A 288358-nucleotide genomic window follows, 5' to 3' on the forward strand; every position below is an offset into this window, starting at 1 on the left:
TTTACTCAGTCAGTACGTGCATTCTTAGTCTCATCAGAATGTAGAGAAAAGGAAGAGACGGGCGTGTTCAATAAAAAGGTGTTATTTATTGATCAGTCTCTTTTCTCATACAAGAGAAATGGATTGATATTATTGCAATACTTATAGTTAAGTAAAGTGCATACATTAAAAGCAGAAGTATAAAATAATACTGTAAAAACATTGATATGGTTTCTAAGCCATAAGATGTTTTAAAATGAATAAAATATATTATATACACATATACATTTGACTAAACGTACTCAACTGGTGTTTCTAAATACGCCTACCCCGTGTACCTGACCTAAGCCTAATACGTGGGCGGGAATAGAAAGTTACAGTTTAAGTTAAGTTTGTTTTTGCCAAGTGAATAACTAAAGAATTCTCTGCGAGGGGTTATTCAGTTCTGTACCTGGAATTAAGGATGAATGAGGGATGGTATCTCTCTCTCTGGTCTCGATATTCCAGGCTGCCTGCGAGGGCTACCCGGAAGCGCCGGTGCTGGATTTCTCGGCAGGAGAAAGCAGCGCGTCTCGTTCTCAGCGCGTCAGGAAGGCGGGGCTGTGCCAGCGGGGTCTGCTCTGCTCTGGGCTTCGGCAAGTATGGCTGCTCCGTCTCGTCACCACCGCGTGTGTTTGCATAGGGCAATATCGGTAATACTTATACCTTTAAGGTGCCGAGATTGACGTAAGGATGGACATAGATACGTCAATAAGGATGTCATACGACTTGCTCGTTAGCACATTCTTTTGCTGAAGTTCTCGGTGAAATCAAAACAATGGCCGCAGGGTTTTGCCCAGGTTGTCATAGGTTTGATTTGTTATGAGAACTCCGTATGCCTTATCAGGGGCTGGAGGAATATCGCTTGTCTAATTAGATCGCAAGCGTTATGACCTAATCAGATAACACGTTCCTGTGCCGTAGTGTGACTGCGTCAGATAACGGTATCTGCATCATGGGGGTTTTCTGCCTCATGGGCTGACTGCTAGTTAACTTGTTGGTTTGTTTAACCAGAATAGGGTCAGGAATAGGGGGATCAATTCAGAACCTATAGGAATACATCACACTGTTATGGCTGTGGTGTACAGTGCGCGGTAATGGGTGACAAAAGTGGCGAGTAAGTCATCAGAGTCTCTAATAGTATGTCCCTGATCAGTGACCACCTCAATAATCGTGTTGTTGGTGTGTGGTGTCCGTGTCAGCACGGCTAGTGCCTTGCCAGGTCTATCCCCCTCGCAGTATTTTCTCGCTTGCCAATGCTTGCCTTTAAGCCTAGCCTCTCTATTCGCTTCCTCTTCATATTGTGTGAGTTTGGCCCTAAAGTCTGCATGTGCATCAGCGCCATCTCCCTCTACCATCCGTACCTCCAATGCCTTTAACTCACCATCAAGTGTATGGAGTGTACGCTGTATATCTCGTAAGACCCCAAAGCTCTTAGACATGCAAAAACCTCTGACCGTGACCTTAAACGCCTCCCATATGTGTTCAACAGAGTCGACAGTACCTTTGTTTCTGGGGAAAAAGGCGTCTATCTCATCGCCAAGTTCACACGACATCCATCAAGGCTGTCGGCTGTAACCGCCAGTGTGGTCTAGGAGTGTCCCACCCAGGCACCCTCAGAGTAAGAAGGACCGGGCTATGGTCGGAGTACGTACTCGGGAGGTGGACTACATCCGTCACTTCAGCAACTATCTCCCTGGACAAGAAAAAATAGTCGAGGCGTGCCCATGTTCCAGTCAGTGAGGTGAACTGTGTACCCTCCATAAGGGAGGGATGTAGGTATCGCCAGGTGTCTATCAGATTCCCCTCCGAAATCACCCCCTCCAACACTTCCCTGGATCTAGGTTTGTAGTGTGTTTCTCTATCTGCTCTGTCCCATCGGGGCACCAGCGCTATATTGAAGTCTCCCCCCCAGATGATATGCCGGGAACCTACGTCTAAGATTTTACCCCAAAGTGTGGTAAAGAAGAGGGGCATATCCAAATTGGGCGCATAACAGTTCACTAGAGTGATGGTGTCACGGCCTAGCCGTCCCCATAATAACACGAAGCGGCCTTCCGTGTCCCCAAACTGTCCACACACCTGAAAAGGAACTGACCGTTTGATTAGGATAACAACTCCCCTCGCGTATGCGGAGTAAGAGGAGAATGCACGGATAGTAGCCCATTTGCAGCCAAAGGTAGAGCGTGACTGCGCCGAGACATGCGTTTCCTGCAACATGGCGATTTGGACCTTGTGGCGATCCAAGTATGTAACAACATTTCGACATTTTTTAGCATCATTGAGTCCGCGTATGTTCCAAGATAAACATTTCAATTGTGCATCAGATCCTACTCCTGCCATAACAAAGAAGAAGTCATAACCATGTGACATACCATTATGGGTACAAAAAAAACAGCAACGTCGAAGTGATTCAAAGCAATACAAGTATCAGTTAGCCAGTCGGTGTCCTCAGTGAACCAACCTCCCTCCCCAACAAAACCCAACCCCCCTCCCACTACTGCATCCCAATCATGCCAGCAGCCACACATCCCAATGGCCCCCCGCCTCCCTCCTTCCCAGAACTCCCACAACTTGTGTCCATGAGTGGGGTACACCCGTTGGGAAAGCAACATCAAGGGCGCACAGCCACTGCTCCCCCCGGTAGCCTCTCACACTATACCTCCCTCGATAGAGGCCAGGGTGGGGAGAGTGGTCCCTGCAGTATCTTATCACCATAGGAGTCAGTCAGTCTTATAATGCATAAGATGCAGCTTCAACCGCCGAAGAAGCGTCAGTGTGGCAAATTCAACAAGATAGCACCAGGCATGGATTGCCCCAGGAGGGGCGCTGCGTATCAATTGTCATCTTCATTCAATGGCGGTTCAGCCTCGGGGTCCCCATCGTCGTCGCGTCTGCCCCTTTGTACCCTGCGTAGTGTTTTAAGATAGTTTTCAACCTTTTGTGGGTCGGTGAAAAAGCGCTGTTTGCCCCGGTACGTCACCCGCAGCTTTGCCGGGTCTAACAAGGCGTAGTCCACCTGGGCCTCTAGTAATGTCTTTTTGACAGCCAGGAATTTGCGTCGTTCTTCCTGCACGAGGGGAGTGAAATCAGGATATAGGGAGAACGTAACACCGTTGTATTGCAGGGCCTGTTTGGTCCGGGCAGCTCTCAAGGCGACATCTCGGTCGCGATAATTCAGCAAGCGGGCGATGATTGGCCTAGGCGGCAATCCGGGTTTGGGAACTGGGGCCAGAGATCGGTGTGCCCTCTCAACAATAAACTGGGGTGCGAAGGCATCCTCCCCTATCGATGCTCGGAGGATTTTCTCCACATACAGCTCCATCTTGCCAGTGTCTGTGGATTCCGGAACGCCGGTGACGCGGATGTTGTTGCGTCTGCTTCGGGCTTCCAAATCCTCGTTCTTGGCTGCGATAACCCGAAGGATATTGTCCATGCGAGCGAGTTGGGTGGAATGAGTGGCAGTGAGGTCATCGTTGTCCGATATTCGCTGCTCCGTCGCAGTGATCCGTTCTTCGTGCTGATCCACTTTGTGTACCAGGGCGTCCATTCTAGAGGACATCCTGTCCACTTTTTCCACCACCGTGGCAAACCCCTGGCGCATCTCCTGAAACAAGCGGTGCATGTCCAGGTCAGCCGATGGGGAGGGTGCAGAAGCATGATCAGCGCCACTAGCTCCTGGCTCGGCAGGGCCCGGTTTCAACCCCTTCTTGGCGCCCTCGAAGTTGATTTTCGTTTGGCGGTTCTCTGGGCGCACCATCGTGGTTGTGCGCTACCCTGGGGTATCCGTCACGAGTTGCGTCAAAGTAGTGGGGTATCGCCAGACAATCAGGGAGGATATCAAAACGCCCGCTAACTTGTACCAACAGAAGGAGCAGCAACAGCAGTACCCAGAGTGCCGTGGGAGGGGAGGTATAGTCGACAATGCGGCAGATCCGGCCAGCAGAAAGAGGAGTCGGAGCAAGGTAGCGCCGAGTGGGTCCCAGGTGTAGATTTGCACTCTGAGCATATATGAAGAAGTCGTTACCAAGGGCCCAGAGGTAGGAAGCGCCACACTGTACCAGCACCTTCAAGGCAACTGTCGTAGCGGTGCCAGTATTTCACCCCCCTTAAGCCTCTCTGGCGCTGCAAGCCGTTGCACGCCTTGGTAATAGCGCAGTGGCATCAGGCTGATAGATCCGTAGTCTATCCCCGCTTCAGGCGAATTGGGTGAAGTAGTTTCGGCGCTCCACTCGGGGGGGGGGGCAGGGGGGGCAGATCATCTATTTTCCACAGCGAGTCATCAGCGTGCTCGCACTCAGCCCAGCATACCGCTTCCAGCTCTCGTCCCCTCGCTGTTCCCTATGCCAGTCCGTCCAAGTGGCTATGCCTGTGCCGACATCGGGGGGAGTGCATTTACCGCGCACTGCGCTCGGTACCTGAAGTCGGGAACCCAGCGCCCTCCGCAGCGGTGTCGGCAATTCTCGTCCGCTGCTTTCACCTGTCGGTAGGCAGCCTCCGGTGATGTCTCGGCGTGGTTCTCCGTTCCCCGAAGCAGGAATCGGCAGCTCGAGGCCCCGTGTGGGATACAGCAGGGTTCCGCAGCCGGTCCTTCGTTCTGGGCCTTCCGCCTCGTGGCACGCACCGGACTTGCGTGTCTGACCGCGTCCAGGTTCCTCCTCACAGCAGCTCCAGGGGCAGCACCGATGAAACTCTCGGGCCGCTATCTCGCCTCAGGCATCTACCAGTGTCCTGGAAATTGGACCGAGTGCAGGTGAGGCTTCTCGGCAGCGATTCCGCTATTTTGGGCAGAGTTATCTCCTCAGGAGAAAAGGATTTATATAGGATCAAGTCTGCAGGGAACGGGAGCTACGCTATCAGGCAGCCATTCCGCTTGCGCGCCCTCTAGCGCCCCTCATGTAAGACTCAACACATAATAAAAATCCGACAAGAAATTAAACAGAGATATACATTTTTAAAGAATAAACACTATCTAGTGCCTAAAAGCCAAAATTGCCAACTTGGGACATCTGGTTGCACTTTATCTGAACAAAGTCAAAGTTACAGGCTGACCGCGATGGAGCACGGGTCAGATCCAGTGAACATTAGGGCACGGTCAAGTTTATACCTTCTGACTTAGTCACTTTTTTTGAGCGTTTTCTCCCAACGTCAAGCGAGACTCCTCATCAGGCCAACTTGCAGTTCAACGACAGGGGCATGACTCAGTGCGATCTTTGGTCAACTCCTGGAAGTGTTGTTGATGAAAAAAAGCTCTGGAGCTTCAGTGAGACAAGTACTTAGCTACTCACCTGAATCCCAGGCAGATCGGATAGGGCGACCCTAGATCCCTTTATTTCTCCTAGAGTCTTCCTCCAGTGGCTAGAAATGACACTGTACTTATCACAGGCCCTAAGGGGAAAGAAGGTTTGAATTGAGAAAGACAAACAAGATGGTGTGCTCCTCCTCCGTGACAGCTACAGTGGGGTCTCAAAAAGGCCTGCTACCCATCTTGTTCGAAAGCCTGATCAGATGTGTATCTGTGAATTGCAAGACTAGTGTTTTAACCTACAATATAGTTATTAAACAGAATAATCAAAACCTATTTGTATGTCCTTTGTTCATACCTCAACAGACATCTAGTAGTGCTCTGTCTTTCCGGTCAGAAGGCTTGTGTCATCTCAAAGTTGAAGCATGGATTCCTAATTAATCGTTTGCAAATGTCAACACAGTCATTCTGTAATGTCCCAAGTGCAGAAATCTCTGGACACCCACTTATGCGCTGAGTCCGGGTCTCCCAATTATAGTGTGTTTGAAGCCAGAATCCACCCAACTTGTACTCCTAGGAGGCGTCAAAAGTTTTAGTTCCAGGGAGGGTAATTCTTGGCAGAGCCCTGCCAGAACAAGAGTCTATTGCACTATTCAAAAATCAAAGGGTCATTTTGTATCTTAGAATCTACCGCTACTGAGCTCAGAACACAAGAAACACTTTTTTTGTTGCAAAAATACCTGATGTCAGATTGTTTCTTTTGTTGTTTTTGTCTTCTTCTAGGATATTTGATGCTGGAGTGGTCGCCGGGTCAGGTCAGGATCAGTGAGCAGCTGCAGCCTGAAGCGGAGAACTGAGGATGGCTGGAAAACAGTGAAGAAGGGACTTGGCGAAGGGAAGAAGGTGAGTGCAGGACACAGAGTCCAAGCAGGAAACTGGGGTGGGATCAACCTTGAAATAGAAGCCAGACGCGTGTTTCTAGAAAACAACACCTTTTGATTCTCTGCAGTTACTCCACATGAGCTTGATTGGCAAGTGCACCTGCTTCCATGGTCATGTAAAATTCACCTTGAGAAGAGTAATTAGTCTTGGAGTACTCCTCCTGCTACTGCTAGGGTCATGGGAAGGTCCACTGGAGTAGAGTAATTAGTTTTGGAGTGCACCTGCTGCTTCCCCTAGAGTGGTGAAATGTTCAGATTGGGCAGAGCAATTAGGCTTGACATTTCTCCTCATGAATGTGATTAATATTTGTACATCTCACTGTTGCCAAGAGCCTTCTAATGGATTTTTATCAAGCAGACTATTGACTATTCAATTTAGTCAACTTACTGCTAACGCCAATCGTCCCCTCCATGCCACCAGGGAAGACACACACAGCAACCCACATTACAGAGTAAGCATGTAACTTGGGGAAGGGGAAGAGAAATGGAGAAGGGGAAATGACCACCAAATCACAGGGGCATAGATGACCGTGAAATGGTTAGAGTCATGACAGGCAAACCTTGATCTCAGGCTAAGTCGTGGTTCAACATCGCCGGCTTGACTCTCGACTACGGCTCGGTAAACTTATAGAGATTTTTTCACAAATTCGCAAAATGGTCTCCAACCTTTGAGTCTTTTTCAAGAAGGTTCTTTTGGGCTCTTGAAGGGTCCACAGCACCAATCCAAAATTCTAGACTCTTTGAGTTGATCCTTAGGATGTTGGGACTACAAAGCACCTGGCCAAATCCTTTAAAGTCGAAAGAACACTGTCCATGTGGGTTCTTCTTGGAGGAGATGATGCAAGGAGGACTCTTTTAACCTGTTGCTTTCATGGAGTCCACTGTCAAGCTTTCAGAGTCAGGCAAAGTCCAAAGTGTGCAGCAGGTGCAGACCTTCAGAGTGCAGTCCTCTTGGAGCAGGCCAGGGGTTCGGGAGGGCAGTCCTTCTTCTTCTTGTTTCTTCTAGGCAGGGATCTGAGTTGCTGGGCAGCTCTCCCATATGTATCCAGGCTTCTGGGCTAGCAAGCAGGTGGGCAACCCTGACCAATGGGGTGCAGAGTGCCACCTTGAATGATGACCACTTCCCCTGAAGTGTGGCAAATTCTTGTCCCAGAAAGCACTGTTCTTTAAAAAACAAAATGGAGAAATCTCTCATGGAGTTTAAGGTCTGGCTAACCTACATGTGCGACTAACTGTTTCTAATACACCCATTCTTCCCCTCTGCTAATTCAATCACGGGGCTCCCATCTAGTTTGGGTACAGGAAGTGGGGGTGGGCCTGGTCCTGTCCAAAGTGTCTTTCCCTCTTTGAAGAACAGTTTGGCTACACAGCCCACTTCCTGCCTTTTGCTCTGCAGCTTGCAGAGTCTCCTTCCACCAGATGTCTCTTTGTTTCCGTTTAGGCCACTTCATACCTAATCAGAGCAGCTTGGTTCAGCCTGTCAAAGGCTGACCAATAAGGAGAGGCTACTCTAGAGCTGGATTTAAGCACATCAGAAAAGCAAGTTCCATACTTATTTTCATAGCTCTGATAAATCTAACCTTGACAAGTTACTGGACTTATTCTAACTAATATTTAGACACTTTAAAATATCATTTTAGGTCACACTTGTCAACAGTCAGACTTTATTAAAGTTGAAAAAGGCCTTTCCATGTTAGCCTATTGAGATAATGTACTTCAATGAGGTAAAACAAAATTGGCAGTTGTTCCCCCACCAGGGCATATCAAACATCTTTTATAATGTCCCTGCGTATTGTTACAAGGCACCCTACCCCGGGGCATCTAGGGTAGATCGTAGGGGTGACTTATATGTCAAAAATAAGGTAGTTTAAGACTTTGGAAGTACTTTTAATTCCAAAGTCGAATTTGCATATAATTTTAATTTAAAAGCAGCCTCCAAAGTTTAAAATGACAGCAGGACACACAGCAGTTGCAAACTTAAGTGCATTAAATCTGCAAGGCCTCTAAACCGACATGCCCTACCATATACTCAGGGCTTACAGGTAGGTTGTCATACTAATTGTAATTACACCTAGTTGTCTTTTAAACAGAGCACTGGCCTGGGCCTGGTTAGCAGAGTATATCGTAAAAAAGGAAGAAGGGGCAATAGGAGCTGATACAAGTCCCAAAAGACTATATATGTTTTCAAAAGGGGGTTACTGTTCCTAAAAAGGCTCATAAAGAGAGAAGCTCTAGATGCTGGTCAGATTATGAGAGACAGTCAACTAGAGTGTTTCTTGTTGCCCTCCCACATCCCTGGGATGTCATGCTTCATCATCGGGTGAGTGCTCCTCTTCGGGCTGGCGATGCAATCCCATACGGGTCCCCCGAAGGGTCACATTAGTGGAGATCTTTTGGTTTTCTTGCCGTTTGGTGAGTGTGAGTGAGTCCTAGTGGGGTGGTGAAGAGTGAGTGCAAACGTGAGTTAAAACTGGCTGGGGGATATCAGACTGCTTTTAATATGAAGATTCCCCTGCTAGATTAAAAAACCCGTAGGTTGGCACTACTATGGAGGTAACAATGTCCTCTAGTGGCTGACAAGAGAGGTCAATATGTTTCTCACCTTTATTGGTCAAAATGATCCATGGCTCTTCATCAGGACCAAAAACAGTGGGAAGATGGTAAGCCAACTCCACAAATAATCTCAGGGTGAGTGGTCCCCCTCCAATAGCGTGGTACTTACTCGTGACTGATATAACTGGCGGTTCCACCTAATTGGTACATGCAAGGTGGAATGCACAGTTATGGGGGTTTTGCTAAATGTGCTACTTGAACCACCTACACTCGATTGCCTGAATGGTTAGCAGAACCCAGGGCACAATCAGAGTCAGCAACCACCAGTATTAGTAAAAAATGGGGGTCATCAAGTTAAAAAGGATGACTTACTCACACCTTTATGATCCACAGGATGTTGGCGAAAAAGGGTATGAACTTAGCCTGGATACCTTACATAGACAAAAAGTTATGTGGGCCCAAGTTCGAATCCATATAGCCAAGAAAGGCTCAGCAATTGGGGGGGATGGGGGAGGTGCAGCAGTTATGGGGCTAAGACATTTCTTTCCTTTTTGGGAGATGTACTAGGACTTATCCTCATGATCAATGGACTATGTAAATCTTTAGAGAGAGGTGAGATTTGTGTACATATCCTGAAGAAAACAGAAATCAGCTTGGCAAAAATATGTTGTCAAAATATTCATACTACAGAGTTGACTTTGTGATGGACCTTAAAAAAAATATGCATCAAGATAAAGACATTCTTTACCTGAGTATCCACTGCCCCCAGGTGCAAAGTTTGACCCCTAAACAAAAGGCACCTGTTAGATATCCTGGGTGAGGCCCTCACACCAAAAACGACCTCTTTGCGGCCTCCGCCATTGCAAACAGAACTCTTCCTCTGGACCTTGAGAAGGTAGCTCTCAGTGAGAGTCACCTGGTCCCTACATCTGACTGGTGCTCCATCAAACTTCTGACTTTCCCGTTGTCTGGCTCAACAAGATGACCATGAGTGACGCTTGGTGCTTTTTGGTGCTATTTTTACTTAAAATTTGAAAAATCGATATCTCCAGTTCTACTGATTGGATTTTTGTCGTTTTGGTGTCATTTTATTTATTAACATTGTTTCCATTTCTCTAAATTGGTTTGGAATTTTTACTTATCTTGCATTCTAACTTTATAACTCTGTTTGGTACATAAATACTTTACACATTGCCTCTAATTTAAGCCTGTCTACTTTGTGCCAAGCTACTAGAGGGTTAGGAACAGGTTTATTTAGTGATTTTTGTGGTTCACCCTGAGAAGGATTGTGGTTGTCACTTGACTGGGGCCCACACCCCCTCAACTAATTACTTAGGGGCATATTCACAAGGAGCTATCGCCAAATTAACTGCACTTTATTGCAGCCAAAGTCGTGATAAATTTACCTCCCCATTCACAAGCTGGTGTTAAAAGCCCACAGCACCAGTTTACCCGTGATAGCAGCCGCAAAACACATCACCGCAGACGATCCCCGCACCTATCGCTAATGAGATGCAGAGTAGGCGTTCCCATGCAAAAAGCTGCAACAACACAACACCTCAACATTCTCAACGACCAGCCAGATCGACAATAAGAACACAAAACAGGCGATAAGGCGCATTAACAGCAGGAAATTAACACCTGGTGTAAAGTCGGACGGCAGACTGCACCACAAAAAGGAGCTCAGCCCAGGGCGTCATCGGAAGAGCAACAGATGCCATGGAGTCACTCATCATGCAGCCCGGACACCCAAGAGGGCCACAACACCCACCTCCACCACCCCAGTACCCCAACCCCTACCGAGAACACACCCCCCGGACCACCACAGAGGCAGTGCAGACAAGGACAGCGGCCCCCCAGGAAACGCACCTGCCTCACAGACCCAACATCTGACAATGTCACTGTCCACTACAGGCTCAAAGGGACAACTATCCTATTCATCCTGACCATCATCGCCTTACAGGCCTATGGTACCAACACAGCGGACAACCAACATCCCACCCCACGCGAAGCTGCTGGCTATGCTGCACCTGTTGGCCCCTGGCACATCCAAACAACACCCGCCAGAGTCGGAGGAGTCTCACAGCCAGCCACATCCAAGTCCCCCACACATGTCCTGGATATCACCATCACACTGGCACCACAGTCCCGATAAGTCCACACAATGTGCAGGATCTGCTGGAGACCAAGCAAGGACCCGTACGCCTGATGCACGCACGTGTTGGAGGCAATCCACAGCACACATGTCCTACCTGTGCCCCCTGGTGACATAGCACACAATCCCGCAATAGGAAGCACACATCACATATCAATGTGCAGGCAACATCAGAACACAGTGGGACCTTCACCAATGTTGCCTCCAAATACACAGCCAGTGTGCATGATTCCTTCATTCTCCGACAGTCCATCAGCAACCAGCGTTCCCAGGATGGCACCAAGGGAAAAGCATAGCCCCTTGGCTAGTTCCAAATTAACACCCCACTCACCTCAACTCTGCAACCAGGCAATTCACAACTCTGGCAACGCACACATCACAAAATCACAACCAACATGCACAACAACATGCGCACCCACCAGACACGACAGAACAACTTACAATGGTAACATGGGCAAGCCGTGAACATGAGCCATCAACAGCATGTCACCTCAGCCACACAATAGCTGAATGTGGGGTGAGGTGGCAACCAGGCATGTGTGAAGGATGCAGTAGAACCATGATTGGGAAAGTACACAATGCCAAGAGTGGCAGGGATGTGCTGGACAGACCGCAGTATGCAGAACACACCAATATCCATGGCGACATACACCTCTGGTGTATGGAGTGTAGTGGACAGTGGACGCAACCATGTCACCCCAGCCAATGGGGATCCTTGCACAAATGTTGCCTGTTAAGTCGCCCCGCAAGCTTGAGCAGAGTGGGATGGCCCGGCATATGCCAGGTCAGCGTAGAGGTGTGAATAAAAAGCACTTAGCCCTGGGGATGGTCCTCTTCCGGAAAACCCAATGTCTCTGACAGGGCGGCGCCTCTCACCCCGCCACAAGGCCGACGCCGTCCTCATGAGTGGAGTTGCCTGCGATCCTGTGCGCCTGCCGTACCCTGGCCCGCTCGACCACAAACCCATCAGGCCCGCCCCTGTGCAGCCAGGCCACGCTGATCACCTGCTGACACCGGCGTGTGTCAAGGAGAGCCCACCACATGCCTGTGCAAGCTCCAAGCCCGAGGCCCGGGACCCTGCCATGCTCTCAGACCATCCCTAGCCCCCGACGCTGGCACACATTACTCCTTCCTCATTCACATACTACACCGGCGTCCTCTTCGGCCCAGTAGGTCCGATATGTGAAACTGTGTCCTGGGACCTGAATGGCAGTGACCCCAAATCCGGGTCAGCGGCCACAGCACCAGAACCCCCGATCAGTGAGGCATAGTTCCCTTAGTTATAGAACCCTTTTCAAAGCCAGCCGGCTACACGTGATGCCACTAACCCAGTACAACACCAGCCGGCTACACGTGGTGCTACTAACCCTGTTCAATGCCAGCCAGCTACACATGCTGCCACTTACCCTGTTCAACGCCAGCTGGCTACATGTGGTGCCACTAACCCTGTTCAATGCAAGCCGGCTACACGTTGTGCCACTGAACCTGAACTACACAGGCCGGTGGGGCCACCAACCCATGCCGGCGACAATCGGTGAATGGCCCGTGCTGCCGCTGCCTCCGGCCTACACTGCTCTCGGCCTAGGCTGCACTTGAGTAGGTCACAGATTTGGAACCAAACATCGATTATACAAAGGCAGGTTACATATCATTGCACGCAAGGAGAGGCGTAAGAGGCTGACGCGTTGCATATTAGCGGAAAAAAAGGATCATCGTTACGGAGGTGATCGAGCACTGCCAACAACTGCCCTGGTGTCACTAAGTCTGTGCAACCGAAGCCAACGACACGTGGCTGTGGGCCACTGCTGATCGCTGCCTCCGGCCTGCTCTGTGGTCTAGTAGGTCACAGAGCCTTGATTTAGCAATGGGGGAGTTCATATCAGTGTACCGGCATCATCGCAGACTGAATCCCTTCTCGGCCCCGGTGCCACTAAGTCTCTTCCCCGACATTCATGGACACTTACTGGTCGTACATTGGTGGCATCTGAGTCTATGGACTAGGGGCTAGTTTTCATCCTCATGTAGCTGATTCCGAATTGGTGGTGAAAACGAGACTTGCGCTTTCCACCCCACTATTTGCTGCTTCCGGATAAAATCAAACCTTCCGCATCACACCTTCCACTGTCCCCCGCAACTCTCCCCAACATACACCTTGGACATTGATGAGGACCTGCTTACGTCGCATGGCCCATCTGACTGCACCGCAAGTCATCGTCCTGTGGTTGGGTGCCTGTGCCGGCCGCAGTGCATTCGGGGCCATTAACTCTGCGCTGGTCCGGGCAGGGACCCCTTCTTCTGAGATATTGGATGGCCCCTGAAGCATTGGCCATGGGGTCATTAACACCATTTCTCTGTGGGATTGTGCTGTACGCAGCCTTTGGACCCAAATGCATCCCACCAGGGCTCACACACCAAAGTGAGTCCAGACCGGCATGGACGTTGAATCACCGCAGGAAGCACATGCCACCACCGCAAGGACCACCTCCAACTGCCATCTTCCAGAGTCGAAACAGTGGTCCTGACAGGCTTATGGAGTTGCTCAGACCTGTCGTGGATGCCATCATCGGCCTGATACCCTGCTCAGCCCTCCAGGTGCCAGTGATTCAGTGCACCGCAGGCCATTGTCCGTTGCTGATTGTGTTTTATGCTGTGGAGCGGTTGCGCAGCTAAGTCACCTCAAACAGTGTGGGGGCCCGGAGACGTTGATGGTCTAACACACCCTATGGCATCTGCATCAGGAATATATAGAAGGGACACAATCTGAGACTTTTTCTTCACATGAGCACGCTCATCTCGAGCGTCCCAACCCCAGTGCACTGCAACTCACAGACACTTCTGTTTGCATGTTGGCTGTCCTCTGGATTTTTTCCGGCTCACTCTATGTTGCTCAGCAGTTGACTTTGTTATGAATGTGTTTTCTGTTTCCGTTGCACTGGTGTCCAATGTTCAAGTGGTTGCCAGCACCAGACATTCCATGCAGAATGGCTTACTCTCACCCCACACACATCCAGCACAGGAGTTACTGTACATGTGGCCTTGCCAATAAAGGGGCAGGGCGCATGTGCCCGTAGCCAGTTCAACATGATATCTGCCCTGGGCCCTACAACATTACATTGTGCTGTGTACATCGGATGCAGACATATCACCGAAGGCAGCGGGTTGGAGCTTGGACATGCAGCTTTGTTGACACCCACTCAATTTGTAAGGGGAGTGGCCAGGGCCGTCGTATGCAGAGCCAACATGGGTGTGTGACTGCTATTTGAGCACCCCTGGGCATGGTTCTCTACTGTGAGTGTGCATCTGCATGTGTCCCTATGGCAGTGTGGGTCTCCTTGGTGGGGTGTGGGTGGTCCCTGAAGGGTGATAAACACCTACGTATGTGTCCTAGTTCACATTCCATGGGTTCGGCCCCCACCCACACCTGTTGGGCCACCTCCTATTGGCATGCTGACACATGGCATTGGGGTGCAATGTGCGGGTTGGTGAAGTGTTGTGAGCCAGCTGTGCTTGCGGGTGCTTCCTGCTGTGTAGTCTGTTGCAGGATCGGTTTTCTCTTCTGAGTAGCTTGGCTGGCCGGGTCCTGGTAGGGGGTTGCATGGGATATCCATGGGCTGTTGTAGGGCGTTGGTGTCGACGGTGTGGTGGTTCTCTCCGGCATCACAGATGTGTTGTATTCTGTGCTCTGCTGAAGGTGCTGTGTGCCCCTCTGCAATGTGAAGGGGAGATGCTTGTTGACATTGTTTTGACATGTCTGTTGTCGCATTGTGCTGGTTTGCATGCAGACTGTATGGCAATGTACATTGTGACTGTTTGTGAGGTGCTGGATTCTTCTGCGGGACAGTGTACATTTGCACTACATGACGGATGTGAGGTCGTATGCGTACATTTCCATTTCACAGTTCCGGCTCTGTCAGATGTAGTAGGCATGTTTCTGTGCATGTGCAGAGCCAGTTGTGTCCCATGTTCTGCAGTGTCGGCTAGGAGCATTGTACCACATTGTCATCAATGTGGGTGTACTCTTCTTGCTATGTGTGTGTGCTGCAGTGTGCCAATGGGATCTGGGACACAATCCTGGGTAATTGTGGGTGTGCAGTGTGCTACACCTCATTGTGCATGTGTGCCATTGTGCCCATCTCCCCCGTCCCCCAGTTCATGTTCGTTGAACTCCCAGTTGATGTTGTGTCAAGTCCTCTCGAGCTGTGTCCATACTCCCTACTACTTGCACAATCTCCACAATGATGACTGTGGCCTGGGTTTCCTCCAGCTCCTCCTGTGGCGCTGGACTGCCACCTCCTGTCGCTGTTGCTGCCTTCCTGTTGGCAGTGGGTGTGTGCCTGGTTTAGGTTGTCATGTCATGCCAGCGCCTATTGACCTCCTCAGCACTCTGACTGCAGTCCAGGTGGTCTGCTTGTGGGTCAGTTGCTGGTAGTGTTCTGTCACCTCCGTGATGCTGGTCTTGTTTTCCTGCGGTCTGCACCCCTTTTTCCACTCCTTGGCCTTCCCCGATCCCGTTGTTCCTTGATGGTGGGCTGTGGGGGCTGTGGGGTTCGAGTTGGCCTCTGCACTGGGTCAGGGTGCATCCATGTTGCTACGTGCTTTAGCTTGTTTCTGGTGTGTTTTTTCTGTGTTTTTATGGTACATTGATCGCCAGACACGTGGGATTTGCAGGCCTGTGGTTGGTTTTCTCTACTTTTAGACCGCGGCTGGCCTCATTGCATGTTTTTTAGTGTTCGCGTATAGCATTTTTACGGCGTGGAGTTGATTTTCACGCTGATATTTGGCACGTTATCTGGTGTCTATCGCATGCTACCATCGCGTTGTGAATTCCACATTGGCACAGGGTGATTTTCCCACTATAGGCTGCAACGTTGAAAGTTGCGTTACACTGCTCTTGCGGTAGTTATCACACGTTCTTGTGAATATACCCCTAAGTTTCTTACAGCGCCCCACCCTAAAATAAATATTACATAGATTATAAAAAGATAAGGCATTTGACCCGAGTATTGTTATTAGGACTATGATATCTTTAATTGTCCTAAATGAGTATATTTTCATTTCTAATAAATTGTAATTGATTTCATGCGAGAAAGACAAACTGTTTTAAGCTGGAGAAATATGAAAAATGCATTGGAAGAAATTGTTCTTTTCACCAATAATGATAAAATCTTTATTGGATTGAAATATATAGCGAATCGATCCCTAAAAGAAAGGCTATGATAGTTCTATGAAAAATGGCAGAAGCATCTTTAGCCGCTTTACAGGTGCCTCTGATCAGGGCCGGACTGGGAACCACAACCGGCCCAGGCAAAGTGCTCGGACGCCCCCCCCTCCCCACTCGGGGGAGGGGGGTGGGTGTTGGAGGTACCGCCGAGCTCTTTGCCAGGGCTGGTTTTCGGCCGATTTTGGTACAGGGCCGATTTTGCAGCTATGCAAAACCGGCCCCCACCCGTGCAGCGCACCGGGGATTGCCCGGTGCCCGCTATGGCCAGTCCGGCCCTGCCTCTGATGAGCAACAGCTTGTTGTTAATCAGCAAAGTGCGCTTTTAAAGGGGCTATATGATATCATTCCGAAATTTAAAATGTCAAGTATGCTAACATGGGACAATAGACGCCACACTGAACATATATTTTTGTCAATATTTCTTGATGATATTACTTACACCTCCTCTATAAAATACGCTCTTCCACACTGACAGAACAATTTTAATTTGACATATTCGATTTGATGTAAGATAAGCAACAGAGAAAATATATTTTGAACATTTGCTTATTTTCATTGTCTGTTCTCATTTAGAATCTGCATCTTGCCTGCAATGTTTTACACTGCATATATTTATTTTCATACATTGAAAGAGTTCACTTTTACATAAGAATTAAGAATGACAGTGTTACCCATATGTCAAGGAAGAACTACCCTCCATCATCACTATGTTTTACCTTCCTCGCAATATTTAACATTTGATATAATAATTGTGGAAAAAATGTTGGATAATTTTGGTTGGCCTGGGAACCTTAATTCAAATAATCTAACGCGAGTAGGGACTTGGCAACTATGGTGTAATACAAGTTACATTTTACCAATAAGTGAATATTTGTCTATTGTTTGCACCATGCACCTTGCCCGATTTTGCTTAAAATTTCTCAGAATCCTGCCCTCATGTTTTTGTGGGAGATTCTTGACGCAGAATTCACGAGCATCACCGTGACTCACTCTCAGATTCACATAAGGTGAAACCACATTGTTTACTTCACAATGGGAATGCGTATCGAATATGCAGAGATAAATACACACAATAATAGATCACTCGTTTTAGGTGGTGCCCCAAGGAGGGAGGGGGATGGGATGGTGTAGTGAAGGTGGGGAATTAGTGAGGAAGAAAGTGGCGATTCATAAGTGACAGTAAAATCAGCAATTGTCAATCGTTTGACAGAGTTACACACTATGTACAGAAAAAGTAAGACACAAAATGTTCATAAGAATGTTCGAAAAAAGTCATCCTCCAAGCAGTTATAGTGTCCCAACCGAATGTATGGGATTTTAATTCATTTACTTCGTCCTAACCCTGGTGTGGAGATGTGCTACTTTGTTTGAACTATATACAGGGAGTTCTATCCCGTATTTACGACGTATATATATTTCTATATATCTACTAGGTTGTGTGTCCCTCCAGTCCTGATGAAGACCCCCCAGGAGGATACCCACTCATATCTGCATCCCTGAGGGTCGAAACGTCGATATCCACTTCCGTGTGTCATCTCCATTCCCCATTGTTTGCATTTATTGGATAACTTGGAGGATGACTTTTTTCGAACATTCTTATGAACATTTTGTGTCTTACTTTTTCTGTACATAGTGTGTAACTCTGTCAAACGATTGACAATTGCTGATTTTACTGTCACTTATGAATCGCCACTTTCTTCCTCACTAATTCCCCACCTTCACTACACCATCCCATCCCCCTCCCTCCTTGGGGCACCACCTAAAACGAGTGATCTATTATTGTGTGTATTTATCTCTGCATATTCGATACGCATTCCCATTGTGAAGTAAACAATGTGGTTTCAACTTATGTGTTCTTGATTATTTTTCAATTGTGTGGTTTTATGTTCCATTGCTACTGGGACCCCTTCTCCTTACTTACTTAACTACCCAGGTCCCTGTACCTTCCACTGGGTCAAACCCCCCCTACCTATAATTCACTCTCAGATTCAGCGCTGGCTTCTAAAGTGTACACTTCATTTAAAAATGTTACCTACGCCTACCAAAAACTTTTTTTCTTCTCTCCCGTCTATATACAAATATCTATTCAAGCTCTGTGTGAAAAGATTTATGGAGAAACGTATGTGGATACCTTATATTAATCCTGATCTTCGAGGTTTATTGAGATTAAATAGTGTGCATGCATAGTGTAGCCCGCTCAGAGGCCTGCCTTGGCTGCTTCCATCGTCAACTGGAAATGGTCGCACTAAAAATAGAGAATTCAATACCTGCTAAATTGTTGACTCTCAACATGCAGCATTTTCTTTATTCACTGGGTTTTCAAGTGCACACAGCATGCGCCATTTTCCAGTAAAATCTCATTGTCTTTTGCCACCCAACAGGCACCTTTCACACAGATAGGACAATACAGCAATATGACGTAGTGGTTATACAATAAAACATTCTCCATTGTCCTAGTTTCGCATTCACTTCATGAAGAAACAAAGCATTACTGAGAAAGGTATCATTGTTTTCTTGTGGCTTTCTATCTTGCTACCTGTGTGCCTACGGTCTGGGAGGCATACAAACTTTATTTGCATTGTAAAAAGGAATAGATTTGCCATTCTACAGGATTGTTCCTAACACACCAGTCGAAAGATCCTTTGAGAAACAGTGACACTCATTTAAAGAACCAGATCCCAGCACGTGGCATACTCTGTGATGAAAAATGTGGTAATGCCACAATATGGTTGTAGCAATAATTCTCCAGTTAATTCCTGTCAATATTCATTTCTCCGAGTGTACCCTTTTTTGTTCTGTTGTGGTGCTGAAACTCACTGTTTAACTCAGGTGGCGAGGAAGACTTATGAGGAGGTAATGTACCAAACATACAAAAGATGATGGGAGGAATGCTTGCAATAAGTCTAATGATTGACAATCACTCGGGCAGCATTCCAACCCACTGTTCTTTTGCCCATCATGCCACACCTCAGATTAGGCCCAGGCATGTGGACCATTCACACCAACAAAAGGCTGCTGGTAAATTCTCCACTCAAAACTATGTAAAACATACAGCAAAAGAGATTTTTGAATTAGTGGAGGGGGTTGGGACAGGGTAGATATTGCACCTCCACAGTAACATGATTTCTGAATTGCGTTATCTCCCTTGATTTAGCGGAGACCTCTACAAGGAGGTCTGGAGCTACATGTACTCTTCCTGTTTTAAATAAATCCGTACAAATGCCAGCAGTTTATTTTATAGCACAGAATCAAATCTCCTTGATTAAATACAGAAGTAGCATTCCAAACACACGTGTCTCCACAGTGCACCCTAAAACATATACAATACTAGAGAGAACACTAACACAAAGTAAGTTCCTGGCTATATTGTACAAATGTCCTAAATGTCCGCAGGAGGCGGGGAGCCAGCGGGACCATGTGGGCATTGGGGCTCCACCTACGGTCCCCAAAGGTGAGGCCAGTCCCTGGGGGAAGGGGTCCCCGGGACAAGAAGTGGCCCAGGAGGGGGTCCACATGGCCCCACTCCCCTTTAATTATAATTTTTAAAAAAATGAAATGCTGGCCCTGGGGGATGGGGTCCCCGGGGTCATAATTGGCCTCAGGAGGAGGGCCCACACAGCCCTCCTCCCATTAAATAAGAAAATAAAGAAAAAGGAAACTGGCAACTCGTCGGAAGCCTTGCCCCCTCCTGCATGACTCTGCAAACGCTCTCCCTGGTGCGTTCTAAGTTGGGTAATTTAGTCCTTTTGATTACTGAGGGTCCCTGGGGCCAACTAGCCCATCAGGTACCTCCAGTGTGAGCCACACAGCTGGATTGTAGAGAGGTGGTCCGAGGCAACGCCCCTTTTTACACCACTCTGCAAATGCACCTTGTGGCGCACTGCTGGTGGGGTGATGAGGTCCACTTGTGTCCTGAGGACCACAGGACACAAGTGGACTTCAACCCTTCATTCCTTGAGCAGCCGTGTGCCGGGAGCCGCATTTTCAGAGTGGTGTAAAAAGGGGGCATGGCCTCGGACAACTCTCAGCATTCCAGCTGTGTGGTGCTTACTGGAGGTAACTGGTGGGCTAAGTGGCCCCAGGCACCCTCAAAAATGAAGGGAACCTAATACCCCAATTTAGAATGCGCCAGGAGGTGCGTTTGCAGAGTGGTGTGGGAAAGGGGATGAGGCCTTTGTCCAACTCTCAGCAATCCCACTGTGTGGGGCTCACAGGTAAGAGGTAGGCTAGTTGGCCCCTAAAGGACCCCAGCAGGGAAGGGGATTTCAATTCCCATCCAAGAGCGTGCAAGGGAGCGCGTTTGCAGAGTGGTGTGCGAAGGGGGCATGGCCTACTCTGAGAACTTAGCAATTCTGCTGTTTGTGACCTACTGGAGGTAATAGGAGGGGTAGTTGGCCCCCAAGGATGTCCTTGGGGGCAAACTACCCTTCTTGTTACCTCTAATAAATCCCACACAGTGGGACTGCTAAAACGTCTTTGGAGGCCATGCCCCCCTTTCTCCACCACTCTGCAAACGCGCCTCCTGGCAGACTACAGGATGGGGGATGAAGTCCAATTTACTCCTGAGGGACTTTGGGGGCCAAGAAGCCCTCCTGGTACCTCCTGTAAGCACTAGGCAGCAGAATTTCTGAGCGTTGGTAGGAGGCCCTGCAGCCTTTCTCCACCACTCTGCAAACACGACTACTAGTCAAAGAAGTGTTTGCAATGTAATAGATTTCGCATTTGCGAGAATTAGAGCTATCGGCGTTGTAAATGCTAACGTTTTTTACTAATATTTTTTTGAGTGGAGTGGATGTACGTTGTGTGTAGTGGAATTATGTGGTATGTTGTGCAGTGAAATTATGTGCATAGAAAGTATGTGGTATTTAGTGTATAGGAATTACGTAGAGTGGGATTATGTGTTATGGAGAGTAATTATGTGGATGGTAGTCTGTGTTGTGGAGTGGTAACCTCAGGTTTAGTCTTCCTCGTTTCCACAGAAGCTGAACTATGAACTCAGTGAGACAAAAAAATATGCAATAACTGAGGAGTACTTGTGGACCTAGTCAGAGGTATGAGCAGGGCCACTGGAATTATGTGACTGTTTGGCTGCTCAGACTTTCGCACAATTATACATTTTCTGCATTAGCCACATCATTCATCATCTGCACCCTTATCTGCAGATTTGAACAAAAAAAGTCTTGTTTCTAGCTCAAACGGCTCAAATGTTACCAAAAATGCAGTGCAAGTGTTACAGCATGGTGAAAGGCCGTTTGCAAACCTAGAATGGTCACCTGTTACCTGTCTTGCCTCTTTGTGTATCTCTTCTACCCCTTTCTGCACTCCACTTGCCTCTTTTTCCAAATCTGTTGGTACTTTCTGCATCTCTGTTGGTTCTTTCTGCACTGCTCTAGCTTCTTTCTGCACCCCTGTTCCAAATTTCTTCATCCCTCTTGCCTTTTTATGCACCCCTCTTTCCTCTTTCTGTACCTCTCTTGCATCAGTCTGCCTGCCTGTTCCCTCTTTCTGTACCTCTTTAACCCGTTTCTGCAATCTGCAACTCTCTTGCCTCTTTCTCTAGTTCTCTCGCCTCAATCTGTACCTCACTTGCCTCTTTTTGCACCTCTCTAACTCTAAAGGGCAACCTGTGTTTTTTTATATATATATATATATATATATATATATATATATATATATATATATATATATATATATATACATATATATATATATATTACCTACTGGCGGTCGCCAGTAGGTATATATAGTTAGGATTTTTTCTCTATGGGATTTTTGAAAATTCTATGTCTAATAACTTTGGCGTTTGTGGACGGAATTGGCTGAAATTTTCAGGAAAATTGCACATTTTGTTTCTGAGCAGCCCTTGAAAATTTGGGGGGGGGGGGTTCGTCAAGGGGGGGCCGAGAAAAAAGGGGGGTCCCAAAACGTGTTTTTAACATTGAGTTTTCCATAGGGCGGTTGGCCTCACTTTTAGCCCGAACGGCTGAATGGATTTGCACGAAACTTGGCAAAATTGTAGGGACTGGTAGCCCGATGTGCCTTTGCTAGGTCTCAATATATGTGCTCCAGTGGATTTTGAGAAATTAACGTTCAAAAAAAGATATATATCTGTAACAGCGGACCGGGCAGCGCTCCGGTTCGCGGACTTTACGCGTAACGGAACTTCGTGTAGCGAAGCTGATTGGCTCTCCGGCGTCTGTGAACATTCCAAACAGTCCGTAGCGGCCGCCATCTTGTCTCTCGGTAGGATCGAGAGACAAGAGGAGGCCAAAGCGAAGGGGCAAATGACCATAAGGGGGCATAGTAGATCCTCGCTGACCCCCTAGGTTTGATGTGGAGGTTTTAAAAGGGTCCCGCGGGGCAAAAAAAAAAAAAAATAATAATAATCGAACGGCTGAATGGATTTGCACGAAACTTGGTAAAATATTAGGGACTGGTAGCCCGATGTGCCTTTGCTAGGTCTCAATATATGTGCTCCAGTGGATTTTGAGAAATTAACGTTCAAAAAAAGATATATATCTGTAACAGCGCTCCGCTTCGCGTAACGGAGGTGCGCGAAGCTGATTGGTTCTCCGGCGTCTGTAAACATTGCAAACAGTCCGTAGCGGCCACCATCTTGTCTCTCGGTAGGATCGAGAGACAAGAGGAGGCCAAAGCGAAGGGGCAAATGACCATAAGGGGGCATAGTAGATCCTCCTTGACCTCTTAGGTTTGATGTGGAGGTTTTAAAAGGGCCCCGCGGGGAAAAAAATAATAATAATAATAATCGAACGGCTGAATGGATTTGCACGAAACTTGGCAAAATTGTAGGGACTGGTAGCTCGATGTGCCTTTGCTAGGTCTCAATATATGTGCTTCAGTGGATTTTGAGAAATTAACGTTCAAAAACAAGATATATATATGTAACAGCGCTCCGCTTCGCGGAGATAAAATTATATCTGTATTACCTAGCTGTTGCTAACACCAGTTAGCGACGGCTAGTAGGAGATAGCGACCATCTTGGGCCCCACTTTGCATGTGAGTGATATTTATCACTAATGACATGCAAAGTGGGCATGCCAAGATGTTAGCGACTGGAAACAGTCGCTAACATCGCTATCTCCTATTATCAACTTTTGGAAATATTCGAGATAAGCGCGAATATCTCCAAAAGCTAGCACCTGCCCTGAGCAGTTCTTAGCCATGTTATCCAATGGGAGGTGGATAACATGGCTAAGAGCATTAGCTCGGTAATGCATGAATATCGCTGAGTTTTCAGTGATATTAATGCATTGCGGTCGTTTATTATCGTATTTGCGATAAACCTTGATAATAGCAAGGTTTATCTGCAATAATTTCTGACGATGCTTAGCGGTAAAAAAATCGTTGCTAAGCATCGTTAGGGATAAATATCGCTTAACCTTGGTAATATGCCACAACGTCTGTTAACGTTCGATTCGAAGGAAATCAGGAAGTGTTGAAAAACATTGTCTGCGCCATCTTGTCTTTTTTCAAATGCCACACTTTTGTCGTGCACGGCAGCCATTTTAGATGCCTTGACCAGACCCACTCTGTGCACGCTGTCGATCCTTAGCATGGCTTTCCACCCTCGCAAGCATCTCCCCCAGGCAGTGGTCACCCCCGCTCTCTGTCTTATGCATGGGTAATAAACCTCCCCCCATCTGCGCTGCTCTTCCCTGAGAATCACACCCTGTGCCCGCCCGACACCTCCCTTTCGCCCTATTCTCTACCGCACCCTCTGACACTCCTTTTCCTCTGTGTCCGATTGTCCAGGCTGGTCCTAGGGTATCAGCTAGCCCTGCAGATGTAGTTTATGGCCCCAGCTGTAAAGAATCACCCCTCTTCAAAGGAGTTATAGTAGATCAAGGCCCACACTCGATGAGATCCATCACAGCAGACGCGTTCCTATTATCTGAAAACCATCCTGTATTGTGATTGGGGAGGGGACCGAGCCTGAAGCGGAAGATTCCAGGGATGACTCTTTGTACATCAAAGTTTTTACAATTATGTGTCACATTAAAAATATATAGCACTCCGACAAAGTAGTAAGATTATAAAACTTTAATAACTTATAAATATATACAAGAAAACAAAAATAGTAATAACATATAAACATTTTTAGGGAAAAACAACGAAGTAGCGGTCGGCTGTGCGAATAGTCCCAACGCAGCACAACGTCCAGATTTCCGGCGTGGGGCGTCGCGGGGGGTGGGTCATCAGTAGCAAACTGTTGTGCGAATAGTTCCAAGGCAGCAGAACGATGGCACCAAGGTGATGTCCAGTAAGTTGCCGCACTGGTTTTGGTATCCTACAATGCTGCTCCGAATAACGGCGTGGGGCGCCCCGGGGGAGGCGGCGTGAACGGGCCTCTCCAGGTGGAGTGTCATCTGTTGTTGTGGGGCGCCCCTTTACCGTTTCAGTTGCCATTCCGTCCGTTTTTGGTCCACTGTGTCAAAATCCGCCATTCAGCTGAGTTGCGCCCACTCTTGCGGTGCAGCGATAGGCGGCTGTCACAGGACTCTCAAAATGGCGGCAGGCTCTTTCCTTTTTGGGCCTGGTCCACTGAAATGGCCCTGGGACACCTTGGAAATCGGACGCTTGTCTGCTAGGTCTTGGACCCCATTCTCGAAAGCGTCCCCTCCGCCTTGAGGATTCATCAAAAGTTTTGGGGGGCCCCGACTCCTGTAGGCTTCTGGTGGGGAGCAGTTGCCATGATTGCTCGCGGAATGACCACGACGGAGCTACGAGATGGTGGTGCTCTCATGCTGACGCCAGCTTCAGTCTGAAACATCCAGAAACAAGGTGGGGCTTTCATCGTTTGGGAAAAAAAAAAAGTTTTCATCCAATGAAAAGTGTTGTTTTTAGGTCATATGATCAAGCCTTCCATCATTAGGAAACCAAAAGTAAAATGAACCAATGAAAAGTTTTATAAACAAGTCACATGACCTGTTATGCGGCATAGGGTATAAAATGCGGAGAAAATACGTTGGCACGTGAGGCGGCGTCAGTAGCGGACCGATGTGCGAATAGGCCGAAGGCAATACAACGCGCCAAGATCCGGATGGCACCGAGGTGGTGTCCAGCAAGTTGCAGCACTGGTGTGGCCATCCTACAATGCTGAAAGTCGGCGTGGGGCGCCCCGTTGGCCTGTGAGTTTGCGTCAGTAGCGGACCGATGTGCGAATAGGCCGAAGGCAGCACAACGCGCCAAGATCCGGATGGTACCGAGGTGGTGTCTAGTAAGTTGCCGCACTGGTGTGGCCATCCTACAATGTTGAAAGTCGGCGTGGGGCGCCCCGTTGGCCTGTGAGATGGCGGCAGTAGCGGACCGATGTGCGAATGGGGCCAAAGGCAGCGCAACAATATTTTCTGACTGACACCACAAGGCGCTGAGATGCCAAGATCCGGATGGCACCGAGGTGATGTCTAAGTTGCGGACCGATGTGCGAATGGGGCCAAAGGCAGCGCAACAATATTTTCTGTATGGAAGATACCACTAGGCTTTGAGATGCCAAGATCCGGATGGCACCGAGGTGATGTCTAGCAAGTTGCTGTACTGGTGTGGTCATCCTACAATGTTGAAAGTTGGCGTGGGGCGCCCCGTTGGCCTGTGAGATGGCGGCAGTAGCGGACCGATGTGCGAATGGGGCCAAAGGCAGCGCAACAATATTTTCTGACTGACACCACAAGGCGCTGAGATGCCAAGATCCGGATGGCACCGAGGTGATGTCTAAGTTGCGGACCGATGTGCGAATGGGGCCAAAGGCAGCGCAACAATATTTTCTGTATGGAAGATACCACTAGGCGTTGAGATGCCAAGATCCGGATGGCACCGAGGTGATGTCTAGCAAGTTGCTGTACTGGTGTGGTCATCCTACAATGCTGAAACTCGGCGTGGGGCGCCCCATTAGTCTGTGAGATGGCGTCAGTAGCGGACCGATGTGCGAATAGGCCGAAGGCAGCACAACGCGCCAAGATCCGGATGTCACCGTGGTGGTTTCATAGTTGAGAGGCACTTCATCTGCAGTGGGGCGCCGAGATCCGGATGGCACCGAGGTGATGTCTAGCAAGTTGCTGTACTGGTGTGGTCATCCTACAATGCTGAAACTCGGCGTGGGGCGCCCCATTAGCCTGTGAGATGGCGTCAGTAGCGGACCGATGTGCGAATAGGCCGAAGGCAGCACAACGCGCCAAGATCCGGATGTCACCGTGGTGGTTTCATAGTTGAGAGGCACTTCATCTGCAGTGGGGCGCCGAGATCCGGATGGCACCGAGGTGATGTCTAGCAAGTTGCTGTACTGGTGTGGTCATCCTACAATGCTGAAAGTCGGCGTGGGGCGCCCCATTAGCCTGTGAGATGGCGTCAGTAGCGGACCGATGTGCGAATGGGGCCAAAGGCAGCGCAACAATATTTTCTGAAGAGAAGACACCAAAAGGCGCTGAGATTCCAAGATCCGGATGGCATCGAGGTGGTGTCTAGCAAGCTATGCAGTTGAGTTGTGTGCGCACTTGCGGCGAATAGGTCGAAGGCAGCATAACAATGTTTTCTGAATAGAAGACACCACAAGGCGTTGAGATTCGGTTACCACCGAGGTGATGTCTAGCAAGTTGCCGCACTGGTGTGGCCATCCTACAATACTGCTCCGAATAACAGCGTGAGGTGCCCGAAGGGGGGGGGGGAGGCGGCGTGAACGGGCCTTCCTAGGTGGAGGCTCGTCTGCTGTAGTGGGGCGCCCCTTTACCGTTTCAGTTGCCATTCAGCTGAGTTTCGGCTGCTCTTGATGCTACAGCGACAGGCGGCTGCAACAGGACTCTCAAAATGGCGGCCTGTTCTTTGGATTTGGGCCTGGTCCACTAAAATGGCCCTGGGACACCTTAGAACTCGGACGCTCGATTTTTTTTCCTTTCCTGTACATGCAAAAAAAGGTAAATGCCCGGTACGTTACACGCTTCATCTGCCACGATGAACTCTCCAGAGGAACCGAAAAAAAATATAGTTATGGTAACTATACCATGCATCGTCATATGGAGAGGTGGCACCAATTAATTATAGTGCTGCATAAAAGAGAGATTTGGAGGAGAACCCCTGACCTGCTAGTACATTCATCAAAGAAGTGGCACTGACAGCATCAGAGGCAAGGGAAACGGTCCCAAATATTTAGAAGAACTTTGGTAAGATTAAAATGACATGTTTAGATTGTGGCAAATTAATTTCATGTGGACAGATGAGTGTTACTCTAATAAATACAGCATATGAACATCATCATAGTCGATGGTTGGTAGAGACATTTTGACTATATCCTGGACCTGCCCGTCCTCGCCCAAAATGGCGCCGGAATAAATGGGACTCGTAACTCCTTGTTGTGTACTGGTTGCAGAACCTTGAAATCACGAGATACGTATGCAGTTTTGAAGCACATGGCGGGCGGGGACGAGAATTGATTGAATATTTCGACATCCCTATTGATATTAAGTTCTGATGTGTTATTGATTACTGTACTATTGAAAGTTCGAATTAACGTCACCCATGGTACTTGCCCGCAAATGTATATCTAGATAATTTTATTGTAACTGGCCCTGTCGTATTTTAATTATAAAATGTACGTCCACCGATTCCGTAACTGTTAGACACCTTAGTTCTTGCAACCTAATGGCCCGCCCGTTACGTTCCTCTACAGTGTAAATGTCTACTCATCATATACGATTACAGTTTGCTCCGTGGCCGGCCCACGTGGTTATAGGCTCGTATTTGTATAATGAAATTTTCACAATAAAGGTTTTTAAAAGAAAACATGGTAGTAGTATATACATTGGTAAAGTTTTTAATAGTCGTCACTGTTTTAGAATCATTAAAAGGCAAGTGAAATAAAGCAGACCAATTACATGAAGGGTAAAAGGTATAATACGAAGGAACGCAGTAAAGATAAATGGTCAAGGGCTGTTGTGTTTTCTATTCCTGCAACATAAAGTGATCGATAAGAATCTCATATTCAGGCGTATCGGCGACTAAGACAGCAGGTCGACCCTCTTTTGCTCAACGGCTCCGTCATGGGACGAAGAAACGCTCTTTTTTTCGAAAAAAGAATATATTTTACTTGCAGGACAGTTGTAAATTTTCCGGGAAAGTACATTAGCCTGGAACATTATAACATATATTTAAGAAAAAATAATGTTCGGAAGTAATAAAAAGCGTAATTTTTAGGTCATATGACCAAGCCTTTCATCATTAGAATAAGAAAAGTAAAATGAACCAATGAAAAGTTTTATTAACAAGTCACATGACTTGTTATGCTTACGTTACGCACTGCGCGCCCCGGATGACTTCCGGATGCGCTAACGCGGCGCGTCATATGACGCATTACGCGACAACGCAGGTCCAGAATATAGTCAAAATGTCTCCACCAACCAGCGGTCGGAACACAACCCCTTTCAGCAGGCTAAATAGTTCTGTTAAATGACAACAGAAGGGACAGGCAACAAGAACCATCAGTCAAAGAGGGGAGGGCTAGTTCTTCTCTACCGGGTTACATTGGGGCGCTACCGGAACTGATCGAATTGGTAGTCTACAGTGTTTCTGGATGTTTCAGACTGAAGCTGGGGTTAGCATGAGAGCAGTACCATTTCGTAGCTCCGTCGTGGCCATTCCGCAACCAATCATGGCAGCCGCTCTTTATCGTTATTTTGGGCGGGGTGGGTGGCGGAGCCGAGCTGTTTTGCAGCCATCATTGTGTGGAGTTCAGTTCATCTCACTAGTTTTGTATTTGTCATGAGGGGTTGTTCCTAATGTTTCTATTTTAGCGAGGTCAAAAAGAGATCCCGTTAGTGGCCTACTGATTTTGCTCGATTCCTTTTCTTTTTTTTTTTACACGATTTTTCGTTATCTGCAAAGACTAAACAGAGTATTGCGACTCTGTGTTTGTTTGTAAATAGAGAATGAACCAAAGAGAACCAATTCTAAAACAGTAAATACTTGGATAACAATCAATCAAATGGAGAGAGAAGCAGGCACGACGTATTACAACGGGGGCAAAGGCCTGCGTTAACTACCCTTCACTATGTGCAAAGAGATAGTACTCCTAATAGAAATGAGGGGGGGGGCACCATTCAAAGCAGATCAGTGTGCATAAACACGAAAATGTTTTCACTTACCACGTACTTGACATTCGACAGCTTATGATATTTGCTATTAAAAAACCATTGAAATTCACTGAAAAAACCATAGGTTATAGATCATATATAGTTAGGAATTAGCATTTACAAAACCTTGAAAATTCACTGAAAAAACCATAGGTTATAGACCATATATAAATAGGAATTAGCATTTAAAAAACCTTATTTTACTCACACAAAACCATTGAAATTCCATATATAGTTAGTTGCACTAACTATATATCGCGCACCCGCAATCCACTGCTGATGATGTCACATATTACATCATTCATGACATGGTCAGTGACATCACTGATGACATCACTGATGACATCTCAAATGACATCACTGATGACATCACTGATGACATCTGAAATGACATCACTGATAACATCTCAAATGACATCACTGATGACATCTCAAATGACATCACTGATGACATCACTGATGACATCTCATTTGACATCAATGACCACATCATTGATGATATCATTCATGTGACAATACAATGCATCTCCTCACACTTTAATATAACCTCTGTTACACCCAGTGTTAAATACAGAGTATAATTTTTGAAACCATTGACACACCAATACTAGTTACTACATACGCACTCAGTGATTCCTATGTTTACACACACATTCACTCATTTACCCATACAATCATTCATACATACAATCACTCATCTTTACAACACTATCATATGCACTCATACACCTATACAGACTCTCACACTCTGTCACTCATCCATGGAGTTACTCACACACCTAGTCAGTCCTGTAAATAATCAATCACACTTCCATTTTCTAATCTATACAGTTAAACATAGAGCACCTTACATTTTGAAACATATACTAACACATACTTACTCTCTTATACAATCATTGATACAAGTACACATTGATCTGCACAGAGTCACACACCTCCCAGCCAGCCACACACACACTCAGTCTCCCATACAAATACTTGGGCAATCAATCAATAACCCATATAGTTACTCATATAGCTACTGACCAACACATGCAGCAGTTTACAGAACAACAGACATAATGATGCACAAATTAAGACAGTTTAGTCACTAACCCATGCACTCAGTGAGACACATTTAATCACTCACTCATACAGTCAGTCACGCACCTACTAAATCCTTCATCCATACACTTCTACATCTACTCATTCTTCAATATGTAAAACATATTTAAACTTTACAGAAACACACAGTCACTGGATGATGTCATCAGTGATGTCATTTGAGATGTCATCAGTGATGTCATCAGTGATGTCACTGACCATGTCATGAATGATGTAATATGTGACATCATCAGCAGTGGATTGCTGGTGCGCGATATATAGTTAGTGCAACTAACTATATATGGAATTTCAATGGTTTTGTGTGAGTAAAATAAGGTTTTTTAATTCCTAACTATATATGGTCTATAACCTATGGTTTTTTCAGTGAATATATATATATATATTACCTACTTTCGGTCGCCAGTAGGTAGTTATAGTTAGGATTGTTTTCCATAGGAAATCCGCAACATTCTATTGGGAATAACTCTGGCGCCGGTTGAGGAATTTGTGTGAAATTTTCCCAAATTTTGGCTAGCTCCGTTGCGCTCCTTCCCTGAAAGTTTCGGGGGGATTCGTGAAGTGGGGGCTGAGAAAAAAGGGGGTCCCAAAACGTGTTTTCCCATGTTAATTTCCATAAGACGGTCTGACAAGTCTACAGCCTGAACCGCTGAATGGAATTACGCCAAACTTGGCAAAATTGTAGGGACTGGTACGCAGATGTGCCTTTGCTATGTTTGCTGAAAATTGCTCCAGTGTTTTTTTTTAAAATTAACTTCAAAAACACATATATATCTATAGGCATGCTCCGAGCGCTCCCGGGTGCACGTACCGGGGAGCGCACCCGGCGCGCTACGGGAGTGCGCGAGCGGAAAGCTGATTGGCTGTCGGGTGTCTGTCAACATTCTAAACAGTCCGGAGAGTCCGCCATCTTGTGTCTCGGTAGAATCGAGACACAAGAGGTGAAAAAAGAAAGGGGGATATAATTAAAAGGGGGCAGAGTAGACACCCCCTGACTCCCTAGTTTTTCTGATGCGGGCCTAGAAGGACCCTGAAGGGCAAAAAACCATTTTTTTTTTAATTTTCGCGGGGTAAGCGCTGGCTGCGCTCATCAGTGCGCTCTCCGGTACGCGCACCCTGAGCGCACCACGGGGAAAAACAGTGTAAAAAAATAGAGTAACAAAATAATGTAGAGTGTTTAGTGGTAAGTGAGCTCTGAAAAGAGCTGTTGTGTTAAGTGGGTGTTTTTTGTACCTACAAGTAGGTACCAATGCAGAGTCTTATTCAAGAGGAAAACTCTATTCCCCTCATCTGTAAAATGAACACTATCTCTCATATAGATGTCTTGCATGTTGTAACGCAAGTTGTTATGGTAAATGGAACCCATACCATAGTCTCTCATGTAAGCAGAAACAGATTTATTTACATGTTTCCTTGCTTTCTCAATCTGTGGACAAAATAGGTTGGACCAGTTCCATTTTTGCCTTTGGCATATATTAGAGAATACCAAGGCAGTTTTTGAAAAAAGTGACTTCAATTGCCCAAAGATGTCCTTTAAAAGCATTTCCAGACGTACCCCACTCAATGTGCCTAAATCATTTCCACCACAGTGCACAATTATAAGGTCAGGGTGTGGTAAATGCATAAAGGATTTTACCAATGGTATCAATTGGTGACTTCTCAATCCTCTTTGTCCAATCCATACAATGTCTACATTTGGTAAATCAAGGTTGTAAATACCTCTGTTAGTTGCATATTTTTGAGCCCAGTGGACATAGCTATGCCCCACAAACCAGACTTTTGTCATTTTGAAGATAGGTGTGTGAAGGTAGGTGTGCTTCTAGTCAGATGAGTTGTGGAAATGAAATGGCAGTTTGATTATGAAAACAAAGTGTTTGAGAATCAATGCAGATGAATAAGTAGATATGATAGGAGCTTTCTTAAAAATCTCCACTGAAAATTAGGTTGCATGTTTTTGTTTGTAAGAAGTCATTTCAATGGTTGAGAAAAAGTCATTTAAAGAAACATTGCATTTTATCAGCTAGTAGATTGAGAGGTCAAGCAGGCTTGATGGATTTTTTGCAACATAGTAAAATGAACTTGTGAACTCTGTGTTGGTTTTAGAGGGAGTTACCATGGTTACTTGGTGAATGAGCACTGGGGGGATGGGTGAATGGTATGTGAGTTTTAAAGTCTTGAAATTTTCAACCAATTAAAATGTGTAGTTTGGTTTTGAATTTGGGGGGAATAATTTTAATTGGCTATGTGCCAGAATATGGCTCTGAAATCAGAAAGAATCTGTGCCATTAGTGAAAGGCTCTCAGTGAAGGAAGCATTGTTCAGAGATTCTGCTTAAGAATATCTGTTGACTGTGACTGACACTGTTTGACATCTTCCAAACCATTTTTAAAGGTGAGTAATGAATCTTTTAAAAAAGATAGAGTTTAAAGATTTTTTACAAGTATCATAGTGTGTGTTTCTGTGATTTAAGGAATTATATTTTTACCTTTTTCTATAATGTTAGCTGTGTGTTAATAAGGTAGTCTTTTTTATAAATTGTTTTTTATGCTTGGATTCAATGCTGGTTTACAAATTGTGTGATGGTTTCATTGGAGTTGTAAATATGGTCATTTTTTTGAAGCACCTTGTGCAACCTGTAGCATGGGTGGAAGGAGTGAATGTCTGGAGAGGGATAGGAATAGCAGATAGAAACCCATATGAAATGGTGGGGAGATGCATAAACACACAGCTATGTCAAAGATTGTGCACACAGCTTGTAAATATGCAGGCAGACAAAGCAATCTTTGACATAGCTGTGTGTTTATAAGGTAGACTCTCGCAGTTATAAGATCTCTCACGGCATTTCATATTCTTGTCTGGGTGTATGTTTATAAGGTAGACTCTCACAATGTTAACATCTCTCACATTACATAAGGTAAGGTCATGGGATTGCCTCATGTGAAAGGATGCATTGCTGGAAATTATTTTTTTTCTACAATTTTTTACACTGTTTTTCCCTGTGGTGCGCTTGAGGGCCTCATTTATGAGGCCATGCGTCACTTTTATGCCGCCAGTGCGTCACTTTTTGTGACACAGCAGTGGTGTAAAAATTGCACTTTATTGAGTTATATTTACAAAGTGATGCATCTAGGTAGATGCGTCACTTTGTAAAGCCCTGTGCCATATCATATGTGCGTCAGGTGTAATGTATGCAAAGGGGGCGTATTGATGCAAAGAAGGGTTGTACAAATGACGCACTTTTAGGACGCTGTTGTGTGAAATTTTTGCACCTGTCTCACAGCAGGTGTAAGACTGACGCAGGCCCTTTCACATAGAGCTTGCCCCATGTGAAAGGAAGCATTACTGGAAATTATTTTTTTAAATGGTATAAATTGAGATAGAATATACAAAAAAAGAGAAACATATTTACAATATGCGTGCGTAATCTTTGATATAGTTGTGTGTTTATGCATTTTCCCACCAATGCTGTGACAGATGTTAACACTGTGAGAATCTACCTTATATATATTAATATTGTGGACATGTGCGTAAGATCACACTGATTAAGCTTCACTCACAGTGTGATCTTAGGCAGATTAGCAGGATGTTACATGTAATGAGAAATTAATGTTATGTGTTGCTTATATATAGGTGGCCTGTTTTTCATCTGTAGAGAAAGTGAAACAATATGAGCAGAGACACACATACTGCTTGCAGAGACAGACATGTTACATTATATCTAACATTCTGATCATGTGCCTAAGATCACACTGTGAGTGAAGCTTCATTCACCCATCACTGTGATCTTAAGCAGAGTCACACATACTGTTGGCAGAGACAGACATGGTACATTATATCTAACATTCTGAATATGTGCCTAAGATCACACTGTGACTGAAGCTTGATTGACCTAATATTGTGATGTTAGGCAGAGTCACATATACTGTCGGCAGGGATAGACATGGTACATTATAACAAAAATGTTATTAATCTGTCTAAAATCACACAGTGAGTGAAGCTTTCTATAATGAACAAATAGAGTGCTAACATTTAGAATATATGGCATATGTGTGACACATCTGAATGCCTTCTTGATGGAACTAAAGTAAACAAGCATTGAAAATACAATAGATTTGGTGTGATATTAGGCACATGTGCACCATATTACATGAAAACAAAGTGTTTGAGAATCAATGCAGATGAATAAGTAGATATGATAGGAGCTTTCTTAAAAATCTCCACTGAAAATTAGGTTGCATGTTTTTGTTTGTAAGAAGTCATTTCAATGGTTGAGAAAAAGTCATTTAAAGAAACATTGCATTTTATCAGCTAGTAGATTGAGAGGTCAAGCAGGCTTGATGGATTTTTTGCAACATAGTAAAATGAACTTGTGAACTCTGTGTTGGTTTTAGAGGGAGTTACCATGGTTACTTGGTGAATGAGCACTGGGGGGATGGGTGAATGGTATGTGAGTTTTAAAGTCTTGAAATTTTCAACCAATTAAAATGTGTAGTTTGGTTTTGAATTTGGGGGGAATAATTTTAATTGGCTATGTGCCAGAATATGGCTCTGAAATCAGAAAGAATCTGTGCCATTAGTGAAAGGCTCTCAGTGAAGGAAGCATTGTTCAGAGATTCTGCTTAAGAATATCTGTTGACTGTGACTGACACTGTTTGACATCTTCCAAACCATTTTTAAAGGTGAGTAATGAATCTTTTAAAAAAGATAGAGTTTAAAGATTTTTTACAAGTATCATAGTGTGTGTTTCTGTGATTTAAGGAATTATATTTTTACCTTTTTCTATAATGTTAGCTGTGTGTTAATAAGGTAGTCTTTTTTATAAATTGTTTTTTATGCTTGGATTCAATGCTGGTTTACAAATTGTGTGATGGTTTCATTGGAGTTGTAAATATGGTCATTTTTTTGAAGCACCTTGTGCAACCTGTAGCATGGGTGGAAGGAGTGAATGTCTGGAGAGGGATAGGAATAGCAGATAGAAACCCATATGAAATGGTGGGGAGATGCATAAACACACAGCTATGTCAAAGATTGTGCACACAGCTTGTAAATATGCAGGCAGACAAAGCAATCTTTGACATAGCTGTGTGTTTATAAGGTAGACTCTCGCAGTTATAAGATCTCTCACGGCATTTCATATTCTTGTCTGGGTGTATATTTACAAGCTGTGTGCACAATCTTTGACATAGATGTGTGTTTATAAGGTAGACTCTCACAATGTTAACATCTCTCACATTACATAAGGTAAGGTCATGGGATTGTTCCATGTGAAAGGATGCATTGCTGGAAATTATTTTTTTTCTACCATTTTTTACACTGTTTTTCCCTGTGGTGCGCTTGAGGGCCTCATTTATGAGGCCATGCGTCACTTTTATGCCGCCGGTGCGTCACTTTTTGTGACACAGCAGTGATGTAAAAATTGCACCTTGTTGAGTTATATTTACAAAGTGACGCATTAGGTAGATGCGTCACTTTGTAAAGCCCTGTGCCATATTAAATGTGCGTCAGGTGTAATGTATGCAAAGGGGGCATATTGACGCAAAGAAGGGTTGTACAAATGACGCAGTGAAATCTATGAGATTTCACTGCGTCACTTTTAGGACGCTTTTGTGTCAAAATCTTGCGCCTGCCTCACAGCAGGTGTAAGAGTGACTCAGGCCCTTTCACTTAGGGCTTGCCATATGTGAAAGGATGCATTTTTGGAAATTATTTTTTTTAATGGCATAAATTGAGATAGAATATACAAAAAAACAGAGACATATTTACAAGCTGCGTGCGCAATCTTTGACATAGCTGTGCATTTATAAGGTAGACTTCTTTATAAATTGTTTTTTATGCTTGGATTCAATGCTGGTTTAGAAATTGTGTGATGGTTTCATTAGAGTTGTAAATATGGTCATTTTTTTTTAAGCACATTGTGCAACCTGTAGCATGGGTGGAAGGAGTGAATGTCTGGAGAGGGATAGGAATAGCAGATAGAAAACCATATGAAATGGTGGGGAGATGCATAAACACATAGCTATGTCAAAGATTGTGCACACAGCTTGTAAATATGAAGGCAGACAAAGCAATCTATGACATAGCTGTGTGTTTATAAGGTAGAGTCTCGCAGTTATAAGATCTCTCACGGCATTTCATATTCTTGTCTGGGTGTATATTTACAAGTTGTGTACATAATCTTTGACATAGCTGTGTGTTTATAAGGTAGACTCTCACAATGTTAACATCTCTCACATTACATAAGGTAAGGTCATGGGATTGCCTCATGTGAAAGGATGCATTGCTGGAAATTATTTTTTTTCTACAATTTTTTACACTGTTTTTCCCTGTGGTGCGCTTGAGGGCCTCATTTATGAGGCCATGCGTCACTTTTATGCCGCCAGTGCGTCACTTTTTGTGACACAGCAGTGGTGTAAAAATTGCACTTTATTGAGTTATATTTACAAAGTGATGCATCTAGGTAGATGCGTCACTTTGTAAAGCCCTGTGCCATATCATATGTGCGTCAGGTGTAATGTATGCAAAGGGGGCGTATTGATGCAAAGAAGGGTTGTACAAATGACGCACTTTTAGGACGCTGTTGTGTGAAATTTTTGCACCTGTCTCACAGCAGGTGTAAGACTGACGCAGGCCCTTTCACATAGAGCTTGCCCCATGTGAAAGGAAGCATTACTGGAAATTATTTTTTTAAATGGTATAAATTGAGATAGAATATACAAAAAAAGAGAAACATATTTACAATATGCGTGCGTAATCTTTGATATAGTTGTGTGTTTATGCATTTTCCCACCAATGCTGTGACAGATGTTAACACTGTGAGAATCTACCTTATATATATTAATATTGTGGACATGTGCGTAAGATCACACTGATTAAGCTTCACTCACAGTGTGATCTTAGGCAGATTAGCAGGATGTTACATGTAATGAGAAATTAATGTTATGTGTTGCTTATATATAGGTGGCCTGTTTTTCATCTGTAGAGAAAGTGAAACAATATGAGCAGAGACACACATACTGCTTGCAGAGACAGACATGTTACATTATATCTAACATTCTGATCATGTGCCTAAGATCACACTGTGAGTGAAGCTTCATTCACCCATCACTGTGATCTTAAGCAGAGTCACACATACTGTTGGCAGAGACAGACATGGTACATTATATCTAACATTCTGAATATGTGCCTAAGATCACACTGTGACTGAAGCTTGATTGACCTAATATTGTGATGTTAGGCAGAGTCACATATACTGTCGGCAGGGATAGACATGGTACATTATAACAAAAATGTTATTAATCTGTCTAAAATCACACAGTGAGTGAAGCTTTCTATAATGAACAAATAGAGTGCTAACATTTAGAATATATGGCATATGTGTGACACATCTGAATGCCTTCTTGATGGAACTAAAGTAAACAAGCATTGAAAATACAATAGATTTGGTGTGATATTAGGCACATGTGCACCATATTACATGTAATCTACCATCTCTTTGTCTGCAAGCAGTATATATGTTTCTGCTGATATTATTTCAAATTACTTCAGGTGAAAAACAGACAACCTATCTATAAACAAAACATAACATTAACTAATAAATAATATTTAACATTGTGGAAGCGGTTTGTAAGTATTCCAAAGAAACCTTTACACTATTTCTGGACCAGCATTAATATCAAACATTGAAAATGTATGGCAAATGTGTGACACATCTGAATGTCTTGTTGATGGAACCTAAGTAAACAAGCATTGAAAATGCAATAGATTTGGTGTGATCTGAGGCACATGTGCATGATATTACATGTAATCTACCATCTCTGTCTGTGCAAGCACTATGTGTGTCTCTGCACTAATTATTTCTCTGTATCTACAGGCCAAAAACAGACCACCTATATATAAACAAGACATAAAAATTAATTAGTTAATCGTTTTTGACAGAAAGCAAAGCACATGTAATGTAAATGAGCCTTTTGTTCTATACTAGTGTTTATATTGTTTACTTATTGTAATTGCTATGTAATATGTTTGTAGTGGTCTATAATATGTTATTTTTTTGTTTTCCACAGATTACAATCATCTATACAAACAAACAAAAAGATGCCTTCTAAAAGAAGAACAGAAAAAAATTCGAAACGAAAATTAAGGTCTAAGGAAAAAGAAATTCAAGAACCAACCAAAATCAAATCTTCAGAGAAAAAGAAAAATGCTTCTGGTAAGCAAAGTAAAAATTTTCTGAGGAAGTTAATGAAATGTGAAGCAAAAAAAAGTTGTTTACCTAAGAAAAATGAAACACCTGTAATTTAAAAAAAGACAGGATATCCTTCTAAAAATGTTAGACGTGTACAAGGAGATAATATCTTGCAAAGAAATAGAAGAAGCAAACAATTTTCTGACATTCGTAGACGAATGTTTTACAACAGGATTATATCGAATTTATTAAAAAATATCAAAAGTTATAAACAAAAGACAGCTTTTTACAAGAAAAAAAAACATAGTTAAGATCGTGGATGAAGCATTTAAAGTGAAAAATAAATTGTTTTGTTTAGTAATGAATAGAATTCGTACACTAGATAAGGTAATCAATGTGTTCAAATCAAAATGTAAGTGGAGGAGAGAAATTAATCGGACTAATTTTTGTGATGTTTTTTCTGGAGAATAGAAGCATAGTTCAAGTTGTGAGCCATTTTTTAATGAAGAAAGTTACTTTCAGGATAATGATTTGGTGCATGCAGTTGACACCAGTGGTCGAGCATATGAGGTGAAGCACGGTTGTCCGGTTGAAAAAAAGGAGATTGTGCCTAGAAATACAGAAGAGGTGTTAGCTGATGAAGTTTTAGGGAGATGTCCTAAGGCTCCAGTGTATACATGGAATTGTAGTAGTATTTGTAGTGTCTGACAGGATACAATTGATTTGTTTCGCACTTTCTTATGGACATATACTAAGAAAACTGTGAAACAAAAAATGAAAATTTTACAAGAGTTAGATCCTTGTAGAGTGAGAGCAAAAACAGGTTTGCAAGGGCATTCACTGGCTTGTCTTTCAAGAAAAGTATGTCAGAGTGTTTTTCACCACTTTAGGATGTTAGCAGTGCATCATAATAAAGTGAGGAAATTAGTGAGAAGGTTGTACTATGCAAAAAGTCCAGCACTTAAACTAAAACAATTAAACAGTGCTCTTTTGCATGGAACTGAATTAGATGTCAAAAACATTTGTGATGAAATTGAGTTTTGTTACTTTGGTGAAAAAGAGGTTAGTGCAGAAATTGATACAGTAATGGAAGGTAATGTAAAAGAGAATGTAGAGATTTTAAGTACAGAAAAATTTGAAAATGAAATTATAAAGTTTAAGGTCAATTCAAGTGAAAGGCCTAATTTTTCTTGTGTTTGTTGTCGACGGACTCATTATAAGCATCAGACTATATTAGTTGATTTATATGTAAATAGCAAAAAGATAAATAATAATGAGTGGAAGGATTTTGCAACTTATTTATTGGTTGAAAATTGTTTTGATTTGGGCTCTGATCAACGTATTTGTACATATTGCTATAATAAATTAAATGAAAATAAAATGCCTGCTAGAGCTGTTCATAATAATCTGGAGTTTGTAGACATTCCTTCTGAATTGATGGATTTAAATACCTATGAGTCTATTCTGATTCAATGTGTGCATCCTTTTCAGGCTATTGTTCGCATGGAGCCTAAAACAGGGAAATTGCCTCCTTCAGATTTACAGAGAGGATTAAAGGGAAGTGTTGTTTATTTGCCTCTAGATTTTAATAAAAATATTGATACCATTGGTGTTGAAAAAGTAGAAGAGGAACCTCTGGTTATTCTAGTTAATGGGGTTCCGACAAAAAGTAAGAAAATCTGGCAAGAATTAGTGGATGTTTGGAAAGTCAAGAAGGCAACATTGTATCTGGTAAAAAATAATCAGTACTATAAAAATGTGTATGTGGGAGATGAGGAAACAACTGTACAAGACGACACTGATGTCTCTGCTGGACAAATAGAAAAAGTTGATGTCTCTAATTTAATTTAATTTAATTGCGGGTTTATATAGCGCTAGGAAGTGAAGAACTTTACGAACATTATAGTGTTCATCCATTGCATTCCATAGAAGTAATGGGGAATGCTATTGACTTGTTTCAGATGAAAAAAGCCGAAGGAAGTCCCATTAGTGTATGGGAAGAAAGTTTAGAAGCTCGTTGCTTTCCACAGTTATTTCCAACAGGTGAAGGTGGACGATATGACGACCGACCTGTTCAAATTCCTGCATCTGAATACCGGACTTCAAGATTATATGCAGAAGATCCAAGGTTTCGTCAATGCATTCCATATTTGTTCCATCTACTGTTTGAGAGTGACTTGTCTGGACTTTCCTATGCAGTAAACCATATATTGAAAAGTGGAGCACATGTGCAAAAGGTTTCGGCAAGGGACTTTATGGATAAAGTGAAACTGCAAGACAGTGTTTTGGAATCTCAGCTAATTAATCTCATGGCATGTCAGCGTGGTACTAACGAGTATTGGTACCGTCGTCATGGGGAATTGAAATGTATGCTAAGAAACTTAGGAACTCCTACATGATTCCTCACTCTTAGCTGTGCTGAGTATGCTTGGGAAGACTTACTTGAATTTCTACGAGAGGCAAATAAAGACATTGAAAATATTGAATACAAGACACCTGGAGAACTGTGCTCTTTGGATCCAGTTAATGTATGTAGGTATTTCAATCATAAGTTTGAAGCTATGATGTCTTTTGTTACAAACAAAAAAAATCCTCCGCTTGGAGAGGTGTTGGATTTCTTTTGGAGAAAGGAGTATCAAGCAAGAGATGCTCCTCATATACATATGCTGCTATGGATTAAAGATGCATCAAAATTTGGAACAGATTCAGATGAGAAAGTGATGAGTTTCATTGAGCAGTATTCTACATGTGCTGTTCCAAAATTTACAGAAGAAAACAATTTAAGACATCAAGTTTTACGCTTTTCAAACCCATCATTGTGGGAAATACTGTCGTCGAAAATACAAATCCAAAGACAAGTTCTACACGAAATGTCGTTTTGCATTTCCACGTCCAGTAACATCGAAAGGAAGAGTCAACAATTTTATGTCTTCTCTCCAACATACTGTGACAAGAAAATCACCCAAAAAATACATACAACCTAAGAAGAAATGAGGAATCCAAATTCATAAATGACTACAACCCAGTCATTTTATCCATGTGGAATGCTAACATGGATATTCAATATGTGGCTGACAACTCTATTGCTGTGGCTCGATATGTGACGTCTTACATCACTAAATCAGAAAAGACGGAACTGAAGGAAATGTGGGAAGAAATTTCACATGAAAAGAGTCTAAGCAAGAAATTATACAGTTACAGTCTAAAGATGTTGTTGCATCGAGAAATTGGAGCGTATGCATGTTCTGATCAGTTGTCATCAGCAAGTCTATATGCCAAATCTAGAACCATCATTTGGGTGAGTCTAGGTCTTGCTGCAACACGAAACCGAGTTTTAAAATCTGTACAAGAAATTGAGTATTTGGCGGAGAAAGAACCAGAAAGTACAGATATTTTGGAGACAAACATGTTGGATACATACTATCCAAATAGAAGTACTCACCTTGAGAACGCTTGTCTCTATGAAGTTCTGCAAACCTACACTTTTAAAAGGAATCTCACAGAAGACATCAGTAAAGGTGTAAAACAAAGAAAAGGCCATTTGATTAATCATCGAAAATTGAGTTGTGATTCTCCAGACAAAAGAGAATTTTATTACTTAGCACTTTTACAACTCTTTAAACCTTGGCGTAGAGAAGAGGAACTACTTGGAGATTTTCTTACTTATGAAGATTCGTTCAATGCAACCAAAGATACCATAGAATGTCCTGGTTTTTCAAGTTATCTGCAAATGTTGAACGAGAAAATACAGCAAGAAGCTACAATTGCAGCAGAGATTGCTAGAGACAGTTCTCAAGACAGTCAGAGTTCTGCTTCATTGAGTCAGGATCCACTAGGAGGACCAATTATACAAAATGAAGCTGCCACTGCTATGGATGAAGTTGAAAGAGCCATGGAACAAGCTCAGGAGGATGTACTTGATTTAGAAGATTTGGAAAAAGAACTAAACGTTGAGCAGAGACAAATATATGACGAAGTCACACAACAAATTGAGCATGGTTTATCACATGAGCAAAAAGAGTGCTCATGTACATCATTTGTGCCTATCCGACTATATGTCAGTGGAGAAGCAGGAACTGGGAAAAGTTTCCTGATTAAAGTGATTACAACATATTTGCAGAAAACAACGGAATCATCGCTCTCTTGTGTTGTTACTGCTCCAACTGGGTTGGCAGCACACAACATTAAAGGAATTACTTTACACCGAGTATTGATGCTGCCAGTGGAGCATGATAACAAATTACAATACCACAAGCTATCTGGAGAAGCTTGTTGTGAAGTTTCAAGAGTACTAAAGAAAATGAAACTTCTTATCATTGATGAAGTAAGCATGGTATCAAATGTAATGCTTGCTTTTGTGCATTTAAGAATGCAAGAAACTCTTAAAACAGACTATGATGTGTTATTTGGTGGAAAACATATCATTGTTTTTGGAGATTTACTGCAACTAACTCAAGTGAAAGGACAGCCAGTGTTTAAAATGCTTACGCATGAAGATACCAGAAAGTGTTTAGGAAGCATTGGAAATGTTAACATATGGCTAAATATGCAGAACTGCTTCAAAATATGCGACAGGCAAAGGATCAAGATTATAAAAATATTCTACAAGATGTAAGAATTGGAAAACTAACTGAGCATGGCAAAGAAGCTTTACATGTACGATTAATTTCAAATTTGTTTCCAAATGAAAATAAACTCCCAGAGAATATTTTTAAGAAAATTCCTGAAAACAAGTCTGTCATATGCTTGATGCCAACTCTGCAAGAATGTTCAATCTTCAACACCAAAATGTTAAAGTTGGAAAATCAAGAGATTGTGAAACTGGAAGCTATTGATAAAATAGAACATGAAGGAGCCACTATTATTTTGTCAGAAAAGTTTAAAACAAAATTGGATTCTTTAGAGAAGACAATATCCAAAACTGCTGGTATGGAAAAGACTCTGTATGCATCTTTAAATTGTCGTATAATTTTACGACGTAATTTACATGTGGAAGGAGGTTTAGTAAATGGAGCAATGGGTCATGTTGTAGATTTTTTGAATTCCCAAAATAGAGATGGAATTGAAATGATAAAAATTAAATTTGATGGTATTGAAGAAGTACAACAAATCACTCGTTGTTCTGCTCGCTTTTTGCTAGTGAAAGATTTATATGTCCGCAGAAAACAGTTCCCTGTTTCTTTGGCATATGCAGTAACTATTCATAAATCTCAAGGTTTAAGTGTTGATACTGCTTTGGTGAATATTGGAAATTCTGTGTTCAAGGAGGGCATGGCATATGTTGCTTTATCTCGAGTGAGAACTTTATCTGGATTGTACTTGATTGATTTTGATGAGACAAAGATTAGTGCAGATCTAAATTGTGTAAAAGAATATAATAGGTTAAGAAGAGAGTATGCTCCAAATTTACCTCAATATCCTCTCTTTGAAATGCGTGTGGTAGTCTGAAAAAGAAGAAATTAGAAAAATTGTAGCGAGGTTGTAGAGAAAAGAAAAAAAACTAGATGAACCAGTAATTGTAAGCAGGAAGGAAATGGATTCAGTTAAAGATGTTGTTGGGTTTCAGTTTGAAAATAGTTCTGGTGTCAACTGCTATGCTAATGTAGTGGTTAATGTTGTTTTCTTTCTCCAAACTGTAAAAGAACAGATTGCTGAAAATCGTGATCAAACACTTTGTTGTTTATTAAATTCTGTGTTTGGGAAATGTAGTAGAGATAGAACAAAAATACAAAGTGTTTCTGAAATTCGAAAGGTTTTAGGCATATGTTCTGGTCTAAATCAATTTTCACACAATATTCAGCAAGATTGTCAGGAATTTCTAATGTATATGCTTGTTGTTTTACAAGATGAAGGAGTAGATGTAGAAAATCTTTTTGGCCTTTCTTATGAATGGCAACATGATTGTGACAATTGCTCCTTTTCAAGTAGTACTACAGTAGACACTGAAAGATTTATATATTTGACTTTACCAGACTGCAAATCAGTGTCTTTTAATAATCTAGTTAGAGCAGCAAATCAAAACATGGTGTGTACTCAATGTAAATCTGAAATGTTATCAACTTTATTTTTAATAAGATATGGACAGTATGTTATTTTAATGTTCCAATGATGTAGACCTGATGCAACTAAATTGACTACATTAATTAAAAATGTTGTGGCTTCTCAATTATCAATTTCAGGAAGAACATTTACAACTGCAGCAATTATTTACCATGATGGTCCTTCAACATCATCAGGACATTACACATGTTATTTAAAATGTGAAAAAGGTTGGAAGGTCTGTAATGATACTCATTTGACTTTCAAACAATGTTTGCCTTCTGACTTACTAAATTCTTACCTGGTGTTCTTACAACCGAAATTTTAGGGAAGGTAATTGACCTATGAAGATTGCAGCAGTTAATATAACTTAGTTTACTCTTCAAAATTACTTTCTGAATGAGAGTGATGAAGGTAATAAAAAACATGTAGTTCCCATTGAGATAGTATATGTTTATTATATAAAGTGTGCTGTGAGTATTATAGGGATTATTTATTAAATGTAAACTAGAGATGGAAGTAAAACTCTTGTTTCATAACGTTAAAGATGTTTTCTTTTCTTTCAGAAAGTCGGGTAAATGAGACATTACGAAAACAGTGGACTAATTTCCATAAAAAAGGACTTTCCTATATACTATTTGGCCTCGTGGAAAAGTGGATGGATCAAAAGTGAGTTTAGATATGGTTTTAAAAAAATTACATTATTTAAGTAATTATTTAATGTTTTTTTTAAACACAATCATTTTGATTGTGTTTTTTTTGCCCGCTGTTATATGATGAGTACTTTTGAAGTCACTGTTTTAAGTGAAATTCAATATATTCTGAGAACAGCAAAAATAAACCATTTAACATGTTGTTGAAATTATTTTGTATTTTGTATTATTAAATATATAATATTATCCCGTTCTCTTATACTCACTTACCTATTTCCACCCTCTATCACTTCTCTTAACTTACCCTCGCTTGCCTTTTTTGACTCTCCCTCACCTCCCTTCTTTTATTCCATTTTCCACACATATTCTCATTAACCACTCCTTCATGGCTCATTACCTCTCTCCCATCCACCAATTACTAGCTGTCAGTCACTCTACTTCACTCCCCTTCCCTTTGTTTCTTTTCTTTATTCCCCCAATAATGCTCCTTCTCTCATTAACCTTATTACACTTCACTCACTTCTTTTCTCACTTCCTATATCCTCTCACATCCTTTTCCATCACAGCCTGTCTCTTAGCTTCAGTGTCTGGATCCTCTCAATCTATCACTCCTCTTCCGTCATGCTTACTCCCTAAAAATGACCTACACTCCCTTCCTTACCTTGCTTTACTCTCTTACTCAGTTCCTTTGTGTCACTCTTTCCTTTACTATTTGTATATTCTCACTCGTTTATTTCGTTTGTCTCTAGCTCACTTGCTTTTATTCTCTCTTTATTTTTCCTTTTTCATCAACCTTCCTGCATTTCACTCACCCTCACTTACTCTTGTTAATCTCCTAGTTTGTCTCTTGTATTGTAAAATATATATTATACATATTGTAACTTATTTTGTTTTGTCTTTCACAGATATAAATTTAAATGAAAATATCAAACTAAATTGATATTACTTATAAGGTAAGTTTGATGTAGAATATTTATTTTCTCTATACTATTTTCCTTAACCTCACTTCTTTTCTCTGATGCTCCCACACCTCTGTTCCCTTATTGCACTTGCCTCACTCATTCTGAATCCCCACGTGTACTCCCCTTTTCCTCACTCCTCTCTCACACTCACCTTCTTACTTTCTCTCCTTACTCCACTTCACTAACTCCTTCTCTTACTCCCTCTGTCCTCTTACTTCTACACTCCACTTACCTCATTTTCTCCGTCTCTTTAGTCTGTCACTCGTCTTCTGTCGAGATCACTCCCTATAACTTAGTTATGGTCACACACTCTCCTTTTTTGATACCTTCTCTTTTACTTACCTTCCTCTCTCTTCCCATCCTTTGCTTTTTCATTTTTTTCCTTTCTCTTACTCTTCTTACTCCACTTCAATAACTCCTTTTCACAAATCCTCTGTCTTCTTATTTATTCACTCCACTTTTCTCAGTCTTTTTCTATTACCCTCAAATAATTTCCAGCAATGTATCCTTTCACATGGGGCCAGCCCCATGTGAAAATACCTGCATCAGTCTTACTGTGGTAAATAAATAAATAATACCCTATTTTTGAATGAATGAATGAATAACAGATAGCTCAATAAATAAGAGTCAAGATTCGAGGTAGTAGGAGTTTTGCAGGTTTAATACAGCAAATACAGGAATAGGATGGCAAGGCCCAGCAGCGCTGCCGGGGTCAGGATCGGGACAAGGGGAATAACTTTTTAATAACAGTGCATGAGCATATATACATAACGCAAACACATAGCATTACATTGCAATAGGCGTAGCAGTGGGTGGAGCAAAAGGCGTGGCGCGTAGCAGTCGCGAAAGATAAGGGTGAAAAGAGGTGTAACAGGGCGTATACATAGACATGTGATGCAAACGTAACAGAATATGTCATGAATGGGGCGGAAACCATGGAGGGGGCTACCTGAGGAGCCGGGACCTCTAACCTGATGGTGCGCGCAAACTAGCAATGACGTGTTACTAGGAGAAGCTGGGGGCTATGAACTCTGTGCTAGGAGCAGAGACTGAAGTCTGGAGAGTCAGGGCGACATGTACCTAAACAGTATCTAGTATCTGATGTTTAGAGAACATGTTGATATAAACTAGAAGTCAGGAGGGGAACTTGATTCTAAGACTGGACCATGCATTATTCTACATGTAGTGCGTGATGAAGAATATTAAATGACCATTAAATGCAGTATTTCTCTAACGTGGAGACGTGAAGGCTAGACAATGACGGAAACTATCGATGCGATTCAGTAGCTTTAGGAATGCAGAGAAGGAGGACTGAACTGATAACTGGAATCATAACATATTCTTGGCAGACTCAGAGGCTGAGCCAGGGTGAGCCGGGCACTGCGAGGCAGGAAGTAAGTGAAGGGTCGAGGATACAGGTGGGGGCTGTATCGCTCCTCAGCGAGGCTTCAGGAGACAGGAGCTGAATCTGGTGTCCGGGCCCTTTTGAGGCCTAGAAACGGGGACTTTATAATGGAATAACGTGCACACTGAGAAACGTGGCAACGTAACTTTACATAGGCCTGATATTCGTAGTATTCACGAGAACTGGAAACTGGCATACTAGAGGTGGACACAACTGTAATTGCGTCATTAATCGAACATAGGGAATGCATATGCATATTTAATCATGCACACATAACATATGATGGATGACACGTAGTGACACAGAACATGGCAAAATTTACTTTTCCACATTCCCTCCTTGTCACTACGTTTCCATCAGGAAACATCAATATTCATGATACCATCTATCATTTCATACAGTATCATTTGCTCGTCTCGAATTATCCTGGAACGGGATTTAGAACGGGGCTTGGGACTAGGAATACAAGAGGTAGCACAGATGCCGCAAATCGCAGGGCCACATTGTATACAGAGGCAGCAGCTGAATATGATCGCTACTGCAATACCTAGAAAGGACAAGACTTTCCATCCCCAGGCGGAAATTATATTCCAGAACCAACCAGACCATGTCCAGGTGCCTGGATCTTGGTGCAACAGATGGGCAATTTTATGGAGTCTGGTTATAGCTGAATAAACAGACGGCGCGTTATTTGGAATGAAAATGCAGCAACTAGATCCGATGACTCTACAGGCCCCGCCCCTATCGGCCAGTATGACGTCAAGGACGAGACGATTCTGTAAAACGACAAATCTCATAGCAGATTGCTCTTCAGTTAAGTTACCTAGAGCAGAGGCAGTCTCATTTACTACAGCTTCGAGAGTTCTGGTTAACCTACGGATTAGCTTACTATTCTGGATAGGTCCTATAAAGAAAAAGAAACCTCTATTGAAATCTGTATACTGTTCTAGAGCAGTTTCAGTATAATCGACAATGGGGGACTCCCTTCTATGTCTAATGTGTACTAGATGTGTGTTTCTATGATAATCAGGTGGGGCTAGGAAAACTGGTGGCAGTAGGAAGGCAATGTAACAGGTTCCCTCCCAATCGAGGGGCAGACGAACATATGCAGTTTGACCACAAATAAAATAAGAATGACGTGAAGCTTTGAAAATAGATTTCCCACTGTCACTATACTTGACAATAGTAGTACAATCACTATGTCCTACATGTACGGAACCATTATTTCGGACACATAATTCGCCTTTAACTGGTAGTACTGAAATAGCAGGTAAGTCTGGAGTAGTATCAGACTGAACATTCAGGACCATGAAATTCGAAGAATAGTTACCTAAATTATACACTTCATTTTCTAGATCTAACCCGGTTCTGTGGGGAAGACCTTGCTTGTCTGGGAAACATGTACTGTTAAGAAAAGACATATCTGTTGAGGATGACGTTAACGTGGACCATGCTCCACACGAACCATTATGTGAAAAAGGATAAGGAAAAAGTGGCAGAACTCCCTTCGGTATCTGGAAAGGGGGGAGCCGACCACACACCCAACAATTAGTGGCATTGCTGGTCTGATGTGAGTAATGTAACATGCGGATGAAAGAATTATTTTTCATAGCGAGGCGGTAAGAGAGTTCATGAGGAGGCAGATCACTAAACGTGTGCTCTACTGTAGCATTAGCAGACTTATTTACATGAAGAACTGGGAAATACAAGAAAAATGCATAACTGGTGCAGGAAATCATAATGCTGAGAAATAATATGAAACATAGAAAAATGATACATCGAATTGAGTTTTGACTAACTCTCTCACTATGGGGGTCTATTTTATACATGTCAGAAACAGTCTAACCGTTTCACCTAGGGGAGGACTTAGACAATCAAACTGGCTGACTTATTTTACTAGACCGGAGTTTCAACTTATACTCCTGTTGCGGAGTTTTCTCTAACAGGGGAGGGTTTGTAGCAATGTCTTTTGCGGGACAGTCCTTGAGAACAATATTTTGGCAATCCTTCAAATCCTGGGAAATGTTCTTTGAGACGGGTTTCAGTCCATAAAACTTTTTTATATGTGAAAGGTGCACCCACCCTTTGCGACCCTCCAACTTCACGGCTGTACGGGTGGCGAGGAGGACCTGTCGGGGCTCTTTCCAGCGTGGCTCCAGCGGACTTGAGCGGTCAAAATTGCGGACCAAGACCATGGATCCTGGAACGATTTCATGCGGTGCCACCTCGGTATTGTCCGGAAATGCGGCGGCAACCTGTGAACGACAAGAGTTGAGGGCAGACATCAAGGAAGCTAGGTAATCTGTCAGCATATTACTTGAAACATCGGTAATACTTCGGGGTCTAGGAGTACCCCACATATTAGGGGGGCGGCCGAAAACGACCTCATACGGGGACAGACCTGATCTGGAATGTGCGACCATGCGCATATAAAATAAAGCGACTGGCAGAGCTACTAGCCAGTCCACACCTTTCTCTTTACATACTTTTGCAATACGGATTTTCAGAGTCTGGTTATGTCTCTCTACGAGACCGGCTGCTTCAGGATGGCGTACACAATGAAACTTCCACTGGTACCCCAACAAAAGGGAAACATGCTTCATTAACTCAGATGAGAATGGTTGGCCGTTGTCAGAATATACGACTCTAGGGAGTCCATAACGGGGGAAGAACTCACGAACCAACTGCTTGGCAGTGGTCGCGGCTGTGTAATCTGGGACTGGATATGCTTCTGTCCACCTGGACAAAGCGCATACAACTACAAGGACATACTTGAAACCTCGACATCGTTCCATCTGAATATAATCCATCTGGAGGACTTCAAAAGGGTGGTCAGGGGGCTGGAATCCACCTTGTTCCACCGGGACACTTTTACCTGGATTAAACTGACAACATATCATACAGGTACGGACTTTCTGCTTGGCTGCAGCTCGTAAATGCTTGTTGAACCAGATGTTCTGGATACTGTCTAACATAGCTTTTTCTCCTAAATGTGCTGGACTATGTGCGGTATTAATAATGACTTGAACCATAGAGTCGGGGAGAAACCATGTGGCTCTACCCTTCGTTAACCATCCTTGATCTGTCTGGACCCCTCCTTGTTCGGACCATTTCTTGATTTCTTCGGGAGTAGCATGTAACTGTATGTCTATGACATCTTGTGTAGGGTCTTTAACTGTCATACATGTAATCGGATCTGGAGTGTGTGTCATGTTAACTGGAATGTCTAGAGTCTGTGCTGTAAGCTTGGCTGTGCGATCTGCTAAATCGTTACCTTGAGAAATAATGTCAGTAACTTTCGTATGTGCTTTGCACTTCATGATAGCGATAGATGTCGGTAAATGTATGGCATCTAACAGAGCTTGAATAAGGAGACCATGCTGAATCTTGGTTCCATGAGAAGTCATGAAACCTCTCTCCTGCCAGAGCACTCCGAAGTCGTGTACAACTCCAAATGCCTAGCGCGAATCTGTGTAAACATTAACTTTCAAGTTCTTGGCGTGTATGCAGGCTTGTGTCAGAGCAACTAGCTCTGCTGCTTGAGCGGACAGGGTGTCAATACGGTGTGTCTCAATAACTTCGGTGTCGGTAGTCACTGCATACGCGGCGACTAGTTCTCCTGTACTTGTTCTCATACATGAACCATCCACATAAAGTGTCAGGTCGGGGTCTGGTAACGGAATATCTGTCAGATCTTGTCTTGGCTTTGTCGTAATATTAACTACTTCCACGCAGTCATGTGTGGCAGAATTCGGAGTAACTGATGGTAACAGTGTAGCAGGGTTCAGGATGTTGCAGCGTCTGATTTCTATGTGTGGCTGGAACAGTGTCAATTCATAACCTGTTAAACGTGCAATTGTCAAGTGCTGAGTTTGTGTTCGGTTTAAAAGAACTTCCACGGAATGTGGAACTTGTACTGACAAGGAGTGTCCTAAGACTATGGAATCACTTTGTCTGATAGCTAGTGCTGTGGCTGCAACTGACTTGAGGCACGCAGGCAGAACCTGGGCTACAGGATCTAATGTGCTCGAAAAATAAGCACAGGGCTTGTATTGTCCTGCTTGATCTTGTGTGAGAACAGATAATGCTGTACCTTCGCGTTCAGTGACGAAAAGTGTAAAAGGCTTACTGTAGTTCGGTGTCGCTAGAACTGGAGCTTGGCATAGGGCTTTCTTTAACTCATTGAAACTAAGTGTATGTTCAGATGTCCAAGGGAGGACAGTCGATACGGCTGCCTCCTGTGTCGTTAACTGTATCAGTGGCTTGGCTAGAAATGCATACTGAGGAATCCATTGTCTGCAGTAAGAAGTAAGGCCGATAAAAGCACGTACCTCCTTCTGGGTCTTGGGCTGAGGAAGACTCGCTATTAACTGGATACGGTCTGGTGTCAACTGCCTACCCCTCTTGGACAGTAAGTGTCCTAAGTAGACCACTTGCTGGACACAGAATTGAAGCTTAGAAGGGGACACCTTGTGCCCCATCTCGGCTAGGAAATACAAGACTGTAAGAGATGTTCGCTCGCAAGCACGTTCAGAACGGGCTGTGATCAGGAGATCATCGACATACTGGAGCAGGGCAGTGTCAGTTGGCATGTGAATGTTGTCTAGTTGTCTTTTAAGTGCTTGACTGTAAATGCTAGGGCTTTCTGTGAAACCTTGAGGAGCGCGTGTGAACATATAGCTCCTTCCATTTAAACAAAATCCGAAAAGGAACTGGCTGTCTGGATGAATAGGGACACTGAAAAATGCGTTCTTGAGGTCGATTACAGTAAAGAACGTGGCTTCGGAATCAATGGCTGTCAATAGGGAAGAGATATCTGGAACGACTGGGTACTGAGGAATAATACATTTATTAAGTTCTCGTAGGTCAATCACTAATCGATATACTGGGGGTGCATTTGGATCAGTACGTTTCATGACTGGAATGATCGGGGAATTGCATACATTGGAGTCAGTTTCTACAACCACTCCTTGAGCCATGAGCTCGTCAATAATTTTGGATAAGGCTGCTACAGCCTCAGGTGGCAATCTGTACTGTCTGATTCGTGGTAACACTACACCTGGCTTGAGAGTCACACGATAGGGTGTGATTTGCATATAACCAACATCAGTTGGACCTTGCGCCCATAGATGCTGCGGAACATTGGACAATCTGGGATCAAAATCTCGTAATACATAGTGACCCTTAAAGTCACGTAGGAACAATCGTATTCCTTCTGGGGAACAGCATATAACTGCACCTAACTCTTTCAGTGTTTTAATGCCTAATAAATTCTCTGGACATGACTTAGTAAGTAACAGATCAGTAGTGCGGGACAATGGACCTACTTCTAGAGTAACTGGCTTTGATATTTCATTTACAATGGGTTTTCCTGAAAATCCAAGGGAAACATTTCTTGAGCCTGAGAGCGGAGCCCCTGGAACTTCGGCGTGACTAATTGTGGTCCTACTTGCCCCTGTATCAATCAAAAACTTTCTGTCTTTCCCTAATACTTGACTGTGAACATAGGGACCTTCTTGATCTACAGGTATCTCGATGAGAGGCAAGCCTACCTCCCTCTCTAGGCTGTTTCATGAATACTGCTGGTACTCTGGATACTCAGACTGTGCATACTGATACATCTGCTGTGTAACGTGCTGTGTTGCAGCAATAGGCTGCGGTACAGTAACTGTCTGTTGTCCATTCTGTGACTGAGGAATCTGTGAAACTTGTTCTTGTCTAGGCGGACGTGGTCTTTCTTTAGTCTTACCGGTAGCTATGTTGTGTTTCAGAACTGCACACTCGTTTATAAAATGACCTGGCTGTTTACAATAATTGCAGTTCCCTTTAACGGGAGCTGCAGGATGACTGGCTTGATTCGGACCCCTCTTCTGACTGTCTTGAGGAACAGATTGTGCAACTAGTACTTTCATTTTCGTGTCTTTCATACGTTTTCTCTCGTGTTCTTGTTCTTCCCTGATCCTATTCTGGTGGTATTGGAGCATCTGCAACATCTGGGACGGGGTATTAGCTTGCCAGGTACTTTCGACTTTCAAAACTCGATTTTTAATTTGTGGACTTGAATTCTCGACTAATTTAGTAACAAAAAGGTGAGGGTATGACTCACTACTTGTCTTGAGGCCACTGTTGATGCTAAAACATTTCTCAAATCTAGAATAAAAATCACTAATATCTTCGTCTTGTTTCTGTTTACAGGCTGAGATTGCATCCCAGTCTTCTTTTCTAGTTGTCAATAACTTGTATTAATAATTCTGGTAATTCTTTACATTTCGCTCCAAGACCGGTACCTGGTACTCGTGCCTTGTCTTCAGCTTCTAGAACTGCCCAATCGATCTTTTTCTCTCCCACCTCCCATTCTTTTTCCTTGAGCTTTTCATACACCCCTGCGGGCAGCAGAACCTTTAACATTTTAATTATATCTGGATACGTGTATTCTCCCATACGGAGCATGTCTTTTAATTCTCTATGGAACCCTGCTGGATCTTTATCATGACAGGGAATTAATTTCTTCATCTCTAGGAGTTCCATCTTTGTAATCGGAGTGTAAACAAACACTCGTTCTAGTTCGCCACCCGTTCCTCTAACTGGGTGGACTTCTCGTAACGGATTCTGTCTCTCTATGTAAAATGGTTTACTTTCTGGGGGTGAGACATGAACAAAATGCGGGTTCAGAAACGTTCTATATTTGTGACGCTGTTCTAGAATGACACTAATTAAATCGGTACCTAAACCTTTCCATCTATATTGGAGTAACTCGTTCAGGATATCGTGTAACGGACCTGGATCAGAGTGTTGACCCTCATACAATGTAATGAGGTGCTGAATCATATACATACCCGCCAGTCGTTGCTCGGCTGGGGGCATTTTCAGAAACATTTGTGCCACTATTTCGTCTGGAAAAGTGGTAGAATCAGTAATCCATCGGACTGCTGATCGGGCTAGTTCTTGTTCATGCATGGTACTCAACTCACTGTAACCGATTCGTGATTTCAGAATGTGATCGGTAGCTTGAAACACTTGTTCTAGAGAACCTTGTTCTGGTACTGGATGATGAAAAATAGACTTGTGTTCTAGGCGTAAATGGCGATCTGGAAATCTAGATTTTCCTACATACGCTATTCTGTCGGGATTCTCGTCGTCTAACTCTTCAGGATCAGAGTTACTTTCTTTCTCGCTTACTTGTGCTGCTTTACGCTGTTCGTGTAACTTTATTATTTCTTTACGGATTTTCTTGTACATACTCTCCATAGCACCGACGGTCTTGTGCTTACCCTCGGCTATATTATCACTCCACCTTGTCAGGGTTTTCATTTCAGCCGGATCTTTAGACGGGTAATCTTGTTCTCTTATTAGACAATTGATCAGAAACTTTAATATCATGAGCTGGGTCTCAGCTTTCCTTTGAGACATGGCCTCGCCAATGCTTTCTGGATCATCCCCTGTACGGATGAAACGATATATTCTGTCTAGATCTTCTTTCATATTCGGTAAGGTGACTAGATACTCGGTCACCTTTCTTACGCGGAATGAATATAAAACCATATTATCCTCGCCTGGGACTGGATCATAGCCGCATTCGGCAAGGGATTTTCTTATTTCTGCTACAGTCTGATGTCTGGGCGTACGCTGTGATGCTTGCATATGTAATTCGGCTGTCGTTAAACGCTTGTGTGGCGGCGGGGTTTGAGGAGTACCTCCCCCTGCGGCCCCTAAACTAGAGTCGTCTACTGAGGCTCTTCGTCCTGGCAGAGTGGGAAATGGAAATGTAGGCTGGACTTGTATGGCGGGCTGGACCGGGGGTACCGTAACAGGTACTCCGGTGTCTGGAGGAGCGGGAAGTGCCTGATTTACAGGGACTGGCGGAGCGCGAACAGGATTTGCATATTCTGGGACTGTGTCGTCCAAATAGGACGAAATAAAAATATCAGCTGCGGTCTGTTTGTGACGTAGCTTGGTCGGAACTAATGGTGGCGGGAAATTACTGGATGCCTCTGGGGTCGCTTTTGGCAAGCCCTCGGCAAGGAGAGGATACATACCCCTAATAAGGGCATGCCTCTGTCTGTCTGACTGTTCGGCTTTGACTTGTTCACCTATCTCGATTAGTTCTTTTTCTTGTGCTCGTTCTAAGGATTCTCTACTTAATTCTGACTTTCTGATTTCTTTTTCAGTTCTTTTATGAGCTTCTTTGCGCCATAACTCGATGGCATCTTTCTGTGACTGTCTGGCTTTCTTTTTCCATAATGCCTCTTCTACTCGCATGATGCACTCGGCATCCCATGTACCCGATACGGGCCATCTATACTTTTCTTCTAACTGTTTGGTATAATCTACCCATAAGTCTAGATACAAAATGGCGCTTATGCCATGCTTCTGATACATAAAATGACCTGGACTGTCCCTAGGCGGAACTGGAACTGCTGCTTCCAGCAGACCCTTTCTAGTTTTTAACTGACGTAACTTAGAAAACAAGGGCATGACTGGACTGTAATCTAGACACAATACAATACACAATGAACACGATACTTATTCCCCATTCATACCACGACATTAAAATACATGAAGAACATTTAAAAATAACAGTTCGAACAGAATACTACCTGGAATACGGAACACAGAATACATGAATTTCCTCGAGAACAGAACTGACTGGAACAGAAACTAGATGCACTGCTGAAACAGTACGAAACTTACCGGTCTCATAAAGAGACACGTCAGGACCCGCATCCACCGAAGTGGACACTTCGTTTGTGGGTCTGTGTACCACCAACCCACGGACCAGAGTCAATTAAATTGACCCTGTCTAGATACTACCCCAGTAACGGTACTCACCGGGTAGCAAGAACGGAAGGCCTCAGACTGGACGGGACTGCTTGGACGCCGGACGGACGAACTTCGGACTTCTGTTACAGGTGGGCCTCCGGATACCTCGGACCTTGGACTCTCGGCTTGGGCTCTGGTCGGGACTCGCCGCGTTCCTCCACCGTCTCGTCTGGATGCTGGACCGCCTCCTCCGTCTCCTCCGTGGGCCTGAGGGATACTTGAAGCAGAAATATCTGCCGGTGCGCAGAAGAGTTCCGTCACGACTGCAGAGGGTCAGGGGGTCGGCGTGGCTTCACCGACGCGTGGGAAAAGGGCAAGTCCCTATTCGGGCGCCATTATGTGGTAAATAAATAAATAATACCCTATTTTTGAATGAATGAATGAATAACAGATAGCTCAATAAATAAGAGTCAAGATTCGAGGTAGTAGGAGTTTTGCAGGTTTAATACAGCAAATACAGGAATAGGATGGCAAGGCCCAGCAGCGCTGCCGGGGTCAGGATCGGGACAAGGGGAATAACTTTTTAATAACAGTGCATGAGCATATATACATAACGCAAACACATAGCATTACATTGCAATAGGCGTAGCAGTGGGTGGAGCAAAAGGCGTGGCGCGTAGCAGTCGCGAAAGATAAGGGTGAAAAGAGGTGTAACAGGGCGTATACATAGACATGTGATGCAAACGTAACAGAATATGTCATGAATGGGGCGGAAACCATGGAGGGGGCTACCTGAGGAGCCGGGACCTCTAACCTGATGGTGCGCGCAAACTAGCAATGACGTGTTACTAGGAGAAGCTGGGGGCTATGAACTCTGTGCTAGGAGCAGAGACTGAAGTCTGGAGAGTCAGGGCGACATGTACCTAAACAGTATCTAGTATCTGATGTTTAGAGAACATGTTGATATAAACTAGAAGTCAGGAGGGGAAAGGCTAACTTGATTCTAAGACTGGACCATGCATTATTCTACATGTAGTGCGTGATGAAGAATATTAAATGACCATTAAATGCAGTATTTCTCTAACGTGGAGACGTGAAGGCTAGACAATGACGGAAACTATCGATGCGATTCAGTAGCTTTAGGAATGCAGAGAAGGAGGACTGAACTGATAACTGGAATCATAACATATTCTTGGCAGACTCAGAGGCTGAGCCAGGGTGAGCCGGGCACTGCGAGGCAGGAAGTAAGTGAAGGGTCGAGGATACAGGTGGGGGCTGTATCGCTCCTCAGCGAGGCTTCAGGAGACAGGAGCTGAATCTGGTGTCCGGGCCCTTTTGAGGCCTAGAAACGGGGACTTTATAATGGAATAACGTGCACACTGAGAAACGTGGCAACGTAACTTTACATAGGCCTGATATTCGTAGTATTCACGAGAACTGGAAACTGGCATACTAGAGGTGGACACAACTGTAATTGCGTCATTAATCGAACATAGGGAATGCATATGCATATTTAATCATGCACACATAACATATGATGGATGACACGTAGTGACACAGAACATGGCAAAATTTACTTTTCCACATTACGCCTGCTGTGAGGCAGATGCAAGATTTTGACACAACAGCGTCCTAAAAGTGATGCAGTGAAATCTTATAGATTTCACTGTGTTACTTCTGTGAATTTTACTTGCGTCAATACGCCCCCTTTGCATACATTACATCTGACGCAGGTATAATGTGGCACAGGGGTTTACAAAGTGACGTATCTACCTAGATGCGTCACTTTGTAAATATAACTCAACTAAGTGCAATTTTTACACCACTGGTGCGTCACAAAAAGTGACGCACCGGCGGTGTAAAATTGACATATGGCCTCATAAAGGAGGCCCTCAAGCGCACCACAGGGAAAAACAGTATAAAAAATTGTAGTAACATTTTTTTTTTCAAGAAATGCATCTTTTCACATAAGGCCAGCCCCATGTGAAAGGGCCTGCGTCAGTCTTAGGCCTGCTGTGAGGCAGGTGCACGATTTTAACACAACCGCGTCCTGAAAGTGACGCAGTGAAATCTCTTAGATGTTACTGCATCACTTGTATGACCCATCTTTGTGTCAATACACCCCCTCTGCATATATTATACCTGGTGCAGGTATAATGTGGCACAAGGGTTTACAAAGTGACACATCTACCTAAATGCATTAATTTGTAAATATGACTCAACAAGGTGCAATTTTTACACCACTGGTGCGTCACAAAAAGTGAGGCACCGGCGGCGTAAAAGTGACACATGTCCTCATAAATGAGGTACTGAAGCGCACCATAGGGAAAAACAGGTCTTCTCTTTTATTGTATTTCCTTTCTCTTGTTTTAAATCATTGTTTTATATATTTCCCTTATTTTATTCTCCTGACTCCACTTCAATTACTACTTCTTTTTCTTTGTCTGTCTTCTTAGTTCTACGCTTCACTTCCTTTAATGTCTTTCTGTTAGCCTAATTCTCTCCATCCCCTTAGTCTCTCACTTTTCTTCTGTCACGCTCACTGCCTATAACTCGTCCATACTCCTACACTCACCTTGTTTCAGACCTTATACTTTACTTTCTTTCCTCTCTTTTCCCATCCTTCACTCCTTCACTCTTTTCACTTTCCTTACTCCTCTTTCAGCAGTTTAGTAACTGCTTCTGTCAATCCCTCTGTCCTCTAACTTACTCACTCCCCTTTTCTCACTCTCTCTGTGTTACCCCCATTCTCTCCGTCCTCTTAGTCTCTCACTCCTCTTCTATCATGCTCACTCCCTATTACTGAGCCATACTCTCACACTCATCTTCCTTCAGACCTTCTCCTTTACTTTCCTTCCTCTCTCTACACTCCCCCTTACCTCATTCTCTCTCTGTTCATCTCATTCTGTCCGTCTCTTTAGTCTCTCGCTCCTCTTCTGTCAAGCTCACTCCCTATAACTTAGTTATACTTACATACTCACCTTCTTTCAATCCCCCTACTTCACTTCCTTTCCCCTCTTGTCCCGTTTTTTGCTCCCTCACTCATTTTCCTTTCCTCTCTCACTAAAATTAGGACTGGGGATGGCAGCGGTGGTTCTCTAATGCTCAAACAATGATCATAATACTTTGTTCCCCGTAATAAAGTACGGCATCACAATTTTTGCATTTGATGGAGGCCTCATTAAAAACAGGCTGAATATTTGGGATCAGCTGCTCTCGTCGTCCCCTGACCGATGCAGTTATTCCTCTAGTTGAAGTAGAGGCACTATTTCTTGGAGCCTCTCGTGCCAGAGCCCTGACACTCTTTCAGGCATAGTTCTGGGCGTGCCTCCTCTGCACGTGCCGAATCATAGTTTGATTACCAAAATTGTACTTCATTCTGGGGTCTTTTCTGCGAAATATAATATGGCACATATTGAACTCCACGTTTGGAGTATTACAATTCACTGTCTTCTGAAAATACAAAAAATGGCGGAGATAGTGTACATTAGAGAGAAAGAAGGCATGAGATGAAAAAGAGATGTGAAATGCACATTGGAGAAAATATATTGGGAGAAGGGAAGTAACTGTGAGTAAACTTACTATGTAATACAGAAATGTTGCACTCTATACTATAAGTCTCACTTTATACCACAATCATTTCACTACTATCTCATAAATTTCAAGTACAATAACAGAAAAATGTCTCAAACAATTTATAATTTATAAATATAAATTTATTCTTCAGAATTTTCATAATTTAGAAGTACTTCTAGCATTAATTGATCAGGAATCTCCTCATCACAACTCTTCATAAATGACTCTTGGAACTCAACATCGTCCAAACATTCCATTAATTCAGCATCCAATGTTTTATCATTAAAATCCTCCATTCCATCTTCTCTGAAAAGAAGGTCTTCTACATGGACAGTGTTATGAATAGGATCATTTGAGACCTCAATCAAACTTTCCTCAACAAAGGTTGCAGAAATTTCAAAATTAATATTAACGGTGTCCTCATTGAAATTCATATTCTTTTCAAATTTCTTGCTGTAAATAGCAGAAAAAAAATCACTTTAATTTATCGTTTTTAGTAATAGATAATATTAAACTAGCTTTATCAAGTATTAAATTCCCCTTACAAATTAACAACTCACCTTTTAGAAAGGAGTAGAAGAGATAATACAGTGTAAATTTCACACCAGAAATAGAACACCAAATATTCCTCACAAATGTACCTCAAAGAGTACTATCACAAAATGGCTGTGTTTACCTCTCAATAGAGAACCATTTCATTAGTAGAAAACCAATGAAACTTCATCACACACAAATTCAAAACCAACGAAACATTTTAATTGGTTGTAAATTTCAAAAGCTAATTGGCTCTTGGGTGTCTGTAAACATTCTAAATGGTCTGCATAGTCCGCCATCTTGTGACTCTGAAGAACAGAGACAGAAGAGGTGAAAAATAAATGGGGAAATAATTAAAAAGGGGCAGAATAGACCCCCCTGACCCCCTAGGTTTTCTGAGGGGGGCTTAGAAGGACCCTGAAAGGTAAAAAAATCTTTTTTTTTTTTATTTTCGCGTGGTAAGCGCTGGGTGCGCTCCCAGGTGCGCTCTCCGGTACGCGCACCCTGAGCGCACCATAGGGAAAAACAGTGTAAAAATTAGAGTAAAAAAAATAATGTCGAGTGTTTAGAGGAAAGTGATGCATTGCTGGAATGTGTCACAAAAATGATGCAACTCCAGCAATGCATTCTTTCACATGGGGCCAGTCCTATGTGAAAGGGCCTGCGTCAGTCTTACGGCTGCTGTTAAGCAGGCGCAAGATTTGGACGCAACAGCGTCATAAAAGTGACGCAGTGATATCTCTTAGATGTCACTGCGTCACTTCTATGACCCTTCCTTATGTCACTACACCCCCTTTGCATACATTACAGCTGGCGCAGGTATAATGTGGTGCAGGGGTTTACAAAGTGACGCATCTACCTAGATGCGTCACTTTGTAAATATGACTCAACAAGGTGTATTTTTTACAGCACTGGTGCGTCATGCATCGGTGGGGTAAAAGTGACGCATAGCCTCATAAATGAGGCCTTCAGTCTTCTACTCATGCGTGATATTTAATTTATGACGTGTTATGTCGCAAGTAGTTACAGATACGTCAGTATTTCTGACATATCTGTAAATGCAAAAGTGATGCATTGCTGGAGTGTATCACAAAAGTAACACAACTCCAGCAATGCATCCTTTCACATGGGGCCAGCCCCATGTGGAAGGGCTTGCATCAGTCTTACGCCTGCTGTGAGGCAGGCTCCAGATTTTGACACAATGGCGTCCTAAAAGTGACTCAGTGAAATCTCATAGATTTCACTGCGTCACCTCTACGACCCTTTCTTGCGTCAATACGCCCCTTTTGCATACATTACACCTGACGTAGGTATAATGTGGCGCAGGGGTTTACAAAGTGACGCATCTACCTAGATGCGTCACTTTGTAAATATGACTCAACAAGGTGCATTTTTTACAGCACTGGTGCGTCACAAAAAGTGACGCACCGGTGGCGTAAAAGTGACGCATGGTCTCATAAATGAGGCCTTCAGTCTTCTACTCATGCGTCATATTTAATTTATGACTCATTATGTCACAAGTACTTACAGATACATCAGTATTTCTGACGTATCTGTAAGCGCAAAAGTGATGCATTGCTGGAGTGTGTCACAAAAGTGACACAACTCCAGCAATGCATCCTTTCACATGGGGCAAGTCCCATGTGAAAGGGCCTGTATCAGTCTTACGCCTGCTGTGAGACAGGTGCAAGATTTTGACACAACGGTGTCCTAAAAGTGACGTAGTGAAATCTTTTAGATTTCACTGCATCACCTCTACGATCCTTTCTTGCGTCAATACGCCCCTTTTGCATACATTACACCTGATGTGGGTATAATGTGGCGCAGGGGTTTACAAAGTGACGCATCTACCTAGATGCGTCACTTTGTAAATATGACTCAACAAGGTGCATTTTTTACAGCACTGGTGCGTCACAAAACGTGACGCACCAGTGGCGTAAAAGTGACGCATGGCCTCATAAATGAGGCCTTCAGTCTTCTACTCATGCGTCATATTTAATTTATGAAGCATTATGTAGCAAGAAGTTAGAGATACGTCAGTATTTCTGACATATCTGTAAGCGCAAAAGTGATGCATTGCTGGAGTGTGTTACAAAAGTGACACAACTCCAGCAATGCATCCTTTCACATGGGGCCAGGCCCATGTTAAAGGACCTGCGTCAGTGTTACGCCTGCTGTGAGGCAGGTGCAAAAATGAGACCTTCAGTCTTCTACTCTTATTTTCTGTTTCACTTTCTCTGTTTCTTCACTGACTTACTTACCTGGTCTCACACTTATTTGTCTTTATCCAGTCTGTATCTCTAGTCTTTCCAAAACATCACTGCTCTTTTCTTACTCTTCCACACCCCCGTTCCTTTAATACATTTTCTTCGCATATCCACATTCCCCATGTTCACTCTCCTTCTCCTCACTCTCCTTCCCCACACTCACCTTCTTTCAGTCCCCCTACTTCACTTCCCTTCTCCTCTTGTTCCTTTCTGTGCTTTCTCACTCATTTTCTTCTTCTTTATCAATGCACTCCACTTCACTCACTCTTTTTCATTTTTTTAAGAACACAGCTCTTTGATGAGAATTGGAGGTAGTTCTGAAAAGAACTTTTTTTTTCTTCTTTTTTCTTTTTTTTAGAACAAAAATAAAAACAGGGAATGGGAAACTGCTCAACAGGAGCAAAAAAACAAAACAAAATTAGGGCTGGGAACGGCAGCGATGGTTCTCCAATGCTCGAACCATGAACAGAACACTTTGCTCCCCATAGCAAAGTAACTTATCGCAATATCTGCATTTAATAACTCCTTTATTAAAAGCAGGCTGAATGTTGGGAATCTGCTCTTGTGATTGCTCCCTCCCTGATGCAGTTTGTTCTCCGGTTGAAGTAGAGGCCCCATCACTGGGAGCCTCTCGTGCCAGAACCCTGACACTCTCCCGGGCAACGTTCTTTGGGGTGCCTCCTCTCGACATGTCGAATCATCGTTGAGTTTCCAAATGAATATTTCTTTCTGGGGTCACCCCGTGACAGGACAGTTTGACAAATCCTGCACTCCACCTTTGGAGCATTTACTTTTTTCTGGCCATTTGGAATAGAAAAAAACTTCCGTATGAAGTGTTCTTTTATTTTCGCTGAGGAACCTCTTCAACCAGGAATCCTCTGAGTCATCTTCACTGCTGGATGCTCTGGCAGCCATGGTAATCCAAGATATTAATTCAGCAAACAGCCGACAGCAAAAAGAGAGGTCTTGCAGTCACAAAAGTGAAAGAAGAAGTGAAGGAAATGGGTGGGGATTTAATTCTTTGTAAAAAAAATTGGTAGCAACCAATGAAAAGAGTTATTTTAAGGTCACATGACTTGACGCGCTTACGCTACGCGCACCGGAGCGCTTCTGGGGGCGCTCACGTGGCGCGAACGTAGGCGCTTCCGGGGGCACTTACGCGGAGCGCCTCAGTGACGTTTTCATGGCTTTACGGAAATGCAAAATCATTTTCATTTCGTAAATAAAAAATACTGCTTTTATAAGTATGATACTAAATGTCTTCTATTATTATTTACTTTTCATGCATTGTTTTTTAACGAACGCCGAAATAGCGCTCTCGGTAAGCGCTCGGGAGAGCTTCACCGTGCGCGCACCCTGAGCGCACCAGGAAAATTTGTTTTAAAAATATATATACATTGAACAAATATTTTTTTTTCCCAAAAATATAATTAATAGTTATAAAAAACAGCTAATAAAAAAAATAGTAGGTTACAAAGTCAATATACAAAGGAATTGGCTTTGAAAAAAACTATAAAATTCACTCAAAAACCATAGGTTTCACAAACGTTATAGTTAGGAATTAGGTTTTAAAAAACCTTTGAAATTCACTAAAAAAAAACATAGGTTTCACAAACGTTATAGTTAAGAATTAGCATTTAAAAAACCTTTGAAATTCACTGAAAAAACCATAGGTTTCACACTCGTTATAGTTAGGAATTAGCATTTAAAAAACCTTTCAAATTCACTGAAAAAAACATAGGTTTCACACCAGTTATAATTAGCTGAACATTTTACTCATACAAAACCATTGAAATTCCCACGTTATAGTTAGTTGGACTCACTATAACTCGCGCGCCCGCAATCCACTGTTGATGATGTCACATATTACATCATTTATGACATGGTCAGTGACATCACTGATGACATCACTGATGACATCTCAAATAACATCACTGATGACATCACTGATGACACTATCCATGTGAAAATACGATGCACCTCCTCACACTCTAATCTAACCTTTGATACACCCAGTGTTAAATACAAACTACCATTCCTGAAATTATTGACACACCAATACCAATAACTACATACGCATGCACTGATTTCTAGGTCTACACACACATCCACTCATTCACCCATACAAGCACTCATACATACAGTCACTCATCAATAGAACACTATCATATGCATTGATACACCTATACAGACACTCACACGCTGACACTCATCCACAGATTTACTGACACACCTAGTCAGTTATGCAAAGAATCAATCACACTCCCATTTCCTCAACTACACAGTTATACACACTAAACCTTACTTATTCAAACATATACTAACACATACTTACTCTCTTTCACAATCACTGATACAAGTACACATTGATCCATACAGTCACTTACGCATTCACAGGCTCTCATTTATAGTCATTTATATATGCCAATTCTCACATGCACTGTGTTTTACATATGTACTTACTTGGACATGGAGCACTGAGATAGCAATTCACTCACCAGCACACCCATGCACACAGTCAACCACCCATACAGCTCTTTCCACATGCACTCTTGAACCCATATACAAAATTAATCAACTGCTCACACATATATGCACAGAGTCACACACCTCCCAGCCACCCACACACACACTAACCCTCACATACAAATAATTGGGCAACTAATCAATAACCCATATAGCCACTCATATAGCTACTGATCAACACATGCAGCAGCTTACACAACAACAGACATACTGATGCACACATTCATACAGTTTAGTTACTAACCAATTGATTCAGTAAGACACATTTAATCACTCACTCATACAGTCAGTCATGCACCTACTAAATCCTTCAACCAGACACTCATACATACACTCATTATTCAATATGTTAAACACATTTTAACTTTACAGGAACACACATTCACTGGATGATGTCATCAGTGATGTCATCAGTGATGTCATTTGAGATGTCATCAGTGATGTCATCAGTGATGTCACTGACCATGTCATGAATGATGTAATATGTGACATCATCAGCAGTGGATTGCGGGCGCGCGAGTTATAGTGAGTCCAACTAACTCTAACGTGGGAATTTCAATGGTTTTGTATGAGTAAAATGTTCAGCTAACTATAACTGGTGTGAAACCTATGGTTTTTTCAGTGAATTTGAAAGGTTTTTTAAATGCTAATTCCTAACTATAACGAGTGTGAAACCTATGGTTTTTTCAGTGAATATATATATATATATATATATATATATATATATATATATATTATATATATTACCTACTGGCGGTCGCCAGTAGGTATATATAGTTAGGATCGATTTCCATAGGGAAATCGCAACATTCTATTTGGAATAACTTTGGCGCCGGTTGAGCAATCAGGCTGAATTTTTTAGCAACTTTGCCTCACGGCTCTCCGCTCCTTCCCTGAAGGTTTGGGGGGATTCGTCAAGCGGGGGCTGAGATAAAAGGGGGGTCCCAAAACGTGTTTTCCCCATGTTAATTTCCATAGGGCGGTCTGTCGCAATTTTAGCTCGAACGGCTGAATGGATTTTCACCAAACTTGGCAAAATTGTAGGGACTGGTAGCCCGATGTGCCTTTGCTATGTCTCAAGATATGTGCTCCAGTGGATTTTGAGTAATTTAGGTTTAAAAAAATTTATATATCTGTAAGCGTGCCCCGGTACGCGTACCGGGGAGCGCTCCGGGAGCGCCACGCGACTTGCGCACGGCAAGCTGATTGGTTCTCGGGTGTCTGTAAACATTCGAAACAGTCAGCAGCGGCCGCCATCTTGTGTCTCGGTAGGATTGAGATACAAGAGGTGGCTAAAATCAAAGGGGGAAATTAGCAAAAGGGGGCAGGGTACACCCCCCCTGACCCCCTAGGTTTGATGTGGGGGCCATAAAAGGGTCCCGTGGGTCAAACATTTTTTTTTTTTTTCGATTTTCGCGGGGGGAGTGCCCGGTACGTGCACCGGGGAGCGTACCGGGGAGCGTACTTTAGTGAAAAATAGTGAAAAAAGTTAGAAAAAGATAATCATTTGGAGTGATCAGAGATAGGGTAGCCCTGAAAAGGGCTTTTGAGTTCTGTGGCTGATTTAGGTACCTACAAGTAGGTACCAATGCACAGTCTTAAATTCAGGAGGAATATTCTATTCCCTTCATCTGAGAAGTGCACACCATCTTCTCTGTAAATATCTTGCATGTTGTAACGCAAGTTGTTGTTGTATATTGAACCCATTCCATAGTCTCTCATGTAAGCAGAAACAGATTTATTCACATGTTTCCGTGCTTTTTCAAATTGTGGACAAAATTGGTTGGACCACTTCCATTTCTGCCTTTGGCATATATTGGAATATACCAAGGCAGTTTGTGGAAAAAGTGCCATCAATTGATCAAAGGTGTCCTTTAAAAGCATTTCCAGACCTACACCAGTCAAAGTGCCCAAGTCATTTCCTCCACAGTGCAGAATTAACAGGTCAGGGTGTGACAAATGCAAAAAGGTTTTCACCAATGGAATCAATTGGTGACATTTTAATCCTCTGTGGCCAATCCATGTTATGTTCACGTTTGATAAATCAAGGTTGTGTAAATTAATTTCTGGTACTAGCATACCTTTGAGCCCAGTGGATATAGCTATGTCCAATAATCCAGACAGAATACATAGTCAGAGGAGATTCTGGTGCAGTTAGATGAAGTGTGGAAAAGAAATGGCAGTTGGAATAATAGGAGTTTGCAAAAAAAAACCTGTGGAGTTTCAGTGCTCTTGAATCACAAGCAATGATTGGTAGAATGAGATAGGTGAAAACTGAAAGTTAGGGTGCATGGTTGTGTTCTGTGTAAGAATTAATTTGAATGGTTAAAAAAATTTTATTTAAAGAAACCTTACACCAGATAAGCTGGTGTATTTGCAGGTCAAACATCCTTGCAGAGGTGATTTGCAACATTGTAGAATAAACTTTTAACCCTGGCAGCTCAGTAAGGGGGGAGTTGCTATGGTAACAGGTAGAAAGGGCTGAGGGGTGGAAGGGTGTTGGTTTGAATATAGAGAGGGAAGAGTTTTAATTGGTTAACAAAAAGGGATATCTGTGTAGAATTAGAGGTTTTCTGTGCTTTTATGGTTTGCAGTGCTTGGAGAAAATACCTTTTACTCTGCTAAAGAAATATTGGTGTGTGTATCTGACACTGTTGTGAATGTCCTAAAGCATTTGTAAAGGTGAGTTATGATTCATTTTTTATACATAGAGATTTGTATACTCTATGGAGAAGATTTGGAAGAAAATTGTGGTCTTTACATGTTGCTTTGTGTCATGCTTTTTGATAATGCTTGGTAAAAAGTTTTTACTGCATAGAGTAATTGTATTTTGTAAAATTGTGAATTTTTAGTTGTGACATGGAATGCTTCTACGTAGGACTTGTGCTGTGTTTTGTAAATGTGATGTAAAAAACGATTTTTTGGGGAAAAAATATTTTTAACATTTTTTAAAAGGAATAAATAATGTGTGCATGTTTAATAGAAATACATTTGACTCTTTACAATGATGTTAGCTGTGTTAACTCAGTGTAGAAAGCATATTGAGTTTGTTTGCATAGAGGAATTGTAATTTGTAAAATTGTGAAGCTTCATGTGAAAGCTTTTGCCTTAGTCTTATCCCTGCTGTGAGGCAGATGGTTGTACATAGGATAAGTGCTGTGATTCCTAAATGTGATGTCAAAAACGATTTTGGGGAAATGAATTTTTTTTACATATTTGAGTATATTGTGGCGCAGAGGTTTAAGACGTGACGCATCTAATTACATGTCTCACTTTTTAAATATGGTGCAAAAAGGTACATGTTTGGGCTTTCCTGGGAGCGTAGGTAGTGAGGCTTGTGTCTAAAAGTGCAGTGGACTAGGCTTCATGAAGTATAAAAATAGTTTTTACATGTTTTAAAAGGAATAAAGAATGTGTGCATGTTTAATAGAAATAGATTTGACTCTTTAGAATGATGTTAGCTGTGTTAACTCAGTGTAGGGAGCATATTGAGTTTGTTTGCATAGAGGAATTGTATTTTGTAAAATTGTGAAGCTTCATGTGCAAGATTTTGCCTCCGTCTTATCCCTGCTGTGAGGCAGATGGTTGTAAATATGATCTGTGCTGTGTTTCCTAAATGTGTTGTCAAAAACGATTTTGGGGAAAATAAATGGATTTTACATTTTTGAGTATAATGTGGCGCAAAGGTTTAAAAAATGACGCATACATGCGTCACTTTTTAAATATGGGGAAAAAAGGTACATGTTTGGGCTTTCCTGGGGAGCCTAGGTGGTGAGGATTGTATCTAAGTGTGCAGTGGACTAGGCTTCATGAAGCATATCCCTGTCTGCATTCTTAGAGACAGGTGTCAATTTGACTCTTTACAATTTTCAAGGTTTTGTAAATGCTAATTCCTAACTATATATGTTTTATAACCTATGTTTTTTTCAGTGAAAAGATGTATATATATATATATATATATATTCACTGAAAAAACCATAGGTTATAGACCATATATAGTTAGGAATTAGCATTTACAAAACCTTGAAAATTCACTGAAAAAACCATAGGTTATAGACCATATATAGTTAGGAATTAGCATTTAAAAAACCTTATTTTACTCACACAAAACCATTGAAATTCCATATATAGTTAGTTGCACTAACTATATATCGCGCACCCGCAATCCACTGCTGATCATGTCACATATTACATCATTCATGACATGGTCAGTGACATCACTGATGACATCACTGATGACATCTCAAATGACATCACTGATGACATCACTGATGACAACATCCAGTGACTGTATGTTTCTGTAAAGTTAAAATATGTCTTACATATTGAAGAATGAGTGGATGTATAGGTGTCTGGATGAAGGATTTAGTAGGTGCGTGACTGACTGTATGAGTGAGTGATTAAATGTGTCTCACTGAATGCATGGGTTAGTGACTAAACTGTCTTAATTTGTGCATCATTATGTCTGTTGTTCTGTAAACTGCTGCATGTGTTGATCATTAGCTATACGAGAGGCTATATGTGTTATTAATTGGTTGCCCAAGTATTTCTATGGGAGATTGAGTTTGTGTGGGGGTGGCTGGAAGGTGTGTGACTCTATGCATAGATGTGTGAGCAGTTTATTCACTAGGTGTATGAGTTCAAGAGTGCATGTGGAAACAGCTACATGGGCAGTTGACTGTGTGCATGAGTGTATTGATGAGTGAATGGATATCTCAATGCTACATGTCATAGTAAGTATATATGTAAAACACAGTACATGTGAGAGTTGGCATATATAAATAACTGTGCATGAGAGCCACTGAATGAGTGAGTGGTTGTATCGATCATTGTGAACTTGTATCAGGGATTGTATAAGAGAGTAAATATGTGTTAGTATATGTTTCAATAAGTAAGGTGTGTTTAACTGTATAGTTGAAGAAATGGAGGTGAGATTGTTTCTTTGCATGACTGACTGGGTGTGTGAGTAACTCCATGGATGAGTGGCAGTGTGTGAGTGTCTGTATACACTGAGTGTATCTAAGGTTATATTAGAGTCTGAAGAGGTTTATCGTATTAGCACAAGAATGATGTCAAATGAGATGTCATCAGTGATGTCATCAGTGATGTCATTTGAGATGTCATCAGTGATGTCATCAGTGATGTCACTGACCATGTCATGAATGATGTAATATGTGACATGATCAGCAGTGGATTGCGGGTGCGCGATATATAGTTAGTGCAACTAACTATATATGGAATTTCAATGGTTTTGTGTGAGTAAAATAAGGTTTTTTAAATGCTAATTCCTAACTATATATGGTCTATAACCTATGGTTTTTTCAGTGAATTTTCAAGGTTTTGTAAATGCTAATTCCTAACTATATATGGTCTATAACCTATGGTTTTTTCAGTGAATTTCAATGGTTTTTTAATAGCAAATATCATAAGCTGTCGAATGTCAAGTACGTGGTAAGTGAAAACATTTTCGTGTTTATGCACACTGATCTGCTTTGAATGGTGCCCCCCCCCCTCATTTCTATTAGGAGTACTCTCTCTTTGCAGATAGTGAAAGGTAGTTAACGCAGGCCTTTGCCCCCGTTGTAATCCGTCGTGCCTGCTTCTCTCTCCATTTGATTGATTGTTATCCAAGTATTTACTGTTTTAGAATTAGTTCTCTTTGGTTCATTCTCTATTTACAAACAAACACAGAGTCGCAATACTCTGTTTAGTCTTTGCAGATAACGAAAAATCGTGTAAAAAAAAAGAAAAGGAATCGAGCAAAATCAGTAGGCCACTAATGGGATCTCTTTTTGACCTCGCTAAAATAGAAACATTAGGAACAACCCCTCATGACAAATACAAAACTAGTGAGATGAACTGAACTCCACACAATGATGGCTGCAAAACAGCTCGGCTCCGCCACCCACCCCGCCCAAAATAACGATAAAGAACGGCTGCCATGATTGGTTGCGGAATGACCACGACGGAGCTACGAAATGGTGCTGCTCTCATGCTAACCCCAGCTTCAGTCTGACACATCCAGAAACACTGTAGACTACCAATTTGATCAGTTCCGGTAGCGCCCCAATGTAACCCGGTAGAGAAGAACTAGCCCTCCCCTCTTTGACTGATGGTTCTTGTTGCCTGTCCCTTCTGTTGTCATTTAACAGAACTATTTAGCCTGCTGAAAGGGGTTGTGTTCCGACCGCTGGTTGGTGGAGACATTTTGACTATATTCTGTACCTGCGTTGTCGCGTAATGCGTCATATGACGCGCCGCGTTAGCGCATCCGGAAGTCATCCGGGGCGCGCAGCGCGTAACGTAAGCATAACAAGTCATGTGACTTGTTAATAAAACTTTTCATTGGTTCATTTTACTTTTCTTATTGTAATGATGAAAGGCTTGGTCATATGACCTAAAAATTACGCTTTTCATTACTTCCGAACATTATTTTTTCTTAAATATATGTTATAATGTTCCAGGCTAATGTACTTTCCCGGAAATTTTACAACTGTCCTGCAAGTAAAATATATTCTTTTTTCGAGAAAAAGAGCGTTTCTTCGTCCCATGACGGAGCCGTTGAGCAAAAGAGGGTCGACCTGCTGTCTTAGTCGCCGATACGCCTGAATATGAGATTCTTATCGATCACTTTATGTTGCAGGAATAGAAAACACAACAGCCCTTGACCATTTATCTTTACTGCGTTCCTTCGTATTATACCTTTTACCCTTCATGTAATTGGTCTGCTTTATTTCACCTGCCTTTTAATGATTCTAAAACAGTCACTATTATTAAAAACTTTACCAATGTATATACTACTACCATGTTTTCTTTTAAAAATCTTTATTGTGAAAATGTCATTATACAAATACGAGCCTATAACCACGTGGGCCTGCCACAGAGCAAACTGTAATCGTATATGATGAATAGACATTTACACTGTAGAGGAACGTAACGGGCGGGCCATTAGGTTGCAAGAACTAAGGTGTCTAACAGTTACGGAATCGGTGGACGTACATTTTATAATTAAAATACGACAGGGCCAGTTACAATAAAATTATCTAGATATACATTTGCGGGCAAGTACCATGGGTGACGTTAATTCGAACTTTCAACAGTACAGTAATCAATAACACATCAGAACTTAATATCAATAGGGATGTCGAAATAGTCAATCAATTCTCGTCCCCGCCCGCCATGTGCTTCAAAACTGCATACGTATCTCGTGATTTCAAGGTTCTGCAACCAGTACACAACAAGGAGTTACGAGTCCCATTTATTCCGGCGCCATTTTTGGCGAGGACGGGCAGGTCCAGGATATAGTCAAAATGTCTCTACCAACCATCGACTATGATGATGTTCATATGCTGTATTTATTAGAGTAACACTCATCTGTCCACATGAAATTAATTTGCCACAATCTAAACATGTCATTTTAATCTTTCCAAAGTTCTTCTAAATATTTGGGACCGTTTCCCTTGCCTCTGAAGCTCTCAGTGCCACTTCTTTGATGAATGTACTAGCAGGTCAGGGGTTCTCCTCCAAATCTCTCTTTTATGCAGCACTATAATTAATTGGTGCCACCTCTCCATATGACGATGCATGGTATAGTTACCACAACTATATTTTTTTTCGGTTCCTCTGGAGAGTTCATCGTGGCAGATGAAGCGTGTAACGTACCGGGCATTTACCTTTTTTGCATGTACAGGAAAGGAAAAAAAAATCGAGCGTCCGAGTTCTAAGGTGTCCCAGGGCCATTTTAGTGGACCAGGCCCAAATCCAAAGAACAGGCCGCCATTTTGAGAGTCCTGTTGCAGCCGCCTGTCGCTGTAGCATCAAGAGCAGCCGAAACTCAGCTGAATGGCAACTGAAACGGTAAAGGGGCGCCCCACTACAGCAGACGAGCCTCCACCTAGGAAGGCCCATTCACGCCAGCTCCCCCCCCCTTCGGGCACCCCACGCCGTTATTCGGAGCAGTATTGTAGGATGGCCACACCAGTGCGGCAACTTGCTAGACATCACCTTGGTGGTAACCGAATCTCAACGCCTTGTGGTGTCTTCTATTCAAAAAACATTGTTATGCTGCCTTCGACCTATTCGCCGCAAGTGCGCACACAACTCAACTGCATAGCTTGCTAGACACCACCTCGGTGCCATCCGGATCTTGGAATGTCAGCACCTTTTGGTGTCTTCTCTTCAGAAAATATTGTTGCGCTGCCTTTGGCCCCATTCTCACATCAGTCCGCTACTGACGCCATCTCACAGGCTAATGGGGCGCCCCACGCCGACTTTCAGCATTGTAGAATGACCACACCAGTACAGCAACTTGCTAGACATCACCTCGGTGCCATCCGGATCTCGGCGCCCCACTGCAGATGAAGTGCCTCTCAACTATGAAACCACCACGGTGACATCCGGATCTTGGCGCGTTGTGCTGCCTTCGGCCTATTCGCACATCGGTCCGCTACTGACGCCATCTCACAGGCTAATGGGGCGACCCACGCCGAGTTTCAGCATTGTAGGATGACCACACCAGTACAGCAACTTGCTAGACATCACCTCGGTGCCATCCGAATCTTGGCATCTCAACGCCTACTGGTATCTTCCATACAGAAAATATTGTTACGCTGCCTTTGGCCCCATTCGCACATCAGTCCGCAACTTAGACATCACCTCGGTGCCATCCAGATCTTGGCATCTCAGCGCCTTGTGGTGTCAGTCAGAAAATATTGTTGCGCTGCCTTTGGCCCCATTCGCACATCGGTCCGCTACTGACGCCATCTCACAGGCCAACGGGGCGCCCCACGCCGACTTTCAACATTGTAGGATGGCCACAGAAGTGCGACAACTTACTAGACACCACCTCGGTGCCATCCGGATCTTGGCGCGTTGTGCTGCCTTCGGCCTATTCGCACATCGGTCCGCTACTGACGCAAACTCACAGGCCAACGGGGCGCCCCACGCCGACTTTCAGCATTGTAGGATGGCCACACCAGTGCTGCAACTTGCTGGACACCACCTCGGTGCCATCCGGATCTTGGCGCGTTGTATTGCCTTCGGCCTATTCGCACATCGGTCCGCTACTGACGCCGCCTCACGTGCCAACGTATTTTCTCCGCATTTTATACCCTATGCCGCATAACAGGTCATGTGACTTGTTTATAAAACTTTTCATTGGTTCATTTTACTTTTGGTTTCCTAATGATGGAAGGCTTGATCATATGACCTAAAAACAACACTTTTCATTGGATGAAAACTTTTTTTTTTTTCCCAAACGATGAAAGCCCCACCTTGTTTCTGGATGTTTCAGACTAAACTGGCGTCAGCATGAGAGCACCACCATCTCGTAGCTCCGTCGTGGTCATTCCGCGAGCAATCATGGCAGCCGCTCCCCACCAGAAGCCTGCAGGAGTCGGGGCCCCCAAAATTTTTGATGAATTCTCAAGGCGGAGGGGACGCTTTCGAGAATGGGGTCCAAGACCTAGCAGACAAGCGTCCGATTTCCAAGGTGTCCCAGGGCCATTTCAGTGGACCAGGCCCAAAAAGGAAAGAGCCTGCCGCCATTTTGAGAGTCCTGTGACAGCCGCCTATCGCTGCACCGCAAGAGTGGGCGCAACTCAGCTGAATTGCGGCTTTTGACACAGTGGACCAAAAACGGACGGAATGGCAACTGAAACGGTAAAGGGGCGCCCCACTACAACAGATGACACTCCACCTGGAGAGGCCCGTTCACGCCGCCTCCCCCGGGGTGCCCCACGCCGTTATTCGGAGCAGCATTGTAGGATACCAAAACCAGTGCGGCAACTTACTGGACATCACCTTGGTGCCATCGTTCTGCTGCCTTGGAACTATTCGCACAACAGTTTGCTACTGATGACCCACCCCCCGCGACGCCCCACGCCGTTATTTGCTGGGTGGCAACTTACTAGACATCACTTTCGTGTCATCTAGATTTCGGCGCGTTCTGCTGCCTTGGAACTATTCGCATAACAGTTTGCTACTGATGACCCACCCCCCGCGACGCCCCACGCCGGAAATCTGGACGTTGTGCTGCGTTGGGACTATTCGCACAGCCGACCGCTACTTCGTTGTTTTTCCCTAAAAATGTTTATATGTTATTACTATTTTTGTTTTCTTGTATATATTTATAAATTATTAAAGTTTTATAATCTTACTACTTTGTCGGAGTGCTATATATTTTTAATGTGACACATAATTGTAAAAACTTTGATGTACAAAGAGTCATCCCTGGAATCTTCCGCTTCACGCTCGGTCCCCTCCCCAATCACAATACAGGATGGTTTTCAGATAATAGCAACGCTTCTGCTGTGACGGATCTCATCGAGTGTGGGCCTTGATCTACTATAACTCCTTTGAAGAGGGGTGATTCTTTACAGCTGTGGCCATAAACTACATCTGCAGGGCTAGCTGATAGCCTAGGACCGGCCTGGACAATCGGACACAGAGAAAAAGGAGTGTCAGAGGGTGCGGTAGTGAATAGGGCGAAAGGGAGGTGTCGGGCGGGCACAGGGTGTGATTCTCAGGGAAGAGCAGCGCAGATGGGGGGAGGTTTATTAACCATGCATAAGACAGAGAGCGGGGGTGACCACTGCCTGGGTGAGATGCTTGCGAGGGTGGGGAGCCATGCTAAGGATCGACAGCGTGCACAGAGTGGGTCTGGTCAAGGCATCTAAAATGGCTGCCGTGCACGACAAAAGTGTGGCATTTGAAAAAAGACAAGATGGCGCAGACAATGTTTTTCAACACTTCCTGATTTCCTTCGAATCGAACGTTAACAGACGTTGGGGCATATTACCAAAGTTAAGCGATATTTATCCCTAACGATGCATTGCAAAGATTTTTTTACCGTCAGAAATTATCGCAGATAAACCTTGCTATTATCAAGGTTTATCGCAAATACGATAAAAAACGACCGCAATGCATTAATATCGCAGAAAACTCAGCGATATTCATGCATTACCGAGCTAATGCTCTTAGCCATGTTATCCACCTCCCATTGGATAACCTGGATAAGAACTGCTCAGGGCAGGTGCTAGCTTTTGGAGATATTCGCGCTTATCGCGAATATTTCCAAAAGTTGATAATAGGAGATAGCGATGTTAGCGACTGTTTCCAGTCGCTAACATCTTGGCATGCCCACTTTGCATGTCATTAGTGATAAATATCACTCACATGCAAAGTGGGGCCCAAGATGGTCGCTATCTCCTACTAGCCGTCGCTAACTGGTGTTAGCAACAGCTAGGTAATACAGATATAATTTTATCTCCGCGAAGCGGAGCGCTGTTACAGATATATATCTTGTTTTTGAACATTAATTTCTCAAAATGCACTGAAGCACATATATTGAGACCTAGCAAAGGCACATCGGGCTACCAGTCCCTAATATTTTACCAAGTTTCGTGCAAATCCATTCAGCCGTTCGATTATTATTATTATTTTTTTTTTTTGCCCCGCGGGGCCCTTTTAAAACCTCCACATCAAACCTAGGGGGTCAGCGAGGATCTACTATGCCCCCTTATGGTCATTTGCCCCTTCGCTTTGGCCTCCTCTTGTCTCTCGATCCTACCGAGAGACAAGATGGCGGCCGCTACGTACTGTTTGGAATGTTTACAGACACCGGAGAGCCAATCAGCTTCGCTTCGCAAAGCTCCGTAACGCGAAAAGTACGCGAAGCGGTGCGCTGTTACAGATATATATCTTTTTTTGAACGTTAATTTCTCAAAATCCACTGAAGCACATATATTGAGACCTAGCAAAGGCACATCGGGCTACCAGTCCCTACAATTTTGCCAAGTTTCGTGCAAATCCATTCAGCCGTTCGATTATTATTATTATTTTTTTTTTTTGCCCCGCGGGGCCCTTTTAAAACCTCCACATCAAACCTAGGGGGTCAGCGAGGATCTACTATTCCCCCTTATGGTCATTTGCCCCTTCGCTTTGGCCTCCTCTTGTCTCTCGATCCTACCGAGAGACAAGATGGCGGCCGCTACGGACTGTTTGGAATGTTGACAGACGCCGGAGAACCAATCAGCTTCGCTTCACAAAGCTCCGTTGCGCGAAAAGTACGCGTACTGGAGCGCTGCCCGGTCCGCTGTTACAGATATATATCTTTTTTTAAACGTTAATTTCTCAAAATCCACTGGAGCACATATATTGAGACCTACAAAAGGCACATCGGGCTACCAGTCCCTACAATTTTGCCAAGTTTCGTGCAAATCCATTCAGCCGTTCGGGCTAAAAGTGAGGCCAACCGCCCTATGGAAATTAACATGGGAAAAACGCGTTTTGGGACCCCCCTTTTTTCTCGGCCCCCCCTTGACAAACCCCCCCAAAATTTTCAGGGGCTGCTCGGAAACAAAATGTGCCATTTTCCTGAAAATTTCAGCCAATTCCGTCCACAAACGCCAAAGTTATTAGACATAGAATTTTCAAAAATCCCATAGAGAAAAAATCCTAACTATATATACCTACTGGCGACCGCCAGTAGGTAATATATATATATATATATATATATATATATATATATATATATATATATATATATATATATATATATATATATATATATATATATAAAACATATTTAGACTTTACAGAAACACACAGTCACTGGATGATGTAATCAATGATGTACTCAGTGATGTTATCAGTGACGTCACCGACCATGTCATGAATGATGTTATATGTGATGTCATCAGCAGTGCATTGCTGGGGCGCGAGTTGTAGTTAGCTCAACTAACTATAACGGCTGAATTTCTCAGGTTTTGTATGAGTGAAATGTCCAACTAACTATAACATCCCTTAAACCTATGGTTTTTCCAGTGAATTTCAAAGCTTTTTTAAATGCTAATTTCTAACTATAACGTCCCTGAAATCTGTTTTTTTCAGTGAATATATAGCTAGATATAGATGCATATATATGCAAAAAGCAGCAGAGAGCTCTGGGTAGTTCCCAGGGTTATGTGGAGAGCTGAGGTATTTATAATTTAAATGTTTTAACCTACTGTCAGTCACCAGTAGGTAGTTACAGTCAGGATGTAGTTTCATAGGCAAAGCATTTTTGTGTTGCTAATAACTTTGATGAATCTTCACAAAATTTCTAAAGCTATTTTGCCACTCACTTCAGCTTCTGTCTGGAAAGTTTCAGGGTGTTTTGTCAAGCTGAGAGTTCAGAAAAAGGGGGAGGTTCCAAAACATTTTCCTCAAGCAATTTTCCATAGGGATTTTGAACATGACTACAGACCGAACTGCTAAATAGAATTACACCAAATTTGACAAAAACTAGATCTTGGTCCAGAAAGCACTCTTTATGTGATTTGGTGAAAATCCATTCAATGGTTTTAAAGTTATTAAAGAAAAAATATTTATAGATATCTAGGGACAGGAATACTCTTTGGCTAAACCATAAAGAGTCCTTGAATCTGACACAGCCAGCTCCCAGTGAATACTGTATTTGCAGCGCTGGTTTGCCTATTTTTGAGTGCACTGCCCTTCAGTTACTTGTTTCACATTCTAGATGATCTTTACCCACCTGACCTACCATTTTGTTTTTAATTATACTCTCTCTTCTATCTTTTCCCTGCCCGTGGAAGCTTATAAATGAGCAAGGGTAAGATCATCAAAAAGGTAGAGGAAGCCTGTGAAAAGAAAAAAGTAGCTACAAAATGTCAGGTTCTTCCTCCAAAACAGATTACGGTCAAGAACAAGGGGTATATGGACCAGTGCTTAACCAAAGAATATCAAGACCATAGTGGATGGGACAGGTGATTACAGGAAGCTGAATGAACTTTGGCCAAGTGCACTTGTGGACTGCTTGGAAACTATACCATAATAAATACATAATTCTGTGTGGATATGGATCTGCCACTAAAATCCTCTAACATAATAGTGAAAAAGGGTTATTTCCATAGCACAATGATTACCTGGATCATCTCATTTAGTTCAGGTGGTTATGGTGATTTTGTAATCAAATATGATTCACACTTATCTGGGCTTGCTGACTACTTGTTGATGAGGCTTAAAAAAGTATAGCACCCAGTGACAGAGATGTTTGACTCGATTCCACTCAAGAAACAGCAATTGTTAAGTCACACCATATGGTCCTACCGCATCTTAATAAAAATGTTTCAGGTTTTATTTCAGACACACCTAATTGGGCTATAAATTATTATCTAATATGAAAAGCTAGCACTTGTCTTGGTTCCAATCTTTTAAAGAACAAGACATGTTGTTTGTGAATTTATTTTCCAGACTGATTAGTCCTTTAATGGACTGCATTGAGAGTAAAAGACAGACATCTTCAGTGTTATCTAAATAACCCTTCATCTATAAATCATTTTCATTGTCTTGTTCTCTTTGTGAGGTCTATTGTGCTATGAATTCCATTTCTAATATCTCTACATTTTACAGTTGGTTAGGTGTTTTGTATGTGTAATGTTTGACAACTACTAGAGACATGGATATTTCACTTTCTTACTATCCTATGTTTGAGATATTCTCGATTGGATTTCTCATTTGTCCATAAATGGTAGACAAACATGAGGAGCTGCTGCTGGAGTGAAGGTCAAGGGGAGATGTAAAGGCAAGTTGTCTTTTTAATTACTGCCACTCTCTGCATGACAGAAAAAGTTTGAATCAGTGCTAGGAAAGAAATCAATTGTATTTAATGGTGAATCGATAAAAAGATGTGAATAAAGAGACCAACACATCTACTTTTATAGATCAAGAAAGACAAACCATCACATAAAACCTGCCACTACACTGAATAGTATAGATAATAATGAAGAAAGGGTCTCAAAAAGTATAGATATAAAGAGAGCTATATAAACAGGATAAAAGAAAATAAACTGAATTGACTTGATAAGGCCCCCTTTGGAAGACCATTACCATTCTTTTCTCAAATGTTCTACCCTTCGTCAACATGTTTCACAGTCATTTCCTTATTTATTTATTTAATTGGAAAGGTTTATATAGGGTGACCATGACCACCGAGGGTATCAGAGCACTTTATTTGTGCAGTAGGACATGTACATGCAAACACAAATATTCGAAATAGCGAAAAGTACATAGACTTAAAATGTCCAACATTCTCATGAGCCTTGCCTCAAGGACACAAAACAGCGTCAATAGCCCAGGAGTCAAGTGGGGAAGGCAGACTGAGCAGATATTTCTTCATCAAGAGCCCTTTAACTTCTATTTTGAAGAGGACAGTGGAAGGGATCACCCTGTCTTTGGAGGGAAGAGAGTTCGAGATCCTAGGCGCCATACCTGAGAATGCTCGATTATAGGTCTTTTTTTCTTGAATTTTTGTGGTTTGAATAAGAGGGTGCTGGCACTTCTGGAGGCTCTTGAACCCACATGAGAGCTCCAGTTTCTGAGCGAGGTACATCGGGGTCTTGAGGAGAATGGCTTTGGGTGTCATGCATGCAGTTTTCTGCTCTGTCCGAGCTTCATATGAGAGCCATGATGGGGCTAGCAGGTCCGGAGGTATGTGGTTGAATTTGTTTGTGCTCATTATGAGCCTAGCCGCTGCATTGAAGGCCACCCTAAGGGGAGACATTTTAATTCTGGGCAAGCCAAACAGCTTCCACTGCCACAGTCCAGCTTTGCTATCACCAATGTTTGCACTGCAACCTTTAGGTGTTGAGCAGGGAGATAGGGTTTACGCTACCTTAGGATGCTGAGTTGGAAGTTCGCTCCTTTCGCGAGTGAACCGATGTGCTTTTGCATGTTCAGACTATTGTCCAGTATAATACCAAGCAAGGATGTCGAGTCCACGAGGTGAGGTCTGCAGTTAAGAGCAGTAAGCTGGTTCAACCATTGTTCAATGACCAGTGATTGCTTGTGGGGTGAGATTAGGAGGAATTCTGTTTTTAGAGCATTTAGTTTCAGGTGGTTATGTGTCAGCCAGATTTGTGTTTCCAGCAGGACTGAGTTGAGGGACTGAATGTCCTCAGGGGAGGCGATTTTCAGATATAGTTGAGTATTGTCCGCATACATGTGATAGTGAATGCTGGATGATTTCAGCATTTCTGTTAGAGGCGCCATGAACAAGTTAAAGAGCGTGGGAGAGAGTGCTGAACCTTGGAGAACCCCCAGCATAACCGGTGCAGGATGGGACAGGGATTGGTTCACCTTGAAGCATTGGGATCTGTTCAGGAGAAACGAAGAGAACCAATTAAGTACAGGCTCAGACAACCTCATCCTGTGTTCCAGGAGGTCAATTAGGTTATCGTGTTTTACAGTGTCAAGTGCTGACGGAAGGTCAAGAGGGATAAGTAGGCATGACTCATTGTGGTCCAGCATTCTTAACGCATCATCTATAATGTGCATTAGAGCCGACTCTGTGCTGTGGCCCGAGTGGAAACCAGATTGGCATTGGTCCAGGAGTTGGAAATGGTCGATATGGTTGCAGAGTTGGGCAAGCACACATTTCTCCAGGAGCTCTGTGTTGTAAACAAGATATACACACACCAGGTGTATAAGCAGGATATCTTTATTGTAGCTTAGTTCTAGGATAGATGAGTAGAAGGTAAAGGGTAGATGACGCGTAGCCTCACCAGGAGCAGCCTCCCTGCTGCTCAGCCTCCATTCACCAACTGATGCTCGACACACACACACAGGCACCCGAGCATTCTATGAGGTCATCACACATTTCAGCTGAGCAGAAGGGAAGAGACAAGAACTAGTTTATGACGCATCCTCTTTCCTTAGGGAATAAAACAGCAAAGAAGTGCAATAGAGGAAATGACATTATAAACGATACATCAAAAATAACATAGCCAGAAAAAAAACACTTCAACGTGCATATAACAATAGGTGTAAAACATCATGAAAAATAGAAGAATAACTACTTCCAAGAATAACTATTTGGAAGAATAACCAGGCATGCCCCATCCCCCTCCCTTGGGAAAGAACAAAATAGTGAGAGCATGACTTTGGGATGTCCCCATAACCTCCCTGTAAAAGGGTACACTCTTATGGTAGGGAGAATACCTGGGGCACTCAATGCCCCCACAACCTAAAGAAAAAAACACATTAACCTCCCCACTACAGGTTACACCGTAGAGAATGCATCAACTCAAATGAAGCATTAACTGACTCCACAACTTCCCAAATGAAGGGTAACCTGTAGGGTAAGACAACACCCCAGATACCAAAATTGGAGCATTGACTGGCTCCACAACCTCCCTTAAGTAGGTACACCCTACACAAACAAAAAAAACTAGACTTGAGCAGACACCAATCTCACAACCTCCCCATGCATGGATACATTCTAAGCATAAAGAACACTGACCGCCCATATAACCTCCCCATGACAGGGTACACAGCAGGGTAAGCTTCATCCTAAAAACTGAATTAAGTTACTGACTGCACCTACAACCTCACCACGACAAGTTATGGCACATCCATAAACGGTGTAAAAATTGGTACAAAGGGCACCATATACTAAAAGGGAAGCAGCAGCCACCCACCAAACTTCCACAGGACAGGGTACACCACCCCCACGACCTCCATAAAGATGGGTACACAGTGCAGTATAAACTGGAAGGGCTGCCCTAAAACTGATATGGACCATATAGACAAACTACGACCTTAGGGGGACAGATACTAAAATGAGACATGCATTGTAATGGCCAGCAATATAATGAACAGAACGTCTCGAGCTCCAGTTACCGGTCTCGCACGAGAGATCGTCAACCCGACGTGAAGTCCTTATTAAGAAATTTAGTGAAGATGTCGCAAACCAGTCTTCCAGCTATTTAAGCAGCAGACTTCATGTGCACAGCTATTGGCCATTTACACGTGGTAAAAAGAGGAAACTGACAGTTCCTCAAGTCACAATCGAGTGATCCTTTCTTTCCTTGTACAGGGGCAGTGGCGTAAGATAACCACTAGATGGCATTGCTGTGTTAATCCATAGACTACAAGGCAGAAACACTACATTTAAATTACCCATAGAAAGTGAGCATCGGAAAACACGGCTGGTGCTGAGTTCCCCTACTCATCACAAATGCTGACTCAAACGACAAAGAAGAAGGTTTTGTAGTTGCGGAATACTAACTGGCTGAGGTAAATCAAGGGACAAAGGAGATGGCGGCACGTGGATCACGCAGTCCCTGGTGGCTACAGGCACGTCCAGGCAGCAGAGCGTCCCCCAGCAGCATCAGATTCCAGTGTCTCTCCGCGTGGGATCAATTGTCACAGTGACAGCACGCAAACCCAATGACAGGTACGGCTGCATGATCTCTACCCTTGTTTGAAAAACAAAATGGATCAATTGACATTGCTGGTAGAAAGGCTCAAAGAGCCCCAAACCATAATAGACGTACACTGCCTCACCTCAGACATCGTGGTTCACAACGAAGAACCAGTTAGGGTACACAAGCTGCTTCAATGGATGGCAGTCACTTAAGTACACTCTCCAACACTGTCAATGAAGCACTTAATACACTGCCAGACTTTGTTATCTTAATTGAGCTCTTGCAAACTGAATCCTTTTGAACCGGAGGTTGGCACAAGTAGCGCACTCTCAAAGAGAATAGCCATCAGAGAACAGTTAATTCCAAGTAAATTGACTCACAAGCAGTAGAGATTGTCCTTTAGGTATGCGTTAGAGGAGGTTGCAGTCGCTTAAGTGCACAGTCTTTCCATAAAACGCTTACTCACATACCAGACTCTGTTGATGTCTAGTTCACACCGACGTTGACAGATGTCAGCACTGATGTCCCACGCAGGCCAAATGGTGCTGGTTGGTGTCAAAATGAAGCTGGCCATTTTCTCTTGTTGCCAGTGTTATTCACTATGATTAACCGAGATGTACACCAGTTTTCAATTTACTGGTTTGAAGTTAGACAGAGTCCTTTCACAGGGCAGTAAAAGCTCAACAACCCTTAGTTACAAGGCATCTGGATTACAACAGGCCTGACAGTAACTGTACGTAGACTGTTAGAAAGATCAAACGTCCAGGCTGTAAGCTGTCCAGATGGTAAAGGACACTGGTGGGGCTGACAAGGGCATTTCTTCAAGATTTCAATGTCGTGGTTACCATAATGTTTCCTTTGCCTTAGAGTTTCAGTCCCTTGGTTCCTTAGTTCCTTTGTACAGGGCCTTCCTTACTCCTCGCGTAGGTTCTTCAAGATCATCGCCAAATTGTTGTAAACAAGTAGATGAAGCGTAGCCCCACCAGGAACAGCCTCTCTGCTGCTCAGCCTCCCTTCACCAACTGAGAACTAATTTATGACACTTTGCTAAGGTGGGGATGTTGGAGATTGGGCGGAAGTAATGAAGGTCCGTGGGATCAGCAGTAGGTTTCTTTAAAATCAGGGTCACTTGTCCCAATTTTAGGCAATCTGGAATAGCACCTTGCCGAAGTGATGCATTGACGATCGTAGTCCACAATGTTAGTAAAGAGGGTCTAACTTCTGTGAAAAAGTTTGATGGCAGCGGGTCGTTGTAGTGGCTGGAAGGTTTCAGAGACTACAGCATTTTGCGTATAGTGCATTCATCCAAGGTTTGGAAGAGGCTCCAGGATGCATTGTTTCTGGGGAGGTGTGGTTGCGCCAAGACCGTGAAATCCCTACCAGGTGGACATAAGGAGGTCAGTGGACTGATTGACAGGTGGTCACGGGCAGATCGTGATTCAGTTTCAATCTTACTAGTCTTATCTGTGAAGAAATCTGTGAATTCTTTGCAATTAGGCAATGTCCCTTGACCCAGTTGTGGAAAATGACTAAAATTAGGTATATATAAGCGGCGTTCATTTATGTTCACCACAGCCACTGTTGAAAGTAAAGTGAAAATCATGAAACAGTGGCCACGCCATCTTGTCCCTTTTACGCCCCTTTATGTACGAAGGTAGCAGCCATTTTGTGTGCCTTGGCCTCTCTGCCCACTGCCAATAGCCTGCACGTCTCTCCCCCCACTCCCCGGCCTCGCAAGCTTCCCCCGCGCCCTGCCAGCCCCCGATCTCTCCTGCCTGGGCCATAAATGCACCTCCAGCGCGACCCTGCCTCAGAGCCACATCCCGTGCTGAACCCCCACACTCCTTTCATCTCACTCCTTTTGATAACCTCTTCCTCCCTGCCCGATTGTCCGGCCTGATCCCAGGCCATCACCTAGCCCAACAGATGCAGTTTATTGCCCCCTACAGTAGGAACTCACCCCATCAAAGGAGCGGGGATTAATCAACGCTTTCGCACCCCGAAGATCCGACTGTTCACACACACCCCTGTTCCCAGCGGAATGTCCAGCTGCGCGATAACCACCACATGCTGAGATCGGGGTGGGAACTCTACTGTAGATATGTGTGGGAACGGGCCTGGACCGGGGATTCCGAGGATGTCTTTTCTGTCCTTCAAAGAAACATTACGGATGCAGTGTATGTAATAAAGCCATAAACCTGTGTATAAGAGGCCAGGCCTCAGAGATGCGGTTAGAGCACCTCGAGAAGATACCCTGTTGTCTGATTTGACGTGTTCTGCTCCGTCGGAATAAACTCCTGTTTCCTGCCTTCCTGTCTCCAGCGCCTGCCTCTTTGTTTGGTAATCTCGAATGGTATGAGAGGCGGCTAACGCCGGGCAAATACTGAAGGGTTCTTGGGCGAATTCGGCCTTACCTTTTCACAATTGGCGTCCCAAACGTGGGGCCCATCAGCGACACGTGGATCCAGTGGGAGAGGTCCCAACAACAGAGTGAACGACTGCAACGATCGGGAAGTGCACCTGCCCGATAGACCCTCGTCTGGCAGCCGATCATCCGAACTTCACTGGTTCCGAGCAGACCTCTCTCGAGTGATCTACGGTCCTGACTGGGAACCATCAGGAGTGCCACAGCAATTACGGAGAATAGAGGACGATCAGGCGCTGGAAGCAGAAGATGAGAAACTGTCCATACGGTCCGGGTAAGGTCGTGCATCGCAGCGAATTGCGAATTGATTGTTTGATTATTTGAAAATACTAGTATTACTCATTTGATTGATTGTTTATCCAAGTATTTTTGGAATTGATTGTTTATCCAAGTATTTTTGGAATTGATTGTTTATCCAAGTATTTTTGGAATTGATTGTTTATCCAAACATTGACTGTTTTGGAATTGGTTCTCTTTGGATCATTCTCTATTTGCAAACAAGCACAGAGTCGCAATACTCTGTTTAGTCTTTGCAGATAGTGAAGGATAGGTAACGCAGGCTTTTGCCCCCATTGTAATCCGTCGTGCCTATTTTTATCTCTCATTTGATTGATTGTTTATCCGAACATTGATCGTTCGGAATTGGTTCTCTTCGGGTTATTCTCTATTCACAAATAAGCACAGAGTCGCAATACTCTGTTTAGTCTTTGCGGATAGTGAAGGATAGGTAGTGCAGACTTTTGTCCCCATTGTAACCCGTCATGCCTATCTTCTCCCCATTGTTCAGTAGTTGGTTCAAGCCCGGACCGTTATTAGAGGTAGATCATCCGGCTCCACCGGAGGATACCCCTAATAAAAAGGACATGTATACAAAAATGCGGATTAGCCGCTGTATCGTGCTAGCAAACTATGACATAAAAATCATTAGGAAAAACAAAAGGAATCAAGCAAAATCAGTAGGCCACTGATGGGATCTTTTTGACCCCGCTAAAATAGAAACATTAGGAACAACCCCTCATGAGAAATATGAAACTAAGTGAGAAGAGCCGAGCTCGACGCCATGATGGCCGCAAGACAGCTCGGCTCCGCCGCCCACTCCGCCCAAATAACGACAAACCCTATGCAGATATTATAAATATATACAACACTCCAGCAAAGTAATATGTTAAAACATTTTATTATATAACTATTTACATGGCAGCCGGCTGCAACATCAACCCCAATACATTCGCCGTCTGCTTGACGCTGTTCCTGTCCCTCCTTCCTTGGAGTTGGAATGTTGGGCTGCTTTGGGCTGCTTTTTGGTTGGTTTTGGGCTGTGGAAAGTCTACAAAAGCCATCAGCCGGCGAGGTAGCGTCGGTGGCGGCCTGGAGTGGAGGACCGTTGTGCGAATAGGCCGGAGGCTACCCCACGCGCCGAGGCACGTCCCCGGATCATCCAGAGGTGGTGTCCAGCAAGTTGTGTGCGGGGGATGCCTCGCTGATGGCTCCCCCTCTTTGTTGCCTGGCGTGGGGCACCCGCGGAGAAGCAGCACGGACGGCCACCCCTCCACCCCCCCCCAGGTGGAGGTTCCTCTCCCCCACTAAGACTGCCATTAGCGTTCCACTCAACGAGCCCCCGCGGTTGACTGGCCGGGGGACCCGCTCCGGTGGCCGTGGTGAAGGGCGGCTGCTGGGGGGGCTCTCAAGATGGCGGCCGGCTCCCCGGATTTGGGCCTGGTCCACTAGGATGGCTTTGGGCTACCATGGAACTCAAATGCTTGCCTGCTCGGGCATGAGCCCCACTCTTGAAGACGTCCTCTCAGTTTTAAAGATTCTACGAGAGTTGTTGGCCCTCGACTCCCGCGGGCTTCCGGTGGGGGCAACCGCCACTGTTGCTCGACTATCTCCCATGGGTATGCCGCTGCCCCGGGTGGCCGCCGCCTTACCCACATCTGGTGCCGTAGGAAAGACTGATTCAGTGCATCTGTGAAGGGATACGCCTGCTGTCCCGCTCTCCGGAGTGGCCACAACGTTGTCACAAGATGGTGGTGCTCTCATGCTGACACCAGCTTTTGTCCGAATTACTAAAAAGACACTGTAGACTGCCAACTCGATCAGCTCTGGTGGGACCTCAGCGTGACCCGGTAGGGAAGATTTTGCCTTCCTCGCCTTTAAGTCGCGGTTCATGCCGCCTGTCCTTTCTGCTGGCGTTAATGGAATTTTTTTGAACTGCCGAAAGGGATTCTGGTCCGGCCGCTAGGTATTAGAGGCATTTGAACTATACTCTGGACCTGCCTGGCCTCGACCAAAATGGCGCCAGTATGGGCGGGACTTGCAACTCCTTATGACGATTCTAGTTACTTAGCCTTGATGTTATGAGGGACGTATGCGGTCTTTGTGCACATGGCGGGCGGGGAAGGGTATTGACTGAGCATGCGGACAACCCTATTGATGTCGAGTTTTTACTATTGATTATTGTATTATTAAAGCTCCGAAGTAATGTTACTCATGATACTCGCCCATGGTGTGCGTGTGGACGATTTTATTGTAACTGATCCTGTTATACTTTCAATTAGAAAATCAACCTTCACTGATCCTGCAACCGTTTGTCACGTTTAGTTTTTTTAATTAAATGGCTCGCTCGTTACGTACTCCTATACTACAGTGTAATCTCTCCTTACCTCATGCGTTTCCCGTCTGCCCCGTGGCCGGCCTGTATGGTCGGAGGCCCGTATTTGAATACTGACATTTTTACAATCAAGGTTTTAAAAGAAAAATATATATGGAACTAGCATCATAACAGTCATTTAGATTGATAGTTTTTTTTAAATACCATGCTCTGCGAACAGGAACGACCCTATACCACTGTAAACCATTCTATTTTCCTCGAATGAACACATGAATCCATCACCCCCCCACCTTAAACTGAATACCCCTGACCTTTGACCCTCTCCTACACGCGGTCTGTACTACCGCCCTCGGGCGATCTATGTAATGGGCAGACTACCATTGGTTATCTTTGCCGCACTACCAGTTCCTCTGGGCTTCAATGCCGAGACATAAGAGACTGCATCCCAGAGAGATAAGTCAAGTACGTGGTAGGTAAAAACATTTTCGTGTTTATGCGCGCTGATGTGCTTTGAACGCTGCCCCCCCCCTCTTTTTCTTTTTGCAGGTTACATCGGAATTTCAGCTGAAGTATGGAGAAGACCTAAAAACCGCACCGTGTTCCACGCGAGGAAAATAGGCTAGCTCTGTGAGACGGTACATTATATGTAGGAGCTATCTCTGGGAGCGTGAAAAAAATTGTATGGTATGAATGTGCGCATGGGCCCTGATTTGTACGGTATGAATGTGTATGTGTGGCGTACGTCTGGGTCAATAAAAGAATGCTTTTTGTACGATTGAGGCGCTGATCGAACGGTTAATGGAATAGGAAAATTAAGCCTGAACTTGGTACCTGCATGTTAAAGACGAATCAAAATATAGCACTTTCCTTACTTAGGAACGACTCTCTCTGGAGCTAGCGAATGAGAGAGTGGCCTACGCCAGAAACGTGAAGGCTTATTTCAGTACGACGAACCCAACCCCAACCGATATCCCAAATGTACACCCAAAATAATGCGCACCAGTGAGTCAATTTATGTGCTGACTAAATAAGAAAAGTTAAGAGTACCCCGGGTTGGGGTTCATCCAAAAATCCCCCTCAGCCCAGATATTAGGGATATTGTTATTTTTTAGATTTTACCCCTTCTTCTTCCACCCTCATAGAAAAGTCCGAATTGTACCATCGCACGTCCAACTGACACCCCTCCTTTACCTCAGCTTGGATCATCATTTGCTAGAGGTTGGAAGACCCCACCGTGAGTATAAGCGCGACTGGACTAGTGTCCGACCAATTAAAAGGAGTAAGTATTTTTGAAGCGAGGTCACCAACAAAAATTGTCTACTATTAGGAAGGAAGGAGAACAAAGAGCTCGACCCCCAAAAATGAATTAAAGGGAACACTGAGAATACGCAACATGCATGACAAAGTCCCTTTTGCCCAAAAATAGCTCTGTGTTCTGTCTTAGGTTTCCGTACTTGATGTATGTACTGTCGCACCCTATCTGATATTTGTGTGTACGTAAACTATGAATTTATGTTTTCCCTCAGCTTGTGTTTTTTTACGTGACACCGACCCGTACTGTTCTATGTGTGTGTGCACTGAATAGCCTATTATTATACACGTCTTTCTCTCTCTCTCTCTCTTTATGTTGTACGTGTACTAATGGCCTATTTGGTACACACGACGCTCTCTCCCTCTGATGGCTCCCTTGCTCCCTTTTGAATAAATGACGACACTGTACCTCGCCGGCACAGATATAATTGGCTTTAGACACGACAGTGTTTGAACAAATTGACAGAAACAAAACAATCGTATTTTGCCATATTACTACCTCTCCTTTCTGTAAAATGATGGAACTTAATTGGCTGAGAAAGAAAGGACAGGCAAGACGACTAAATGTCCCCTAATCTGACCCTAAAAGGGGAACTATATGTCAGTGGCTTTTGTTTTAGTGCTTTAGTAACACCACCCTCATCATTCGGATTACCACCGCCCATTGCACAAAAGTAGAATGTCCGAAACGTCCCCGTTTTTCCAGAATAGGTCCCAGTTCTGTAACCAGCCGTCCCAGAAAATCTTAAAGACTGTAGCTGATGACCTTGTTTTTAAAGATAAATCGTCTAAAACTGATAAAAGTTAGCCGTTGCTGTCAGAAAAGAAAGAGAAAAAAAATGCTTAACGTATGTCCTTCCCTGAAAAAAGTAGCTGTAAGCCCATGATAATAAGCACTTCACACTTTTATGAATTAGCAGACCTTGAAGAAAAATATAGCTCAACATGATTTGTTATAGAAAAACACAAGTTTCTACTGGAGGAGCTGGTTTGAATTCAATGAACCATGTAATTGTTGGATATCAGACTTCTTGCCACGCTCGCGAATATAACAGGAATAAACACCAGACAGACATGATGTTTGAAAATAGAAAGATACTTGCAGACCTGCTCCACAGCAATGATGCATGAGTTAACAGCATACACCGATGTAAGGATCACTAAGCGTCCACCCTATCGTGACCAATAAACGTTTCCCCAACTACTTGGGGTTGGGAGAGAAATTAAAGTGTGTAAACATCTTCCCCTGCCAGTTCTCTAAGACTTGTTTTTTTGTACTCATTTAAAGATAACGTGCGGTCGTCGGAGGAGAGGGGCCGGATGTGACGCACAGCCTGGCTGCAGATCGGGGAATATCTATGACCTCGACCAAGGTGGAGCCACAGAGCAAAGAGTTGCGGGACAAGGCACCATTCTCAACGTGGAAAGTGAAGGAAAGAAGGGCTGTCCAGAAGCCCCTGCATGTTGATGAGCTCGTGCCGAAAGTCCCAGCCCATTGTGCCCGATTGATGGGCCCACTTGCTTGAAATTTCTGCCCTCCTTGGTCCGTTCCAGCCCTGATCCCACTCCACCCTCTTTTCCCTCGGCCTCCCAAAGCACGCTCCCATCACCCCTTTTTCCATATGGAGTTTTTGAACTTGACTTAAAGAAGAAACACAGCACAAAAGATAGAATAGGGTTTGTCCCGGAAGAAGAACGGAATACGGGTACCCCAACTAAAGTACCTATGGTAGATTAGTTAGGTAACAGGACAAACAGGACTGTGGTCTGAGAGCAAAGAGTGGCCACACCCTGCAACGCGAAATCTGAATCCGAGCTGGACGCATAGCTCCACCGCCGGTGCTCAACAGTGCCAACGAAAGAAGAAGAATAATGAGAGCCTACCAGTGATGGCTTGCTGTAATAAGACACTGGAAAGACGAACCCTTTTTTTGAACATTACCACCCCTTGTCTGTCACTTGTATTCATTTGAATTCCTCTCCCAACCACTTTGTATTGATTAATCACCCAATTGAGCATTCAAAACCTTACATCGGTCACTTTCAACTGTGCATGAGTAACTAAGAAAGCGTTAACTCTGTATCATGATGATTGTAGAACACCAGTCATACACATGAACATGCTGTCGAGTTTTGATCCCCACGAAGTCCAAACCTCAAGTAATGCAATTAGTGGCTTTTATTCTGCCAGAACATTTTTGTATGACATCATGTTTTATTCGAACGCATCTCCCACATCGTCTAAAGTAATGTCCCCGCCTCCAAGGTCTAACGTATGACGCAGCTAATGTAATTTTGTAGGCACTGTCTCCCCGCCCATCACATTGATTACATATGGTTATGTGCGATTCTGTCTGCATTGATATCAGAATTATTTCCATCTACCTGTAATGCATATGGGCTACCAAAGCGAATTGTATAACTAATGTCAGCTTGTACATCCTCACCTATGACATGAACAGAAATGAACTAACTTATGATAAAAACTGGGGACTGTGGAAAATGACTAAAATTAGGTATATATAAGCGGCGTTCATTTATGTTCACCACAGCCACTGTTGAAAGTAAAGTGAAAATCGTGAAACAGTGGCCACGCCAACTTGTCCCTTTTACGCCCCTTTATGTACGAAGGTAGCTGCCATTTTGTGTGCCTTGGCCTCTCTGCCCACTGCCAATAGCCTGCACGTCTCTCCCCCCCACTCCCCGGCCTCGCAAGCTTCCCCCGCGCCCTGCCAGCCCCCGATCTCTCCTGCCTGGGCCATAAATGCACCTCCAGCGCGACCCTGCCTCAGAGCCACATCCCGTGCTGAACCCCCACACTCCTTTCATCTCACTCCTTTTGATAACCTCTTCCTCCCTGCCCGATTGTCCGGCCTGATCCCAGGCCATCACCTAGCCCAACAGATGCAGTTTATTGCCCCCTACAGTAGGAACTCACCCCATCAAAGGAGCGGGGATTAATCAACGCTTTCGCACCCCGAAGATCCTACTGTTCACACACACCCCTGTTCCCAGCGGAATGACCAGCTGCGCGATAACCACCACATGCTGAGATCGGGGTGGGAACTCTACTGTAGATATGTGTGGGAACGGGCCTGGACCGGGGATTCCGAGGATGTCTTTTCTGTCCTTCAAAGAAACATTATGGATGCAGTGTATGTAATAAAGCCATAAACCTGTGTATAAGAGGCCAGGCCTCAGAGATGCGGTTAGAGCACCTCGAGAAGATACCCTGTTGTCTGATTTGACGTGTTCTGCTCCGTCGGAATAAACTCCTGTTTCCTGCCTTCCTGTCTCCAGCGCCTGCCTCTTTGTTTGGTAATCTCGAATGGTATGAGAGGCGGCTAACGCCGGGCAAATACTGAAGGGTTCTTGGGCAAATTCGGCCTTACCTTTTCACACAGTGATGCGGAGTTCAGATGACTATTGGCTTGGAACTTGATGAGTTTGAACAGGTTTTTTTTTTTGTTTTTTTTGCTTTGTCTAGCTGTGTTCTGAAAAAGGTGGCCTTCGAGCATTTGATGCATTTATTATATATGCTTCTCAGGGATCTTAGGTGGTAAAAATGCTCAAGGGAGGGATAGGACTGCAACAACCTTAGGTTTCTTCTTTCTGAATTAAGACTATCAGTAAACTATGGTTTGGAGAATTTAGAGGAGATTCTTTTAAGCTGTAGTGGAGTGACCGAGTCTAGTATGTTCATAATTGCATGATTATAGTGGGTGGAAATGTCCACAGCGTGTTTAGCTGCCGATCTACAATTTAGGAGCACGCATTTGAGACTAATGATGGCATCTGTTGGAGCGAGTAGGGTGGTGGTGACTCACATGAGGTTGTTCTCATTTAAGGTTCTGGTGTTAGGCCTAGGTTCACTGAAGGAATCCGTGGAGATGGATTCAATTTGTTGCAAGTTTGCTATGGCAGGGGGATGTGCTGGAACATAAGAATGTAGGAGAGAATGAATATCCGTAGCAGACAGGGAGGCTCTGCATTTGGAGGGGCAAGCAGGGTCGTTAGGGAGCGGAGCGGAGGCCCACCTGTGAGGTATGTGGGAGACATGAGATGGTGACCTCCACACTTCAGGGGTGGAGGGAGCCCGGTACACCTGCAATCAGGGAGCGAGCGGAGATGGTAATTTTTTGTGGTGGCTCAGCTTGGTCTGGAGTTAGCAGACAAAGCCTCAGTGATATGTAGTAGGCTGAAGACCGCTGTCTTAAGTTGTTGTAGGCAGAGTGCTATCTCGCTCAGGTGGCCTTCCAGTGAGGTGTGTGGATGGGATTGGGAGGCTAGGTTCTGGGAATTCTGGAGCGGGAGAGAGCTAGTGAAGTCGCGGGAAAGTAGGGCGGGTGGCGACTGAATGTGCCCAGTGTGAAAAGATTCTGGACAATGGACCTGCACGCTTGGAATGGGTATGCTAGGGGAGGTGCTAGGGACGTCGGTGGAAAGTAGGGCGGTAGGCAGCTGGATGTGCCCAGCGGGAAGAGATTCTGGGTAATGGAGCTGCATGCTTGGAATGTGTATGGAAGGGGAGGGGCTAGTGAGGTTGGGGGAAAGTAGGGCAGTAGGTGACTGAATGTGTCCTAAGGGAAGGGATTCTGGGAAATGACGCTGCAAGCTCTGGAGGATGGGGAGGATAGGGGAGGAGGTGACTGATGGATAGAGACCCCTGGAGGCCAGTGGGAGCCTGATTGGATTATGTGTTGGGCTGAGGAAGGCGTCTTGGGGAGAATCAAGGTGGTGCTGTACGCAATGGGGCTAGGGGTTTTAGGGCTAGCTAATTGTACAGGGGGGCAGGAGGATTAGCGTGATGACTGTGCTGGTGCAGCTCGTTCGTTGCGTGGATTGCAACCCCTTTATTGAAAAAGCCTACCCTTGTTCCTGAATGCCTCAAGAACTTTAGGCCCATCTCGCTTCTACCTTATCCGGCATAAATTGTAGTGCGGGTGGTGGCAGGCACTCTCTCTAGACGCCTAGAACAGCATAAGCTCCTGGAGAAAGTCCTGTTTGGCTTTCGGCCAGCCCATGGCACCGAAACGGCCTTGGTGACCGTGCTGGATGAACTTCGTTGGCGGGCAGACAGGGGACAGGCAGGGGTGTTGATCCTGCTTGACCTTTCTGCCGCCTTCAATACGGTGAACCATGGAATTTTGCTGGACAGGCTGAGAGAGGTGGGGGTTGCTGGTTGTGCCCTTGGGTGGTTTGAGTCCTTTCTTCAGGACAGAGAACAATCTGTGACCCCCCCTCCCTTCCAATCCGCTTTTTCCACCATCTCGCATGGCGTTCCACAAGGCTCGCCAGTTAGTCCGATATAATTTAACATCTACATGAAGCCTTTATTTGCGGTCATCAAACAATATAATATTGAAATTGTTAACTACGATGATGATACGCAGTTGATTCTCTCCCTGGAGGGAGATGAGTCAACCTCCTTGGAAGTATTCCACAACTGCCTGCGAGATACAGCGGGATAGTTGAAGGCCAATTCCCTGCAATTCAACACAGGAAAGACGGAGGTGTTATACTGCCCAAGGCCTAGGGTACAATCTCTTTTACCCAGCAACTTCTGGCCTGCGGATTTCTCTCCTCTGTTGCAGCCTGTGAAGGTAGTGCGGAACCTGGGTGTGATGTTTAACAGTGACCTTACCCTGGAGGCGCAGCTCTCAAAGATATTAGCTGGCTGTTTGGCCATTATTCGCCTCATGAGGAAAATCCTTCCTCTGTTACCGCCCCTTGCTCGGATAGTGGTGGTGCGCTGTACCGTGCTCAGTAGGTTAGACTACTGTAACTCCCTGCTTTTGGAGTCTCCATGCTATCTGATAGAAAGACTCCAGAGAATTCAGTCTGCAGCGGCAAATTTAGCCCTGGGGTGGCCAACAAGATCTTCTTCTTTTAAGGCTTTGGCTCAGCTGCACTGGCTCCCAGTGAGACAGAGGGTGCAATTTAAGTCCCTCTGTCTGGCCTTTAAAGCTCTCCACGGGTTGGGCCCTGCTCGTTTACAAAGGAAGTTCTCGAGGCATGAGCCGGCCCACAATCTGCGTTCCTCCTCGGCCAGGTTAGTGACCATACCTAGGTTTAGGAGATCCAGAGCAGGAGGTAGATAGTTCGGCGTGGACCCCTTTCGATATGAGCTTGTCAGTGCCAGGATGCCTTTTTTAGGTGATAGTGCGCTTTAGAAGTAAATAAAATAAATAAAATATTGCGAGGGAGTTGTTATTAGGAGTTAGGGTAGGAAGAAGAGGGTCCATCGAAGCAGATGTGGGATCAGCGGGTGGTGGTGTTGAGGTAGGAGATAGATTTTGCGAGGGCTGGGGGACCGCTGTGGGTCCTGCCCTTCCGCTGTGAAAAGAATTGACATTAGCCACTGTATTCAAGGTGGTGGGGAAAAATGTGTCAAAATTTCCTGTCATTTTGCACATATTTGGACCCAGCTGTTTCTATTGCTGCTGTTACAGGGATTCTGCGCAAACACAGAACTGTGCACAAAGACTTAAGACCTCAGTGAATTAGGATGTGCCAAAATTCACCTTAGTACCCAAAATCTCCTACCAAACTATCAATCAGTGTCACATTAGCTCCTCGTCCTATAGCAAAGAAACCAATGAACATGCAACTTAGGACCATCTCAGGAATGGTGGCAAGTGAGAACACTCTTTGGTTATACTCTCATAACAGTCCACAACAGGAGTAAATAAGAGACACAGTAAGGTTAAAATATTTATTTTATTGACTTGATCTCAAACGCAGTATTTTAGTCAACATAAGCCTACATATGTTTAAAAATAATATTGTCAGCATGGTTACAACTCCGTAAAATACAAAAGGAGGAATCATATTACAATGATAGTACAAACAAGTGATAAAAGCGCCTAGTTTAAACACCCTCCCTATATAGGAACTATGTATTATAAAACTATAGAAGGTCTCTTGAGTTTTGTTAGGGAGACCCCATTTACCTGTCCGCTCAGTAAGTGTAAATTACATCAGGACCGGTTAGTCTCTCTGCATGCCTGGAATCTTCCAAATTGTCCAATTCTGGCAAGTGTGCTTTGATAAAGGCGCCAGAATCCAACTCGGCTTGCAGCTGCCAAAATGTTGTGTCTATAATGTGTTACAAGGACACGCCGATAAACAGGCTAGCACGTTATGATAACCTTGGCGGCTCAGCACTCACTGTACAGACTGGGGGCACAATGTATGTCTAAAGATGTCGAAAAACAAACCTTTTGCCATGTACAGACCTTCGTGAAAGCTAACTCTGCCAAAACAGCTAAGCAGTTTCGTCTGCAAAAAGCAGCAAAAGGTAAAATGGCGCTTAAACTACTAATAAGCCATGCTAACTTAACGTGCACGCAAAAGAGGCCCATAAACCACACTACACCCCTCCCCCCCCATGTTCGGGGAACACACAGCACTCAGGGCAAAATCCATAGAAAGCAGAGTTCAAGTTCGAATGAGACAGAACCAAGTTCAGAAATTTCGCCAAACTTGAAATTGGGGAACGAGAATTGAAATAATCAAGGCAGTGAAAACAAACACACGTGGCCATGGTGTGAAGAAGAAGAAATATACATGAGTTCAATACGTGTCTATGAAGCAGAAAAAAAAACGTACTTCAGCCCAACAATGTGTAAGCTCCATTAGGAAGTCGTTGTTATCATCCATGAACATTTCAGCCATCCAATTAAGTAAAGGGAATAAACAAACATGTTCCTCGATTGCCGGAGCCTCAAGTACCATCAGAGGACAACTTGGGTTTATTTCAAGATAACTGCGATCCAGAAAGTAATTGGCCTCAGTCCAAATGTTCCAGTTGCCTAGAACCCCTTGTGCCGCTGCGCTGGCCATAATCCCGCTACTAGAACAGTCTATTTCATGAGCAACTAAGGGACTCATTAGTAGATTAAAATCCAGTTCGGGAGACTTCGTGTTGCAGAGACACAAATCCAGGACCCATTAAAAGTCACAATCCAGGCAATGAAAAACAGGCTGCACATAAGTGAAGAAAGAGAATCGGAAAGATAAACAATACTCTACACTTAGAGTCGCCAAAGGCAGCGCTCCATAGTATTCCAGCATCCGGTTACGCAGGTGGAGCTGCCGGGACAGTACGTCGTGGGGCACAAACTGTGCATCCATTTTGTGCCAAAAAAAATATCAGCAGAATGCCTGCACCTAAAGCCAAGAGCAAGGGGAACCCTCCAAAGACACTCAAAAAAATTGAATGAAAAAATGCAGGGATCACACTGAATATAGTCGGAAAGGAGGTCACAAGGCCAGAACATACTACTTTAAAAAAATGTGGCAGGCCAGTAGTCGACGAGGCATTTAAGATAGTGTGAATCAAAGCACCGAAGTGCAGGGGCAGATCTGTGTTTAATAAGGCATTTACATCAGTACGAGTATTTAAAACGTGAAGAACGAATGTCTCAAGCGCAGATGTAAGGGGGACTTCCTTCTGAGACAAAACAGCTCTTATTCTGCTCATCTTGGTGAACTCTGCTTTCAAGGTCGGAATCGAGGGCCAGATGGAAACATCAAGCCTGCCATGCAGAGGAGGGAACAACACATTCTTGCAGCAAGTTACACGCTGGGAAACGTTAACGATATAAGCAATACCGGCGTGCATCCCACAACACTCTTCATTATTTAGTAATAAATACCTACCATTGGCAAGCAATGTAAATGTAGGTGTAATGGCCGTAACTGGAGTACCCTTCAGAACACACGCTAAATTCGGTGCAAGCACATTACAAGACCCGTGCAACTGAAGATGTTGCATGTTAATAAATGATCTGGTGTCGTTGTGCCATCTTCACCATTTAAAAAAAACTTCTTTACCATCCCTCAAATATCTATACGTGAATGGGAGATTCCATACTTCATGAAGGTAAGCTCCACCCAGGGGCTCATATCTGCCTATGGCATAATGTTTCATGCAATTCTCGAATTTGAAAAGGGAAAACGGCAAGGTTATTAACCCATGGATGAGCCAAACAGCCGAATTGGCTTCCGCTACAGAGAAAGGCAAAGGTTCTAACTTTTCAATATGCAAAACTGAAAACGTGGCATCTTTCATCGACATAAATTGTTGTTTAACAGTCAAATCGAAAGGCAGAAATAATAAACTCGTGGTCATATAATCCCATGGGACTCAGCCATTTTTTAACGTTTGCAAAGTCCAGACAAACTGCATAACAGAACTCAATTGATTTTGTCCATGATACAATACTGCAACATCTTATTGCACTATATCAACCACAGATGACACAACATTATCCAGAGTGTAAATTTGGGAAGAAAAGATGTTAATGCTATTATCTACAACTGCAAGGATTTTTTCTAAATTGGCTTGATCAATAGCTCTAAGTCTAGAAGCAGCTTCAATCAATGACAGTTTCCAAACTTAATTGTAAGCAGCATACATCTATCTCTCCGATCTGCCACTCGCAGGGCCTTTCACAAAATCATTTAAATCATCATTGTCAGTAAGTTTGGACAAATGTAACTTAACAGACGCTAAGGATGAATATCTGAGTCAACTCTGGCACAATTTGCCTACAGAATAGGTGGGACCGAATGTTGAGTCTGAAAGTGGGGATCAACTCTAACCTCTGTATAGCCAGGGGTCAGACCCAGAAAACGGTGCTGGCAGGAATCTGCACTTTTTTGCCATAGCAACCAGCCTTCGGGATTAATGCTGGAAACATTAAAAGAGGAATTTCTAAACAGAGCTTGTAAGTCAGTCAGGGAAGTACTGGTATACTTATTCTAATGGGGATATTCACCCAAATCCGTAAATGAAGGAGCATTTAATTTTTTTAGAAGTAACCAATCCAAAGCAGGTGGTTTGTGAAATAGTGTCATTCAGAAACAACATATGTATTGGGATGAGACATGCACGATGCAAAGCCTCAGTTCCTTGCACTTGCCAACTTTTAGAACCCCAAAAATATTAAAAATCAATAGTATCTCTCCACAATTCATAGCCCCCAACAGCCAACTGGTCAATAAAGGACTTAGAATACAGTAATTTTGTGTGGGTAAGTATAACCTTGGAAGAGGACTTCTAAGTCAACTTAAAATAAAATGCATCAGGGTTTGATTGATCAAAATCAGTAAAATAGGAAAACTTTTTCAAAAATGTTTTTGAGCTTCCTTCCACTGGTGCGGGATAGTGCTCCCACTGTGTGTAATTAACCATGTTTCTAAATGAATCCGATTTATGCAAAAAATGATTGCCAAAATGTTGGTAATAGTACAAATCACCTTAATTTGCAGATTCCAAATATAAATCTTCAGCATCGAAAGCAGCATAATATTTCAAATCAGTAAATAAAGCCTCCACAGCTTTAACGCCCAATCATCAGAGCGAATATTCTGTTTAACCAGATCCCCCATAGAAACATGGAGTACATTGGGAACATTAATAACCTCTGTGGGACCATGTATCTGGAACTTTACAGCATCCCATACAATCCCATCTAAACGGGCCAAGCAGTTATATTCACAAATGTCTGGTCCCTCTTCATGATGTGCATAGAGGAGTGGGGAGCCAAAGTTCCATCAATCACTCGAATAGAAGTTCTTTCCTCAACATAGTGTCCTTTGATAAAACAGAAAAAATATACAACAAATCCTAAGGACATGAACAAAAAAATTGCAATCAGCACCAGCCAGATGTAAGTCCATGGAGGAATCAAAAAATGCTTTTTAAACCAGGTAGCAAAAATTGAAATTTTTGAAGGGGACTTAAATGTGGAAGAGCCAGTGTCAAATAAAAAACGGGACTGATTGGCCACACGGGTCTCCAAATCAGGCATGGGCAAGTCAGTGGGGTAAGTATATTCAGTGTCATTAAGAGGATCACCAGCAGGTTGATTCAATAAAGGATTTGTAAGTGGACTCATTTCAACAGCAACATCAGGCCCGATGGCAGGATCCGGGGCCAAAACAGAGTGTTGCATCATTGCTGGACACGAAACCGCAGGCGTCATACAATAGAGAATCGGTCACCTGTGTTGTTTGACATTGTCAATGGAAATGTACCTGTTCCCATTTCGCCCAGGAAGAGGTGGTAAAATGACTGTTCTTGTACCCTGCATGCCAAGCACGGCAACTGGAGCTCGATAAGAAGGACCAAATTCTTTTTTGTTGTCGATCTTCTCTCGGACCAAGTCGCCATCTTGGGGTAGCCAGCCGACTACCGGAATCTGCAATGCAGCTTCAGATGTGGAGGGCAAGTGTTCCTTTGCAAGACTGTCTCTGGTCTTTTGTAGGTTCTGCAGAACATTAGAATGTTTATCTCCGTCAAAGGATGCGGCTCCTGCCGCCATGTCTAGACCATCAAGGTCCGGTATAAACATCTTGATGCCAAAGTGCATTTCGTATGGGGTCCGCCCACCCAGAGACCTTCTAGGGAGATTATTAAGTACATGTTGTACGCTATTGAGGTGGGTGAGCCAATCTCTGCCAGCACCTAAAACCTTCGCTCTCAATGATTGCTTTAAATCACGGTTCATTCGCTCCACAACACTATTACCCTCAGGCCGGTGTGGAGACTAAAATCTGACTTGGACCCCCAATGAAGCCATGGCATCCTTCTACACCTTAGAGGCAAACGCTGGACCCTGGTCCGAATGGAAGGTACCACATGCAAAAATTCCCACAAAGACACGCAAATCTCTCACGACAGTTCTAGCATCCGTGCTCTTTTGAGGCCACATCCAGACAAAGCGCATGCATGAGTCAACTGCTACTAAGATGTACTTATATTCAGTATAAGAGGAGGAAGCACCACAATGATCCAAATAAACACACGCAAGTGGCTTATTGGATATATACAACTGAGTTTGGGGCTGACGTGCAGCAGAAGAAGGTTTAATTTGCTGACAAATGCCACATTGAAGGACAAAATCACCCGTCTGTTTGTACAAACCCCACCACCAATATCGCTGCTGGAGGAGAGATACAGTAGCTGACACCCCGGCATGGGCCGAAGCCATCCCGGCGTGGGCTGCTATAATCAAAGCCTGTCTGTGGTCCGCGTTGGGTATCAACCTGTCACCACCGTCGTTAATTCTTACATAAGGAACTTTATCAGGACTTAAATGATAAGAGTACTTCAAAGGGGATCCTTTAGGATAATTACCCCCCTTCTCAGTTGCGGCAGTAGCTGCCAAGATGTCATCATCAATCTTACTTTTGGAACGTGTAACCGCTGCCACTGCAAATGTTGCTACTGCTTTCTTCGCAGCCTCGTCCGCGAGACAGTTGCCAACAGCATGAACCCCAACACGCTGATGACCCAAAGGATGAATTACAAAAACAAGTGGAAGTCGATCTTTGAGCTCAGCCACTCAAATCCAGATCATCTTATGTATGATTGTGGGACCCTTGGAGTCACGATAATCATTTTGAGTCCAAAAGGGTAGTTTCAAGTTTCAAGTTTCAAGTTTACTTTATTTTTGCATAGTTAATTAAAACCATTGCAATACAAAAAATTATATAGTCATTTAAAAACTGTCATGTACATAATAAAAATTCTTGTATCTAAAAAGCCATATTGTCTGGATTCCTGAATCATATACTCAGAGTGTTCGCAGAGTCCAAAGGGTAGATTGTCATTGAAAGACTGTACACAGTAGTATGAACCGCTCACAATAAGAGTAGTCACACTGGGGTCCGCGTACTCCAACGCAAGCATCAGAGCACGTAGTTCTGCTAACTGGGCTGTACAGTCCCCTAATGTCTGTTTATGCAGGACATCGGACTTGAATTCACCATCCACCATTATACCAACCACAATTGCACAGGCCTGCAGAATACGCGTGTCTAGAACCCGTAGCCGGTTGCACACTACCATCAGTGTATATGATACAAAAAAAATCCTCAAGTGGGCGCATAGTCAGAGGAGCAGGATGAACAAACTCATACTGCAAAAACTCCTGAGTCTGCAAAGAGGAAACGAAAATGATCGTTACATCAGGGGATGTCAAGAATGTAGCCCATTGTATCCACCTAGGGTGCAAAGTCTTGGAATTTGGTACACTGGCTTTCGTCACTGCCTCCAAGGCAGGATACGGAGTAACAACCACAAAGCGTTTCCCCTGCGACAGTGCACGTTCCTTAAGAATCGCCATTTGCACTGCTGTCAAAACTTTTGCCGCAGTGGAAAACCGCAACTCGACCGAAGTGTACAGATGTGACTTGTAAGCGATAGGGACTGTGTCTCCCTCATTAAAAGTGAGGTACGTGAAACCCACGGCCCCTGGCACGATTCTTATCACCAGGTTGGTGTGATTATCAAGAGTCAACAAGAATTTAGATTCAATTAGGTCAGCCTGCAAAGATTGCAAGATGGCTGAATGTTCTGGCAGCCAGCATGATTTGGAAAAAGTAGGTTACATCAATCCATAAAGCGGCTTAATACACTGGGCATATTCTGGAATGTATGTACGTCCAAAATTCTAAAAGCCCAGTAGAGATTGTAGCTTTTTCAGCGTTGTAGGAGCACTCAAAAATGCGCATTTCTCCAAGAAGTGAGGAGCCAAACCTCGACCTTCATTGTTGAGCTCGTAGCCCAGGAACAACACTGTATACTCTGCAATGTGTGATTTTGCAAAGTTAAATTTATAGCCAAAGTCCGCAAACCGGCAAATTATGCGGTCAACATGGCACCAATGCGGCCATAATTAGTCGTCTGTGAGATAAATGTCATCTACATACAAACAAGCATCTGCGTCGAGCCTCTCAAGAAAAGAGACTATTCGGGCAGCAAAAACGCCTGGACTATTCTTGTAGCCCATCGCCAATCAAAGGACTTGGTGTTGTTTGTCACCACAGGTGAAACTCGTCCACTGACAACTAAGGGAGGACAAATTATGGGCAAAAAAGCCATTAGATATGTCCAGCGTATTTTGAACCTTTTACGCACCAGACTATCCACAAGAGCAGAACTGTGAGTATTCTGCACCGCACACGTACGACAATATGAGTTTAAGTGGCGGTAATCCAACACCAAACGGTATGAACCATCCGGCTTGGTCACAGTAAAAAGTGGGTTATTCATCGGAGACACAGACGTTTCAATTACACCTAGATATTCCAATTGTTCAAGGATTTCGTCAACAGAAGCTTTCGCCTCACGCCATATGGGGTATTGCCGTTGAGGCTGCGGCATAGATCGCAATGGAATTTCACGTCGAGGGGACAATTTGTCCAATCCACAGTGAGTATGGCACAACGCCGGCGCAAGCGCCTTAGCCCAATCTTCTGCAAATTGCAGTGCCTGCTTCTTTGGCACAGTGTGCACGATAGCGGGGACGATCAACTCCTCCCCTTGTGGAGCGGCCAAGACAAAGGGTGGGGGCAAATCAACCTCCGCCAACGAAATATCATACGTAGTAATTAGATTTTTCCCAAAAAAACCTTTTATGGTACGTTCTATGTCACCTTCAATTACAAGGACAATTTCATAAAGTCTATCACGGGGAGCCACTCTAGTGTCTGCCGTCTCAAATACAACTAAGGTGTTAGTCGCTGTCACCCTCAGTAGTGGACGCAGCGCCTCTCAAATGCTGTTAATCTCCGCCGCGCTGTCCAGTAGCGTCAGGGCCCATGTCAGATTCCAAAGCTGCGTTCTCACTATCTGTGCCATATCTCGCTGTTACAGCAGCAACTTTCTTCTTCTGAAACTGGGGTCTTTGACGTGGTGTCTCGTCCAGCTTGCCTTTTCCGTCAGCCTTACAAGGCTGCTCACGGCTCTGTTGGGCACCTTGACCTCTGCCGCCACCTCCTCCACTGGTGGCTGTTACCGATGTTTCCTGCAAAGAGCGAGGAGAACGTTGTTCAGGGACCTGAAACCTATCAGGTGACTTAATAGTACTGCAGTTGCGCAAATCATATTTACGCTAAACAGGGGCAGGTGTAGGTGAAGCCGGACTTGAACCCTGTTTCTGTTGCTGCTTACCCTGTTTTTTGATCTTACTCCAATTTTGTTTCTGAACCTTCAGGCAGTCATCTTTATCAGATGACCCTTGTTGAGTTTGCTGGTGTTTCTCTTTCCTAGCGAAAGGCTGAACACCTAAACTATTACGGCCCACGGTCTTATAAGCCTCCGTAATAATTTTCTGTAACTGACGGGGTTTGTCGGCGTCAGGGAATTCGCGCAGAGCATTAAAGACTTAAATTTACCGCATCTCCCTTGACATTTGCAAGGACGATATTGCGTACCATGTCAAACGTTCCCACGAGACGCATCCCCAACTCCACAGCCGCCTCCGGTCCGTGTTCATCCTGAACACGCTTGATCACAGAGGGCAGTACAGTCATTGACGGGGTGCCAAAGCACCTAGTGTAGACAGCTGCAAAAATCAACCCCCAAGTTGTACACTCATTTACGTCAGGCACTAAGTCTTTCTGTAAACTAACTGTGAGGGTCCTGTGTTTTTCAACAGGACTTGTATTAGGGAACACTGCTTCCAGTTGGTCAAATTCTCGGCAAGCCAAAAAGGCATTTCTTCCTTATCCTGGGGATGCTTGCCCATGACCGCATTAACCATGATGGGACTAAGTTTAAGTCCACCACCGCCAACTGGATGCGCTGCACCACCAGGGGCCCCACCCAGGCGGTTGCGTGTAATGTAATGAACCAGACCCCTAATAACTTCAATTGCTGAGGCACACAGGGGTCGCAGTTGCTGAGCTGTTAACTGCCTCGCCAGAGGATGCGGGGTGTAAGCAGCTAAAACAGGCCATGTAGCGCCTGGAATGGACAACGGCCCTTGTCTGACCGCTGTAATAACGTGTGGTAGGGCGCCATTAAAGCAAACGGCATGCTGCGAAGCAGAAATTAGAATTTCCACTGTCCGATATGGAGCGTACACTGCAGGAGCATCAGCAGGGGTGAAAGAGTGAAAAACACCAGAATTAGCATCAACTGCAGGAAACTTGACCCATGAGTAATACAATATGTCACGTCAGCAGAGACTACAAAAACCACTGCCTGTCCCTCCATAGAAACGAGGTATTCCTGCAAATGATTACGCACAGCTAAATGACTGTGTGCTGGGATATCAACCGCAGCCATATCGAAACAGTAATAGTGATGTACAATACAAAAAGGCACAGCTGGGTAGTAATTCAAACAGAAACCTGTTTTAATTTGATCAAGCTTGAATAAACCTATGTAACTATAGGTAGGTTATTTATCCGTCACTACCGTCAACCGGAAAAAATAGTGAGGGGGTCGTAGACTGATATAAGCACTACTCAAGTGATTCACAATAAGACCACACTCGTTGGCGGTGCCATGTCACAGGGATTCTGCGCAAACACAGAACTGTGCACAAATACTTAGGACCTCAGTGAATTAGGATGTGCCAAAACTCACGTTAGTACTCAAAATCCCTGCCAGACTAGCAATCAGTGTCACATTAGCTCCTCGTCCTATAGCAAAGAAACTAATGATTAGACAACCTAGAACATGCGACTTAGGACCATCTCAGGAATGGTGGCAGGTGCGAACACTCTTTGGTTATACTCTCATAACAGTCCACAACAGGAGTAAATAAGAGACACTGTAAGGTTAAAATATTTATTTTAACGACGTGATCTCAAGCCCAGTATTTTAGTCAACATAAGCATACACCGGATTAAAAATAATATGGTCAGCATGGTTACAACTCCATAAAATACAAAAGGAGGAATCATATTACAATGATAGTGCAAACAGGTGATAAAAGCGCCTAGTTTAAACACCCTCCCTATATAGGAACTATGTATTATAAAACTATAGAAGGTCTCTTGAGTTTTGTTAGGGGGACCCCATTTACCTGTCCGCTCAGTAAGTGTAAATTACATCAGGACCAGTAAGTCTCTCTGTATGCCTGGAATCTTCCAAGTGTGTCCAATTCTGGCAAGTGTGCTCTGATAAAGGCGCCAGAATCCTACTCTTCTTGCAGCTGCCAAAATGTTGTGTATAGAATGTGTTACACAGACACGCCGATAAACAGGCTCGCACGTTATGATAACCTTGGGGGCTCAGCACTCACTGTAAAGACTGGGGACACGATGTATATCTAGAGATGTCGAAAAACAAACCTTTTCCCACGTACAGACCTTCGTGAAAGCTAACTCCGCAAAAACAGCTAGACAGTGTTGTGTGCAAAAAGCAGCAAAAGGTAAAATGGTGCTTAAACTCCTAATAAGCCATGCTAACTTAACATGCACGCAAAAGAGGCCCATAAATCACACCACACAACAATATGACAAGTCAGCCTTTGGAGACAGTAAAACTAAGGGTTTGTTGTTTTAACAGTGCTGTCACGGGGACAGAGAAATGTTATGTTTCCTGAAAACTGAGATTTGCAATTCTAAATTTACTATACATCAGGAAGCTTACTAAAGAAAGCAACACAAATGCACACACACATGCATATGCCTAGGCACAGGTGGCCTAATTTATGGCGTTTTGGCACAAGGTAGCTAATCAGGAAACCTTGCTGCTCTGCCCTACGCCAAAGTGCAAGGGCAGAATGCCATGTATTTAAGCAATAAGGTGCAGTCCTGTCCTATCTGCCTGCGCTGGTGCTGGTATTGCAGCTTAGCCCCAAAGTAGGCACCTTTGCACTATAGTGGAAGGGTCCATCCATTTTAGGCAGGATTGTTTTTGTGCAGGAAAGGGCACCTTCCTGCACAAATACAATCCCAGGAAGCGTTTTCTGCTTCTTATGTAAAGAGGAAAAAACGAGGAGAAATAAACATATTTCTCCATGTTACACCTCACCTCAGGAGGCTTACGGATCTGGTGCTTACCCAGGTTTACATCACTTTGTAAATCTGTCGGAGCGTCAAATTCCATGGGTGCGGCATGGGAAAACCCAATGCAAAATACTCTCTTGTGCAAACTAAGGTGATGCAGCGATTTGTGCTGTCGCCTTACTCATGATTTATGAAGCCACTGACAGTCACGGAGGGTGGGTTTTTACCAGGCATTGCAAAATGGCTTAATGTCTACCCATCTGAATTAGGAGGATGGACATAAAGCCAAACCTCAGATGGGCCTGATTCCATTAGCCTGTCAGAGACATTTGACCTCATTTTCCACCGTCGTCAAACTATGGTCCACCCGAATTTAAATCCAGCGGGTGGACCATGGTTTTGGTAGGGTGGGAGGACTTTGTCGCCATTGTGGCACAGTTATCGCCCCTCCAAGATATAAATCTGACCCTAACTTATGAAAACAAGGCCTGTGCTCCATCAGGCAGCTGAGCTTTGTTAACAAATTATTCGATTCCATGAAGTGTAAGACCTCACCCATCCCTCTGCATTCTTGCATGTCCTGTTATACATAATACATAAGGTATGAGGCATTTAAACTTTTCTTCAAATATGTGTGTCTCTATTGCACAGCTTTCCAAACTTTTCATGTTGGTGACACATCTTTTAGACAATCTTCATTTCGCGACACGGTAATGCGAGTGAGTTATCCCTCCAGTGAAAATTTTGTAAAAATAGTGGGCAAATGGTGCATTTTCAAGGAAGGTTAATAAAGTAATTGTGAATACGTTCTAACAAAGACAGTGAATGGCAAAACCGGGTGTAAGCAAGGTTAGGTTTGTACCTGAAACAACAATATAATCATGCACACATTGACACATGCCTCAGTGATTTACAGCACAAAAAAGGCGGGTGCATGCACTGCCAACCATTTCGACCAGGCACAAAGTCCGCCTGCTGCCTTGCTGAATATGAGGTATACAAAAATCCATTCAGGAAGGGGGAATTGTGAGTGTTAAAACAATCATGCAACTTATCAGCCGGTCTCTGCGCATTGAACTCAGGTGGGTCCGCTTTCCTTGCGCACTACCATCACTTCCTATCTCCCTACATTGCTTCACTACCACCTTCGGTGCCACTCTACCTCTCTAGATAGTATAACATGCACCCTACTATGCTTCATTAGTACTGCATACCACTACCAGGCAGCGCTGTACTTTCACCAAAACGCTGCACTTACACTGTCTTCACAATTATTTTTATGGGTGGTTTATAAAGCGTGGCATGTATTCTGAGGGTTTTGTTATCTTTCTAGAAAGGGCCTGGTTCTTTTAAAAGAAAGGTAGTGGTGTTAGATTTTTTCATGCAAGCAACAACAGATTTCTTTGATGAGTTGTGTCTTTAATTTCTTTCTGTTTAGCTGACAGGTTGATTGAGATCTCAAAGTCAGGTACATGTTGATCCAAAGAGTGGCCTTAAACGCATGGCGACCTTCCTTCGTGCCTCTTTCTTTTGAACCTAATATTGGGTAAAGCTTTGCTGGTTCTCACTTACTACCCATTTCCAATACAAGGACTTGTGTGGCTGTAGGCACCGCCCAGTGCTGTGAAATAAAAAGAAGGCTAGCCGGACGTCAATTATTACATCAAACGCAACACAGACTAAATACCTTTCTCAGTGTTTTGTTTTCTTCTATACCTTCCAGCTAAACTGAGTTCAAGATTGAAAATAAAAATGTTTCCAGTATTCTATAATTGATTTCTGCACCCCCAGGTTTCCTTCAGTACAGCAAAGAAGGAAGATTCTGGTAGTCCTTGCATGAACAAGCATACGTTTGCTCAAGAGAAGACTCATTAAGCTTTTTTGCAACTATTCATAAGGACCAATGCACCTCGCAGGGTCTATTTACCAAGGTAATTTATCCAGTGGTTAAAAGCAACACGTGCTAGAATTCAAAACCGCTCTCCAATATCAAGTCTACTGTGTCTCTGCCTGGGCATGATAGGGGTACCCACTGATGCAAATAGAGACATATGAATAGAGGTAATTGCAGACTCAGGGCAAAGCTGGGAATACAGCAGGAACACATTGAGAACAGTGGTAAGTGCCACATCGGTAGTTGGCATTTCCTTAAACTTTTGTATCATCCCAGTTCTGGTGGTGCCAATCCACTATGACCTCTGAGGTGGCTAATGACCATCCCCAACTTAGTCTCTGATGCCTATGAGGCCCGTCTGGTAGTGGCGGAGAGAATCCCCGGTACCGGGAAAGGGAACGTTTAGAAGCAGAGGAAGGCTGCAAGCCCCCCTAGCAAGATGAGGATTCCCGGTCCATTGCGACGGTTTTAGTCTCTGCCTGCCCCATGTTAGGATGCTGGGACCTCAGCAAGGCTTCCCCGGGCGTGGCGGTGGCAGCAGCCCTGTTGGCGTAGAGGAAGATTGCACCATACTTGCTTCGTACGTGGAGCAATACCTGGACTGTGTCGAGTCGCTGCCTCTTGAGATTCAGCGCAGCGTCTCTGGGTTGCGGGAGATAGACACGCGTTACCGAGAAGTTTTAAATTAAATTGACGAGGTCTATGAACAGCATGTGAATGAAAGCGACCCTAATCAGAAAAAACGTTTACAGCAGCATCTCCAACGAGCACAAATTAGCAGCCAAGAACTGGGTGATGAAAAGCTTCACATAGTGACTCAAATGCTGGAGCTGGTTGGGAACCATGTCCGACAAATGGATGCCCATTGCCAGTATTTTCAGGAACCACCAGAAAACGAAAAGCCTATAGAGAAGGGTAAGCTGGAATCCTGCCACACTGAACGATCCTCCAAAAGAGCACGCCGGCAAAGGAACAGTGAAGGCAGAGACTGGGCAATGGGACTGCCGAAAGTGAGGAACCGCCACCGAAAGAAAAGAAATCCAAATCTACTAAGAAAAAGAAGCGGTCCAAGCACAAACCGGAACGTGTTGCATCCCCCGTTGAATATGCTATAGATCCCAATGAGGCATCAGATTGAGGACTATTCTTGAAATCTCCAATAAGTAGAATAAAAGGGTGGTTCTTTAAACCAATCTGTAGTATGCAATTTGTATTGTGGTGTAGGTTAGTGTGTATTTCTTCAGTTTCCCAGCATCTCAGAGTGTGCAAGTGTTTCCAATGAGGAGGCATTAAACTATGTTGCAGCTATCACACAGGGAATGATAGTTCCCCAGGATTAAAGCACTACACGAGTACATCTTGATCATCCAATACTCAACTGAAGGCCATCCTTCACTCGGCAACAAACAAGATAACTCAGCAAAAAAGTATGGCTCCCAATCCCAGATTTCATTGCCAGACATATCACATAATTCACAGTGTCATCCACTGCTAAAGCCACCATATTTAGTTAATCTGTTGATCATCCCTGGGGGATCAAGAGGAGTGAGAACGAGAAGCATGCTCTTCCTCATAAACAATTCTTCTCTGGGGCAGCCCTTTTAGGATGGTACTCTCTGCCCCCGCCTACAGACGTTAACCTCATTCATCACCTTTAGAAAGTCTCTTAAGACCCATTGTTTCAGACAATTCTTAGGCTTGTGTTTTGACTTGACATATCAAGTATTATTATTTGGAACTTATTGCCTCATTGACTGTGTTTAATGATTGCTACACTCCTTAGTTAACCATTATCCTAATCATTGATGTACTCCACGGCTGGCTTATGAACTCTCTGACAGTAAACAGCCCAAATACTTTGTGGACTCAGTGCACTACAAAATGCTTCAAATAAATAAATAAATAGATAATGTGAGTATTGTGTTGTTGGTTTACTGGGGTATGAGCCCTGGTCAAGCAACAGCCACAATCCCTTGCAGGGTGAACCACATAAAGTCACTAAATGAACCTGTGCTTAACCCTGGGTAGCTTGACACAAAAAGCAGCTTAACTTAGAGGCAATGTGAAAAATATTTATACAGCCCACAAACAGTAGTAAAGTGAAATACAGCACAAGAAAATTTCACATCAATTTAGAAAAATAGAATACATTTTAACACATTATTTGACACCAAAATAACAAAAATCCAATCAGTAGAACCGGAGTTTTGAATTTGTAATTTTTTAAAAAAAAAAACAGCACCTAAAATATCCAAGTGCCAACCGCCAATATCTAGTAGAGCGAGACCAGGTCAAAGTAAAACAATTTGGCGGTTCGGCTACAAGAAGTGGATTGGGCATGGTCAGCGCTTAACTTTGGACTAGAAGAAATTTTGAGAAAAAGTGTTCTGTAAAGATAATGTTCAGTAAGGCAAGGCTTCAGGCAGTGTCTGAGAAGGGAGCTTCATCGTCAGGGAGCCTTGGGTCAGAGCTGTGGTGAAAATTTCTATTCTCAGATTTATTCATTTTTATGGAGGCTTGAGGTAGAAGCCTGTTGCTGAAAACAGTTCCAGGGGCTCTGATACCCTGTTGGTCAAGGATCGCTTAACAGGATTTACAGGAGCAGCCATGAAGTCAGGCCAACTGATGATGCACCTTGGACAAATCAACGAGCAGGTTGGTCCCTTTCTGCTTCTGGCTCTCAGAGCAGACTTTGTCCAGAAACTTTACATTTGCTCAGTTTTAGATTTAGGCCATTTGGACACATTTAAAACCATAGCTAGTGGTCCAGGACTTGTAGCACATCACTTCGGGTTTCAGGACTCACTCAGGCTGGGTCCAAGCATGAAATCAAGATGGTGGGGGTCTTTTATGACCCTATGGCTCTGAACAGGAGGCCAGCAAACTGGCCCTTGGAGTCACTCTGGTAGTCCTACGTGCAGGCGAAGAAGCTGGGCAAACAGCAAGGTTGGCCTGTGAGGGCTCAAGGCAGGCTCCAGGTAACAAAGCAGTCCTTCCAGGTTGAGCAAAGCAGTCTTGCAGAGTTCACAGCAGGTCACAGCAGCAGAAAGTCCTACGAGAGTCCTTCCGCAGGTCCAGGAGTGAACTGAAGAGTGGGTCTGAGAGCTCTATTTTTATACTCAATTCTGCCTTTGAATTTGGGAGAAGTTTCTAGAGGATTCTACTTTGAAGTGCATAGCATTTCCTAATTCCTCTGCCCTAGCTCCAAGCTGGCTATAGTGTCAATGTGGAGGTGATATGTCCGTTGTGAAAAAGTAGAGCTCAGCCTATCCACATGTAAGTGGAAATGTGATTAGTTCCTATCCTGCAAGCATATGGCCCATTTAGGCACACCTAATCTTTTTATCGTGTTACTGTCTGAAAGGGACACATTCACAAAGTCTATCAATCATGTGACCCAAAACAGGCTATGGGCACAAAAGGGCTGAATGCAGGAAAATGTTGGTTTTCTAAAAGTGGCATTTTCGAAATTATAATAGAAAATCTGACTTTACCATAAAGATGATTTTTCCTTACAATTTCATAGATACTAAATATGAACTGGCTGCCTGGTCCCAGTCAAAAGTTAGTACTTATTATATGGAATAAGGGACCCCAATGTTATCCTATGGGACGGGTAGACCTCACTGTAGTGAACACAAATGTAGGAGTTTTTCATTACCAGAACATGTTAAAGTTAAAAGTACATGCCCAACCTTTTAATTACAATCTACCCTATCCTGTGGGCTACCTACAGCCCACCTTAGGGGTGACATCTATGCAATAAAAGGATAGTATAATGCTTGGCCAGAGGGTTATACTGCCAATTCGATTTACAGTTTGAAACTGCATTCAGGCTGCAATGCAGGGTGTGCAATGGCAGACCTAGGACATGTTTTAGGGTGCTATGTCAGTGGATGACACAATAAGTGCTGCAGGTCCACTAGTAGCATTTAATATATGGGCTCTGGGTATATGGCATACCACACTACAAGGAACTTATAAGTAAATTAGATATGCTAATCAGGTGTAAGCCATTTGAACCATGTTTAGGGGAGAGAGCACACACACTTTAGCACTGGTTAACAGTGAAAAATAGTCCTAAGACCAACAAAAACAAATATAGCTAACAAGTGCAGAGTAAAGGCAAAATATTTGTAGGTGGCCCTGTAGAGTGGGCTAGGTCCAACAATTACAAGTTGCAGTATGGCTTGCCTTTGCACTGACCCTGAACATCCATCCTTTTTTACCATTCCACTCCTGAAATTGGAGCAGTGATATTTGAACCTACAGACATCTATCTTCCTGTTCTAAATTAGGTTATTGGTTGAGGGATTGAACCCTTCTCAGGCACAAGCACAATCCTTGTCAGGGTGAGGCACAGGCCAACCCCAAATTAACTTGTGCTCAACCCTCTCGAAGCTTGGCACAGAGCAGTCAAGCTTAACTGAGGGATAATGCATAATGTGTAAAGTATTTTTGCAGCAATTCAAACAGTAATGAAGTGAAAACACAACAAGAGAAAAACACAAGACAAATCCCACACAAACTTTGGGGAATAGAGTAGATACTAATAAATACATCAAGATCAAAACAACAAAAATATAATCAATAGAACCAAAGATATGTAGGTTTGAACATGTAGGTGTAAACAGGGCCAAAAGACACAAAGCGCTAACAATGCACCAACAATGCTCCAACTGTGGATATCTGATCACAACAGACCTCATCAAAGTCACAAGTTCAGGCCAACCACGTTGATGTGTGGGCAGGCTCCATGGACCCAGTTAGGCCTGCTAAACAAGAGTACCTTTAATCTTGATTGCCAAGCATTGTGAAATTCCGCTCTGAGGATGCGTCATGCAGCAGAGGCAAAGTGTATGTTCCAAGGAGCTGTGAAGCTGCGATGCAAGGTCCTGCATCATCTTTGAGGAGCCCGTCAACAAGGTCTTGTGGTGAAAAGTTCAGAGTTTGAGGATAAGTCATGCAGCTGAGGCGGTGTGTTGGTTCCAAGGAGCTGCTAAAACTAAGTCATTGTCCAGGCTGCCGTTGATGAGAGATTTGTGATGTGAGAGCCTGCATCAGGGAAGCATTGGGCAGCAGTGGTTTTAATGCAAGCTGTGAGATTCAGTAGGAGTCTTTGAGTTGGAACAATCTTCCACTTTTAAGGGTCCAGGACTGAGGTAGCACTAATTGGCTGGTTAGGACTTACGGATGGCAGATTCCAGGTGCTGGATTTAAGGTTGGTGGTGCATTCTGTCCCTGAGAGGCCATCCAACCAGCCCTTGGAGTCACCTTGGGGTCTTGGGTTCAATAGATGTAGGTCCAGTCCTTCTCACCAAGGCAAGAGGACAGCAGATAGCAAGTGAGTACAGCAGGGCAACAATTCTTCAGAGCAGTAGTGCAGCAGAGTAGCAGTCCTTTCATCAACACTGCAGTCCTTCTTCTTGGCAGCATCCACAGTTCCAGATGTTTACTGAAGAGTCGGTGTCTGAAGTCAAATATTTATACGAGGTGACTCCTGTGAAGTGGTAGAAGCTTCTATAGGTTTCCCTTTGAACTGCACAGGTTTCCTGCTTCCCCTGTCCTTGCTCCGGGCTTACTACAGGGGGTATGCAGCACAGGTCACTGCCTATACAAGTGTAAGTAGGGGTGTGCTGAGCTCCAGCCTTCCATCCTGCCAGTGATGGTACATCCAGTTACACCTAAGCTCGCTTATGTGTGTGACTGTCTAGGAGGAATACACAAAGCCCAACTGTCAGCAACACCCAGTCATGTGACCCAGAGACAGTCTGTGTGCACTTAATGGCTGAAGCAGAAAAATGACAACTTTCTAAAAGTGATTCCGATGAAAATTGATCGAGTGCACTCCTATTTCAAATGTTAATCCTTGTCTTTTATTCGCTCAATGGCATAATGTTTGCGTGCAAACTTAAAACCCTTGCAACACGCTCATGGAAGGGGCGACACCGGGGTAGTTTACAGTGGGTTACCAGAGATTTGTTTCTGTTGAGCACAGTCTCTCTGCACGTATGGAGGCTAGAGGAAAAAGGTAAAGCAGCCTTACAGGGCGCAGCGACAATGTAAACTTTGGCTGTTCTGTTAAATGGTTGAAATTACGCTTCCTCTGTGTTTGCTTGGAAGTACTTTGGATTACATGGATTACTTGGATTACATTGTGAAGAGATTGGTGTCAAGGTTAATTTTGATTGGCCGAGCCTGCATTAGCAGTGCATCTTGAATCTGGTGCGCGACGGCGCACCGGGCATATTTAACTTTCTAAAAGTAGCATTTTTAAAATTGTGATATAATTCCGACTGTATCATAAGAGGGGGCTTTTCAGTATAATTCCAAAGACACCAGACATGATCTGATTACCTGTTTCTACTTGGAAATTACAGGTTATTACATGTAATAATGTAACTCCCTTGTTACCCTATTGGAGAGGAAGCCCTTGCAGTACATGTCCACATTTTGAAATACACTGCACCTTTCCTTGTGGGCTGTGAAGGCCTACCCTAGCGGCGACTTATGTGTATCAAAAAGGAAGGTTTGGGCTTTGCAAGAGGTTTATTTTGCAAAGGCAAAATGGCTGCTTAACACTGCACACACAGACAGCCATGGCAGGACTGATATAGGTTACATGTAGTACCTCTTTACTAGGGACTTATAAGTAAATTAAATATGATAGATTGGTGTGAGCTAAATCTACCATGTTGTAAGGAGAGAGCAAAAGCACTTTAGCACTGGTTAGCAGCCAGGTGTAACAGTCCGAAATCACCTTTATCCTGGCATAGGAGTTGAAAATCAAATTGGGCTCCCAACTAGTGCTCCAGTACTCTTCAAATGGAAGGGGAATGGTCTGCAGGAGAGATCATAGGAGCCAGCAGATGTGGTCCATGCTTCTTGGCCTGTACATGCATGGCACCCACACGGACATGTACCTCTATCTCCCTCTCTCCCCCATATCTCTCTCTCTCCCTCTCTCTCTCTCTCTCTCTCTCTCTCTCTCTCTCTCTCTCTCTCTATATATATATATATATATATATATATGTATATATATATATATATATATAACAATTTAAAAATTGCTCACATGTAAAACAGAGTATGCAATTTATGTGTTGAAGTGTTCTTGTGGGCTACAATACGTGGACAGTACAAAACTGCAGGTCCACAGAACAATACTCCAACACATACGGGCAAACTATTTAAAAAACACCCACAACAACAACCTTGAACATCTGAAATACTATGTTAGGAACGCTGTCCCCATCCTAAGATGAGGTGGCAACCAGGAAGCACTTTTAAGAAAACTTGAGACAAGGTATATAATCGAACTGGATATCAAGACACCACAGGGTCATAATAAAAGTGAGGATTTTCACACCAGCCTCTAATCCCATCGTACATTATGCAGAGCATCCACCAGAGAGACTAGTCCCTTACAAAAATATTCAAAAAAAATGCTGAATCCCATCATATAACAACAATAGGAAAAAATGCTTTCCTTTTGTAACCAAATGCACTTTCAGCACTTTATGGACAGTAATGGTTCAGTGTGGTGGCACTTTTTTTTTGCACTATAGCACTTCGTTTACATAGATTATATATAGGCTTCCCTGTTTCCAGTTTCTATTTTTAGTAAATTCTAGGTTTTTTTTCCCAGTGTTTTCAAGTGATTTCAATAACTTATGAAAACAGTGATTATCAGTGGTTACACATTTTCGTCCCATTAAAAGCAACAGAAACAGTGTTTTTCTGGTGTTTATGGAACTTTTTGCTTTTATTATTGCTTGCTTTCTGTACTGATAGTACATGGTATATAGACAGTGTACGTACAGTGTATGAGGTCCAAGTACATTTTTACAAATCAAACTTATTGTAGTACACCATACAATATTTCTTCAGTGAGTCTTTGGTCATGCACGCTTGCTCTTTCCTTCCAAAGTAAACTTTTATCTGTGAAAAGGCCCTCTTCAACATTGGCACTTTAGACAGTCAATGCCAAAATAGCCAGTACACAATTTACTCATTCTGGCCACTGACATAGCTTCCATGCCAATACTGATGCACCTGAAGATTGTGATTCTCTGCGATAGGTTCTGCAACATATGCGTTGAACTGGGCGCAAATACCCTCAGAGTTATTGATGCAGTCAAAAATGAGGCAGCACTTTTTAAACTCCGGAGAAAATTTCCCTTTACGGAAGGGATCTATAACTTGTGCAGAGTAGCACAGTGAGGCTTTGTTGGAAATGGCCCTTTTTGCAGGATTGTCCCCAAATTCTTTGCTTCTTCCTCCTATTTTTTCCTGACCTGTGTTTGTTGGCTATAGGACTCGGGGCACTTTAACTCTGCTGATCAGTGCTAAACTGCATATGCTCTCTGTGTAAATTGTTATTTTTGATTGGTTCTACCTGATTGGCATATTTGTTTTACCAATAGGTCCCTAGTAAAGTGCACTGAGTGTGCCAGGGCTGGTAAATCAAATGTTACTAGTGGGCTTGCAGCACTGATTGTGCCACCCACATGAGTAGCCCTAAAAAGATGTCTCCGTCCTGCCACTGCAGTGCCTGTGCGCAGTTTGTTAACTGCCATATCGACTTATTAAGTGCACCCACTTGCCGAGCCCTAACCTTCCCTTTTCTGACATATAGGAATCCCCTATGGTAGGCCCAAGGTACCCGCCTGGGGAGGATCCAGCGTATGTGAAATGTAGGTAATTTACTGGATGGTGTAACATGACTTGATAGTGAAATACTGCCAATTTTGTTTTTTACTATTGAAAGGCTATCTTGGCTCATAGGACAAAATAGGGAATGCTTTGTAACATTTTACAAGTATATCTTCCCATAGGGATAAGATAGGAAAATGGAGTTTGGTATCCCTGAACTCAGGATTTAATGACACTCTTTCAGTAAAGATGGTTTTTAAAGTGTGTGTTTGAAAATACCACTTTTAGAAAGTGGCTGTTTTCTTGCTCAACCATCTTGTGTGCCTCTGCCGGTTTGTATATTGACTGTCTGGCTTTGGAGTGACTAGGCTAAAAAGGCCTGATCTGCATTTGGAGGTAGGAGGGGTAGCACCTGTACCTGAATAGGGTTATGCCTGCCTTCCACAATGCTGGATCTGCCCCCCTGTGGCGTGTCTGGACCCAAGGCTCACACTGACAATGGATGTTGTTGTGCACTTGCAGAGAGGTCTCCAGAACTGGTTTGAACTGGGCTCAGAGCCCATTGCACAAAGAGAAAAAAGACATTTTGGGGTATATGTATCATACCCAAAACCCCATACTTTAGATAATTCCAGGAATTCAAGAAGAACCTTTGCCAATGAGAAGAGCTGGAGAGACTGAGGAGAAATAATACCCTTGCTGTGTGTTTGGGGTTGGCCTGCAGTTGCTGTTTCTGCCAAGGAAAGGAGAAGGACTTTGCTGTGTGCTGTGTCCCCTGCTTGAAGGAGATCTCCAAGGGCCTGAAGTGGGCGGGCCCCCTGTTTTGAAGTCTCAAGGACACAAAGGACTCCCTACAAAGCTGCTGGTACTGCTGGACTCTGCCATCTGTGAGTCCTACCCTTTCCTGAGGTGCCTCCTTCCAGATACAGGACCTCAGAGGTGGGTTTGATATGATATGATATGATATGATATGATATGATATGATATGATATAATATGATAAAAGAATTTATTGAGCGCACGTTCACCAGCGGTTTCTTGGGGCTATTGGATGGGCAAAGGAAAAGATATGCATGATAGAAACATTAATCAGTCAACAATCAATCAAAGGTTTGGGAGAACAACCAAGTCTTCAAAACCTTCCTAAATGAGTGGTAAGAGGAGCTAAGACGAAGGTCAGTGGGCAGGGAGTTCCAGAACAGAGGGGCTTGAGAGGCGAATCTCAATCCCCCAAGTCGTTTCCGCTTGAAGGGGCACACGAACAGCAAGTTGGAGCTGGAAGAGCGGAGGACTCGGGAAGGGACATATCGTTGAAGGCGAGAGGAGATGAAGGCCGGGCCTTGATGGATAAGGGCCTGGAAGGTCAGACAGCCCACCTTGAAAAGGCTACGCTGGATCACCGGAAGCCAGTGTAGGCTTTTCAATAGGGGCTTAGCGGAGCTGGTCCTAGGCTGCCGAAAGACTAGTCTGGCCGCTTGATTCTGGATAAGCTGGAGCTGATGAGGCTGATAGAGGGGAATATCAACATACAATGAATTCCCATAATCAATACGGGAAATGACCAAACCCAGCATAACTTGGACTAGGGCCTCATGAGTGAGGAATCTGCTAATCTTTCTGATGCGGCGGAGATGGAAGAAACACGCCGACATCACCGATTTAATTTGGGATTTCATAGTCAGATCCTCACTAATGGTAACTCCGAGACTCGTGACCGAGGTCACCGGGCAGGGGGCACTTCCCAGCGAGTGCGGCCAGAAGCTAGAGTTCCAGGGGTTGCCCGGAGGTCCAGTAAGCACAAGCTCGGTCTTTCCTGGATTTAGCTTGAGTTGGTTCGCATTCATCCAGTTGCTGATGAATGACATGGTTGACTGGAAGTTCTCGATAGAGGCAGGGGAGGAGTCAATGTTAAAAATTAGCTGGAGGTCATCCGCATAATTGAAGATGACCCCTGGTTTCTCACGCAGTCTAGAAATGAGGGGAGACATATAAAGGTTAAATATTAACGGGGAAAGGGAGGAACCCTGGGGGACCCTACAAGTAAGGTTTTTGGCTTCGGACGTGAAAGGGCCAAGACGAACAGCTTGCTTACGATCCCGTAGAAAGGAGGAGATGCCGGCGTTCTCGACCCGCTGAAGAAGGATGGAATGGTCAACGGTGTTGAACGCCGCCAACAAATCAAGGAGCACCTGGGCCTGGGTGATATTTTGATCAGCCCCCTTTGTAAGTTCGTGGGTTTTGCAGCTAATCTCTGCAAGAACCAGCGTGAAGTATCGCAAAGCCATGCAAAGTCTCTCTAAACCATGCCGGACAACACAAAGTCTCGCTGAGTCTCGCCGGGCAACGTAAAGTCTTGCTGCGCAGCCCCCAGCACCGACGCTGGATGGCGCGAAGCTTCGCAAAATGACGCATCACCTCCGGTGTGTCATACATTATACCTGTGCACCAAGTTTTCCAACGCTTCCTTTCTCTGCGGCTGTTTGTCCTTGTGAATTTTGACACATCTTCCGGTACTTTGCTGAAAAGTCACGCATCCATAGTTTTCTATGGTACAAGTTCTTGAAACCTTTTGAAAGTCATATTTTTAACTGTGTATGTTGGATTTTTGTTGTTTTAGTCTTGTTTATTTTAGATAAAGATACTTTATGTTTCTAAACTGGTTTTCAATTGTGGTGTTTTCACTGGGTTACTGTGAGTGTTGGTACAAATACTTTACACATTGCCTTTGGGGTAAGCCTGTCTGCTCGTGCCAACCTACCGAGGGGGTGAGCTAGCTTTATCTAAAGAGTGTATTCCCCTTACCCTGACTAGAAGCAAGGGTCCCTATTTGGGCAAAGGTACCTACCTCTGCCAGCTAGAGACCCCGTTTCTAACAGGCTTCATTGACTTCAAATGCCATGGTTGATGAAGGGCTATTTCTCCTACATTGTTTTTTGTTTTTTTTTAAAACCTTTATTGTACAGAAAGCGCTCACAGATACGGGCCTACAACCCATCGGGCCGGCCACCACAATAAAAGAAACATATCAGGTAGTACAGAAGCTCCCACAGGACATCACAGCAATCCATACGAGAAGCAAAGGCAAAAAGCCACCGAGCAACCACTACGTACAGAATGAGAGAAGGTTGATTTTATAATAGAAGAAAGGGTGTCTCAGAATATGGGCAATCCGTAAAGTCCAGAGGGCCGTGGTGGGCCACGAACAAGCAGAAGTATCGAACACATGAAAATTCAAAAAGAACAGGTACATTTTGGCAAAGGCAGAACGTGAGTCCCACAATTATAAGCAATTGCAACCGCTGCCCAGCGCCCTCCCACCACTACGAAAACACACAATAATACACAAAACTAAAATTAGGCTTGCAAAACAAAGAGCCCTCTGCCACAACAACCCGGGGGAGGAAAGAAAAAAAGGGGGAGAGGGGAAAAAAAAAAAAGGGGGGGGGGAAAGGACATAGGAAAAAAAAAAAAAGGGGGAAAAGTAAGAACGCAGCATCACTGCACGCGCCCCACGGCTAACGAAGCACTCAAGAATAGACCAGTACATGGAACCAGTGGTAACAGGAGGAATGAATGCGTAGTAAACCGTGACGGCAAGAATACCAGAAGGCCCATGCTAGCAAAAACACCCCAGGGGGCCACATGCCGACACCGCGTCTCGAAAAAAGGGGATACATAAGAGCCATAGAACCAAAAAGAATGAGGGGAAAACACAATATGACAGACCCCCCCCACCCCGCACATCCCACCCTGCACCCCTGCAGAAGGCTATGGCCTACCCCCCGGCAGCGTGCCTGTCGCCCTAATCAGAACCCGAAATATAGAAGAGATAAAAGTAAGAAAGAACGACAAAGACAAAAAGAAGAAGGGAAAACAGGGAAGTAGCAACGGGAGAGGAGCCATATAATCAAAACCCCCATCAGCTCCCACCCTCCCGTCCGAAAATACTCAGAGCCCACGGGAAGATAAGAAGAACAAGGTAAGCTCCAGGAACATGCAGGAGAATCGAACACAGTCATACAGTTACAAACGGATCATCCGACCATACCGCAAGATAACAGTCCACCGAGGCAAGTTCATCTCAACCCTGTCCTTGTTTATCCCAAGCTGTAGTCGTCCAACGCACAAGGAATCAGATCATGTGGAACAGGAGGTGAATAACAGGGAGTCCGATCGGCAATCCACACAAGTCATATCGATTGCGACCCGGATGAACAGGAAAGGACGGCAACCACCTCAGGCAATGCAGGCACAGTTCCGACGACAATATGAGGGAAGCCGATCCGGCGGAGCAATCACAGGATCTTCGTTCGGTCATTCGAGGCAAAAAAGGAAAGGGAGACCCAACAAGGCCGGTCCGGACGGGACCCGGCCGGCGGACCCCCTGCACAGGGGGGAGCACAGGATGAAGGAGGGCAGCGGACATCCGTACACCCACACCAACGGCAGCCGCCGGGCCCACGACCTCCAGGAAAGTTCCAGCAGCACACAACAGAGATGAAGCCGCACACACCGGGGGGGGCTCAGCAGGCCCGGCAAAATGATCCTCCTCCAGGTCAATGATAGGTGCGGCCATGGGAGCACTCCAGGAGCGCAAGGCGGCGAGGATGTCGCCAAGCGTAGGCTCACCTTTACGGTATTCAGCAAACGTGCCATACGGCGGACCAGCGTCGCCAGTCTCGGCCAGGCCGAGAGACATGGGGTCGGCCGCCATCTTAGAAGCCCGGCGGGGCCGCGGCAAACTCCGACCCCCGTCCGGACACCAGCGGGGCAAACAGGATACAGCCGACCACCAGCAGAGGCACCACCAGAGCAGGAAGGGGGGCCACCAGAAGAAGGCGGGTCGCCGGCTCCCCACACGCTACCGGCTCCGTTCTCCGAGTCCGGGCGGAGGGACTCAAAATGGCCGGACCGGAGAACAAAGGGGAGACGAGCCACATACACGGTCAACCCCGTCCATGGAAGGCAGCGCCCCAACACCAGGCCGCAGGACCGCCGGATCAGGCCCGGATAGCCGTAACCGGTCTAATTGCACATCGGCCTCTCCGACCGAACCCACACTGCCACCAAGGGCCGGCCACAGGGCTCCGTCCCGCCCGGGCGCCGCCAAGGAGTGTCAGGCCCGCTCGCTCCGGAGGCCCCGAAGCAGACAAGGGTGCAGCTCAGGATCCGCGGCACCCAGGAACAAACGGATCAAACGGTAAGTGCCTGTGAAATGTCGTAGTTCCATAGTCTATCAAAGAATACTTCCCGGGGCAGGATAAAACACAGGATAGACGTTCCAGACAGGACAGCGAACGGAGCCGAGCTAAAAGGCGGCCATCTCGGACGCGAGCTTGGCTCCTCCCCCTTCTCCTACATTGTTAAAATAAAAGTTCCTGAATTGCTCCTCAACATTTCTTTACTTACCAAGTGGCAAGCACTCTAACATGGAATATGTTGCAGTGCCAAAGTCACTAAAAGTGTTGCCCAGCCTACTTTCAAAGAGATGTTTCACGTCTACACCAATTATGCTGAACACTTGGTAGACAAGGGTGTTTTCAGACTTTTTTTATTATGTCCACTACAGCAGTGCTTCCCAGTAAAAATCTATGCAGTAGAGTGTACCTTTTTCAAATCACTGTCAATATTTGACCCAAGATCCTCACAATTCTTGCCTTTGGCATCATCACTCAGCAAAAGTTCTGTAAACGGTTGCCACATGGATAATATAACATTCATAGCCCCTAGAACTGAGAACCACCAGCTAAGTGACAGTTTTGTGATGGCTCTTTCTTTGATGCCATACAATACACAAAATGAGAAATGTTTTGCAGTTTAGTTTCCACGCATACCAAAACAGTGCATCAGAATGGACTAAGAAGTCAATAGCATTCTTCATTAAATGTGAAGATTGTAAAGGTGCATTCAGCATACCATCTAACAAGAGGCAAGGATCTCTAACAGGGAAGCATTTCCTTTTTTTTTTTGTCCTCTTCTCACCATAGACGTTAGGAGATTTAACAAGCCTATTTTTCAATTCTAACTGGGCGCCCTTCACCTATCTGCATCTGTCTAGGCCAACCAAGCCTTCCTCTCGTTTTTGAGATCTGGTGTAATCATAGGACTCAGCATCTGGGCCTATTTTTAACCATTTATCAGTCGCTGACGCCGACCCCATCTTAACAGTGGGATCTGCCATCTTGATCTAAACAAACCATGTTAAGGGCAGCTTTGAGCCAATCCTTCCTCGCCGGAGGGATTGCAGCCTTCCATCTTATGCATATCTCCCTCCTTGCCAATAGGACAAAGTATAATAGTAAGCCAATTTGAATCTGTGAGAGCACACCGCTGGTTGAGTCGTTCTTACCAAATATCACCAAGTGGAGATCTATCTCTATATTGTATTCAAAAATAGATGTTAAGGTGTCTCCCACATTTTTCCAAAAAGAAGTTAAGTCCGGGCATTTAAAAAAAATTTGAATATCATCGGCACTGAGAAGTTTGCATCTGGGACAGCTTGGTGCCGAGCCCGGGGCGAATTTGGCGATCTTGACTGGGGTATATTAAAGCCTGTTAATCACAAAAAAGTGATTTTTCTTCAGACTGGCAGGCTTTATATATTTATAAAGTAGCTTAAGTGATGGTTCAAGAATTCCTCTATGTCATTTGCAAGTGGTGTTTGGTTCCAAGCTGATATTTGAGAGGGGTCTCTATTTCCTCTGCTTCTAAGATTCTTGTGTACCAGTGGGATATTTCCTTCTTTTTAGGCTGAGTGTCTTGTAATACTGATTCCAGGTCACAGTTTCCAGTAATTTCTGCCACTTCTGACTCGTACCATGATCTTAATTGGAGAAATTTGAAACTTGAAAATCTTGTGCCTATCTTAGCTTGTAAAACCTCCCATGGAGGAATCCCATCTGAATCCACCATGTTTGACCACCTGCTAAGACCAGCACTTTTAATCGGAGTAGCCAAACTATCACACAAAGAAAAAGGGGTCCCCGGGGAATCCCAGATAGGGGCAAAGTCAGAGAAGTAACCTATGCCCAAAATACGCCTGATTTAATACCAAGTAGTCAAAGCTGTCTTGAAAACCTTATGGCGAACCCGTTTGAAAAACCTTGGGGGCCCGAATTTATATAGGAACCCTTCTTGTCCGTTACCTCCTTCAGCCAGGGCCATTTCCCCTAGCTCTCTACCCCACTTAGTTTCTTCCGGAGTGAACAGCAGCATCCTAATGTCCTTAAATTGGAAAGCCATCAAATACCAATTAACATACGGAAAGGCCAACCCACCTTTTAAGAGCTTTTGTCTTAATTTTTTCCAAGACATCCCGCCACTTTTTTGACCCCATATAAAACTACCAATTTTCCCTTGAATCTTGCTTATGTTTTTTTAGGGGGAAAGTTAACGGGATTGCATTGAAAATGTACGTCAGTTTTGGTAAAACAGAAATTTTCACAAGATTTACCCTCTCGTAAATGGTCCAAGGGAGGTTTTTCTATTTAGCGAAAAGATAATCAATCTCCTTTTCAATTTTCCCCAGATTTATCAAGGGGATTTTGGACAAGTTATTTTTCCGTGAGTGATTGTCTAATCGCTCAAGGTTATCCTTCAATTCTTTGTTCTGGAAGGAAAGCTTCTCCAAACAAAAAGTGGTGACCTCTGTTGATTCTTTCAATTTCGGAATCTCTTCTTCAATTGCCTCAGGCCTTGCTGTGACTTCCTCTAACTTTTTAGCCAGTACCTCACAGGATGACCAGATTTCAGCCTGCTTTGCCTCCGAAACAGAGAACCCATTAGCCAATTCTGCTTGGTTTATTTCAGAGACTGTAAATCTACATGTCATCTCATCCTTCATGGCCAAAAGAAGGTCTGTCAGGGAGTGTGTATTTCAAGTTAATACACTTGCATCATCAGGGGTAGGCGCCAGATTTCTAAGCTCTCCAATCTGACCGCCCAGACCCCCCCCTGTCTCCCTTCTGTGCCCCTTGCGCCGGAACCTGCTCCACCTCGCGATCTGACCCATCCTCCTGTTGAGGATCTCGTTCTGCACAACTCTCTCCCTCTACTTGGTCCCGATCTTGATCTTGATCAAAGTCTGGTGTTAGATCTTCCTGTTGCCCCAGCAAAGAGTACCTGTTAGTAAGACTGATCTCTGAGTGAACCACCAATTCTGCCTTGGTGGCCTCAATGGGTTCTTAGCACTGGGGATTATTGTCTTGGTTTAACTGTGCCTGCTCACGACCCTTCACCGCCATCGTCTTCTGGTTTAGCCCCAATATCGATAGAGTGTTAGAGGTGGGAGCACTTAACAACGAAGTTGGAGTGTGGGATAGAATAGGTGAAATAGTCCCAGACATAGAACTAAATGCGCCTTTGCTCGGTGACTGGGATGATTTAGTTGCTGAGGAAAGAGACATAACCTGGTAGAAGGTTTTCAAAGACGGGGTAATTTTTGATTTTATTATTAGCTTTTTCTTGTCACACAGTTTTGCCTTCCCCTTTTGTGATTTAACTTTGGCTGGAGTTACACAACAGGCAGACCCAGGAGTCCCTACCCCCTGCTTGCGCTGTCTTGATACAGAAGCTCTGATTTCTGCTGCTACTACCGGTGGGGAGATCAGTTGTGGCAAAATAGAATGAGTTATTACTTTGTTGGCTGTCAGATGGGCTGTCCTCGCCCGCAGTGTGTATCTGCTCAGTTTTGGGGGGATAGACCCTCTTGTGTCTTGGGACTCTTCTCAATACAGTCAATGAGACACCCGGACTCCACCTCAGCGCTGCTAACACTTAGAAACTGGGCACTCACTTTGCCTGCCTGAGACCCACGAATCAATCTCACAGCCAGTTGGCCTTCAGTAATATGACTCACACCATTCGGGCCGTTGTCAGAGCTTTACGCCAAGACCAGGTCCCCCCTACCTGCCCAGAGCCGGTAGAGCCCCGCTCTAGGTGAAACACTCCTCCTCCACCAGACCGAAACAGCAGGCAATGGAGACCGCTACATTTTTGTTCACATGCCGCAGCCTTCCACATCCAGCGCGGCTTCTCTACAGCAGCTCCGCCTCCACATGCGAAGCCCAGGGCATCGAACACAGCCTCAGGAGAATCGGAGTGCAGCCCCAGCAAGTCCCCTTGCATTGCTGGGGGGAGAGAGATGGCAGTGGGTGGTGGGGGACAAAGAAAACAGAGAGGAGATCGTACGTCGAGAAAACAGGTAACTAGATGCTCATCTGAGCCCGGTTTCAACAGCTGCCATCAGGAACCCGAGGGAGCACGCCCACGGCCGACTCCACTATGGCCGCCATCACACAACCTTTTAATATGGGTAAATGTGATGGTACAGATTGGGACAGATTCTTATGAAACCTACAATTTTCCTATCAGTGAAAGACTCAAACGGAGCCAAATATCAAATATTATTTTACTAATTCCTGATTCTCTACAGTTTATAACTTACCTGTTGTAAGGTGTTTTTTTCAGTGTTTATATGTTTATATAAAAGAAGAGACAGGGCTAGGCCCACTTGGGCTATATGTATGGTAATATATAGATGCCAGAACACGGGTGAACCAATTAACATTAACATTATGTGAAGGGTCACAGTGTGAGGGATCAAGGAAACTATACAATTCCAATAATCCTATTATTTTTATCTCCCCACATATGGGGCCGCATTACATATATCCTGTGATGCACAGTTGAATTTTAAAACAGTTACATTTTAGGATATTTCATTTTTTAATGATATAAAATGTATTCTTTGTTAACTGTTTTTATCATCTATGTAAAAAGTATTAATTGCTTTCTCTTTCATTAGAAACAGAACCGTGTTATTGAAATATTGCACGTACAATTTGTATGTCTTCTCTGTCTATGAAAATCTCATGTCACGTGTGTATGCACTCAGCACTTTAAATATGTGAAGGCACTCTGCACATGCGTCATGTGATCAAGGCCTGCTCAGGCCAAATGCGTCATGGTGGTGTAAGAGCGATAAGAAATCTATCATTTGCACCAGGAATCTGGAGTTGGCACATCCATTTGTGTCTCAACAGAGAGCGGAATCGTCATGAAACGTTCTACAGCGGCAAACTCCGACACTATCCTGCTGTGCTGATTAAGGCACTGACCTTGCCCGGTAATCCTTAGCACCCGGTGTGCCCACTGAGAGTGCTGAATGCAGTGGGGAAGTGAGTCGGCGGACGTGTGGCAGCAAGAATGAAGTACGGCCTGAGAGCGGAGCTGCCATCTTGATCAGAGCGGCGCTCGCTGTTGAGTGCGGCAAGGACCAGAAGTGAGCGGCCTCCTCGCTCATACCCCAGATCTCCAAAAGAACAGGTCAGCAGTGGGGGCCATGAAGGCACTGACCTGGGAGCTGGGATCATCCCGGAGGTCGGGTGCATGGATAGGGATGATTGGACAGAGGGGGGCCTGTCCATCCGGCTGCCGGAGCTTTGTGGGGCAAAGGCCCACTTGCCAGCAGAGTTGTGCGTCTGCCTTTGGGGCGGTCACGCTGTAGGCACAACTATGGAGGCTGGTGCGTGTTGCACAGGGGGCACCCTATGGAGTATGATATCTAGAAAATGCTCGTGGAGACTGGGAGGTGTCCAGGCCTCTAGCGACGGAGCAGTGGATCCATTCTAGTGGCACAGTAGGGAGAGGCCGCCAAAAACATGCGGAGTGCAGGCTCTTGGCCTACATTTGCAAGGCAGTTACCTGGGAGGTGGCGGGTGGTGGGTGCGTGCTTCAGTTGAATTCTAGGGGCCTAGATACAATTGTTCCTGGACTATAGTGGGAATGAGGTGCCTGTACCGGGTCCTGGTGCCTGTGGGAAGCCTCGGAGGAATTGTGGCTTCCGGTGGTCTGGCCACCAGTGCTAAACACGGCAGGTTCCCCCTGACTGCGATTACCCAATATCCTGGACAACAGAGGTGTTGTATTGTTGAGTATGGAAGAGGATGGGGGAGTGGAATCTGGGGTAAGCCTGCACTAGTTGGAGTGAAGGAGGAGAATTATCGGCGCCCACCATGAGGAAGGATAAGGGTGCTAAGGCACAGGCATGAAATTCTGAACTATGCGCAGCCCCTGCCCCAGGTGCCTCATCAGAGAGACAAGTGAAATGAGGATGATGATGAGATGGCACCAGGGGAGGATGCGCAAGATCCCTCTCTGAGAGATGTACTGGCGGCAGTATAGACGAAGAGAAATGAGATGGTGACCAGAATGAGCGCAGAGGCAATTGATGTGAACGTCCTATGGTGTGACCTGCGCAAAGTCTCGGACAGGGTCAGCTTAGCGGAGCAGAATGTGGATGCACTTCATTTGGAGGTAAAGGCTCTACGGATCACAGTCATGGAACTCCAGAGGAAGGCGATTAGGCTGGATGAATGCGCCGAGGATCAAGAGGGATGCTCCCGAAGGAATAAACTGAGGTTCGTGGGGTTTCCTGAATGGGATGATCGAGTGAACGGGGGGCTACCAATTCAAGTGAAATGGGAGGTATTGACTGGGGACCGTTACACTGACAAGTACTGGGTCAAGTAACATGAGGGGGCAAGAAGTCAGTGCAAATAGTAGGTTTAAATTAATACAATTTAATTATGTCCATCAAACGTATTTGACCCCGAAAATACTTCGCAAGATCTACCCAGAACGATCGGGGCAATGTCATTGGTGCGGAAAGTCAAAGGCTACGTTCATACTCATGGCTTGGACATGTCCCGAACTTCAGGAGTACTGGGCGACAGTTCTGGAGGCGTGGAGGGGGGTGATAGGTTGGGAGATAGCAGGAGAGATCCGGGTGGTGTTGCTTAGATTGCTGCCTCGACCCAAGAACAAGAATCCTAGTCGGAAGCTTGTCCTCTTAGGGCTGGTGCTTGCAAAGCAGCGGATAGCCATCTCATGGATAGGTCACCGTCCACCCACTGTGTCACAGTGAGTGGGGGATATGCAGGAATGGGCACCTGCCGAGGTGATTTGAATGCAGCAGACCAGACGTGATGAGAAACTAGAAGATGGCGTACAGGCCCTAGGGCAATGGTGGCAGAGCTGGTAAATTGGGGAGCAGACGGAGCAGGCCGTGACATAGCGGGGGGAACATACACTCAGGATAGGAGCCAGACAACATCAAGGAGGTGAGAAAGGCAGGGTAGCACAGTTCTCCTGGAAGGTGAAAAGAAGGAGGGGGGAGCTCAGTGCATCAAGGTACAACATAGAGGATTATACCTCAGACATGGATGGGGTGGGGAGGAGTTGTGTTGGGGGAAGGGGGTTTGGGAGGGGTTGGTTGGCAGGCTGATCCATAACACAGAAGGCAGGAGGCATGGGCCATAGTAGGGATCCGCTGGATCGTTTACGATTGAGGCATCATACATAAGATACAGAGGGGGAGAAGCCCATTAAAAGATTGAACTTAATGCTAAGGCCTGTTATATTTGGAATTTGGACAATCAGTAATGTATGCCCATGTTTTGGCACATGCTGATATCAGTGATGTGTGTTTGGAAAAAAAGGTCAATAGAGACATGGTCAGTGACATCACTCATGACATCTCAAATGACATCACTGATGACATTACTAATGACATCATCTACTGACTGTGAGCGTTTAAAAAAGTTTCTGAGTGTTAAATATACATACCATGGTGTGTTGATGAATCAGTGGGTGTATGAGTACCTGAATGGATGATTCAGTGGGTGCGTTAGTAACTGTATAAGTGAATAATTGTCTCATTGAATGTATAGGTGGGTGACTTGTTGTGTGAATGTCTGTATCTGTCTGTCAGTTGGTGTCTAACTGGTTGTATAGGTGTGAGTAGGTGCATGAGTTTATGTATGGGTGAGTGATTTATTATCTGAGTATGTGTATAGGAGTCTCAATGTTTGTATGGATGGATGAGGGGATGTGTAACTGCCTGTATGGATGAGTGCATGGGTGACTCAGTGGCTCTATGGTTTAATGAGCGTGTGTGTAAGGGACTGTATGGGTGAGTGAATGTGTGTATGGCTGTGTCAGTAGGTGAATGGATATGACAGTGGTATATGGATGTGGACCTGCATATGTGAAAGGCAGTATAGGTGAGGGTTGGATTATATGAGTGACTGTATGTGTGACTGAGTGGTTGTGAGATTGGCCATCTGGGTGAGTGTATGTTTGTGTCAGTGACTGTATAGGTGAGTGAGTATGTGTTAGTATCTGTATGAATAAATGAGTGGGTGTGTGTATAACTGTATAGGTGAGTAAATTGCTCTGTGGTTGACTTTATAGGTGAGTGAGTAGGTGTGTGGGTAGCTCTATGAGTAAATGACTGAGTATGAGTAGCAGTATGGGTTTGTGAGTGGATATATCAGTGGCTGTATAAGTGAGTGAGTTGGTGTATGAGTGGCTGTTTGGGTAACTGAGCGGATGTGTGTTTAAACATATGAATCAGTTAGTGGGGGTGTAAGCACTGGTATGTTTGTGTCGAAGTTGGGATGGGTGTATGAAAGGTTATATTGGGTGTGAGTGGGTGTGTCAGAGATTCTGTGGATGACATCATTAGTGATATCATTTGAGATGTCATCAGTAATGTCATCAGTGATGTCACTGACCATGTCATGAGTGATGTAATATGTGAGGTCATAAGCAGTGTTTCCTGTAAGGTGCACGCGCTCCCTTGAGCGTGCAGTGCCTTGTATGAAGTGCGCACATCCTGCGAGTGACCATGCAGGAAAGTGTCCCTCTTATGGTTTTTTGGGTTATGGCGGGACACGCATTCAGCAGCAAGGGCTCCTGCACTTGCTGCATTCCTTTTGTTAACAGAGCACGGCTGCGGGGTGATTGTGTGCTTTTGTGAAAGTATTCCTTTTAAATTGAAGCGCTGCAATTAACATGAATACTTACACAAAAGCACACAATCACCAGCAGCCGCCCTCTATTAACAAAAAGATTGCGGCAAGTCTAGAAGTAGCAACATGTGCTTTCAGAATCATCTGAAAGCTCACATGCCATGGTTTTAGACTTGCTGCATTTGCTTTGTTAACAGGAGAGGGCTGCGTGGTGGAAAAGAAAGCGTAGCATTGCCCAGTCAGGGATCGAAACAGAGGTCGATTTTTACTTGGCTTTCGAACACTGGTGATGATGAAGCTGTGGGGTGTCTGAGGGGCACAGCATGCCCTTACCTTTCAAGGGCATCAGTTCCCCTACTTCCTTTCAAAGGTCATCGGTCCTGGGAATTCAAGGATTTGAAAAGCTTCAACTGAAGGGTAAGTCAGTGAGCATCCTGAGCTGTGAAAACAAAGGAGGAGCAGACAGCTAAACAACCCTTCTTGGTATGTGAAGTGTAAAGAAAGAAGTGGCCAAGAAATGTAAATGTGCAGGGACAAGGACAAGGCTCGACCAAGATGAGAAGGGCGCTGTTGCTGGAATAATCTCTTATGCACTACTAACTCAAATTCAGACAACAGAGAACAAAAAAATCAACTTACTGTTTTTATAAAGAAGTTAGAAGAAGCAAACACTCAAGTCAATGAATACAAGATCTACTTGACCCGCTCTAGAATCAAGAAATTACAAAAATATCTGAAAAGGTTTTCAAATGAAAAATGTGCCTGTATGTGAATGATAAATACATCAAGTAAAAATAAATACTCAACACTAAGAAAAACATGGGGGGGAAGAAGGCAAGTAGATTCCTAAAGTTCAGGAAGTGAGAGTAGTGACACTGACTACAGACCACAGTTGAGAGGTAGGGGATACTATCAAAGAGCTCATCAACATTTGCAACCGCCACCACCAAGGTCAGGAATTGGCTGGCCTCCAGTGTAGCACCCGCTTTAACCCTTCCAGCACTATCCTAATCAGAATATTTTTTAGGGAAAAGCAGAGGGAGAGGAAGGGGCAGACAGAAGGGCCAGCGAGTGCAGTGGGTAGACTTGAATCAACGGTCACTCGGAGTATGTCGAGAGATATCCTACCAAGCTCCATCAGGGACACAGTTTGATTATGAACATGATGTGAAGTTCAAGAAGGTGTCTTGAACTAGAGCCTGGGTTTTGTCCTGACTAACTAGGTGGATTTGTTCATACTTAGATGTGAACTAGCCGGGTTCTTTAGAAATATCAGGCTTAGTGTTTTCTTTGCTAATGACACGCGAGGAAACAGTACATTAAAATATAAGGTGAATTCACGTGCTCACGCCGCTTGTCTTCTTACGGAAATGTTATTTCTAGATATTACAATTGCTCTGGGGAAGGTTTTGAAAGCAACAAGAGAATTTGTAATGGAGACAATAATGGAGGGTTGCAGATTTTAAAGTTTTTAGAGTTCTCCCAATATTGGGGGTTTTATATTCTTGTAAATTGTGTTAAAATGAAATGTGGTCTAATTATGTTATTACTGTGTGGATCCAAAGTTTTATGTATGGTTTATAGACTATGGACTAAATAGACACTGTTCATCATCAGTACATTAGAGTGAGATACAGGACTCCACAGGAGATCCAGCTTTGTACCTAGAGTGTCCCAGGTCCCCCCAGAAAGTGGGGTATTTGAACAGGCAGTGATACATGAGATTGATAAAACTGAAAAAAGCATACAGTAATTTAATGAAACTTGAACAAAAGTCTTTGATCAAACTGAAAGAAGACAGACGAATTATAGTGAAACCAGCAGACAAGGGGGTGCTATTGTAATTCAAACCTCAGAAGCATATAACCAAGAATGCCTCCACCTGCTAGGTGACAGGAGGAATTGTGAAATCCTAGGTAGAGGTGTCACAAATCAATTACAGAATGAAATCAACATAATCTTGGCGGAGGCACTTGCTAATGGGTGGATTAGCCAAAAAGGCTGCCTTTTTAGTCAAAGAAAATCTTAAAGATACCATATTTTTACACTCTCCCCAAAGTACACAAAGTCACCAGACCACACCCAGGAAGACCTATAGTCTCTGTGATAGATTTGATCCTGGAACCACTATCACAATTTTGTGATTTTTACTTCAGAACACTAGTCCAGGGAATGCCGGCTGATTTAAAGGACACTAGGGAGGTACTGAACTTAATCAAGGACCTGGAGTTCAACTCGACAGATATTGAATCACTATACACAAATATCTCCGAGAGGGAAACACTGAAGGTAAGTAAGAGCATCCATAATGCAGAACAGTGGGAATTCCATACCCCTAGGCCTAGCAGAACTGTCATTAACTAGGAATTTCTTTCAAAATCAAAACACCCTATAGTTACAAACCCATGGGACATCCATAGGTAGTCCTCTCTCTCTGAGTGTAGCCTGTTTATATGTGTCACAATTTGAGAAAGACCACATTTACTCAGATCAAAATCCTTATCGGAGCTCCCTAAAGGTCTGGCATCGTTATATTGACAATGTGATTCTCATCTCGCATAGAGATATACCAGGAGCCAATGCTTTTCTAGCTTGGCTTAATGGTCGGAACCCATTTCTATTTTTCACCTTCACTGTCACCACAGATGCCCTCCTGTTTCTGGATCTCATTATAAAACCTCTGAATAGCAAACTGAGTAGCAACGTTTTTCACAAACCTACAGACAAGAACAATTTGTTGTCATTCCATAGCTTCCATCCTAAATTATTAAGGGGAAATCTCCCATATGGACAGTTCCTCCGATTGAGGAGAAACTGCTCAGACACTCGTGATTTTTAGAAGAAGGCTGAAGTGTTTAGTGTGAAATTACACGTCCGTAATTACCCAGAACATGTAATTAAAAGAGCAAACAAACAAGCAAGAAATAATAACAGAGACTCACTTCTGACAAATAACTGAAAAACCCAAAGACAGGAATGTATGCTTGAATACCTTTAGCACAGCATTCAATTGCATCAAGAAGATTATACCCAAAAACTGGCTTATTCCGAACACTAATGGCCTGACTCTAAAGAGGAACAACTTAGTTGAAAGAGAGTCACGTACTCCAGGTGTGATCCCGATGGTGTAAGAGTAATGCAGCAAGTGGTGCAATCAAGGATAATTAAGACGTGAATGCACTCTCCTGGTGTGAGAGACTGTCCCCATCTTGCACTCGCAATGAAAGTTCAATGTATAATCCGCATAGTAATAAACTGGTATCCAAGTGTGGTTTTCAGTGTCTTTTATTTTTCTTCAATTTTTCAATTACTTAATGACGTGGTCATCTATAAGGTTGTGAATATCACCTTCATATTTAGCAGACATTCAAACTGCCCAATGCATTTTGGGCCATGAAGCCCTTCATCATGGGATAGCATGCTGTAGAAAAGGAAACAGGGTATCAGACTGATAACAGAGTGTGAATAGAAACGTGTTATTTAACATGCTACACATGCCGGATGCTCTGAGACAATGTTTTGTGAAACAATCACAACAACGGTGTGGGATATGCTGTGTTCAGAATCAAACAAGTTTATTACGACGGAGAGTAACGCTACAGTGAAAAGAACGATACATCCAAGTGATGACGGTTGGCGGTGAACGAGACAGCGTGCTGCAGTAATGCATGAAATGTCACCAAAATATACCGGGTAAATAAGGTGCACGTGCGATTGCTTTGGGAGTGCAAATGCTAACAAATGCGGGTATATAATCACTGGTCTACTCACGTGTCTGGTTTACCCAATCTAACCAGTGTCTGTGAAAAATAACAAGGTGAGAAAAAAAGGTAAACTAAATGGTAAAAGAACGCACAACTCAGTGTGGGTAGGCGGTATGGCTAAACACGCATTTGCAATGCAATAGGTGTCGCATTAGGAAAGTTGGAGCTATTGGTCTTGTAAATGACACATTTTTTATTTATGTGTTGGTTTTGAAAATAGCGAAATTAATAGCTTTGTCATTTACAATGCCAATACTTTTAACATTTGCAAATGTGACACCTATAGCATTTGTAATGCAACATGTTTTGTATTTATGTGACTTAGATGTATTGATATTACAAAAAACAATGGCTTTTAATTTTTTTAAATAATTAATACTTAAATAAAAGTTATTGTAATTTATAATGGCAGTAGCTTAAACTTTTGCAAATACCTTTTGTGAAGATTATGTTCAGTGTATTTTATTGTGACGAAAATCCAAGAACAGAAGTGAAATATTAACATCTTTTTGTGACATTTGTAATAAAGTTTGAAACATTGAGAGAACATATTTGAACCAGTTGTTGTTGAATGGTTGCACAGATTGATGCTGTGGTGGTGCTGAGTGATGCTGTGGTGCTCAGTGATGCTGTGATGCCCCTGAGTGATGCTGTGGTGGTGCGATAGATAGATAGAGTGAGGGCGATAGATAGCTAGAGGGAGGGCGAAAGATAGATAGATAAATAGAGTGAGGGCGATAGATAGATAGATAAATAGAGTGAGGACGACAGATAGATAGCTAGAGTGACGGCGATAGATAGATAGACAAAGTGAGGGCAATCGATAGATAGATAGAATGATGGCGATAGAGTGAGTGCGATAGACAGAGTGAGGGCGATAGATAGACAGATAGATAGAGTGAGGGAAATAGATAGATAGCTAGAGGGCGATGGATAGATAGATAGATAGATAGATAGATAGATAGATAGATAGATAGATAGATAGATAGATAGAGTGAGGGCGATAGATAGATAGATAGATAGATAGATAGATAGATAGATAGATAGATAGATAGATAGATAGATAGATAGATAGATAGATAGATAGATAGATAGATAGATAGATATAAATAGATAGATAATTAGATAGATAATTAGATAGATAGATAGAGTGAGGGTGATAGATAGATAGAATGACGGCGATAGATAGATAGAGTGAGTGAGCGCGATAGATAGATAGAGTGAGGGTGATAGATAGAGGGATAGATAGATAGATAGATAGGTAGATAGAGTGAGGGCAATAGATAGATAGAGTGAGGGCGATGGATAGATAGATAGAGTGAGGGCGATAGTTAGATAGATAGATAGAAAGATAGATAGATAGATAGAAACATAGATAGATAGATAGACAGACAGACAGACAGACAGACAGATAGATAGATAGATAGATAGATAGATAGAGAGATAGATAGATAGATAGATAGATAGATAGATAGATAGATAGATAGATAGATAGATAGATAGATAGGTAGATAGATAGATAGATAGATAGATAGATAGATAGATAGATAGATAGATAGATAGATAGATAGATAGATAGATAGATAGATAGATAGATAGATAGATAGATAGATAGAGTGAGGCAGATAGATAGATAGATTGATAGATAGAGAAGTGAGGGCAATAGATTGAATGTGGGCAATAGATAGATAAATAGAGTGAGGGCGATAGATAGATAGAGCGAGGGTGATAGAAAGATAGATAGATAGATAGATAGATAGATAGATAGATAGATAGATAAATAGATAGATAGATAGATAGAGTGAGGGCGACAGATAGATAGAGTGAGGGTGACAGACAGATGTGTGTGGTTGTGTGCGTGTGTGGTTGTGTGTGTGTGGTTTTGTGTGTGTGGTTGTGTGTGGTTGTATGTGTGTGTGGTTGTATGTGGTTGTGTGTGTGGTTGTGTGTGTGGTTGTGTGTGGTTGTGTGTGGTTGTGTGTATGGTTGTGTGTGAGTGGTTGTATGTGTGGCTGTGTGTGTGGTTGTGGTTGTGTGTGTGGTTGGGTGTGGTGGTGTGTGTGTGTGGTTGGGTGTGTGGTTGTGTGTTTGTGGTTGTGTGTGGTTGTGTGTGTGGTTGTGTGTGTGGTTGAGTGTGTGGTTATATGTGTGGTTGTGTGTGGGTGTGTGTGGGTGTGTGGTTGTGTGTGGGTGTGTGTGGTTGTGTTTGTGGTTGTGTGTGTGGTTGTGTGTGTGGTTGTGTGTGTGGTTGTGTGTGGTTGTGTGTGTGGTTGTGTGTGTGTTTGTGTGTGGGCTTGTGTGTGGGGATGTGTGTGTGGTTGTGTGTGTGGTTGTGTGTGTGGTTGTGTGTGTGGTTGTGTGGTTGTGTATGTGTGTGTGGTTGTATGCGTGGTTGTGTGTGTAGTTGGGTGTGATTGTGTGTGTGTGTGATTGTGTGTGTGGTTGTGTGTGAAATTGTGTGTGTGGTGTGGTTTTGTGTGTTTGTGTCGTATGTGTGTGTGTGCGTGGTTGTATGTATGTGTGTGTGCGGTTAGAGAAGGATGCATGTGGAAGAGAGCAGCAGATCAGCACAGCAGAAGAGAACAGGGAGTTAAAGAAGGAGGTGGGTGAAAGAGAGGAGCAGATCAGCACAGGAGAAGAGAAGAGAACAAAATGTTAAAGAATGAGGTGGGGTGGAAGAGAGCAGCAGATCAGCACAGGAGAAGAGAACAGGGAGTTAAAGAAGGAAGCGGGTGGAAGAGAACAGCAGATCAGCATGGGAGAAAAGAACAGGGAGTTAAAGAAGGAGGCGGGGTGGAAGAGGGCAGCAGATTAGCACGGGAGAAAAGAACAGGGAGTTAAAGAAGGAGGTGGGGTGGAAGAGGGCAGCAGATCAGCACGGGAGAAAAGAACAGGGAGTTAAAGAAGGAGGTGGGTGGAAGAGAACAGCAGATCGGCACAGGAGAAGAGAACAGGGAGTTAGAGAAAGAGGCAGGTGGAAGAGAACAGCAGATTAGCACAGGAGAAGAGAACAGGGAGTTAAAGAAAGAGGTGGGTAGAAGAGAGCAGCAGATCAGCACAGGAGAAGAGAACAGGGAGTTAAAGAAGGGGGGGTGGAAGAGAGCAGCAGATCAGCACAGGAGAAGAGAACAGGGAGTTAAAGAAGGAAGCGGGTGGAAGAGAACAGCAGATCGGCACAGGAGAAGAGAAGAGAAGAGAACAGGGAGATAGAGAAGGAGGTGGGTGGAAGAGAGCAGCAGATCAGCACAGCAAAAGAGAACAGGGAGTTAAAGAAGGAGGCGGGTGGAAGAGAGCTGCAGATCAGCACAGGAGAAGAGAACAGGGAGTTAAAGAAGGAGGCGGGTGGAAGAGAGCAGCAGATCAGCACAGGAGAAGAGAACAGGGAGTTAAAGAAGGAGGCGGGTGGAAGAGAACAGCAAATTAGCACAGGAGAAGAGAACAGGGAGTTAAAGAAGGAGGCCGGTGGAAGAGAGCAGCAGATCAGCAGAGCAAAAGAGAACAGGGAGTTAAAGAAGGAGGTGGGGTGGAGAGAGCAGCAGATCAGCACAGGAGAAGCGAAGAGAAGTGAAAAGGGAGTTAAAGAAGGAGGCAGGGTGGAAGAGAGCAGCAGATCAGCGTGAGAGAAGAGAAGAGAACAAGGATTTAGAGAAGGAGGTGGGTGGAAGAGAGGAACATATCAGCACAGCAGAAGAGAACAGGGAGTTAAAGAAGGAGGTGGTGTGGAAGAGAGCAACAGATCAGCACAGGGGAAGAGAAGAGAACAGGGAGTTAGAGAAGGAGGTGGGTGGAAGAGAGCAGCGATCAGCACAGGAGAAGAGAAGAGAACAGGGAGTTAGAGAAGGAGGTGGGGTGGAAGAGAGCAGCAGATTAGCACAGGAGAAGAGAACAGGGAGTTAAAGAAGGGGGCGGCGTGGAAGAGAGCAGCAGATCAGCACAGCAAAAGAGAACAGGGAGTTAAAGAAGGAGGCAGGTGGAAAAGAGCAGCAGATCAGCACAGGAGGAGAGAAGAGAACAAGGAGCTAGAGAAGAAGGCGGGTGGAAGAGAGCAGCAGATCAGCTTGGGAGAAGAGAACAGGGAGTTGGAGAAGGAGGTGGGTGGAAGAGAGCAGCATAACAGCACAGCAGAAGAGAACATGGAGTTAAAGAAGGAGGTGGGTGGAAGAGAGCAGCATAACAGCACAGCAGAAGAGAACATGGAGTTAAAGAAGGAGGCGAGTGGAAGAGAGCAGCAGATCAGCACAGGAGAAGAAAACAGGAAGTTAGAGAAGGAGGTGGGGTGGAAGAGAGCAGCAGATCAGCACAGGAGAAGAGAACAGGGAGTTAAAAAGGAGGCAGGGTGGAAGAGAACAGCAGATCAGCACAGGAGAAGAGAACAGGGAGTTAGAGAAAGAGGCGGGTGGAAGAGAACAGCAGATTAGCACAGGAGAAGAGAACATGGAGTTAAAGAAGGAGGCGGGGTGGAAGAGAGCAGCAGATGAGCACAGGAGAAGAGAAGGAGACAGGGAGTTAGAGAAGGAGGCAGAGTGAACGAGAGAAGCAGATTCAGCACAGGAGAAGAGAAGAGAACAGGGAGTTAGAGAAGGAGGTGGGTGGAAGAGAGGAGCGAATCAGCACAGCAGAAGAGAACAACGAGTTAAAGAAGGAGGTTGAGTGGAAGAGAGCAGCAGATTAGCACAGGAGCAGAGCATAGGGAGTTAAAGAAGGAGGAGAGGTGGAAGAGAGCAGCAGGTCAGCAGAAGACAACAGGGAGTTAAAGAAGGAGGTGGGTGGAAGAGAGCAGCAGATCAGCAGAGGGAGAAAAGAAGAGAACAGGGAGTTAGAGAAGGAGGTGGGTGGAAGAGATCAGCAGATCAGCACAGCAGAAGAGAACAGGGAGTTAAAGAAGGAGCTGGGGTGGAAGAGAGCAGCCGATTAGCACAGGAGAAGAGAACAGGGAGTTAAAGAAGGAGGTGGGGTGGAAGAGAGCAGCAGAACAGCACAGGAGAAGAGAACAGGGAGAAGAGAACAGGGAGGTAGAGAAGGAGGCAGGTTGAAGAGACCTGCAGATCAGCTCTGGAGAAGAGAAGTGACCCTTTGATAAAACTACGAGTCTTTTTTCTATGTAGTTTTCAACATTACCTACATGTATACTACATCGCGCACCTCTCGCGATCACCCTTTGATAAAACTACAAGTCTTTTTTCTGTGTAGTTTTCACCTTTTCCCAGAATTCGCAGCTATGTGATTCAAATCGACCCGACGCTCACAGCATTTGGCCACTTCCGCAAACGCAGTCCTGAAGTTTGTTTACACCTACGAATGAGGAATTATCACCGCGATCACTAAACCACACGTAAGTTCACTTTTTAACCATACCGCCTACCCACGCCAAGTTGCGCGTTTATTTACCATTTAGTTTACCTTTTTTTTCTCACCTTGTTATTTTTCACAGACACTGGTTACATTGGGTAAACCAGACACGTGAGTCGACCAGTGATTATATACCCGCGTTTTTTAGCCTCATTTGCACTCCCAATTCAATCGCACATGCACCTCATTTCACCCGCTATATTTTGGTGACATTTAATGCACTACTGCAGCACGCCGTGCCATTCACCGCTGACCGTCATCACCTGGATGTATCGTTCTTTTCACTGTAGCGTTACTCTCCGTCGTAATGAACTTCTTTGATTCTGAACACAGCATATCGCACACCGTTGTTGTGATTGTTTCACAAAATATTGTCTCAGAGCACACGGCATGAGTTGCATGTTTAATAACACGATTGTATTCACACTGTTATCGGCCTGATACCCTGTTTCCTTTTCTACAGCATACTAGCCCTTGATGAAGGGCTTCATGGCCCAAAATGCATTGGGCAGTTTGAATGTCTGCTAAATCTGAAGGTGATATTCACAACCTTATAGATGACCATGTCATTAGGCAATTGAAAAATTGAAGAAAAATAAAAGACACTGAAACCAAACTTGGATACCAGTTTATTACTATGCGGATTATACATTGAACTTTCATTGCGAGTGCAAGAGGGGGACACTCTCCCACACCAGGAGAGTGCATTCACGTCCTAACTCTAAAGAACCTATTGTTCTCTTACAAAAAAGTCAAGCATAAGGAATGTGCTAGTACATACAAGACCACAACAACAGAAAGGAAGAGATCATAGAATCTCTAAAGATGGAGCCCTGACCCGGGTCACCGGCCATTACAGCTGTGGGTCATGTAAAGCTGTCCACTTACTGCAAACACAAAATTGGCAACTTGGGGCTGAAATACCCATGAGAACTAACAAATGTGTCGTGCAGAAAATGTTATCTATGTGATCACCTGCCCATGTGGGCTACAATATGTAGGTATGACCACGAGACAGTTTAAGTCAGAATACTGAAACATGTGAGCAATATTAGATGACAAAAAACAATGACCAAACTAACTGCACATTATGCAGAGAAAAAGCATACTGAAAAGGATCTAAAATGGTTCATGATTGACAAACCATGTATTCCCCTAACAACAAGAGATAAAACTAGAGTGTTGTTCCTTCAGGAACAAAGATTGGTCCACAGACTTGGGAGTGCTGTAAATGCATTGAAAGATGCCATTCCTTGGTACATGCTGCAAACCATAATAATAATAATAATAAAGAGTTTTATAGAGCGCGAACAGTTGCCTCACAAGGAGGTATCCCGGCGCTATAAGAACAGAACGGCCGTAGAAGTCATGTGGCATACTTAACGTTGTGGAGTGAAAAGCCAGGTTTTCAGCAGTCGTTTAAAACAGGCTTCTGAGGGGGCCTGTTGGAGAGCGGAAGGAAGAGAGTTCCATAGCCCCGCCACATTGGCCGAGAACGTTCTTCCGCCCAGCCGTGCCCTTCGCACTCGTGGGATCACAATCTTCACCTGCCCGTTGGAGCGGAGGGACCGAGACTGGTGATACCTGGGGAGTCTAACTTTCAGGTAGTTAGGGCAAGTGCCAAACAGGGACCTAAAGGCCAGCGTCAGGGTTTTGAACTTGACCCGGCTGGCCACTGGGAGCCAGTGCATTGCCCGTAGATGCGGAGAGACAGAGTGTTTGAAAGGAATGCACCTTAGCAGTCTCGCAGCCGCATTCTGTACCGTCTGAAGGCGCTGGATTAGATACCGTGGGAGGCCGAGATAGAGTCCGTTTGCGTAGTCCAGCCTCGATGTTATTGTAGCATGGACCACCATTTTACGGCACTCTACTGGTAGTAGTCTCAAGATCTTGCGTAGATTTCTCAACTTGGTGAGACAGCAACCAGCAACCTGCTGAATATGGGAAGCGAAGGAGAGATTGCTATCCCATCGGACTCCCAAATTTTTCGCGCTCTGGCTCGGTGACGGAGGTGTTCCCATTTCCACCGGCCACCAAAGTTCTGCAGGGGGGGGCAACCCCTTGCCAAAGAAGATAACCTCGGTCTTCTCAGTATTCAATTTAAGTTTATTGGCGTTCATCCATCTGGCCACATCTCGGAGGCATCCCTTAAAAGTCGCAAAGGCCTCTTCCGACACCTCCGAGTATGGAAACACCAGCTGGGTGTCATCAGCATATGAGATTGCTTTGACCCCCCAGTTTGAAATAAGTGTGAACAGAGGAGCCAAATAAACATTAAATAGTAGCGGGCTTAGTGCCGACCCCTGGGGAACACCACATTTCAACTTGGAGGGTTTTGAGACAATCTGATCTAATGCCACCTTCTGTGTTCTTAGTGATAGGTACGACTGAATCCAGCTCAATGCTTGATCTTTTATCCCTATCTCAGCCAGCCGCTGGATGAGCCTAACATGATCTACCGAATCAAAGGCGGCCGATAGATCCAGGAGAACCAGCATAGCTGATTCCCCGGCATCCATCGACCACCTCACTGATTCCGCTACTTCAATCAGAGCCGTCTCCGTGCTAAAGCCCGGTCTAAAGCCCGATTGCGTCTCATGTAGGACAGCATTTTCTTCTATGAACGTATTCAACTGACGCTGTATTAACTTCTCCAGCATTTTCCCGGGGGCTGCTAGGAGAGAGATTGGCCGTAGGTTGCTCAAATCCAGCGGGTCTCCATTTGCTTTTTTTTTCAGTGGAAGGAGAGTGGCATGCTTCCAGGCGTCCGGGAATGATCCCGAGGTGATGGATCCATTCCAAATAGACTGCAGAGTGGGGGCCACGAAATCAGTGATAGATTTCCAGAGTTTTGGCGGGCAGGGGTCATCAGGAGCCCCCGATTTACATTTTTGGAGCTCCTTAATGACTGCGTCAAGGTCAATCAGATGGAACTGCTCAAACACTACTACTGGCCCAGTTTTTACTACAGTGTCCGATCTCTCCGTCCTGACCTCCGGGCCAAAGGAGTCGTACACTTTTTGTATCTTGCACTCAAAGAACTCCGAAATGCTGGTACACAGTGCCAAGGATGGGGAAACCTCTCTTTCTATACAAGTGGGTTTAAAAAAAGATTGCACCACTTTAAAAACTTCCTTGCTTGAGTGCTCTGCTTCTCGGATACTGGTAGCGAAGTAGGCTTTCTTAGCCTTTCTCACTGCCTTTTGTAGATTTTTTAGTGCAGCTTTATACAGGTCCCTTTCTGCGTCTTCATATCTTACTCTCCATAACCTCTCTAGTTTTTTGCATGACCATGTGGTGAATCATTATATAATTGAAGCATATACCTGCCCTTTGGAGTATCTGAGACTATTAGAGGCATTGTGTGATATATAATATTTATAGCCTGTCATCAATGGGGACCATTATAAGACAGATACATTTATTTTTCCCTCAGAGGGAATAATAATATGATGCCATCCCTAGGAATCATCTAGATGAGATGGAAGATTAATGTAATGATGAATCTCTTAGCCCATCGGGGGTTCGTCCATTCATGAGGGCATTATAATATTTGTGGCAAAAAACATGGAATGTGCCGGTGAAGAATAGGGAATACGCGACATGCGTAAATATTACAATAATACTCTGCTTGAAACAACACTACATTGGGTTATATTGGACGTCAGGGTATGGGTTACAACACTGAAATATATCTAGCCCCTGGACAGAGGGACAAATTCCTAGATGGTCACCTCCCATTCCAGTAACCATGCACGGATCTTTAAATGGGGCGTGTCACATTGAAACATGTGAGCGGAAATGCCGGCAGTCTTAGGGAACCACAGTTCTCTCTGTCAGCACAGTCAGAAGGGTTAGAGTGGCCGATTAAGAGGCACCTGTACCTTGGAGTAGTAGGTTGGGTACAGTCGGTTTCAGTGAGAAATAGGATGAGCATGTGACTATACCATAAAACAATTTCCACAGATAGGTGGTTGATCACAACTTTGAATGAGATGAAATTGTCGAGTGGCATAGTGTGAAATGCGGAACAGATGTTCTGAAAACCCATGCTGTACTGTCTCTGACTAACAACAAGATCAGTCATTCTGCCAAATATTTCAGATATTCATACTCCACCTTCTCTGACCCCTCGAAAGGCCAGGCTGCCTGTTAAGAATCGGAGGGTACATCAGATGGAGCTTTGTAACAACGGCCCGACGCGAGGACTTGAGTGATTATCTAACTTATTAATAATTGCATATGTGTTTCTGTGTGTGTGTTTGTAAATTTAATATACTATAAGTTGGTATACAAAAGGAATGAGGGAGTACCTAAGAATTGGTCCCCCTTACATACAAGTTCCACTAAGTATTCAATATTAACTTGAAGAGTAACATTTTGTGAACTTTCATTATGATTGTGACCATAAAAAAAAAGCTCTGTTGTAGCCACGCCTTGCCTAGCCTTGCCGAGCCGGATCGTCGTCGGATCATCGCCGGAGGAGAGAGGAGAGAGGTACGCAGCCGTTCGCAACCCAATCGATCAAACGCTATGCACGGAGCACCAAACAGCACCAAACACCGTGGACTGATCAACCCAGGAAGGGGAGCGTTGAGAGACAAACGCTGCGGACTGTGCGTCCCGCGAAGGTGCGCGGAGAGCCAAAAACACCTTGGTTGTTTGAGCCGCGAAGCAGGAGCGGCACGGAGGAGCGATGGGTGAGTGGACTCAACTCCCACCCTCACCCCCGCGTCTTCCATTGAGCCAAGACCGCCTAGCCAGTAAAAGCCCCTCAACAGTCCCAAGTCATAGCTGGGGTGACTAAGGGACTCAGTGATCGAGTGGGGTGTGGCGCAACGGCCTGACGAGAGCCCAGGAGGACAACGAGGAGCGGGAGCCCGAGTGCCCCTGTAGTTGGGGCAGAGGCTGGCGCGGTAAGCCAGAAGGAAGCTGCCGAATTTTGGAGGGGCAGAAACGGCGTAAATGACTAAAAAAGAGTAGATAAAACCTAGCCCAGCCCACCTAAAGAACATCAGGACACCCCTGCTTAGGGGTAGAAGACGTAAAAGGGAGGCAAGAGGAGAAAGGAGAATTCCCTTCAATCTTCGGTAAGGCAGGCTGGCGGATAGTTGCACAACAGAGGTAAGTGATCAGGAGTGTGCAGGAGTGTATGTATAAAGCTGGAGCATATTAGCAATATCTGTTTATTTTATTTGATCTCACTGGAAAGTAAGAAGAAATCAGGGAGCACAGCAGGGATAAGTCAAGAACCCCCCCAGTATAATTTCAAAGAAAGGACATGGGCCCAAAACTCAGGCAAAAATCACGGAAGGAAGTGCAAGATAATAGCCCAGAGACGAGTGAGGTATTGGCAGGATCCAGGTCATGGGAAGAGAGCCAAGAAAGTCAGATCTCCCATGAGGACATTATTGAGGGGCGACGTAAGAAAGGGAAAAGTAAAAAAAGGATCTAAAAAGGCCCCGCAAGCAAAAAAAGGGTTCACCTCAATATCTACTAAAAAAAAAGATCACTGCGCCCTCTAATCCTGTAAAGGACTTTGTAGGCAAACATTACAAAGTCCAAAATCCAACAGCAATAAACGTGGATTCTGAAGAGGAGCCTCGCCCCGAGAGCACAATAAATACAGAAACAGAAGACACACCCCATGCGGATCAAAGCAAGAGGGGAGCGCCAGAAAAAGAATTGGAGGATGAGATAGAGGACCCTTTGCTAATAAATGTATCACTCCACAGTCAAAGCTCAAAATTGATGCCACCGCGGCTCTCTTCATCCCCAAAACTGTTTCCCTACAAACGCCGGGGAATGAAGGGCAATTGAGAAGGGAAAGCCTTGAGCCTAGCTTCATCTGGGGGGCACCCTCCAACCAAGTGCTACAGAGCCACGAGGGGAGAAACAACTCAAAACAGCAGGACCCAGGAAGGACTGGAAGTCAAGCAAATCTAGAGAGAAACAGCCCACAAGACCCAGATCTTTCAGCAGCACCTACTTCTTCAATTATGGACCTATTACTAATGTTACAGAAAACTCTTCAGGGAATCTTAGAAGTATCATTGCTGAACAATCGGGTATTAAATGCTCAAAAGCTATTTCTAAAAAAGATAGAAGACGAGCTGACCGGAATTAAAGGACAAATGACTACCTTGCTAAGACCAGTAGGGACTTCCCAAACTATTGATCAAAGTATAGGAAGTGAATTGGAAGAGCCTTTAGATGATGTGTATATATCTAGGCGCCCAATGCTGGGAAGAAGGAGGTGTGAACATGTAAGACCTCGCACCAAAGGCAGGGTAGGCAAAAAGCAGGTCCCATAGGTAGCGACAAAGGAAAAGAAGAAGAAAAAGGAAGTTGGGGGTACACTAAATGTTTCGGCCCGGTCCTTTGTTCCTACTGGACCCTCGGCAATAGAAACCATAAGAAGTGCACAAAATACACAAAAGAAAAGTCAGAGTAGCAAGGACCCAAAAGAGAAAGTACTAAAAACCAAACCTATAAAGCAGAGAATAATTTCATCACTAAAAAGCCAAACGCAGACCCCCCCCAGAGGCATTGTAATCTGGAGGTAACACCACAGCCACATGAGCTAGAAGTGGGGCCTACAGGGAGGGAAGAGTTTAGACAGATAAACATAGCGTCCCCAGAGAAAGGATATGAGTGGGGGAACAATAAATGGGTCTATCTAGAACCAGCCGGAGAAGGCCAAAGGGGCAAGAAATCAAGGAAAATAAAGCCCTTAAATAGAGCACAAGTTCTGTCAGTCTTCTCCAAATGTATTAGCCTGAGTGGAATTGGCACAAAAGATTTGAGACAGGTGGGCTTTATAGAAAATACGACAGGTAGGGAAGTAACAAAAGTACTATTATACTCGGACCTGGTAAAAATGGCAATCATGAAAGCAGCCAGTGAGATACTCCAAGGGGGAGTAAGGGTGATCACTGAAAAAGATCTAAGGGGCGAATTACTACCAGGAAGGAATTTCCTAAAGTGCCATGCAGGTCTGGGGAAGAGACAGGTAAGGCTACAAAAGGTTAATGAAGAAGTGGGTAGCCGTCTGAAGGTAGTGATAAACAACACTGTAAAAGAGGATTTGTGGGGTAACTGGAGTCAAGGCAGTTATCTAGGAGATCCCTCTGAGAGTGATTTGGATGGAATAGGGGAAGCTGGTGGTTTAAGCGAGATAGAATAGGAGAGAGGGGTGCCGCATACCCTAAGTCTCTTATCCTGGAATGTAAATGGGTTAGGCAATGAGCTAAAAAAAGAACACATAAAGAATCAAGTAAATGAAGTAGAAATTGCCTGCCTACAAGAGACATGGGCATGCGGCGAAACCCCTAACTTGGAGGGCTACCACCAGTTAAACTGACTGGCCACGAGGCAAAGATTTGGCCGCCCCTCGGGGGGAATTATGACACTTATCTCGACGAGAATATTAAGTAACGTAGTATTGTTAAAAGTAAAGTGTAAATGGTTACTGGCTTGCAGGATAAATCATCTGACCCTGGATAAGTCATGCGAAAAAATAATTGTCATAAATGTATATATGCAGTGGGACAGTGTGGGTGAATATGTAATTGATATGGGGAATTTCAAACAGGATATAGATGCTATTTTTGAAATGAATGCCTCAGACATATTGTTAATTTTAGGGGATTTTAACCATAAGTTACATCCAATGAAGGCAGATCACTGGTACACAGAATTACTGGACACCTATGGAATTAATTATGCTAGTTTTCCAGCATGTGTTCCCTCGAAACAGGATTGGGATTTGGTCAACTATCTAGGGGAAAAGGGCCTTTTTTGCTTAAATGGCAGGTTTAAAACAGACTGCCCGGCAAAGAAGACCTTTAAAAAAGGATTACAAAACTCCCCAATTGACTATGTCTTAATGATAGCTTGGAACTTCCCCTTAGTGCAGGAATTTACGGTACATCATAGCGAGGGTAGTGACCATAACCAGCTCTTACTGAGATTAAAAGGGGGAAGGATGGAACCAAGAGAAAAGGTGATCCCACAAGAGATGGAATACCCAAAACAGGCAACAACAAGAATAACAGACGAGTACCAGGAAAAGCTAAAACCATTTCAACAAAAGATAGAATTAGTAAACCACGAGAGGGAAAACCTGGAATGGTATAAGGAGAAAATAGCCCAAGTAGTCCAGTGCCTTAGGATAGAATTAAAAAAGAATAAAAGAAAAGGTACAATAAACCGGGTCAGTCGCCTGAAATGGTTTTCAATGGACAGCCGAAGTAAAAAAAGGGAGATAAGGGCAGAAGCTAGAAAGCAAAGGAAAGAATTCAACCAAGAGAGAAAAAAACATTATTATTCTGAAAGCTGAGCTTAAAAAGATGGCCTCCGACGCAAAAAGGGACTACAAAGAGAAATGCTGGGGTAAGCTGTTAGAATCAATTGAGGATAAGAACTTGAGACAATTTTGGAAATTGATAAAATCAGCATCGTCCCCACCAGCCGGAGAAATGATCTGCGTCGTAAGTGAGGCAGCCTGGGATAAATACCTAAGGGAACTGTATGGAGCTAGATTAGCCTCAGGAGATACAGTACCCCCTGGTTGGCAGTAAATCTCAGAAGAATTCAAATCAGATTTTACTGAAGACCATGTGGAAGAAACAATCAAGAAGCTGAACCTAACCCGGGCCGCAGGGCCGGATAATCTCCCAGCGATAATACTAAAGTCCCAAACAAAATGGTGGGCAAGATTCCTTTCTCACCTCTTCCCAGTAATTTTAACAGAAGGAAAAATGCCATTAAATTGGAAGGGCGCAATAATTAGACCTATCCACAAAAAGGGCAGTACTGGGGAACCTCAAAACTATAGACTGATAAACCTACTAGATATAGGGGAAAAAGTATTCTCAAAACTAGTCTTAAATAGATTAAACGACTGGGTTGAGGAGAACTCAATAGTACCCATTGAACAGGGAGGGTACAGAGAGGGACACTCCACAATAGACCACTGCTTCTCCCTATGGGCAATCGCAAGGAAGTCGACGGAGCAGAACGGAAAACTCTGTTGCTGCTTCGTGGACTTCCGAGCCGCATTTGACTTTGTGGATAGGGGCTGCCTCTGGGAAACATTAATTAATAATAATATCCCAAGAGACCTGTTGACGATATTAAAAGAATTGCACCGTGCCAACTGGGCTCAAGTAATTAGGGATACCGAGGGGTCATTGACGCCAAAAATACCTATCGAAAACGGTTTGAGACAAGGCTGCGTACTGGCCCCCCAGCTATTTTCCATATTTCTATCGGAATTACCGGAGTGGCTTGAAGTGAAGGGTAGCGCCAGTCCAAGAATGAATGGCAAAAAGGTGCTGTGGCTGTTATATGTGGATGACTTCGTAATAGTGGATCAAACAGAAATTGGCCTTCAAAGGAAGTTGAACTCTTTTAACGAATATTGTATAAAGAAATTTTTAACTGTAAATTTAGACAAGACGAAAATCCTGTGCTTTGGGAAAAAAGCGATTACATTTAATTGGTTTTTAGGGGATCTTAAATTAGAATCTGTTAACGAATACCGCTACCTAGGTGTGTTGTTTGACAAAAGATTAAATTGGCAAACACACCTAGAAGCCCAAAAGCGAAGGCACACACTTCAATCGCTGGTCTAAAAATGTTCAACCGTGACTATGGGGATAAGTCACATCGACCATTGTTAAAAGCTTTCAATGCAATGATCCCACAACAAGTACTCTATGGAGCAGAAATCCTTTATTTGAGCGGTAATGGAGACTGGGACCTAGAGGAAGGAAAATGCTTGAAAAACCTTTTATCCCTGCCCCCATCAGCAATGGTGCAAGCAATAGGAACAGAACTGGGGACAACAGCTTGGGGGGTACAATCACAAGTTGCAGTGATTAGATTTTGGAAACGCCTCGAAAATGAACAAAAAGTTGCACAATGGTGTCGGAAAGAGATACAACTAAGTAATTTAAAATGGGCAAAAATGTGCAGGAAGAGAATGGTACAGGCCTGCGGAAATATGAAAGTGGATATATGCCGTAATTCCCTAACAGTAGAGTGTTCAAAAAATGAGCTAAAGTTCAATGGACAAGCTGCTACTAGAAGTATGGATAAGGAATACCTTGGTAAGAAAATATCAGTTGGATTTATGATGAATGCATGGGCAAAGGAAAACTGGTTCCCCTACCTGGATTTCCTGCCAAACCCGTGGTTTAGGCAAGAGATCCTAAGGTTACGCATTGGGATTAACCCATGGTTATTAAATAAAGAAACTAAAACCAAAATGTTGGACCCTAATGGTTGCTGCAAATGCAGGCTGGGTACAAAAGGAGATTCCGTGAACTTTTTGCTGGACAGTATAAACATTTTAGATCAGCGCAAACTTTGGCTGTGCCCAATATTTGTAAAATACGATATAAGAACTAGGGGGCTAGCAATTGAGCTGATCACAGAATTACCAAGTATTGATATTGCAATCGCCCTAGGGAAATCCATAAAGGCAGTACAGAGTTTTATAATAAGTCAGAAATAGATTTTAGTATTTTAAACTGAATCTTGTCTAGAGATAGCCGGTTTTATTAATTTTAATAGGATAAGAATTAAATGGCCCTAGGGAAATTCATAAAGGTAGTACAGAGTTTTATAATAAGTCAGAAATAGATTTTAGTATTTTAAACTGAATCTTGTCTAGAGATAGCCGGTTTTATTAATTTTAATAGGATAAGAATTAAATGGAGGAATCAATTGCATGAGCACACAATGTTAAATGTCATATATCTAGGGGAAGATCATTTAACAATCAAAGGAACTAGATTTTAATTACAAATCTGCATGAGTGACTGTTGGGAAATATTTTAACTCAATAATTAATTGTTATGTATTTGTTTAAAGATTACGATCTAAATAAACATACTTTATGACTTGACTTGATTGTGACCATAGGACGGTGTCTCCACTCTGTGCCCGAGTTAGGAACTTCATTGATGAAACTCAGGCAAGTATGTTACCATTTAGAGTCATTGGGCACGTGAAAATGTATTAGATCACTCGTGAGGGGTGTTACTTTTTTTGACTGGGTATATATTTTCAACTTTTAATGGAGCAGGGGATCACACATTTTGTGTAATTAGCATCTTTATCTGGCAGAGGATTGCCCAGCCCAAGGTGGGGGTAAGAGAAGATGTAGCTATATGAGCTAACACAACCATACCTAACCTTTGTGTATATTTTCATAGGTGTCAAGATAAAGGGCAAGTATAGCCATTTATGAGTCCCCTACCAGATAGTGACAAGACTAGGAGGGATCTTTACTACTACTTTCTGCAGGGATCTGTATCCTGATAAATGCAATCAACCCTACCGGGCGGCAATCTTGGGCAGAAACATGTTGATACGGCAGACAGAGTAATGATGTTGTTACTTTCCCATATACCCGTATACTCATTTTCTGTTAATCTTGCCAAGTCGGATCCATAATAAAGGGTTCAGATACCCAACTAGACAGTTTTTTAGGGATCCCTATCTATTGAATTCTTTCTTTTCTATATTTTCTTTTTCTTTGTTCTTCTCCCTGGACGTTGGTCTCCATCAGGGAGTCGCAGTGGCCCTATGAGGAATTATGCCACTCATTGAGTGGGTGAGGGCAGTATTTACAACCCTTTGGGATCCCAAATTGGTTTGTTGTCACCTCTAGAGGTAACTTTGACACTATAATTGCTTGGCACCTTCTAAGGGTTGGTGATCACTTGTGCTTTCTTCTTTCCTGTTATTATTTTTTAAACCAGTGTCGGACCGTTTGGCCCACTTCTTAGTGGGTAATATAATCTTTTGTTTATTACCCCTGATTACATGTCCTTCTCGTAGAGTGAGCAGTACAATGTTTGGGGTGACCCAGCTATGCGGAATAAACTCTATGGCCTTGCGCGTCTTAGAGCCCAACAAAACAATCGAGCTGTTAATGTGAACGCATGCGGGTTTGGACCTGTCTTTGCACTGGCATCGCCTCTGGCCAGCATCACGAAACCAAGGAAGTACTATTTATAGGAAATCAGTGAAATCATTTTTGCTTCATCAGCCTGGCTTATGAAACCTGCAGTTATTCACTTTTTAATATTCACAATACACATTAGTGTTACACCGGACATTTTCCAATTCATAACATTTGATTCAGTTAATTAGTTTAAAAGGCATTTTTTCTTTTTTCCTGTGTCCTCCTTTAGATAGCATTTATTATAATTTTTTACTGTCTGTGGTTTGTTTATGTTTCTGTTTTTTTAATGTAGATTAAACAAGCCACTTAATGACGTCAGATCATTTAACTAGCAAGAACACGGTGAGGGTAAGGGGCATGGTAACAATCTGCAAATGTAAAGGGTTTCTGGAACTCAGTGTTCGCCTTAACTGATGCAATCACTTGAAGCTTCCTGGTGACATACATTTATTAATTTTGAGGGGTATTGTAAGGGATCTACCCACTAAGACCTGAAGTGTGTGATTTTAAAAGAGAGTAATTGATTGAAAAAACTCCACTATGTATAGCCTTCAAAAAATCTATATTTTGGAAACACTTTGTATCGTAAACCTTTTTGCACATTTTGTAGCAGCCTGTCTTCTGCTGTGTGAAGTTCAAGTTAGAAATAATGACTGGCATGTTCACAGTGCTTTCTGTCACACATTGGGACCTCGTAGCACCAAACATACACAAGTCACCATTCTCCAATGTGTAAACTCAGATTTGGTGCAGTGCATTAACTTATAGATCTTTCATATTGTACAATTGTGTATGTCCCACTGATTAACATATTTTTCATTTAAGCAGTGTGTTATTTTTTTTTGTAGTTACCAGAAGGTGGAAGACTAAAACGTTCTTTTTTAGCCACACCCCCTCATTCCCCCTGCCCTGCCCCTTGCATACAACATTCGAAAGAGGTAAGTTATGTGATTTAACAACAGCAATTTTTAATAAATTTTTTTTAAGTGGCAACTTTTTTAAAATGCTAACTTTTGCAAAACCTAAAAATCCCTCCTTTATCCCTTAGACTCCAACCTTCAAGGTGGTATCTCTTCTTTAAACAGTTTGTGGGAAGTCCATATACTACCGCTCTTCTTCTCATAGTCCAATTTTATCAATGGAGACTTCTTGGACATTGTTGCACGGTGAGTTGTTCCCCCACCATGGAGCTCAATATGCATATTAGTCATGATTAGATTCAACCCTCCATTGACCCCAATTCATATCTACCTTCTAATGCTCACCTTGTTGTGGGAGTTGTTAGCTTTAATTGGAATTGGTGAGTCTGTCAAGTCATATGAGCAGCATATTCAATAACCAGATACTACAGTGGTGGAGCACAATTAACCCATTTATGATTCACCCCCCGGCTGTTTCTTTGTTATCTGCTCATTCTGAGGAAGACACGCTGAGATGCTCACCTAATTGCGCACACTATAGGGTTGAAACGTCAATGTTCAATCCAGTCTATGTCCACCAGGTCTCCCGGCCCCAAGAATCAGAAAGCTTGTTTAAGGGTTACCAGAGACCCTGTGTTAAAAAATTGGAAAGGACAGACATCATTTCAGCTGTTTGTCTCCTATCACATGTGTATAATTTCACAGTCCCTTATATCACTTTGTTGCACTTTAGTAACCTTTTCTTTATGTTACTGATGTCATTTGATGATTATTGAATTTGACAGCCATACATTATTCTAGGACTAATAACTACTTTATATATGAAAAATGATTTTCCTTTTTTGTGTGTTCCATTCTGAAGTCTATAAAGAAAGGTACTAGACTTATTCATGCCTAATTAGTACTACATATATTTAAAGAAAGTCTACCCGACAGAACCATTTGTAGTTTTTCTTATGCATGCCCAGGTTCTGAGGGACACAGGATTACCCCATTGACTCCATTACCCTTGCATAAAGCATCACAGTTCCCATACTTTTTTTAAAGAACTTTGACCGGTTGATGATAGAGGCACACATGGCTAAACCATGTGTGCCTCTACCACGCAGTCCGAACCAGAAATGCATCTTAACCACGCATTCCTTTACCACGCATTTTCATCATAAAGGCATGAACGGTAAAGGGGTATATGTGGCTAAGGTCGCCACTACTCTGACCCGCCTCCCCCGCTCTATGTTACATACCCCCTACCTGCCCCCTGTTCTGAGGCCCATATATATATTTGATATGATATTTGTTGCTGCATCCACAAACAAAGTGGTACAAAAGGGGGTGGTGATGGAAGGAGCATCTGAACCAATCAAACACTCGCACCCAGTCAACAGATCTGGGTTTAATCCATCACTGTTCTTTAGCCCACTCTGCCACCCCAGTTTAGACATGGCCATATGCAAATCAGTCTGACTCTGTGCCTCATGGGAACAGTCCAGCCCGAACTGCCAAGCCATGCCTTCCCTGGACCGGAAACAAGCTTCCGAGGACCGGTTTCTGGCATTTCAGCTGTCTGCAGCCCGGCTTGCTTGAATCCAGTGGCAAAGTGAGCAAGGGACTCACGTCTGAGCATACCCTGCCAACTTACGGCGAACAAAGTGGTACAAAAGGGGGTGGTGTTGGACGGAGTATCTGAACCAATCAAACACTCACACCCAGTCAACAGATCTGGGTTTAATCCATCACCGTTCTTTAGCCCATTCTGCCACCCCAGTCACGTTCTTGTAGTACAAAGCCTTGGTTTCAGCGCACAGAGACCTTATACTACCGCAGACAGAGAGTAAAAATTGGAGGGGAACATTGGTCATAAGCAGTGCAATGCGGGGATGCAATTTATAGGCAGCTCAGCGTACTATAACTGCTGAATTTCTCTGGTTCGTGATCGCAAACACAGCGGTCAAATAGCTTTTCTGCTTGAGAATGCAGCTGAGAGGCATTTGGAGTGGATTTTCTTCTCAAACTGGCAGTTGGAGATTGTTTGTGCGAGAAGCCATTTTTTAACCCTATTTTTTCAAACCAGAAGTAGGTGCCCCAGAGCCTCCAACTTCAGGTTCCTGTCCAGCAGGCTCCTCCCAGTGCTTTGTCCCTCTCCTAGTCACTTTTCATTGGGATTTGGAGCTTGAAGTATAACTCTCCTTGTCTGCTGCATATATGCCATTGGATTTGTAATTGTAATTGTAATTGTAAAAATATTTATTAAGCGCGGTTGCTGCCCGTAGGCGTCCAAGTCCTGGGTTGAAGGAAGGAAGAGACGGGAGGCTAAGGTACGAAGGAACTTGCAAACAGCAGTGTCTTTAAGTTTTTCCGGAACGGGAGGAGGTCTGGGTTAGACCGGAGTGAGATGGGGAGAGCATTCCAGAGCCTGGCGGCGTTCAGAGAAAACAACCTACCCCCAGACCTGGCTCGCTTTACTCTGGGGACAATGGCGAGGAACACCTCCGTCGACCGAAGGTTCCTGTTAGGGTGGTAGGGGGTGACAAGGTCGGTGTTAATGGCTGGACCTGTCTTCCAGAAGGCGCAGTGCGCCAAGCATAGCGCCTTGAAGGCCACTCTCTGCCTCACTGGCAGCCAGTGAAGATCTTTTAGAGCAGGTCTGGCTGACTGGGTGCGTGGGATTTTCAGCAGGGTGCGTGCTGCACAGTTTTGCACGATACAGAAAAGGGGGTGGTGATGAACAGAGTGTCTGAATTAAGCAGACCACTCTTACCCAGTCCAAAGATCAGGGCTTGATCCATCACCGTTATTTATCTCACTGCCCCATCCCAGCTCAGAACCTGGCTATATGCAAATTAGTCTGTCCCTGGCCCAGTGCATCATGGGAACAGGGCAGACCAAACTACCAAGCCAATTCTTCACCAGAAAGGAGACAAGCTACCGGGGACCGGTTTCTGGCATTTCAGCCTCTTCGGCCCGGCTTGCTTGAATCCTGATGGAGCAGTGAGAAAGGGACTCATGTCTGAGTATACCCTGCCACACCTATAGTGGCCAAAAACGATACAGAAAAGGGGGTGGTGATGAACAGAGTGTCTGAATTAAGCAGACCACTCTTACCCAGTCCAAAGATCAGGGCTTGATCCATCACCGTTATTTATCTCACTGCCCCATCCCAGCTCAGAACCTGGCTATATGCAAATTAGTCTGTCCCTGGCCCAGTGCATCATGGGAACAGGGCAGACCAAACTACCAAGCCAATTCTTCACCAGAAAGGAGACAAGCTACCGGGGACCGGTTTCTGGCATTTCAGCCTCTTCGGCCCGGCTTGCTTGAATCCTGATGGAGCAGTGAGAAAGGGACTCATGTCTGAGTATACCCTGCCACACCTATAGTGGCCAAAAACGATACAGAAAAGGGGGTGGTGATGAACAGAGTGTCTGAATTAAGCAGACCACTCTTACCCAGTCCAAAGATCAGGGCTTGATCCATCACCGTTATTTATCTCACTGCCCCATCCCAGCTCAGAACCTGGCTATATGCAAATTAGTCTGTCCCTGGCCCAGTGCATCATGGGAACAGGGCAGACCAAACTACCAAGCCAATTCTTCACCAGAAAGGAGACAAGCTACCGGGGACCGGTTTCTGGCATTTCAGCCTCTTCGGCCCGGCTTGCTTGAATCCTGATGGAGCAGTGAGAAAGGGACTCATGTCTGAGTATACCCTGCCACACCTATAGTGGCCAAAAACGATACAGAAAAGGGGGTGGTGATGAACAGAGTGTCTGAATTAAGCAGACCACTCTTACCCAGTCCAAAGATCAGGGCTTGATCCATCACCGTTATTTATCTCACTGCCCCATCCCAGCTCAGAACCTGGCTATATGCAAATTAGTCTGTCCCTGGCCCAGTGCATCATGGGAACAGGGCAGACCAAACTACCAAGCCAATTCTTCACCAGAAAGGAGACAAGCTACCGGGGACCGGTTTCTGGCATTTCAGCCTCTTCGGCCCGGCTTGCTTGAATCCTGATGGAGCAGTGAGAAAGGGACTCATGTCTGAGTATACCCTGCCACACCTATAGTGGCCAAAAACGATACAGAAAAGGGGGTGGTGATGAACAGAGTGTCTGAATTAAGCAGACCACTCTTACCCAGTCCAAAGATCAGGGCTTGATCCATCACCGTTATTTATCTCACTGCCCCATCCCAGCTCAGAACCTGGCTATATGCAAATTAGTCTGTCCCTGGCCCAGTGCATCATGGGAACAGGGCAGACCAAACTACCAAGCCAATTCTTCACCAGAAAGGAGACAAGCTACCGGGGACCGGTTTCTGGCATTTCAGCCTCTTCGGCCCGGCTTGCTTGAATCCTGATGGAGCAGTGAGAAAGGGACTCATGTCTGAGTATACCCTGCCACACCTACAGTGGCCAAAAACGATACAGAAAAGGGGGTGGTGATGAACAGAGTGTCTGAATTAAGCAGACCACTCTTACCCAGTCCAAAGATCAGGGCTTGATCCATCACCGTTATTTATCTCACTGCCCCATCCCAGCTCAGAACCTGGCTATATGCAAATTAGTCTGTCCCTGGCCCAGTGCATCATGGGAACAGGGCAGACCAAACTACCAAGCCAATTCTTCACCAGAAAGGAGACAAGCTACCGGGGACCGGTTTCTGGCATTTCAGCCTCTTCGGCCCGGCTTGCTTGAATCCTGATGGAGCAGTGAGAAAGGGACTCATGTCTGAGTATACCCTGCCACACCTATAGTGGCCAAAAACGATACAGAAAAGGGGGTGGTGATGAACAGAGTGTCTGAATTAAGCAGACCACTCTTACCCAGTCCAAAGATCAGGGCTTGATCCATCACCGTTATTTATCTCACTGCCCCATCCCAGCTCAGAACCTGGCTATATGCAAATTAGTCTGTCCCTGGCCCAGTGCATCATGGGAACAGGGCAGACCAAACTACCAAGCCAATTCTTCACCAGAAAGGAGACAAGCTACCGGGGACCGGTTTCTGGCATTTCAGCCTCTTCGGCCCGGCTTGGTACGAAGGAACTTGCAAACAGCAGTGTCTTTAAGTTTTTCCGGAATGGGAGGAGGTCTGGGTTAGACCGGAGTGAGATGGGGAGAGCATTCCAGAGCCTGGCGGCGTTCAGAGAAAACAACCTACCCCCAGACCTGGCTCGCTTTACTCTGGGGACAATGGCGAGGAACACCTCCGTCGACCGAAGGTTCATGTTAGGGTGGTAGGGGGTGACAAGGTCGGTGTTAATGGCTGGACCCGTCTTCCAGAAGGCGCAGTGCGCCAAGCATAGCGCCTTGAAGGCCACTCTCTGCCTCACTGGCAGCCAGTGAAGATCTTTTAGAGCAGGTCTGGCTGACTGGGTGCGTGGGATTTTCAGCAGGGTGCGTGCTGCACAGTTTTGCACAACCTGCAATTTCCGGAGGGTCATCTCAGGTGCCCCCACGTATAGGGCATTGTTTGAGTCCAGGCGAGACTGGATGAGACCCTGTATCGCCACCTTTTTGGCCTCTAGGGGAAGTAGCGGGAGAACCTTCCTCAAGATTCTAAGTAGGCCAAAACAGGTAGCGGACAGTTTTGTGGCCTGGGTGGAGAAGGAGAGTTTGTTGTCCAGCCACACTCCCAGGCTCTTGACACTTTCCTTAGGGGTGGGGGGGGGGCCTAGTGTGCTGGGCCACAGGGAGGAAAAAGGCACAGGAGAGGTTGGACCTAGGAGCATAAGCTCAGTTTTTTCTCCGTTTAGTTTTAGGGAGGAGTTGGTCATCCAACCCTTAACGTCCTCTAGGAATTTTAGCAGGTCGGCTGGGGAATGCCTGTTGTTCTCCGTGGCCAGCGAGACCACAAGCTGGGTGTCGTCAGCATATGACACGATTTTAATGCCATATGGTTCGACAACACCCGCCAGTGGTCCCATGTACACGTTGAACAATACAGGGCTCAGGGAGGAGCCCTGTGGTACTCCGCAGCTCAGGGGTTTGCTTGAGGATATCGTCTCTCCGTCGAAGATCTGAAACGACCTCCCAGTCAAGAAGGAGTCAAACCACCTTAAAGCGTCACCAGAAACCCCGATGTTATAGAGACGGTCCAGCAAGATGGTGTGGCTGACCGTATCGAAGGCGGCACTTAGATTGAGGAGGATCACTGCCACTGATCCTCCCTGGTCCAGTATCCTTCTGGTTTCTTCGGTGACCGCTAGCAGGGCGGTTTCCGTGCCATGCTTCGGTCTGAAACCTGTCTGGGATGTGTGTAAAAGAGCGTGGTCCTCCAGGAACTGGACCAGCTGTGCGTTTATATACTTCTCTAACACCTTGCTCGCCCAAGGGAGAAGTGAGATGGGACGATAGCTGGAGTGGTCATTAGGGTCCAGGCTGGGTTTCTTCAACAGCGCCCGTACCATGGCCTGCTTACAAGCTGTGGGGACTGAGCAAGTGGATATGGATGTGTTTAGAAGATCCAAGATTACCGGCAGGGTGGCTTCGCTTGCCTGCATCAGGATTTCTGGCGGAGCAGGGTCACAAGGAGAGCCAGACTTGACTTGTCGTGCCACCTTGCTTAAAGTGTCGAGGTCCAGAGGAGGGAAGTGCTCGAGGGAAGGCTGGTCTGCGTGAAGAGGTGGTCTAGGGGGAGGTGGATTAATAGCATCCAGGGTTGTGGCTGCCGTTGGGAAGGTAGAGTAAATTTTTAGAACTTTGTCGTGAAAGAAATCCGCAAGCTCATTGCATTGGTCCTGGGTTTTGTTGGGAGAGGGTACCGTGCTGGCACTGGAACATTGCTTTATAATTTGAAAAATTTCTTTGGGCTTGGATTTTGCCTCTAGTATTTTGGCAGAGTAGTAGGTTGCCTGGGCCGTTCTGATCCCTTCTTTGTAGGCTTTGATCGCATCTTTGTAGGAAGCCTTTTTATCTGGGAGGAAGTCTAGACGCCAATTTTAGGACTTTGTTTTAGAAATATCACAAGTAAGTTGAAAAGCTGGTGTATAAGGGTATTGTTTGTTTGATTTGGGGCAGGCACCTGGATGTATTTGTATTTTTTTCGATTTTGAAAATTTATTTTGGTATGTGGCCTGCAGTTTTAGTAGGGGTCTAGTTATTTTTTTGCATTACATTTTTCTTCTTTTGTGAAGGAAACATGTTACACAGTTTACTACATTTCCTCCGTGTTTTTTAGTAAATTTGCAAATTGCTTTAATTCTCTCTGTGTCCTAATCTGCAAATGGGCCTTTCAGCCAGTAGGACCTGTACTATTCATGGGCACATGAAACAACTATTTCTGTGGTGTCTGTTGAATTGAAACATCATTTTGGCCATGGATGACATTGGATTAAAATACAAAATGTGTTTTTAGTGGTATGACACTTTTTTCCCTGCAAACAGTGTATAGGTGGGGTATTGGCTTTGGAGGATGTATGTTGTTGTAAATATTTGTAGCCCTATTAATTTTCATTATTGGCATTGCTGAATTAATGCTGTGTTCTCTGTGTTACCATGCCTCTTTTGTCTGGCCAGTGTGTGTGTGCATGTGTGTTTGTCATTGGCCACCATTTGCCTCTGTTGTTCAATATGCCATGTGGCATGGGGTCATTATGAATAGTCAATATCAACCCTAGGCCTGCATGTGTTTTTTGTTTTCCAGGCCTCCTATTTGTTATTCTGACAATGTAACTGGCGTCAATTTTGTGTAGCCAGCCAGTGTGTTTTTGCCTTAGGCCTGCATATATTCTCTGTTTGTTGTGACCATGCCTCCTTGCTGGTTGTTGTTGTCTGACCATGTGGCTATTGGCTATTTTCTGTAGCCACCAGTATGCTTTCCCCATAGTCCTGCATGTCTTCTTTGCATGTGGCCATGCCACCTTGCAGGTTGTTGTTGTTCTGACCATGTGGCTCGTGGCCATTTTGTGTAGCGAGCCAGTGTGCTTTCCCCATAGACCTACATGTCTTCTTTGTTTGTGGCCATGCTTTCTTGCTGGTTGTGTTGTTCCGATCATGTGGCTGGCAGCCATTTTGTGTAGCCACTGCCAGTCAGTGTGCTTTTGCCATAGGCATGCACATCTTCTCAGTTTGTGACCATGCCTCCTTGCTGGTTGTTGGTGTTCTCTGATCTTGTGGCTAGCGGCCATTTTGTGTAGCCAGCCAGTGTGCTTTCCCTATAGGCCTGCATGTCTACTTTGTTTGTGGCCATGCTGTCTTGCAGGTTGTTGTAACTATGTGGCTGGTGGCCATTTTGTGTAGTCAGTCAGTGTGCTTTTGCCATAGGACTGCATGTCCTCTATGACATTGTGACAATGCCTCCTTTTCTCAGTGTTAGTTGTTGTCGATGACCATGTTGCACTAGCTGGCAGCCATTTTGTGTGTCCAGCCAGTGTGGTCCTTTGCCATAGGCTTGCATGGATGGTTGACAATGATAGCAGTTTAATAAATGAATATGCTTGCAGATATTTTCACTTATCTTTAATTTTTTTATTTCAATTCTTTTAATTTTAGTTATTTTAATTTTACATTTTTTTATTTTTCTTTACATTATTTTTTAAATTATAGAAATATTTTTTAAAATGTATTTAGTTTTTTATAATTTTCATTTTTAGTTATATATATATATATTTTAATTACATTTTTTTATCTTCACAACTTGTTATTTTGATTCTTTTTTATTTAAAATTTTTGATGTAATTTGTTTTTTATTTTGGTCACATTTCTTTCCATTTTCTAACATCAAGCATCAACCCCATGACTGAAACAGGTGGAGAGGGGGATGCACAGCAGCATTCATTGTGTAAGGATTATTCTTTTGTCACCTGCCCGTCCCTGAGTACCACAACCCAACGTGATGCACATAAAGCGAAAAGTTACATCTGTATGTAGTTGTTGTTGGTCTTTCTGATCCTTCCTGAGTTTCATGCACACAATGAAAGTTTGTTTGTGTGGTTTTTTTAATGGATATTTAGACTGTATAATGCTAAGTCGCCACACTAAATAATATTGTCTGTTTGTGCTACTACTTGAACTGGAACAATGCCACATTTCACTGTTTTTTTTCCCTTGCTTGTTTGCTTTTAGGTGCACATGAGAAGAGACATCACCCACAGTCCTGCCAGAATAAGGTCTGTGTACGACGTGACACGTGACTGACTACGCAACACTGTCACCTATTCAGCTTGTTGTGAAGCTGAGTGCAACTGCCAACTGAGAGCTTCACGATGGCCCTAAGAATGGTGCCGCCAGGAATGTGGCTAGTGGGGAGAAGAAGAAGCAATTTCCACCACTGGTATATTGACTGCAACCTTTTACAGGAAAGTTGTGCCTGCATCACCGGCCTCTGGTGAATAAGCTGAGAGCAGCACTTCTGCATCAACAGCAAACCCCTAACCTAAGCCCAGTACCATGTCTGTCAGTGAGGCAGCCAGTGCTATCATGCCGACACCAAAGAGTAGTGATGTTGAATTGGATTTGTCTCTTTCGCAAAGTATTACACAATCATTTCAGGAAAGACAGTAAATTGGACAGCAGCCACAGCCAGCAATAGTAATTTGTCTGATGTTGGAGAAGAACAGGAGGTTGAGCTTCCTTCCGAGCAAGAAGTTGAACCTCCTTTTCTAGAATCATTGGTTCCCAGATCTCCATCAAGGAAAAGGAAGGGTACTACTGCACCATCTTCTCCAAGCACCACTTTGATGTTGATGATAGGGACATGTGGACCCCGACAGATATTAGGTGACAACAGGAGTGGCTAGGGAAAAGAAAAGCTCCAGAACGACTTAGACTATGTGAGGGGATTAAGAGGAGGATGAAGATGATGAGTTAGGTGACACAGAGGAATCTGACAATGCTTTTGAACCAGCTCTGAGGGATGTGGCACAGGTAGCACCGCCATCAGCTCCCATATTTGTAAAGTCCCAACTGAGACCTGCACAACCCCTGCCTCAGGAAAAGCAGGGAGTCAATCGACAACATGCCCACCTACCTCCAGTTCTTCTTCCGGCATTTGCGGTGGCCCAGTAACAAAGTACTCGTCCTCAGTTTGGTCCTTTTTTTACAGTTAGCAAAGATGGGGAGCACATTCCAGTATGCACCATTTGCCACACCAAAAGTTCATCGAGGTAAGCCTGGTACACATTATGGTACTGGAGGCCAGACGACCTATATGAAAAAACACCACACAATCAAGTGAAAGGAGCACCTTAAAAAATTGCTGAAGGTGGTTGTGTTTATAGGGAGAGCCAGTGAGCATCAGCTACACGTCCAATCAAGGTAGAAGGAGATGATGAGGAAGAAGAGAGTGACATCTTCACCCAAAGCAACCCTGTCCCCAGTAGTGTGCCAGAAGATTCACCCACCTCAGCGACATCACAATGGCACAAGAAGACTCAGAGTGAGATGATGGAGACACCACTTCATACAGTGACTGCCCCACCACCACAATGCACATTGAGTCTACCACTAGCATCTACTTCTGAAAAGATACCTGTGTCAGTGCCCCACGAAAATAAGATAATCCGAGCTACTATTATGGGCATTGTGAGGCAGGAGAGGCCCTAAGAGTGAAACCACGCAACCACACGCTGTGCACCGAGAAATGCGAAAAATGTTAGTGCTAGACCTCTTCCCTTTTTCTTTTGTAGAAGGAGTGGGATTCTTAGAATGTGTGGCAGCCATCTGCCCAAAATGGAAGGTACGAAGTAGGACCTATTTTGTCAGAGTGGCTGTTCGAGTGCTGCATCACGATGTGCTGCAGTTGGTTGGACAAGCTTTGCAGCAAAGTGTTGTTCACATCTTCCACCTGACAACAGACATGTGGACCAGTTGTCAGGTGACTGATTACATATGCATCACTGCACACTGGATTTCTTTTGCAGGGGTAAAGCAAAAGATATCTTCAGGTCTTGGCCCTGAAGAAAGTTTTAAGAGCGTTTGACGAAAAGCAACATTGACCATGTTCGCGATGGAGAAATCACATGCAGCTTTAAACATCTTAGAGGAATTTAACAGCAAAGTGTATGACTGGCTGTTACCCAGAGGTCTTAGAATTGGTTTTGTTGCCACAGACAATGGCATTAACATAGTTAAGGGCATGGTAGACAAAGGCTATTTCAGGGTCCTGTGTTTGGCCCATTGCATCAACCTGGTGGTGCAAGACTTTCTCAAAAAGGAAGACATAGTCATACTGACCACCTGCGGGTGAATCTGCACTCATTTCAGCGATTCTTTTAAAGCCCGGAAGCAGCTGCGGATTATTCAATGTAATAATAGAGCACCAGTTAAAGCCCAGATTCAGGAGGTGCCAACACGTTGAACTTAACCTTTTACATGCTGCAACATCTGTTTGAGCAGTACAAACAGATCAATGAGTATGTCATTCAAAGAGGAGGGGATGCAGTTGGGAAAGATATGACCATGTATGTGGACAAATGGGGCATAGTCAAATGCCTGACACAGATGCTACTCCCTTTTGAAGTTTTCATACAGGAAGACAGCAAGGAGGACAGTAAAAGGCCTAGCTATCCCGTTGTTGCATTTCCTACAAGACCAGGTAAAGAAGGTGTTTTAAAGGTTCGCCACCGAATGTGTGAATGACAACATAGAAAGGCATGCCTCAGTTGAGACCTTAGTCCTGCCCTTGGCTTCTAATATGAGGCTGCAACATGACATCTTCAAGTCCAAAGAGTACATATGTGCCACACTACAGGATCCACTGTACAGAACTATTTTGCCCACTTTCATTCCTTTTTCTGAAGGGGATTTTTTAAAATGCAAGAGGTGGATTGTAGAGCAAGCCAGAGACTGGGAAAAAGACCAGCTGGAACTTTGAGTCCCACCCCACAGTTCTGTGACGTCACCTTCAACTTACAGAGAGAGCAGTCTTGTCTCACAGCAGCCAACAATATCATCAACAAGGACACAGGCAACAACAGCAACAGAAGGACCGGACCCAACCTCTGCATTGTGTTGGTTTCAATTGGCAGGGCTCAAGTCCAGTGCAGAGGCAATTGCAAAACAAGTTGAGAGAGTGGCATCACCAATGATCATCCATAGGATGTTCCAGGAGTATCTGGATGATCCAAAAGAGGTCTATGTGGATCAAAATCCATTAATTTATTGGTATGGGAAGATGAGCCTAAGGCCAGAGCTCAGCTGGCAGGCAATATATATCTGGCTTGTCCTGTCACCAGTGTGTCTGCTGACTGTGTGTTCAGTGCAGCTGGAGCAGTCATCACAGCGGGAAGGACGACCAGTCTCTTGCTTCAAAATATGGAGAGATTGACTATGATGAAAATGAACATTTTATATCACACAATTACACCATTCCTGAAACAGCAGCACAGGAGGAGGAGGAAGTGGGTCATTAGTCCAAAATTGAATCAAATGTTGACAAAACTTCTGGGCTAACCACTTGAGTTTGAGGACAAACTCTATTTCCTGGGATAAGTATGCCAGTGCCCCATGGAACATTTTAAAACAATTCTCATTGAATTTAGTTCTTTCCTTGCAACTCTTAAAAAAAAAATAGCTAGGAGAACATTATTATTTTTGTGTCAAATTTATGCTGCCTCACCATTTTTATTAGCCAAATAGATATTGCTGGATTGCTGGTGGACCAGTGTGAATTGAAGAAACCTCCACAATTTCTTCGTGATATTGGGGATAATGCCTGCCCCTCTCTCATGCCTATTGCCTAATGCCTATACCTGTTTGCATAACTTAGCACTTGAAGGGCTGCCCCATAACATGATGACTGAATACCTACCTGAACTACCCGTGCTTGGTTTGGATGAGGTAACTTCAGCTACTGCAATGGTGCGTGACTGATAGCATGAGTGATGATTTAAGTTACTTGATGATTCATGTGGTGGCAGTCACTGAGGGAGGGTGTGTGATGAACTGCAATATTAGAATTGTTTTAGATAATTATTGATTTGCATTCTTGGGGGCTTGAGTGATGGTTGTTCATTTTCTTTCTATGTAGGTGATCAGCCCTTTCACACTTATCTGATCTCATTGCAGGCTGTTGTCCTTTTTTCTGGTTCCTCAGAGACCAGAATAGTCACTTTAGTTAATAAACAAAAACCTATGCAAAATACGGCAATACTGATTCTTTACTCGTTCTTCAACAGCAGTGTACTCCACATCTATCTTGCTTGGGTCATCATGATTCATGATGATGATGACTGGTCTGGGATGGCGTTACTCGAAGTCGGGACTGGAGGATTATCATGGAAGAACTCATGGTGGGAGCTGCAGGGCTACCTCATCAACAGCTAGAATCAAGAAGTTATTGAGTATCGAATTCAGTTCAAAGGTAAACCAAGAATTTGAGGTCTAGTACTCAGTTGTATGGAATAGAGAGAGGTGCATTTATAAAATGCTGCTGTGTGTGTGTGTGTTTGTGTGCGTGTGTGTGTGTGTGTTGAACCTGTGGGAAATGTGATAGTCTGAGTCCCCCTTTTTTCTGTGCTGCCTCCGAGTCTTCTTGATATACTCCTCATGAAGCATAACTTCCTTCTGTCCTTCTCCTTGACTCTAAAATACAGTTATTCTTTCACAATCTGCAGGTCTTCTTCTAGTCCCCTCCACAAACATAAGGCAACAGCTAGCTGAGCTCAACAACACTCCTGTTTATCTACCAGACCAGTGCAGACAGGAACCAAAGAGTGGACATTTCAGAGGAGAATGTAGATGTGCCACCCAATTATGCAATACAGTATCATTTTTTTTCTTTTAACAATCATATTAACTAAGAGAAGTGGGTGTGTGGGTTCACTCCCCAACCTAGAAGACACAACATTTAGATATTTGATAAATTGGGTCTCGGGGGTAGAAGTATTGTTTGCAATGCATGCATCTGTAATGTTATACTTACTACTTTCTTTCCTTCTAAGAACAGATCGATGGCAAATGATGTGCTGCTGCTTATCCCTCAGATGTAGTTGGCCTTGTGTTTTAGTGTTTGTCTTTGTCAAACCTTTCCCCAAATCCCAATACACATCCATTCAACAAAGCCCTAACCCTCTTCCCTTGAGCTGTGCGAATATTGAGGTGTGGCTTAAATTACACCATCAAGAGATCACAGACTTGGTGGGGTGGATTTGGTGAAAGCTTTACTAACTTACTGTAGAATAGTATAAGCATTAGCCCACACCATGCCATTAGCAACCCGCACATTCAAAATGATAAATATTTTTTAGGTATATAATGAAGAACATCAGTCGTCAGAATCATTAATCAGACATTGTGTTGCCTAACCGTAAGCACCTAACCTAAGCTTGTCCACTCCAGACTTTGAGTCCATTTTTTATGACTTGAGGATTTCTCAAATAATACTGCTAGCTCCACATTAACCAAAACATGTTAGTATTGCTATTTTTTTCTATTTTAGCACAATCAAGCATTTTCATTGCATCATCACTTAGTACTCAGGTGGTGGCAATTATATAACCCACTTACTCAGTCTTTCTACTTCCATTTAGTTGCCTATGATGGATAATGAATCACTCGTTCAGATCAATCCTACAGTTGGAGCTCACCTGGGTATAACTGGAAGTGGGACTCCGCTTGTGAAATGGTGATACCTCCCCTATTATTGCTGCATGTATATTCTTTTATTTATCATTATTTTATTTCATCTAAAGGCTTTTCAAGTAACTGTAAACAGAGTCAGACACTTTGAGCAGAAAAATAAATGACTTCTCATTGATGAGTATGGCATTATTCACTATATGGAGTACAAGTTGTGTGTGGTGCTAAAATAATGCCAACCACCACTGATGAAGCATGGCTTTTGCAAAATAATCTTGCTTGATCAAATCTGCTCATAACTGTGTTATTAACGCTACCGTTCGTGGAAGGATTACAGAACCCCCGTGTCCCGCCACCGGAAACCTGGAGCCCTGTTGATATCGATCGGACAGGGAGTTATTTTAATCACAGTGAACCAACTTTATTGGAGTAAAAGCCAAAAAGGAAATCATCATTATTGAAAATCCCCACATCAGAAGGATTGCATATATATATTTCTTGTGGCACCAAATAAATAAATATTCTTGTGGCCATCACGTCTTGTTTCCGGTCGGCGGGTCTAAATGAACTCCTCTTTTCTAATTCAGGAAATACAAAATCAAAATAAACCAAAACCTGATACCAACTCAAAGCATCATCTTCTGTTGGAAATTCATCCATGTACTCAAGTTAAAATAGGTTTATAATATCTTCACCAAGAAATTATGAGAGGATATTCCCCTTATACATAAACCAGATTGATTCATCGATTCTCCATTATAACCTACGTTTTTTATATATTATCGTGGCTGCTCCAGAAGAAGGCGCTGGTTCGCGAAAACGCGCGTAGAGATTAAAATTTGCCACATTTTTTCTTAAATTGTGTTTATTTTATGTACATCCATATACTTTATTGGATCTTCTCTCTTTTTTAATAATGTGTTGTATTCTCAATTTTTTGAGCTATATGTGTTAATTGCAAATAGTGAATTTGTATTTTTAATTTATGTGTTTTGATAAAATTTTGAATAAAATTGTACCCGCTTTTAACAAATACCAATGTTGTAGCTCAGTCCTTTCCGACCTTCTATTAGGATTGTTGCCTAGATTGATATATATCATCCATTAATGAAACAATGACTAATGGTGTGAATTTATTTAATTGATATTTGAAAGTACAACAGGAAAATGTGCCAGAAAAGTAAGCATGAGCGCTAAATCCGCTCCGCTCGCGGATTTTGCGGATTTTCGGTAAATTCGCGATCCGCGAACTCTCGTGAATTTACTGAAAATTCGCAATCCGCGAGCGGCAGATTCCTAGGTCAAAAGTTCAAGCCTTGCTGGCCTGTTGTTGTAACTATTTTACGATGGCGCCGGCAAGCTGCCAGCGCCATCGTAAAATAGTTACTACATTAGCTTCAACAGGAAGCACTAATAGATAAAATCAAGCAGGCGCTCGTGCATCTGCTTTATTTTATCTATTCGAGCTTCCTGTCCCCAAATATAAACAACTATTTTTTGGACTCTCTTCCAAGTCCATGAACCTCCAATATTAGTGGAGACATTTTAATATACGCTGCATGAGAGGTGCCCTATACCCTCTTTTAAGTCTGCCAGCCTTCGAGAATAACGAAGAAATTTTTTAATTATCACGACATGAGAGGTCCCCTTAGCCCTTATGTTTGTAACAGACATATTCTCCGCATCCTGGAACTGCGGCATTGATCCAGAATTTCAACATACACGGCATTCTACCGAAGTTATAAAATACACGGCGAATTTAACTTCTGATGCAAGAAGACACATTATGTGCGTCTGTAAAGTAACTACTGCGTTACCAAAATATTGGCCAACACCAAAAAAATCTATATTTTTTGTTGTATATCCCCCAGCTCCCCCATTCCTAGATCTATGTCTGTAAGCCCGTACTCACTGAGAAAAGTGGCGTGCTCTTCCGAAAGAAAGTGTTCGTTTGAAAGTTTGCAGCCGACGCCCAAAACGCCGCTTTATATTTCCGCAATGTGACAAGCACCTGGTGTTCAAGCAATGTGTATCCCAAGGGAGTCTCTACAAATTATACCCCCGCTACACCCTTATTATATTAAACTACGAATATATGACAATGATACGTACATCATTTAAATTATTTACTGCAATGTAGCAATTTTCAAAGTGCCCAATTTTGTTTCTTTACTGCGTAGGTCACCATATAAGTATAGCCCTTCAGCGCTAGTATCTTCCGGTTAGAAGTTTCCCCAGGGGATGTATCCAAAGCATGGTCTCCCATGCGGTCGCCCTGTAAACATTCCTGGCACAAAAGTAAACCTCAACCGGAAGCACTTACAGATATCATGTAAGCATGTGCCCTAGTTGAAGCTTAAATTCAGTGACTCATTTATCGGCCCCAAAAACAATCGTGAGCGTTGTCAAGGCTGGGCAGCTGTCTCTCATCGGTATCTGACCTTTTATGCACACAAGAGGCATGTGCACTCGCATGGAAGCCCCGCCCCAAATCCGCAATTACGAAAATCCGCAAATACGCGGATTTTGCAGATCCACGATCCGTGAATACGCAAATTCGTGAATCGTGGATCCGCAAAATCCGCCCATGCTTACAGAAAAGCACAACATGTTTAGTTAAACAGAAGCTGCAATGTTGTATATGCTGAAAGCATGAAAAATATATGAACTGTTTTTACATATTATGCGAGAGAGACTTGAAAAATGCATTTAAGAAACTTACCCATAGAAATATGAAAGTGTAATAATAGAAAAACATTTTTAGAAAATGTTTCATGAAATGTTCATCCTATCTTCATACCAAGATACAAACAAACAAATATTATTAATAGCTTCATTATTGAAAAAAGTTAGATTATACTTATGGATTTAATTAGAATAATGAATCTTTAGTTTCTGTTTTCTTTATGTGTTTCTCGCTATTCTTTAAATATTAATGGGTGTGTTTTATTTCTCAGAAAAACGAAGATTTATGCTTTCTCTATGAAGGCCTCAAACCCTGCTAGAGTTAATTTTCCTTTCCTTTGTGTAGGCCACAGAAAAATGTATTTTGTCCATCACTTTTTCTAAAAAGTTCATTTATTTGTTTAACTGTGCTTAGCAATATCACTAGGATTTGTTTCCTACGGTTGGAGTATTTCTATGAATAATTGTGACAACTAATGTTGCAAACTGAGGTGGAAGTGAGCACGAGGACATGGAGTTATAGTTTTCTTTTCCTGCTTTCAAAGAGCTATGCTGACATTCATTTTAGCAAAGAATTTTAACAGAGAAAATCCAGATGAGCTGACTGAGACGATGATCTGCTCATAAGCCTAACCACAGGAATTGCGTGGAACTGTCAAATTTCAACTTTAAGGGGATAGAACTTTTCAGCATTTGGGGTATAACTACTACTGTGAGAAGAGAGCCTTTGCTGCTGTACTCTCTATGCTACTCTAGCCGGCAATTATCCTTGCAAAATCCTGAGTAGGACTATCCTGGTTATCTTGCATTTCATCAGCTGGTGATGTTGCTTAAGCTATGCATTTTTGGCCGATGGGTTAGCTATTTTTTACTTTTTCATGCTGTGCATTAGTATTCTCTGAACTAGGTTTGTATGAAATTCTGAAATACATACTGATTTGCAATGATTTTTTTTTTCTCTCTCTCCTCTTATGCTGTTATTGGTTATATGATGAATCGTCAATGAACTGTATTTCTTTCCTGTGAACTTACCTGTAATATTGGATAACACCGAATTTATGATTCTTATGTGCTTATGTATTGACCATTCATATTTTGAAGTATTTAGATGAAAGTAACTTGATAAGTATCCAGAGTTTGTCTTTACTTATGAATTCTTAGATGCAATGTATACTGTGATTACGATTGCTGGACAGGCTTTTCCTTCATTGTAGGTCCTCATGAGGAAAATAGCATTCATCTCTTATCATCAAGTCCCTTTTAAACTCTATCAACGATCTATTCGAGGACCTGTTATATGTAAGTGGTTATTGAGCTTCCATGGGCCCAAACCTCTTGGTTATAGAAAAGTTCCTAATTATAATAAATTACGGATAAAGTGAATGATTATAATATAAATGTTGTTTCCTCTGGATTAACTCCATGCACAGTTTTCTCATCAATAATTACATTGCAAATGCTGCAGCGATATTATCTTTGAAGTCATAGAAATGTCATGAGTGATGTCATTAACAGTGCATGATAAGTACAAGAATTATAGTCACCTTGGGGCATGGTATAGTTTCCAGCGAGTGATAAGGGAGAGGAACAGGAAAAGGAAGAGGTCACCTATGATGTAGTGCAAAATCCAATTTCCATTGTAGGGGTGTGTTAGACCTGGCATCCTTGGTGTGTTTTCCCCTGACTTTTTGATCTCTACCTCCTATGTTTTTGACTCTATGCTGGATTACGTTTTGCTGGTTTAGATGCTTTGGGCCCTTTGCCACTGCTGATCAGTGCCAAAGTGCAAGTGCTCCTAGTAGGGCCTGTACAGATGTAAGGGACATGCTGCAGTAGTGGACTACTGCCAAATTCGTTTTTCACTGTAGCAAGGCTACCTTGCCCATAGAACAGAATGAGGGGGGGGTGGGGGCCCATGGGTACCTGCCTATCTTCCCCCAGGAACAAGATAGAAAATCCAAACCTGGTTTCTCCGGATTCAGAAATCCATAATACATCTTTTAGCATAGGTGGGTTTTAAATGTTGTGTCTGAAAATAGTACTTTTAGAAAGTGGCTAATTTCTTGTCCAGTCTGCCCGTGGGCCTGCCTGGGTGTGCGAGTTAGAGGGAGTGTGACAGGGTCTGGGAAAGCTCCAGCAGTGGGATGATAGCCGGCTGCCCCTGAAAGTTAGGGGGAGGAGTGGTGCTGGGCTGTGCCCTGCCTTTACGATACCGGCTCCCCTGTCTGCTGGATGACGGATGTCGCTGCCTCCCAGCTTCAAAGAGAAAGATTCTCCAGGACCGAGAGACTCGCGCCGCCAGGGTCTGGACAAGGGCGACCCGTGCTTAAATCACAAAAACCTCAAAGGCATCAAAGACAATTTTCTGTATACAGGAAAGACCTGTGTACATTAGAATCAGACTACTTCTGACTGAAGAGGAGACTCCCTGCTGAAGAGGACACCGTAAAAAGACCCCGGGAACAGTGCTGCCATTGCTGTGTATCTGGAAGCTAACCTGCCGTCTTGTCTTGTCCTGCTTAAGAGGGACCGTGGGGACTGTGCGGTGTGCTTGGTCCCCCTCCTGCCAAGAAGAACTCTCCAAGGGCTAGAAGAAGAGCTAGTCTCCTGATCCCAGAGTTCAGGGACAAAGAAACTCTGCCGTCATCATCGCCCTCCCTCCCTCCTTGCTGTGTGTGGGGGGAGCGTCTTTTTGTCTGCAACCGACCAGGAGAGAGTGAGTGCTGCCTGAGCCCGCCGGCTCGTGCTCGCTCTCCCCAAGCTCAACCCCACGAGACACCGTCAGAGCCAGGGTGGCCGCTCTTCGGCCTCCTGACAGAAGCGCCGTGGGCCCCTACCTCTGGCCGTGAAAACCCGGCGTCCCGAGGTGCCCCCAGTGTCGAGATCGCCGAAGGAAAAGTGCTCCGAGAAGCCGAGGGGGGCTCGCCCAAATCATCACGCAGGGATTGGCCCAGCGTTCCCCGGCTACCAGCGTCACCAAGGACTTTCCGGGAGCTGCGCTGGGAGTGGCCGAATCCTTGCCACGTCATCGGAATCCCAGAGAGCCCCTCGCGGATTGGCTGCCGAGTTGCCAGGACCGACGGAGCCCTCAGGGACCCGGGCTGCCGTAGCCAAGACCCCCGATCTCCCTGGTAAGAGCGCGCTGCCCCTTGTGCCTCTGAGCGCCTTACCGGGTTGACTGTCCCCGGGACCTCTGCTGTATCCTCTGGCTCGGGGCTCTACAGCCAGCGCCTGCCCTACGGGGGCACTCGGAAGCCGCCCCCTGCCTCTGCTCTTCGCGGCCCGTTCCACCGCCGAGTCCGGTAACAGGCGCCAGACCAGCGCTGTACTGGGACTCCTGCTGAGGGGCTCCCCGACCTGACAGAGCCTCAAACGGGCCACACAATTACCGGGGCCAGCGCTGATCAAACCCCGGAGCAGGGGAGAGAGCGCCTGAGAGCCGGAGAAATCCCACAGTGGTGGCTACATCGTGCATTCTGAATTGCACCATCTTTTGCAACAGACTCGTTTTTACTTTTTAAGAACACTTTCCCCAAGAAGAACACTTTTGTTTCAAGAAGCATATTTTATGTTGGTTTATGTCCGTTTTAAGTCTGCCTAAAAATATATATTAATGTTATTTTTTAGATTATACCGGTGTGGTGTCCGTTTGTGGTGTTCATTAGAATTACTGAAGGTTTTGGTGCAAATACTTTACACATTGCCCTGGAGATAAGCCTGTCTGCTCTGCCAAGCTACCAAGGGGGTGAGCAGGGATTATCGACTAACGTGTGTCCACCTGGCCCTAACGGGAGGAGAGGGTCCCTATTTGGTCAGAAGCCTTGGCCTCTGCCAACTGGAGACCCCCGATTCTAACAGGGTGCATTATAATCACACATGTATCATTCATCTGCATATGATCCTTTGTCATGTTAATCTAAGTGTTATTTTTTTTAGGCGCCTTGATGCCTCTGGGCAAAGTCGCGCAATATAAGTCTTTTACCATTCCATTCCAAGTGTTAGGATCCTGTAATGTAATAACATGAATGTGATGTGTGTAGAGGCTCTTTCACCTGCTTACTGAGTATTCCAGCATTAGGGAAGGCCGGGTCCTCCACACTGACTCCTAAAAGAAAAGGAAATGAACCATTAGAAAGAGAAAAAGGACAAATGGGGAAAGAAAAGTCAAAAACAGTGATAGAAAGGGGACTTACATTCTTCACACAGGAAGAATTATAAGAAGAGAGCTGGACGGAGACAGATAGACAGGGGCAAGAAGAGGTTGCACAGAGAAATAGGAGAAGAGGAGAAAGGACGCTGTTTTACATGGAGCCCGAGGAAAGGCTGAGTGACAGCTGCTGGACTACCGAGGAGGAGCCAGTGATAACGATGGACACTAGTGAGGAAATGAGATGGAAACCAGATCACTGTTAACCACCCACTGAGGAACCCGAGGTGAACAACTCAATGGAGTAGGAATTTGAGAGGTATACAATTAAGGTGCAGAGCCTCCCATGAGTCAACCAAACCAAAGAGGCGCTCTGCCCTTGCCACGCTCACAGAGGAGTGTGACTCAATCCGGTCAGTACCCGTATGGAGGGAATACTCATTGGGTAAAGATGAAGGATGTGAAAAACGATAATCATCAGTAGCCAAGAAAGGCAGTTGAGGTTTCAGGAAGGAGGTGATTCTTAAGGGGTTTCAGTTATTTGGCTTCTGCTGATGCAATCATTTTATTCCAGAAAGGAAAGCTTATGTTATAAATTGTTTATCTTTATGTCATTTTGGTTTGTTAATTACTCGCTAGCCAAGGAAAGGGAAATGCACTCCATTTTACAGGAAGTATAGAGCAATAAAAATAAATTAAAGGAAAATCTAGAGGAAGGAAAAGCTAAAGGACAAAAGGTAGTAAACAGGAAAGGAGAAGAGATAGGAAAAATCAGAATAATAAGCAGAAACGGAGACACAACTAAATACTTAACTGTCCATTCTCTCTGTTCTTTTTGTGCAATCCAGCCTGCCAGAAGGAAGGTTCCCAGAAAAAGAAGAGCAAAACTTTCAAGAGAAAGATATAGAGGAAATCAAGGGAACAAAAAACTAAGAAAAAGAAAAGACTTTAAGTTCAACAAGTTGAAGCTCAAATAAAGTGCTTGTGTTAAACCCTTAAACACTGCTGTATGAACTGAAGCCTTCAATCAAACGTGGTTCGATCACAAAGAGTTCATTATGACTGATGAATTTCAGTGGTTTTGCATGTTTAATACGTTATGTTGTGTATGAAATTCTCATCAAACTATAACATTACCTTAACCTTCGTTTTTTTCCAGTGAATATATATATACATTTATATATATTTATTTATGAATAATGTTTGAGATTTTTGTTAATCATGTTGTTAATATTCACCTGTCCTAATTCTTATAATATTTCTAGGAAATATATTCTAGACTAGAATAGTTTAGAATAAATGAAAGAAAACCACTATAAGTTTTCTTTATTGTGTGTTTCCACTGATTTCGGGTGCTAGTTGAGGAATAGGTTTTATAACAAATTCCCTGCAACATGTTTCTGTCAGTTTCCATTACTTCAATACATATTCCTATTTAATTTATATGGCCTATAGTCGATTTGTTAAATACCTGTTTGATTTTCCAGTTCATCAAGGTATATTCTTTTGCAGGTCTCTTAAGATATCAGGGACGCGATAGAACAACATGATCATGAGTCTATTATATATTGGAAATTATGGGTTAGGATGAAAGGAGAGAGGAAGGAGTTAGTCAGTCAATGGGTGGGTGACATGTAGGTAACTGGCCAGTCTTTAGTTTCTCCCTAAAGCATTGCATGAAATGGCAGAGCCTGGGGCTCAGGGGAGTCATGGGATATTACACAGTTGTGTCCTGCGTATTGGGAATACTGTTGTGCCAGCTCCCGGCGCTGCCCAAATCATCATAGCGGGCTGCCCCCATCGCGCCTGCCTCTTCTCAGGAGCATCGCTGTGCTGCACAGTGGCCCACTGTTCCAGAATCACTGTTACACTTCGCAATGCTCATGTATAGTCGGCACACCGCAGTACCACGCAGTGGCCTGTTAATGCTCATTAAACATAATGGGAAACTTCCAGTACTTCTATGGGGTATATTTTGAATCACCTTTTGGTTTTGTACATTATCAATGCAGCTCCAGTACATTCTCCTGGTGACATCTTGATCTTCCTTCCATGAGTCCTCAGTCCTGTTTCCCAGAGGGCCTTGGGAAGGTTCTCTGTTTTTCCCTTTACAAGAGGACAAACTTTCCTATTCCTTATAATTCCTTTCCCTATCGAAGATGGCAACTACTTATTTCCTGTTACATCACTTCCTGCCCATGGGTATTAAAGGAGCTGAATCCTTCATTTCCTTGTGTTACAACACTCCTTGCTCCTGCTGGTGGGTCCTTGCTCCTGTTGGTGACCTTTGCTCCTGCTAGGTATATTTTAGCTTCTAGTTGGTGTACTTATGTTTCCGAAAGGCGCTTCCTGTTCCAGTTTAGATTCCTTGAAGCATTCTACTGCTATTTGGAATTCTTGCCTGCTATTTTTCACTCCTTGCTGGTGTTTACACTTATTTGTGGGTTTTTCCTTCCTTTCTGTCACAGGAGTCTCCCCCTCAACAGAGGTTTTTCCCTAGAGTGTATTTTCCTCTTGGGATTCCTACTGGAATACACAGTCTGCTCAGGCTTTTCATTGTTGGTTGCACTGTGGGTACCCAGAAAGGGTCACCATTACCTCAGCCAAACCAGAACGCTCAAGAACCAAAGTCGAGAACCTCTCCAACACGCCAGAACTGGTAAGAACATTACTAGTCATGGCAACTGGATTCAGTGCTTCATTTTGCAGTTCCTTTAATGTCTGTGCTCCTTGCCCCATAGCTGTTGCCTCTAGCTCCATGTTATGTGTGAGCCCAGCTTGTTTCCTTTAGTGTATGCACTTACATTGCATATTCATAAAAGGGTTCATCCATACTCTGACTGGTGGTCATTCTTGGGCTACAACCTTTATCCCAATCTTGATGCTTAGAAGCAGTGCAGCCTCTGACAGCATTGGAGTTTGCTTTCCAGGTAGCTGCACTCCCTGGGAGATGGTCAAGGGATATATGTGCAAACGGTACTTTGCAGCTTTAGCAAGTGTGCTTGTAATCACAATTGGTATTGGAAGCATTATAATCAAGCCGGCCTTTCAGTCTAAATCAATCATGGCACCTGCCTGTGTCAATTGTCTTTGCGGCTGTGCTACACCCTACATTTACATATAGAATCTGATTTCAAATACATACCAAATGTTCTTTGTCCTATTGGTTGCTTCAGTAATGTAGTTGTCATGTTATTTGACTATCCATGTAACAGTATTTGCTTTGTGATCATAGTGTAATTTTTCTCACAAGTATCCCACGTGTTGGTGACCGTCTGCTCTTTACCTGATTATTTTTCTCCCTGTAAAATTGTATTCACTTCTGTGTCCAATTGTCTTTTAAACCATTCACCGTGCTTGTGATCTAGCACCTCAGCCAATCCCAGTAGATGCATTTTCACTTGTGTGAAGCATTAATGTACTAATACTTCAATAGATTGCTTTCATATGATATCTAATAATTGACAAACAAATTCATGGGACATGGCAGTCAGCTGCCTTTCTATACTTCTTCTGTTTCTCAATAGGGTTTGATGGGTCATTGCTTAAATCCTTTCTTGTATGGGTCTAATAATACACAGTGACTTTACTTGTGCTGTTTTTGGTAGTTGTTTGTCAAAATAAGTGAGGTGGTGTAGTGGTCTGATTTCTTTATTTATGCTTTATTTCTTTGCAGTGCCTTTGCATCTTATGTTAAGTGTTGGCTGGTATGGATTAGGGTGGCAGGGCAGAAGGCGAGGTGGGGGAAGGATGGAAAGTAGAGAAAACAAAATGTACTTTACCTCTTCGTCATCCCTCTTCATCCTCCCTCCGCAGGAACCAGGAAGCACAGCCAGGCTCCTCTGACGAATCACAACGCTGCAATGCAGCATTGTGATTGGTCTGAGTGCTGTGGTTCGGGGCTCATCCAGGGAATGGGTTCCTGGGCATGTTCTCCACACAGGCTGTAATGCAGCCTGCATGGAGAACATTCAAACAGTCATTGCACACTTAAGAGGGTGCCACTACTCCTACCCTGCCCGGAGAGCAGAGCAGACCCGCCCCGCCCGCCAAGCCACAGCAGGAACAAATAAAAGGATACTAACAACCATTTATTATCATACTAGTCAAGAAAAAGGGGGTTTTGAGTAACCAGGGATTTTCAAGGCGGTCTGCTAAAGTGGACCCAATAGTTCAAAAAGGAAAAGATGTCGCTGTATGGTGCAACTAGGTGAGGGGATAAGCCCTGTAACCCCCCAATTGAGTGCAGGAAACAACCCTCACATCCCAAAATTCGAGCATAAACCTAGGTACACATAAATTAGATGTGATAATCTGTTAGTGTAGACATATATAGTACATTATGCAAGCCAACAAATACAGAGATGTATTTATGTGTGCCTAGGTTTATGCTTGAACCATTTATTATCATTTTATTTTTCCTTTATTTCCTCTGCCTAAAGCACTAGTGCGACGCTCCTCCACCTTAGCGGAGGAGCCGCCACTGCTTATATTACTGGGTGAAAGGTGTTGTGATTATGCAGCCATTCACATTCAACATTGTTTGTTCAAGGGTAATTGGGCACATTAACTATTGATGAGGATTTACAATGACAGCCTAAGTTCCATATTATCAGTTGTGTCCGCATTGTAGCTTGTCTCCTTTCTGGTGAAGAATTGGCTTGGTAGTTTGGTCTGCCCTGTTCCCATGATGCACTGGGCCAGGGACAGACTAATTTGCATATAGCCAGGTTCTGAGCTGGGATGGGGCAGTGAGATAAATAACGGTGATGGATCAAGCCCTGATCTTTGGACTGGGTAAGAGTGGTCTGCTTAATTCAGACACTCTGTTCATCACCACCCCCTTTTCTGAATCGTTTTTGGCCACTATAGGTGTGGCAGGGTATACTCAGACATGAGTCCCTTTCTCACTGCTCCATCAGGATTCAAGCAAGCCGGGCCGAAGAGGCTGAAATGCCAGAAACCGGTCCCCGGTAGCTTGTCTCCTTTCTGGTGAAGAATTGGCTTGGTAGTTTGGTCTGCCCTGTTCCCATGATGCACTGGGCCAGGGACAGACTAATTTGCATATAGCCAGGTTCTGAGCTGGGATGGGGCAGTGAGATAAATAACGGTGATGGATCAAGCCCTGATCTTTGGACTGGGTAAGAGTGGTCTGCTTAATTCAGACACTCTGTTCATCACCACCCCCTTTTCTGAATCGTTTTTGGCCACTATAGGTGTGGCAGGGTATACTCAGACATGAGTCCCTTTCTCACTGCTCCATCAGGATTCAAGCAAGCCGGGCCGAAGAGGCTGAAATGCCAGAAACCGGTCCCCGGTAGCTTGTCTCCTTTCTGGTGAAGAATTGGCTTGGTAGTTTGGTCTGCCCTGTTCCCATGATGCACTGGGCCAGGGACAGACTAATTTGCATATAGCCAGGTTCTGAGCTGGGATGGGGCAGTGAGATAAATAACGGTGATGGATCAAGCCCTGATCTTTGGACTGGGTAAGAGTGGTCTGCTTAATTCAGACACTCTGTTCATCACCACCCCCTTTTCTGAATCGTTTTTGGCCACTATAGGTGTGGCAGGGTATACTCAGACATGAGTCCCTTTCTCACTGCTCCATCAGGATTCAAGCAAGCCGGGCCGAAGAGGCTGAAATGCCAGAAACCGGTCCCCGGTAGCTTGTCTCCTTTCTGGTGAAGAATTGGCTTGGTAGTTTGGTCTGCCCTGTTCCCATGATGCACTGGGCCAGGGACAGACTAATTTGCATATAGCCAGGTTCTGAGCTGGGATGGGGCAGTGAGATAAATAACGGTGATGGATCAAGCCCTGATCTTTGGACTGGGTAAGAGTGGTCTGCTTAATTCAGACACTCTGTTCATCACCACCCCCTTTTCTGAATCGTTTTTGGCCACTATAGGTGTGGCAGGGTATACTCAGACATGAGTCCCTTTCTCACTGCTCCATCAGGATTCAAGCAAGCCGGGCCGAAGAGGCTGAAATGCCAGAAACCGGTCCCCGGTAGCTTGTCTCCTTTCTGGTGAAGAATTGGCTTGGTAGTTTGGTCTGCCCTGTTCCCATGATGCACTGGGCCAGGGACAGACTAATTTGCATATAGCCAGGTTCTGAGCTGGGATGGGGCAGTGAGATAAATAACGGTGATGGATCAAGCCCTGATCTTTGGACTGGGTAAGAGTGGTCTGCTTAATTCAGACACTCTGTTCATCACCACCCCCTTTTCTGAATCGTTTTTGGCCACTATAGGTGTGGCAGGGTATACTCAGACATGAGTCCCTTTCTCACTGCTCCATCAGGATTCAAGCAAGCCGGGCCGAAGAGGCTGAAATGCCAGAAACCGGTCCCCGGTAGCTTGTCTCCTTTCTGGTGAAGAATTGGCTTGGTAGTTTGGTCTGCCCTGTTCCCATGATGCACTGGGCCAGGGACAGACTAATTTGCATATAGCCAGGTTCTGAGCTGGGATGGGGCAGTGAGATAAATAACGGTGATGGATCAAGCCCTGATCTTTGGACTGGGTAAGAGTGGTCTGCTTAATTCAGACACTCTGTTCATCACCACCCCCTTTTCTGAATCGTTTTTGGCCACTATAGGTGTGGCAGGGTATACTCAGACATGAGTCCATTTCTCACTGCTCCATCAGGATTCAAGCAAGCCGGGCCGAAGAGGCTGAAATGCCAGAAACCGGTCCCCGGTAGCTTGTCTCCTTTCTGGTGAAGAATTGGCTTGGTAGTTTGGTCTGCCCTGTTCCCATGATGCACTGGGCCAGGGACAGACTAATTTGCATATAGCCAGGTTCTGAGCTGGGATGGGGCAGTGAGATAAATAACGGTGATGGATCAAGCCCTGATCTTTGGACTGGGTAAGAGTGGTCTGCTTAATTCAGACACTCTGTTCATCACCACCCCCTTTTCTGAATCGTTTTTGGCCACTATAGGTGTGGCAGGGTATACTCAGACATGAGTCCCTTTCTCACTGCTCCATCAGGATTCAAGCAAGCCGGGCCGAAGAGGCTGAAATGCCAGAAACCGGTCCCCGGTAGCTTGTCTCCTTTCTGGTGAAGAATTGGCTTGGTAGTTTGGTCTGCCCTGTTCCCATGATGCACTGGGCCAGGGACAGACTAATTTGCATATAGCCAGGTTCTGAGCTGGGATGGGGCAGTGAGATAAATAACGGTGATGGATCAAGCCCTGATCTTTGGACTGGGTAAGAGTGGTCTGCTTAATTCAGACACTCTGTTCATCACCACCCCCTTTTCTGAATCGTTTTTGGCCACTATAGGTGTGGCAGGGTATATTCAGACATGAGTCCCTTTCTCACTGCTCCATCAGGATTCAAGCAAGCCGGGCCGAAGAGGCTGAAATGCCAGAAACCGGTCCCCGGTAGCTTGTCTCCTTTCTGGTGAAGAATTGGCTTGGTAGTTTGGTCTGCCCTGTTCCCATGATGCACTGGGCCAGGGACAGACTAATTTGCATATAGCCAGGTTCTGAGCTGGGATGGGGCAGTGAGATAAATAACGGTGATGGATCAAGCCCTGATCTTTGGACTGGGTAAGAGTGGTCTGCTTAATTCAGACACTCTGTTCATCACCACCCCCTTTTCTGAATCGTTTTTGGCCACTATAGGTGTGGCAGGGTATACTCAGACATGAGTCCCTTTCTCACTGCTCCATCAGGATTCAAGCAAGCCGGGCCGAAGAGGCTGAAATGCCAGAAACCGGTCCCCGGTAGCTTGTCTCCTTTCTGGTGAAGAATTGGCTTGGTAGTTTGGTCTGCCCTGTTCCCATGATGCACTGGGCCAGGGACAGACTAATTTGCATATAGCCAGGTTCTGAGCTGGGATGGGGCAGTGAGATAAATAACGGTGATGGATCAAGCCCTGATCTTTGGACTGGGTAAGAGTGGTCTGCTTAATTCAGACACTCTGTTCATCACCACCCCCTTTTCTGAATCGTTTTTGGCCACTATAGGTGTGGCAGGGTATACTCAGACATGAGTCCCTTTCTCACTGCCCCATCAGGATTCAAGCAAGCCGGGCCGAAGAGGCTGAAATGCCAGAAACCGGTCCCCGGTAGCTTGTCTCCTTTCTGGTGAAGAATTGGCTTGGTAGTTTGGTCTGCCCTGTTCCCATGATGCACTGGGCCAGGGACAGACTAATTTGCATATAGCCAGGTTCTGAGCTGGGATGGGGCAGTGAGATAAATAACGGTGATGGATCAAGCCCTGATCTTTGGACTGGGTAAGAGTGGTCTGCTTAATTCAGACACTCTGTTCATCACCACCCCCTTTTCTGAATCGTTTTTGGCCACTATAGGTGTGGCAGGGTATACTCAGACATGAGTCCCTTTCTCACTGCTCCATCAGGATTCAAGCAAGCCGGGCCGAAGAGGCTGAAATGCCAGAAACCGGTCCCCGGTAGCTTGTCTCCTTTCTGGTGAAGAATTGGCTTGGTAGTTTGGTCTGCCCTGTTCCCATGATGCACTGGGCCAGGGACAGACTAATTTGCATATAGCCAGGTTCTGAGCTGGGATGGGGCAGTGAGATAAATAACGGTGATGGATCAAGCCCTGATCTTTGGACTGGGTAAGAGTGGTCTGCTTAATTCAGACACTCTGTTCATCACCACCCCCTTTTCTGAATCGTTTTTGGCCACTATAGGTGTGGCAGGGTATACTCAGACATGAGTCCCTTTCTCACTGCTCCATCAGGATTCAAGCAAGCCGGGCCGAAGAGGCTGAAATGCCAGAAACCGGTCCCCGGTAGCTTGTCTCCTTTCTGGTGAAGAATTGGCTTGGTAGTTTGGTCTGCCCTGTTCCCATGATGCACTGGGCCAGGGACAGACTAATTTGCATATAGCCAGGTTCTGAGCTGGGATGGGGCAGTGAGATAAATAACGGTGATGGATCAAGCCCTGATCTTTGGACTGGGTAAGAGTGGTCTGCTTAATTCAGACACTCTGTTCATCACCACCCCCTTTTCTGAATCGTTTTTGGCCACTATAGGTGTGGCAGGGTATACTCAGACATGAGTCCCTTTCTCACTGCTCCATCAGGATTCAAGCAAGCCGGGCCGAAGAGGCTGAAATGCCAGAAACCGGTCCCCGGTAGCTTGTCTCCTTTCTGGTGAAGAATTGGCTTGGTAGTTTGGTCTGCCCTGTTCCCATGATGCACTGGGCCAGGGACAGACTAATTTGCATATAGCCAGGTTCTGAGCTGGGATGGGGCAGTGAGATAAATAACGGTGATGGATCAAGCCCTGATCTTTGGACTGGGTAAGAGTGGTCTGCTTAATTCAGACACTCTGTTCATCACCACCCCCTTTTCTGAATCGTTTTTGGCCACTATAGGTGTGGCAGGGTATACTCAGACATGAGTCCCTTTCTCACTGCTCCATCAGGATTCAAGCAAGCCGGGCCGAAGAGGCTGAAATGCCAGAAACCGGTCCCCGGTAGCTTGTCTCCTTTCTGGTGAAGAATTGGCTTGGTAGTTTGGTCTGCCCTGTTCCCATGATGCACTGGGCCAGGGACAGACTAATTTGCATATAGCCAGGTTCTGAGCTGGGATGGGGCAGTGAGATAAATAACGGTGATGGATCAAGCCCTGATCTTTGGACTGGGTAAGAGTGGTCTGCTTAATTCAGACACTCTGTTCATCACCACCCCCTTTTCTGAATCGTTTTTGGCCACTATAGGTGTGGCAGGGTATACTCAGACATGAGTCCCTTTCTCACTGCTCCATCAGGATTCAAGCAAGCCGGGCCGAAGAGGCTGAAATGCCAGAAACCGGTCCCCGGTAGCTTGTCTCCTTTCTGGTGAAGAATTGGCTTGGTAGTTTGGTCTGCCCTGTTCCCATGATGCACTGGGCCAGGGACAGACTAATTTGCATATAGCCAGGTTCTGAGCTGGGATGGGGCAGTGAGATAAATAACGGTGATGGATCAAGCCCTGATCTTTGGACTGGGTAAGAGTGGTCTGCTTAATTCAGACACTCTGTTCATCACCACCCCCTTTTCTGAATCGTTTTTGGCCACTATAGGTGTGGCAGGGTATACTCAGACATGAGTCCCTTTCTCACTGCTCCATCAGGATTCAAGCAAGCCGGGCCGAAGAGGCTGAAATGCCAGAAACCGGTCCCCGGTAGCTTGTCTCCTTTCTGGTGAAGAATTGGCTTGGTAGTTTGGTCTGCCCTGTTCCCATGATGCACTGGGCCAGGGACAGACTAATTTGCATATAGCCAGGTTCTGAGCTGGGATGGGGCAGTGAGATAAATAACGGTGATGGATCAAGCCCTGATCTTTGGACTGGGTAAGAGTGGTCTGCTTAATTCAGACACTCTGTTCATCACCACCCCCTTTTCTGAATCGTTTTTGGCCACTATAGGTGTGGCAGGGTATACTCAGACATGAGTCCCTTTCTCACTGCTCCATCAGGATTCAAGCAAGCCGGGCCGAAGAGGCTGAAATGCCAGAAACCGGTCCCCGGTAGCTTGTCTCCTTTCTGGTGAAGAATTGGCTTGGTAGTTTGGTCTGCCCTGTTCCCATGATGCACTGGGCCAGGGACAGACTAATTTGCATATAGCCAGGTTCTGAGCTGGGATGGGGCAGTGAGATAAATAACGGTGATGGATCAAGCCCTGATCTTTGGACTGGGTAAGAGTGGTCTGCTTAATTCAGACACTCTGTTCATCACCACCCCCTTTTCTGAATCGTTTTTGGCCACTATAGGTGTGGCAGGGTATACTCAGACATGAGTCCCTTTCTCACTGCTCCATCAGGATTCAAGCAAGCCGGGCCGAAGAGGCTGAAATGCCAGAAACCGGTCCCCGGTAGCTTGTCTCCTTTCTGGTGAAGAATTGGCTTGGTAGTTTGGTCTGCCCTGTTCCCATGATGCACTGGGCCAGGGACAGACTAATTTGCATATAGCCAGGTTCTGAGCTGGGATGGGGCAGTGAGATAAATAACGGTGATGGATCAAGCCCTGATCTTTGGACTGGGTAAGAGTGGTCTGCTTAATTCAGACACTCTGTTCATCACCACCCCCTTTTCTGAATCGTTTTTGGCCACTATAGGTGTGGCAGGGTATACTCAGACATGAGTCCCTTTCTCACTGCTCCATCAGGATTCAAGCAAGCCGGGCCGAAGAGGCTGAAATGCCAGAAACCGGTCCCCGGTAGCTTGTCTCCTTTCTGGTGAAGAATTGGCTTGGTAGTTTGGTCTGCCCTGTTCCCATGATGCACTGGGCCAGGGACAGACTAATTTGCATATAGCCAGGTTCTGAGCTGGGATGGGGCAGTGAGATAAATAACGGTGATGGATCAAGCCCTGATCTTTGGACTGGGTAAGAGTGGTCTGCTTAATTCAGACACTCTGTTCATCACCACCCCCTTTTCTGAATCGTTTTTGGCCACTATAGGTGTGGCAGGGTATACTCAGACATGAGTCCCTTTCTCACTGCTCCATCAGGATTCAAGCAAGCCGGGCCGAAGAGGCTGAAATGCCAGAAACCGGTCCCCGGTAGCTTGTCTCCTTTCTGGTGAAGAATTGGCTTGGTAGTTTGGTCTGCCCTGTTCCCATGATGCACTGGGCCAGGGACAGACTAATTTGCATATAGCCAGGTTCTGAGCTGGGATGGGGCAGTGAGATAAATAACGGTGATGGATCAAGCCCTGATCTTTGGACTGGGTAAGAGTGGTCTGCTTAATTCAGACACTCTGTTCATCACCACCCCCTTTTCTGAATCGTTTTTGGCCACTATAGGTGTGGCAGGGTATACTCAGACATGAGTCCCTTTCTCACTGCTCCATCAGGATTCAAGCAAGCCGGGCCGAAGAGGCTGAAATGCCAGAAACCGGTCCCCGGTAGCTTGTCTCCTTTCTGGTGAAGAATTGGCTTGGTAGTTTGGTCTGCCCTGTTCCCATGATGCACTGGGCCAGGGACAGACTAATTTGCATATAGCCAGGTTCTGAGCTGGGATGGGGCAGTGAGATAAATAACGGTGATGGATCAAGCCCTGATCTTTGGACTGGGTAAGAGTGGTCTGCTTAATTCAGACACTCTGTTCATCACCACCCCCTTTTCTGAATCGTTTTTGGCCACTATAGGTGTGGCAGGGTATACTCAGACATGAGTCCCTTTCTCACTGCTCCATCAGGATTCAAGCAAGCCGGGCCGAAGAGGCTGAAATGCCAGAAACCGGTCCCCGGTAGCTTGTCTCCTTTCTGGTGAAGAATTGGCTTGGTAGTTTGGTCTGCCCTGTTCCCATGATGCACTGGGCCAGGGACAGACTAATTTGCATATAGCCAGGTTCTGAGCTGGGATGGGGCAGTGAGATAAATAACGGTGATGGATCAAGCCCTGATCTTTGGACTGGGTAAGAGTGGTCTGCTTAATTCAGACACTCTGTTCATCACCACCCCCTTTTCTGAATCGTTTTTGGCCACTATAGGTGTGGCAGGGTATACTCAGACATGAGTCCCTTTCTCACTGCTCCATCAGGATTCAAGCAAGCCGGGCCGAAGAGGCTGAAATGCCAGAAACCGGTCCCCGGTAGCTTGTCTCCTTTCTGGTGAAGAATTGGCTTGGTAGTTTGGTCTGCCCTGTTCCCATGATGCACTGGGCCAGGGACAGACTAATTTGCATATAGCCAGGTTCTGAGCTGGGATGGGGCAGTGAGATAAATAACGGTGATGGATCAAGCCCTGATCTTTGGACTGGGTAAGAGTGGTCTGCTTAATTCAGACACTCTGTTCATCACCACCCCCTTTTCTGAATCGTTTTTGGCCACTATAGGTGTGGCAGGGTATACTCAGACATGAGTCCCTTTCTCACTGCTCCATCAGGATTCAAGCAAGCCGGGCCGAAGAGGCTGAAATGCCAGAAACCGGTCCCCGGTAGCTTGTCTCCTTTCTGGTGAAGAATCGGCTTGGTAGTTTGGTCTGCCCTGTTCCCATGATGCACTGGGCCAGGGACAGACTAATTTGCATATAGCCAGGTTCTGAGCTGGGATGGGGCAGTGAGATAAATAACGGTGATGGATCAAGCCCTGATCTTTGGACTGGGTAAGAGTGGTCTGCTTAATTCAGACACTCTGTTCATCACCACCCCCTTTTCTGAATCGTTTTTGGCCACTATAGGTGTGGCAGGGTATACTCAGACATGAGTCCCTTTCTCACTGCTCCATCAGGATTCAAGCAAGCCGGGCCGAAGAGGCTGAAATGCCAGAAACCGGTCCCCGGTAGCTTGTCTCCTTTCTGGTGAAGAATTGGCTTGGTAGTTTGGTCTGCCCTGTTCCCATGATGCACTGGGCCAGGGACAGACTAATTTGCATATAGCCAGGTTCTGAGCTGGGATGGGGCAGTGAGATAAATAACGGTGATGGATCAAGCCCTGATCTTTGGACTGGGTAAGAGTGGTCTGCTTAATTCAGACACTCTGTTCATCACCACCCCCTTTTCTGAATCGCATTGTAGTTGTAGCCTCATATACAGGCTAAACAGCTATAGCAGTGATTGTATTGGTTATTTCAGTTACGCTAGTTCAGTTGATCATTTCCTGATGATTTACTCGATTGGTAGATTTTGCGTACATTCTTTATGGCCTCTTTAGTTTTTCTGAGTAAATGTGTTTCAAAGGTCCTTATGACTGTAAATATTGTTGTATGGTCAAAATAGATGGCAGTTTTACAGCCAGTTTAATTATTAAATATATAAATATCTTCCAGTTCTGAAGCATACAACCAAGAACTATGTGTTGTCTTTACCCTCCTGTTTTTGGAACCTGTTTTTTCTTGGCCTTTAGGATTCTGCACTTTACCACTGCTAACCAGTGCTAAGGTGCATGTGCTCACTCCTTATAACTTGGTAACATCAGCTTATCCCCAATTGGCATATTTCATTTGCTTATAAGCCCCTAGTAAAGTGATACCATTCGTACCCAGGGCCTGTACATTAAATGCTACAAGAGGGCCTATAGCACTTATTGTGCCACCCACTTAGGTAGCTCTTTAAGTAGGTCCCAGGCATGCCTTTGCAACCTGTGTGTGTGCAGTTTTAAACTGTTGTTTTGACCTGACAAAATAAACCTTTTGCCAGGCCCAAACCTTCATTTATAGGTCGAGCTTCGATCGACCTGTTATTATCTCTTCTGTGGGGTTTGGCACACCCACCCATTGCCATTGGTTCTTTCTAATGGCATTCAGAAATGCTGGCTTTCTATTGGTCCACTGCACTCAATTGTCCTTCCTTTGGGTGCTTGTTTCAGCTGAGGCGCTTTCACTCAGTAATTGTTTTTGTTGGCCATCGCAGCTTACTCCTCGCACAGCGCGGGATAGCCCCTCCTACCATCAGGCTGTTGCATGTCAGGTATGTTTTTTTTTTGCAGTTTTATCTAGCACAAATTCGACCAGTAGGTATTGAAGTGCTTTACATGAGCATCAGTGACTTTAAACTTGTTTCACTTTTCCACACATCTAATTTACCTTCAAGTATACAAGCATTAACTAAACGTATTTAATTTGAGCGTAGCTGCTTTTTAAAATAAAAATACTTGTATCCTTAATTATTTTACTTTTTTTGTTTAGAAATAAACAACTTCTCTTGAAGACGGTCATTCCACAAGATGGCGGCCATGTGAAATAGTCTCGTTTTAGTCCTTTGACTATGTCCATGGCAGAAGCCGTCACCTCTAATCTCCCAGCATGCTCCGCTCTAGCAAACCGGTTGCGCTGAGAGCGAGCATTGGTGGTCAATAATTCTGTTGTTATTGCAGGTAGAGGATATACATTTTACAACATGTGATTTTGTGACATTCTGCAGCTGGTTTCGGGAGTTCAGGCTGGCGGGGATACTGGATGAATGAGAAGTGGGGCCCTGCTTTGGATCTGCAAAGTCTTATGTATTCTCTTTACAGAGGCTTGATTAGCACTGAATTAACAAGCATAGATCTTCCACCAAATTGTTGAAGATTGGCAGTTTATCAGTTGCCCAAGGATAGCAACATCGTTTTGCAGCTAAGTTCCCTCTAGGGTGCACATTCCTCTCCAATCCTGCACACTAAAATGCCTCGGTGCACAGACAAACAGGCTGGGAATATGCAGAAGTACAATCCACCTATCCTTCTTTAAAAAAATGCCTTTCAGTCCAAAAAGCAGATGGACAGTTCCATTAATGTAAGAATCACATTTGTTTCTAAAGGACTGCAGGACACAAATCGGCAGAACTCTTGTTCAGTAACGTTTCGTGCTTCACACTCAGTCCCCAACACACTTTTTTATTTATGGCTGTGGCGCACGCAAACATTTATTAAACAGTGCTGTACTGGACCTGTCACCTTTATTAGGCACAATGGGTGAAGCAGGTGTCCAGGAGCTGATGTGCCTTGAAATCTTGGCAACTCTTGGCAAAAGTTAAGGTGAGCCAGAAACGATTTTGTAAGAAATCCAAGCAAAAGAAGAAACAAGGCATCAGTTTCTATAGTTTCAATACACTGCTTTTGCTGCAGTAGGGAGCTCTGTTAACCCCTCCTCCCACATCTATTTCTCATCACCCCAAATCCCCTTCTCCAACTTTTATTGCATGATGCCCAGGATTTTTCCACAACCCCCCAAAAAATGTTTTAAAATTGTTTTAAAACATTGTTTCAAAATAATGCGCTGCCTCCCAGTGGTTCTAGAACGGGCTTTTTGTGGTGTGTGTTGCAGGTTCTGTTTGTATTTACCCTTGCCTAAAACATCAGAACTTGAAATGTTGCAAGTGGACAGTTCATGAGGATGCTGAATCAGCGGCCCCTCTTTAACAGGGACATTTTAAGGATTTTGGAGGCCCCTGCTTGGAAGAGCTTTGAATTTATGATCCAGTTTCAGCTCTTTCATGCCCTCTTTGGCTAGTTCATTAACAGTGCACAGGTGCACTCGTATTTTATTTGCAGTGTAGCACAGATCTAGCCATGTAAAACAGTGGATTGCACAGCACAGTGAATGTTCAATATCATGATTTGTCTGGTAAAAAATAACAATCAAATGTTTTTATTTAAAAACTTTATTTACAACCTTTTGATTAGCACCATCCTGTTTGGAAGTGTTTGTCAGCACCGCTGACTACCAGCAGCACCAGAGCAGAGTGTGCTTAAGAGGTTGCCTTAATTGCAAGACCAAGTCACACACAAATGGACTTCTTTGTAGTCTTCACCTTTCCCGATCTTTCTCCATTTCCCTTTGTACCTGTCTGTAAAAGTCTCATCGGCTCTGCCCTTGTCTCTCCTTACACTTCTTTTTATTCTGTGCGTATATTAGTCCCCCCTGCATTTCAGTCTCTCTTACTCTCAGTGCCAGTTTCTCATTATCTACTATATTGCCATTCTTTTTTCATCTCTGCTTATCTTTATTCCTCCTGTTTCTCCCTTTCTGTGCCATTGTCCATTTCTTTCTTTGCCAGTTATTTTGCTGTGTCACTCCTACTCTCACTATATGTTTCAGTCTTTGGACATTTTTGCTTTCTTTACTTATCTTTTTCATCATTCTATCTTTATTGTGCCGTTTCCATTTTCCCCTCTATTTTCTTCTTAACCCAGTTCTCCCCTTTCCTCAGATTCATTTCATCTCCGTTTCATTTTCCTCTATTCTCTAGCATCCTTTCTGTTTCCATATTATTTCCTCTTTCATTCCTTTGGTAGGTAAAAGACATTGTTATTTACAACGCCAATACCTCTAACTCTCACAAATACGAGACCAATTTGCATTGTAAATGCTTGTTAATACATGTCACTACTAGGGTAGACTCTGGACAGCCCAGATGGCAGAGTGTAGTATATTTAAAAATGTGAACATAAACATTTAACTTTCACATGTCCTGGTAGTAAAAACCCTTTAAATTCGATTTTCACTACTAGAAGGCCTATCTCTCCCATAGGATAATATTGGAGTTACCTTGTTACATTTAATAAGCTGTAACTTCTAAAAGGAAACAGGTAAGCAGTTCATGTGTGGTGTCTTTGGAATTATAATGAAAAATTCTCCTTCTTGGTAAAGTCACATTTTAAATTACAATTTTGAAAATGTAAGTTTTAGAAAGTTGGCATTTTTCTGTCTTAGCCATTTGGTGCCTGCAGCCTGTCTCTGGGTCACATGACTGGATTTAGCTGACAGTTGAACTATGTGTATTCTTCCTACACAGCTAGGCACAATAGACAGCTTAGGTGTACCTCAATGGGCCATCTGTGGCAGGATGGGAGGGCGGAGCTCAGTACAGCCCTGCTTACACTCGAATAAGCTGTGTCTTGCCTCCACACAAAGGGCTGCATAGGCCCTGCAGTTAATCTGAACCCTGAGCAGTGGAGGCAGGAAACCAGTGCACTTCAAAGGGAAACCTCTAGAAGCTTCTACTACTTCAAAGGAAGGCCCAAGTGTAAATATTGGCCCTCAGACACCAACTCTGCAATACACTTCTGGAAATGTGGATACTCTGACAGGAAGAAGGACTGCTGTGCTGCTGCAAAGTGTACCACACTGCTGGGCTGTTGCTTTGATGAACTGCTACTCTGCTATGCTGACTGGCTGCCTGCTTGCCCTCTTGCCAGGGCGAGAAGGACTGGACCTGCAACTATTGAACCCAAGCCCCAGAGTGGCTCCAAGGTCTAGTTGGCTGGCCTCCTAACTATACCCTCAGGCACAGGACGCTCAAACAACCTTGAACCCAGCACCTGGATTCTGCTATCTGTGAGTTCTACTCTGCCAAGTGATGCCACCCCAGTCCTGGACCCTTGTAAGTGTGCATAAAGGGGCTCAAACACCCCATCTGTGAACCCAGCAGAACCAAAGCATCTCCTCTGCTGCATGCCGCTACGCCGAGCACAATTGCTGCACTCTTCTGCTGTGAGCTTTTTCTCAGTGCAAGTATTCTGCATCAAACTCACAGCCCATATCAGAATCACTACTGTGCGAAGCTTCACCACGCAGGCCCTTTCATCCCAAATCTCTTGTCGCTGGCACACGGAACCAACGCATTGCCTCAACTGTTCAACGCAGCCATGGTGAGGGACCTCGCAATGCTGTGCTACCAGGATTTAAGATACTCTTCTTCAGGGGGCTGAGCTGGGTCTCTGTAGATACCCACGCTCCATTGCATTTGGCTTGAACTTGTGACTTTGTGCCTGTCAGGCACGACCAGATATCCACAGTTGGAGCTTTGTGCTATCTGGCGCTATTTCCAACTGAAATTGTTAAAATTGCATATCTCCGGTTCTACTGATTGGATTTTTGTCACTTTGATCTTGTTTTATTTATTTGAAATTACTCTATTTTTCTATTCTGGTGTTGGATCCTTTTGTTTTGTGTTTTCACTGTGTTACTGTTTGAAGTGTTGTACAAATACTATACATTGCCTCTGAGTGAAGCCTGGCTGCTCTTTCCCAAGCTACACAAGGATTGAGTAGTCAGTGTTTTTTCTTTGAAAATGGGAAAGTACACTTATTACACATAGTACTAAATACTACACATTAGCTTACAAATAGATGCATTAGGCATATGGAAATGTCTCTCGTGGCATTCTGAAATCACCATTGAACCACAGGGGGTCCTTACCCCCAAAAATCCCAATACCCCTCCCATACCAGGTGCAATATCACAACATATTGGAGTGTCATTTGAAATGAAGCTAACCTATTGGCTATGTTAATGGGTCACTACAACAATATATAAGGTATCCTATTTGTTTTGTCACATAGTCACAGTAATATATAAAGGAAACAGCGATTGGCTTTCTGAAGGAGTCAACACATTAAAATATAAGGCAAGCCTATTGGCTTCATAAAGGGGTCACCACGTTATAAGCAAGCATGTTAGAACTAAGCAATCTGTTAAAAATATGCAGTGCTATTTTCACCAAGCATTAGTATCAGCAATATAATTCAAATACAACAATGAAATTGTATCTATTGTGTGCCTGAGTCTTTCTTTTACTCATTAGGCCACATACAACGTGTCCCTGTATTCCCAAGCTGTAGAGTTCATGATTCAGCCTCAGGAGTGTTTTGAACAATTTTTAAAAGTCTCCCAGGTCATGTATCCTATTACCATGGAGACATAGAGTTATTTATTTAAATTAAGAGGGGGTGTTGCATCTGTTGCAGCCCCTACAACTCTTCTAAAATATGTTGGAGGTGCCTTGCCCAGATTGGGGCAACCACAAGGACGAAAACCATGTAAATGAACCCCTCATGGGTCATTATGGGATGTATGACGTTACAACACATACTTTTACCACGCCTACCATTACCACGCATTTTTTACAACGCAGGATCCATTACAACGCATACCATTACCACGCATGTATTTACAACGCATATACCTTTACAACGCATACAATTACAACGTAAGTATTGGTAAGTATATAATATTTTTTAATATTTAATTTAATTAAAATTAATATAATGTAATTTAATTTAATTTAATTTAATTAAATTAATGTAATTTAATTAATTTAATGAATTTAATTTAATCAATTTAATTTAATGTAATTTTAATTTAATTATATTTAATTTTTACACTGTACCCTTTTACCCAAAAACCCAAAACTGACCCTGAACCCAAAAAATACCCCTTTTACCCAAAAACCCCAAACTGACCCTGAATCCTAAAAATACCCCTTTACCCAAAAACCCCAAACTGACCCTGAACCCTAAAAATACCCCTTTACCCAAAAACCCAAAACTGACCCTGAACCCTAAAAATACCCCTTTACCCAAAAACCCAAAACTGACCCTGAACACTAAAAATACCCCTTTACCCAAAAACTGAAAACTGACCCTGAACCCTAAAAATACCCCTTTACCCAAAAACTGAAAACTGACCCTGAACCCTAAAAATACCCCTTTACCCAAAAACTGAAAACTGACCCTGAACCCTAAAAATACCCCTTTACCCAAAAACTGAAAACTGACCCTAAACCCTAAAAATACCCCTTTACCCAAAAACTGAAAACTGACCCTAAACTCTAAAAATACCCCTTTACCCAAAAACTGAAAACTGACCCTGAACCCTAAAAATACCCCTTTACCCAAAAACTGAAAACTGACCCTAAACCCTAAAAATACCCCTTTACCCAAAAACTGAAAACTGACCCTGAACCCTAAAAATACCCCTTTACCCAAAAACCCAAAACTGACCCTGAACCCTAAAAATACCCCTTTACCAAAAAACCCAAATAATATTTTTTATAAAAATATACTTACCAATACTTACGTTGTAATGGTATGCGTTGTAAAAGTACCTGCGTTGTAAATACATGCGTGGTAATGGTATGCGTTGTAATGGATCCTGCGTTGTAAAAAATGCGTGGTAATGGTAGGTTGTGGTAAAAGTTGCGTTGTAAAGGTTGTATACCGTCATTATGGGGTGCTCAAAAGTCTGTTTTTATAAATAAAAGTTGAGGAGCTTTTCTCCTGCCGCAAGTGGGTAAAACATCCTTGCTCTACATGTTTCTTTCTTTTATTTGGCCTCGATATGGGTGCCCCTGTCTGGACACCAACAGCAGAACTATATATATATAATTTGGAGCAAAACAGGAAACCCACTCCTGTGCTGCCAGGCCAGCTCCCAGCCCGGCCAACACTGTCTCAGGCTGGCAAAGAGAGCCAGCATATTCATCTTCCCCACTCATGACCTCACGGATGGGTAACTGGTGGAACTGGCCTCCCCAGTCAGAAGCATGAGGAGCTTATGGCAGCACCGTGCAGGGTGAGCCCTCTCTTCTTCCTGTTTCAGGGAATGGGGTCCCTAGGGCATTGTTTGCGTCAGGTCTCAAGGGATGGGGTTCCCAGGGTTGAAGTCTGGATCAGGGATGGGGTTTCCATGCCTGTTCCTCTACCCAAAATAAATGAAGTTGCAAGAACTCCCAGGCACTATCTCACCCCAGGGCAATTATTCAGATACACGGTGAAGTATCATACCCCATTCTGCCTGTGCTTTTTTTTCCCATTTGCTGTCCCTGTTTTCTAGTTGAGCAGGTGCTGTGCATTTTATTTAAGCATTCTATGTACGTTAGTTTACATGGACAGTTCCAAGATCTGTTTATCTAAGTGCAAATGCTTGGAATTTCTGTTTGAACAAACATGTGGTGCTGACTAGTTAAAAGCCTCTGTTTCCTGGTGATCATAAGGTTGCCAGATATGCTTGCTTGTTGTTTACCTGTTTAGCTGCCCCGTCACCTAATTAAGGCCTCCATTTTCTGCGCAGATTAGTCAAAATACAATCCTCTGTTTCCTGCTGACCTCAAAGTTACCAGATATGCTTGTTTATTGTTTAGTTGTTCAACTTCCAAGAATTTTGAACACTTGAACCTAGTCGATCAGATGGTGCAAATGTGCCCCCGTCACCTTGACTACGAATATGTTTTCATCATTGGGTCTAAAGCAATTCCAACCCATTACAAGGACCTCAGGGTAGTGCACTAAGTGGTCTGATCCAAATTTTGGTATCTCTTTTATCTTCAAGGACACCCTTGCAATTTAAGTTTGAAAAAGATAGCCTTGGATAAAGTAAAAGAAGTAGCTGTGTGAACTAGCACAACTTTAAGGAGAAATAACGTTTTGGAATCATATGAGCAAAGGCAAAATAATAAACGCTCAGGATGCAGTACAGGGGTAAATGCTCAAGGGCCCTTCACATTGACTCCTATTTTTTATAGCAATTCTTGTTTGCCGTGTTCAATTAAGGGCTCAAACCTCAGACGGAGTGCAAAGCTTTCACATATGGTTGTGTGAAATGATTGTGTTCTTGTTACAAAGTACCTCTGCTGACTGATGGAGTGTGGTTTTCCACTCTGCTCAGAAGGCTTAACACCTACCTTTTCGCTGGTGCTCCAGGAGTCTTTAGTCCATCAGGTGCATCAAGTGATTTGTCCTTCCAGCTGTCCATGGTTCTGGTGTCCTCTCTGTCCAGATCCCAGTATTGCTTTTCATCGCTCCCTGGTGCAGGGGCTTTTAAGTGTGGGCGGTAAATTCTAGATGCCATGCAAGCCTGGCTAATCCCAGGATGCCGCATCATCCCTTCATCCATCTGATCCCTCCTGCACAGCATTCTGGGACAATCCAGTATGGCATAGCTCTTCTTCTCTTATTCAAAGCTCCGTGTTCCCTCCCAGAGGAGAGGCTGTGATAATGTGCAAATCCTCCCTTGTGGTCACTTCATATCGGTTCTGGGGCAGCTCCCCCTCCCCATGGTTTTGGAATCAAGTTGGGTAAAGTGGCAAAGGAAGGTGGCAGGCCAGGGGTCGGTTTCATCAGCTTGTGACAGGAAAGGCCCCTTTGAAGCTAATCCAGTTAATGGGCACAGCCCCTAGGCCATCCTGTCAAGGAGGGAAACTCCCCATACCCAGGGCCCTTTGTCGACTGTCCTGGAGTAATACATATTTCATCAGTGGATTTATCTAACTGCCAACTGACAGTGGAATGCTTACAGGCTTTTGTAAGGAGAATGGTAGCATTTTAAAACTGCCTCTTACTTAAGAATTAGACAAAATTGTATTTCACCATTAAATTGTATTTTGAATAAAAATAAAGATGAATCGAATTATTTCTGCTACCAATTTACCATTTTATAAATGGAACAGTTTAGCCCAGGGTTCCCCTGATGAAGCAGCCAGGCTTTCCACAGTGAAAATAACTTTTGGGGATATCTCACTACGAGGATATGTTGGACATTAATTTCTACATGTCATGCTTTTGAGTATCTTGCGCATTGACTTAATGGGCAATAAGGCCTATTTAAGTTTTTCTTTGTGAATGTAGTTATTGGATTTTCAGTTAACAACAAACAGTGCTGCATTTAAAGGTTAGACAGGAGGTGCACACATTACTTCAATTAGGGTGAACAATATAATTTGCAAGGAAGTACATAGCATTCTAAAGCATAGAACATCAGGTGAGCATTCATTGGTTGACATGCGTGAACAAAACAGTTGAGTCAGTGGCAGTATCAGAGGCATCAGAATCCAGAGTCAAGAGGTTCGTTCGGAGGGGTGCCAAGATGTCTTTAGGCCTGGAGGTTGGTTGTTGTAAGGAGGCATAGAGCTCACTGATCATGTCACAGCATTGCATATCTTTCAGCCAATCATCAGTGTTGGGTGCTCTACTGGTTTCCCATAAAAACCCTATGCATTGCTTGGCCAAGAGCAGGGCCAGGGCAGTAAATCATCGAAGTCCAGAGACCCAGGGTTTGACATAGCCAAGAAGTGGCTTGAGATGATCAGGGTCAATGGTGTGATCTATCATAGTATGAATTAAAGCAATTATGGCAGTCCAATACATTTAAATAACAGTACGAGTCTAAGTGAGGTGCACAAAGTAGGTGTGACCAGCCGCACAATTGACCATGGGAGTTGTGGACGCCCGGTGAAGGTACTTGTAATGAAGACGTTTGTGCTTGCTATTAGTGGAGAAAAGTATGGTTTGTGTGCAGCAAAAGGACCAAGGGGCATATTATCAAGACAGGCGATACAATTATCGCCGTTTTAGCAACAGTAAACTGCTGCTAAAACGGCGAAAATGGGCTTTATAATATGCTCTATGGAATTCCAATTGAAGCCCATGTTAGATGTCCTTCACATCTAACATGGGCTTCAATTGGAATACCATAGAGCATATTATCAAGCCCACTATCGCCGTTTAAGCAGCAGTTTTCTGCCGCTAAAATGGCGATAATTGTATCCCCTGTCTTGATAATATGCCCCCAAGTTTTGTCTGGGATGGATTATCCTAGGTCACTCTCCCTGGCCTTCCAGGATGAGAGCACATGCGTCAGTCTGAGTGCAAGACAGCAGTGATATAAATGGGATACCAGCTTAGCACTTACGGCAGATGTTATCACTAAAGTTAGGGGGGGAAATAAGCTGGTTCCTCCGGGTTAGCGGGCAGTGTCTTGCATAGGGTCCTATGAAGGTGAAGACATATGAATTTATCAATGAAGGAGGGGGTTCCCATAGTCGTCAATGCAGTATGTATGCTGAATTTGCCATTTATGAAGAGGTCTCCCACAATATACAGCAGATGAGCTGAAATTGTACTTTGTACCAATGTTTCCTGAGTAATCGTTAGCCACTGAAAAGTAATGATCGGTATACCCAGTGAGAATAGGAATTCAGTGCCCAGATACCTATGGAGTTTGGACCACCTTCAGCATGTCATGGAGATAGTGATTGTGTCAGATGGTTCTCACGGTAATCCATGGGATAAGATCGAAGATAGTGGTAGTTGCTCTGTTTGGTCCTGCTCTGGTTTAAGGTAAAGGAGTCTGGCATCACTGTGAAGCAGTAGTAGGAAAATGGCACTGCGCTACGATATAATGCAAATGGAAATTTGGAATCATGAAACCTCCCTATGGGGAGGCATGGGGGGGGGGGCGGGGGTTAGCATCTCCCATTTGATTAATGGGACGGCGACCACCCATATAAGGCTGGGTTAAGGGGCTGCGCAAGGTGGCAAAGAAAGAATTAGTCAGTGCAATCAGTATGTTCAGGAACAGGTTAAGAAAGCATGAAAGCCCCACCATTCTAATGATAGCAATCCGCCCGCAATGTAGAGTGGCAGCCAGATCCACCTGAGTAGTAAGTTTGACAACCACAAGTCCATAGTTGTGGGAAATTACCTCGTCCCTCTGCCTATGTGGTATGATTCTGAAATATTCGGGGAGATTAGTACAGTGCAGAGCAGTAATATCGACGGTGATATAACTTGAAACAAAAAATATCGCCGCAGAAATATCATCAGGAAGAAATATCGACCACAAAAAATATTGATGAAAAGAATATCGACTGACAGGTAAGTAATATCGAGTACAAAAATATTGTTTACAAAGATATAGTTTACTAAAATATAGATTTTTTAATAATGTTATGTATTTTAGTGTTTTTAATAAAAATTGTTTGTCATTTTATTATATGTTTTAGAATTTTTCTACTCATTACATTATTTTAAGTTTAATTTTGCGTTATTACCCGTGGCGGGTTGTGGGTTTATAGGGGAATAGGGTGGGAAGTAATTTAATTATGTAAAATTAATTTATTAATTAATGTGATAATTTATTAATTAATTATAGTTTAACAATTAGTTGTTAATTAATTTCAATTAGTTAATTAATAATTAAGTATGTTAATTGTTTAATTTATTTTAGGTGTGTGTTGTGGTGTTTATATATGTAAATAGTGTGAAGGGTTGTAAGTAATTAATGTTTTATTGATTCATTATTAAATAGATTAAAATTAATTTCTAATAATTATTTCGTAATTATTAATTATAAATGTGTAATTAATTTTAGGTGTGTGTTGTGGTGTATATATGTGTAAATGGTGTGAAAGCTGGTAAGTAATATATTAGTTAATTAATAAATAATAAAAAATAATTTTAAATAATTAATTTGTAAAAATTAAATGTAATTGTGTAATTAATTTTAGGTGTGTGTTGTGGTGTATATATGTGTAAATGGTGTGAAAGCTGGTAAGTAATTATTGTTTAATTAATAAATAATAAAAAAATAATTTAAATAATGATTTGGTAATTATTAATTGTAATTGTGTCATTAATTTTAGGTGTGTGTTGTTGTGTTTATATGTGTAAATGGTGTGAAAGCTGGTAAGTAATTAATTGTTTAATTAATTAATAATCAAAAATTAATTTTCATTAATTAATTAGTAAATATTAAATATAATTGTGTAATTAATTTTAGGTATTTGTTGTGGATTTTATAGTGCTAAATAATTCTTTTTTTATTTTTGTTAATAATATTATATTTATATTTATATATTAATTATGTTAAAATTAGAAATTAAATTTATTTAAAATTTTGATATTTTCATTTTTTATTGTTTTGGGATTCTGTGCTTTCCTTACTGTTGCACTCACTGGAGTGGGAATAGTAATTTTTACCACTACGCTATCCAGCGCTTTCCCTACTGTTGCACTCATTGGAGTGGGAATAGTCATTTTTACCCCTACGCTATCCAGAGCTCTCCCTACTGTTGCACTCACTGGAGTGGGAATAGTAAATTTTACCCCTCCGCTATCCAACACTTTCCCTACTGTTCCACTCTGGAGTGCAACAGTAGGGACGGCCTGACGGCGCTGTAGGCCTTAGCATGAATGTCTACTCTGCATGTACCAGGCCCCAATGACGGAGATGAAGGGTGTGGAGTAGAGTGCATGGGCACCAGATCCGAGGCATCATGCAAGAGGCAGCCAGCCCCTGCAACCCAAAGGTTTATGAGAAGAGAGCATCCCAGCAAACCTCCTTCGGTTGTTTAGGCACGGTCCCACCAAGATCCGCACTCAAGCATAATGCCGGCTCACGCACAAGTGTAGGTTGCAGCAGTAGGGGAAGGAACTAGAGGGATGCCAAATTGGGATAAATACTAGGCCCGCTAGGCCTCAAAGCTGTAGAGGGTGCCAACGGAACAAAAGAGCAGCAGTAAAGGGAGGGGAGAGCCCTCTGGCGGTGGTTGGAGGTAGCAATCAGGCCATTCAAAGCAGTCACTCACTAGTTGGGGCTCACACAGTGGATCAAGGTACATGGTAGAGCCCAATGGCGCTGCAGGCCCAGCAGGAGCCAGGCCACTGTATCCAGTCCAACAGGGACTGACTGGCATTGTCAGAGCGTAAGCCCAGGTCACCAGTGCCCCATGCCTAGCAGGCCCACACACTGAGGCTCACCCACGGCCCCTGTTATGGGGCCTCCGAGGGCTGTGTAAGGTCACAGTGGGCCACCAATACAGCTTTGGAATCGGGGGCCACATTTATTTATTTATTTATTTTTCACATTTTTAAAGCGGACTGTTACCCGAAGGTGTCCTGGCGCTGAATGGCCACTAGTATGCATGGGCTGAGGAGTTAGTGTGTAAAGAGCCATGTCTTTAGGGCTCTCCTGAATGACAGAAGATCTGAAATCTGTCTGAGGCTCAACGGCAACGCGTTCCATGCCTTCGCAGCTCCCAGGGAAAAGCTCCTGCCCCCCCAGTGAGCTTTCAAAACTCTTGGGACTACAACCAGCCTCTGCTCGGCTGACCTTAAGGATCTTGTAGGCTTGTACCACTGGAAGAGCAGAGTCATACAGTGGGGGCCTAGGCCATTCAGTGCCTTGAAGATCACACGGAGGGTTTTAAAAGCTATTCTTTTGTGTATTGGTAGCCAGTGTAGCTTCACCAGATCCTGTGCTACTGAGGTGAGCTTGGGTGTACCCGTAATCAGACGGGCTGCTGCATTCTGCAGGATTTGGAGTTTGTTTAGCAGCCCCTGTTGGGCTTTCAGCAGCAAGCTGTTGCAATAGTCCAGTCGGGACATCACCAATCCTGTTACCACTGTCTTCCTGTGCTCATCCGCTAGAAACGGCAGGACTTTTCGAATAGTTTTTAGCGCATAGTGGGTATCTGAAGTCAGCGCGTTTATTTGTGGCCTGAAGGACAGAGAATCGTCCATCAGTACACCCAGGTTTTTGACCTTCGCCATCGGTGATGGAGGATTCCCCATTTCCTCTGGCCACCATCGTGGGGACCAGAAGTTATCTCTGGACCCAAACAGCAACACTTCCGTCTTTGCAGAATTCAGTTTAAGGCAGTTTTCTGCCATCCAATTGCTGACCTCAAGCATGCACCCTCTGAACCTATCTGCCGTGCTTTCCATTTCACCCTGTAGCAGTGACACCACTATCTGCGTGTCGTCTGCGTAAGATATTAGGTTAAAGCCAAAGGATCTAATAACTGGCGCCAGGGTGGAAACGTACACGTTAAAAAGAGTCGGACTCAGGGAAGACACCTGGGGAACTCCACTGGGAAGGACAAATGGGTCCGATTCAAAGTACCCCAGAGCCACCGTCTGGGTCCTCCTGGATAGGAAGGCCTGCAAGATCTTAAGTGCCTTTCCTTGAATCCCACAGGCCCCCAGCCGGTCCACCAATAGCTTGTGGTGGACTGTGTCAAAGGCCGCAGACAGGTCCAGCAGGATCAGGGCGGCTTTGCCACCTGCATCCATCACTGTTCTTATGTCTTCGGCTGACTTGATCAGTGCCGATTCTGTGCTGTGCCCCGCCCGGAATCCATGCTGAGATGGATCTAGACGTTGTCCTGTCCCCAGGAAGGTACTCAGCTGCGTGTTTAGTATACCCTCTATGATTTTGGCTGGGAGGGGTAACCTGGCAATGGGCCGATAGTTGTTCAAATCGGTTACATCTAAGTTAGTTTTTTTTAGAAGGGGTAGAATGGATGCTTGTTTCCACCGTAAGGGAAACTCCCCGCTATCCAGCATGACATTGAACAGTGGGGTGAGTCCTGAGGCAATGGTGGAGGGAGCTAATTTTGCAATGGTGGCTGGGCAGGGGTCACGAGAGGAGCCTGATTTTATCCTCTGTAACCGGTTCCCGACCTCCTCCTCACTAGTTGGGGCGAAGTTAAGTAATCTCTCTTTTTTTCTGTCTGTCTCTGGGTTTGTTTCTGGGGCGCCAATCTTAACTTGGTTGTCCAAAGAGTGGAAAATCTTTTCCACCTTTCCCCGAAAGAACTTGGCCAAGTCTTCACATAATTCACGACTTGGGGGTGTCTCCACCGGTTTGGGGAGTGCCAGGGATGATACTGTACGAAATAGTTCCTTTGGGGAGTTACTAGCTTCCTTTATGCGTTTGGTGAAAAACGCGCGTTTCGCCATTCGGATCATCTCTTTATACACTCTCATCTCTACGTTGAGTAGCTTTTTATCCACCTCCCTGTAGTTTTTCCGCCAAGATCTTTCCAATTTTTTACAGAGAACTTTGTGGTCCCTGATCTGTTCTGAAAACCAGGGAGCTGAAGGGTTTGAGCGCGTGGAGTGATAGATTTTAGGGGGTGCTAGTTGCATGCATGCTGCCTCCAGCCAGTTCGTGTAGGCTGTGGCCGCATCCTCCACCTTTCCTGGAGGGGGCATCATTGAGATTCTCAGTAAGTCCTCAAGAGCCTCACCTTCTATGCTTTTCCGATTCCTGATCTTTCTGGGTGGATTGTTAGCCTTCCTTAATCTAGGAGGGGGGGCTAGAATAATTTTAAAGTGAACTGCGGCGTGGTCAGACCAGGAGACCGGATGTACTGCCGTGACTTCTAGGTTGGGATGGTTGGAAAAAATACCATCTAGGGTGTGTCCTGCCTTGTGTGTCGGGCCACTGACCCTTTGCTTTAACTCCACCCCATGCAACAGATCTATAAGATCCTGTGTATCTAAATCTGAGGCGCACTCCAGATGAAAATTAAAATCCCCTAGCAGTGTGAAGGTCTTAGCGCATACAGCTTCTGCTAGCAGGCTACTCAGAGCCGTAAGAAATGGGGCTTTAGCCCCGGGGGGGCTATAGAGTACACAGCCTCTGAGGGTTTGGTGGTCAGATAGGATGAAGTTAAAAACTAGAGCTTCATCTAGGTCAGTAGTGCCAGGCTGGAAGGTCCCTCTAACTGATTTGTGATAAATAATAGCCAGTCCTCCGCCTCTCTTCCTTTCTCTATTCTGAACAAAACAGTCATATTCCGGGGAAGTGGCTTTAACAATATCTTGGCCTGATGCTGCGTCTGTCAGGATTCTGTAATAAATGCTATCATGACTTTTGAATCCTGAATTAGATCCGCCAGTTCTATGCTGTGTTTCACCAGGGATCTGGCATTAAGCAACAGACATTTCACAGTAGCGTGCTCTTTCCTCTCGGTGGTACTATGTGAAACCATGGTAAGTGTGCTGGTTTGCCAGAGTAGATTGGGAAGGGCCTGCTTACAGTTTAAGCAGTGATGAGGATTGGTCATCAACTCTTCCCTTATTTCCATGGTAGCACAGCCTGGAGTATTAACGTTGCCACCTAGCGCCCACAAGGTATTGCGGTTATAGGTGTGGCGCGTAGCTGATTTTAAATGCACCCGACCAGGGGTCATGGCCCTGGGCACGGGTCCGGCGCAGACGGGCGCAGGCGGGCTTGCCTTTGGCGTGCCTTCCCGGCGCTGCGCCACCGGCATGCCTGCTGCGCTCGTCCGCTGCGCTTCCTAGGAAGGGGTGTCATTTTATACAAGCAGGGGAGGGAGGGGCGGAGCACTAGTCTGCTCGCCCAGCTCCTGCTCCTCACTAAAGATGGTGGGACCAAATGGGGCGATTTAGCTCAGGTTCGAGCCCTTAATGTGCAATATACGCAATTTTAAAAACATCAATGTAAAATAGCCCCTTTTAAAATCAAAATAGCAGCAGTATTGGGTAAGAGCTTCCAAGTCCCGGCTTCCGCCTCAGGACCGTTCAACAACACCACACACACTAGCAATCAGCGGGGATGCGTTTTAGCGGGGTTTTTATGCAAGCAGGGGCAGGAGGGGCGGAGCACTAGTCTGCTCGCCCAGCTCCTGCTCCTCACTAAAGATGGCGGGACCAAATGGGGCGATTTAGCTCAGGTTCGAGCCCTTATTTTGCAATATACGCAATTTTAAAAACATCAATGTAAAATAGCCCCTTTTAAAATCAAAATAGCAGCAGAATTGGGTAAGAGCTTCCAAGTCCCGGCTTCCGCCTCATTTAAAAACACATATCTGAATGTGGTGAGACTTTTCACAAGTAGTTGTAGTGGCGATGTGGCGTATAGATGACAGATGCCAGCAGAATCGCAGTGGAAGGGCTCGATTCCCCAGAGCTTCAAAACCTTACATTCATCGTAGTGACCAGCTTGGCCATGCCCCCAGGCCTATTTAAGGTTGATGTAATAATATTTAAAAGGAATCTTTATGCCAGTCAAATGGGAATATGTTGATAGGTGGGATTTGCAGTTTAAAACTGTCACAGGAAGGTTACCTGTGTGCATCTATCAAGCTGTACACAATGGTAGTCTGCTCACTACGCCACTGGCTGAAGACGGCTGATAGCCAGAAACCGGTCCTAGGATGCTTGATTCCGGTCCAGGGAAGACATGGCTTGGCAGTTCGGGCTGAACTGTTCCCATGAGGCACAGGGTCAAGACTGATTTGCATATGGCCATGTCTAAACTGGGGTGGCTTAGTGAGCAAAATAACGATGGATTAAACCCAGATCTGTGACTGGGGGTAACTGTTTTGCCATTGTGCAACATTCTGTCCATCATCTTGTTTGTTTTGCAGTCTCTCACTTGCAGCCTGCACACATTCTTGCAAATACCTGTGCTCATGTATAACCAGCTCATTGCCCCTTAACCTAGCTGTGCAGCAGCAGCCTTATCTTATAAGAAATTCACTCAAATTTCCATTAAATTACAATGAGTGAGACTCCGGGAGGGAGATTTCCCAAAGGAAAGGTCAAATAAACGGGTGATTAAAAGCAAAAAACACTGGTGGACTTAATGGGTGGAAATCATTTGCAAAATATTGCTCCTGGAATACATTCGGTGCTTTAAATTTCCTCATGCAGAAATATATATGCATATATTTTATCACACTAGAAAATTTGCTGAACAAGTGCATTTGTTTTATTTTCTCTGCTCAGAATTTTTGGTCCCCAAGGAGACCCCACTCTACTTTGGACTCGCACCAATTTTGAGACTGTTCCCATGCCTTTCCCGTTCTGGATAGTGATTTACTCCTGCCCTAGTCGGAGAAGAGTTTAGGAACATCCACAAACAAAATATGTGGATGCTCACAAACCTACAATGCTATCCTGCCATTTAACAACCACTCCCCTCCCACTTTCTACCCTTGATTGTAGATTTTCTTTAACAAGCATGTTTGTACATTGTTGTGAAGGAGACTCTGGATACAATGTAGATTCAAACAGGTAAGTGACTTTATTGAAGAACGCCAACTAGAATCAGGCACATCCCTTGCTGTCCGTGGTTAACTGCCCCTCAAAGAATGTCCACACTCAAACAATGCCGTGGAATCTCACTTCTGTGAGAGTTCACTAAGGACACACTCAGTAGGGGCCCATCCCCTACCAAAGTTGCTGGGCGGGCTGGAGGAGGGAGCTGGGGGAAGAAAATAATAACATTTAAAAAATAATAACTTACCTAATCAATGCCGTGGCCGTATGAATACAAACTTCCAGAATGCACTGCGGCCAATCCTGCCCCTGCATGTAAGCAGCATCAGGATTGGCCCGAGCCCTGGGACATTGCACTCCCAGGCAAAGTGGGAGCATGTGCCTGCTTTCTCCAACCCCAACAACACAGCTGGGGCTGGAGAAAGCTTCACTGCGCAGGAGTGTTTGGCCGGTTTAAAACGGCCGGCCAAACCCTCATGCACAGAGAAGGGACAAAGGACTGCACTACCACTCCCCCACCACAGTGCCATACCCCTGGATCCACACCCTAGACACATCAGAGTTCTGGTGGTGGGTCCAACTGTATTTTAAAAAAACAATGACAAAAAGGGTTTAAAACCCATTTTATTATAATTTTTTAAGGTGGTGGCGGGGGATGCGCTCCTCCCCCTAATGGACGGGTCGCCTCTAGGCACACCACGCACAAGCAAAAAGCTCTTTACAACATATATCCATTTGCGAGGTCAGGTTTTCTGAAACAGAAGCTGTAAATAGGACTGCATATACTTCTAAGCCTGACAAACATTTTTGAGAATTAGGCCACAAGTGTTCTATATTCTCCAGCAAACACAGAGCTATATTGCATAGATAAATCATTTATGTGTTTTTGTTGGATAGGCCTTGTACAGGAGAACTCATCAATATTGCACTAGATTCATAAATACAGGCCTTGAGATATATCTACGTGTCTTGAATGCTGATCTATGTGTACCATTTCTTTCAATAAGTTGCCAATTACAACATTTTTTACATAGTAATCACTGAGTATCATTCTTTAGTGGCAAACATGTTTGAAACGCGACCTCTGATATAAAAAAATATATATATAAACAAAACTCTTTGGAAAAAGTGTATTCAGATTCTGAAAAATGATTCTAAAATTGTCATTTTTTTACAGCCTTGCAGATATATGCTTCTGCGTGTAGCACAGTGTGCACTGCACCCAGAAAGGTCAATTTCTTTAAAAGGAGAGATTATGTAAATTAAAGTTGACATCTACGACTGACCAGTGACAAAGTGCTTCAGCAACAGATACAGTGATATTTATACAATTACAGCAGGTTTCTGTAGTATCCTGGCTTTAATGTTATTCATGTCACCTCAAGCTCTGCCAGTGGAATGTTCCAAGGATGATGTATTACAGAATGTTGGGAGTCAGAAGTCACAGTTGAGAAGGGCTGAGCAGCAAGCAGGCTGCTCCTGGTGGGGTCTGTACTGGACTTAACTGCATGTCCTGTAATCTACTTCAATAAATCTACTGAACATCCTCTACACGCCTGGACTTCGTTATTACAGTTTCATTGTCTTCAGCACAGCTGGTTTATTAAAGCATGAAACACTGTAGCTTGTGGTGCTGGAATAAAAGGTGAACAAATTGAAAGAAAGCAGGTGTTAGTGTATTTGTTAAGATGCTAACTCCGAAATTCAGAGACCCAGGGCCTAATACTAGTGCAATTTTTGAAAAATTATTTTCCCTGCCTTCGCTTTAAACTGTGTATTTGTGTGATACAGTCTAATAATTAGCTGTGCGAAATAAACACCTTATTAACCTGTTTCCCCCTCATCAAGTGGGCCTTTTCCAATGCCATCTATACCCCTACACACAATAATGTACTGTGTGCACCAATGTGTTGGAGTAGCTCCTGCTACTATAAAAATGTTTTCTGTACAATATTCTCTTGGTTTTAGATCTCGCCTACAGACTCTTTCTATCCAATACTTACTAAATATGAGTCTGGTGGTCCAAAGGCCGCCAGACTCATGGTGGCGTGGTGGTGGTGATCCAGCTACTGCCACACCTGTGGTCCAACTACTCCATTTTGACTTGGGTGGTCAAACCGCCATGAGACTGCTGCTGCCGCTGCCACCAGGGAACTGCCATTCCCTGCTGGTGGTGCATGGTCCTGAGGCTGCAATATACTTGGCTGGACTGCCATGGTCCCACCAGCATATTATGAGTTTTCTCTTTGCCCCTGTTTTCATGGCAGTTCCACCGCGGCAGAGAGGAAACAAAGGGGCCCTACAGGGGCTCCTGATGCCTCACATCATGTGGGTCCACACAGGGGGGAACAACATGCACACCCCTGGGAGCATGCACACCAGTTCCTGCATGGCATGGACTTAACAGTCCATGCTGTGCAGGAACTGTTTTTGGTGTTCGTATTGCAGGGTCGATTTTTAGAGGCACCGCCGTGGGAACGCCAAAACAAAAGCCCGCCAGACAGGAAGAAACTCTTAATATGGCAGGCTGCTTGACCACCGCCTTTACGCAGTGGGAGCATTGCGGTTGCATACCACCCCCTCCCGCTGAGCCAAAAACCGTAATCGGGCCTTTAAGAGAACTTTGTGCCCACCCTTTTCTTATGATTTGATGGATTTTATTTTATCTTGCGTATTTATCGATGCATCTTCCCTGTTGCTTTGGCCCTTTCTGTTCAGCCAATGTGAATGTGCTGTGTGGAATGTTGGAGAGGTGGTTATGGAATGGAATGTTTGGGTGTCTGTGAGGTGAGTGTCAGTTAGAGTATGGGCTGCACAGTAGTGAGGCTGCTTCTGGTGTGACTGTTCTAGGGGCCATACTCATGGCTATTCTGGATTTGGCTATGGATGTACTTATCTGAAACTAAGACACATAAATCATCGCTTAAATCTACACCTCTTCTGCCAGACATTTATTACAACATTTTGGCAATGATCTGGAGACAAATAACAATACTTTTAGAAAACTGGGGGTCTAATGCAAAGCCAAGTTAATGGACTATAGAACAGGCATGACTGTTTCCAAATCAGTCAAGGATACAAAATTCCTATAAAGCCTATAGAGCAAGACATAACAGTGAACATAACCCAGAGCTGCAAGTGATTGTTGGTGAGACTCAAAAGAGATATCTATGTGATCAATGGATTCCCATTAAATGTCATGCAATGATCAATAATCTCATTTGGTCATCCAGAGTCTTGGGGTGGTCTGTCTCTTGATCATTGAGACCATTTCCACACCCAATCTGTAAATATTCAATGGGTCAAGCCCACAATCACTGTGCTGACCATGAGAGCTGTAGAATCATATGGGAACTAGTTCAGTGCAAAAAAGAAAAAAAGTGGTGAATAAAATAGAGTGAAGAGAAGGCTTTTATTTGAGATATTGTCTCTTCCCCTAGCTAAAACCAAGAACAGTGCAATAAGGCAGTATCAAACAAATAATTAACTGCCACGAGGGGCCAACATGTTTCAGCCAGTAGGGAAAGAGGTCCCACGGCTTTCTTCAAGGCCTCTGTTCTACAAAATATTGCTACCGCAAGTGTAAATACAAAAGAATAAACTAATAAATCATGAAAAGCATATGGATAGACATATTAGTCTGTGTTCATATTCCTCCGTATCAATCGGTGTGTCTCACATCTAAAAAAAAAAACATACTGAAGTCTAAATTAAACATTCACTGTATGTCTAAAACCAACACATATTTTTATGATAACAGTTATAAGTTTACACTCACCCAGAATGACCAGGGACTAGACCTCACATCTCCTGGACCCAGCTCAGGAAGATGGAGGCCCCGCTCTTAGAAAGTAAGGTGTGGGGTGCATTGAGTGAAGAACTGGCTATGAGCATTCCTAATTTCTCCCAAACCTAAAATATACCCTTCCAGAACCCTCTCTCACTGGCACACATTAAGTCTGATTAAGGACAAAGCCAAGGCTCACTACAGTCAACATCCCTCGCAAAGCCTCAAAATAGTGCTATTATTAAATATGTTTAAGCAGTATGTTTAAGCACCTATCTGCTTACACGGAACCTGGCACTAGCTTATAAAACAGGTTACCAGTCACTAGAACGGTTCAAAACTCCCCTGCTGAGTTAGAGTACAATCTTGAAACAGACTATTTGGTCTCCTTTGACGTTGAGTCTCTATATACTTCAATACCCCAGGATGAGACTTTAGATACCATCATGTCCATCCTGGGGGAGACTGAATTCAACTCTATTACACCAGTTCAATTTATAATGTCCTTGGCTAGACTCGCTATGAAGGAAAACTTTTTTAAGTATGAAGAAACATCCTACCTACAAGTGTCCGGGACGAGCATGGGCAGTATTTTTGAGCCATCTCTGGCTAATCACTACGTGCATACATTCGAACAGCAGCACGTTTTGACACCCACCAACCCTTTCGTTCCATCCATCAAATGGTGGAAACGATATATAGATGACGTGCTCGTGGTATGGAGAGGTGACAGAGAATCCATCTTACTATTCCATCAATGGCTCAACAGTCGGAATCGCTATTTACGTTTCACTGTGGAGATTAGTAAGGGTCGACTTTCTTTCCTTGATCTTTCGATGTATGCAACCCCCACGGGCCTAGAGAGTTGTTATATAAAAGCCAACATCCGAAAGCCCTTTGTGATAATTTACCTTACGGGCAGTTCCTCCGTGTGCGGCGGAACTGCTCCACTAAAGAGACTTTTTCCAAACATGCACAAGGCTTATCCCAACAACTCCAAGCCCGACATTACCCGAAGAGCCATATTAAGCGCTCTTTTAAGCGGGCGAGCAACAACCATCGAGAAACACTGCTAGAGCCCCCCCAGGAGAAACCACCCCTTAATCGGCTATTTGCTTTTAAGCGATCGAGTAGTATACGCGATCGCTTAATTCACACTCGACCAAAACAAATCCTGAAACGTACAATAGGCACTCTATGGGATCTACCGGCAGTAACAGGACACCATCCCTGTGGATGCTGTTCGGTGTGTCCCCAAACAAACCACACAACACAAGTAGATATTGGGACTGATCACCCATGGGAACAGCAACATTTTACAAACTGCAACAGCACAAACGTAATTTACCTGCTCACGTGCCCTTGCGCTATCCGGTACATTGGGATGACAACGCGCAAAGTACGCCTAAGGATGCTGGAACATAAAAGTGCGTTCAGGTACAAAAAGACGATAACTAGGCTCACTAGGCACTTTGTAGAACAGAACCATGTAGAAGAGGATTTCACGCGGACAGTGTTAGAAAAAATGTTTATACCATCACACATTGGTGATGTATCTAAACATTTATTCAAGAAAGAACAACAATGGATTTATAAACTGTCCACGGATTCCCACGGTCTCAATGATGATATACCGTGGACTAGTCTTTGATAAAGAAGTACAATACACATCTCTCTAGATATCACTCCTGACAACTAAACAATCCTCCTAGGATATACTCTATTTCTTAGGCTGTAATAAACCCCTGTCACACTGCATTACGGTATAACTTATACCAGTAGTTGGGAGGGCTCCATGGACAAGAGGTGATCTTGTCGCATATTTGACCTTTAGTCAGCTTCTGGGTCCAGCGGTCTGGGGTGGATATATATATATATATATATATACAACATACAGCATCAGCATGGTAAGGATGTGGCAATTGTGTGTTAGCAGTTGCACAAAGAGAACCACATTTATACAAGAACAAGGATGAAGGTAGCACCTGGGTTACATATTCTATTTAAGTTTCGTGTTCCCCTGAAGGAAATCGGAGGACATGAAATTTTTAGAATTACGAGGGATGAATGCCCTGCAGGTTACACTGGGCTTCACAGTAGCGGAATAGCGTTTATGTTAAATGTGTTTTAATAGACAAATGTAATGGTGCCACAGGAATAAAGATTGAGGCTACCCCATGTGATCAGGCACTTTTTTGATGAATGCGCTAATAAAGGCATTTGTAATGGTGATACTGTACAATATTAAAGAGAATACATGATTGAGGCTACCCTGGGCGATTGTATGGCTGGGCACAGCAAGCCACTGTTGCTTGGTAGATGTTACCTTTAGTTACAGAGGATTGCAAGCACACTGCGCAATCGGGGAATTGGTGAACTACAGAATGAGTCCGTGTGGCGTCATTTTGTAGTTCTTACCAATTCCGGGAGAGTTTCAACGTGTTGCTTAGAACGGATCTACAAACACTTAATTTACACTAAAATGAACGCGTCTACCAAAGCGAAAATTATGAGCATACCATTTGCGGGTAATTGCAATACCAATTGAGATGGTAACACTGGGCATCTATGAGGCATTGTTTGACTGGTGAAACTCCGCCCCCGCGGGTCTTTTCTGGTTAAATATGCCGGCGACAAAGCATTTAATGCCTCCCCCCTGCCTCAGGTCTTGTGTTGGGTCAGTTATCCTAAGATCTTTGTTGGGTTTCATGTGGGTTATTTTGCTCTACCTGCCTTTCAAACTTACTGTGTTCTATCAGGTCCTGCAGCAGGGGAGTTTTGAAACATTCTAATGACTGGTAACCTGTTTTATAAGCTGGAGCCAGGTTCTGTGTAAGCAGGTAGGTGCTTAAACATACTGCTTAAACATATTTAATAATAGCACTATTTTGAGGCTTTGCGAGGGATGTTGACTGTAGTGAGCCTTGGCTTTGTCCTTAATCAGACTTAATGTGTGCCAGTGAGAGAGGGTTCTGGAAGGGTGTATTTTAGGTTTGGAAGAAATTAGGCATGCTCATAGCCAGTTCTTCACTCAATGCACCCCACACCCTACTTTCACAGAGCGGGGCCTCCATCTTCCTGAGCTGGGTCCAGGAGAGGTGAGGTCTAGTCCCCGGTCATTCCGGGTGAGTGTAAACTTATAACTGTTATCATAAAAATATGTGTTGGTTTTAGACATACAGTGAATGTTTAATTTAGACTCCAGTATGTTTTTTTTTTTTAGATGTGAGACACACCGATTGATACGGAGGAATATGAACACAGACTAATATGTCTATCCCTATCCTTTTCATGATTTATTAGTTTATTCTTTAGTATTTACACTTGCGGTAGCAATATTGTGTAGAACAGAGGCCCTGAAGAAAGCCGTGGGACCTCTTTCCCTACTGGCTGAAACATGTTGGCCCCTCGTGGCAGTTAATTATTTTTTTGATACTGCCTTATTGCACTGTTCTTGGTTTTAGCTAGGGGAAGAGACAATATCTCAAATAAAAGCCTTTTTTTTGTCGCTTCACTCTATTTTATTCACCACTTTTTTCCTTTTATGCACTGCACTAGTTCCCATATGATTCTACTGCTCTCATGGTCAGCACAGTGATTGTGGGCTTGACCCATTGAATATTTACAGATTGGGTGTGGAAATGGTCTCAATGATCAAGAGACAGACCACCCCAAGACTCTGGACGACCAAATGAGATTATTGATCATCGCATGACATTTGATGGGAATCCATTGATCACATAGATATCTCTTTTGAGTCTCGCCAACAATCACTTGCAGCTCTGGGTTATGTTCACTGTTATGTCTTGCTCTATAGGCTTTATAGGAATTTCGTATCCTTGACTGATTTGGAAACAGTCATGCCTGTTCTATAGTCCATTAACCTGGCTTTGCATTAGACCCCCGGTTTTCTAAAAGTATTGTTATTTGATGTTTGGGGGCATAAACCTGGGCAGGTCTTAAAATATCCCTTGGACCCTATCTTCTCGTGGTGTTACAATGATCTGGAGATACAGCCATGAGTGTATACTGGTGTAGCTAATGAAGATATCAAAAGGAAACTGAAGACTGAACTTCAATAGAAACTAAGAGCATCAAGAAATACAATTTCTGGCAGAAGCAGAATGCCTGGCAGTCCCCCCCCGTCCCCCCCCAGTGTCCTCTACAGCAGATGGCCCCAGTTAAAGCATGCTTCATTTATTTACATGATTTGGGTTTCAAACTGTGAAGACAACCTGCAAGGCACTGAGCATTTCCAGCAACCTGATGTAATTAAGGTCCTCTCATCATTGAAGTGGAAAATACCGTTTTTTTAAAACCAGAAATGGACAGCATTTCCAAGGACAATATTTTCCTAGCAACTTAGTTCTTTGGCATGCTGAACAGTCATCAATGCGTGTGCTTTGGTATGGTAGTGAAGCCAGCGAGCAAACTTTGCCATATGTCCATAATTGACATATTGGTAAAATTGCTTTGCCTGTCCTTAAGCGAAATCTGGAAAATACCTTAGTGAGGGCTGTGTCTTCATTTGAATCCAAAGCCCGAGGCTGCAATTTTCCTTTGTGAGACCAGGTCCTGTGGGAGCACGCAAATTTTAACTGTTGCCGTAAGGGTGTGTGAAGGTGCTGCGTGATGAGCAGGGGCGACTCCCTGTTGCTAACCAATGACGCATGCTATGCAACAACGTTTTGTGCATGCATGCACCTGGAGCCATACTTACGTGCAGCTGTTCATACTTATGTGCTGCCATCTTTGTTTGCCGATGTTTCACATTCTCACGGTGTACTGCGCTGTACAATTATATTTATGGTGCTGACACTTCTCTACTAAATTTCGTTGCGGCAACTGACAAGGACACATTTTTAGGTCGCGCATTCGAGACCTCTTGTATATATTTTAGTATATACTTATATGTGTATGTACTTTGGGGGCTCTGGAGATCAGCCCTAGGACTTGTCTGCTTCCGTCTAGTGACTCTTTTTCTGTTCTACTGCCTCTATTTAACTGTCTTGATAGAAAACAATCAGTAGAGGTCAGTAAAATACCAGTATTGTTTTCTGTTTGTTCAACTGCCTCTATTTAATTGTCTTGATAGAAAATGACCAGTAGAGGTCAGTAAAATACCAGAATTGCTTTCTGCTGAGGGACTTCCTTTTACAAAAATGTCTGGCAACTGCCTCTATTTAACTTTCTTGATAGAAAACAACCAGCAGAGGTCAGTAAAATACCAGAATCACTACAGATTCTAGATTCCAGTCCATAGAAATTGTCTTCCACGAGCACCCGTATTGTATTTTCAGTGATATGACCACCGAAGGCCCTGATTTTATATTGAAAACAGAGCTTTGGACTATACCATTTCCAGCTTAAAGGCAATATTTCTCTCCATGTGTTCCCATACCTGGTGTGTCACACAGTTTGGTTGCTTTCTTTCCCTCCATGTTAAAGGACAGTGAATGTTTCAGCACCTAGGCTAATGTGCTGCATAGCTAAATACATATAAGGTCCCAAAGGTGAGACTTATTGTGTTGCAAGTGCTTGTTAAAGATGCTGCAACATGTGGGCCATAGAACAGGCTCACAGTGTGCAGTGTTTAGTTCTTTGTTTGGCAAGTAACTATATTTTATTATCTTCAGAGTCTACGGAGAAGCATCAGCCACACACCAATATTTTGTTTTGATTATCTGACAACTCCATGTGTTACTGTTGGTGCTAAGTGAGGCAAACTGTTCATTGTGTGATGTTACATGCAGTTTGGGTGAGATGTCCCTCATCAATGACTTTATCTTGCAATCCTAGTTTGCTGCTGTTGATGTTGTTCATCATTTCTATTGTATGCTTTCTTTTCAGTTTTATGTATATATTTCCAGTTGTTCTATTCTAATTTATGCCTTACGTCTCTTAATATGAATGAATGAATGAAAATGTATTGTTCAGTTAGTTAAAACTTACATTTAAAAACACCTTTGTACAATTCTTCTGACATTTCATGCAAAATCAATTCCATATCCTTATTTAAAAACCTCATAATTAAAATATAGATAATCAATCCTCATTGTCAACAGTTAATCAGTTTCTTCTCCACTATTTCTATAAACGTCAATAGTCTGCCCATGAATTGCAAATTTCTCCTTGTAAACTGGCCATAACTGCTGGTCGACGTGTTCGTATCATTTTATTATTATAGTCCGACATCAGCAGCCTCCTACGTTCAACTATTAATGCGGGACAGCGACAAATGATATGACAGATATCTTCTCTCTTGTTGTTACAGAGGTGACACGTCCTCTCACTACTCATCTTTTTCCAAGCAGGGGCGTCTCCAAGAAATTGACTATTTCCAAATCGGAGATTCATAAACTTCAACTTTGCCCTTTGGCTATTTAAGTCTCCTAGATAGATCTGAGGTTTTAACATACCATAGGAAGCAATAACTGTCCACGCATGGGATCTCTTTGCCAATACTGCTTTATCAAATAACAAGGACAATATTTTACTGCACCCAATTATACTTTATTAAAAGCCACCTGTGAGAGGGGTAGCTAGAGCTTGTGGCACCCGGGGCTATCCCTCAGATTGCCGCCCCGGAGGAGGGGGGCAGGGGGCTGGGGAAAAAGGACAGAGAGACACGTAGTATCGCCGCTAATAGTTACCTCAATCATGCAAGTTACATGCACATACATGACACGGTCCAAGGCTACACAGTTAAATACACCGGTGACCGGCAGTACAGAGGAGAACACACAGACTGGCACCATACTAACACTTACATTTGTGACATTTGATTGCAGCTCTCTTCAGCACCTGCACCGCCACATATGCAGTGCAATTCTTAAATCAAATATTGTAGTGTGAAGAACAAACTGACAACTTAATGTTCACTATAAGACAACACATCTTTGCTAACATGGATTTGTATGACTTGGATGCATTTCTCAGGATATGTATCTACAAATTGCAAAATGCTCTGACGTCATCCTGAACATTTCTTTGTTAATATGTATGTTTATTATTTGAAATCATTTCTCACATTTTTTTGTAAAAAAATAACTGTAGAGTACTTTAACGTCGTCTGTGTGTGATATAAAATTTCAAAGAAAGAAATAAAAACGTAGAAATTACCTGCATTCGCAGGGTTCTATACTTTATGGAATGTTCTCTGACACCCCACTGTACACCCGGCGGCCATGTCTACGTTTCTGCAGTTGCAGGGCAATGCCAGCAATGTTCAGCTCATGGTTTGTGCACGTTGAGTGGCGCAGCTGGCACCGGAAGTACAGGTAACAACAGCAGGCCAGACATAAAGGAAGTCATAGCTGCCAAGGTTTCAGATTGCTAAGTGTGACATTTTTATGTCAACGTAATTATGAGTGACATTTCAACAACTATGAGTGACACTTTTTTCGCAAGGAAAATCAAGCAATAAAAACAACGGAAACATAAATATCAGAAATTACACCCATTTGAGCAAAGAGAACTGCAAGAAGAATTTAGAACAGCAGCAAAGTACTGGAAATGGAAGGGTACACGCATAGCTCAGAGGTCACAAACCCTCTGCAAACTGTAATTTATCTCAAAAAGACACATTGAGCAATTTGCTAAAAAATTAATTCGCTGATAATAGCAGGGTGTGCGGCGCCGCCCGTTATTTATTAACAACCTGAGGCTGAAGCTACGTTGCATTGCAAGTCTAAGCAATTACCATTGAGACACGATTAAGCATGGGGGTGCATGCAAGCCTTGGGAGAAAAGATTGATTAAAGTACACATAGCCTAGGGATCACAACTCGGCTGTAGGCAGTTTTATTTCAAATATATATACTTTTGAGAGAGTGAGCCTTAAAAAACCTGCGCTATCTAAGAGTACTTGCACCAGTGCGTGTTATGTAGCAGGCTGTAAAAGTAGTCTAATAAAAAATACATATGGTAGCCTAAAAAACTACATATGGCACTGCACAGAAATGTTTGCTTTAAAACATACCTTACCGTCACTCGTACTGACTCCTGAAGATGAATGACTTCTTGTGGCAGCTGTGCATCGGATCAGGCGCGCAAGTGCCACGACGGGAGAAGCTTAGACAGCTCCTATACTTCTGCACAGGTTCGCCAGCGACACAGAAGGCCTGCCTCACTCGAGTAAGCCACAGGTAGGCCTGAGGTCCTGGGTCGAGTCGCCAGGAGGGATCGCATTACCATCTGCTTTAAGCCGCTCTCCGCGACATTGCCCAGCACTTAGCAGGCTGTTGACCAACTTAATTTAGCTGCGGCCCGCCTGTCCCGGATGGTGTGTGGTGCGTCGGTGGTGGGAATCCCGAATCAATCCATCTCTCAAGATCCCCACCGGGACAGGGTCGAATAGTTAGAGGCTGGCTCCCGAGTCCCAGGATGTCTCGCAGTTCAGAAACCTTTGAAATGCCACCCGCTCGATGCGCACCGCGGGCGGCAGCTGAGCTCAGCATGACTCTGGGACCTGTGGCTCGTCCCAGCATTAGCCAGTGTCTTTGCGCGGGAGGTTGACATTGCCCAGGAGAGACTGCCTGGCTCGCGCAGCGCACCACACCACCAGAGCTGCCAAGGTTTCGGATTGCAATGTGTGACATTTTCATAATTCCAATGTGTTAGAACCGGGGTCTCTAGTTGGCAGGGGTCTGCACCCTAGTCCAAGTAGGGACCACCGCTTCCGACCTGGTAGCTTGGCGCAGAGCAGCAAAGGCGTAACTTCAGAGGCAATGTGTAAAGTATTTGTGCAACACACAACGGCGATGACACAGTAAAAACACTCACAAAAGGAACACCACACCAGTTTTATGTAAAAATAAGAATAGCTTTATCTAAAAATGATGCGAGAACCAAAAGCAGGTAAATCCAGCTCCAGGCAAGATCAATAATAAAAAGGATTCCAGTTTCCAAGCAAGATCAATAATCAATAAGAATAAATCCAGTTCGCAGGCCTGATCAATAATAAAAAGGATTCCAGTTTCCAAGCATGATCAATAACCAATAAGAATGAATCCAGTTCCCAGGCCTGATCAAATCACCAGAAGCTCATGTGTGCCAAGGGCTCCTGCTGGTAATGTCTTTCTCACAGTGTCCTTGGATGGCAAAAGTTCACTTGAGGTAGGTTCTTATGGTCAAAATTCACTGGGGGAAGGTTCTTAGGCCAAAGTTCCCTTGTAGCGTAATAAGTGTGCCTCTCATAGAAATTATGCTCCCAGCGTAGGAAGTGCGGCTGCCCAGGCGCTGCTGGTAATGCTAAAAATGCCCCAGTGTCAATTACCAAGTAATTATGCCCCCGTAGGCCGGTCAGTAAAGGACGGTTCCCAGCCAAGCACAAAGCTCACACTCCAGGTACCCGGCCAACCCGCACCCCGCCCCCTCGCAGCAGCCTGGTTGCATTGAGGCGTTACCTGGGGTGGTGGTTGCAGGCACGGGTGCGAGGCTCCTCTCCCCCTGGGGCCTTGGGCTTAGCAGGCGCTGCACGGGTGGGGGTCACGGCCACACAGCACTCCTTTAGCACAACGCTTAACAGTGCCTCCAAGTCCGGGGCAACGACGGAGCCTCCTGCCACACAGCGCTTCGCTTCTCAGCGCTACACAGCGCGCTCCGGTCCCAGTGGCGGTGACCTCAGGGCCAGTTTCAGTCGGCTTGCGCCAGAAGCAGAGGCAATCACAGAGCCCTCGGGAGGATCACGGGGCAAGCAGTGCTGAGGGCAGGCCCAGCGTTGCAGCGCAAATCTTGAGAGTGTTGTTGCTGTTCCAAAGGGCAGTCTTTAAAACGCTGTGGTCCAAGGACAGGTAGTTTCCTTTAGCTTAAAAATAGTGCAGTCCCAAAAATGCAATCTTTAAAAGGTTGTAGACGCTTTAAAATGTGGTTCAAAGAAAAGTCGTTCCTTTGGGATGTTGTGGAGACACTCTGGTGGTGATGTTGCAGTCTCTCATGCAGGGCAGGATCAGCAGACAGTAGGGCTGCTCAGCAGGTTGTGGGGCAGCAGTTCCTTGGAGCAGTCAGCCTCCTTCCCAGTGGCAATCCTCTTGCGCAGCAGTCCTCACTCCGGCAGGGATTCTTCCAGGTCCAGCAGTGTAACAAGAATGTGAGGCCAGGACCCTCCCTTATATATCTTTTTAGTCTAGGCTAGAAAGTGGTGGAAGTCTCTGGAAGGGTCTGTGGGGCAGCGGCTTCTGGAAGAGTCCAGGGAGTTCTGGTATGTTCCCTGCCTTCCCTGACCTAGCTGTCACAATGACGAGAGACAGGCCGTTAAGGCTACAGTGGGCAGCCCATCACAGCTCATCCCAGGGAAGAAGGTGTGAATCATCACTCCAACCTCCCAACACAGGCAGGCTATCAGTATGCAGAGGGGAGGGGGGAGTCTGCAGCCTAATCTAAGTGTAGGCAGGAAAAAGTCCCCTTTATAAAAGTGGGATCCCTAGCATAGTAATGCCCAAACCCTATATATCATTGGAAAGGGTTCCCCGCCCCGAGTCCAACAAGACCAAACATGATAGACCTATTAGGTCCCTGTCAGAAGTTAGTCCATAAGGGGAGGTTCCCAATGTTAGCCTATGGAGGATTAAGCCTTACTGGGGTAGCAGTGGCTTGTGGCTCATATGCCAGCCTCACAAGGTTTTAGGGGAGAGCACCTGCACCTCAGCACTGTTTAGCAGTGGTGAGGCGCCCAGAGTCCTAAGTCCAACAAAATATAGGATAAAAATGGGAGGCAAAAAGGGCAAAAATGTAGGGGAGACCACCCTAAGGCTGACAGGTCTAACACGTGTCCCCCCCAGCTGAAAGTGGGGAGAACTACCCAACCTCTAGGGAGTTCTCATCACTAAGGCGGAAAAACCGAGAGAGACCGTCAGCATTGGCGTGGTCTACTCCGGGTCTGTGTTCCACCCTGAAGTCCATCCCCTGTAGAGAAATGGACCACCTCAACAATTTGGGATTCTCGCCCCTCATTTGCATGAGCCACCTGAGGGGCCGGTGGTCAGTCTGGATCAGGAAGTGGGAGCCAAACAGATATGGCCTCAGCTTGTTTACAGCCCAGACCACCGCGAAGGCTTCTCTCTCTATCGCACTCCACCGCTGTTCTCGGGGGAGCAGCCTCCTGGAGATGAAGGCTACTGGTTGGTCCCTACCCTCCTCATTGAGTTGCAAAAGTACCGCCCCTATGCCATGCTCTGAGGCGTCCGTTTGGACAATGAACTCTTTGGAGAAGTCAGGGGCCCGGAGCACAGGAGCGGTGCACATGGCCTGCTTTAGAGAGTCAAAGGCTTTTTGGCAAGCCTCTGTCCAGATCACTTTCCTAGGGTATTTCTTAGAGGTTAGCTCAGTCAAGGTGGCCACAATGGTGCCATAGCCCTTGACAAATCTGCGGTAGTAACCTGTGAGGCCCAGGAATGCCCTGACCTCAGTCTGTGTTTTGGGAGGCTCCCAGGCCAGGATGGTTTCTATCTTGGCCTGTAGGGGCTGCACCTTGCCCCCGCCTACCAAGTGTCCTAGGTAGACTACCGACCCCTGCCCTATCTGGCATTTGCTAGCTTTGATAGTCAGGCCTGCCTGCTGCAGAGCCTGAAGCACTTCCTGGAGGTGACCCAAATGGTCCTCCCAGCTGCTACTGAAGACAGCTATGTCGTCCAGGTAGGCAGCAGAGAAGGCCTCTAAACCGGAGAGGACCCGGTTCACCAGCCGCTGGAAGGTGGCAGGAGCGTTTTTCAATCCAAAGGGCATCACTCTGAACTGGTAGTGGCCCTCTGGGGTGGAAAAGGCGGACCTCTCTTTAGCTCCATCTGTTAGGGCGATCTGCCAGTATCCCGACGTGAGGTCAAAGGTACTCAGGTATCGGGCAGCCCCCAACCTGTCAATGATCTCATCCGCCCTCGGGATAGGATGAGCGTCAGTCTTGGTCACAGAGTTCAGTCCCCTGTAATCCACACAGAACCTAAGTTCTGGTGTGGTGCCCGGTGGGGCAGCTTTTGGTACCAGAACCACCGGACTGGACCAAGGGCTGTTGGAGGGCTCTATCACCCCCAATTCCAGCATCTTAGTGACCTCACTCTGGATGCTGGCCTTCACCTTATCTGACAACCTGTAAGACTTGGACTTGACAGGGGGGCTGTCTCCTGTGTCCACATCATGGGTGCACAGGTGGGTAATCCCAGGGATAAGGGAAAACACTGAGGCGAACTGCCCCAGGACCTGGCGACAGTCCCTCTGTTGCTCAGGAGTCAAGGATGGGGAGAGGACCACTCCCTCCACCGATCCATCCTTCTCTTTGGAAGCAAAGAGGTCCGGGAGAGGTTCACTTTCCTGCACCCGGTGGGGCTGCCTGGGGGTCTTAAGGTCCACTAGGTAAGTGGCCTTACCCTTCTTTTCCAATATCTCATAAGGGCCAGTCCAGCGATCCTGGAGGGCACTAAGCTCCCCAGGCTCCATGACCCACACCTTCTGTCCAGGTTCTAGCTCCACAGGGTGAGAATTCTGGTTGTACCATTCCTTCATCACCGCCTGGCTGGCCTCTAAGTTGTCAGAAGCTTGCTTCCACAACTTAGCCATTTGGCTGCGGAAGGCCAGCATGTAGCTCACTACATCTTGGGGAAGCCTCCTTGGAGTCTTCTCCCACCCATCGTTCACTAAACTGAGAGGTCCTCTAACAGGCTGACCGTACAAAAGCTCAAAGGGGCTGAATTCCACTCCTTTCTGCGGTACCTCCCTTTAGGAAAACAACAAACAGGGCAAGAGGATGTCCCACTTTTTCCTCAGGCCCTCAGGCAGACTCCTGATCATGCCCTTTAGGGTCTTGTTAAATCTCTCCACGAGACCATTGGTCTGTGGGTGGTAAGGGGTGGAGAACTTATAAGTAACCCCACACTCTTTCCACATGGCTTGCATGTAGGCAGACATAAAATTGGTACCCCTGTCGGACACCACCTCTTTGGGAAAACCCACTCTTGTAAAAATTCCCATCAGGGCCCGTGCCACTGCAGGTGCAGTGATGGTTCTCAGAGGAATAGCCTCTGGGTACCGGGTGGCGTGGTCCACCAGAACCAAGATAAACCTGTGACAGAAGAAGTCGGTGGATCCATAGGCCCAACAATGTCGATGCCCACCCTCTCAAAGGGGGTGCTAACGACAGGCAGCGGTTCCAGGGGAGCCTTCAGCTCAGTCCCTGTTTTCCCACTAGCTTGGCAGGTCAGACAGGTCCTGCAGAATGTATCTGAGGAGACCCTCATCTGCGGCCAATAAAAATGTGGGACAAGCCTAGCAAAGGTCTTGTCTTGGCCCAAGTGTCCTGCCAAAGGGATCTCATGGGCCAGTTCCAAAAGAAAGGCCCTGTAGCACTGGGGGACCACTAAGGCCCTTGATGACCCATGCACAGGAGCCTTGGGCTCACTGTAAAGGAGCCCATCCTCCCAGTAAATATGATACTTTGCGGAGGCATTGCCTGCTGCTTGGGCTTCGGCCTGTCGCCTCATGCCCTCAAGGGTGTGGCACTCCTTCTGTGCCCGGCAAAACTCCTCTCTGGTGGGCCCTCCTTCCACCTGCCACCCTGCAGGGGTAGGTAGGTCCCCCAAGGGAACAACGCCCCCCTCCGTGGACTCCGGTGCGACCTCCTCAGGTGCCCCATCCATCTCACGGGGTGACTGCACTGGGGCGGGCTTCCCACGCCCTCGGGCTCCTCCCTTCTTAGCAGCTGGCTGGGCCATTTTTCCAGGCTCCAGCCCTGGCTGACTGCCTTTCCGGGCAGCCATAGACTGTGTGGTAGCACAAATCCACTCCGGTAACCCCAGCATCTCCACATGCGCTTTGAGCTCTACCTCCTTCCAGGCAGTATGCTCTAGGTCATTCCCTAACAGACAGTCCACTGGCATGGCAGGGCTCACAGCAACTCTTAAAAGGCCTGAAACCCCTCCCCACTCAAATGGAATCTGTGCTATGGGATAGTGACCCCCCCTGTTGTCAGCCATCACAACTGAATGGACTGCATCGGGAATTATTTGCTCTGGGGACACCAGCTGACTCCTTACCATAGTCATGCTGGCACCTGTGTCCCTCAGGGCCTCCACCCCGACCATTGAGTGTGACACACTGCCTATACTTGGTAGTATTTGAGGGCACATGGACCTTGGGAACCATCTCACTGTCTCCCAGAGACACTAGGACAAGCCCTGCCCCCTCACTCCCATCATCTAGGGACAGCTCCTCCCCAAGCGCTACACTAGCCACCCTGGGGTTTTTACCTCCAGTGGGCTGTGGTGCTATCTTGCGACACTTGGGATCCCCCTTGTAGTGTCCAAGTTCACCACACTCATAGCACCGGACAATTCTGGGCTGCTGACCTTTGTCAGGATAAGTGGGCTTCTGGTGGCCAGATTGGGGCTGGGACCCAGACCCTTTCCCTTGTGAATTATTTTGGGGGCCTTTGGGAAACTCTTTCTTTTTGTCTCCCCCCTCTTTCTTCTGGTAGGAACCCTGACCACCCCTTTGGGAGTCCCCCCCAGAACCCTTGTTGGACACCCTGGTACTGACCCAGGTGTCCGCCTCCTCCGCAAGCTTCCTAGGATTGGTCAACTTGCGGTCAACCAGGTGTTGGCGCAGCTCTGGAAAACATTTCTCTAGAAGGTGCTCTCTTAAAAACAAGTCATACAACCCTTCATAGTCATGCACATTGCTGCCCCGCACCCAACCATCTAAAGCTTTACTAGCGTAGTCCAGGAAGTCTACCCAGTTCTGTGTGGGAAGTTTGTGGCTATTCCTAAACCTCTGCCTATACCTCTCAGGGGTAAGACCGAACCTCTTAAGCAATGCGGCTTTCATGACAGAATAGTTAGTCTGGTCTTCCTTCTCTAGGTAAAGGAGGGTGTCCCTAACATCTGGAGGTAGGTACTTATACAAACCACCCCCCCAATAACTCTCTGGGACCCCATGGGCTCTTAAAGACACCTCATAGGCGGCTAACCACTTATCAATGTTATCCCCCACCTTAAAAGTGGCCATCACATCTTTAGGCATAAAGACCCTGGACTCACGTGAAGCTTCCATAGGTACGCTGCCACCATTCTTGTTGCTGTTGGCCCCTACTTCTAGGGCCCGGATTTCCAGTTCCTTCAGGCTGAGCTCATGGGCAAGTTCTTTTTCCCGCATAGCCAGGGCAAGTTCTTTTTCCCGCATAGCCAGTCGCTTGTTCTCGCGATCCTGCTCCATGGCCCACCTTTCTCTTTCCCGCTCTTTCTCCAGCTTGGCAAGCTCCAACTTGAGCTGTCTCTCCTCCCTCCTGTCCTCCAGGTCCTCTATGGACAGGCTCTTCACTGACACACTACTGCCTGCCCTGGAAGGTACCCTTGTACCTGGTAACAAATTACCATTTCCCGCCAAGTGCAGTAGGTCCACGTTTCCTGTGGCGTCATGCTCTGGTCCTTGCTCGTCCCCATCTCCTTCTGAGTGGGCTGTTACCCATGCTCTCAAAGCTTTCTGAAGCTCTGCCTTCTTGGCGCTTCGCTTGAAGGGCACCCCTTTCTCCTCGCAGAACTCTTTGAGTTGCGCCACTGTGTGGACTTCCAGATTGGCCAGCTCGAATTCCATGTTGCTAGGTGGGGCCTCAGACGTTTGTAGAGAAAACCAATGGGACTTAGGCAAAAGGACTTTTAAAAAGAGCAGCCAGTCAGGGAGAATTAAAAAAAAAATTCAAAAATGCCAATAGGAGAGGGTAGACAAAAATTCAGTACAGTCAGGTGTAGGGTTGCGGTGTACACTGCGTCGCTGCGTGGTGTTACACAAGCACAAGTCCTATCCCACCGCTGCCACCAATGTTAGAACCGGGGTCTCTAGTTGGCAGGGGTCTGCACCCTAGTCCAAGTAGGGACCACCGCTTCCGACCTGGTAGCTTGGCGCAGAGCAGCAAAGGCGTAACTTCAGAGGCAATGTGTAAAGTATTTGTGCAGCACACAACGGCGATGACACAGTAAAAACACTCACAAAAGGAACACCACACCAGTTTTATATAAAAATAAGAATAGCTTTATCTAAAAATGATGCGAGAACCAAAAGCAGGTAAATCCAGCTCCAGGCAAGATCAATAATAAAAAGGGAAGTGTATAGTTGGGCTGAAGTATACGCCCAACGCAGACAACAAAGACCGCCCACGAACCAATCATCCGATGAAACCTCATCTGATGGATCCTCCTACCAAAGACGTGGCCCACCACAGAACAAACCATCCAGAATGACCCAACATACGGATATTACCAGATCACAGACAGTAGTTCATCCAGATGCGAGTATCCCGCAAAACATTCCCACCACCTCTGGTGTGCATTTTTTGGAGAAAGGCCCAGCTACCCACGCAGATCCAGGCGGGGCGGAATCCGCCGCAGAAACAACAACAACGTCGATAGCTCAAGCAACCAGGAGCAAAACCAACTTGTCATAAATATATCACAAACGGAACTATCAACCAACCAGATGAAGGTACTACAAAAAGGGACCTCTTTTGTCCCCATATACCACACCAACGAACTAGAGACTGAAATTAGCTTCTATAAGTTCATGCGAAATCTACGATTACGCCACTTTTTCACTAACGTGAACCCTCCTACTGGTCCAAGCACACAACACGCTTGTAAAGATTTGAAATGTAAGAGCAGTTTTGTGGCCCCAGTCAGTCACAAAATATTGGACTCATATGAAACTATAACCCTCAAGGCTCTACGAGATCACCACAAGAAGACTCCACCTAAGATTAAAAATTTCAGTACCAAAGATTACAGAGCTTTACGTGAAATTACCAACAATAAGAACATTACCTGTTGTAGAGCAGGCAAAGGGGGTGCCTTAGTGATTCTGGACCATGACTACTACCATCTCAATGTAACAGCCCATGTGAGAGATGAGGAACTATACATGAAATTGATCTCAGACCCTACAGAAGCGTTTGTTAAAATCCTGAAAACCATTCTAGACAAAGCTTTACTCATGGGAACCCTTTCACAAAAAGACTTGAAATACTTGATTCAACTCAACCCGAAATGTCCCAGCATTCACATGCTGCCTAAAATTCATAAGAGTCTACAACAACCCCCATTTAGACCAATTGTCTCGACCAAAACTTCGATCCATGAACCCATCGGGAAATTCGTGGACATGTACCTTCAATCCATTGTCAAAGAGATGTCTACTTACATACGTGACTCTACTGATTTCTTGAACAAAGTGAACAAAGTGACTTTGAATCCAAACATCAAGTACACTCTAGTCACGATTGATGTATGCGCATTATATACATCCATACCCCATAACAGAGGTATAGACGCATTGGAATCATTTTTACTATCCTATCCTATAGACGAAGATCTTAAAGTTCTCATTTTGGAACTGATGCATTTCATGCTATACCATAGTTATTTTTGTTGGAACAACGAGTTCTTTCTTCAAATAGTTGGAACAGCGATGGGAAATTGCGCAGCCCCCAGCTACGCTAATCTGTTTATGCATCGGCTAGAAATTGATAACATCTTGGAAAATCCCCAATGGTGCAGTAAAATTCAGACCTACTGGAGATACATAGACGACATTTTTTTAATTTGGTCTGGTTCCTCAGAAGAGATTCTTGAGTTTCTGACCTACCTCAACCAGGTAGATGATCACATACGGTTCACTCACCATATCGATTCTAACAGCCTGCCATTTCTAGACATTCAGGTTACCATTGACAACGGAAGTTTGAAAACTTCTCTGTACATCAAAGAAACGGATCGCAACAATGCCTTGTTGTACACCAGCTGTCACCCAACTTCCTTGAAGAAACATTTACCGTATTCCCAATTACTACGGGCCAAAAGAATCTGTTCAGACCCAGACGAATATCTAAAGTTTGAAACCAACATCATACTCAAATACAGAGACAGAAAATACCCAGACACGATTCTATCTGCTGCCCAAGAACGTGTTAAGATGAAAACTAGAGATGAACTCTTAACGTTGAGTACTCGTCAGAAAAAACTTGAGAGACCCGTATTCGTGTCTAAATATTCTTCAACCAGCCCAAACATCAAAAAGATCATTTTACACAACTGGTCAATGGTACAATTAGAACCTGATTTCCAGGGAATTTTCAACAGCACTCCCTTGTTCGCTTACCAAAGAGCGAAGAATTTAAAAAACATGCTAGAATATACTTCACCTCACCCAGCTGAAACCTTTTCTGGAACTAAACCATGCCACAACTGTAGTCACTGCCACAATATAATCAGAGGCAACTCCATCAATCATCCTCGTACCGGAAAAGTAATACACCTCAGAACTAATGCTACATGTGACTCCATGAACTTGGTGTATTTACTAAAATGCCCTTGTGGTTTACCATACGTGGGAAAAACCGAGAGAAAACTGAAAATCCGTTTAACGGAACACAAAAGTACTATTAGAACCAAGAACTTGAAATCCCCTTTAGCTGCGCATTTCATATCAGCCTCACACAACATCAGCCAGCTGAGATTCCTTGCACGGGAGGTTGTGCCCATGAGACCGGGGGTTGACAATCGCAAGAGACTATTGCAACGTGAACTAATATGGATGAAAATATTGGACTCCAGTACAACCCACTGGACTGAATGATCGTACAGAATATAGTTGTTTCTTATAAAAATAATTTTCTTCTATGTTCATCATGCTCTCCTCTTTGTCCTCACTGAACCTCGAACACTAACATTACCCTTATGTTTCCCTTGAACCTTTTTCCCAATACTTTTGTCGTGTTTTCTTTTTACTTTGTTTTCTACCTCTTTTAATCTTTCTCCCTTTCTGTTGTTGTTCCTCATCTGATCTCCTACTATCATCTTTTCATATTACCATAGCTTACCCACACTTGCATTACCCTTTTTTAGTTCACTTACTCCAGTTAATCACATTCAAATTATACTTTACTTTATTTGTTGACACATTGTAATTATTCCACTGTTTTAGTTATCCATTTACGTGGTTTCATCTATACTTGTAACAAGGAATGATTTATGGTTGAGCCTTTTGTTTAAGGTTTTTGGACGAACGTCTCCAGTGAGTCCGTTTTCCATGTTATTACCCCGAGTCCTTTGTTTATGTTGGACGGACGAACTTCCCTTGTGAGTCCGTTTTCTATGTTATTACCCGTCTTGCATGCAGCCGTATTCCACCATTCACCATGAACGCGGAAACGCCAGATCACTCTTAGAACGCTTGGTTTCGGGTGAGTTTTTCGTCTACCAGGAACACCATACCAGATTCTTTGCACGGCTGGAATAATCTGCACTAATGTGGGTCTCTTATTCTTCTATTACCAGCGCATTGATATTTGTACTTAACTGTCACGCAATACGCAGGTCACCGATTTATTAAACATTAGCACCACAACACGTTGATTTAAATTTTCACGTTTACTCGCCGGTTCCTACTAACGCTTGGTCATTTCATCAGCATACCCGTTTCTTATAATTTAATCCTCACGTTATTTGCCGACTTTCACCAATGTTCAGTCACCTCACTCACCAGTTTACTTTGCATTATCAGCATGCCCGTAATTTCTCATCACCAACTTGACCTTTTTCTTATATTCTTTTCACGCTTTTGGCTTGCGGAGTCACACGCTATGTTACAAAGTGATGTTACTTATTTTCCCCTTCACATATGAAAGTTGAGAAGAGGTCCCCCCCTAATACGATGTTTATCTCCCCTTAGATCCCCTGATGAAGGGACGCTATGTCCCGAAATGCATTGGGATTAACCACGGGATCAACCACAGTTTGAAACTTAAAAGCCGACACAAGTGACATATCCACGGTTGTTTATATGAATTGTAATATACAACTACTTGGATTCAATCGGAAAAATAAATCTTCAGATTTAAACTTGAGTAAAGTTTGACATTCTTAAGGCTAAGACCTTCAGGTGCTCCTCAAGATCTAGCGTGGGACCTCCCACGCCCCCTACGTTATAGTTTCCAAGTCAGTCTCTACAAGCTGGAAGAGATACATTCTTGAGGCGCCCAAAAAAGCACCAAAAATCTTTTTCGTTTTACCTATTTGAATACGCTTTAAACTTTCGGTGTGCCACACCACCATTTCGTTTGTAAAGTATTTGTGCAACACACAACGGCGATGACACAGTAAAAACGCTCACAAAAGGAACACCACACCAGTTTTATATAAAAATAAGAATAGCTTTATCTAAAAATGATGCGAGAACCAAAAGCAGGTAAATCCAGCTCCAGGCAAGATCAATAATAAAAAGGATTCCAGTTTCCAAGCAAGATCAATAATCAATAGGAATAAATCCAGTTCCCAGGCCTGATCAATAATAAAAAGGATTCCAGTTTCCAAGCATGATCAATAACCAATAAGAATGAATCCAGTTCCCAGGCCTGATCAAATCACCAAAAGCTCATGTGTGCCAAGGGCTCCTGCTGGTAATGTCTTTCTCACAGTGTCCTTGGATGGCAAAAGTTCACTTGAGGTAGGTTCTTATGGTCAAAATTCACTGGGGGAAGGTTCTTAGGCCAAAGTTCCCTTGTAGCGTAATAAATGTGCCTCTCATAGAAATTATGCTCCCAGCGTAGGAAGTGCGGCTGCTCAGGCGCTGCTGGTAATGCTAAAAAATGCCCCAGTGTCAATTACCAAGTAATTATGCCCCCGTAGGCCGGTCAGTAAAGGACGGTTCCCAGCCAAGCACAAAGCTCACACTCCAGGTACCCGGTCAACCCGCACCCCGCCCCCTCGCAGCAGCCTGGTTGCATTGAGGCGTTACCTGGGGTGGTGGTTGCGGGCGCGGGTGCGAGGCTCCTCTCCCCCTGGGGCCTCGGGCTCAGCAGGCGCTGCACGGGTGGGGGTCACGGCCACACAGCACTCCTTTAGAACAACGCTTAACAGTGCCTCCAAGTCCGGGGCAACGACGGAGCCTCCTGCCACACAGCGCTTCGCTTCTCAGCGCTACACAGCGCGCTCCGGTCCCAGTGGCGGTGACCTCAGGGCCAGTTTCAGTCAGCTTGCGCCAGAAGCAGAGGCAATCACAGAGCCCTCGGGAGGATCACGGGGCAAGCAGTGCTGAGGGCAGGCCCAGCGTTGCAGCGCAAATCTTGAGAGTGTTGTTGCTGTTCCAAAGGGCAGTCTTTAAAACGCTGTGGTCCAAGGACAGGTAGTTTCCTTTAGCTTAAAAAGGGTGCAGTCCCAAAAAGGCAATCTTTAAAAGGTTGTAGACTCTTTAAAATGTGGTTCAAAGAAAAGTCGTTCCTTTGGGATGTTGTGGAGACACTCTGGTGGTGATGTTGCAGTCTCTCATGCAGGGCAGGATCAGCAGACAGTAGGGCAGCTCAGCAGGTTGTGGGGCAGCAGTTCCTTGGAGCAGTCAGCCTCCTTCCCAGTGGCAATCCTCTTGCGCAGCAGTCCTCACTCTAGCAGGGATTCTTCCAGGTCCAGCAGTGTGACAAGAATGTGAGGCCAGGACCCTCCCTTATATATCTTTTTAGTCTAGGCTAGAAAGTGGTGGAAGTCTCTGGAAGGGTCTGGGGGGCAGGGGCTTCTGGAAGAGTCCAGGGAGTTCTGGTATGTTCCCTGCCTTCCCTGACCTAGCTGTCACAATGACGAGAGACAGGCCGTTAAGGCTACAGTGGGCAGCCCATCACAGCTCATCCCAGGGAAGAAGGTGTGAATCACCACTCCCACCTCCCAACCCAGGCAGGCTATCAGTATGCAGAGGGGAGGGGGGAGTCTGCAGCCTAATCTAAGTGTAGGCAGGAAAAAGTCCCCTTTATAAAAGTGGGATCCCTAGCATAGTAATGCCCAAACCCTATATATCATTGGAAAGGGTTCCCCGCCCCGAGTCCAACAAGACCAAACATGATGGACTTATTAGGTCCCTGTCAGAAGTTAGTCCATAAGGGGAGGTTCCCAATGTTAGCCTATGGAGGATTAAGCCTTACTGCGGTAGCAGTGGCTTGTGGCTCATATGCCAGCCTCACAAGGTTTTAGGGGAGAGCACCTGCACCTCAGCACTGTTTAGCAGTGGTGAGGCGCCCAGAGTCCTAAGTCCAACAAAATATAGGATAAAAATGGGAGGCAAAAAGGGCAAAAATGTAGGGGAGACCACCCTAAGGCTGACAGGTCTAACACAATGTAATTATGAGTGACATTTCAACGTCCATGAGTGACACTATCTTTCGGGCAAAAATCAAGCAATGAAGATGAGAGGCACATATTAAATATCAGAGATCCTACCCATTTGAGCAACGAGAAACTCTAAGAACATCTTAGAACTGCTGCACGGCACCAGAAATATAAGGGTACTAACCAGAGACACACTGTGTGACAGCAGGCTGGCAGGCATTGCTGCTGCTCAGAAGATGATCTGTTCATGACCACACGCTAGCCTAAAAAGCACATTTTATAGCATGGGTCAGCTTGTTATTGAAACTACCCTCACAACCCTAACCCATACCCTCCTGCATCTGTCTCCCACCTCCGAGAAAAATACCAGCCTGCTGTTCTCATTGTAACATTTTGCAAAGGGCCTAGACACGATTCTTACATACAACTTTACATAGCTGCCAATTTTTATAATTGTTTATGTGTGATATTTATATGTTTTCATTGTGTGACACTTCGAGTGGTGCTTCCTCGTGAGTTATCAAAGCAGGGACTATGATTTGTGTGCCTGTGAGTTTTCCATTACTATAGCTAAAAATACAACACAGTCTTCAGAGTGCCTGAATCCATCACATTTTGCCACTTATACTGTCCACTGCAGCTTCTCACTCTTTTTCTGCAGAGTGGACTGCCCTCAGAGATAACGATCTGCTCTGAGTCAGACCGACTGCCTGGGACCGAAATGATGTTTGGGGGGTAGGGCGGAGTCAGCACTTAGGTAATTGCGACGCAGAGGGGAAAACATCCTGCCAACATCATTTAAGATTAGAGGCAGGGACAGCCTAGGGCAGCTCGGTAAAAATGACTAAACTGCCCATTTCCGTCTGGAATTTGTGCACCACTAGTGCTTATCAATAAATGTCTGGAGTGTACCGGATGCCAGCATTTAAAAGGAAGGCAAGGTACCACCAGATCTGTGTGTGGGGGCTGCTGTTCGGATAATAATATGAATCGTCACGTTGTTCTCTTTCTCATTTGAAGAAAGCCTGTGGGAAGGCCCGACAGTGGGCTTGATTAATTACAACAAGTTTTGATCTGGGCTTATGTGAAGCAGGTATAATAACGTGGAAAAAATGCCTAGCGCTCACCTCTATGATCCGGGCCCGCCCGGCTCAAATCACACCGGCATTGATTCACCAGTAGATCCGTGCCGCTGGGAGGATTAACTAGATAAGCAGCAGCTGAAAGCCAGCGGTGAGCAGCTCCCTCCGCTACAGGCTGCCCATGGCGAATCTAAGTTAGCCGGTCACTGTGCTGGTGAGGGTCGGGTGAGCCTGAGAGGCCCGTCTTACCCGAGGTATGTACTGCCTCGCGGTATTGCAAGCAGCGTATACACTGCAAGTGCACTGCAGCTAATCTTGAAATGCCGCCCTTTTTGCTGCACCGCCCTAATAAGTATCCCATAGCCATTGGGCACTGAAAGTGGCGTCACTCTTATGCCAGCCGCTGTTTTGGGTGTTATTTCATCATAACTCACTAACGCGCACATTAACATCATACACTCAAGCCTGCCTGCCGGAAGCTGAGCACATCGCGGTAGCGCGCTGACACTGCAGCTCCCAATCATGCGTGCAACGTGCATACGCTGCAGGCAGCAGTTGAAAGCAGGTGAGTTTGTTTGCTTCCATTTCAAACTGTGCCGCCGCATTTATAATTTATTTGGGGGCTGGGGTCACTGACAGACAAAGTGTCAGACAGTGAATGTCCCCAAATAAATTATAAAACCCGCCGCAACGGGCCACAAGTGCCGCACTTGCCGCCTCCAAAACAGTGCCGCCTGGGGCGGCCCCCCCCAGCTACGCCGGTGAAAGCCCATAATTGTTCCACCTTAAGCGTGTCTATCACCAGTTTAAAATATTCATGAGCCTGCTTATCTTTAATATTACAAATTGCCTCCCAGACCACTGTCATAAGTGAGGTGTTATTATCCCTTCTACGTTTATGGCAGCATTTTAAATATGCTCCTAAACTCTTTAGGTTCTGTCTTTTGAGTCTGAACTCAAGTCGGATTTGCGCTGGTGAAGTCTGCCTAGGATGATTAAACAGGCAGCAATAGGTTCCTGTCACTAGTTTGTCTATGGTGTTATCAGCACTCTACTCCATATGCGAGAGATGGGACGTGTTTAACTGACATGACTTGTAATAATGGATTGAGGGAAAGCCCTTTTAAATTATTCTGGAGTGCTGCAAATGCTGCAATTAATGAATTATTTCTTCTCTGTAGTGCAGCTTTCTATACTCAGTAACAGATTCTAAGACAGTACCTTCTATTCTCAATATAGGTCGTGCAGCCAACCCCCTTGTCACCAGCATTGTTTTTGTATTTTTTAAGTTAATCTTTAACCCATGAGTAGAGGCATAATGAGCACTTTCACTAATTAATCTCTGCAACCCCACCTTTGTGTAAGTTATTAATACAATATAATCGGCATACAGTAAATGCGAAACCTCAAAACCTGGCCCAGTCAGGGAGTGAGAATTAATATCATTCAGCCCTGATGAAATACCAGCTAAATACAAGTTGAATCCTTGCTTTAACCCGTCCCTTATCATCATTTTTTTGACAGTACTGTACCCTGTCCCAACCTTACTCTCGTCCAGGTACTGGTATACAACAATTGTATCACTCTCAGCAAACTAGGTGCGATTCCCATATTTGATAATTTGTTCCAAAGAATATGTCTCTTAGTATTATTTCCCTTATTGATATGCTGATTACTAAGATCGTGTATTGCGGTATAGTTGGTTTTCAGTATGGGCTGTATTTTATTTATGCTGGGTGTTTTTGTGTTGTTTTTTCTGATTTTCACATTCTAAAGCCTGTTTTGCTACCCAGCGCTAGGCTCACAACATGCAATACATTCAAGAAAGTTACATGCGATTCTTAATAGCTGCCGGATTTTTATTTTATTGTTTTCCTCAACAGTGTGCTTATCGTTTCATCATTTCTTGAGTCCTTTTGCCTGTGTGTGTGTGTGATTTTGTTCTGGTGCATCGTTTAGTAGCTGCAAAGCTTATGCCTTCAAATAATTTTCTTTTCTGCAGTTTTCTATAATTCCCTGTGTGTGTGGGAAGATTAGGTTGTTAAAGATATTCTTCCGTGTGGGAATCTTCAATGTGTTCACCCAAGATGTCTCCTTTACAGTATATATGTCATTTCCTACAGTGCGCAACATTTCTTTGCATTGGTTTTGCTTCTGAAGTGCTGTGGTGACATTTTTATTCTTGGTGTGGGGAGTTTCTTTCTGGTTTGGAAGGTTCTGAGAGTCACCACCTATTTTACTGTCATGTTGGATTGCTAATTTTTTTAATTTTACACTACATGCCCTTACATGAAGGATTACTGTTAGGGTGGAAGTCACACATATCCACATTTTAGACCACATGCCCTTACATGAGGGATGGCTGTATGGGTAGAAGTCACCAATTTCTACATTGTATGCTAAATGCCCTTACCTGAGGGATGACTGGATGAGGTGTAAGTCACCCATTTTTGCACTTTACGGTAGATGCCCTTACATGAGGGATGATGGTTTGGGGTGATTGTCACCCATTTCTACACTTTACGCTAGATGCGGTTACATGAGGGATTACAGTTTGAGGTGGAAGTCACCCATTTCTACACTTTACGCTAGATGCCCTTACATTAGCGATGACGGTTTGGGGTTGAAGACATCACTCTTTTCTACACTTTACGCTCTTTGACCTTGCTTTGGGATGATTGTATGAGGTGAAACTCATCCATTACTTCTGTGTGAGGACAAGTTTTCTTTGATTTAGTATTTGAATTGGAGTTTTTTTGTGTGTGAGTATTTGGTATGGTTGGTTGGTGTGCCTTGCTGTGTTATACCACCTGTCCTGATTGTCTGGCCAGTTGGTGTGGTTGGTGGTGATATTAGGAGCAACATTGTCTCTTTTTATTTTGTAGGGTGATGTAGGACTGGTAGCGTTCTTCCTCAGTCTGTAGTCCAGCGACTTGTGATCTTAAAGAAAATCCTTTGTGACCAATTTCCATTGGCTATATTTTAATGTGTTCTATAAAGGGGAAAGGCGTGTTACATTGGGTGTATTTTTACTATGCACGTTCCCTATTTTCACTATGCATATTCCCTCTACTTTATATTATCTTGCATTTTTGTAGTTTTATGCATTTTATAAAGGGGAAGGATATGTTATATCTTGTGTATTTATTAATGCATCTTCCCTGTTGCTTTGGTCTTTGCTGTTCAGCCAATGTGAATATGCTGTGTGATACTTTGGAATGGTGGTTATGCAATGGAATTTTTGGGTGCCTGGGAGGTGAGGACCGTCAGTTGGAGTATGGGCTGAGCAGCAGGGAGGCTGCTCCTGTTGGGGCTGTTCTACAAGCCTTCCTCATGCCTATCCTGGACCTAGCTGTGGATGTACTTATCTGCAACTTAGTCAAATAAATCAACATCTAAAACCACACCTCGGTCACTAGACATTCATTACAACAGATTTGTTGTTTGTCTCTCTTCCCTGCTCCTGATTCGATGGCTTTCTTTCTTATTCTTGTGTTTGTCCTCCCCAAGGAGCAATTTGTCCTCACAGTATTTTGATTAGATCAATGTATTCCTGCCTGACATCAAACCTTTAATTGCAGTGTTTGAGTAACTATTTTATTTGTTTTCTTTCCCACCGCCACACCATATATCAATACATTAGGTTCTGAGGCACATGATCAAGCCCACTCCCTCATGCTCTGAGAGATACCTACCACTGTATTTTTTAAACCATTTCAAGATGGCCACCTGTGTGTGCACATGTATGGTGTCCATCTTGGAATAATTTTTCTAAAACTAAAACAATGATTCCAAAAATGCCACCATGTGTAGACAAGCAAAATAGCCAACTTGTAATGTTTTTTTCCTAATTTAAGGAAAATTATTACAAGATTTAGATATCTTTGGGGCTTGAGGTCCCTCAGGGTTCAATATGTTGAAAGATGCTGATGATGCAAGAATTCAAGGAAACGGAACTTGCTCAAATCAATTCCTCATTAACAATCTTTAAATATAGACAATAAGTGAGACATTAGCATACACACAACATTTACATATGGGGAAGAGAGCTTTTTACATGCTTAAATAACAAAGAATAATTTGCAGCGCGATCAAACCCCGCTTTACACCGAAAATGCTTCTGCGCATGTGCAAACCAAACTCTACGTAAATAACAATGTGATTAACTCATTTGAGAGGGAAACTCACACGTGTGCAGGAATTAGTAATCTTAGGTCTTGAGGCATCGTGTGCCTAGCATATGCTTGCCTGAAATGTAAAAGAAGATGTTGCTGCTAATGCTTGAAAAAAAAATTAACATGGGATAGAGTAGAAGTGGGTGGTGAAGAGTGACAATCACATATTTTGAGAAATTAACATCTGTTTATGTTTCCTTTATAATAGTGTATGTTTGGGCCTAATGTGCTAAGCCAAAGAAAAAGATGGTGGCGGAAAACATAAACAGGCTGAGACAGCGCACTTGAGTGATAGAGTGACCGGCTGACCGGATCATTGACAAGCTGCCAAGAGCCAAGGACAGAGGCGATGGGAACTCTTTTCAACTGTGGAATTATACAAAATGTGTACGTAAACTGTTACTTTCAATGGGTGGGAAAGGATGCAGAATAAATAAATAAATAAGTTAATTGGGAAGTGTTTATTAAAAAGAGAGATTCATTAGAAAAGCAAATATGACAGCATGAGGTGATGACAACTCCCCTGCTCCTGGCCAATCAAGTTCGTATTCCATCATGAATTGCAACTTTTGAGGGTGGGACATACAGAAATGAAGAATATAACTAAAGGGACTTAAGAGTAGTAGGTGGTTGATTATTGGAGTTTGATCGATGACGTGAGAGAGAGAGAGATAGAGAGAGAGAGGGGCGAGAGAAGTTGCTGGAAGAAAAGGACAGACTGGGAAGATTCATTCCTGAAAGCCAGCCTGATTAGATTGAACACTGCAGAAGAATATCGAGGAGGAAGAGAGAGAGAGTAAGAGAGGGTTGCTCTCTGTTGCGTCGGGGTTCTAGAGAAGAATTTCGTAAGCATTATTCTATCCTGATCCTGTCCTATAGTCTTTGTCTCCTGATTCTTTAATCAGGAGACCTCCACCAGACCTTTGGCCAGTTTGTTGGGTTTCTTTTTTCACCAGTTGGCAACTATTATTATGTCTTATATTTGCATATCCTTTGCAAATGTATGAGTTATTATGCCTTTTGTCTCTTTGTCTGTCCACTCCTAATGCATTGAATTGTTGAATGTGTCTATGAATTGAATGTATTTGATAGATGAACATTTTCTCTCCCATGAAAGTTGATGGAATCTGCACTGTGAAGCTGTAAAAATGAGCATTCATTTTGACTGAGTTATTAGATACAATTTAATGAATCTTACCCATAGTCTGTGATTATTTATTTGAAAGTTGCAAGTTATAATTAGTTAATTTATTAATATCACCATCCACTATTCAACTAATGGTCCATTGAACAAAGGAAGAGGATTGATCTGTGAAGATTAGTTGGGATTTGACTAATCAAGATCAAAGTGAATACAAAACTTGCCCCCCACTCCCCCCAGAGGAACAGCCAGGAAACTTGAATGAGTATATGGGCCCAATATGAAATTATTCTTGAATTGTGAAATGTTAATCCCTAGTTTTCTGCTGGATCAGTTTTTCTGGTAGTAGAGCGATGGTTATTATCAATCAGTTTGGTGATTAATGATTATTGATTAGTGATTATTGGTTGATTATCAACTATATGTTTAACAATAAAAGTTAGTGTTGCGTTTTATGTCGTCTGGAAGCACAGGTACAGAGATACCTGGGAATCCCGGTAACGTAATTTAGAAGAGTGTGGTAAATGGAAATTACACTGCAGAAGGTTACTTGTCTGTTGTCATAACACTGGGAAGCTACGCAGGGCTGGCAGTATTCTATTAGGGTCTATATCGTATAAGTGTAGAGTGGGAGAGGTAGCAGAAAGCTTAACTGTGAAAATTGGGCCTTACTCAGAAGAGGAGTAGCCCTAGAGAAGTAACAGGTTCTCCCCGAGCTTAAGTGAAGGGTAAACAGTGGTTTTTACTCGTAGTGACCGGAAGGAATTTTTTCGTTGTAGCGAGAGAAGAAACTATCATTGGTTTAGCGGAGCAGACAAAGGGGCTCATTAGGATGGCGGACGGACTTGCGTCCGTCCGCCACCCTAGAGGAGGAGGGACCGTCCGCAGGGGCCGCGGCGGTCCCTCCAGTGCAATTAGGATGTGACCGCCAGGGTGGCGGTCACATCCTCTATCTTTAACATTGCGGCGGGTGCAGCTTCAAGCTGCACCCACCGCAATGTTAAAAATGCATGCACCGCATTTGCGTGCACAAAGCGGCAGGCACCGCGCGGTGCCTGCTGCTTTGTGCACGCAAATGCAGCCATTTGTGCACCCCCCAAGCACCCTTCACCCAGGGGGCCCGCAACGGGCCCCCAAAGTGAAGGTCCGTATGCTTTTCCACGGCGGAAAAGCCGCCGCGGAAAAGCATACATTTTACACCATCCTAATATGGCTGGCGGTGTCTGATAGACACCGCCAGCCATGTTACAGCTTTTCCGCCGCGGTTGTAAGCCAACCGCGGCGGAAAAGCGGCGGACTGAAACCAGGACCCACCAGCCATCCTAATTTGGCGGTGGGTCTTTGGTGGGTCCGCAGAGGATTTTCCGCATCCGCCGGGCCGGCGGTGGCTTCCGCCGGCCCGGCGGTGGCTTCCGCCGGCCCGGAGGATGCGGAAAATCCTCCATCCTAATGAGCCCCAAAGTACTGCTGTTTTTACATTGTTACTAACAAAAATTTATAAAGAAAAGTTAGAAAGGATATTGTTGAATTACCTTGTAAAGGGAGGGTCAGTAGCAGGAGCCATACTGACGTCACAGAGAGCCGCACTGGTATTGGTTGAAGCAGCGGGTGTGAGAAAACTGCAAATAGTAAAGGGAGGGTCCGTAGTAGGAGTAATACTGACATCACAAAGAACAACACTGGCATTGGTTAGACAAGTGGGTGTGTTGTAAGCCCTGATTGGTTAATAGATAGGTACTGTGCTGGTATTGGTTGAAGAAAGGAATACGTAGTGAGCCCTCATTGGACTGTTGGTGTGGGTCGCGCTGGTATAGGTTGAGTGTTAACGAACAGGGTCTGAGGAAATGCGGTAGAGCTTTTGGGATTTGGCTGACTGAATTAAGAAGTTACAAGAATCAGGAAAAATTAAGTTGATTAATAAGATCAAGAATTTCTTTAAAAATGACAACCGTATAGTAACTAGGGAGGGAATTCTTATGCCACCTCCTAATACGGTAGCTTCTTTTATGATGATGGAAAGTGGATGTCAGACGTGTGTATGATTGGAGAATTGGGTGGAGTATACAAAGGGTGATAGTGTTCTAGCTTTTCCAGAATATGGTAAATTTAATGGAAGAATTCTTCAGAATTTGAGAATAAGGATGAATTCATTAGAACTGAAACCTAGGTTGACACAATACGAGGCTTTGGAAGAATGGGAAACTGAGGCATATGAAAGGGAGAAGAACGGAGGAGGTAGAAGAATCAATAGTGGATTCATACACAGATATTCGTTTGACACCCGGGTGGATCAGATGAAAAGATGGAGAAGGGCTGTAGTAACGGAAGGTTTATATCCAGTATTGATGTCAGAAGACAAGGAAGGGAGCAAGTGTAAGGAAAAAATGAAGCATATAGGTGGGATAGAAATAGGGTGTGATGAATTTGATGATGCGTTATTAGAAGATATTCTAGTAAAAATACCCCCGCCTTATCAAGAAAGTGCTTGAGAAACAACTCCAAGTGCCCCTATGATGGGAACACCATTGATTCCACAAGTTCTATATGATCCAATAGTTATTTGACCATCACCAGAAAAGGAAAGGGACACATTGAATAAAACAAAAGAAGAAATAATTCCGAAAAGAAATCAGTTACCTTTAAATGCTGAAGCATTGGCAGTGCCAGTAACTATTGGTCCTGTTATCCCATTGTATGGTGGTAAATAAAGAACACCAAAGTCACAAAATGTAGTAGTCACACAGAATAGTGCTAGAAAGCAGATAGACATATTAGAAGATCAAAATAGTGAAAGTGATTTCAATGTTTCATTGCTAGATCTCCCAAATATAGAGGCTGTGAGCGAAACTCCAAAAAGAATTTCATCCATTGATGTAAGAAGGAAAGTAAAAAACTGTCACTCCAGTGGCAGGAAATTCTGCTGGATTTTCACCTGAAGATCTGGAGGAATGGGCAAAAGGATTAGAAAAACAGAAAACACCCCGAAAACTATAGATGTAAGCAAGTTAAGGGTAGATTTGGAAGAAATGATCATTGGCACGATAGGTCTTGACAGATTAGGTACATATTGTTTTTGTGTAAAAGTATAACTTGGAAGACAAGGAATCTTCATGAAAATATAGCGGAAGCAGCTTTAGAATTTGGAATAGATACAGAGGACTCAAAAATACTACAAAAACCCTATAGATCAGAATTTACTGAGACGGACTTAGAAAGTTTGAATGCATCAGGAAGAAGATTGCAAATAAAATAATTAATACACATTTTGAAGAAATGGGGAGACGAAGATAAATGTAGAAGTAGATGTTATGGAAGAAAGATGAAGCAGCTACAAAGGAAATATCCACGTTTCTGTTGAGGGATGTAGAAAAAGTGGAAAGAATGTGTCCGATGAGAGAAGTACCTGGTGGTGGATATGTTCTTGTTCCATGGAGTAGACAGGATATTTTGTCCTTTACAAATGATTTTCCTAGATTGAGAGAGAAACCAATTGAATGGTACAAGCAGGTAGAAAGGTTTGTAAAGGTTTCAAAAGTTTTATTGAAAGATTTGGATGGTTTGTTTGATATAGTAGTACCCACAAGTTTATGGTCAGAATGTAAAATTACAGTTGATTGGCCAGCTGAGGAATATCCTAGAGATGCAAAGACAGGTGCGCCTTCAGAGGATGTGATGAATAAATATAATCAAGTGATTACTTTCCTGAAAGGGAAAATTCTCCATAAAGAAACAGATTGGGTTAAAATTGACAGAACAACTCAAGAACCTAAGGAGTCAGTCCATGCATACTATGAAAGGTTATTGCAGGTATTTAAGGAGTATAGTGGATTTGAGAACATTGGTGATAAGATTATGGGACATTTTGTGTACATATTGGTGTATGGGTTAAGAGACGAAATTAGTCAGATTATTCAACAGCATATGCTTTGTTGGCAAAGCAAGCCAATTGATGACATCCTAAAGTACGCAAAGTACTGTAGTGATGACATTGATGCGAAACATAAAAAGTTTAAAGAGAAAATGATTTGGGCACAAGTTAAGTTGGCAGAACACCAAGAGGCATCTTCTGGTTCTCAAATTGACAACCAGACCTATGTGCAGAACCAGAATAGTCAAGTGTTGAATGGAAATAAAGTAAGAGGTCGAATGAATAGAGATGAAGCGAAAAAGAAATACCCTTGCATGGATGTGGAAAGCTTGGACATTGGAAGAATGAGTGTAGAAATATGCAACAGAGTAATGGGGTAAATCAAATTCTAAATCCACGTATGCAGAATGAGGTGGTTGGAACCAACAGCAACAGATAGCTACTCCTCAGTTACAGGTGCCACAAGCCCCTTTGCCCAACAATTTGAACGCTCAGGTGCAGAGATACAGTGTGAACACCGGATTCTGAGGAGAAAGTGGTAACGATACACGGAGCGTTCCACAAAATATTGGATGCAAAGTGATGCGAGTGATTCATGAATGCAAAAATGACGGTGCCTGACGGGGGAGGAGGAGTGCTTACCTGGCGCATCCTTGGCGGTAGATCAGTCAGCTGCTTTTGTTGATGGAAAAGTTTAAGGAAATCGCATCACTTTCCTAGTGGATACTGGCACTACCCATTCTACAGTGAGAACAGCATAAACCCCAACCCTACCCCTCCCAGGAGAAACTATCCAAGTTGTAGGAGTTTTAAATAAACAAATTAGGACCCCAATCACAAAACCAATACAAGTGAATATTGGGAATTTCAGAGACATTCATCTGTTTGTGGTATGTGGCTCAAGCCCGGTAAACCTGTTAGATAGAGACTTACTTTGCAAAATGAATTGCACCATCATCTGTACACCTAATGGTGTGGCTTTCCAGACACCAGATGAAGATTTGGCTTTCAAGATGATGCTAGCAAAACAAGGAACAGAAGTCGATAAGATATTTTAACTTCTTACTGAGAGTGACTTACCTGATGAACTTAGAAATACGGTGAGGTTTCTTTTTAGGTGCGGACCTGCATATGTAGAATTGTTTCTGCATTGGGCTGGAATAACTTGTTATTAAAATAATTCTTGTGAGCATTATTAGATGGTCTTTTTCTCCTGACAAATTATTATGCCAAATAAACCACAGGCACATGTTCTTCTCTCTTTTACTCTGGATGAGTTTGAAGTAAGTTCTTTGGATCTAATACGGGTAGTTTCTCCATTGCAGAGTGGCCGCTGAGGATTAAGTTTGGACAGCGTTGTGATCATGAGACCATACAAATGGTTCAAAACACTGTGGCTTTGTTAAAAACTTTGTGACCAACGTTATATCATATATTCACATTTGTAATATTTAAGGTGTGCACTCTCAGTAGCAGAATATTTTCTGCATTAGTCTGGCGCAATATGCCATTGAAATTTATCTTGTGGGCATTATGAAATGCCAGACGATATTTCCTCTAACGCAGCACGCATAGAAGGAGGAAAAATAGAAGGAGAAATAAAAACATTTCTCCTCATTGCACCTCCCTACGCCGTAGCATTCTGGTGCATTTCCAGGTTTATGATTTCTCGCAAATCTAGAAATGAGGCAAAAGCCAAGAGTGTTGGGTGGGAACAACAACAGCAACTCCCATGGCATAGCCATTTCACGCAAAGTGTTGCGTGTCAAGGGGCCATATTTGCAAGGGCAGGAAAAGCCATGCAGAGTGGCTTTACGTGTCCATGTAAATATGGGGCAGCAGGTTGCGCCACAAGTGCATCACAAGATGTGACACGCCGGCGGTGCAGGAAGCTTGTAAAAGCCCCAAGGTATTTATTTGCGATTTTGCTGAATGTCTTGAAAACAAGTTAAATGACATAAGCAAGGTGTCTGCCAGTGGTGCACATCTCTTCAGCTACAATGTATAAATCCTGATGTCAAGAACCCTCGTACATCTACATCCCTCTATTCGGAACACTTCTGTCACCAGCCTTTCAGGGGGGTGGATCTCTGTCTATCAAGGACAAAAATGTCGATATGCAAGTATTTTATCGCCGAAATGTAGATAATCACTATATCATTAAAGTGAGTATATATAATAAGTATAAAGTAAAATAAATAAGAGACAGTACAGCAGTGCTGCTGTGCTGTGTTAAGTGCTTCCCGTGCGGCTCCGCCTGATTGGCCCCTATCAATTTAATTTCCTTTATTATGTTTCTAGACACTATCATCCTAGAAATGTTTACATCAATTCCAATTATCCAAATAGCTGAAGAAAAATTAGAAACTGTCCTTAATCTGTGTTGAGCTAAGAAGTGTGTGATGTGATTGAAAAGGGGGGCCCTTGGCCCCCCCGCATGACCGCCCCCTCCAACAAGGTCTCTCGGAGGTGGGGCGTGTCCTCAGGGGCGCGCCCTGCCACCGATTGGCGGGTGCCCTCCCCGACCCGGATGTCATTGTGCGACATCCGGGTCGGGGGGCGGGCTGTGGGGGTCAATAAAGGGGCGGGGAGCGCCCGGGGGACTCCTTATTTCCTGGACGCTCCCCCCCACACCGGTCGTGCCCCGCGCTCGGGGCTTGTTGTTTCGGTAATTTTGTTGGTTTTTGTATTCCAGGCTCCGGATAGCGTCCACGGAGGCGACAGCGGCAGCGGAGAGCAGGCGTACGCAGTGAGCATCCAGAGGAGGTCGGCTCGAGGGGAGATAAAGTTTTCTCGCTACGGAAATGAAGCGCCGCCTGAGTGTGTTCCCGGCGTGTTATTAAGGTATTTTGTCGGGGTGGGGGGCGGACAAGGCCGAGCAGCGCTGCCTGCTACGAAAACTAAGCGCCGCCTGAGTGTGCCCCCGGCGTGTATGTTCCTCGGCGGCTAATCAAGGTATTTTGTCGGGGCGGGGGGCGGGGGGCGGACAAGGCCGAGCAGCGCTGCCTGCGGCCAGCGGAGGGCTCAATTAATGCAGGGGTTGTGTCACACGAGGGTGGAGAGTTGTGGGCCTGTGCATTGAAATCTGGCGTTTCTCTTGGCATTTCTCGCTACGCACACGGGAGGGCGGACTGGTAGGGCTAGGCTTAAAAGCCCTGGTGACCTGTTTTCTACTGGGGGGGGCGAGGCAGGGGCAATTGGGGCAGTGCCTGGGGGGGAGGTGACTGTGGAGAATACTACATTTAGGGATAGGTTGATTACATATGGACTGTGGTGTAGTTCGAAGGGACAGCCAACCAGGTTCAGGATAAGGGTGGTCAATAAAGGTTTGATTAGTTCCCCACCCCCCTGGGACACTATTTTTGGGTCCTTTTGTGCTGTTTAGTTGATATTCAGCAACTATTTTGAGTTAGCCACCCCCAGGTATTAATAATTTTTTCTATTACAGGCAATCACTATTTTGAGTGTCCCCAATTTAAGCTACAGCAAGCTACGGCAGCTTCCACGCGGTGAGCTCGGAGTGGGGGACTACGGACGTGGCCACACACCCGAGGCCAGCTGGGGAAGACACAGGATTGGATCGGTAAGAGGAGAGCGGGGGGCTTGCATTTCATTGCTTCTGGTAGCCGCCGGGCGGGTCTATGTTAGAGTTTACTCACCCCTGACAAACCGGACAAGCCGGGGCGTTGCGGTTATGGTTGCATGGTGCTCGTAGCCCCCTGTGCATCCTCCAGCTGGTGAAGGTACAAAGCACACGGTGACCTGAACTGTAACACTAGGAGTGTAGGGCAGGGGGTGAAAACATGCCGGAGCCAAAGGGTGGCAAAGGAGGGCCTAGCATGGAGGTTATGATGCACGCCATGATGCGGGAAATGAGTGAACTTAATAAGAAGTTGGGGAAGGTTGATGAATTGGAGGCCTGCATGAATGAGAGGTTTGCTGATCCACCAGGCCCATCAAGCAGGCCCATGCGGCAGAGAAATGCACCCTTGCCGAGGGGAGATTTGGTTACCCCGCCAAAGAAATCTAAGGCCAAGAAACCGAGGTACAGTGCCCCAGCCCTCGTGCCTCTAGTAACGGTCCCAAATACACCCGCACCTGTGGTATCGGTTCCTCTGGCACCTCTGCCAGTTGTCCCTGTACCCGCGACACCGGTACCGGACGTGATGCCGGCACCCCCCCTGCGGGGATTAACCCCCCGCCCTTGGTACCGCCGCCGGTCCCGAGTGTGCCGCCAACACCCGCCCCCTTGGCTATCGAGCCAGTGCCACCGGTTATGCCACTTGGGGTCCCAGTTGTGCCAGTGGGCAGCTTGGACCCGGTCCCTGTTGAGTTGGTATCTCAAATAGCCGCATTATTACCTTGGTTGCAAAAGGGTGGCGTGTTTCCTGCCTCATCAGATCATGCGGCAGAAGCGGCGAAATTGGTAGAAAAGATTAAAGCTGCAACTGCGGCTGACAATATTGCGGTGCCATCATCTTCTTCACTTACAGGTTCCAGTCCCGCTCAACCGAAGGGAGAGGAGGGCTTACCGGTTCAGCCGCCCGTCAATGGTAAGGAGGTGGCTCTCCCTCTCTTGGGGGACGGCTCAGTGCCATCCAGGAGTGAAAATTTGGCACAACATGTGTCACAGGCAGTTAAAGAGTTGATTTGGGCGGGCAAATATGTTTACATTTTTCATTATTGCTAGACAATAGGGAAATGGAGCAGGCCAAGTTATTGAAGGAATGGATGCATCCGAGTGAATGGAGGGCACAGTGCTCCAGGTTCAGGGTGGAAGAGACTTTGAAGAATTGGATCAGGGCCTTTTCTGTCCTTACGGCTATTACGGATGAACACCCCCCTAATGTGCAGGCAGCAATGGCTTGCTACCAGAGCAGGATTGTGGGGTGGAGCGATCAATATACTGGGGATGCATGGAAGGAGTATGATGTAAATTTCAGGAAAGCAAAGGAATTTGACTCATCACTGGCTTGGGACAGAGTAGATTGTATGTCTTGGCACAAGCAGTTCTCAGGGGACACAGCCCCATCCCAGGTCATGAATGCAGTCAAGGTTTTCTCCACCAGACCCCAACAGCCCTTTCGGTCATCCCAGGGGAGTGAGGTCCCGGGGAAAAATAGGGGGGGGGGGTCGGAGAGAAAAGGGGTTTGCTGGGACTTTAATAAGCACTCCTGCACAAGGGCCCAGGGCACCTGTAGATTTAGACATGCATGTGCAGTGCGTGGTCCCCCATCCCACCCCGAGACAACTTGCAGGTCCAAGCAAGGTAATCACGGTCAGAGGGGAAGGGGGAAGCCAGAGTAGTGCAGACGATTCGGGCCCTCCCACACCGATAGACGTTTTGGCAATGATCCCATGGTTGAATAGATACCCGGACCACGCAGCGGCTACTCTCCTTCAGGAAGGTTTCTCACAAGGTTTTAGGATCCCGGCGGTGGGGTACACAGGTAGCGCACGTTGCAGGAACCAACTATCAGTAAAGCATAACCCTGAAGTGGTGGGTGCGAAGATTAGCAAGGAACTGGCGCTGGACAGGATAGCTGGACCTTTTCAGGAGGTGCCTGTCCCCAATTTTGTGTGTTCCCCGCTGGGAGTAGTACCTAAGAAAGAGAGAGGCGAATTTAGACTGATTCACAACCTGTCGGCACCAAGAGGAGCATCCTTGAATGATGCGATTGATGAGGGCATTTGTAGTGTAAAATATGCCTCATTTGACCAGGCAGTTGATTTATTGCGAGCCCTGGGGCCGGGGGCATTGATGGCAAAATCTGACATAGAGTCGGCTTTCCGTCTCCTCCCAGTCCATCCGTTAGATCACCACCTCCTAGGTTTCAATTTCAAAGGCAAGTTCTACATGGACAAATGCATGCCCATGGACTGTTCCATTTCATGTGCCTACTTTGAGACGTTTAGCTCGTTTCTAGAGTGGGTCATGAGACAGGCGACGGGCCACCAGCAGGCCATGCATTACCTAGACGATTTCTTGTTCTTAGGTGCGGCGGGCTCTCAGGAGTGTGCTTGGGCTTTGCAGGAATTTTGCGTGCTCATGCGGGCTTTTGGGGTCCCGCTAGCACCAGGGAAGACGGTCGGCCCGGCCACCTGCTTAGAATTCCTGGGGATCGAAATTGACTCGGTGGAGGGATGCTTCAGGTTGCCCAGGGACAAAGTGTCTAGATTTAGAGCAGCGCTTTCACAATGCCTACGCAAAGGCAAGGTGTCCTTGCAACAGCTGCAGGAAGTAGTGGGGCAACTGAATTTTGCTCTGCGGGTTATCCCAATGGCACGCCCGTTTTCACGCTCAATTGCACAAGCTATGAGAGGTCTACGAGAGAAACATCACCGCACGAGGCTGTCATCTGAGGTTCGCCAGGATATGCATATATGGATGGAATTCCTGGAAGTTTTCAATGGCAGAATAGTGTGGCCTGGTCCCCCCACCACATCAGCAGAGTTGGGTTTATGGACTGACGCTGCTGGTAGTGTGGGCTTCGGCGCCATTTTGGGGTCCAAGTGGGTCGCCCAGCGGTGGCCGGAGGAATGGAGAGCGTGGGGCCTGACCACCAATATTGGCTTCCTGGAACTCTTCCCAATATGGGTGGCCTTGAAGGTCTGGCCAGAACACCTATGTAATCAATCAGTGCTGTTCTGGTCGGATAACATGACAGTGGTGGAATGTATAAATCAACAGGGGGCACGCTGCCCCTTTATACTCCGCCTGATAAAGGAGATTGTGTTACAATGCTTGAAATGGAATGTGGTCTTCAGAGCTAAGCATGTCCCAGGTATCCTCAACAATGCAGCTAATTCCCTTTCTCGCTTTAAAATGCAGGTATTCAGGGAGCATCTTCCTGCAGCAGACCCCTCGCCAGCCCACTTCCCGGCAGTACTCTGGCAGATTGGTGCCCCAGACTACAGGACCTCGTGGTTGCTAGCTTAGCCCCCAGGACCAAGACAGCTTACGAAGGGGCGTTTTTGTCTTACCGGGCTTTCTTGGGGCTGGAATGGGAGGCTAGGTGGGCGCAGGAGGACAGCTTTGCAGCCTACTTGGAATCAATGCACAGGGAAGGGCGCTCAGTGGCGGCGGCGAGCAGACATAGGGCGGCGGTTTCCTTCTTCGCGCAGGCTAAGGGCATGCGGGATCCTACTAACACCTTTATGGTGCGCAAGGCTTTGAGGGGTTGGCGCCGTCTACAAGGTCACGCACCGGATGGAAGAAGGCCCATTGGGCTAGCTCGGCTGACAGCCTTATTGGGAGCGCTTCACAGTGTCTGTAGCTCCGAGTGGGAGGTACTGCTCTTTAAGGCTGCATTTTCACTTGCCTTCTATGGGGCTCTGAGAATTGGTGAATTGGTCGCAGGATCAAAAGGGGATACGCTGGGCGGCCTGCAGCGGGCTTGTGTGAAGATCAGAGAGGATACTATGTGGGTGACAATTCAGAGGTCAAAGACGGATCAAGAGTCTCGGGGTCACACCATAGTGCTCCACCGGGCACGGGCCAACCCTTGCTGCCCGGTTTCACACGTGGAGTTCCTCCACAGGCAGCGAGGGGGCACGACGGGGGGTGCACTGTTGTGTCACACCGATGGCACGCCATTGACCAGGTACCAGTTTAGGCGAGTCTTGGAGCTGACAGTCAGACAGGCAGGTTTTGACCCCAAGGAATTTGGCACTCACTCATTTAGGATTGGGGCAGCAACTGAAGCAGTAGCAAGGGGTCTCCCGGTTGAGAATGTAAAGAGAATTGGGAGATGGTCGTCAGAATGTTACAAACGATATGTGCGTAATGATTTGTTGTGACAGGACGGTGCTCACGCCTGGTGTCTTTCTGTTTTTTTGTAGTTTCTCAAACCTGTGACGCAGGGGAGGAACTCGCCGGCGTGCGTCAACGATCAACACCATCACAGCACAAGCAACAGGAAGGACACACGAATTTGGTGACTTGGATTGTGGGCCACTCTTATGTGAGGCGTGCAGAACATGTTTTTCTGTCAGGAGACCGTAAGAAAAGGGCTGCGCTGATAGGGTTCCATATCTCCTTTTTCGGTAGGGGGGGTCTGTGCCTCAGCCAGTTTAGGGGCTTCTTCCAGGGACTCTTAGCGCAGCAGCCCACCCCCCGTCAGTGGTGATACTTCACCTGGGGGAGAATGATTTGGCCAGACTAGGGAGGCGCATCCTTATTGAGAAAATCATCTCCACTGCTGGGTGGGTCACGAGGATTTGCCCGGGCTGCACAGTAGTATGGTCGCAACTTATCCCTCGGTGGCAGTGGCGAGGGGGGGACTCTGTCAGGGCGTTGAATCACTCAGTAAAGAGGATCAACACACAGTTGGACAAACTATTCCGAGCCCCCCGGTTGCAGACGATTCCACACGGGTGTATCTGGGGCAAGCAGTTCTATCTGGGAGACGGGGTCCACCTGACTGAGGCGGGGAATGTCCTGTGGTCTAATAATCTCTGGGCGTGGTTAGAGGGATTTGCTAAGTAAGTCAGTCCAAGTTTAGGGCTAGGAAGGGGGAGGCCAGATCGTCGGTCAACAATGCTGGCCTGTGGCGGTAAGGTCATGACCGGTGAGCAGCTATTTTAAGGTCTGAGGGGGCGGGCATCATCCTATGGAGGTTCCCGCCCAGGAGGAGGGGCCATTGGCCCTTCCTAGAACTTCAGGGGCAAGGTAACTGGTGCTTCAAAGGGGCGCGGGTTGGAGGAGTCACGCTTTCCTTAGGCTGGTAGCCACCCCGCGCGCGCATACTTATGACGTCAACAGATGGCGCTGAGTAAGGGCCCTCCTTAAGTGGGTAAATGGAGTTCACGGCGTGGACCGGGTAATTACCGGGCCCGGCTGCGCATGCGCACATCTTGTGGTGAGGCGCAGCTAGTAGGACCTGACACCGGTTAGCGACCTTGCCATATGGCCAGAAATGTTAGTATACTAAATTTCAGATAAGGATGTTTGATTCGGTTAGGAAACAATCTGTATTAGAGTTTTGTTAAGGATAGTCTCTCACACCTGTTGACAATCATGTATCTAATGTCCTGCTGATTTTTCGTATAAACTGCTTATCGTACATTTGAAATTTGTTGTTTTTATATCTTAATAAATACGGCCGGTGGGTCCCGCGACCCCCCGCCTTCCAAAGATAACCCTGTTCAGATGTCCTTGTGTCCGGGGGTTGGTGTGGTCATAGGGAGGGGGCGGCAGCCAATCACTGACCATGTGAAAAGGGGGGGCCCTTGGCCCCCCCACACGCATGGCGGTGCGGCGACCGCCCCCTCCAGCAAGGTCTCTCGGTGGTGGGGCGTGTCCTCAGGGGCGCGCCCTGCCACCGATTGGCGGGCGCCCTCCCCGACCCGGATGTCATTGTGCGACATCCGGGTCGGGGGGGCGGGCTGTGGGGGTCAATAAAGGGGTGGGGAGCGCCCGGGGGACTCCTTGTTTCCTGGACGCTCCCCCCCACACCGGTCGTGCCCCGCGCTCGGGGCTTGTTGTTTCCCCACCCACCATCCCTGGGACATTGCGGGGTCGTATGCTTTATTAGTTAAATTCAGTCGATAGTTGTATATAATGTTTGTTAGGCCATTTTTCCTATGCTTAGAAAATTTTTGGTATTTTGCATGTTATGGTTTCTCTTAGGTCTTTTTTCCCTTTGTAGATAATGGTACTGTGTATGTTATTGGTTGCATTGGTATTTAGGCCTTTTTTCCCCATTTTAGCTTTAAGGTGTTATACGTGATGTTTATTTAGACAGAGTAGCTGTACATTAGAATTTTTCCCATAGGTCGTCGTATTTATTAGGTATGGGGCATGCGGTAAGGTCATGACCGGTGAGCAGCTATTTTAAGGTCTGAAGGGGTGGGCATCATCCTATGGAGGTTCCCGCCCAGGGGGAGGGGCCATTGGCCCTTCCTAGAACTTCAGGGGCAAGGTAACTGGTGCTTCAAAGGGGCGCGGGTTGGAGGAGTCACGCTTTCCTTAGGCTGGTAGACACCCCGCGCGCGCATGCTTATGACGTCAACAGATGGCGCTGAGTAAGGGCCCTTCTTAAGTGGGTAAATGGAGTTCACGGCGTGGACCGGGTAATTACCGGGCCCGGCTGCGCATGCGCACATCTTGTGGTGAGGCGCAGCTAGTAGGACCTGACACCGGTTAGCGACCTTGCCATATGGCCAGAAATGTTAGTATACTAAATTTCAGATGAGGATGTTAGATTCGGTTAGGAAACAATCTGTATTAGAGTTTTGTTAAGGATAGTCTCTCACACCTGTTGACAATCATGTATCTAATGTCCTGCTGATTTTTCGTATAAACTGCTTATCGTACATTTGAAATTTGTTGTTTTTATATCTTAATAAATACGGCCGGGGGGTCCCGCGACCCCCCGCCTTCCAAAGATAACCCTGTTCAGATGTCCTTGTGTCCGGGGGTTGGTGTGGTCATAGGGAGGGGGCGGCAGCCAATCACTGACCATGGTATTAAGATGTCTGCATTTTCCCCTGCCCTTTTACAAATGTTCTATATTCTAGTAATTCAGAGGTTGACTGGTCCTGCCAAAGCATGATATACGAACACTCACACTTGCCAGTACAGCTTTATCGTTTCTAACAGTTTTGTTTTCGTTTTTATAGTATTTGCAACAGCTTTATTCATTTTTGAGGTGCGCTGCTGCTACATTATTTATTGCTTACACTGCGCACCTTCCAGCACATTTTTGCAATGTATTCTGCTGTTCACCCAGTGGGGTTTCCCTCTTGTGCCTAGGGTCGCTGGGGCTGTACTTCCATTGATTCATACGCCCATTCCGATTTAATTGGAGGGTTAATTGGAGGGTAAATGACTAGAATAGGCATTACTTGGATTTACAAGGTGGAACGCTGAGTTCCTGGATGACGCTCGTCACGGTGGAAATGTGTAAAAACCTCAGTTGCACTGCTCACAGACAGAGCTTTGCCTCAATCAAAATGCTCCCCGCTAAGTTACACTGATGGTCTTCCACAATAGGTACTACATAAACTTAACTGACATAAAAATGCTCTGCCAGGAATCTTTTCGAAAAGAAAACGGCATTTTTGAAAACTACTCGTAACAGTCCACACAGTGGCAGTGTTTCCCCAGAATTTGAGCATCACCAACTGCGTGATTCACCTTGTAAATAAGGGCTAGGTGCAACGCCGCCGGAGCATCAGAAAACGTGATTATGACTATGAGCTGGTAAATATGTCCCTGTGTTATTAAAAAACAATTGTAAGCGGCAGCAATGGCCACTTCCACCACGTGGGCAGTCCACTTCCTCCAAAGGACCTGTCTTCTGCGTGCACCGTTTAACACCCAGATTGCAGCCTGTGCCTTCTCCAAGAGATATTCTACAATTTTGAACCTCCAAGAAAATATTTTCTATTTCTTTTTTAAATGTGACAAAAACTATACTGAACAATTTTAGCTTATATTTGCCCATCTCATGTTTTAGACAATGAGAAGATTGCATTCAACAGAAACACTTTGTGTGCAGTGAAAATGATATACTCTCCGCACTTTCCAAACTACACCAAACTTGTTTCAGTGGCTAGACAAAGAAGTGCCCCTGCTCCAGTTATAAAAGACAACTTTTCTGCTGTGCACCATTGAGGGCTATGCCTCCGACTGATATCACACTGCTACATTTACATTTCACACAGTGTTAAAAAACTGATCCACATTGCTTTACAACAGCAGTTTTTATTGTTTATACCTACAACAGTATGTGATGTACTTGCTATTGAAATATATATATTTGTCTGTGTGTGCGTGAGTGTGTGTGTGTGTGTATATATATATATATATATATGTGAGCAAGGCCACCTCGCTGGCCGAAACGCGTCATCTTGTCCGATATATTTGCGCTGATGGCTGAATAAAAAGTCACTTTTGCCAGCAGTGAACGAAAAGGCATTTCAAAGTGTCTGTTTTTCTCTACAAGGTGGGTTCAAGCACCAGAGCGGTAATTGGATATGTATATATATATATATATATATTCACTGAAAAAACCATAGGTTTCACACCAGTTATAGTTAGCTGGAAGTTTTACTCGCATAAAACCATTGAAATTCCTACGTTATAGTTAGTTGGACTCACTATAACTTGCGCGTGCAATGCACTGCTGATGACGTCACATATTACATCACTCATGACATGGTCAGTGACATCACTCATGACATCACTGATGACACCATCCAGTGAATGTGTGTCTTTCTGAAAAATAAATATTAGTGAGTAATGTTTTAATATTTAAATATATGTATTATTGTTTCACTTTCTGTATAAGTGGCTGCATGGGTTGGTGAGTAGGTACATGTGTATGTATATGGGTTATTAGATGTTTTTCTTAGTATCAGTATGAGTGTTTGTATGGTTTGGTGGGGGTATTACTTAGCACATCGATGCATGAATGACTGACTCTCTCTTTGTATGTGTTTTGAAGACAGCATATGTGCAGGACTGTATGGGTGGATGAGTGTGTATATGTGTGTGTTAGTGAGTGAATGACTATCTCACTAGTGTCTTTATCAGTAACTACATATGTTTTAATCTAGTATATGTGAATATTGATGTATATAAGTGAGTATATGTGAGAGTGAGGGATTTTAAGAGTTCCTGTTTAAATTAGTGTATGCTTCTATAAGTGATTGTTTAAGAGAGTAAGTATGTGTAAGTTTCCTTAGAAGTAAAGTGGTAGTTTGTGTATAGCTGTATATGCAAATAAATGGATGTTCAATAGTTTATTTGCATGTGTGAGTATGTGTGTGAGTACCTTTTGGATGCCTGTCGGTGTGTAACAGGATGTATAGGTGTATCACTACATATGATGAGTGAGTATATGTATGAGTGACTATATAGAACTGTTGGTGAATTAGTGCATTTGTATATAGATGGTGGAATTATTGAATTGGTTGTTGTAAGTGGTATGGGTATCTCCATTTTTTTGAAAATGTTAGTTTCTATTTTTGAATATTTGTTTCAAGGGTTACATTACAGTGAAAGGAGGTCTATCACTCTGTCACAAGGATGGTGTCATCAGTGATGTCATGAGTGATGTCACTGACCATGTCATGAGTGATGTAATATGTGACGTCATCAGCAGTGCATTGCACGCGCAAGTTATAGTGAGTCCAACTAACTATAACGTAGGAATTTCACTGGTTTTATGCGAGTAAAACTTCCAGCTAACTATAACTGGTGTGAAATCTATGTTTTTTTCAGTGAATTTAATAGGTTTTTTAAATGCTAATTCCTAACTATAACTGGTGTGAAACCTATGGTTTTTTCAGTGAATTTCAATGGTTTTTTAATAGCAAATCTCTATAGGTATGAAAAGTAATATTTTTTTTAACGAATTGTATATTGTATAATTATGTAATAGTTTTTTAAATTTTTTTTTATTTTTGGCCCGGAGCGCTCCCGGGGCGCGTACCGGTGAACGCACAGGTAAGCGCAATGTTATGGCGCGCCCTGGGGCGCGTACCGGTGAGCGTCCTGTTAGCGCTATTGCCGCGAACGAAAACAACATCGTGACGTATCGCGTAGCCGCGTGATGCGTCATATCACGCACTGCGTAAGCGCACCCGGAAGCACGCGAACGCATACGATCGCGCAACGTCCCAACGCGCTTACGCTACGCGCCCCGGGGCGCGACTACGGGCACGCCCCGGGGCGCGTAGCGTAAGCGCGTCGGGTCATGTGATCTGAAAATAACACTTTTCATTGGTGCAGATCAGTTTTGGTTTCCAAATGATGAAAGCCTGGATCATGTGACTTGAAAATAATACTTTTCATTGGTCCAGAACAGTTTTGTTTTCCAAATGATGAAAGCCCCCACCTTTTTTCCTTATTCTGACTTTGTCCTTTGACTGAGGAAGACCTGTTTGGAGACCTGTCTCTAATATTTTCTACTTTAAAATGGCTACAGTAGCAGCAGCAGCTGGAGCATCTGCACCACCACCACCACCACCAAGAGGACCACCACAACATCACATTGGTGGTCAGGAATAAGAAGAGGAGGAGGAGGATGAGGAGGGGACAGGGAGATTCCTCCCAGAAGGCAATACCCCATATAGGCCAAAGGAGCATATAGTATGGGAGTTTTTTTCTATTCCAGAGGGCAAAAAGAAAGTCAATGCACCAAAGGTGACTTTCCCAATCTGTGGCATGGAACTATCAAGGGGGAACCCTAATAGAAAATACTCATTTGGTAATTATACCATGATTCGACATATGGAGCGGAAGCATCCCAACAATTATGCTAGGGCAGAGGTCCGAGAAATGGCCAGGATCCCTTCTCGATCTTCAGCAAGCACCTCCCAAAGAAAGCAACCCACTCCATCGGATCCAGAGGCAAGAGAGACAATGTCTGTAATTCAACCCAAGTTTGCAAATTTTAAAATCGTATGCATATTTTGTGGGAAGACACTTTGCTATGGTGAGCAAAGTCTAAAACTTATCCTCTGTGCTAATGATAACCACAAGTGCCCGAAAAACACATAATTTTTTCCTGATTTTGTTTTGCTCCAGTTGAGCCATTTACAATTCCCTGTTTTTGTTTCTCCCCATAAAAAATACAAAAAAAATATAAAACTGTTCAGAAAAGCCAAAAAAGTAAAGAATGTTCAAAAAAACAATAAAAAAATAAAACAACAAAAAGAATAAAAAAAACAGTTCTTTTTAGAACTACCTCTATTTTATAAATATAGACCTATATTTTTAAAGAATCTCTGTCAATCTTTTTTCCTTAGGGTAAGCGCACCGGGGCGCGCACCAAAAAAAAGAAAAAAAAATTAATGAAGGAGTTAGCATGAGGGAAGAACACAGAGAGAGTAATGTTAAGAGAAAGAGAGCTAGAGGGAGCAACACAGAGGGATTGTTTATTACATAGTAAAAAACAGAAAAACAGAGAAGGTGTAATAGGGTAAAAGTGAGAAAAGTAAAATGAATAAGGGAGCGAAAGAAGGGAAGAGAGAGGAAGAAGACTAAAGTAGAGGTAGTGGGAGAATGTGAGTGGGTGTTGAAAGAAAAAAAAAGGACAGTAAAGGATGGGGAATGAGGGGTAGTGACGGAACCGGAGTAAAGAAACAACGATGAGGGAGGGTGAGAAAAGAGCAGTGAGTGTAAGTAAAGAGGGGTGAAAGAGGGTGGATAAAAGTGAATAAGGGTAAGACATGGGGAGTGACAGAGAGATAGGAGCGAGAGAGTAAAGGAAGGAGTGACTGAAAGGGAGTGAGTGAAGCAGCAAAGAAAGGTAAGTGAGGGAGTGTGGGTGACCTATAGGGAGTCAGTGGGTGTAGGTGGGGGTGTGGGTGTGTAAGGTGTGTCTGTGGGTGTGGGTGTGTGGGGTGTTTCGGTGTGGGTGGAGGTGTGGGTGTGTGAGATATGTGTGAGGGGTGTGTGGGTGTGGGGGGTATGTGTGTGGGATGTGTGTGTGTGTGTGGAATGTGTGTGTGTGTGTGTGTGTGTGTGAGGAGTGTGTGTGGGGGTGTGGGGGTGTGTGTGTGTGAGGTGTGTGTGCGGTGTGTGTGTGGGGTGTATGTCAGAGGTGTGTGTATGTGTTGGGAGGGGGATGAGGTGTGTGTGTAGAAGTGAAGTAAATAATTAAGAAAAAGAGAATGAGTGAGGAAGCAAAGGAAGGGAACAGAGGGTAAGTGAAGTAAAGAATGGGGACTGAAAGAAGTAAAATATGAGAGGGGAAATAGGGAAAGGGGAGTAAACATGGAGAAACAGGAGTGAGGTTGGTTGAGAAAATATTAGTGAGGTTAAAGCAAAGGGTGATGACAAACTACATTTTATTTACTCACACTTACCATATAATAAATGTAACTTTAATTACATTTTTTTACTACTCTTTGTATCAGTGAAAGAGAGAGGAAAAATAAGTTATAATTAGTAAAATATGTATTTTAAATTAAAAGATACAAATGAAGAGGTTAAAAAACATAACAGTGTATTTAGAAATAAAGTAAGAGTGAAGGACACACAAAGGGAAATAAAGTAAAGTAGAAGGACAAAAAGAGAGAAAAAGAAATAGAAGGAGAGCAAATTACTAAGAGTAAGGCATATAGATTCACTGACAGAGAGGAAGAGAAGAACAGAGAAATGAACTGAAGGTAAGAAAGATACTAAAACAATGTGAGTTACCAAACTAAATCAGGAAACAGTAGTAAGTAAAAAGATAATGACTGAGACGGAAAAGAGTCTAATTAAGGATGCATTTAGAAGAATGAGGAATGGAAGATAACTGAGAGTAAGTGAAGAACAGTTATAGAGTGAAGAGATGAAGGGAGAGAGGATAATATACAAGGATTGAGAGAAAAGGAGTGAGGAATTTAGTAGACAGACAGACTAAGATAAAAACTGAGTGAAGTGGAGTACAATGAGTGAGCAAAGGAAATGAGTAAGGGAGCAAAAAAAAGAAAGAGAGGAGAAGAGGACTAAAACAGTGGCATGAGAGAAAATGATTCGGTGATGAAAGTAAAGAGAAGGACACTGAAAGAAAGGAAATGAGGGATAGTAATGGAACCAGAGTAAAAGAAATGGGATGAAGAACGATGAGAGAGGAGCAGTGAAGTTGTTGTAAAAGAAATGATAGAAGGTAGATAAACACAAGTGAACATAACACAAGGAGAGTGAGGCACTGAGGACATAGAGGTGGTGAACGAAAAATAGAGAGAAGAGGTCAAAAGAAAAGAGCAAATAAAGATAAGCGAGGGAGAGTGGGTGATTTATAGTGATAGAGTGTGACAATACTGCTGAGTGAGTAAAGAGGAATTACTAAAAGAGCAAAGGAGGAAAATACGGAAAAGGGAAGTAAAGCAGAGAGACTGAAAGCTGAAAAGTTATGCAAGTGAGAGAGGGGATGCAGACCGCTGAAATGAGACTGAGGGGTTGTGAAAGAAGTGGAGTAAAGGAACGGGGTGAGAGAGAGTGAGAGAAAGACATTATAAGTGAGTAAAAAGAGCTGAAAGAGGATGGAAAAAGGAAAGTGAGTGTCAGACAATGGGAATACAATTTAAATTACACAATACAAAGTATAGAATAACTTGTACAACATGTTACATAGTTTATTTTTGCTGTTCTCAGAATATATTGAATTTCACTTAAAACAGTGAGTTCAAATTACTCATCATATGACAGCGGGAAAAAAACCCACAATCTAAAAGATTGTGTTTTTAAAAAAACCTTAGATACTGACAAATGACAAATGTACACTAATCTTTGATTCACTTACTTTTCCTTTAGGCCAAATAGTATATCATGAAGGTCCTTTTCTCGTTGGAAAGTACTCTGCTGTTCACTAAAAAATCAATTTCATCGACCTTCTAGAAGAAATGCTCCAAGAACATCTGAAATATTTTCATTATTTTCATATACTCCTTTTTTTCAGTCATGACTCTTTACTCATTCCTTTACTTTTCCTTTAGGCCAAATAGTGTCAGATGTATGAGTATATTTTCAAATTAATTATAAGAAACTCTGAAATTACCGTTTTTCCGACGTTCTGAAAGAAAGGCTCATACAACATATTCACAATGTTTAAATATTGTAAAACCATCTCCGAGTCACTCATGTTCATCATTTTGTATAATACTGATATCACTTACTATGAGATGCACTTTCAGTACCTATATGACAAGTCAATTTTTTATATTATCTTGATCACTTTTACTCAGAATATAATTTTAAACAGCAAACTAACCTTTATTAACTGCTCCCGTCTTCATAGGCCAATTACCTTTACTTAAATTTTGGTTCTAAAAACACTAGGTATGAATTTTTTAAGTCAAAAGGCAAACGTTGTTTGAAAGTCAAATGAGTGTCATTACAAAGGGTCCAACCTTTACAACTTTTTAAATAGCATGTGTAATGCCCTGATGTTGTTGAAGGACCGTCATGATAAATAATAGCTACAGTTGCAAAGGTTCTTCCTGAAATTGATAACTGAGAAGCCACAACATTTTTAATAGAAGTTGACAATTTACTTCCATCAGGTCTACATCGTTGGAACATTAAAATCACATATTTACCATAAGTTTGTAAAAATAATGTGGACAGCATTGCAGACTTACATTGGGTACACACCATATTATGATCAGCTGCTTTAACTAGATTATTAAAAGGCACTGATTTGCAGTCTGGTAAACTCAAATATATAAATCTTTCAGTGTCTATTCTAGTACTACTTGATAAACTACAGTTGTTGCAGTCATGCTGCCATTGATAAGAAAGGCTAAAAAGATTTTTTATATCTACTCCTTCATCTTCCAATACATCAAACATATATATTAAAAATTCCTGACAATCCTGCTGAATAATCTGTGAAAATTGATTTTGACCAGAACATATGTCTAGAAGATTTCTAATTTCAGAAACACTTTCTATTAATTAATTCTTTAATGTAGCTCTATCACTGGTACATTTTTCAAACACAGAATTCAATAAACAGCAGAATGTTTGATCCCGATTTTCAACAATCTGTTCTTGTAAATTTTGAAGAAAAAAAACAACATTAACCACTACATTAGCATAGCAGTTGACACCAGAACTGTTTTCAAACTGAAATCCAACAACATCTTCAACAGAATCCTTTTTCTTTCTGCTTACAATTACAGTTTCATCTATTTTTTGTCTTTTTGCTACTACCTCACTGCAATTATTCTCATTTCTTCTTTTTCGGCCTACCACACGTTTTTCAAACAGAGGATATTGAGGCAAATGTGGAGCATACTCTCTTCTTAACCTATTTTATTATTTAACACAACCTAGATCAGCACAAATCTTTGTTTCATCACACTCAATCAAGTACAATCCTGATAAAGTTCTGACTCGTGATAATGCCACATATGCCATACCCTCTTTAAATACAGAACTTCCAATGTTCACCAAAGCACTATCTACACTTAAACCTTGAGATTTATGAATTGTCACTGCATATGCCAAACAAACAGGAAACTGTTTTCGGCGAACATATAAGTCTTTCACAAGCAAAAATCTAGCTCAACAACGACAAATTTGTTCTCTTTCGTCAATGCCATCAAATTTAATTTTTAAAGTTTCAATTCCATCTCTATTTTTGTAATTCACAAAACCAACAACATGACCCATTGCTCCATTTACCAGACCTCTTTCAACATTTAAATTCCTTCTCAAAATGATACGACAATTTAAACACACATTCAGAGTCTTTTCAAAACCAGCAGTTTTAGATATAGTCTTCTCTAATGAATCCAATTTTGATTTCAAATTTTCAGACAAAATAATTGTTGCTCCCATATGCTCTATTTTATCTATAGCTTCCAGTTTCACTATCTCTTCATTTTCTAACTTTAACATTTTGTTGTTGAACAAGGAACATTCTTTTAGAGTTGGCATCAAACATATGGCAGATTTCTTCTCGTTAATTTTCTTAAAAATATTCTCTGGAAGAATGTTTTCATTTGGGTACAAATTTGAAATTAATCGTCCATGTAAAGCTTCTTTCCCATGCTGACTTACTTTTCCGATTCTTACATCTTGTAGAATATTTTTATAATCTTCATCCTTTGCCTGCCGCATATTTTGGAGTAGTTCTGCATATTTGAAATTTAACCATATATTAACGTTTCCAATGCTTCCTAGGCACTTCCTGGTATCTTCATGCGTGACCATTTTAAACACTGGTTGTCCTTTCACTGGAGTCAACTGCAGTAGATCTCCAAAAACAATAATGTGTTACCCTCCAAATAACACATCATATTCTGTTCTAAGAATTTCTTGCATTCTCAAATGCACAAAAGCAAGCATTAGATTTGAGACCATGCTTACTTCATCAATGATAAGAAGTTTCATTTTCTTCAGGACTCTCGAAACTTCGGAACACGCATCTCCAGATAGCTTGTGGTATTGCAATTTGTTATCATGCTCCACTGGCAGCATCAGTAAACGATGTAAAGTAATCCCTTTAATATTATGTGCTGCCAGCCCAGTTGGAGCGGTAAAACCACAAGATAGCGGTGAGTCAGTCCTTTTCTGCAGATATGTTGCAATTGCTTTAATCAGAAAACTTTTTCCAGTTCCCGCTTCTCCACTCACGTACAGTTGGACAGGCTTAAATGATGTACATGAGAACTCTTTCTTCTCGTGACTGAATCCATGTTCAACCTGTTGTGTGACTTCGTAATATATCTGTTTCTGCTCAAGGTTTAATTGTTTCACCAAATCTTCTAAATTAATTACATCCTCTTGAGCTTGCTCCATAGCTCTTTCCACCTCATCCATGGCATCCATGGCAGTGGCAGCTTCATTTTGGATAATTGGTCCTCCTAGTGGATCCTGACTCAATGAAGCAGAACTCTGACTGTCTTGAGAACTGTCTCTCGTAATCTCTGCAGCAATTGTTGCTTCTTGTTCTATTTCTTCGTTCAACATTTGCAGATAATTTGGAAAAACAGGACATTCTATGTTATCCTTTGTTGCGTTAAAAGAGTCTTTGTAACAGAGAAAATCATCTCCAAGTAGTTCCTCTTCTGTAAGCCATGGTTTAAAGAGTTGCAAAAGAGCCAAATAGTAAAATTCTCTTTTGTCTGGATTTTCGCAACTCAATTTTCGATGATTAATCAAATGACCTTTTCTCTGTTTCACTAGACATCCTTCACATCCAATGACAGCATATATTCCATTATTGATATCTTCTCTGATGTTCCTCTTATAAATATATCTTTGCAGAACTTCATAGAGACAAGCGTTCTCAAGATAAGGACTTCTATTTGGATAGTATGTATCCAACATGTTTGTCTTCAAAATATCTGTACTTTCTGGTTCTTTCCCTGCCAAATACTCTATTTCCTGTACAGATTTCAAAACTCGGTTTCGTGTTGCAGCAAGACCTAGACTCACCCAAATGATGGTTCTAGATTTGGCATATAGACTTGCTGATGACAATCGATCGGAACATTCATATGCTCCAATTTCTCGATGTGACAACATCTTTAGACTGTAACTGTATAATTTCTTGCTTAGACTCTTTTCATGTGAAATGTCCTCCCACATTTCCTTCAGTTCTGTCTTTTCTTTTTTTGTGATGTAAGACGTCACATATCGAGCCACAGCAATAGAGTTGTCAGCAACTAATTGAATATCCATGTTAGCATTCCACATGGACAAAATCACTGGGATGTAGTCGTTGATGTACTTGGACTCTTCGTTTCTTTTTAAATTGTATGTATTTTTGGGTGATTTCCTCGTCACAGTATGTCGCAGAGAAGACATCAAATTATTTACTCTTCCTTTAGAAATCACTGCTCGTGGAAAACCAAAACGACATTTTGTGTAGAACTTGTCCTTGTTTCTGAATTTTCGACGACAGTACTTTTCCACAACGATGGGATTGAAAGCGTAAAACTTGTTGCCTTAAACTGTTTTCTTCAGTAGTTTTTGGAACAGCACATGCTGAATATTCTTCAATGAAGCTCATCACTGTCTCATCCGAATCTGAATGAAAGACATCATAGCTTCAAATCTATGATTAAAATATCTGCATACATTCACTGGATCCAAAGAACACAGTTCTCCAGATGTTTTGAATTCTATATTTTGTATATTTGCATTTGCCTCGCGTATAAATTGAAGTAAGTCGTCCCATGCACAGCTGAGAGTGAGGAACCATGTAGGAGTACCTAAGTTTCTTAGCATACATTTCAATTCCCCATGACGACGGTACCAATACTCGTTTGTACCACGCTGACATGCCATGAGATTGATTGGATGAGATTCCAAAATATTATCTTGCAGATTAACTTTCTCCATAAAGTCCCTCGCCGAAACATTTTGGAGATGTGCTCCACTTTTCAGTATATGGTTTACTGCATAAGAAAGCCCAGACAAGTCACTTTCATACAGTAGATGAAACAAATATGGGATGCATTGACGAAACCTTGGATCTTCAGCATATAATCTTAAAATCCGGTATTCAGATGCTGGAATTTGAATTGGTCGATCGTCAAATCGTCCACCTCGACCTGTTGGAAATAGCTGTGGAAAACAACGAGCTTCCAAACTTTCTTCCCATACACTAATGGGACTTCCTTTTGCTGATTTCATTTGAAACAAGTCAATTGCATTCCCCATTACTTCTTTGGAATGCAAAGGATGAACAGTATAATGTTCATATATTTCTTCACTTCTAGACACATCAACTTTTTCAATTTGGCCAGCTGAACAATCACTGTCTTTATCTGTAGCTGTTTCCTCTGCTCCAACACATACATGTTTGTAGTACTCATTTTTTTTGACCAAATACAATGTTGCCTTTTTGACTTTCCTAACATCCACTAAATCTTGCCAGATTTTCTTACTCTTTGTCGGAACCCCATTAACTAGAATAACCAGAGGTTCCTCTTCCACTTTCTCTACACCAATTGTATCAATATTTTTCTTGAAATCTAGAGGCAAATAAACAACTCTTCCCTTTAATCCTCTCTGTAAATCTGAAGGAGGCAATTTCCCTATCTTAGGCTCCATGCGAACAATTGCCTAAAAAGGATGGACACATTGAATCAAAATACACTCATATGTATTTAAATCCATCAATTCAGGAGGAATGTCTACCAACTCAAGATTATTATGAACAGCTCTAGCAGGCATTCTGTTTTGATTTAATTTATCATAACAATATTTACAAATACGCTGATCAGAACTCAAATCAAAAGAATTCTCCACCCACAAATAAGTTGCAAAATCCTTCCACTCATAATTATTTATCTTTTCACTTTTTACGTATAAATCAACTAATCTAGTTTGATGCTTATAATGAGTTCGTCGACAACACACACAAGTAAAATTCGGCCTTTCACTTGATTTCACCTTAAACCTGATAATTTCCTGGTCAAACTTTTCTGTACTTAAAATCTGTACATTGTCTTCCACATTACCTTGAATTTCTGTGTCAATTTCTACACTGTCCTCTTTTTCACTAAAATAACAAATCTCAATTTCTTCACAAATCTTCTTCACATCTAATTCAGTTCCATGCAAAAGAGCACTGTTTAATTGTTTAAGCTTAAGTGCTGGACTTTTTGCATAATACAACCTTCTCACTAATTTCCTCATTTTGTTATGATGCACTGCTAACATCCTAAAATGATGAGAAAGACTCTGACATACTTTTCTTGAAAGACAAGCCAGTGAATGGCCTTGCAAACCTGTCTTTTCTCTCACTCTGCAAGGATCTAAGTCTTGCAACATTTTCATTTTCTGTTTTAGACTTTTCTTACTATATGTACGTAAGAAATTACGAAGCAAATCGATTGATTCCTGTCACACACTACAAATACTACTACACTTCCAACTGTACACTGGACCCTTAGTACGTCTCCCTAAAACTTCATCAGTTAATACCTCTTCTGCATCTCTAGACGTAAGTTTCTCTTTTTCAATCGGACAACCATCTTTCACCTCATATGCTCGACCACTGGTGTCAACTGCATGCACCAAATCATTCTCCTGAAAGTAACTCTCCTCATTAGAGAATGGCTCACAACTTGAACTATACATCCATTCTCCAGAAAAAACTTTACAAAAATTAGTCCGATTAATTACTCTCTTGCATCTACTCTTTGATTTGAAAACATGAATTGTCTTGTTAAGTGTCCTAATTCTATTGATTATTAAAATAAATAATTTTTTCTTAACTTCAAAAGCCTGATCAACAATCTTCTCTACACTTTTCTTTTTCTTATAAAAAGCAGATCTCTGTTTACCTTTTTTAATATTTTTTAACAAATTTAAAACCACCCTATTGCAAAACATTCGTTTACGAATGTCCCTAAATTGATTTTGCCTTCTATTCCTAGACATATTATTGTCTCCTGCTGCAGTAGTAAAATGTTTTAGGGATCTCTCCTTCATCTTCAAATTTGCTCTCTCCTTCTCTTTTTCTACATTCTGTCCAACATTTTTTTTTGATCTACATATGTTCCGTAAGAAAGACTTAGTTGTCTTACCAGGAGCTTTTTTCCTGTTTTTTGAAGTATTTGTTGTAGGAGACTGCTTTAATTCCGTTGCTGTTTTTGTTTTTTTCCGCTTAACATCTTTTCGTCTCCTTTCCCTTGAGGGCATATTTCCTTACTAATGAAATCTTGATTTTAATCTGTGGTAAACAAAAAAAAAAAACTCATTATAGACCACTATTACCAAACAACAAAACAATGACAATAAGCAAACAATATAAACACTATAATGCTTATACATATGACCTTATCTCTGTTTTTTAAATATAATTCTAAAAAAATATTTCGGGCACATGAATTGGTTTTACATGATTGACAAAGATTAGATAGTATCTGCATGATTAAAAAAATATATTTGCACATTTCACAATCATATCACCTGTGTTTCCTCAGATTAGTAAGCAAATTGTGCACACGAGGTAAGGCCTGTCCAGGGGACCATAGGTGGTCAGACCGGTGTCTAAGAGTGCACTGGACTGGACTTTATGAAACTTATCCCCCACTACACTCTTAGATACAGCCCTCACCTTCTTTCCACCCCTGGACAGACCTCTCATCCACTACACTCTTCAACACAGGCATCACTTCCTATGCACCCCTGGATAGTCCTCACCTTATCTGCAACCCTGAATAGACCTCAACACATCTGCACCATGTAACAGGCTTCAGTTCATCTACACCCCTGGACACGCCTCATCTCATCTGCATCCTGTTACCATCAATTATACTCAATGTATTGAGGTCTGTCCAAGGGACACAGATTAGATAATGCTTGTCTAAGGTTTAGAGGAGGTAAGTCCTCTCCATTGCACTCATGGACACAGACCTCAACTCTTTTGCACCCCTGGACATGCCTCACCTCATCTGCACACTCCACTTCCTAATTTGAGGAAACACAGGTGACATGATTGTCAAAGGTTCAAATATTCTTATGTATTCATGCACACACTATTTATTCCTTCTCAAAAATGTTAAAACCATTAATTTACCCCAAAATTGTTTTTGTAATAACATTTTAGAAACAGAGCGCAGTTCCTATATACATTTATGAGGCCGTGCGTCACTTTTACGCCGCCAGTGCGTCACTTTTTGTAACTCATCGGCAGCGCAAAACATGCCCCCTGTTGCACACTATTTACAAAGTGACGAATCTAAGCAGATGCGTCACTTTATAACCCCCTGCGCTACATTATACCTGCGTCAGGTATAAGGTATGCAGAGGGGGCGCTCCCCCGCAAAAATCCTCGTAATAGTGACGCAGTAAAATCTATGAGATTTCACTGCATCACTTTTAGGACGCTATTACGTCAAAATCTTACGACTGCCTCACAGCAGACGTAAGACTGACGCAAGCCCTTTCACTTGGGGCTTTCCCCATGTGAAAGGACGCATTGCTGCAGTTGCGTCACTTTTGTGACACACTCCAGCAATGCGTCACTTTTGCGCCGTACAGATACGTCAGAAATACTGACTTATCTGTAAGTCCTTGCGCCATGATGCGTCATACAATAAATATAACACATCATTGGTGTCACAAGGAGTGCGCAGTGAAAAGTGACGCATCGCTGTTTTCATAAATAAGGCTCTCAGTGTGCTTCCTAATCTGACGTAACACAGGTGACATGATTGTGAAAGGTTCAAATATTTTTATGTAATCATGCACACACTATTTATTCCTTCTCAAAAATGTAAAACCCATTGATTTGCCCCAAAATCGTTTTTTGAATAACATTTTAGAAACAGAACACAGGTCCTATGTACAAGCATTCCATTTCAGTACTGAAAACTCACTATTTTACAAAATAAATTTCCTTTCTCTTGCAAACATTCCTACCAACCATTACCAAAAACATCTCATCTGCATCCTGTTACCATCAACTATACTCAATGTATTGAAGTCTGTCCAAGGGACTCAGATTAGATAATGCTTGTCTAAGGTTTATAGGAGGTAAGTCCTCTCCATTGCACTCATGGACACAGGCCTCAACTCCTTTGCACCCCTGGACATGCCTCACTTCATCTGCACAATCCACTTCCTAATTTGAGGAAACACAGGTGACATGATTGTGAAAGGTTCAAATATTTTTATGTATTCATGCACACACTATTTATTCCTTCTCAAAAATGTTAAAACCATTAATTTACCCCAAAATCGTTTTTGTAATAACATTTTAGAAACAGAGCGCAGTTCCTATATACATTTATGAGGCCGTGCGTCACTTTTACGCCGCCAGTGCGTTACTTTTTGTGACACATCGGCAGCGTAAAACATGCCTCCTGTTGCACACTATTTACAAAGTGACGCATCTAAGCAGATGTGTCACTTTATAAACCCCTGCACTACATTATACCTGCGTCAGGTATAATGTATGCAGAGGGGGCGCTACCCCGCAAAAAGCCTCGTAATAGTGACGCAGTAAAATCTATGAGATTTCACTGCGTCACTTTTAGGACGCTGTTACGTCAAAATCTTACAACTGCCTCACAGCAGGCGTAAGACTGACGCAAGCCCTTTCACATGGGGCTTTCCCCATGTGAAAGGACGCATTGCTGCAGTTGCGTCACTTTTGTGACACACTCCAGCAATGCGTCACTTTTGCGCCGTACAGATACGTCAGAAATACTGACTTATCTGTAAGTCCTTGCGCCATGATGCGTCATACATTAAATATAACACATCATTGGTGTCACAAGGAGTGCACAGTGAAAAGTGACGCATCGCTGTTTTCATAAATAAGGCTCTCAGTGTGCTTCCTAATCTGACGTAACACAGGTGACATGATTGTGAAAGGTTCAAATATTTTTATGTAATCATGCACACACTATTTATTCCTTCTCAAAAATGTAAAAGCCATTGATTTGCCCCAAAATCGTTTTTTGAATAACATTTTAGAAACAGAGCACAGGTCATATGTACAAGCATTCCATTTCAGTACTGAAAACTCACTATTTTACAAAATACATTTCCTCTCTCTTCCAAACATTCCTACCAAGCATTACCAAAAAAAATGACACAAACCAACAGCAAAGATGCTGACTCTGATTCCTAATCTGAGGTAACACAGGTGACATGATTGTGAAAGGTTCAAATATTTTTATGTAATCATGCACACACTATTTATTCCTTCTCAAAAATGTAAAAGCCATTGATTTGCCCCAAAATCGTTTTTTGAATAACATTTTAGAAACAGAGCACAGGTCCTATGTACAAGCATTCCATTTCAGTACTGAAAACTCACTATTTTACAAAATACATTTCCTCTCTCTTGCAAACATTCCTACCAAGCATTACCAAAAAAAATGACACAAACCAACACCAAAGAAGCTCAGTCTGATTCCTAATCTGAGGTAACACAGGTGACATGATTGTGAAAGGTTCAAATATTTTTATGTAATCATGCACACACTATTTATTCCTTCTCAAAAATGTAAAAGCCATTGATTTGCCCCAAAATCGTTTTTTGAATAACATTTTAGAAACAGAGCACAGGTCCTATGTACAAGCATTCCATTTCAGTACTGAAAACTCACTATTTTACAAAATACATTTCCTCTCTCTTGCAAACATTCCTACCAAGCATTACCAAAAAAAATGACACGAACCAACACCAAAGAAGCTCAGTCTGATTCCTAATCTGAGGTAACACAGGTGACATGATTGTGAAAGGTTCAAATATTTTTATGTAATCATGCACACACTATTTATTCCTTCTCAAAAATGTAAAAGCCATTGATTTGCCCCAAAATCGTTTTTTGAATAACATTTTAGAAACAGAGCACAGGTCCTATGTACAAGCATTCCATTTCAGTACTGAAAACTCACTATTTTACAAAATACATGTCCTCTCTCTTGCAAACATTCCTACCAAGCATTACCAAAAAAAATGACACAAACCAACAGCAAAGATGCTCACTCTGATTCCTAATCTGAGGTAACACAGGGGACATGATTGTGAAAGGTTCAAATATTTTTATGTAATCATGCACACACTATTTATTCCTTCTCAAAAATGTAAAAGCCATTGATTTGCCCCAAAATCGTTTTTTGAATAACATTTTAGAAACAGAGCACAGGTCCTATGTACAAGCATTCCATTTCAGTACTGAAAAGTCACTATTTTACAAAATACATTTCCTCTCTCTAGCAAACATTCCTACCAAGCATTACCAAAAAAATGACACAAACCAACACCAAAGAAGCTCAGTCTGATTCCTAATCTGAGGTAACACAGGTGACATGATTGTGGAAGGTTCAAATATTTTTATGTAATCATACACACTATTTATTCCTTCTCAAAAATGTAAAAGCTATTGATTTGCCCCCAAATCGTTTTTTGAATAACATTTTAGAAACAGAGCACAGGTCCTATGTACAAGCATTCCATTTCAGTACTGAAAACTCACTATTTTACAAAATACATTTCCTCTCTATTGCAAATATTGATACCATGCATTTTCAAAAAGCAACACACAAACCAACAGCAAAGAAGCTCAATGTGCTTCTTAATCTGAACTCTCTATCTATATTGAATGAATCATAATTTACCTTTACAAATGCTTTGAGAGATTGAGAACAGTGTCAGATACACACACATATATTTCTTTAGCAGAGCAAAAGGTATGTACTCCAGGCACTGCAACCATGAATGGCACAGAAAACCTCTAATTCTACACACATATTCCTCATGGTAACCAATCAAAACTCTTCCCTCTCTATTTTCAAATCAACACCCTTCCCCCCCTCAGCCCTTTCTACCTGTTACCATAGCAACTCCCTCCTCACTGAGCTCTCAGGGTTAAAGTTTATTCTAAAATGTTGCAAATGAACTCAGCAAGGATGTTTGACCTATCAATAAACCAGCTTATCAGGTGCAATCTTTCTTTTAATGACTTTTTCTTGACCATTCAAATGACTTCTTTCACAGAACAGAACCATGCACCCTAACTTTAAGTTTTCAACTATCTGAATCCACCAATCATTGCTTGTGATTCAAGAGCACTGAAACTCCACAGTTTTTTTTTTGCAAACTCCTACTGTTCCAACTGCCACTTCATTCCTACACTTCATCTGACTGCACCAGAACCTCCTCTCACCATGTACTCTGTCTGGATTATTGGACATAGCTACATTCACTGGGCTCAAAGGTATGCAGCTATCAGAAATTTTCACAACCTTGATTTACCAAATGTGCACATAAAGTGGATTGGCCAAAGAGGATTGAGATGTCATCAATTGATACCATTGGTGAAAACCTTTCACCATCTGCCACACCCTGACCGTATAATTTTGCACTGTGGTGGAAATGACCTAGGCACTTTGACTGGGGTAGGTCTGGAAATGGTTTTAAAGGACACCTTTGGGCAATTGATGACACTTTTTCCACAAACTGCCTTGGTATATTCCAATATATGCCAAAGACAGAAATGGAAGTGGTCCAACCAATTTTGTCCACAATTTGAGAAAGCACGGAAACATGTGAATAAATCTGTTTCTGCTTACATGAGAGACTATGGAATGGGTTCAATATACAACAACAACTTGCGTTACAACATGCAAGATATCTACAGAGGAGATGGTGTGCACTTCTCAGATGAGGGGAATAGAATATTCCTCCTGAATTTAAGACTGTGCGTTGGAACCCAAGACTGTGCGTTGGAGCTACACAACCCAAAAGCTCTTTTCAGGGCTACCCTACCTCTGATCACTCAAATTGCTTATCTTTTTATAATTTTTTTCACTATTTTTCACCAAAGTACTATCCCCGGTACGCTTCCCGGTGCGCGTACCGGGCGCTCACCCCTCAAAAAATGTAATTTTTTTTTTTGGGGCATATATGTAGCTCCTAAACTCCCCTCAGAAAACCTAGGGGGTCAGGGGGTGTCTACTGTGCCCCCTTTTACCCTTTCCCAACGTTGTTTGTCCTCCATCTTGTGTCTCAATTCTTCCAAAACACAAGATGGAGGACTCACCGGTAAGCGCTCCCCAAAATGTTTTTAAAGTTAATTTACATAAAAACCTCTGTAGAGAAGTTCACCAAATATAGAATAGGCAATACTACATACCAGTCCCTACCATTTTCCCAAATTTGGTGGAATTCCATTCATCCATTTGGCCTGTAGCCCTGTCTAAATATCCTGAGGTAAATTGCATAACAAAAACACATCTGAAGTGTTAGAATTTACAACCAATTAAAATGTTACTTTCATTTTCCATTATTATTTCCTGACATTTGATTGGTTATGTACATGAATATATATTAAAAAAAAGAGGAAAACACAGCCATTTTGATTACTACTTCCTGAAGTACATTTGAAAAGGATTTTCACTGAGAACTTCAACTGCTTTCACAAAGGTAAGTTGTTATTTTGGAAAGTGAAGTATGTTGTGCACTTTAAGTTAATTTGGGAAAACATTTTCTGATAGTTATATACTATCCCTCTGTAATAGTTATAGATTGAGATAGGCTTCTCTGTTATAGCTATGGATTGACTTAGACTTCTCTTGTATAATTATGAATTTACTTAGGCTTTATCACATACACTTTTTTATATTTCTACTTCCAGCCTGATACCATACACTGCCCAAAGATAACTACACTGTTAAAAAATGAAAACTACCTGTCTGAACTTAAACCCAACAGTGCCCTATCTCTACTGATATATTTATTTTTTATGCAATTTACAGCAAGAAAATGGAAGGAGAAGCAAATATTTCTTTGGAAGGAGAAGCAAATATTTCTTTCGAAATTGTTGTACAGAACAACCCTGAAGAAAATATTGCTGAGAATGATGACTTTGACTTTATGGATGAGTCTATAGACCATGAATTACTTGATTGTGTGGAGGCAATGGAATCATGGACTGAAAATGAGGACATTCCTGACAATATAATGTTGGAAGTGTTATTAAATTTTGAAAAATCAGAGCAATACATTTTTATTTAATAATTAAAAATTGTTCCAGACATTATTCTTTTTTATATGTAATTCATGAAATAGTACCTAAATGAATATAATATAATGTGAGACCTATAGTATACTGTACAACTTTTTTATGTTACATAGTAATTTTCCTCATAGTTACTTCCTTTCTCCCACTATATTATCTCCAATGCATATTTGACATCTCTTTTTCATCTCCTGCCTCAATGTTGTTTCTACTTTCCTGACAAACTATGGTATGGATTCCATATACCACAATAACTTCTGTAACAAAATGCAAATTATCTTCAAAGGAGACAATCTACATTGAATTTAAAACTCTGCATTGGTACCTACATGCTGGTACTTATATCACCCACACAACACAACAACTCTATGCAGAGCTACCCTACCTCTAAGCACCTTAAATTATTATTTTACTGTTTCACTGGGTTTTCCTCATGGTACGTGTGTGTGGGGAGGGGGGGTGAGGTGTGTGTGGGGGGATGTGTGGGGTGTGTCTGTGAGGTGTGTGTGTGTGTGGAGGGGGTGAGGTGTGTGTGTGGGTGTAGGTGTTTGGGGTGTGTGGGTGTGTGGGTGTGTAAGGTGTGTGTGTGGGTGTGGGTGTGTGGGGTTTTTGGGTGTGGGTGGGGGTGTGGGTGTGTGAGGTGTGTGTGGGGTGTGTGGGTGTGGGGGGTATGTGTGTGGGATGTGTGTGTGTGTGTGGGATGTGTGGGTGTGTCTGTGAGGTGTGTGTGTGGGGGGGGGGAGGTGTGTGTGTGGGATGTGTGGGGTGCATCTGTGAGGTGTGTGTGTGTGTGTGTGGGGGGGGTGAGGTGTGTGCGTGGGGGGGTGGGTGTGGGTGTGGATGTGTAAGGTGTGTGTGTGGGGTTATGTGTGTGGGGTGTGTGTGTGTGTGTGTGGGATGTGTGGGTGTGTGTGTGTGTGAGGAGTGTGTGTGTGGGTGTGTGTGGGTGTGTGTGTGGGGTGTGTGCGTGTGAGTGTGTGTGGGATGTACTTGTAGGTACCTAAATCAGCCACAGAACCCAAAAGCTCTTTTCAGAGCTACCCTACCTCTGATCACCCAAAATGATTATTTTACACTAACTTTTTTCACTATTTTTCACCAAAGTACGCTCCCTGGTACGCTCCCCGGTGCGCGTACCGAGCGCTCCCCCCGCGAAAATCGGAAAAAAATTGAATTTTTTTTTAGTCCTGCTGGACCCTTTTATTGCCCCCACATCAAACCTAGGGGGTCAGGGGGGTCTACCCTGCCCCCTTTTGGTCATTTCCCCTTTTGTTTTTGCCACCTCTTGTGTCTTGATTCTACCGAGACACAAGATGGCGGCCGCTCCGGACTGTTTGGAATGTTTACAGGCACCCGAGAGCCAATCAGCTTTCCGCGCGCGAACGCGCGTGGCGTGCTGGTACGCGCCCCGGTGCGCGTACCGGGACGCGCCTATAGATATATATATTTTTTTTAACCTAAATTACTCAAAATCCACTGGAGCACATATCTTGAGACATAGCAAAGGCACATCGGGCTACCAGTCCCTACAATTTTGCCAAGTTTGGTGGAAATCCATTCAGCCGTTCGAGCTAAAAGTGCGACCGACCGCCCTATGGAAATTAACATGGGAAAACACATTTTGGGATCCCCCTTTTATCTCGGCCCCCGCTTGACGAATCCCCCCCCAAACTTTAAGGGAAGGACCGGAGGGCCGCGAGGCAAAGGTGCTGAAAAATTCAGTCAGATTCCTCAACCGGCGCCAAAGTTATTCCCAATAGAATGTTACGGATTTCCTATGGAAAACAATCCTAACTATAACTACCTACTGGCGACCGCCAGTAGGTAATATATATATATATATATATATATCATCGACTCCCAAACACCAGCCGGTTGCACTCGTGGGCGGGTGCACGCCACAACGGGGGTGTACCCGTTTCAAAATGTCCAAACACAATCCTGGAAACAAAGCCCTACGGCGAAACGCGTCGTTGCTGTTTGTTCCGCCGTAATAAACTGGTTGGAACAACCCCCTGCGAGTGCTGCTTTCCTTGGTGGTTTCATTTTCCAGGATTGTGTTTGGACATTTTGAAACGGGTACACCCCCGTTGTGGCGTGCACCCGCCCACGAGTGCAACCGGCTGGTGTTTGGGAGTCGATGATAGTAATTTCCGGATGCACCGAGTCTGTCTAAGGATTTCCCGCATTGCCTTTAACAGGAAGAGTTGCTGAGCGAATTTCCATTCCATTATCAGGCACTTATTTCTCTGCTGGTAAGGCGCGGTGAGCGCAACTTTTGAAACATCTTTTTTGCGCATTTGACATTGACTCAGAGCGGAAGGGGGGAAGACAGCAAGCTTGATTGTTTGGCAGTTGCGGCTGCGCTACCAATAACCATGTTTTGTGAGGCGGAGAGAAGAGAGGCCGAACAAGGGATGTTCAAGAATAAGAAAAAAACCAATGGAACTCAAAAAGCAGGTACTAGTCAGGCTAATGGGGGCGGTATCTCCATGAATACCAAATTAAATACTCTAGAACGTCTTTACGAGCGTGAAATTAGAAAGTGGTGGGAGGCCACATCACTACAAAATTACATAGACGTTGACCGCGTCCCCAGGGGATTAAGAATATATACTATCCCCGCGTACGAAAATCCGGACCCAGAGTTGCTGGATGCTTGGGCGGAACACACAGCAGCATCCTGCAAAGAGAGTCTAAGAATACTTGTACGCTTTGCCTGGAGTGATAGAGAGAAGGCCTTGACAAAAATCAAAGAATTGGAAGATGAATTATCAAAGGAGGAAGACCAGGCCACTCTTGGAGAGAAACGTGAACAAATTAAAAAACGTCTTAAAAAATACGAACAAAAAATTAAACAGCGCAAGGAAGAAAAATTTGAGAGGGACGAAAATGACTACCAGATGGGAAGGGTGTTAACTTTTGCAAAAAAATATGATCACACAAGGAAACAACTGAAGCAAAAGAAAAGTGCACCCGCCTCCGCAGAGGTTGTGACTTCCGAATCAGATGTCAACGCAGATGATGTGGCAAGCGATGATGGAAGTGTGGAAACTCCTTCTTTTCACAGAGAGTTCCAAGTCATGCGCAACCAACAATTAGAGGGAGGCAGGGGCAAACCCCCGGACAACGCAGGAGCAAGAGGAAGACGAGGCGCGGCGGCGGTGGGAAGAAATCCATTAGGTTCACCACCAGTAACACGGAGCAAGAAGAACTTCTATCGGAAGAAGACATAAGCGAGCACCTCGTTGATACGGACAAAGATAATCTGTCTGTCATCAATCTAACAAACAAAGCGTTGACTGAAGAAGAAAATTCCATTCTCAAATTGGGCTTATCCTTCTGCCCACGAAAGAACTTTGACTTTGCACAAACCAGAATAGACGTTTTTAAATTCACGAGAAAATTGAAGCTGCATAAATTCTTCAAACTCAAGTCTCAGAGTGCCAATTCCATGCCATCCATGGATAATGAAGGAGATGGTTTGAGATGTCGTGATTTGGGTGGCTTATGTGCCATTGAAGGTTTACATCAGGAAATAAATAGAGGTGAAGATGGAAATATCAGTAATACCCAAACATTGACGCATCTGGCTATACAACAGAAAAGTGGGGGCAGTATGTTCAAACCGGCCTCTACTTTTTTGCCTATCATGGGCTCAGATGCTATAGACACCTTTTCAGATGCAGTTTTAATGGATCTCACAAGACTAAGAAAATCAAAGTCATATGCGTTCTCTGGTGAGAATTTCACCAAACAACAACAGAATGCATTACAAACTTTGTGTAAAAACTCTGATCTGGTCTATAAACCCTCCGACAAGGGAGGCAACATTGTCCTCCTCACTACTGCCCAATATGAAACTGAGGCTCTTCGTCTACTAGGAGATGTCAACACTTACAGACCAGTGGACAACAAAGTATATAACCAAAGCGTGGTAGATTACCATGACATGATATCCAGGTGGTACAAAGTCAATATGCTGAATACCGATGAATATCTGTACTTACGTTGTCTTAGTCCTGTAATTCCAACATTTTACTACCTTCCCAAGGTTCACAAAGACTTACACAATCCTCCAGGCAGGCCGATTGTGGCCTCGAATGGAAGTCTTACTGAGAATCTTTCGATTTATGTTGACTCCTTCCTTTTACCTTTGGTTATGTCTTTGCCTTCCTATCTGCAAGATACCAAACACTTTTTGTCCATCATTGGTTCAGTCATTTGGAAGGACACATATTGCATGCTGGTTCTTGACATCGCCAGTCTATACACCTGTATAGCTCATGGCGATGGTCTTAGAGCTATGGCCCATTTCTTGGAGAAACGTCCTCTTTGTTTCTACGAGCATAACAAAATGCTGATGGAATTCATGAATTTTAGTTTGAATAATAACATCTTTCTTTTCAGCAATCAGCTGTATAAACAAACGTCTGGAGTAGCCATGGGAGCTTGCTCGGCTCCCAGCTTTGCCAATTTGTTTGTAGGCCATTGGGAAGAACTGGCACATTGGTGCCATAATGAGAAATGGACCAACATGATTATACAATGGCATCGTTATATAGACGATTTGTTTATTATCTTAAATTACACGTTGGAAACTGCTAATGAGTTTGTTGGGGTATTGAATCACAATGACAAAAATTTGAAATTCTCAGGTGAGATTAGTAAAACCACTGTCAATTACCTTGACCTTACAGTGTATGTAGACAAAGAAGGCTCTCTGCAGACGAAATTGTTTAGAAAAAAGACTGCTGGTAATTCCACTCTTTATGCGACCAGCAGCCATCCACGCCAACTAATTGAAAGTATCCCTTACGGGGAACTTTTAAGGTTGCGGCGTAATAATTCCCATGATGTTGATTTTGAAAAGGCGGCGGCTGCTAGTCTTCAAAGATTCAAAAGAAGAGGATATAAAAATGGGGTTTTGACAAGGGCTTTGGAGAGAGTTAAAAAGATTAAGCGGAAAGATTTGTTACAGCCCAAACATAGTAAACCATCTAAGAATGGGGCATTTCGTCTCATTACAACTTTCTCGCGTAATGCTGGTCAGATCAAGAAAATCTTGATCTTGAAAAAGAATTGGAATATTCTTTTGTCAGACAATGTCATCAAAGCTGACCTGCCGACCAATCCGTTGGTCACCTATAGGAAGGCTAAATCCCTTAAGGATCACTTAGTCTCCAGCCATTACTCTCCTCCTGCAATTACCCCCAAAATGCCGGTTCTTAGCGGCTTCTATCCCTGTGGTCGGTGTAAGGCCTGTAAGTTTAGTAAGCGGACGCTTACTTTTAAGATACCAGGTCTGGCCACACCGAAAAAGATCTTGAAATTTTTGACTTGCTCCACCCCTTTCGCGATTTATTGCCTCACTTGCCCGTGTGGTTTAAAATATATTGGCAGTACCACCAATGCTGTAAAACTGAGAATATTGGAGCACATGCGCGCTATTGCCAAAAAAGATGAGGCTTACCCCGTGGCAAGGCATTTCGAGAAGATGCACAATAGCAACAGGGATCTGTTGTCGTACATCTGCCTCGATAGTGTACCAGTCAGCATTAGAGGAGGGGACCGCCTATTGAAGCTCAGACGCCTGGAATCTAGGTACATAATTGACCTACAAACCAAGGTTCCGAGGGGTTTAAATATGCACGAAGAGCTATCAGTACATTTGGGATAAGATTTGTGTCTATTTCTATGAGTCTGCATGTATTTTAAAGGTGACCGGCATGTTTTCATCTTATTACATGTCTGTGTTAGTGTCCTCCTTTGATATGATGATTTATCGGATTTATCGAATCCCTAACTGTGACTGTTTTTCTTTAACTTTGAACTTTTATATAGGATTTGGCTAATTGATGTTTTTTGTAGAGATGACATTGGACTTGAGGATCTTGTAGGCAATGCACCCATGAATTAGCCCATTTGCGGGCAACATTTTCTGTACCATTATGGTAGTGTCCATGCTGATTTACATGCTATTTTGCTTATAATCATTGTGATTTCACAGAGGTTCAGCATGGTTTTGATAAGATCAAGTCTCTATGGGGTGTGACTTTTCATCAGCCTTCATCGTTAATCAGGATGTTATAAGGATCGTTTTTGCGCCCATACAGGGCTATATAAAATGTGAATATTGTAATTCACGTGTTAATAATGACAACATTATAAGATGGTTATTTTGTATAATTATATGCACTTTCCATTGAATGTATATACATTGTAAGATGGCTGCTGTTTTATTGTAAAATACGCAGTCCGTCTTTACTTTCCATTACATCCTGACAAGTATTAAGTGTTTGCATGTCCTCGCTTCTCTCAAAACTTGACAAAGCCCTACGGCGAAACGCGTCGTTGCTGTTTGTTCCGCTGTAATAAACTGGTTGGAACAACCCCCTGCGAGTGCTGCTTTCCTTGGTGGTTTCATTTTCCAGGATTGTGTTTGGACATATATATATATATATATATATATATATATATATATATATATATATATATATATATATATATATATATATATATATATATATATTCACTGAAAAAACCATAGGTTTCAGGCCTTATATAGTTAGGAATTAGCATTTAAAAAAACCTTTGAAATTCACTGAATAAACCATAGGTTTCAGGCCTTATATAGTTAGGAATTAGCATTTAAAAAAACCTTTGAAATTCACTGAAAAAACCATAGGTTTCAGGAGTTATATAGTTAGGAATTAGCTTTTACAAAACCTTTGAAATTCACTCAAAAAACTATAAGTTTTAGTGGTGTTATAGTTAGGTGGACATTTTACTCATACAAAACCATTGAAATTGCTCCTATATAGTTAGTTGTACTAAGTATATGACGCGCACCCGCAATCCACTGCTGATGATGTCACATATTAGATCATTCATGACATGGTCAGTGACATCACTGATGACATCTCAAATGACATCACTGATGACATCACTGATGACATCATCCAGTGAATGTGGTTTGCTTCGTTATTTAAATATGAAATGAAATGAAATGAAATGAAAAAGAAATTTATAAAGCGCACTGCGGCCAAGCGGCTTCCTGGCGCTGGGGAACACAACCATATCTGCCAAAGGCGAGGGGAATTAGCCAGGAAAAGCCTGGAGAAAGAGAAAGGTTTTCAGAGCTTTGCGAAAGTGTGAAAAGATAGGGATGGAACGAATAGAGAGAGGGAGAGTATTCCAGATCTGAGGGGCCCGCACCGAGAAGCGGGTGCCTCCGGTGCGGGATTTGCGGAAGCGGGGAACGTGAAGAAGAGAGAGAGAAGAAGAGCGAAGAGAGCGGATTGGGGCATGAGAGGAGATTAAAGAATTGATGAAGAGAGGGGCAGAGCGAGCATGTGCCCGAAAAGCCAAACAGGCAAGTTTGAACTGGGACCTGAAATGAACGGGGAGCCAGTGGAGGGATTTAAGGGCGGGAGTGATGTGGGAAAACTTAGGAAGACGAAAAACAAGACGGGCCGCCTGGTTCTGGATGGCCTGGAGCCGGCAAGTTTCGTAGGCGGGAATGCCTACGTACAGGCCATTTCCATAATCCAGGCGGGATGTAATAAGGGCAGAAATAATAACTTTGAGGGCGTCAACAGAAAAGAACCGGGAAATTTTACGGATGAGGCGGAGGGAAAGAAAACAAGAGGAAACAACTGAGCTGATGTGCGCGTGCATAGAAAGATCATTACTGATCTTAATGCCCAAAGTCCGGACAGAAGAGACTGGAGAGGGGGAAGGACCAAAGGAAGAGGGCCAGTGAAGGGGGGACCAAGGATTGGAGGGACCACCAGTGAGAACAAGCTCAGTCTTGTCAGGATTGAGCTTCAAATGATTGAAGCTCATCCATTGAGAGATGAAGACAAGGGTAGAACTGAGCTTGGGAAGAGAATGAGTGGGAGAGGAAAGGTCAAAAACGAGCTGGAGGTCATCTGCGTAGTTATACACCGAGACCCCCAGCTCAATGAGAGAGGAAATGAGAGGACGGATATAGAGATTGAAGAGAAGAGGGGAGAGAGAAGAGCCCTGGGGGACCCCACAGGTAACCGGAAGGGGGGGTGCAGAGAAATCAGAGAGGTGAACTGCCTGAGATCTGCCCCGAAGGAAGGACGCGATCCAGGATAGGGCGGTGCCCTGGATGCCCGCTGCGCTGACACGGTCGAGAAGAATGGCATGGTCGACCATATCAAACGCAGCGGACAAATCCAAGAGGACTAAGGCCTGGGGGAGGTTGCTGTCGGCCTTCGCTTTCAGTTCGTCCAGGACCGCGAGGACCACACTCTCAGTAGAATGGCCAGGTCGAAAGCCGGCCTGGTGAGAGGCCAGAATGTTATTCTCCTCGATGTAATTAGAGAGGCAAGATGTCACGTAGCTCTCGAGGATCTTCCCAAGATAGGGAAGAAGGGAGATCGGCCTGAAATTAGATGGAAGAGAGGGGTCCAGGCCAACTTTCTTCAGGATAGGAAGCACAATGGCAGTTTTAAAAGAAGAGGGGAGAGAACCCAGAGCTAAGCAAGAGTTGAGAAGAGTTAAAGGAGGGGTAGGACAACTAGTGAATAAGGTTCTAAGAATCCGAGCGGGTGCGCAGTCAGCCGGAGAACCGGACTTGACTTTGACAAGAAGGTCGAGGAAGAGCTCAGGTGAAATAGGGTTAAAACAGGATAAGGCGGCTTATAAAGCGGCCCTGCATGAATACAAGGCCCAGCTAAGAAGTGCAAAGGCCAAGTTTCTAGAAGACACTCTGGCGAAGGCCTCTAATAAATCACAGACCCTGTTCAGGCTTGTTAAGAGTCTGTCCGATCCATCTTGTATGGCGCCTACAATACCGGCCTCGCAGGAACTGTGCGATTCCTTGGCCCTTGCATTCGAGGAGAAAATCAGGAATATCTTGACTGGACTTATTAGATCTGAACAGTCTTTGTCGTCTACATCCCCCTTTTCGGAGCCTTCCCATACCTTGGGATCCGAGGGGGCAAATGTCGGAAATGATTTGCCTCAGCTGTCCTGCTTTCCAGTTCCCTCGCTGGAGGAATTTTGCACCCTGGCCAACGGCGTATCCTCAGGGTCGCCGCTCGATCCAATGCCTCATAAAATCTGGAAGGCTTTTCAAGACGAGCTATTTTCCCCATTGCATTCCATCTGCTGCCAATCATTGACAACTGCAACAGTTCCGGACAGTTGGAAGATGGCAATTGTAACACCTTTGTTGAAAAAGGCTTCTTTGGACCCTCTCTGCTCGGCCAATTATAGGCCGATTTCGCTATTACCATTCGCGATAAAAATTCTTGAGAGATGGGTGACAAGGGCCTTATCCAACTTCCTGGAAACTAATCTCTGCCTGGATGCTGTTCAATTTGGCTTCAGACCGGCTCACGGCACCGAGACTGCCTTGGTCACCGTGCTGGACGAGCTACGAACGCGGGTCGACAGGGGCAAGTCTGCATTTTTAGTGCTACTTGACATGTCGGCCGCGTTCGACACGGTGAACCATAAAGTACTACTAGGCCGTCTTCGGAGTGCGGGAGTGAGTGGTCTGGCTTTGAATTGGCTAACTTCCTATTTGGATAATAGGCAACAAGCTGTGGCACTACCACCTTTTCGATCAGCCACTCGGCAGGTGAATCAAGGAGTCCCTCAAGGGTCGGCAATTAGCCCAATCCTATTCAACATATATCTCCGTCCCTTGGTAGCACTGATAAAGTCATTCGGCATATCAGTCATCAATTATGCCGATGACACTCAGTTGCTTTTTTCTTTCGAGGGACCGGAGACAATATCAAGGGACTCTTTTCACCGCTGCATGTTGGCAACAGCAGCATGGCTGCGAGATAACTCATTGCAGTTCAATGGGTCGAAAACGGAGGTACTGTACTGCTCCTCGGACCGAATTTCTCGTACACTACCGGCTGATTTTTGGCCATCTTTTATCCCGGGTTCGGTGGAGGCGGCAGAATCGGCTCGCAATTTGGGAGTTCTGTTCGAACCCAACTTGCAGCTGGATGCTTCCGTAAATAGGACGGTAGCGACATGCATGGGCCTGCTTCGTGCGCTTAGGAAAATCTTGCCACTTCTTCCCCGGGGCTCCAGAGCAGAGGTAGTGCGTAGTTCCATCCTCAGTAGGTTAGACTACTGTAACGCACTACTTCTGGGAGCTCCGAAGATCCTGGTCCTTAAACTCCAAAGGATTCAGAATATGGCCGCTAAATTAGCCTTGTCTCGCCCGCGTTCCTCTTCTTCATCGGCAGCGCTTGCCGATCTTCACTGGCTTCCGGTCCAGCAGAGAATTGCATTCAAGGCCTCGTGCCTTGTCTTCAGGGCCCTGCATGGAATGGGACCACTACCCCTTCAGAGTCTCTTTTCTTGGTATCAGGCTACCAGACCTCTGAGATCCTCCTCGGCGTTCCTGGTTAGGGTTCCCAGGATACATAGAGTGAGGATGGGCGGACGTGCTTTTAGTTTTACGGCCGCCAAGTTGTGGAATACTCTTCCTCTGACATTGAGGAGTAGCCTTGATCTACTCACTTTTAAAAGGGACTTAAAGACCCATTTGTTTCCAAGGGTAGTGTAGTTATGCAATAGATGGTTCTGGATCGATCTCAGCGCCAGGATGCCCTTTGGGTGACAGCTGCGCTTAACAAGCAATAAAATACAAAATACAAATAAAATGATCAAGAGCGGAGGATGGAGAGAGGGAGTGATCCGGTAGGTTGGGTGGGGGCACGATGGGAATGTTAGCCTTAATGGTGATTATTTTGTTGATAAAGTAGTCGTTGAGAGAGTGACAGAAGGAGAGGGAGGGAACAGGGGAAAGGCTAGCACGATCGGAGGTGGCAAGGCTGCGCACCAGTGAGAAAATCTCGCGAGATTTGTTGGCTGAGTGGGCTACGCGCTCCGAGAAATAACTGGATTTGGCCGCTAAAATGGCCAGTTTATAGTTGCTTAGGAGAGCCTTATAATTGAGACGAAGAGTGGGGCAGTAGTTACGACGCCAGCGGCGCTCAGAACGCCTGAGCTCTAATTTCAGGCGTCTGAGGTCGTTGGTAAACCACTTATGAGCGTCGTGAGGACGGGCTGATCTGATCTTTTTAAGTGGAGCAGCCCGGTCACAGGCCGAGGAAAGCCAGGTGTTAATGGTGGCCGCCTGATTCTCCACAGAGAGATCAGTCAGGGTGGGAGCCGATGAAGACAGAAAGGAAGAAAGATCATTGAGATCAGTCTTGCTCCAACACCGGGCCCAGATGTTTTTTGGGCAGGGGGGCCTTCTCGGGCTGAGATAAATGAATAGAAAAGGAGATCAGAGAATGGTCTGACCAGACACAGGGAGAGATAGAATTGACCGAGGGACTGCACCGTAGAGACCAAATCTGGTCCAGGGTGTGGCCATGGATGTGGGTGGGCACCGAGACGTGAGGCAGAAAGTTAAGACAACGGAGGGTGGCAGAGAAGTCTTTAGAAGATGAATCCTCCCTCGGATCGCCCGGCCAGAAATTAAAGTCCCCGAGCAAAAGTATCGAGGAGTTGTTTACAGCCAGAGTGGCCAGGAGATCCTGAAGGGTGGAGACAAAGGAAGGCATGTTTTGAGGGGGGCGATACAGAAGGATCACCGTGAGGGGGACCGGAAGGTTAGTGGAGCGGGCCACCAGAAAGTCAACACCAAGGATACTAGGATGAGGCAGGAGTTGGAATTGTAGCGAGCGGCGGATTATCATAGCCACACCACCTCCAGTTTTTCCGTCAGGGCGGTCGGCACGGAGGGCATAATGGGTGACAGGAAGGATAGCCAGGAGATCAGGAAGTGAATCCGAGGAGAACCAAGTCTCGGTGAGGAACAGGAAATCCGGGGAAACAGTGTCCAATAGGTTGTAAAGAGCAGTTTGGTGTTTTACAGCAGAGCGAGTGTTAAGAAGAAGAGCGGAGGCAGAAGGGTATCCGGGGGAAGCACAAGAGAGGGAAAACGTAGGAGAAGTTAGAGAAGGGGAAGTGAGTGATGCTGGACCAGAGGGAGGAGAAACATAAAGACCATGCGAGGATAAGTGTTCAACTGTGGAGGGAGAGAGAGGGATAGAGACAGAGAGAGAAGACAAATGGGAAGAGGAATACACCAAGGGACGGGCAGGGTCGGTGGCCCCTGGTCCCGGCCTTATATGCATTATATATATAGCAATTTGCATTATATGCATTATATATATAGCAATTTGCATTGAAGAATGAGTGGATATATATAAATAAATATTTGGATGGAGGATTTAGTAGCAGTGTAATTGACTGTTTACTTGACCAATTTATAATGTCTCACTAAATATAGTGGATAGTGACTAAACTGTGTGAATATCTGTATCACTTTGTCAGTTGTTGTGTAAACTGATTCTACAGTTGGTTACTAGCTTTGTGAAAGTCTATATTAGTTATTGATTAGTTAACTGAGTATTTGTATGGGAGTATGAAAGTGTGTGTGGTTCGGTGGAGGGTGTGTGACTGTCCAAAGATGTGTGAATAGTTTATTCAGTAGATACATGAAGTTAAAACTACATGTTCTAACACTTTGGGTGAGGGAATCTCTTTATGGGTGTGGTGACGAGCAAATATATTTCTCAAAGGTACAGGTCCAACAAACTAGAAAAATAAAAGGCAGTGTATGTGTCAGTTGTTGTATATAAATAAGTATACATAAGACACAATGATTGTGTGAGTGACCGTATGGACAACTGTATACTTGTAATAATGATTTTATAATTCACTAAGTATGACTTACTATCTAAATGAATAGAAGAAGTGTTGTTTGTATAAGTGTTTTGCTAAGTAAATATGTAAGTATGATCCATTGTTTGCATAAGTGAGTAGGTCGACTTCATATGTGAATAGGATGCGTGCTGTTGTTTAATGTCGATATAGATGTATAAGTATTTTTGATAGTGTTCTATTGTTCATTGACAGCATGTATAAGTGAATCCATAGGTAAGGATTAGATGTGTGTATACATGTATGAATCACTGAGTGGATTTTTAGATACTTGTATTGCTGTGACAAATGGATTTAAATATGATACTCTGTATTTTACAAAGAGTGATGAAAAATTGTAATAGTGTATGAAAAGGTGTATGTGATTGTTACGTGGATGATGTCATCAGTGATGTCATTAGAGATGTCATCAGTGATGTCACTGACCATGTCATGAATGATCTAATATGCGACATCATCAGCAGTGGATTGCGGGTGCGCGATATATACTTAGTACAACTAACTATATAGGAGCAATTTCAATGGTTTTGTATGAGTAAAATGTCCAGCTAACTATAACACCACTAAAACTTATAGTTTTTTGAGTGAATTTCAAAGGTTTTGTAAAAGCTAATTCCTAACTATATAACTCCTGAAACCTATGGTTTTTTCAGTGAATTTCAAAGTTTTTTAAAAAATGCTAATTCCTAACTATATAAGGCCTGAAACCTATGGTTTTTTCAGTGAATTTCAAAGGTTTTTTTAAATGCTAATTCCTAACTATATAAGGTCTGAAACCTATGGTTTTTTCAGTGAATTTCAAAGGTTTTTAAATGCTAATTCCTAACTATATAAGGCCTGAAACCTATGTTTTTTTCAGTGAATTTCAAAGGTTTTTTAAATGCTAATTCCTAGCTATATAAGACCTGAAAGCCCACCAGGAATCTCAAGTATGCACCAGGGGACTGCATTGCAGAGAGGTGTAATTAAGCCATGGCCCTTTTTACACCTCTCTGCAACGCAGCCCCCGTGCATGTTTGAAGAGGGGGAACTCATTCCCCCTTCATACTGGGGGCCCCTGGGGGCCAACTAGCCCACCTGGAACCTCCAGTATGCGCCAGGGGGCTGCATTGCAGAGGTGTAATGAGGCTATGCCCCTTGTTACACCTCTCTGCAATGCAGCCGCCTGGCGCGTTTGCAGAGGGGGAACTAATTCCCCTTGCATAATGGGTGTCCCTGGGGGCCAACTAGCCCACCAGGAGCCTCCAGTATGCGCCAGATTGCTGCATTGCATAGAGGTGTAATGAGGCCACACCCTTTTTTACACCTCTCTGCAACGCAGTCCCCGTGCATGTTTGAAGAGGGGGAACTAATTCCCCTTGCATACTGGGTGTCCCTGGCAGCCATCTTGTGCCTTGTTAGAACCAAGGCACAAGAAAGCAGTGAAACAAAGCTGTGAA

The 288358-nt window shown here is 44.1% G+C and overlaps 1 long non-coding RNA gene and 1 pseudogene across 1 annotated transcript; both read left to right on the forward strand.

Annotated features, from left to right (window-relative positions):
• The first annotated feature begins 6103 nt into the window (after positions 1 to 6103).
• LOC144828677 (uncharacterized) lies at positions 6104 to 154156 on the forward strand. The gene is made up of 3 exons (XR_013610511.1): positions 6104 to 6166; positions 153894 to 153983; positions 154094 to 154156. It is a non-coding gene; the product is annotated as an uncharacterized LOC144828677 (long non-coding RNA).
• On the forward strand, positions 109979 to 110622 carry LOC144826815 (inhibitor of growth protein 2 pseudogene; annotated as a pseudogene).
• Positions 154157 to 288358: the final 134202 nt, after the last annotated feature.

The sequence above is a fragment of the Lissotriton helveticus genome, chromosome 4_1 (assembly GCF_964261635.1).
Source record: "Lissotriton helveticus chromosome 4_1, aLisHel1.1, whole genome shotgun sequence".
Classification (NCBI taxonomy): Eukaryota; Metazoa; Chordata; class Amphibia; order Caudata; family Salamandridae; genus Lissotriton; species Lissotriton helveticus.